Genomic DNA, 265388 nt, shown 5'->3' with positions numbered 1-265388 from the left:
GGTAGCCTCCTTTTGACGGAAGAGGCTCTGATTCAGCAGCAGAGAAGAGCAGGTACTGGCTTGATTAAATTCATTCTGGACTCTATATCCGACCACATGAAGACCTCGTGACACTTCGGTTTGGCTTTAGGGACCCTCTACTCACTACCACGTAAGTGTTGTGTTGTTTGGAGTTGTAGAAGAGGTATAAAAATAGCGTTTTGTAGCAGCGAAACGATATGCCCCTCTCACTTCCAGGCTAACGACTTTTGGCTGAAAACGGTCAAATCGAAATTCTCAAAACACATCCGAATAACATGATTTTGATGTCAACTCAACGTACAGTGTTTCCCACACATAGACTAATTCGTGGCGGTGCGCCACAGATTAAACATCGGCCGCCACATATTGCGTTTCGTTATTATTATTTTTTTTTTAACGCTATTAAAAAAATACTCGTATTCGTTAAGCTGCATTTCCTTTCCCTGCTCTCCCTCCGTCTCTCTGTCCCTCGCGTCTCTCTCGCATAGCCTACTCACACACACAGCCCCTCCCCTCCGTGCTTCCCTGGAAGCGTGGAAGTTTACTAGCTTAGATTAGCTCTATAGCTCTGGCTCAACCGAAAGAAGACTGCTGGCGAAATTCACGAAAGGTTGGTATCACGTGCACCTTTATAAAATCACACATTAAAAAGTCCTATAAAAATATTTTATATTTTTAATATAATGTTGTCCCGTCCCGACCCGACCCATAGCAAGCGATTACGCCTTCTTTATAAAGTTAACTAGTCGCAAGTTTGTCGTAAAAAAAAAAAAAAAATGTAGTTGGGTTGTCGAGGTCTAAACACTAGCAGCTGTGAATCAAATAAAGTAGTTTTTTAAACTCTTACACTGAATGTTTACTGCTTCAATCCAGATGAGTATTGAAAAATATTTTCCGCGATTGAAAAAGAGACGTGTTGAGGATGAGGAGCAGCCTGAACCGGAGGTATCAGTCTGAAACAGAGCTGAACAGTCCGACCAGTGTGTAATTAGCTATGTTATTCATTTGTTTACAATGAAGATGTGAAAATCTGCAGATAAGCCGCACCTGTGTCACCCACCGTGACACAGGTGTCACACATCCTTACGTCCCCCATAATTTTCCTTGATGGAGAAATTATCCAGGTTCTTAACTCCCAATGTGACATATATGTCACATTACAGATCTCTGACAGTGGGGGGGTGGTATTTTGGAAAAAAATTCTGAAATGGGTTCTATGTGGTCTATTTAGTCTGTGTTATAACCCCCTTAATTTTCATTTAAGTAGAAATGGGTCTGGGTTCTTATGGGTTAATACAATAAAGTTCTGTGTGACCAATTATTAACGAAGGAATTATTTTGAAGAATTTTTTACCCCCCCCCCCCCCCCCCCCGTGGCCCACCACCACACATTGCCTTCACATCTGTGGGAAACACTGACGTATGTACTCCCAACATCCCGTAAATTGATCTAAAGTGCATTTTACTCCGGATTATCCCTTTAATCTGATCTTAAATGAAGGAATAAACTTATTATACTAAAACTTCTCCATTTTTCTTTTGAATATTGTCCAGGCGGATGATTTTGTTTGTCTTTTTCCTCCAAGTTTAGTTTCTGGTTATGTGCAACGTAGCCTTTATCATCACCTGCCGATGACAGCTGAGATTATTTACACCATGTTCTGTGAAGCATAATTTCAAAGTTTGCATCAATGCCAGCTCTCCTCTGCATTTAAACCAGCTTCTGTTACTGTTGGGTCTAAAAGTTAACCCAGCTGGAATACAGTTCACTCAAGACAACCCCAGTGATCAACAAAACACACAGTGCACAAGATTGTATTTTTACTTGCAAGGGGAGCCTGACGGAGTGACAGAACTTACTCCTTCACCCGCGCTCAAACGACTCCATCGGACTTTCCCCGTGCAGTTCTTTTTATTAAACAGCTTAGTTACAATCAGCATACGTAAAACAATCTTGTGAGCAAGATGCAACAAATGTTTCACTGGGACATCGAGTTCCTCACGTGTTGAGTTGTTGCACATTCTCCTACATGGGAAGACCAGAGCACCCTGTTTCTCACAGTTCCCTTGAATTACTTTGTATCACACTAAGCAAAGTTCACACACTACATGTCTGTCTATAAAATGTTGTTTACCCAAAATGAAAATCTATATACAGTTTTCCAACAGTTACTTACCAGGGAAATTCAGCTGAGGATACTTTCAGTTCTATGATCTGTTGTGTCAAAGTACTCTGAGCTTTTGGGTAAAAGGATACAGGTTGTCTGACGTTGATACACCCAAATCATTTAATAACTAACTCGTCTCACCAATGAATTGTTAGAGATAAATTTGGGGTGCACTCTGAGCTAACAATCTTGCATAAAACTTAGATAATTTACAATGTTTATTCAGTTCTACGGGAGGATACATTGAGGTTTGTCGCTTTAAAAAGCACTGAAAAAAATAAAGTTGCCCTATCACCCGACAACAGTGAGATGAAGGCAGCGACATTATCGGAATAATACACCTTTTTTAAGTTGGTTATGAAGCCTGATTTCTCTGAGGAAAACACTGACGATCACGACGTTATGACACAGTTTTACACCACGTGGCACATATGATGGCAAATGCTAATCGAAAAACAATAAGCAGATATATAGCGGTGGACACACATCTTCCAAACGTTAGCAGAGCGACAACTGTGCACATTTGGAGGCAGGGCAGATGCACAACAGGAACTGGTTGGAGTTCTGTTTGGGGCCAATAACAAATCATTGTTTAATTATAATTCAGTTTCTTTTAAAAAAAAAATATATATTTTTGTTGCTGTATTCACTAGTTTATCTCACAGAGGCAGCGCACATCAGTGAACATTAAAGCTAAAGTTAGCTAAGAGGCTACGTTTTATATGACAAACCGGGGGACTAAATGCTGTGGAGGGTGATTTGTGACTGAGTACAGCTGAGGATAAGTGAGTTTATTGGAGGCACTCAGTTTAGCCCAAACAGAAAAGAAACAATAAGAGAGAGAACTGAACTATTCATCATATCTTTTATTTTCAGTCTGTGCCTGGTTAAGTTTATGCAACAAATCTACTTGAAAGGGTAGGAAAAGGTTACGGTCTGGCCATGTCGAGGTGGAGATTTGCATTGATATCAACACAAAAAAACATCATCAAGGAGCTCCATTTCAAACTGTTGATGTGCTCTCAGCAAAATGCAGATTTCCAGAGAAGCAGAAAGTTTCTAATTCATGATCAAACTCTTTATTTACCTTTTGGTGATTCATGAGCCTTTAAGAAGAAAATAAGCTCCACTAAATGAATACGTGCTTAATTTGGGTGAAAACAGGATGAAAAGAAGATTGCTGGGTAGATAAGTTGTGTGGTTTTGTTCCTCAAGCTAAATGTTGTGACTGCACCACATTCAAATGTCTGTAAGAATCTTTGTTGTTTCCTTCTGGTCCGTTTTGCCACTTTCAAAATCAGTGTTTCTGTGATAAAGTAAAGCATAATATGAATAGCATATTCATTTCATATCTGGCTTCATGTGGAGAATAGATGCCAACAGCTCAGAGATAGTGTCCAGGAAGCCCTCAACGCTACACAAAAGCATTTTTCAGACTTTGAGCAAAAATGGCTCCATGTAAACATTTTGACAGCAAATTTCCTTCATAATTTCTTGCCCTCAGTCTTCATTGCTGCTTAATGTAAACACCTGCATCTCAAAATGTGTGTTTCACTGACATATCTGGAATATCTGAAGTTTCAACACCCTCCATATTCTGAGCTGGGAACGCGATAAAAGCGATAGATCTAATTCAAACAAAAGCTTTACTATAGTTACTGAATCCTTTGTTTAAAGCACATTCAGATATTTACTTTATTTCTCAGACATCCAGAGTTTGATAAAGTATAAAAACTGACCCAGTCTATGAAAAATCTCCCCAGGCAATGAGTCGATTTAGTGTTTAACTAAAGCGGAAAAAAATCTTTTAAATGAGCTTTAAATAGAATAATAATAATTAACCACAGATTCATGCAATAAATAGAAAGTTTATTTGCTGTGGTTGCAACAAAGACACTTCAGGGCAACAGGATAATTCCCTCAAACATCAACAAAACTGTGTTTACTTGGTAATCCATGGAAATGCTCGTCCATCAATAAACAAAGCCCAAATGCAAATATTAATGAAGTGAAGGACTTCCATTTTGTTGGTCTTAGCGAAATGCAAACAAACACAAGTGATTTTAATCTCGCTGAAACCCAAAATTAGCCTCAAAATCAAGTCTCATAAATCAACCACCACTGTGGACACCGTTGTGGTCTCTTCTCTCACCGTGTTGGTGCATACAGCAAACCTTAAACCACTGCTGCAGACTGATATCAAAGTGAGGTTACATACTGCAAATTAAGCTTAATAGAAGCTTAACAAGTCGTTGGCAAGTCAAGACATATGTTACCAAAAAAGTAAAGTGAGTCAAATGAGTGTTATTTATGTACAATTTAAGAATTAAAACAAAATTATTGGTAACTGTGTAAACGTTCAAGAGATCTGAACTATCGGAGGATTTTTATTAAAGTCCCAAAGCTTATTCAACTGTGAGCAAAAAGTTGTTTTCATCAGAAAATTGTAGGTGAGGTTCCTTTTAAAGCTTTAAAGATACTCTGATGATTCAAACCTTCATCCACACGACCAACAGCTGCTAAAACACTCCACCACAAACATCATATTTCTGCAAATAAACATCTAAACAAGCCTGATAACCTTTTGTCTGCAATGAGCAAAGATGTGTTTTGAGGAAAAGGTGGATTCATCTGTGGCTTTTAAGCTGGAAATTTCCCAAACATGAACTAAAGACTCTAAGTATTGATCACGAGGGGGCTTATTCTTTATTTGATATCTGGAAACTATAGATAATGGAGATAAAATTGTGATTTTAACTGATTTAACTTTTTCATTTCAAACCAGAGTTATTCACAGTGAAAGAGATTCTGACCACGGTTGCCCCAACTTTTGTATATAAAAAACTTTGTAAGTCCAGCAGTGTGATGCACATCCTGTTCTCCAACTTTAATAGCTGCCCTAACTTTTATGCGATGTTGGATAATCCTTCACTCCTGCTTCACTCCTGGACCGTCCACTGACACCATGAGCTGAATATCTGTTCATTAACTAATCGTTCCTGTCAGACTGGATGCGGATCTCTGGGTCTGTCTCTTGCTGACCTGTAATCTAAAAGATGCTTTTTTATTTTCTATTTTTTAATATATTTAATATTTTTCTATATTTTCTATGAGAAGTCCAGATGTTTTTACTCCCACAGCAGTTTTATAAGCTTTGTTTTGCTGCTTCGTGTGTATACGTCTGCTCATTCAAGGCTTTATTTTCACTGTGGACACACAGAACTTGTTTCATATCGTAGATTCCTCAAAGCAGTTTTTGTTTGCAATGTTGACAGTTTTACACAACTGCAAAGTGATGAATTTCTTGCCTTCTTAATTCATTTGACACAATCAGTTGTGTGTACTATGCCACGGACAGCAGAGGAAGTTCATGCTGCAGACACTGAGTTCATGCATCTCATTTTCAAGTGTTCTGTGTGATTTTCTATGTTGCCGAGGTTTATTTTCACGTCTTTATGATCTGAACTTATTGTTATTCTTTTTATTTTTAAGCCTCTTTGAGTTTGAGCCGTGCAAATTAAATGTGCTACACGAAAAAACTTGATGTGACACATCTCAGCATCATCTGTGTGCATCAAAAAAGCTACGACTGAGGGAGACCAAGAGAAACGATGAGTATTCGACCAGTTAAAATCTAAACCGTGGCCTGATTTTTACCTGAAACGTAGAAGGTGAATGGATGTTCCCTGTGAACGTGGAGGCAGAGCACTCATGGTGGGAGTTTGTGTGTTGTGCAGACTTGGTGAGCCACTGTTTATCTACAAGGTAAAATACAGTTTATGTTACCAAGGTACCAAATTTTCCTTGTAGCAACTACAGTGTTTACACCTGAGCTGCAGCGACATAAACATTGGTGAAGTAGAAACTACCATAAACAACAAAAAATCTTCCTGTTGCAAAGCAGGAAAAACAGGCTCTGAAAGTCTGCCGCGCCGTCTGCCAAAAGGAAGTGTGCACTGAAAACTGTTTTCTGAAGAGATATTGATTGGTCAAACATTCGATTCCTGTTTCAAGCTTGCCGTGAGACTGCAGTGTCCTGTCTCAGCTCCAGTGGCCTGATGAGTAACCACCCAAAGTTCTGCTCCAGCTCCAAGCCTCAATGAAGCATTTCAGTGGATTCAAAAGTGCCCCCAAATGCATGATAATTAATCAACATTCCCTTTTCAGCGTGTTCAGTGGGAGGCTTATGGTTGACCTATTGCATTACTGACCAAACAACCCTCGCAGCAAATTGGAATCCTTTCAGCGGTGAATTGGACAGCTTCACCGCTCCATACAAGTAATGTATTTGTTTGTTTGAACACGGAAAAGGACTTTGTCCCTTGTGGTTATTCTGTGCTGTTACTGTCTACTTCTTATTTTGTGTCCTGGCTTCTTGGTCAGAACCTGTGAAGGAAGCTGAACATGTGGGGCGCTCTGAGGTCAACAGATCAGTTTTTGCTGGAAGTGCCCAGGTCAGAATACAAACCCCGGGGTGACCGAGCCTTTTCCGTCGCTGCCCCTAGGCTCTGGAATAAGCTCCCCATCGAGCTCATCTTATTTCTGACCTGGGCCTCTTCAAATCTAGGCTAAAAACCTACTTATTTAGGATGGCTTTTAGTACCCAGTAGTATGATGACACTTTTATCTTATTTTATCTTATTTGATTTTGTTGTATTTTATTGCTTTCACTGTTCTTTTATTGTTTTTATTTGTTTTTACTTATTCTTCTCTTTATTTATTACCTGCTGTAAAGCACTTTGGTACATCGTAATGATTGTTTGTAAAGGGCTGTATTAATAAAAAATACATTTACATTTACATGTGCACAGCGCCAATACATCTAAACAAACTAATTCTGGGTCTTCATGCACTGCAGCCAGTGCCAGCCACCTCATCTGGTAGAATACGTTCTACATGATGCTCCTTTAACCAATACAACATTTTTTAAACATTTAACCTAGACTACATCTATGAGGATATATATTTTCATAAGATATGTTTTCATACAATATCAACACACAATTCCAAGCATATCTTATTGTGTGGAACTTTGAGCATGAAACACCTCTTGGTACAACTCCCTTTTTTTCCCCAGGATGTATGTATGAATTGTCATTGTAGCAACAGGCGCAGTCCAAGCAGAAGCCTTGAACATGCTCTGTGTTTAACCCCACGTCCCTCGTGCTGATATCTCCCGCCTAACATGTTAGTATTTTCAACTGATAACACAGATAGACGCGGCGATGACGTAGGGGTGGGTCGGCTTTGCGGGCTGCCCCCTTTGCCTTGTACGGCGCAGGAATAACCTTATCTGGGTCACCTGCACTGAACCCCACCGCTCCCTCCTCCTGTTCTGCTGGCCGGGCTGATAACACTGATGTTGAATAAGGCTGTCAGGCTGGAAGTTTGCTGCGACAGACAGCGCCAGACACTTTTTTTTATCATTACATTTTTTCTCACACATGCAATGCGGCGAACCCTTGAATCAGAGAGAAGTTTTCACTTGAATAGTTAACAACAGTGGGCTATTCAACATCTCATCCCTTCCTTTCCCCATGTCCTTTCCTTCTGCCTCTTCCTCTAATTACTGTTATCCTCTGATTTACTCCTTTCATTGCTCCTTACCACACTCAAGTTAATCCAGACATGGACCGGATTTCTGCTCATGCACCCCTGCTCTCTCAGAGGTATGCTGGTTAGCATTACCCAAGTGGAGTAAGGTTTCCTGTCGGGCTGCAGGAGGTCATGTCTCTCACATTACCACCTGTTAGCGAGAGAAGTCACCGGGGAGGAGGCACAACAGCACAGACTGCTGTCTTATTACTGGGGGCTATAGCAAAAATTTCAAAATGAGCTGTGATGTTATATTCTGTGTATAAGGTTACTATTATTAAGTAATTGCATTTAACAGATTTAACAGGTGCATTATGTATTTACTTTAGATTATATATTGAACTTGAAATGTTTGTTTTACTGCTTTTAAATTGCACCCAATATCAGGATATCGCTGTTATCTACATTTAAGTAAACATTCCTCCTTGTAATGTTCTTATTTGGTAAAACACTGACTTAGAAGTCGACTACTAACATGAAAGTGATTTGTTTATTACAATCTTAATGGGTTTTTTTTCTACTGCAGCAACATATTTGAAACAGTTACACAACTAATGTGTGAATCAAACTTCAAAAACCAAATTTAAGTGGATAAATCATTCCAAGCCAGGAGAGAAATCTGCAATATCATCGGAGAGTCTGTTAAAAAAGACGTTGCTCGCCGTGGTGGGTGTATATAAAACTTAAGCATGAGTAAAAGTGACTGATTATAGTTAAAAACATTCCTGTAAACATAAACCTGTTTATTCTTGATGAAGCGCCTCACAGTCATTAAGCCAACCAAAGACAGTCCAGCACTTATCACACGAGTCAGAGAAATCTGTCACCACACCAGCACTTTGTTGCAACATAACAGCAACAACGGATTTTTAGAACAAATTCTTTTCTTCTTGAAATCTGTCTGGCACCAGTTGTCTGGCGCCGTATAAAGGAAATTCCTTTAGATAGAGCAGCAACGTACAGAAAGATCCAGGCTTTGATAGTTGCACATAGCTTAAATAGCCTCAATAAGGAAATGAGTGCAGGAACATGGGGTGATGAGGTGATAAAGTGCAGCAGCAGTGGCCCCCATCACCCTTCACAGAGGCAGGAGATGGCAGAGATTCTGGAGATCTTGTGACAGGTGATCCACGGGTGACGCTGGCTAATCTGTGCGTTTAAAACCTCTACACTCATATTCGTGATAATTAGGAGAAAAGAACAGTTACTTTCAAGCTCTAACAGAAAGTTCAAATTAGTTTGAGTAGGTTTTGGTGGGAAAAATGTACAAATCACATTAACCACCAGAGTTTCTCACTTCCATCTCATGCATTGCAGGTTTTAGATCACGAAAGCACTTGTTGAGGGAAATTTTGTGGTTTTGGTGTTGAATTAATCAATGCTTCCTGTTATGAGCTTAGTTGGCATTTACTTTTCATCATTTCAACAAGAGCACCAACTTTACTGTGGTTTTCTTTACTTCCGTCAGTATTTATTCACCTTAGTTTCCTTTGTTCACTGGAATATAATCATCAGTGGCTCCTGTTCAGTCCCTGTGAATGTCTTTGTCTCCAGCTTTTCATGCATTTTGTTCTCCATTGAGTTTCATGTCTTGTGACTTGTGTTGCAACACCTTAAAACAAGGCTGGGAGCAGGGAAGATGTTAGAAAACATAAAATCCAACATGACATAAAATGAAATATGGAGGAGGATCCAGGGTAAGACAGCGGCTGCTTATCATATTGTGCTGATCAGTTCTGACTCAGAGATTAATCCCAAAACAACATCTACTAGAAAGTGAAAATGAGTGACTATGAAAGCTACATGGTGACCATAATGTTCCTTTATTGAAAATGTTGTAAATCTTTGTAGAAGTAATGCCTTGGAGGAAGATATCCGATAAGTATTACACAACATCTGGTAGATTGAGCTGATCGGCAGCAGGATACGTTTGCCAGCCGCAGTGTAGGCAGTGTTGTTCGGCTCAGAAAATAGTGCTAAAGTAAACCACGGTCTGCAATAGTGACACGTCGTAAAAATGTTCACAATGACGCCTTTACTGAACCACAATGATATTTTTGAGCTTTGAGTTGTTTTAGAAACTTTAGAAACTCGTTTTGTAGCTGCTCTCAGTCGCCGTTAGCTTTGCTTCCCCATGAGAATTCCTCCCTGCATCTCCAAAAAGGTGGTGCTCTGACTGCTGCCTGATGCAGGGAAGGTACAAACTACTCAAAACAAAGTATCCCCACAAACATCACACACCTCCTCGTCCTCGAGGGCCTCTGTCCTGCAGGTTTTGGATGTTTCCCTGCTTCAACACACCTGATTCAGATCAATGCATCATTTGCAGGCTTGTGCAGAACTTAACAATCTTTTGAAGAGATCCATTTCATCTGAATCAGGTGTGCTGAAGCAGGGAAACATCTAAAACTTGCAGGACAGCGGCCCTCGAGGACAGACTTTGGACATCCCTGTCCTACACCACCATGTTGGGGGTAAAAACAGAGCTCGAAGAGGTTAGCATGAAACTCGGTGAAAAGAGTCTCCGATCGCTGTGACAAACTATAGAACTTTTACGATACCATTCATCGTAAGCGGCTGGATAGTGTGGTGGTAAGATTGTCAACTTTCATGTGGGTTTAAATCCTGACCCCAAAGCATAAAAGGTAATACCTCCAGTAGGGGTCCTTCGGCAAGAACCCCTTACACCTCATCCTGACTGAACGCGAGCTAAACTGACGCGATACGACGACGAAATTTCGTGAGGGTGTCCTCATAAGCAGCGTGACGATTTTGTCGGGAGTGATTCTATTGGTTCAGAAAGTACTCATTTAAAACACAGAGTTCTCTGGCTGCCTTCGGTTCAGAGCTTTGTGGTACGGGTGTTTGGGGTCATAAACCATTGGGTGCTGTTCCACGGTAAAGATCAGCTTCTCCTCGTCCATTATTCCCTGAGTGATGCTGACCTGTTGCTAACTAGCTTGTCAACAGGAAGCAGCGTGTTCATTTCAACCAATAAGAATTGTTTATGGGCGGGACGCCACCGCGAAATGTCGTCCAAATAGAGACAGCGCGGGCGATTTTATAAGGGGTCGGCGTCATCGCTGGATGGAGCGACATCGCTCGCGGCATGTCAGGACAGGCTGATTGAAAAGTACGCATTCTAATCACTTTTTATCAATCGCTCGCTCGCGTTCAGTCCGGATGAGGTGTAACACTACCTGCCTACCTGGGATATGAGTGTAAGTCGCTTTGGATTAAAGCGTCTGCAAAATGCATAAACCATTGTTGGGGCTTCCAGAGAAGAAGAAGAGGAGAAGAAGAGGAGGATTGAGATCATTAACAAACGGTTTAATGTGATGGTTACCTAAAAAGATTTTCTTCTTTAGAAGTAGCTTTAAAGATTATTTTCAGCAAGTAAAGTAATCACAGCTTTTGTCTGATAATAAGTAAATAAAGTAATAAGTGTGTATAGACAGTGATTGCAGTTGAACTAAATGAATGGACACCCTATGACAGAATATTTGTTAAGCTAAGCAAACAAGCTAAAAAGAAACATTCATGTCATCTAATGGTGGCCTAAAAGGTGTTTTTGTCATACTTGTTTTAAAATATACTTGTTTTACTTTATTCATGAGTGTAACAGGCCAACAGGAAAACTGCTGGAGTTGCACATCCTCTTTATTGTCTCGGTAGAGATGGAGACTGATCTATTGGGGTCATGGCGTGCTTCACATCAGGGCCCTTCACAAAGGAACTTTGGCGCCTCATTCGTTGAAAAGATAATTCAAAAGAATTAGGACTCTTTCTTTTTAACTAGAGTCCAGTATCCAGTTCACCCCAAATCCAATATCTATTAATCATTTAGAATTGTGTGAACACTTCCCTGCATATAAGAAGTCATTTGAAATGATCAATACATTACATTTACATTACATTACGGTCATTTTGCAGACGCTTTTAACCAAAGCGACTTACAATAAGTGTGTTCAACATCAGTAGGCAAAAGAACTTCAGGTCACAAGAAATCATAAGTGCATTTCCTTCCAATACCAAACAGCTAAGAGCATAACTAGTGCTAGAGTAAGTGCGATAAGTCAGATACCTCAGCCTCTCACCAACTGCACACCAGTCACAGCGGGGTGGGGATTCAGAACAGTTGTGGATGAGGCAACCAGGTATTAAGAAATACACAGCAGCTGATTATTATCTTTAGATTATGCAGCTAGATTTCACTTTAACCTAACTTCTCTATTTTATCTCAAATCTCTCAGATTAGCTTCTTCAGTGTCCCTGCAACACATCAGTTTGTCAACAGCAGTGTTGCAGTGACTCTGAGTTTCATCGCATCTCACGCAGGGCACCGATGTCACAAGATAAAACCTTTTGAGAAAGTGTGGTGTCTGTTCTCAGACGTGGGTATAGTGGGTGTCACACCAAAGACAAGATCCTTTTCTAGCTAACTGACATTTGTACTACTTCCCACAGACGGTGAGGAAGGGCGAAGGTGAAGCCGACATGAGAATGTCATCATCGAAGGTTTTTTAATGACCGTCTAACTCATCCATAGACAGAGATGTTTGGGTAATTTTGGAATAGAGTTTGTTAAATTAAAGTATCAGTGTTTTAAAGGATGATAAACACATATCTTTAGCTGTCATTAAAGTGAAGTTTATGGAAAAGAGGAGGAACAATTGCATCAGAGTTATGCTTGAGACCTGTTAATTGCAAAATTGGGCTGTAGGAGTCGATAATTGATCAGTTATACCACGTGTTGTGTACATATCCCTGAAACTCGCTGCTTCAGTGTTGTAGCATTTTGGTGTTAATGTTTTACCAGCTTTAGCCTTCCTGACACTACTAACAGAAAGTTAATAAGTAGAACAAAACGTTTTACTGCCCGAGCGCTGTCAGAAGCTGAGTTCAATCATTTCTGATCTGCAGCCGTCTATTTCAAAGCTGTTCCCCCCGTCTGTAAAGAAACATATCTGATGCCGTGGAGGGTGGGGTTGAGTTTTTTTGTCCACTCCAGACGCCTGCCACCATATGTTGGCTTTCTGATAATGTACAGTTGCTGCGATAACATACTGTATGTTCATTTTGAGGTCACCACGAGAGAAAAACACCCAAATCTTGTGTAATCTACAAAATATATAGACTCCACCTAGAGTTTTGCTGAATATGTACACTGCATGCTGATGAAACTTTTCAGACCTTTTCAAGTTTGACCCATTTTGGTTAGTTTTAGTTAGTCCTTCTCTTCAAGTTTTCTTAGGAATGATCCCACAAGCTTGACACATCTTTAGTGAAAAGTTAGTCCCATTAACAAGCGTTCAGTCTTAACAAGGCTGGGTAAGGAGCCTCCATGCAGAGACATTTTCAGCTCTCCCCCCAGATGCTGTACTCAGGCTACGGCACTCAGTTTTCCTGAGGTCATGCCTGTTTTCTTGCCGGTATGTAGGCAGTCATCATCTTTCTGTAAACATTTGTCCTTAGTTGGAATCCTGATAACTTCGAAAAGGTTTTTAATCGGGATTGCATCAGCGTTTATCTCATCCATCTCATGCTTTTGTAACCCAGTGTTAAAAACACAGACAAGGATTAATAAATATTGATTCCATATCTTATTTTACAATGGTTTAAAACAAGCTCATAAATATATCTCAAACGTGTTAAAAATCTTTAAAAAAAAACGCGCAATATACCTTTAGTATTTGTTTTGATGATGGACTGAACAACCAATAGCTAGCATGGTCTGATCTCACATCAGCCAATAAGGTTGATTGTCCCGCCTCTCTCACTGCGCAGTGCAGAGATTTTGCTCAGATTGTATCAGACGCAGACACGGGTGGAGAGCGATCCATGCTACTGGTTGCTTCGGTTGATATTCTTGAAAACTAGCTGGAGAACTTGGGATTCTACATAGAGTGCCCCTTTATTAGCACTTCTGCACTTCTCTACTGTTCCGATAAAGCTAGAGCTAATATGTGCTTCCAGTCCACATTCTGATATCAAATCATTATGTTGTGGATGCATTTCATTATCATTTTAATAAACTAAGATGATACTTTTTGTATTACCACACATAAACTAATTTTATTAGTTTTATTAATGTATTGGTGATATGTAACTGTGGTAACTTGAATATTGTTGTATAACATGGAAAAAAACTTGAGGGATGACTGAATCACTTTAAATGGTAGTTTTAAGCTGCTTTATTCTGGCCTTGTTCTAGGTCAGGTTTTTTTGTTGGTGCATTATACAACCTATAGTGCTGCAGAGAAGACTGGATCACCCTTTCCAGAACTGGATGGCGAGCCCCAGCCCAAAGGATCGAATGAACTGGTAGATTGTGACCCGACAATAACGGTTACAATAACGGGATATCACAGAAACATTTGACAGACACATTGCAGAGGACTAAAAGATTACAAAGACTGAAAGACTTAATTTTGTTTTATTTTTATTTTTCTTCTTTCCTTCAAAAGCGCGCAGTTGTATTGTTGTTATGTGAATACATACTTGGGTCCCTGTGTTCAACCAGTAAACTATACTGGTTTTTTACTATGACTGTGTGTACTTTCTCTGTTGTTGCTCACACCTAGGCTCCCACGAATCCAGAGTCTTCTGACCAGGCCCAATATCCCTTATAAGGCGTAGTATTGGTGGTTTAAGTAACTTTACCATAAGTGTTAACTAATAAGGGTATTCGAAGTAACCTACCTGTGGTTGCAAGGTTACACTTTCCTGTTAAATCAGTAGCAGAAAAATATCCCCACAGGATGTTCTTAATTAACTAATTAACTGTGGCCAAAAGAAAAGGGATTCAAAAAGTAGAATTTTTGGATTCAATCAGACCAAAGGATTTTGCTTCTCATGGCCCAGAAGTCATTCAGCTGCCTTTTGATAAACTCCTCACTGGCTGTCATTCAAGCCAGCCCCACATTTAGATGAGTAAGTCATCCATATGACTTATATGACAGAAGTGTTTCTCACCGTTGTCTGACCCCTGTGGCTTTGGGCTTTACTGTAGAATGTGACTAACGACAGCTGTGGGGGTTTGAAAATATTCGGTGTATTTGCAGCTTTGAATTTGAAACAGCAGAGCAGTTTGCTCATAACCAGGGGTTAAGTCAGGCTGTGGCTGGGCAGGGCTCAGGACTCGCTCAGTCATGTGTCGGTGGCAGCTGTAGCTTTGGAGGAGGAGCAGTTGTCCGCCTGTCGGAAAGTTGGTGGATTGATTCCCAACATCCACAAACCACATGCTGAGGTGTCCTTGGCCACCGATGCAACCGTCAGTGTGTGATAGAGATAGAGAGAATGTCGCTTTTAGTGTAGATCCACTTTGAGTGGTCAACTTGGCTAGAAAGGCACAATATAAGCACAGTCCAGTTACATTCAACCATTCATGTAAACACTGAGATAGACAGCGTTACAGCTTCTGTAAATATACTCAGTGCCCATCAGAAAAAGCACCAACCTAAGCAGAGAAAGATTTTAGCTGGGTATTGAGGTATTGAAGTGAATTCTCAACACTCAAAAGCATATTTTCCAACCCAACTGGACATTTTCCTGGGGATATATTTGTCCAGTGGTTAACAATGAAGCCTCACAGCAAACACAGTATTGGTAGGAACCTTGGCTGTGTGATATTTTGGCTCTATAAACCTGTCCAGGGTGTGAAGGTGGATTTACAGTTGACGCGTCGCTCACGGCGGTGGCGGCCCGTGACGTCAAAATGACGTTTCAGGCCTGGCGCTTGCCTTGAAAAGACGGTGCAGCGCGTTGTCGTGCACCAGTCGATTTTTGTAACTTGGCTGCGCCGAGAACGACGAACCGGATGGACCAATTTCAGACCAGGCTCAGTCAGGAGGTGTGTTTGTACAGGCAGCTGTACGAAACTGCAGTGAAACAGCACAGGGAGCACGTAAACTCCCAAAACTGGTGGACAGAGATTGGCAGAACTTTGGGGAAAGAGGGAGAGTTCTGTCAGAGTCATTACTACTGGCAGGGTGAGGATCCAGCAGAGCTGAATTGCAATGTAATGGAAAAGTATCTAAATGTATTTAGGCTTTTAATCTTGTTTCATAAGACATGTACAACAGGAGAGGCAGCGATGACCCCATAATAGCAGCAACATTTTTACAAAATCAGTTCATACCCTCTGCACAATATGAGCAAAAACTCACATTCTACGATGCTTTGATTTGATTTGTGTTGATTGTAAAACAAAAGATTTGCAAGAGCCACTGCAGCATGATGGTGCAGTGTAGCAAAAGCTGACTGCAACTAAAGCGTCCTCTACCACAGCCAGTCGCCTGCAGGCCCACAGGCTGTGCAAGGCAACACGGAATGACAGCCTCATTGTAAATCTGACAGAGAGCATGACACAACGAAGTCCTCAAAGGTCATGGCTGCAAGATTCTGAGATGCTGATGCTGGCGTGTTTGTGTGTGTTTGAGCAAATAAAAGACAAAGCTGGACAAAGATTCCTCCCAACGTACCCAAGGACAACTTCCTGTGTAATCTGTGCACATGTCATTTTGACTCTGTCCCCAAAACAGTGGTGCAGTGGCTCAGAGAACGAGGCAAAGTTGTCAAATGCAGAGTATATTAGAGTATGATGGTGATTTTTTTAGGTTCCTGAACACTATCTGTGATGTGAAGCATTTTAGATGAATGAAATCTCATTTTGTCCGAATGTCCTGTTCCAGTAGCACACAAACGTGCACATTTAAGAGTGAAGTTCATTAGAGGGGGAGAGCATTCAAGCTGTAACCCACTCAGAAGCAAGGGGGACAGGAAATAAATATTAAATGTGGCATTAGGAACTTCAGCTGGAAACATCTTGTCAGTGGCTCGGTTTTGGATCAAATCACCCAGTGTGTTGGCAAAGGAATTATCTGGAAGACTGGCCATGTCTAAAAGTTAAAAAAAAAAAAGGGGGGGAGGCATGACGCATCACTGCAGCAAAAAGTAGGGAAGACTGCGGCTGTAAAAAAATGCTGAATCGCAGGACATTCAGTTGTCAGGGGCTTCTGTTTTTGATTCCCATTTAGAGGAAAAGGTGACGGAAAAAACAGAAAAATTGTACCTCGACTCTGATCAGAGCAAGTGAACAGTGAAGTCATGTGACCCAGGTATGATATCTCAGTTATTCCCAGACAGCAAGCTCTTCTTAAGGAAGTTCTGTACTTTCTCACGCTGAGGACGTTCACCACAGTCATTTTTTCATTTTTGAGGTTTGTTCAACTCGGAAAATGATTTCTACTGAATTACAACCACCAACAAAATCGTCTATACTGCCACCCTCTGGTGACATGATGCTTTGTTCTCTTCAAATCAGTCGCGGGAAATTTGTTGACACTTCTGCTTCACTGGTGAACGTAAACCAGCAATGAGACAAATTCAAAAGCAGTGTCATCAGTAGGGATGGGAATTGATAAGATTTTTACGATTCCAATTCCATTTTCGATTCTGCTTAACGATTCGGTTCTTTATCGGTTCCCTTATCGATTCTCATTTGGAGAAAAAGGACGTGAACTGGGGGTAGTACCACCAGCCTCTGGCTCTGAGCCTGTCAGACTCTGTCTCTCATGATTTCATCTAAATGTAATGCCTGAGAAGGCATTCATTTAACCTTAACCGTTACTAATAGCAGGTTTTACAAGGAGGCAAATGGCGCTAACATGATAGGCAGTTTGTTAGTTAGTTAGTTACAGACATCCCAAGTTCCAAAAACTCATTTCAGGGAGATGCTTATCGCCTATTTAATTTTGGGGGTCTCTAATTTTGCCTATTTATCAACATATTAAATTGGGGATTTTTTAAAAGGCTTAGACAGGCTGGATATGGATAGTCAGATACTGTAGCTGGCTAGTTAGATATAGGCCTACACAATTTAGTAACTAAATGTGTATTGATACTTTAAATAAGTCTTTGATACGTTTTGCTTTATTTTATAACAGCATTTAACCTACAGAAATAAAATGCAGATGATGGCGCGTTCAACTTAGCCTACCTCCACATGTCTTTTACAGTCATTAAGTCTGCCGTGGGCAATACTGAAGTCACTATTGCATACAGTGCACCTCGCCACAGCGTCATCATTCTTCACCTTCACTAGACATGGATATACTTTAGTATATTCTGCTGTAAAATGAGTCTTATATTTTCGTTTTTTACTCGAGGATTCACCCTCTGCCATTTGGCAGGATGCACAGTTTTGAGTGGTAACTTAGGTGACTGTCAGAGAGTAAATCGAAGCCCTCCCACACCAAATGTTATTGGCTTATTTTGCTGACTAAACCAATCAGCGTGCCCTCTGACAAGCAGTCGCCTTGAACGCTCGTTCTAAAATCCGGGATATTTTATCCGACTCGCGGACATCCGTGATTAACTATCAATATCAGGGAGACTCCCGGAACTTCCGGGAGACTTGGGATGTCTGGTTAGTTACCTGCAGTGTTAGCCGAGGACATGCTACCGTTGCTGCTGCTGCTGGGTTCAGATTCACCAACGTTAGTCTGGAGCGGATCGAAAACGCGACACTCATTCATAGTTATTGCATGTTGGTAGTATTTCCTCCCTTTGGTGAAATATTCACTTTGCAAGTTGCCCTGTTGTCGTCTTTTTTAGGGATGTGTAATCAAACTTTCGAGCGTTTGTACCGCTTGGGCGCCATGTTTACTATTGACTGCTGGCTGCACTGGACTCGCCACGCCACGTTGCGCGGTGACATCATTCGCGCCCACTGGAATCGATTAGGGAATCGTTTGCAAAATCGCCAAACGATTCCAAGGAATTGAAACACTGGGAACAAGAACCGGTTTTCGATTCCCATCCCTAGTCATCAGTGGTGTAATACACAAGGGTTTTTTTTATGTCCAACAAATCGATTTGCCATACCTGCAGCCGGCGGACCGAGTGCAGACAGGATGCTGGGCTGTGGCACCTGATCTGCTGTGAGGTTTTCACAGCTCGGCCTTTTCAGCTTGGTTGACAGATTTACAGTGTTTATCAGTGAATTAATGGAAAGTAATGAGTTTGATTAAGTGACTGAAATAATTATAGTTACTTGCAAATGCTGCATATAGGCTTCAAATTAAGTGCACGGGTCTCCTGAGAAATATAAGTACAGGGTGGAGCTTTTATGTTTTTATGTCCTCTTATGTATCCTGTTGAGTTTGATGCTTTTTTACGTCATTAAGTCAGGATAATGTGTGCCATTAAAACTCATTTGGAAGCAATAAGGGGGGGTAAGAAAAGGGCATCATCAAGAGTTATGTAACAGCAGAGCTGTGAGCTTCCTCTGTGCTGCTCTGGTGATCTGTTCTGATCTCTTGGTTGATAACGTTGATTGCAGTAAATCAACATGCTGCAACATACACAGACGCAATAGCAAGCTGGCTGCGATGGGTGTTGTTTACTATTACTGGTCAGCTTGAGAAATGCTGTTCCTATGTCTGTTGTAAAGCCAGATAATCTTATTATTATTTATTTATTTAAAGCACAGTTTTGAGTTCTGTGTGAACTCAATTAACAGACAAGTTGAGACTTTTTCTAAAGTGCAATTAAGTTTTAAATTTGTAACAAACATACAAATATATACGTTAATGGCAGCGACATACTCAAAGGAATCTGGGTGAGATGCAAGTTAAGTTTATAGAATATGAACAGTACTCTAGAAGATTCAATGATGAACACATTAATTGAGGACAGTGGAGATGTGCATGACCTGTGAGCCCTCAGGCAGCGCTACATGAGAAACAGTCCAGACATCATAATCAGTATAACCACATGAACTCAGCAGTACTTTGGAAAATCCTTTTCACCCAACACAGTGCACCACTGATGCCAGAAATGTAACCTGAAACTGTATTACATGAGGAGGAAGACATATATCACCTCTGGCAGAAGCACAGCCAAGTTCTCCGGACATGAGCTCATCTCAGATGGACAGAAAGACAGTGGACACGTGTTCTGTGGTCAGATGAGTCCACGTTTCAGCTGGTTTAAAAAAAAATTTAAAAACTGACATCTGGTTCTACAAGACCAAGAGCATCCAGGCTGCAACCATTGATTGGGAATTTTGGAGAGACATTTGCTACCATCGAGGTGGCGTCTTTTCTACATGTTTGTTTGTATGTGTGTGTGCTTGACTGGCCTGACTGCCCGTAGTCCACATCTGTGTCCAACTGAAAATGTATGAAGCCTCATGACGAGGAGAATCAGACAACAAACAACCAGACTGCTGAGCAGCTGAAATCTTGTTTTCAGCTAGAATGGACACAGTTTTCTCTGAAAAGCTGCAGTAGTTAGGATCCTTCATTCCCTAAAACACTAAAAAGTGTCATTAAGATGAAGGATGGTGTAATACAATGATGAACATGCCTTCATCAAACCTTTTTTTGGAGTGCAGGATCTTCTTCTGCCATTTAAATAAAGCTTCAAATGGAATTAACAAAAGTTTTTCTTACATTTTAGAAGATTTACCAATTTTTGTGGACATGAGGTTTGGTATTATGCTCATTACTATTAATGAAAGCGGATTATTTTCTGCGGTATAGAAAATGGATGGATGGATTATTTTCTGCGTGACATTTCTATGACCTGCACCTCCGAACAGCCACTTATCTGCACAGTTCAAAAGCAAGATATGGACTGTGTCTCAGTGTTGGCAAAGCAAACATAAAATACCTCTGTCATTTGAAGTAAAAACAGACAATGATAGGCCAGATGATTGCCATCACACTTCCTCCCCAGTGAAGCTCAGGGCCAGCATGGGAGGGGGGGGGGGGGGGGGGGGGGGTACCATCATCAGGCCTCCTTATGCAACCAGACACTATCTGTGTTGGGCCGAAATGTCAACAGCAATGATGGGGGAACAGGTTTGTCTAACAGAGAAACTATATCTGAGATCTGAGTGTGTATCAGAGTTCGTGAACTCAGAGGAAAAGTTTGTATGAAAGAGTTTCTTTATTGAGTTTATTCCCTGGTTATCAATTTCCATTTCTTGCTGTTATAAAATAAGATTAAAAACTACAGAAGTCCTTTAAAAGCTGAACATTTTTGGCTTGATTATGTCCTGGTTTGGCCTCAAAAGATTTAAAAAGTTGTACAATATCGATGGTGTAATATTGAATCCACTCAAATCTGAAATGACCAGAGATGTGGGCAAACATTGTTTCTTGTCAATAATAGCACACGAACATAATGATCATTCGATAAATAAGGGACGATATGTTCTTAAGGATTGTTTTGGAAGCTAATATTTTTGGTCACAACAAAAACTCTGAATACAGGTCTATAGGGTTCATAGGGATTACATTCTTCAGCTCAAACCACCTAAATTATCCCTGAGATGATTATGAATGAACAAAGACCTGCCTTTATGAATAATTAAGGCAGCTTTAATTGCGTTAATTCAGAGCTGATTTTCACCTGAGGCTTACCTATGATTGTGATCCATTACGGCCGTCCCTCACTGCTGAGCATTTCTTTTGGAAACAATGAAAATAGTTGTAATAAGAGGCTGAGCGGGTCTTAGTCACAGCGCTCGGCCACAGAGCCGTGTCAAGGTCATTCCAATTATCCGTCCTTAGAAAGCAGATCTCATTATCTTAATATAGTGCACAACAGCTTTAATCCAAAGCATCACTGCAAACACAGTCGCTCGCTAACTGTCTGCAACCTCAACGACTGTTACATAACTGCTGCAGATTCGTTTGACAAGATTTCCGTTTTCACCTCTAACTGTCCACTTAACTCTGCTTGATCCCCTTACAGAGCATTTCCTGAACATTTCACGTAACAAATGGATTTACACACCTAAGTCTGTTAACGGGTCTTAAGCCGTTGCTGCACTGGCTGCAGGCAGAGCAGCTTGTGCAACATTAAGCATGAACTATATCAATGAAACTGGATATGTCAGGTGGGAGAGCAGCACCTAACTGGCGCATATGCACATCTGTGAGCTCCTCTGCAAAAATAAACATTTAATCATCTTCTTTTGTGAGCCCTTTACACAGAAAGTCCTCATTAACCGTCTGTGTTTTCTTTATTTTAAACGTCAGGCGTACAGGAAATGAATTCATCGGTGGCATTTATTTTGCTGGTGTCGCATAACAGCTGTTGATTGCTTAGTAACTTCATCCCTGCATAGTCCAATGTAGTGTAGATGTTAAAGCTGCAGTCTGCAGGATTTGTTGTTGTCATACGTAAAGTCCTCATTTTTGGCATTTTAAGAGTTTACATGATCTATCAGAACGCTTGAATTTGAAAACGGTGACCTCCGTAGTCGCAAAATGCAAGAAATGCTTATTTTTTAACCGAAAAATAAAAAGTTATTCAACTTCCTGTCCCGCCCCATCAAAACACATGAGAACTCGTGCACGTGTACGTGCACGCCAGATGCGCCTACACGACTCCTCATTCATCAACTCACCTGTCATTTGCGATCATGGAAGACACAGTAAGTAGACTAGCCCGTAATGAAGTTCAATAGTCCAGATAAATAAGCGTGGGGACGAGCCTACCTTGTATCGCGCGTGCACAATCGGTGATTGACAGGCAGCAGAGCCCAGCTCGTAACCTGATTGGTTACCTTTTACCGGTCCGGTCTGCAATTTTGTAAACAAACCTGCTGGCTTTGGAGGGACCTAGCGGGACATATAGGGGACCTAGAGAACAAATTTTTTTTTGTATTGGGGTATTTAATGTACTACTTTCAGAATCCCCGGACAGTTCCAGGCATTATGCTTGAAAAAGAGTTGCAGACTGCAGCTTTAAGGGTCCGATGTGTAGCATGTAGTGACATCTGGTGGTGAAACGGTAGATTGCAACAAACTAAATATCCTTGCGAGCTATTAGAAAAACTATAGTGGAGGAGAAATATAAATGCCAATGCTTATAAGGTGGTAAAAACTAATAAACAAAGAGCTGAGAGTATTAGATCTAGTCAATAGATGGTTCAAAATGTTACCCAGTGGAACTTTACCGATTACACTTATTATAAAAGGGACTCGGCCTTGTTTTGGGTCTCAACAATGACAACACAAACCTTTGCTTGCTGGTGACTCACACAAACCTTTTTCTGTGCATGCGCTGCAGACGTAGTCTGTAAAAATAGTCATCCTTAGAAGTTTAATGATTAATCGATGTAAATTGGAACCAGATTTTAACACCGAATACACAATTACATCAGTATATAGACCCCTGAATCAAATAGCATGTGCCATAAATTGGTCAATGGGCCAATGCTGTGATTGAAATCCAGTTGACTAAGGTTTTGTTGCATATCTTACACAGTCAAAGCAAAGCTTCTGCCAAGTGAGTGGGGTCTGTGCACCATTTAAACAACATATCAGCCCCATTGGATGCCCCACTCAGATCAAGCGGTGAAAGTGACGTATACCCCCATTAGTATTGCGAGTTGGGTAAACACAAGAAAACATGTCTGGCCACCAATGCTGATAATGAGATGTAACGTCTAGAAATTATTCGAATTATCTTAAAAGGAAAGAACATGGACCAAAGTTTGTAGAGTATACAGAAGTTGCACAATAGATCACAATAGGTCAGATGAAAAATAAATTGTAGTTCGACCTTATTATTTAACCAGACCACTGTCCTTGTCCCAGTTTACATGCACGGGATCAAGTTATTGACCGATGTATGACGCCATGAACCAAAAGTTGTACGGCATTTTTTTCTGTCTCAGTCTCACGGTCTTAACTTGTTTACTGAAACCTTAATTTGCTGTTTTCGACTCCAAATAAGATTAATATGTTTGGTCTTAGCAGCAGCAACAATCACACACTGTAGGTATCACTGTTTTACTTGATGGCTATTGCCTGGCAACACGTTATACATGTTATACAGAGATCGTGAAGATACGTCATGTCGTGTATGTTTGCTGAGAAGTTAGCGCCATCTTAAGGAATGCCCTCCCATTACCTCAGTATAAGACCGTTGTCGACTGGTTATTTATTGTTTTGTTTGGCTAAAAATGTACAGAAGAGATGGGGGGGAAAGTAGAAAGAAGATTGAACTTACCCTGGTGGTTGAATCTCACCACTGAATGCAAGATATGCTAATTAATAAACCAATCTTGTGCCGAAATCTAATACTTCTCTAAACTCAACCACCTTTTTTGGGGGGGCACTATAATGACGTTAAGGATTTGTTTTAACATTGAAACAGGTGTTTTTTACTTGCAGACATGTTTAACATTCGTTTATGAGGATCAAAAATGGGCTGAGATGTGATTTTAGAGGCTGATCCTCCAGTTTGAGCAAAGAAATCTTACGCTGAAGGTGGAATTAATCTTCTGTACATGCAAGATAACTTCAAAATAAGCGAGAACACAAGATGGCACCCAAAGAAACCAATGAGCTTCACTCATAATGTCTATATAAAATATGTCTCCACTGTCACGTCATGCCACTAATGCTAACAACTAATACTAATACTAATACAAAGCTGATACTAACCTATATGCACCCAAGTGACTCATTTCCAGAGGCACCGAAGTACCAAGCCCTGTGAAGATAAGATAGAGTTAATGTTACTGATCTATGAGACAAAATGAGGTCATTACAGCAATAAAAGTTTAGTATTTGATGGTTAACAGGAAGGTGGACTTTGAGAACACAAACATGCACAAAGTTGGAAATAAAGAGCAGCATGGGGAATATTGTGGGTGTGGATTTCATTGAATTGGGAACATTCTAAGCTAAAATGTTTGTCGACCTCTTATATTCTCATATCTAATCTCTGGGTACAAATCAGCAACAGTCAAAAGATTGTTATGTGCTGATCACAGAGCTGATTATGTAAAAGAGTCCATTTTAATACAAGAACTGAATCCAATCTCTTATTTTAAAGGAGAAACATTATTTAAAGGTTTCCAGGAATCTTATGACCTCTGGTCAGTTTGTTCCAGCTTTCTGCTCACTTTTCCATGCAGTCCCTCCAGAGATTCGTGAGCTGTACATTTTAGTTCTCAGTACTCTACATGTCCAAACTATGATAAATAGCCTGTTGCTCTGCAGCATTGACAGCAGCAGTGTATCAGTTCAAAAACTATTAACATTGCACGTTTTTTGGTGAATTACAAGGAATTGTTGTAGGAGGGAAGAGTAAATGAGAACGTGTGCGCGTAGATGACTCGGGCTCCAATGATCACTGGGTAATAAAGTATTTATTTCTTTAAATTCTCTCTATCCAGCACTCATATAATCCTGTAAATGTACAACAGTATTTGGAATCATAGAATAACATTGTGCAGCTGTTTCCCCCTCCCTTTATTCCACAAAGAAATCACAAAAAACGGGCTCTTGTTTGGCTCTTAGGTTTGAGAACTTGGTCTTCCCGGTTACCCAGAGGGGAGATTAGTAGCTGGAAGTCAGAAATGGCAGCTGCTGGAGGTTCAGCATACGTACTACGTGTGCCAAGTTTCCCCGCAAATAACAATGTAGCACAGCACAGCCTCAGAAACGAGGCTAGCTCGAGGCTAGTGTTGTGTGCGTCCCTGCTGAAGCGACTGAAAGCACAGAACTCAGTTTTCCCTCCATTTACAATGCATGACGACAAGATATGAAAATGGCACATTGTGGTCTAAAGCTTCGTCTACTCAGGCTGTCACCTGGCTTTATGATTTCAGCTCCTTTTCTTTGAAACTGTCACGTGTTTATCAAAAAGGCAAAGAAAATCATGACATGCATGAAGGGGTTTAAAATCAAGGGAGAACAGAAACTTTGAACATCTTGCATGAAGTTAAACAAATTTAACTTATATTTAACCAGAGATAAATTAATACTCCATGACTAAAAGCTTTTAAGTTCAGGAGTCATTTCAGTTTTAATTTGTAACTTAGAGTAAACACTTTTCCTTCCTTATTCCAATCTCCATTTCATTTGATTTCCATTTGTTTAGTTCAAATCAGAAAAGGGGATTTGCTGCCTGCTAAATTTGCCATGTCCATTATTCTATAGAATTTATTGGTTGGCACAGTAAATTTACAATGTTTTCTTATGAGAAATATGTACAAATGATAAGAAATCGGGGAAAAAGTCATTGAACATCTGCTTAGACCTGAAATTTCTTCCAGAGTACTAACTGGTGGACTCGAACAGAATATCAATGCTCCATGGCTGAGCCTTTTTATTCCTCGCTTTCACTGTGAAAATACAAAGAAGTGCCAAGAATCCCAGCTTGAATGTAGTTTGTCACGCCTTCATTCAAATGCATATGAGCCCGGCGAGTTCCTTTCTGGCCTTGGCAAGCTTCCCTTTAGAGAGTCCGCTTTCCTTTCATTCGGGCCCTGCAGCTCATTCTGTGCTCAGTGAATAGCAAAGAGCTTCTCACACTCATTTTGCAGATGGGCACTTCTTCCTTTGATAATAACAAAACACAGCAGGTGCTTTGAATGACAACCCTGAAGTATATGATGAATTTGAATGTATTCATAGTTGTTATTCTTCATCTTCTGCACATTAAGTCTGCAGGATAGCTGAGAGAAAAAGGCATACGACTTACATACAGTTTTACAAAAAGTTTGGGGAGAAGGAACACTGAAGCAAGATATGATTTTATATTTTATTTTCCAGTCATATTTTCCTTCTCGTTCAGTTCAGGCTCCTCCTCAGAGTGTTCCGGATGCTCAGCTTGAGGTGTGTTAAGGATCATTACTTGTGATTAAAGCTAGCTCCTCCACAGAATGTGTGATGTTTGCCTCCAGAATTTGGTGACTTACTGTATCTGTTCATATTTGTTCAGGTGTTGCTGCAAAGCAGAGCAGAGCACCGAGTCTCCAGGGCCTACTTTGCCTCTGGAGCCATTCCACATATCTCAAAAGTTTTCTTGGTTTTCCAGACTTCAGTCCGGCCTCCACTGTTCCTGTGAAAGATGGTCCTCCCATCGTGCAAAGAAGAAGTTTGAGTCCAAGAAATGATGTTTTTTTAACCCGTGGCAAGCGGTTTTGTTTTCTAAACCCAGCCATGTGATGTTATTGCCCACACACATCTAGGAAGTGAGAGAAGTGTTTCAGTGCTGTTGTCTAACTGACTGAATGGACAGTGTCCCATGATGGACACTGTGCTTGATTGCACCCCCTTCCTTCATCCTTATCAACACTGTGTTTCTTGTTTAAGGAAATACTCCAGAAGCGTCTTCTCCGATGTGGAAATGTTCATATGAGTATTCATTCATATCTGCAGTTTGTAGGGATGGAATTTAGTTCTAAGGGTATGAACAAACGACCCATTTTGGTGGTTCTGATTAAAAGACCCGTTGTCCTTTGTACTGACATTTCTTAGTTACATTAAAAACTGAGGAAACAACAACCCAAAAACACTTTATTGTCTTCTTGTAAGCCTTTCTTTGACACACTTGTTGCGTTTTAGGGCTCTCGTACACCAAGCTAGCTCGCCTTTACGTGATGCTGCTGATGTGTGGACACACGGCTTGTTTTTGATATCACTTTAGTGTAGGAAACCCTTATAGGTACAAAGAAGTCGTGCTCATCAACCCATCACTGTTCCTCTTTCCATACATAACACACAGAGGCTTAGAAATCATATGAAAAAAGACCAAATGTTTTATCCTGCTTTGCAGGAATTGGTTGGTCCAAAGCAGCTTAAAGGAGCCCATGGATGCTGATTAGTAGAACAAGCATCATCTGACCTTTCCTGAAGACGAGAGAGAACAACAGCTCCCACAAGCTGTTCTCATGTTCCCAAATCTCTGTGGGTGCTCAAACTTTTGCAAAGCCCTCTTTTGATTTATTATTTTTACTTAATTTAATTTTAAAACAACAATAATAATACAGCAGTCCAGCTTTAATGTTGAATAGAATTTTATCTTCTACTCACATGTCTGTTAACAGTGTGATATTTATTTATGTTGCTTTATGCTTTACATGCTGCAGAACTTATCATATACTCTTCTACCATCCAGTTTGGTGCAGGACAACTCCCACTTTTGGGCTCACAGCACGACTCACGACAGTGTTATAGCTCTGTGAGCTGTTTTTAATCTGTTTTGTCAGTGATGAAAACTAGTCTAAATACAAATTGGGATTATGTGAGCTCTTACGTAATGTAATCCCTAAAAGGAAAACAGACTAAATTAAATCTGCGTCCTTGCGGAGTTTGTTGGAATTTCAGTTTGACCCTCAAGAGGGAATTTCATAACGGGTTGAAATCCCTGAAAAGGTTTCAGGTAACATGTGCATACCACTGTCATCATTTACAAACTCTACCAGCTGTCAGTGAACAGGCACTGACCAGATTTATATGTAATCAAGCATTTTCTTCCCATGTTTTTCTGTGGAACAAACATTTAGACATTTACACCACATGGTAAATATGTCCTGAATAAAAAAAAGCAATTAAGCTCCACAGAGTAACAATTTGTAATCATTTGTGTCTACAAGCTACTTGGATTACATAAAACAGTGTCCCAAATCCAGTTGGTCCCAATGAATCATCTGGGCTCGTGTATTTTTGGACCCCATCTGTCTGAGAAGCCCATTGGTCACAGGAAGAGAGCAGAGGAGGTCAAAGGGCTTTGCTGTTGTAAGAGAGAGCCGCACCGTTATTTCTCGCTTCTTCAGATGATTTTTTTCTTACCACTCATCCATCACAGTCTCTGCCTTAAGCCAAAACGTGCTCTCTGTCTTGTGTGTTTAGGGGCCTTCATGGCTCAGTATCTGAGTGTGACTGCAGAACAACTTTTCCCACCAAACGGCACAGGATGTACTTTGCATTGCTACACTGAACACGTGTAATAACATAATAAGTTTAGGCTCTAATTACTTTAATTACCTTTTGAAATGTTGCACGTGAGCAAACAAACATAAATGCCCATACGTCACAAAAACATACATTTAATAATAAAGTCCCAGTGTCACATTTTCTTATGTCGAACTGTTTTATAATTGTCGAGGTACAGTAGCAGCCTCCCTGTGAAAAGCATCAGTGACAGAAAAGCGCTAAAACTGATAATTAAAGTAATAGATGGTTGAATAATTTTTGCACTTAAGAAAATACTACTAAACATTAAAGTAAGAAATTAGAGATGAAACCGTGTTTGTGTATTGATGTCTGTTCAGCCTGCTGTAGTGGGAGTGGCTGCCCTCTTTGACAAAGTTGAATTAGCCCAATAATATATTAGCAAACAATAGCTAAATGTGAACTCAATGTATTGATGCTTTTTTTTTTCCATTGATACAATTTTTGTTGTTCGTGTTTAATAGCACGACACAATTCTGTAAATTAGTCCCAAAACAACTTTAGCGTCACTTTTAGGAGGCGATAAAGATTAGCTAATACTTTTCATGGCATAGTAACATTTTATATGTTCTTCTTGTTCTATGCTAGATAAAAATATTAGTTTATGAGATTTTGAAATCATTGCTTTTTATTTTATTTTTTATTTTTTTATATGTCACACAGGGTCCGAATCTTTTTGTACACGGTTAGGATTAGGCATTAAAGGGGAAGTTCTGTTTTTTTAAACCTGGACCTTATTTCTGGCATAAAATACGTTCATGTACTCACTCGCTGGAGATCCGCGTATATCCATATAACGGGAGAGAACAGGGCAGAGACAATACAGCCTCTAAATAAGGCATTATCTGTCTTTATTTCACCAATACTGTAAGACTAATGAATGAATGAACGCGCACTATTGCACTGTTAGCTCAGAGCTGCCGTGTTGTTGTTATTGGGGGCTGATGAGATTATCCCAAGTGACCCGGGTGTAGAAAGTGTCCTAAATAGCGTTCTAAATAGCGTCCAAAGGACGCCGACTTTCACCAAAATGTTATCGATGAGTAGATGAACGTGTTTTATGCCAGAAATAAGGTCCAGGTTTAAAAAAAAAAAAAACTTCCCCTTTAACAACTAGATGGGTGAGGTCAGGAAAGTTATGGCTTGCATTAACACACCTACATTGTAATACTATAATGCATTAAAACATCCTTTTCCTGGGTTACCGTCTGAAAATTCACACCCCCTTGAGAAAGGTATTGCATAAATGAACCTAACATCTGACTGAAATGGAAGTCATGCTGGGAAGGTTAAAAAGAATCGCGTTCATGAGCACAAATACAAGAATAGAAAGTTATTTGTTTTGTGAATATTTAACATTTTCCCAGAAGACTTGGCTGAGCAACCAGGTGTTCCATCTGTGCAGAGAACATAGACTGAAGCACCAAATAAATGTTAATAGCTCTGGGCTCAAACAAAGATTGTCTATTTCAGGTTTTTCGGATCCACCCATGGTTACTGAATTAAATTCTAGAAGAGTGATTGGCTTGAGATAACATTTCTCACATCTTGGAACAAACTAAAGTCAATGAAAATGCACATCAGCAGCTAAAGAAACAGTTCAAGTATATTTTGGGAAGTGACAGGGGAAGGGTCAGTTTGCTCTTGTGCATACATGACTTTTATCTGACCATGTGCATCTTACATTGTGAAGCAACACAACAGGTCGGTCCAAATTCGTTGTTCTAAAGCTAATCAGCTGTTGCAGAGTGCACTGAGGGTGTCTGCTGTGGCTGGAAACAACACTGATGAAAGCTGTGAAAGTTAACAAACACATACACCTAAAACCAAAATTGCTCAGGACGGGAGATTTGACTGAAGAGAAGTTTCGGTGCAAAATATTGGCTTCCTTAGCTAGGAAATTATTTTTGAATTGTCTCTTTTTGAATGAATTGGACTGAATGTGATTGGATTATGATTACAGTGAATAGGACTGTATTATTGAAGTGCCTTGAGCTGACATTTGTTGTGATTTGGCACTATATCAATAAAACTGAACTGAATCGAATTGAAAGAAGCTGAGCCGGACAACACTGCAAAGTTCAGTGATGGTGAATTCTTGTAGTCTTGTATTATCACTCATTTGAGTCAACACAACCCCACATCAGTTTGTGAAACTGACACCAAATATCATCTGCAGATTTGACTCAACTTCCTCCTCCCCCTGAGTTTGTCTCCCAACCAACTTTTTCAGCTAATGTGAAACTTCCCATGTACAATAAGAAGACTATCATCATCACCTTATACCTTAAGATTAGAAAATGACCACCATTTTGCCCCATTTTGAGAAAGGAGACCTTTAAAGTGAGGTCAAACACATTTACTATATGTGCAGGCAAGGTTAAACTTTGGCATACCATCAATAGCCTCAACTCTTCCAGTCCATGCAAAACCATCCAAACCGGGATATAACAATTTGTATATTAAAATATCAAGCCCAACATTTAAATGCTGTTTTATCAGCAATGAATAGAGTCACAGTGTGATGTGTTTTATCAGAGAGTTCTTTATCACCGAGTGGTTCACTGACACCTAAAAAAACACGAGCACATCTTACAACATGATTTATTACAGCATCTGTTGCCTCCCATTCTGTGGATGAATTGCTGGATATAAATGTCAAATCATTCATGCAGGTCTTGTGGGAACTTAAACAAACTGTCATGAAATGAGTATTTATCATATTTAACTGGCAGCAAAGTTTACATTTAGAGGCTGAAGGGGTTTTATTGTGGCTTATACACTTTGACAAACAATGTGTGGATCCCAGTTCGACTCCCTTCAGAACCAATGCTTTTTAAATTTCCTTTACTTTGAAGCATCCTCTTTGCTGTGATAAGGTATACAAATTAAATAAGTAGCTGAGGCAAGGCAGGAAAACTACTTGGTGGTAAAGAAAATATAAAAAATTTTAATCTAATTAATCACATGATTTCCCTGATTAATCACGATTAATCGCATTTGTACGCAAAATCCAAAAATAGTGCATAGCTTTTAGCTTTATTTTTTGGGGCTTTTTATGCCTTTATTGTATAGGACAGTGGAGAGAAACAGGAAGCAGAGAGAGGGAGAATAACACGCAGCAAAGGGCCATCCGACGCGGGATTTGAACCGGGGCCAGCTGCATCGAGGACTATAGCCTCTGTACATGGGGCGTCTGCTGTACCCACTACGCCACAGACTGCCCCAAGCATTTAGTTTAATTTTAAATGTGCTGCCATATAAGAATAATAAACATCCTCTCCACAGCATCCTGACAGACAGACAGACGGACAGAGGAGCAGCTGCAGTGAGAGGCTCATCTCTCTGCGCTGCAGGACTGAGAGGTTCAGAAGGTCCTTTGTTCCCACAGCCATAAGGCTTTATAACAGTGACTGCTGAGTTCTTCTCAAATTGATTGATTGATTTTTATTTATTTGTTTATTTTGCCATTTAGTCATTTATTATTATTTAGTTAGTAGTAGAACTATTATTGTTGTTTTATTGTTGTTAATTCAATCATTGTAAATATTTAAAAAAATGTTGAGCTACTTGACGAATTTGAATTTCCCCCATTGGGGGATAAATAAAGTATTTTTCTATTTCTATTCTATTCTATATGAATGAAAGTGCCATAACATTTGTTGTGCAAACACACTTTTAACATCAGCATCTTTCTGTAGTTTTTATGTAGAAGCCTCGCTCCACTGTCTGTTTCCTTGAATGACTTGCTGCTATCAGTTGTGTGTTTTGCCTTTAAGTGATATTTTAGACTGGAACTACTACGCTGAGAAGACAATTCAACTTGGCAGTGTTTACAAATGACTTTGGTTCTGTCGACTCCGCCGTCTGGAAGAACTTTAAAATGAAAATGGCCGAGTAAAAGTTCCGTACCCTTCTCCATGTTTGGTGGATCCGCCGATTACTTTCTTTTCCGGTTCCACAGCAGACAGCAACAGACTTTAACAAAATAAAAGCCTGTGAGCAACAGACTTTTACAGTAATAAAATAAATAATAAAACCTGCACTAATGAAAAAATAAAATATTTGTCGGCGTTAAATAATTAATGAGTTAACGCGATAATAACTAGTTAACTCACCCAGACCTAATTAAAACAGACTTTTTATTAATGAATGGATGCCTAAAAGTTCTGTAGACATCTAAGTTTAATCAAAGATTCTGATTAAGCGTTTGGATTTATCCCAAATTTCACCCGCATGTGTAACATAACTGGAAGGCAAACCCGAGACCTTCACCTTATCATCTCACCTTGTCATGATTGACATTTTTTTACATTTCCGTATTTAACCGCCCTCTTTACGCTGTGCCTGGAGCGTCTTCTTGACAGCACGCAGTGCGTGTAGATCCACATTTACAAAGTTTTGTCTGAAACATCTGGAAATATTATATATCAACCAATATTGTTTCTGTCAGTTTTTGATATTTTGATGTTAAAACCACATTTTCGTTGACTGAAAGTTGATAAAAAATAGTGCGGCAGTGGCTCAGTGGTAAGGGTGGGTCGTCCAATAACCTGAAGGTTGGCAGTTCAGTTCCCACTCTCACTGCTCAAAAGATTGGTGAACTGACAGCTGGTGGGGTGGCAGTTCACCTCCTTACCACGGCCGAGGAGCAAGGCACCATACCCACCCAACATCTGCTCCCCAGGTGCTGTGATTGGCTGCCCACCGCTCCAGTGCATGTGTGTGTTGAACAGGTGCGAACCTGGATGGGTTAAATGCAGAGGAGTAATTTTGTGTGTCTCTACATGACAATAAAGTTTCAACTTAACTTAAAAAGATCTTAGACGTCCACATGGCAAATCAACCAATTTTCAGACTAAATTGAGCCCTGAAAACACAGCTGGTGTTTCCTGTAAAATGAACATAATTTATACACTTGATTTGTGGGTTGTGGGAAATAAAGACACCAGAAAGATGCGATTTTCCACAGAACGCACACGCTTGACCGTGCTGCTTATTTACCAGCCAGAACAGATACAGCTCACTCAATTATGGCTGTTACCACTAACTATTAAACATGAAATACACAGCTTTCACATATGTTGGTGAATTATGTACATTACAGTCACTACAGTGTCTTACTTATTTACAGCTGTGTGGTGGATACCATAAATTAAGTAATAAGGTCTGCAGTGCTTGAGCTGAAGGGGGTCCAAATTCAGCTGGAGATATTTATGGCTACATGAGGTAGCGTTTAAGATGCAACGTTTAAATCACATCTTGTGCTTATTGTGATATCATTTACCTGGATAATACGTATGCCCTAACCCTAACCCAAAGTCAGGAAAAGTTCATCTACTGAGTTGTGTTCACTGACATGATTTTTAGTGGCTTTTTTATGCTACCAGACACAAAAATGACTCTGGAGGCGTTAAAGTCCATAAATGGACCATAATTAAAAAACTACATGTAAGGTGAAGAAAACACCATGTTTCACATTAAATCAGAAAGTTGGATAATGTTTCACATCAAAATATTTCTTTTCCTGTATTACTGTTTGCCGTTGGACACGTAAACCACATGTCCCACTGTTATGCATTTAATTGGAAGTCGTGCTGGATTTTTCATGCCAAATACAACTGAATTTGATTTCATCCTCATGAAGAAGCGTATTTTTTTTTCATTACACTTCAAGGTTTTGCTGTGAGCCCCATTTTGCTCCTCATACCTCATCGTTGAATTACATTCAGTTACATTAAATTAAAAAAAACAGACATAGACATACATAGACTGTATTAGTCTGAAACCTTCCTTCAGTTATGTATTCATTGTTCCACCCTGGATATGTCACTGGCAGTGCATCACAGGTACCAGATGGTAGAGCCAAATAACTTGATTGTGCTACTAGTGTCTCAGCTGTTGACTTTGATTTATTACTGTTGGCATTTGGGATGAATAAATATGTCATGAGTTGAGAGGTGCAAAGATAGCAGAGGCTCGGTTACTGTTCATACCTGTGAAAGGTCAAGAGACAAAAGTGTCTCTCACTGTGGGAATATCAGAAACCAGCACAAGATCCCAACTAAAGTCAGCCGGGGTACAAACAGTGCTGAGATGTCAGGCTTTTTTTGTGTGTGTTTTGGTACACAGCTCAAAGACAAAAGCCTTTGGTATTTCTCATGCTCCCAATGCTCACTGACCCACTTGCACTTGAGTCGAACAGCTTGAAAATAAAGGGTAACACTGAGAGACAGCAATTTTCATGCTGTCACTGAGTTGTGAGGTGAAAACATTAAAGATCTGTCAGCAATGTGCAAAACTTGCACCCTTTCAGACACGATACGCGATACTGTGTATTGTGCTGCTATAAATATCATAAAGCAGGCATTAAATTGAGACACTCTTATCCTTATGAGAGCACTCTTACACAGCTCTGACCAACCAAACAGCCTCCTCGAGATAGCGCTATAAATAGCACTGCACGCCTGTTTCCTGCAGGACATAGCAGAGTCAGTACGACTGTCTGCTCACCTTCAAAGGGAAGCATAACCTAAATTCACCACAGTGCCATCCTCCATTTTTGCCTTTATCTTGAATAATCTCTTTGATGGATGCAGCAGAACACAGTAATGACGTTGAGTCTGTGTTGAAACACCCATGACCCAGATTCTGCCCTTTGTCACCCAATTTTCTGCAACAAGGTGGCACAGAGCTTACATCCTGCCATCACGATGAAATGGGAACGGAAACGAGCATTTAAAGGATCTGAAAGCTGCTTTCTCATTCAACGTCTTACCATGAATGTTAGGCTCTTGCATGAGCAAGTTCAAATAGCTTTTGCTGTCATTTTTAACCCTTTCTTTTAGTTTCTTGGACTTACTGGTTGAAATATGCTTTAACTAAGGATATGGAAATATTTCAATCAAAATGTGAACATTTTCAGTTAAATCTGGTCAAACTGCACAGTGCTGAGAAAGAAGGTCGACTTATTCGAAAGCTTCGGAAAGGGGAAAACCCGACCATTTTCAGGTTTTTCCATACTTAAAGGGTAATTTGCCATGTATGCAATAATGAATGATATGTGGAAAGTCTTTTTTCTTTACAATGCAATCAACCCTCAAAATTTTGCCATTTTCAGTCATTGATTGCACCTTATCAGTGCAAAGAACAGTTCTTCTTTGGTAATCCACGTGTACCCAACAGAGCAGGCTCAGTGCTATATCACTGTGTGCTTACACACAGTTAGCCTGTGTGGTGGGTCAGATTCAAGGGCGAGTTCAGCGATGCCGGCTCTACCTTAAACATGTATGTGCTTCTGTTACTACTGCCTCCCTTGCAGACTCAGATGGGTAACAGCACCGGAATAATGATTCCCCATGTCACATCTGTTCTCTCACACGATACAGATGCACAACAAAGGTAGATCCGTCCCGACTTGAAAGTGATGTGCGAAAAAAGGCCTTTTTACTCTGCATTTTCATTCAGTGTGAACACATTTACTGAGTCGATGCTGTGCTCAGGGCTGCAAGAGTGAGCACAGCCCACTTTCTCTTCATCAACACACTTTTTACTGGTCGGAACATCTCACATGGAGGAACACAGCCTGCTTGATACAGTGCTCTGCCATCCTTTCTCCTTGTTGTAGCTTACAGAGTCGTCCCCTGAGAGCAGTTACCAAACATAGCTCTTGCTCTACATTGTACCCCTTAATGCCCAGATGTACATTTTAAAAGACCCTCATCTTCTCTCTTTTAAGCCTCCTCAGGATGCAGATCCGGATTAGGGCTGTAGCGATACACTAATCTCACGATACAATACGATACACGATATTCAGCCAACGATTCGATACACTTAGATCATTTTCTGAAAAAAAAAAGGACAGTGTGGTTTGACATGAATCGTTGCTGATTGGACTGGTGGTCCGTCCGTTGAACCGGAAGGACAACACAGACAGAAACATTTTTATTAACTAATATATCACTGTTTTGTATAATGTGACCCCCTGGCATTGTATTGTATTATATTAATGTTCTGTGTTGTCACTAATTGTAACCTCTGATTTTTCAATAAAGTTTGCCTTAAAAAAAAAATCCCCCCCAAAAAATTGATACTGCGGCTGAAAAATCAATACTTTATCGGGAAACAAAATATCGATATATATCGCAGTATCGATAAAATGGCTCAGCCCTAATCCTGATGCAGCTTGTCATTTACATTGTGTCAACAATAATGGATGTAGCTCCCTAACTATTCATAATGATAACAGATTTTGTGCTGAAATCAGTGCAAATTAGAGTATTTAGGCATATCTTCAATATCAAAAAGCAAGTAGGAAGTGACAAACATCATCTATTTTATCAAAATAGAGTGTGAAGCAGCGCTCTCCATCTCGCTTTGCCATTTTATGGACTTATTACTGAATCCAGACTCTCTCATGCAGTCCCTTTAATGTATGTGTTAGAACAGCATTAGTGTGAGACTCAAAGAGTTAAATCCAAACCCAACCAGTACATAAAGACGGCATTTTCTTTGTTTTGTCACAAACATGCGGTACCATTTAACGGCAGAGGAAATGTTTTTCTTTCCTCAAAGGACTGCAACCTTTAAGTGACCTTACTGCTTGATTTCCCAAGAGCAAATGAAGACTGGTGAGAAAAGTGCTAAAGCCTAATTATCAAGTGAGGGCTGGTGTGGCAGAGCTAAAAGCTGCAGTGGGCTTCAGTCAGCAGCGGTGCGGTGAGATGAAGGACTCTGTCATCTGGTGTACAACAAGGCCACTGTTAAAAAAAAAAGACTGTAATTATGGAGGTATAGATTTGTATCTCAGGGAAATGCTGCGGCAGTTGAGAAAGCCATTACAGCCTGGAGATTGGATCAGTAAGGAGGGACGATTTTAGCAAATGAATAGTGGGCGTTTATGGGTTATGTAATCTCAAAGAGGTAAGGAGGGCGGGGGGACCGAATACAGAGGCTTGGTGGGGGGTGTAGACAAAAAGGAACCAGACTAAACATAATGGGAGTGATAGACAAGGCAGTAAAGGTTTGTCTGTACAGTGTTGGTGGTGTTGGTAGATGAGGAAGATGTTTATCATCCCCCACAGCTTCAGATGATTTGGGTTTTTGCAGATGAGCGCCCACGTTAAAGCCAGACTGCTGGCCGCCAGCATGTGTGTGTCCGAGGAGGCAAAGTGACCTTGGCTGGATTTGTTATGATGTAAACATTTGGGCTGTGGCTTACCCAGCTTTGCCTCTCATCTGTTTTGTACACCAAGTCAACGAGTTGCCGTTTTTTTTTTTTTTAGTTATGCCCAAAATGTTTATGTTTGTACTGTTCACAGTGAAAATCAGAATATCTATCTCCCTTCTCGGGAGACTTTTTTTTAATCAAAAAATGCCTCTCTCAAGCTCTTCAAACAATCACTGCATCTAGCTGTTAAAACAGTCGAAGTCCTCTTGGGTGTTTTAGCCTTTGAATCAGTTCATTTTTGTGGACATATTCCAGATTGTTTGATTTTGAATTTAGGGGAATTTGTAGGAATCTTTTGGGAGAAGAACCTAATGTGCAATCAAATAATCTGCATCATCTGTCACCTGAGCAACCTAAGCCGATTAAAAGCCAGGCACCTGCAGGCAGCGCAGTGTTCATGCTGCGGAAACATAGACAATAAAAACAGTGCAAAAGACATGACTCTGCTCGTGCATTTCCTGCAGCGCCCTCTGTTTTTTTTCTTCAGCTTTTTAAACATTTTGGGGTTTTTTTTAATTTACACGAGAGCTACACTGTGAGGAAAGAGTCAACAGGAGAGCCACTTTTACCCCTGAACATAAACCATGAGTCACATCTTTTTTCCTCAGTATTCCACAACATCTGTACTAACAGCAATTCTAACTAAACAGCCGATATACCTTCATACTGACATGAGCCAGCAGACATGTCTTTCCTTTACTTTATTGTTGCTGTTTTTTGTTTCTCTCCATCTGATTTCTTTGGACACAACATGCGAACAAAGCATGTGATGCTGCTACTAAGTCTTCAGTTTTTTGCCATGTCTTCACCTTTTTCCTCAGTTCCCTCTGGTCTGGTCATCAGTTCCACTCCCTTCACCTGTGTTCTTATCATCAGTATTATCATTATCATTATCATCCACAGTATTTGGTCATTCACTCATGGTCAGATCCTTCCCGTCACGGAAATGCGGTGTAGACGTAGAGATGAGAGGACCCGAATGCAGATATTAAATGAAAACTTTGATGATTTATTCAAAAATGTAAACAAAAGGCTTGAATTCAAACACCTAAACTGACTAAACCAAACCCCTAAGAACAGAAAAAAACCTGGCATGGACAGTGACGGTAACAATGACAAACCTGATTTAACAACATAGGTGACGGTGAGGATCTGATGACAGACATGAACAAACCGAAACATGACACATATATGCGATATATACACGAAAAACAGATAAAAAACTGGTGTCATTGGCTGCCCTGATATCTAAAGATTGGCAAAGGCCAAAGAAAAACCATAAGTGGATTAAAAAGATAGACACGTATAAGTAACAACCTTTTACACCACACACACAATCCACAGACTTACGGATTGAGACAGTTGTACTGCATACATTTAAATGCCCCCCCACCCCTCCAGCTGTTTATAGAAAAGTGTAGAGGCTGTTACCTCTCAGATGCTATCATGTCATGACAGCTCGCTCAGGTTTGCTGCCCTTGTGTGCCCTCCACTGGTGTCGCAAATACCATAAAACGTGTATAAAACCCCTAAATGGATATTGAAATTTCTGGAGCGCCCTCTTCTGGAAACTTTTCATTTGAAGGGGCAGCAATGGTGAATTTCGTTGATGAATGAATTTGTTTTAAGTTCCCTCCTATTTAGATCATGTTGCATGTGTTCATGTTGGCCTGTGCACTCTATGCATATATGCCTGTGTAATCCTGTGAAGACACCAGTAACAACATAGACCGTTAAAGAAAGATGACGTCGTCATCTGACGTCAGGCCGGAAGCCCAGTATATGTGCAATACCCCCGACTGCCACTAGGTGCTACCTCCAAAACATCTCCAATATATTCACACTGAAAATGTTTTAATTCTCAAGACGTACAATCAACATCTAATATCTAATCTAATTATCTAATAATCAGTGTACATTAATAAGCGCTATTGTAAATGCTAAAGACTTGTTTTTCATCTGTAGTCTGTGGACCGCTGCTTAAAGCCTGATTTATACTCGGAAACCAGGTCGTCTGCGTGTGTGTCGCAGTTAACGCAGACATGCCCCCGCATGCACCTCCTCAAAATTGTAACTCACCGCAGACAGTGCCGCAGACATCGCCGCAGGGAGGAGAGAAAGGAGGCCTCTGATTGGTCAACTCTACATCCGCTCTACACTATGCGTATTTCCGGTTTGCTAACCGGCTGACGCTAACCGTGACGATTCTTTCCCTCTCTGCCAGCTCCAGTAGTAGCAATATTTCTTCTATTTCTAGATCGATCAGCTGCATCTCAATCAAAGTGCGCATTCGTCCAGTCGCCATTGTTGTTGAATGACCTGCGTAACCGTAACACCCACAATCCTAGCTTGTTCGTGATTGTCCCTCTTGCGTTGTGGCGTGGGATTAACATAGCGCAGACAGCGCTTCAAGGCATAAATCAAAAATAACTGCGTCGTGTCTGCGACAAGCTCACTGCGACACACTGCTGCGAAGTAGTCACATTAGCTAGTTTCACTCTGACTAATTGGTGTCCTGGTGGGCATTCCGAAGCTAATAGACAAGGCAAGGCAATTCAAAGTGCTTTACAGCTACATAAAATCACAAGAAGGCAATAAAATCATTCCAAAAAAACTTTAAAAAATAAATTAATTAATTTAAAAGTGAAGAGTGCAGATAAAACACTTCCAGGTGTCATATCTTGACATATCTTCAAATCTAGGCTAAAAACCTACTTATTTAGGATTGCTTTTAATACCCAGTAGTATGATGACACTTTTAACGTATTCGATTTTGTTGTATTTTATTGCTTTCACTGTTCTTTTATTGTTTTTATTTGTTTTTACTTATTCTTCTCTTTATTTATTACCTGCTGTAAAGCACTTTGGTACATCGTAAGGATGGTCTGCAAAGGGCTGCATAAATAAAGTACATTTACATTTACATTTACATATGCACAGCTAAATAGAACTGGTTTTCAGCCTGGATTTAAACATTGTCAGAGTTGAGGCCTGTCTCACATCTTCTGGAAGACTGTTCCAGATGTTAGGAGCATCAAACTGAAACGCAGCCTCACCTTGTTTAGTCCTGACTCTGGGCACCAGCAGGAGACCCCTCCCTGAGGTTCTCAGAGCCCGAGTTGGTTCATGTGGCTCTAACATGTCAGAGATGTACTTTGGCGCTAGACCATGAAGAGACTTGTACACAAGCAGAGCTGTTTTAAAGTCTATTCTCTGAGCGACAGGAAGCCAGTGCAGAGACCTGAGCGCTGGACTAATATGGTCGTATTTCCTGGTTCTAGTCAGGACTCGAGCAGCAGCGTTCTGGATGTACTGCAGCTGTCTTACAGCCCGTTTAATACTGTTGGTGTTAAAAGATATCCGTGTTTTACCCCGTCAGGTTGAAGGTATCACTCTCCAGCTACATCATCTTGTCCATATGTGACAAATGCGGCACATCATTGTAACTGTATCATTGTAATTTCAGTGATTTTCTCACTTTCTGTCAACATCTAAATTAAGTTAATGTGGATAACAGATGGTTACAGATATCTATTTGTTGGTTACTTCCAATTCACAAGTAAAAGTACATTTTTCTACATGTTTCTTGAAAGTTTTTTATGAATTTTTAGGTTGAGTTAGAGCACCATTGTTGGTTCGTTCATACAAAGCTACATTCTCCTGTAGCTGACTCTTGTTTATTTATGTATTTTTGTATTGTGCATAAAAATAAAAACTGCATCCTCCTGTCCTCCTTTGCCAGAGAACAAGTTAGGAGTCCCATTATAGTTAATGGATTGTTCTCCATTCAGTGCATCCTCCTGCCCCTCTATTGTCTCCGGTTTATGGGAAGCTGCTAATGCGGCGCCAGTAATTGCTTAGGTAAACTGTTATGTCTAATGACAAAACCATCTGGACAACAACAGCAAACACATGGGAGAAAATGGCATGAAAAAATAAACAAGCAGGTGTGTTTCTAATGTGTCTGCAATTGAAAATCTAAAGTAAAAGCAGTTTGACGGCAAACGCAGAAGTGATCAGAAGACACTTTTAATCACCTCTCGCTGCAGTTGTTTTCCATTTGTTGCTTAAATAAACATGAGAAGGTTGAAAATATGGGCGGATGGCCACCTAGAGGCGATTGGGACTCCTGGGTGAAGATGAGCGGTTCCAGCTCATATAGTCATGACTGTGGGTTCATATTCCTCACCACAATGCAAATACACTGTCTGCACACAGATAGCTGATTTACATTGGTTTCCTCGACTCTTACCCCAACCATAACCACTGCTTGCCTAACCTTGACCTAAACCCAAGCCACATCTTCACCCTGGAATTTAATTTTCTGTTAGGAGGACTCCTTTTTTTTATTTATCGCTGTGTTTCAAAAAATCTTCTCCCATGAGTACACACTCTCATCCACTCCTTTGCTGACTGATCCTGCAAAGAAAAGGGAAGGAAATGTTTGCTTACGCACAATCAGCTGATGACTGGGAGTGTTTCCTGTTCGAATGACCTTATATCTGCAGTGGAAGCCCGCTCTTATTGCTGCAACAGCGTCTGCAGCTCATGAATGAACCATTTATGGAGTTTTAGTGATCAGTTGGAGAGGCAAGACGGATAATTAGGGTTCATGTAAATCATTTGCTAGAACACTGAGATCTCAGCCAAGGACATGATTTACCCAAATACCAACCTGTTAATCTGTCTATAGCCACAACACACCAGCAAAGTGAAACGGGCTCCTTCAGCTGGTTTAAAGCAGCAGATGGTCAGATGCTGCCACCTGCTGGACAAAGACGCACATTACATGGGATCGGCTGTGTTTTCCTGCTGTTGTCCTTTTTCCTGCAATACTGATTTGTTTTCCATTTTATGCTGAAGTTTTAATGTTATTTGTTGAAATGATTCTTCACTGTAGTTTGAAAATGATAAATCACAATTATCCACAGGCTTGCACGGTGTAGTGGTGGTTAGCGGCGTCGCCTCACAGCAAGAGGAAAGGTTGGAATCCCGGCTAGGGCCTTTATGTGTGGAGTTTACATGTTCTCCCCGTGTATGCGTGGGTTCTCTCCGGGTACTCCGGCTTCCTCTTTATTATTTACATTGTGACAGAATTACTGTGCACCTGCCAACGCTGCCATCCTGGCAGGACATGGCAGGACATGGCTATGTGTTCGCTTTAGCTTGGGATTCAATGCACTCCTCCCAGAGTCTGAAAAGCCTTGGACTGTATAAGTGGCTGTCGAACTTCCTGATTTTCAGACCGCTGTCAGACTCAAGTCGTGACTGTATTTCTTAAGAAACCAATTCAATTTGCCCTGTCAGCCAAATTCCTCATGAATTTTCACAGGTGTCAAAAGTGTGATCACCAGCTCAATCACTGTGTAGCAAAGAAAATTAGATTGCTCAGGAAAGGAAGGCTCTGGTGTGTGTGTGTGTGTGTGTGTGTGTGTGTGTGTGTGTGTGTGTGTGTGTGTGATTTAAAAACTGAAGATTTCACATGATAAGCCTTCCCATCACTGAAGGACAGTCACACCCCAGGGCAAACAGGGCCCACAACATTTTTATCTTTGAAAAATGTCAAAGATAATGCAGTTGAACAGACGTAGAATTAGAGTCATTTTGTACAAACAAGGTTATTCCCGAAGATCTATCAGCTGAAAACTTGGCATATCTCAAGATATTGTGCAGTGTGTCCTTAAAACATTTGAGGAAACTGGACAAGTGGAGGACAAAAGAAGAAGTTTCAGGCCTACAGCCGATGAACAGGATCTGAAAGTGATGTCCTTAAGAAAGAGGAAAAAATCCTGACACAGGAGCTGAGAGATGCATCTGGACCTTCAGCTGATCCATCTGCTGTTGGCCCAAGCCTATCAGAAATGGGCTCCATGGAAGGGTGGCTGTCAAGAAGCCGTTCTTAAGGAAGGTAAACAGGGAGAAAAGGCTGAGCTGTGCCAAAGGACACAAGAAGTGGGCTGAAAATCAGTGGCAGCAGGTCTGATGGAGGGATGAATCCTCCCCAGAGCCCGGAGCTCAACATTACTGAAGCAGTGTGGGATCATGTTGGCAGAGAACGGAACAAAAGGCAGCCCACATCCAAAGAAGAAAACAGCAAGCGTCTGACCACTACATCAATACATTTTATTATAAAAACTATAACTAGGGAGGACACAGAAGTTGTTGGACATGTTTCCTCTCCCAAAAAGACCAGGAGAAACTCATCCATGCATTCATCTCCAGTAGACTCGATTACTGTAATGCTCTTTTAACTGGACTTCCCAAAAAGAGCATTAAACATCTGCAGCTCATCCAGAACGCTGCTGCTGGAGTTTTAACCCGGACTAAGAGATCTGAACACATCACACCAGTTTTAAAATCTTTACTCTGGCTTCCAGTCAGTCACAGAATAGATTTTAAAAGCCTGCTGATGGTTTACAAATCCCAGAACGGTTTAGGCCCAAAATACATCTGTGATATGTTCAGAGAATATAAAGCCAGCAGAGCTCTTAGATCCAAGGACTCAGGCCAGCTGGTCCAGTCCAGAGTCCAGACTAAACATGGAGAAGCAGCATTTAGCTGTTACGCTGCAAACAAGTGGAACAAACTGCCAGTGGAGATTAAACTTTCACCAAATGGAGACATTTTTAAATCCAGGTTAAAAACATTTCTTTTCTCATGTGTCTCTGCATGAAATCTGCACGATATAAAAAAAAACATAAGTACCACCCTTTCCTCAAACTTAATTAGTTAATTGGATGTGACAGGTGAACTCTAGTTGACCCCTGGTCATGTGCTGTGGGGGAGGGGGAGGAGGGGTTAGGGGGAGTGGTGTTAGGGGAGGAGTTATGGTGGGGAGTGGTTAAGGGATGGATTAAGTCTAAATATTTATTGAGTGTATAAATGAAAGATTGTTTAATCTTTCATTTATTGTTTAATCTTTTTGTTTTAAGAAGCAGCGGTATCATTACCAGAGTACATAACTTTCAGAAAAGATAGGGGGCAGGGGAAGGGAGGGGGAGTTCTCATGTATGTAAAGAACAAGTTCCAATGTAATGAGATTAAATTTCCCAGTGGCATTTTCCTTGAATGTATTGGTGTGGACATTCACCTCTCTCAAGAGATGTCTCTTACAGCTATTTGTGTTTATCGCAAACCCACAGCTGGCCCAGAATTTTATGACCAATTGAAAGCTCTCCTTGCGGCATGTAATCATAAACGTGAAATACTCCTCTTTGGCGATTTCAACGTCAACTGGGAGAACAAACAAGACAGAAAAAAACTTAAACTTATAACTGACTATTTTAATCTCACACAGCTAATAAAGAAACCCACAAGAATCACATGCCGTACGCAGTCCACAATTGATCTTCTGTTCACCAATAAACCGGAAAGAATCACAAACACTCATAATTTATTAACAGGTCTCTCAGACCACAACGCTATTTTCTTCTCCAGGAAGCTTAAACGAGCAGACAAACTTCCTTCTCAGAACAAACACAGGCCTACTAACACTATGACCATTCCCAATAACCAACATGAAAACGTGGATAATGCGTTAAAAAATGTGGACTGGAGTGTCTTCTTGACCTGTAAAAACACGAGTACTAGCTGTGATTTATTCCCATCAAAAGTAAATGAGGTTGTGCTTTCTTTCTCCAGGAGGGGGCGCCCTGGAAGGAGGAATCCCAACTCTCTTCCTTGGCTTAACCCTGAATGTTTAAAACTAATAAAACAAAGGGATCAGCTACTCAAAAAATCAGTCGAGTCTGGGCTTAACACAGACAGACTGAACTTTACATGCGCGAGAAATAAAGTAACATCAGAATTACGTAAAGCCAAGGCAAATTTTTTTATTCAGATAATTGACAATGCCAGAGGAGACGGTAAAAAAATATGGCAAAGTATTAATAAACTGACAGGGAAATGTCCTAAACAAGAAAACAATGGTTTACAATTAACAATTGATAATCAGCTAGTAAGTGATCCTGCTGTCCTATGTCAAGAACTTAACTCGTTCTTTATTAAATCCATAGAGGACCTTGTCAAGCAATTCACACTCACTGGGGGCTCTGAGCTGTTGAGTGATCACACTGACAATGAAAATAATTTTTACATCCAACAAATTACAGAACAAGATATTATCAAGATCATAACTGCCTTGAACAACTCCAAAGCTAAAGATGTTTATGGTCTTGATACTAGCTTTCTAAAATTACACAAAGAGGTGCTTGCACCCCCACTCACGCACCTCATCAACTTATCTATAGAAAATTCCACTGTCCCTAAGGCATGGAAATTGGCCTCTGTTATCCCTGTATTTAAAGCAGGCGATAAAACTGATATGAACAATTATAGACCAATCAGCATTTTACCTGTCATTTCAAAAATTATTGAAAAATGGGTCTGTAAACAAATCATTGATGACCTCAGTAATAGTCGAACACCTCTGCACCCAATGCAGTTTGGGTTTTGTCCTCACCATTCTACTGAGACTGCACTGGCCATGTTCATGGAAAAGAACAAATGCCACCTAGATAAAAATGGTTGTGTTGGGGCCGTCTTCTTGGACTTAAAAAGAGCATTTGATACTGTTAACCATAAAGTATTATTATCAAAACTTATTTTTTTAAATTTTTCTGCTAAATCTATAACATGGTTCCAGTCATACTTGTCAAATAGAGAACAATGTACGTCTGTGGATGGTTCTAGGTCCACCTTCATAAGTTGTCCAGTAGGGGTCCCCCAGGGGTCCATTCTGGGCCCCCTTTTATTTTCTCTTTACATTAATGATTTACCTGAATATTGTCCACTTTGATGTCCAGCTTTATGCTGATGACACAGTCATTTTCACCAAAGCCAAAGACCCTGCAGAAGCAGCACGTGTACTTTCTACATCTCTTACACATATACAAACATGGCTAAACAGATCATGTCTCATATTGAATGCAAAAAAAACTGTCTGCATGTAGCTGTCCAAGCAACCTTCCCGTCTTATGGCTCTGCCTGGTGTCACTTTAGGTACGGAAAAACTAGAAGTGGTCACGGATTTTAAATATCTAGGAGTCATTCTAGACTCCAATCTTTCTTTTAAAAAACATATAAAAATGATAACTAATAAAATTAAATTTCACCTTCATAATTTTAAGCACATTAGAGGTGCTATGTCAGATAGTGCTGCCCTGACATATTTACATGCAATGATTTTTTCTCACCTAAGTTATTGCATCACAAGCTGGACTATGGTGGGGTCTACCACACTCAAGCCAGTGGAGATTGTATTTAAAAAAGCACTCAAAATCTTAGATAAAAAACCTCTTTCATACCACCATTGTAACATTTTAGATAAGTACAATCTACTGAGCTTTGACAATTTCTGTAAATTTTCTTACAGCTGCTTATTTTATAAAACTTTGCATGGCCTGGCGCCACCCTGTTTACAGGATTTTTTTAAATATCGTCAGACACGGGTTACCCGAGCAGTGGCTAACAAAGATGTGGAGGTTCCTTTTAGGAAAACCGCTTTTAGCCATAATGCACTATCTCTTAAAGGCAGTGCATTATGGAACTCAATACCATTGCACATAAGGGAATGTCCCTCTTTAGCCACCTTCAAGAGCCAGATTAAAACGTGGCTTCGAGCTCAACAAACATGTACACACCACTAGTTTGAACCCGCACACACGCATACACGCACATCACTAATACATAGCCCTATTTTGGGGTCTCTTTGTTTCTATTAACATGCTTATTGCTTTTGTATTTGTACCATTTCTTTTGTTACTAACAGTGTTCTTGTTTGTAATGCTTGTCTTTGATTTTAATTTCTTTGCTCCACCTAGCCTGTCTATTTGGACACCAGATGGAAATTAGCATTTGTGCTAAAATCTGGCACATTTACATGTATGTACACTATGTATATGTTCATTAATGTGCAATGTCCTGAAAAAAAAAAAAAAAAAAAAATTACAGAATAGTCTCGTTTAGTTTGGTTGACGCACAGATCCAATTCAATTTCACTTTCCAGGTTCCATTGATTCTCTTACCCATCCCTTAACTCTGTGGATGATAAACGGCCCCACAGCGCTGCTTGATTCGCAGCTGCTGCAGAATGCCTTTTGCAATTTTCTACACAAACACTTAACCATTATTTGAGTTAATCTCTGATGGAATGACAAACAGATGAATCAATTCTCTTACCAAAAAAAAAATTTTACGACTATTTATCCCATATGTATGACCAATACCCTTGTGGTGGCGTGACATCTGGCTCCAGTAACACCATTGGTGCCAAAACAGCAAGCTGGCACTTTGATGCTAATTTTGCTGCTTCATCAGCCGCGTTATTACCTTTACTGACCATTTCGTTACCTTTACGATTATTTGACACTTTATCACTGCCAGCTTTGCGAGGAGCATCATGGCTGCAATCAGCTCCTTCATTTGGACCTCCTGTCGCACTGGACTTCCGTCTGTCCTCCTGAACCCTCTCTGCTTCAAAACTGCTTCAAACAAATAGCAAATATCATGAGCATATGCAGAATCTGTGTACACATTCGTAACCTTACCTTTCGCCAGTAGACATGCTTCCGTTAATGCCTTCAGTTCAGCCAACTGTGCCGAACATGGCCGTTCACACTTCTCAGCTTTCACCGTCACAAAGTTTTCACCTTCCTGTTTCACAACTGCAAAACCTGCATGATTACCCAAATGATCTCCAAACATGATCCATACACAACATAAGTGACGTCAGCCTGCACAAGTGAAGTTGCTTCTAAGTCCGGTCTCAGTTTAATGTATCTCACAGCTTCTGACACACGCCCATGTGGTTCTCCTTCAAACTCACGTGGAATGACATCCGCAGGATCCCGATGTAGTACACTTCTGTATTCACATCTGGACGTGTCAAAAGATGCACAACCTGCAAACATCCTGTCCGAGTCACAACATACCTACTCTGATTTATTAGTTCTGAAATATCATGGTGTCTATTGGAGACATATAAGAACAATGGCTTCTCATAGTCTAATGTTGCCCATTTTGGATGACTTTTGCTAATTTTGTTTCAAACTTTCAAAGGCTAACTTAGCCTCGGTTGTCCTCTCCAGTTGTGCTTTCAACCTTTGATCTTTGGATTTTTCATGTTTCCTTCCAGAGGAAGCAAATTTCATTGCAAAATCTTCCCAAGAAAAAGATCATACTTGTTTTATTTTTAATTTTATTTATTTACATTTATTTATTTTGGACATGGCGCTTTACTTACTCCCCCCACATGGGATGGAGAGATATCAGTAGTTCCCTATGGGATCCATAGATACTCTAATTTAGGCTAACAATGCTAAAATTTAAATTCAAAACTTTGTTTTGTTAAAAATTTTAGAAATATTGTAATAGTGACATTTAATTTTAAATTTAGGAACTTAGTTTTGTTTTGTAATAATGACACACATATTTAAATTTAAGTTTTAGAAATTTTGTAATAGTGACACATTTAACTTAAAAAAACTTTGTTTTGTTTTGTAATAATGACACACCTGAGGGCGGTTTTTAAACCCTTGAGTACGTCTGATGTAAGTGTATTTCTTACCTCTATATGTCAATGCAAACAAATACTGGGATTCCTCTGCCAGAGGAACGCCTTGGACCTGCCGGGCCACTTGCTCCGCCCCGCAGGGACTGGCCACGGTCCTGCCGAACACTCGGGTTTCCCGGTGCTCTCGGACAGCTGTAAACAAAGTGTCCCCTCTCGCCACAGGCCCAACATGCTCCCAGGTGCACCTCTTCTTGACCTTTGACAGGGTCGACGATGGACTTGCCCCTGTAATGGCTGTTCAGCGGCCCCCGCTGTCATGGCCTCATTTCGTACTTCTTGCTTCACTTGCAGTTCTTCTAACTGCAACCGTGCAAGTTCCCTTTGCATATCCTCCTCCTGCTCCTTCCGTTTCAGTTCTTTTCTGTATTTGTTTACTGCATGCACCACGTGGTCCTGGAATTGCCCATGTGACATTGAATTCAACCCCACCACATCCTCCAGCCTCCCCTGAACTGGGGCCGGCAGAGCCTCTTTGATAGAAACTCTGAACAATGTCACCCAAGCTGGGCTCTTTTCAATTTCTCCCTCAGACCCGTGACTCCATTTCTTCAATTGTTGTGCAATGTACACAGCTGGACTCTCTGTTCCTGACAGTGGCTCCCCCTTTAATGCTTCGAGGTCCACTCCCACAGGAAACTCAGCTCACAACGCTCTCCAGAGTGCAGCTCGATATGCATTAAAATCAGTTCCATCAGCTCGGTGGCTTAAAGGCCTACAGAAAGGTGATTTTTTGCACAAAACTGAAATAGCAGATCGATTCCTTATATACCAAGGAATTTTTTTATGATTTTAAAATAATTTTAGGCCCCTGGATAGTCCTGATTAGGCCCAATAAACTATCACCGCATTTGACTCGAATTTGGCAAACTGGAACGACAGGTGCGTGACGTCGCGAGTGCCAGCTGCTGGAACAACCACCAGTAGTTCTAGTAGCGAAGCCAGCAGTTTGCCAGACCTGGACAGCTTCTTTACGGCAAATTTCAATGTGTGCCGTGGGACGTCGCTTGGAAATATAAAATGTTGGGTTCAGTGCAATTTTTATTGCGAGTAGATGTACGAAGTGCATGTGTTGCCCTCAGCAGCAGCAGCTCACACCACCAGGGGCAGAGGAAGCAGAGAGACCTGCGGTCGGACAGGAATCCACCTGGCGGAGAGCGGACACACTCTCCGCCAGGTGGAGAGTGGAAATCTCGGCAGAGCGATCATCAAGAGTCCCGACGTGGCTAATTTCAGGGCAACCATCCCGCGGTGTGTCCGCTCTCCGCCAGGTGGATTCCCCCTGAGCGTCCGCACCGCAGGGAGCTGAACACGGCGGGATGGCTCCGGCTGATTTCACCAGAGAGGAGGCAGGCGAACAGGGAGACACAGACACAAGACCGCGGGTCTCTCTGCTTCCTCTGTCCCCGGTGGTGTGAGCTGCTGGTGCTGAGGGCAACACACGCACCCACAGCACTTCGTACATCTACTCGCAATAAAAACTGCACTGAACCCAACGTTTTATTGCCTTCACCACTCAACAAGCATACTAATAGCGGCAGCCAGGAAAACCCATGGCACCTGTGACGTCACACGGAAGCCCCGCCCCCAGTCTGGAATTCCAGGAAGGATTTCCAAGCGGCAAATTCAAAATCGCAAATTTCATGCGTTTATGAAATGTTTTGGTGTAGAGTCCAATGATCATTATTGTTCCTCTGTGTATGTATTATCATTATGTATTGGGTGTAGTGTCAGCTTTCTGTAGGCCTTTAACATCCAGTCATTCTCACTGTGTCTCAAAATGCCCTCCATGGTAGAAGTTCCAAAACACAGTGCCCACACTGCCTTAATGTGTCCCACAGTCAACAGTTTATGCACAGTCTCTTGTTCAAAAGCTCTTATCCATTTGCTTGCACCTGTGTGAATGTCCGGCAATCGAGCAACCAGCCCCCCTAGGTCGAGCATCTGCCACGGCACATACTGTCCCTGCGTCATTTCTATCAAACTCGGTGCTGACGCTGTTGGACTCTTATGTTCTTCAGAAGATGCCTTTTGAACTGGAGGTGCCAGTTCTGGTGATTTTTGATATTGTGGGAGCTGTCCCCTTGCCTGATCTCAATTACAGACCGCGTCTGGCTCAGGAGCTCCATGACTGCTTGATGTAGCTATTTGTGGTTCTGGACGTTCATGAGATATTTTGTGATCTTTTATTTCAGAATCTCCTTGTATGTTTACTGCTCCTGGCAGTGTTGGATATAGCTCTGCATTTTCAAAGAAATGTAAAACTTTTAATTCAAGCTCTCTCTTTTCCTGTCTCTTTTTGCTTTTGTCCTTTGGTTTATAAACTTTAATCCTTTGTTCCATAATCTTACAGGCAGTTACATTGAAAGTGCCCCCTTTTGGCCAGGGTGAGAAATTATTTTTTGTTCGTTTTTCCCATTTTTGAGATATCTTTTTAATATATTTGGAATGTTCAGGATGTTTGGCGCTGATGGTTATTGTTGGTGTTACATCCATTGTTTCACCTAGTTAGTTCCCTTCTTTTGACCTATTCTTTTTTATTTACTTATTTATTTTCCCTAATTTTTCTTATTTATTATTATTATTCCCCTTTTTTTTTTTTTTTTTTTTAAACAACTCTTGAAAGTCAACTTAAATTAAACTAACTCTAATCAATGCTAATTTAATGCTCGGCTGAATTTAGCTTAGATGCTGCTAATTATTGGATTGGATATTGTCAATGCTAATGTTAAGGTTAGCCTATGTTAGCTTTGAAAGCTTATGCTCTGGGCTGGTTTTTAAAATTAAACCAATGTTAATTAAATGTTAGGCTAATTTAGCTTGTTGCTATTTTGATTTCTAGTTTGGAGTTAGGTTACTATTATTGCTAATGTTAATGTTTGCTAACCAATGCCAATTGATGTTAGCTTCCTAGCCGTTGCTAATAAATGCTAACCTATTGCTAATTGGACCGAAAAACAAAAAGTTTTCAGTGCAATCTGTTGGTTTTCTTAGCTAGGAAATTGTTTTTGAATTGGCTCTATATGAACGAATTGGATTATTTTATGAATTATGATTATTATTAATTAATTGAATTCCAATTGGCTTGAATTGGACTTACTATATAAGTGCCTTGAGATGACATTTGTTGTTTTTGGCGCTATATAAATAAAAAAAAATGAATTGAATTAATTAAGATTTAAACCAATACTTGCCTTATTGCTCTTGCTAATCAATGCTAATTGTATTTCTGATCAATGCTAATTATGGCTAACGGAATGCTAACAAATGCTAACAATGCAAACCAATGCTAACTATTGCTAATCAATGCTACTTATTGCTAATCAATACTAGCTTCCTTGTTGACCAATGCTAATCGAATGCTAATTATGCTACTCAATGCTAATTATGCTAGTTATTGCTAATCAATACTAATTATTGCTAATCAATACTAGCTGTATTACTAATGCTACCCAATGTTAATTTATTGCTAATCGAAAGCTCAGTCAATGCTTACTCTGTTTGAAGTGACTCAGGCTAAAGGCGTTGCCCCCCCCCTTTTGCTCACATCCGGATGCTTCCGATCCAAACCATACACAATGTCTCTCCACCAATCCAGATGATACAATGCACGTCACAGCTACGTCAATTCTGACCAATGAAATCTGAACACACCTCTTAATCTACCTCCAATGAAACACGTCTGGGACACGTAACTTCTAACCAATCAAATATGAACACACCACTTAGCCTGCCTCCCAGGCTCTTATTAACTCCTCCCAATCTGTAATCTTATGAACAAGACATAACAACTGAAACACACCCTAACTCAAAATGGCGTTTGTCACACTTTTGTAACAAATTAAGAAAGAGAAAGAAATACAATCTGTCCAGCCGTGGACAGGGAGAGATACAAACCAAACAATACAGAAATAACAATTGCACTATCCTTCACCTCAAAATGCCGTTTGTTAAGAAAGAGAAAGAAATACAATTTAACACGCTGTGGACGGGGAGAAATACAGACCAAACGATACAGAAACAATGCATAAGCGAAAAACCTTCTTTATCAGGAATGTCACATTCACGTCGAATGGCGTGACCAACACTGGCTTAGGGACAGAGACTCTCCCCTAGGTTTGCGCAACCCTCATTTACTCGACTGATAACAACTCTGCAATTATCACATTACCTAAAGAAACTAATAATTATTACAGTTCAACCATAAAGTGCCCTGGAAAACAAACAGGAAAGAAAATGTGATCACACACGAACATTGTGGAACAGCATCAGAATGTCAAGGACGAGCGGCGCGCCTCCGCACAAGCAGCGTGAACGCGCAGCACCTCCCTGTCCTCCCTGACACCCAAACACCTTGCAATGCACAATATGAAAGAAATCAGCACACAGCGTTTAAAAATCACAGCTCATCACTGTAACAACCCCTTATTTCAACAAACTATCAATGCGGCAACTATAACAATGAAGCAAATTATAACAATGAAGCAAATCTGAGTGTCTGCACTCACTTAATCTTTTATTTAGCCTAAGATTATAAGTAAGACGTTGTGTTAACTCTATGTGTTAACTCCAAATGACTAAAATACTCAAAAGTCAAGGGATGAGATGAGTTAGAACCTTGATTTATCACACAAAATAACTTTTTTCTTTTCTTCTTTTTTTAGATTCACATAAACCAGCAGGATTTCACACACACTGACAGACAAAGACAAAGACCGGTCACACTCACACCAAGTCAGTCAATCAAAGTTTTGTGTCAGTCACCGTTCAAATCCTTACAGTTTTAAATGAACAATTTCTTTCATTTAGACTTTTAATTTTTCAGGAGATGTTGGTGTTGGCAATATATGAAATACAAAATGTGTTTTCTCTACAAGCCTTGTGATATGGTCTCTAAGGACCAAAACAACAGATGCTGACGTGTACTTTATCAGCTCCTCTATGACCTCTTATCATAATCTCCTGTGGCCAATTCATGAACGAATTTGAATTTTATACTCAAAATGTCTTTATACTGAGGTCTCGGATAACTCCAAAGAGTTCTAAGCAGATATAAAATGATATAAACATATATTTAAAATGTGCCCCTTCTAGAACTGGATTTTTTCATTTCAGAGTTTTCTTGAAAGTCTTATTGATCCAACCGTCAAACTTTTATGTTCGCAAGTCAATCAATTATCAGTATTCGTCTACTCCTTGACTAGTGAAAATGATTTCCACATATATTTAATGACTATAATGTGCCCCGTTCTTCCGCCAGTATTCCTCCCCCCAATGCATTGAAGGATGGCTGGTGGTCGCAAGAAGCACCATTAGCGATTGCTTTACAACCTACTCGCTTCTTTAAAGCTTATTCATTAATCCAGTTTGAATTCATCCGATTCATTACCTGGCGGAGCGCAGCAACTAGCCCTTCCTTAATCACCACAAAAAAAAATAAAAAATACAACAACACAATAGCCAGACCAACTGCTCACAGCTGTCTGCTCTCACATTAGCTGCTGTTTACCCAATTTTTATCTCAATTCAAACATTTGGCACCTCTTGGCCCAAAATTTCCAAAACAATTTCAACAGCCCCCCTGCGCAGAGGTAAACAATGAAATGCTTACCGACGCAGATCTGTCCTCTCTCTACTGTGCTCTTTTGATTGGGGGAAGCCGGAAAAAGCCGTCAGCTGTGCTCCACCAACAGAAATCCGCTGCGTAATGGTAGGAAAAAAAATCCAACCAGCCGGCTTTTACAGCTGATGTCGGTTGTCGGGGGACAGAGGACACGCTCCGCCGGGATCCAGATGCAAGATCTCACGAATTCGGGGTCACCATTATGTTTTGGAGAAAAGGAGTCGAATACGCGTCGGTCAGCCGTCCATTGGGGAGTTTATTGAACAAACCGTCACAGCAAATATGCATACAGAATGTTCACAAAATGTCCACCGAGTTCATTTTGCGACACCCTTTTATACTGTCTTGGGTCATAACAAGCGTACGTGGCCCTCTCTGGAGGTGCCTAGCTTTCGCCGTAATCATAAACAAGCTCATTCTAACTATCAACAATATTCATATGAACAAGGCACACGATGTAATTAGGATGTCATGACATTCTTCTCCCACAGTATCTGAAGGTATTTCTACGTTAGATTGAGTTAAGTCATCTAAAAAGTCTAGAAATGCATCCAGAATTACATTATCCTCAGCAGTGACGTTAACAATGGTGTGCTGAGAGAAATTTTCACCGACTAACTCCAGCTGGACAATATCATTACATCTGGCCTGTGATCGTGCTGTTTCAGCCAGTTCAACGAGCACGCTCATGACTGCTACGGAGAAGGTTGTGATATCAGGCACAGTACCGAGACTTGGTCGCGGTATTGTGAGGGAGCGCCTTGTTTCAAAAGTGTTGAAACGTTCCCGTACAATTGACGGAGGTGTATCTCTCTGAATTTGATCAGCGTTGTCTACAATCTCCTGATTCAAACCCCCTCCATTGCTGCTGCTGCTGCTGCTGCTGTTGCTGCTGCGAACTCTGTTCTGATGCACCTGACGAGGTTGGAGAAGCGTGATCTCTCGAGATACTATCTGGAGACTCGTTTGATAGTGATGATGAGGTCACAGGAGCAGGACTTTGCGGGGGTATGTCTTCTGACTCTGACTCTGACTCTGACTCTGACTGAATGGTGAGAGACAACAGTCTATTTAAATGAAGGACTGCTTGTTCTAATTCGCGTAAGAAAGCGGCTTGATTATTTTCAACAATTCCATCTTCTTCCTCACTGTCAAACCTAGCACGATTTATATTACGGAGTGCAATGATAAGCTCTCTAAAGTAATCTGATGGATGAACCGCTATGGGGATGTTTTGCAGGTCGATTACAGCGTTTAATATTTCATCTGGGATAACTCGAACTGTTCGATTATCCATGTTTACACAGAATTAAGAATGGTCTGGGGTAACAGTGAGAAACAGGAAAATAAAAAATAAAAATAAAAACAGTTTGTTAACGTTTAAAAATAACCTTCATGTCACGGTTAATTTTCTGTAGCAGTATCAGACTTGTTCCGAGGAATGTGTGCATTCTTGCTTTCTCCAGATATATTGCAGCGTGTTGTTTTCTTCTCTCCCTTGAACCTTGGATTTTAGGCCTTATACGGTCCAAGCACAGCCTCATTTCTGTGACAGAATGACAGATAAACATTATTTTTTTTTAAATGTAACAGGTTTCGTATATATATATAGCAATCATTTATATATATATATATATATATATATATATATATATATATATATAAATGTTTAAATGTATGTCATTTGGAATATGTATAGACATTACCGGTTAATACTCATAAATGATCAGAGCACACAGTTCATATATGAGTGGCTCTCGTCTGACAGCCTGCTTTTTTTAACTACCAACCTCATTCATCTCTCCTCCTCTGCACTCTGTCTGTCTCTCTCTCTCTCTCTCTCTCTCTCTCTCTCTCTCTCTCTCTCTCTCTCTCTTTTACGTATTGGCATCGTAGTATGATGATCATACTGATGCAGTACACACGCACACACACACACACACACACACACACACACACACACACACATTGTTCAACTTACCCGGCACACCGGGTTGGATTTCCTGAGCTTCCTCCTCTGTGTCCTCCACAGGAACCGGGTTTTTCACCGGGGTGCAGAGGTCGATAATCTCTGTGTCCTCCACCGGAACCGGATTTTTCGTCGGGGTGCACAGCTCGAAAATCTGAGCCAAATGAGCGTTGGTACGGGGGGTTGTGACAGCTTGCTGTCTCGACTGAGGTGAGAAGTCAAAAGTTGACGATCCAGCCCGCAACTCACTTCGTGGGGAAAAATTAATGCATGGCGGTGTATGTAGCTCTAGTTGTTCCGAATTCGTTTCATCATGCTGGATGTAGGGTACCGTAGGAGCCTCTGGAGACTTGATATTAAAGGCGGGGTAGGGGATCTTTTTCTGGAACATTTTTTTACATATTGCTTGAAATACTCTTCACACCCCCATTGCAACCAATTAATTAAAAGTTTTGACACAAATATGAAAAGTTTTAGTGGCCTCTAGAACGTACAATCTAGGAAAAACAGTATCCAATCATTGTGAACGGACCGTTCACAATGATTGGATACTGATGCCGTCTATCAAACTGTTATCTGCTCCTCCCTCCCCCTCCTCCCCCCCCTGTGCGCGTACCCTGCTCCGTGAACGAATTACGTGTCCAGAAGCTTGGCAGGAAGCTAAACTAGAGCCAGCTTGGCTAGCACCTAGCATTATTAAACGTATAGTTAGCATAAACTAAATACTAAATACTAAATACGGAAACGATCGATGCTTGCTGTCAGAACAGCGCTCGTGCACCTTAGTGCTCGTGCGCGTTCATGTACTCTAGAGGCGTGCCTTCGGGGGGAAAGTGAAGAAAAGGGTTGGGACTTTTTACCGGTGTATTTTCAAAATGCAGCTTCGCTGGACTCAAAATCCAGGATCTCCTACCCTACCTTTAAGAACGGTAGTTAAAGGCAGGGTAGGGGATATTTTTCTGGAACATTTTTTTACATATTGCTTGAAATACTCTTCACACCCCCATTGCAACCAATTAATTAAAAGTTTTGACACAAATATGAAAAGTTTTAGTGGCCTCTAGAACGTACAATCTAGGAAAAACAGTATCCAATCATTGTGAACGGACCGTTCACAATGATTGGATTCTGATGCCGTCTATCAAACTGCAATCTGCTCCTCCCTCCCCCTCCTTCTCCCTGTGCGTGTACCCTGCTCCGTGAACGTCCAGAAGCTTGGCAGGAAGCTAAACTAGAGCCAGCTTGGCTAGCACCTAGCATTATTAAACGTATAGTTAGCATAAACTAAATACTAAATACTAAATACGGCAACGATCGATGCTTGCTGTCAGAACAGCGCTCGTGCACCTTCGTGCTCGTGCGCGTTCATGTACTCTAGAGGCGTGCCTTCGGGGGAAAAGTGAAGAAAAGGGTTGGGACTTTTTACCTGTGTATTTTCAAAATGCAGCTTCGCTGGACTCAAAATCCAGGATCTCCTACTCTACCTTTAAGCGTCTCCGGACCTTCAAGGAAGATCGACTGTCATCGTCCGGCTCAATATAATTCAGATTTCCAGTGAACACGGCTCCATTTCGCACGGTTAACCGCTGTTCGGTGGCTGTTATCAAGTCTGTAAGAAACCATGACAGTTGATGGTTCAATTAATTATTTCACAAGTTAAAGGTTATTAAAAATTTAAACAAGCTTACCGTAATCCGATTGCGTTAAAACGAAATCTTCTAACTCGTCAGCTGTCGGTTCTGAAAGGTGAGTTAGAAATATGACTGAGTAAATATATACATACATATATACATACATATATGTTCACTATAAAGATTGGGTACTTACTGCTGATCAAATCGAATATGTCATCATAATCGCTGGTCGAAGGTCTGTGGATTTGAGCTCTTGTCACATTTCCTAGAAAAAACAACGTATTTTCTCACCCTACTCTATTTTCAACGTGTATGATTTAAATGAAGGTTCAGCGTACCAGAGTCCATGGGTCAAGCCTTCTCTCGGGGGATCCTCGTACTAAGTGTTCAAAGCACCCTTTTTTTTATAAAGCCTTACACTCCTCTCTAGTTAGTTATGATCTATAAATCTACTTCATTATAACCTGAAACATTGAAGGCAAGGCAATTTTATTTATAGAGCACAATTCATACACAGGGCAATTCAAAGTGCTTTACAGCTACATAAAATCACAAGAAGGCAATAAAACCATTAAAAAGGAATAAAAAAAATAAAAGAAAGAAATTAAAAAAGAAAGAAATTTAAAACCCATTAAAATAATCATTAAGTAATTAAAAAGTGAAGAGTGCAGATAAAATACTTTCAGGTGTCATATGCACAGCTAAATAGAACTGTTTTCAGCCTGGATTTAAACATTGTCAGAGTTGAGGCCTGTCTCACATCTTCTGGAAGACTGTTCCAGATTTTAGGAGCATAAAACTGAAACGCAGCCTCACCTTGTTTAGTCCTGACTCTGGGCACCAGCAGGAGACCCCTCCCTGAGGTTCTCAGAGCCCGAGTTGGTTCATATGGCTCTAACATGTCAGAGATGTACTTTGGCGCTTGACCGTGAAGAGACTTGTACACAAGCAGAGCTGTTTTAAAGTCTATTCTCTGAGCGACAGGAAGCCAGTGCAGAGACCTGAGCACTGGACTAATATGGTCGTATTTCCTGGTTCTAGTCAGGACTCGAGCAGCAGCGTTCTGGATGTACTGCAGCTGTCTTATAGCCCGTTTAGAGAGCCCAGTGAGCAGGCCGTTACAGTAGTCTAACCTGCTGGAGACAAACGCATGGATCAGTCTCTCTAAGTCTGGTTTAGACACTATTCCTTTGATTCTGGCAATGTTTTTTAGATGGTAAAAAGCTGCTGATGTTACTGATTTAATGTGGCTGTTAAAGTTCAGGTCTGAGTCCAATATTACCCCGAGATTTCTAACTTGATAGTTAGGTTTTAGAGAGAGAGTCTCAAGGTGGCTGATAACACTTTCTCTTTGTTTCTGTGCGCCACAGACAATGATTTCAGTTTTGTCTGAGTTCAGCTGGAGGAAATTGTTTTGCATCCACACACTGATCTGTTCGATGCAGCGACACAGTGTGTCTACAGGCCCGTGTTCTCCTGCCGTCAGTGACACGTAGATCTGAGTGTAATCTGCATAGTTGTGGTAGGACACATTACAGCTGCGTATTAGCTGGCCTAGTGGAAGCATGTACAGATTGAACAATACGGGTCCCAGGATTGACCCCTGGGGAACCCCACAGGTCATAGCCATTTGTTCCGAGACACAATTATCAATTTCAACAAAATATTTCCTGTCCTCGAGATAGGACTTGAACCAGTTTAAAGCACGACCAGAGATTCCCACCCAGTCTTCTAGCCTCTGTAATAAGATTGCATGGTCAACTGTGTCAAAGGCAGCACTCAGGTCCAGCAGAACTAAGACTGTGACTTTACCTGCATCTGTGTTCAGGCGGATGTCATTTGTCACCTTGATCAGAGCTGTCTCAGAGCTGTGGTGGGGTCTAAAGCCTGATTGGAAATTATCAAAGGCATTGTTAGACAGGAGAAAGTCACTAAGCTGTTGGTATACAACTTTTTCTAGGACTTTGCCTAAGAATGGCAGGTTTGATATGGGCCGGTAGTTGTTCAGTACTGTGGCATCAGGATTGCTCTTCTTTAGAAGAGGCTTAATGACAGCAGTTTTTAAGGCCTTTGGAAATGTTCCAGTCTGGAGTGAGATGTTGACTAGATGAGCAAGTTGTGGTAACAAACTGCTCAGCACAGACTTTAGGAATCTAGTGGGCAACTCATCAAGGCAGCACGTTGATGAACTCAGACTGCAGATGGTCTCTTCGACTGTTTTGTCAGTAACAGGTGTGAAATGTGTCAGCTCTAGGTGTCTAGCTGGCTGCAGAGTAGTTATTTGTGTTGTGGAAATTATTGCATTTTTAATGCCTTGAACTTTGTCATTAAAGAATATTGCAAACTCATTACACTTAGATGTAGAAATGAGTTCTAAAGGCAGTGAAACTGGAGGGTTTGTTAATCTGTTTACTGTAGCAAACAGGACACGAGAGTTGTTACTGCAGTTTTTGATGATTTCAGAAAAATAACTCTCCCTTGTTCTACGCAAAGTCTGGTTGAACACACATAGCTTTTCTTTGTAAGTCTCATAATGAACCTGGAGCTTTGACTTTTCCGTTCGGCTCTCCGGCACTCCCTTTTCTGTGCCCTGACCGACTCTTCTTTCCTCCATGGCGCCCTTTGCCTACTTTTAACCATTCTAACCTTGACAGGAGCAATGGTATCCAAAACATTTAAGAGACTTGATGTGTAAGAGTTCAACAGATCATCAACATCAGAACACAGGGTGTTCTCAAACCTAATCATTTCCATAAACTGTGTCCCTGTTCTGTCATTTATGAGTCTTCCCCGAACAACTGCAGACCCAGCTGCTGATTTGGGTAAAGTAGATAGGTCGAAGAAAACACAGAAATGATCAGATAAAGCAACATCAGCGACATTCACGTTTGAAATAACAACACCCCTTGAAATGAGCACATCTAGAGTGTGCCCTCTGTTGTGGGTGGGCTCAGTCACATGCTGAGTTAGACCAAACATTTCAAGGACAGCAGTGAGCTCTTTAGCTTCCTTGTTATGCGCTACGTCCACATGCACATTCAAGTCCCCTGTTATGACTAAACAGTCAAAAGCAGTGCACACAATTGAAAGTAGTTCAGTAAAATCATCAATAAAACAATTCTGTGGTGGATAATAAATGGTGATATAAAGTATGGAAGATTGTTTTATCTCCATTTTGAATGACACATACTCAAATGATGAAAAAAACCCAAATGACAACTTGTGGGTGGGTATATTGTCCGTGAACATGGCACAAACACCCCCACCCCTCCGGTTTTCTCGTGTTTCAGACACAAAATTGAAGTGAGGTGGACTAGACTCAATCAGGACTGCATTTGCTGTGTTTTTGTCGAGCCACGTCTCAGTTAATTGACAGTTCTTATTATTACTCAATATTGACTACAGCCCCTGGCGGTTCCGTTTTAATAGAGATGATGCAGGCTACACCTTAGCACAGAGTCTTCATTGAGGCCTCTTGTGGAGTAAACAAATGGGGCATTCTCCAGAGCTGAGAGCCTGTTCAGAGCCTCACTATATGAATCGTATGCTTTGTCTACCCTCAATGCCATCAGAAGAGGATTTTAATTTTTTAAAACTTTTATTCACTCTGGGCTAGTTAATAGGTATGCAGACTCCTATGTGATTACCTTTATTAATAATAAATTGCATTCGATACAGCAGATCATATTGAATATAGCTAATTAGATGTTTAGTAAGTTACAAGGATGAGAGTTCCTGAAAATGTTCTTTCCACTGTTCAACTGAAGAGAAATAAATATTTTAGAAGCAAAGTAGCAAAGTACGAGTTGCAATGGATACAGCAGATCATATTGAATGTAGCTAGTTAGATGTTTAGTAAGTTACAAGGATAAGACAGATAGTTCCTGAAAATGTTCTTTCCACTGTTCAACTGAAGAGAAATAAATCTTTTAGAAGCAAAGTAGCAAAGTACGAGTTGCAATGGATACAGCAGATCATATTGAATGTAGCTAGTTAGATGTTTAGTAAGTTACAAGGATAAGACAGATAGTTCCTGAAAATGTTCTTTCCACTGTTCAACTGAAGAGAAATAAATCTTTTAGAAGCAAAGTAACAAAGTATGAGGCTCAACGCAGAGATGGACACGCGCATGCCATTAACATAGATTGTTTCTTTCTCTCCAGCCTTACTCCCACCCCTCCTAAAATTAGCTACACATCATTCATGCTTGATGGTCATGTGGTAAAACAATGGAGCATTCTCTTGAAACCCTGTTCACAGCCTCCCTATATGAATCGACCCCAAACTCAGAAGAGGTTTCCCAAGACTTTTTTACCAGATCAGTAACACAGCGTCACATTACTGGTAGAAAATCTCTGAAGTTGTCAAATGTTAGCAACTTATTTCCTAAACAAACCTTTTTCTATTCTGAAATTAACCATTCATTCATTTATACACTCATCATTTATTTATTTCCCCCAACCGCCGTAGCTGCAGCCCCCCTCCTAATCAACTAACTTGATTAGTTAGTTGATTAGAGGAGAGTGGTGCATAACCCACTCCCTCATCATATTGACTACTCACAGTATATCCTTATTACCCTCGGGTCAATTTTTTTCTTTCTATTCTGAAAATAACCAACTTTTATTATATTTGCCCTACAGGGGTGAGATGGTTTTTAAAAGAAGAAATAAATTTGGACAACAATAACAGACCTGGCATATGTCTTGATTTGTGAAAAGAGACTATGACATTAATGAGGATTTTAATCTATTTATGACAAGGGGTATTCTATTTTTGGGCAAAATAGACCTATCAGTTATATCAATTAATTATCATGATAATATTAATTAAAAGCTGCAGTTTTGTACGAGTCTACCAGTCATCAACAAGACAAATGGCAGCTGTCCATCAGAAAGTTTCAAGCTATAGTCCAACATTTCTACTAATTTTTGTCAGCAGAGGTTGATAATTTGTTGTCTGTGTGTTAACTGAGTTGTCATGGTCATAATCAAAATTTGCTTTGTCATGGTTGCTTGCATTGTGCATATCAGCCCCTTTACTGCACTAATGAGATTGAGATTGAGATTAATATCGTTATTACACAATCCAAAAACAAAGCATATTTCCACCAGACCATGCCTAGTTTATGACTAACGGAGTCTCCACCCACAAGGCACATCCTCCAATCACAATCGAGTACGCCAACCGCAAAGGGTGGACCCAAACTTGTACAGTAACCAATCATCTTTGTCCAAAGCCAACCAGCTCGAATCCGATTGGCTGGAAATCGGGTTAATGCAAGACAAGTTCCGCTTTGCCACTTTTCAATCCTCATCCTCGAAGCTGAGGAGTGTGTCAGGTTTTTCGGGTTTTTGGCGTTTCAAAACAGTCTAACCTGTTGTGTTAAGGTGATATGCAGTATCTAAGGTAAGCAAACTTTTATATTTGTGATAATTCAACTTTTATTGGAGCATATTTGGTATATTTAGCCATTTTGATTTGTTTTATTGAAAAACACGGACTACTTTTTTTGCTCGTTTAACACCTTAGTAACCAGTAAACTATTCGATAAATGATCGTTGACCATTGTTTCTCTTATCGCAGATGGGTCGAAATATAAACTATCGTGTGTGTTGTTAGTCTGTTTTGTCGTGTCACGCCCGTTTTGTTGATTGAGACATCATCTGAGGTTTCTCAATGTTTTTAGAAATCTCTTCCGGGCTGCCTGGACCTCTGACGAAACGCTCGATGGCAAAACTGCGCTCATCACGGGGGCCAACACTGGTATTGGCAAAGAAACAGCCATCGACCTGGCAAAGAGAGGTAGATGTAACTGAAATCCAAGTGTTGGTTTACTTCTTGTTCTTTGTTGGTTTACTTTTAGGACAAATAAGAGGTGTAAAACTGTAAATTGAGCCGTCAAATCTTTGGAGGTACACTTTGTTTGACATGTTCCTGCCAATTCAATCTGGGTTCATCATTTCCCAAAAATCACCTGTTGCAAACAATATCTGTGTTTTTAACCAGTTTGGAAGACTTTAAAAGCCAAAATGTGTGAAAAGTACACGTATGCACAATGTGTTATTCACAAAAGACCAACAACATGTAAACTTTATTGTAAATTAAAGCCTTTTTTACAGGGATTTTCTGATATTTAGTGCTTTCTTTTGTTTTGTTTTGTTTTGTTCCATCAGTACAAAGAAGTTGGTGAAACAAATTTAAAGCGCCACTTTATTTACAGCTAATTTCATCCATCCTGGTCTCTCTGTAACTTCTTCTAGTGTTATCTATTCCTTTTTCTGTTAAACTCGCCAGTTCCTGCTGTAGCTGGCACTACTTCTATCTGTAATTGTAAGGCAGGACTTACATCTTACATTAAATCCTCGCTCTTGGATCAGATGGGGCCTGTGCCTTTTTTTTTTAACTTTCCATCAGCGAGGATACAAACCCACAACTTAGTTCAGCTGCAGATGATGTCAACGCGACCAAACTGAATGAGAAGCTGGACTGTTAAAAGCCTGCGACGTGTACACGCAAAGTCTTATTTCTGGTGTGAACTCTTTTATGAAGCCTATCTTGTGCGCTTGGCCTTCAGTTCTGGAACGAAACATTTTGAAGGTTTGCCTCGAAAGAAAGCATCCATTGTTAGAAATCCCCTCTGACATTTTATGAAATATAAATTCCTAAAAGTCTTTCACAACAGTAAGCGCTCGGTTTACATCAGATACTCGGCAGCAGTGCGTGTCCTGACTTTTAATACAACAGACGAGTACACTGGATATTCACCTTAGACCACCACCTCCAAGCCACATGTGCCAGACTTTTCCTGCGTGAAAGCATCCTCACTGAACACAGTTTGGTGTAAACACCGTGACCTTTGCTCCCTATCAACAAAAGACGCAAATCAGGTCTGGTTAGCTCAGACCTGTTTGGAACAACCCCTGTTAAAGTAGAGAAAATGAACCTTTACTTAAGAGAGAAAACATATGAAAGGAAGGAGTTTTGCATTATCTGTTAGATCAGGGGTCTTCAACGTTTTTCAGGCCAGGGACCCCCAAACTGATGGAGAGTTGGAGCAGGGACCCCCCTACTATTTATATGCCATACAATTGTGTTTTATATTTAACGGGGCCTAGTGCCGTGTGTAAACATAGCTACTCTGTTATTGTACATTCAATACTAAGCTATTCAAATAATACACTGGTTAATATATTCATGTTTTCATTTCAAACATGTGCAAGGTACAGGGTGGCCGTGCCACTGCCATTTATAAACAAACATCTTGCATACAACACTGAGCTTTTCAAATAATCCACAGATTTGAACTTAAAACATGCATGTAGATGGGACAATGAATTCTCAGATGGCACACGTTTGCACACAATTTGTGAGAAAAAACTGTTTGAAAAAAAAAAAAAAAGTTTTTTTTTTTTAATCTTCTAATCAACCAAAGATTTCGCGACCCCCCCCTGCAGTACCTCCGCGGACCCCCTGTTGAAGACCTCTGTGTTAGATTATATAGGCAATGTAATCTCCTCCGTACCAAAGAAGAACTGTGGCTCCATAAATCCAAGTTATTTTGACTTTTGTTAAGCTCCTTCAGGCACTTTACTGCAGTAAAATCTCCAGATTAAGATCAACATTGCTAAAATGCTGAAGAACAACATAACAGATCGTACTATAGCTTGTAATTTCCGTGGTATTTTGTCAGGTTTTGTAATCATAAAGTAATGTCCACTTTCTGTCAGGAGAGGGCGCTATTTATTTATTCATGGACCTGCACGCTGATTTTATATCTGCTGAATGTCTCGACATGCATGCGTTTAATCTGCTGAAGGACACTGATTATGCTTGTTTAAGTTGCTTCTGTTTGTTTTTACTCTTTAGGGGCAAAGGTTATCATAGCATGCCGGGACATGGAGAAAGCACAGGCGGCCGTCAAAGAAATCATGGAAAGCTCCGGCAGCAACAACGTCCTTTGCATGAAGCTCGACTTGTCCGACAGCAAATCAATCAGAGAGTTTGCTGAAGCCATCAACAGAGGTTTGATCATTTGTTCCTCAGCACACTGAACGGGGGAAGCTGCCTCAAAGCTCGAGTGTTTTACCTCCTTTTTTTGTGCTTTTTTTTTTTTTTTTTTTTTTTTTCTACAGATGAGCCCAAACTCAACATCCTCATTAACAACGCCGGTGTGATGGTTTGTCCCTTCGGGAAAACGGCCGACGGCTTTGAGATGCAGATCGGAGTCAATCACATGGGTAAACAGAACCAATCGCACGCTCTCTCCGAGCCTCGCCGGCGTGGCCTCTCGTTTTTCCAGTTCCTGCTCTCGCTTGACACCTGAATTGTCACTCCTGCAACAAGTAGTAATCAGTGCTTCCCTTTGGTTTCTGGTTGTTTGGCTTCTCTATGACGTTGGGCTGTGAGCATGGGTGGAATGTGTTTGCTCAAAGCTTTGCTGCTTGTGCTAACCTTTTGTCGGCCCCGACTCTGACTGGGAGATGTGTCTAAATGTCCTCCGGGGGCGCAACAATGAGCCTTTCTTTGTGTTTGAGTTGGTGCCACTGGTTCTAATTCTGATTAAGTTAGTTCACTGCAAATCTGTAAAGTCAAAGCATATTCTAAATTTTTTTTTATTTTATTATTTTTTTTTTTTTTAAAAAGAGGTTTTTTTTGGGATGAACCTGCTTATTACTGGGGATGCACAATGATACCATCATCTCATCACCCAAAAAACAGTACTGACATGCAGATATGGTCAAGTTTGGCCTGGTTGGGGCTAATTTCAGGACTGTTGCTGAGATGGAATAATTCAAGCTTTACAGTTTATTATATAAAGATAAATCTGACACGTTTTGTAAACTTGGGCCATCACAATAAGAGGATAAACGATGGTGTCTTTCCTTCTCCAGAAGAAGCTTGATAATCATATGACTGTGTGAAGGTCAGCAGTCAGTAGGGATGCGAATCGAAAACCGGTTCTTGTTGAGAACCGGTTCCCAGTGTTTCAATTCCTTGGAATCGTTTGGCTATTTTGCAAACGATTCCCTTATTGATTCCAGTGGGTACGAATGACGTCACCACGCAACGTTGCGTGGCGAGTCCAGTGCAGCCAGCAGCAAACATGGCGACCAAGCGGTACAAACGCTCGAAAGTTTGGTTACACATCCCTAAAAAAGACGACAACAGGGCAACTTGCAAAGTGAATATTTCACCAAAGGGAGGAAATACTACCAACACGCAATAACTATGAATGAATGTTGCGTTTTCGATCTGCTCCGGACTAACGTTGGTGAATCTGAACCCAGCAACGTTAGTAACGTTAGCATGTCCTCGGCTAACACTGCAGGTAACTAACTAACAAACACTGCCTATCATGTTAGCGCCATTTGCCTCATTGTAAAACCTGCTATTAGTAACGGTTAAGGTTAAATGAATGCCTTCTCAGGCATTACATTTAGATGAAATCATGAGAGACAGAGTCTGACTGGCTCAGAGCCAGAGGCTGGTGGTACTACCCCCAGTTCACGTCTACCTCCAGCTTCTCCTTTCACCAGAGCAGGGAAGAGTTAAATTACCCAGGCCATGATAGACCAATGTGGACCTCACCGTCGTTGGGTGTGTAAGGTCATGACTCGTTTTACTTCCAAAGTTGATGCTAATCGACCGGTTTGTTGTCCTTTTTCTCCAAATGAGGATCGATAAGGGAACCGACAAAGAACCGAATTGTTAAGCAGAATCGAAAATGGAATTGGAATCGTAAAAATCTTATCAATTCCCATCCCAAGCAGTCAGTTAAAACTAGTTTAAAAAAAAAAAAAAAAAACTAGTGACTGAAATAAGCTTTAAACTCACTTAAAGGCTTTTTGATGCTCGATTATTTTGTTAGTAACATTCTTTGACTGTTCAGCATTGATTGTTGTTCATCATCAGAAGTTGATGTGCTGATATCTGATGATACAAATAGTCCTCAAGTTTGATGGAGTATAGTTTATCGTGCTGTCATCATGACCTTTTTTCCATGCATGTTGAAGTTTTTTTAGACCACACCCTGTCCATGGGGCATAAAGGGGCAATAAATGAGTGGATGAGGGTGAAAATGGTGTGAGTCATATACAGGGGGAACATCTATGGGGGATTCTGAACTGACCTGCTCACAACATCCAATGAGGGAATGTCTGCTGGCAGAATGGCGTTCAGTCGCTACATTAGAGTTCCACAGACTTATATAATCAATGTCAAAGAGCATCGAAGCTGTTCTGGCTGCATATGCCGGCTGAACAAGACGCTTCATGTTGGGTTTGCCACCAAATTTCCAATGTCAGATATCCCTGTTCCTAAACAAGAGTTGAATTTGAAAGTCTTTTCTTCTTCTTCTTCTTCTTCAGGTCATTTCCTGTTGACACATTTGTTAATCGACCTGATAAAAAGATCTGCTCCGGCCAGGATTATCAATGTCTCCTCCGTGGCTCACGCCTGGGGCTCCATCAATCTGGAGGACATCAACAGCGAGAAGTCCTACAACAAGAGCAAAGCCTACGCCCAGAGCAAGCTTGCAAATGTGCTCTTCACCAACTCACTGGCCAAGAAACTAGAAGGTATGTTTTACACCCTCACCTGTGCAGTTGCAGCAACTTTTAGGCCCGCCATTTTGTTCAGTTTGAGCTGGAAATTGCAAACGTGATGCAACATTGAGCGCCCTCACTTGTCTTGTCACTGCACGGCATCGCTCTTCACTGATGTGTGTGTTTGTGCAGGCACGGGTGTGACCGCTTACTCTCTCCATCCTGGAGTTGTTCAGACGGACTTGTGGCGTCATCTGAGCCTCCCTGAGCAGTTCATCATGAAGATAGTCAGTCCCTTTACCAAAGATTCTCTGCAGGGGGCTCAGACTACAATTTACTGTGCTGTGGAGCCCTCGCTGGACAAAGAGAGTGGCGGATACTACAGGTACTCGTATGACGTGCAGACTTCAGGCAGCCATGAGTAAAGCCTCTTGGATGGGTTTTTTTTTCTGTATATCCTTCACATTAAATCAATGCACAGAAGCCTACAGTTACAGATTTTTAAAGGTGCTTATCTCACATCTTTTGTTCCAGTGACTGCGCTCCTGCCAGCTGCTCAGCGGCTGGAAAAGACGACGACCTGGCGCAGAAGTTGTGGGAGCTGAGCTGCCGCATGCTCTCCATAACATGGGAATAAGGCGGTCTAATTTGAGATGAAAGCCTTAACTGTCCGTTGGGTTACTTTACTAACCGACACGGCACAAACACTACCTGCCAGGAAATGATTGTCTCAACGTACGCGCGCGCTGTGGTTTACATGTTCTTCCAAGGCTTCTTCTGTTTGTATGTATGCAAAGTGTGTTTTTCATACTCAGTATTTCCAGTAAACGTTATATTAAAGAGAATATTACATGTAAAGAAGTTTTAAAGAACTTTCTCTCCATTTCTATTAAAAACTTTTAACATTTATTAAAGTTTAATTTTTGAGACGTCTGACTGCATGGATCTTTCTGTACTTGAATTTTTCTAACAATAAACTCTTATACTATTTGATTGTGTGTGTGTGTTCAGACGCTTCGTATTTGACTTCAGGGAACGGAACCAGAAGTTCTGTTTGGGTGGATGTTTAAACATTGGAGGGAACCAGCAAAAATAAATCGGCCTGTGATGCATCCTGGGTTACTCAGGTGTGCTCTCCCAGATGATGGCGCGGTGGAGACCTCCAGAAGACCTTTACACCCAGATTGTGCAAAGCCCCTCAGTTGTTTAACTGATTTCACAAAAAGCCTCCGATATCTTTGGAATTATGAGGATTTCTGCACTGATTACTCATTAAAGTTGGTTAATATTCACAGTTAATGACAAAATACAGTTTGATTTGGGCCCCAACACCCAAAAAAAACATGAATAGTTTTTCTATTAAAATGTTAAACGGACGCATTGAATCACTGGAAAGTTCTCTGGTATCTGTTAAGGATTGATCTAATTTCTTCTTCCTGGTGCTGTGTGAGTACAGCCGGTCATACGTGTCCGTGTGTGTCTTCCTGCCCAAACTTTTTCCTTTGTGGACGATGAAGATAACTCTGAGAAATGATTATCTTACGCAAACAGCAGGTTTTAAGCATGTTATCGTTCTCTTCAGAGGTAGAACGTCTACCGTTTCCTGTAAAAACATCTGGGGATGACTGATTGTTTCCACGTAGGTTTTTCCACTGCTTTGCTCAGAGTTTGTTCATTATCTGCTTTGACCTGAGCACATATCTAATAATTTCTTACCATTTAAATATTAAAAGTGATCAGGTTCAATGAACCAGTTTACCCAGTTTCCCTGTTATATAACTTATCACGCAGAAGGCGCCATAAATGTGTGCAGTGAAGTCCTTCATCTCCATGGCCACGTATACAATCAAACATTAATGTTTAATCATGAAAAGCAGCTGGCTATAAGAATCGGCCGCAAGTCTGGCAGTGATACCATCACTGAGGAAAACAGCCAATGGGATGGATGTAAGGATGCACTGGTGCGTTTCTAAATTCAACTAATTGTTCAGTTTCGAGGTGAGTTCAGACACAAGTGGAGGTAGAATAATGTTCCCACTTTTTTTTCTGTTGGGTGAGATGATATCTGGAGGTGATGCTGCGCCAAAGATTTATTATTTTCTTTCTCTGCGCTCTTGTCAGGATGGAAGAAGCAGACGAAAGCATCGCTGTGGTGGGGATCGGCTGCAATTTTCCAGGAGGTCCATAAAATTGAGAGTTTTTGTGTGGTTTAGACGTTCAGTCTCTTCTTCTTCTCTTCTTCTCTTCTGCCTTGAGTTAAGGATATATAAGTAAAAGAGAATATATCAGTACAACTAAACACTTTTAGAACTGCAGAAATGACGGAATAAAATGTGTTTACCTGAAACTTACCTCTTCTCAACCGTCAGAGGTAGTAACATTTATATATTTGCTATTCTTCTGTTTTCGGTGATGAAAGGAGACAAAAATCTACTCAATTGCTGTGTTTATGTTGATAATTTAGTGCTGAATTCTACTGCTATGATACTTTGTCAAAGGAGACCTGACCAGGATATAATGCAACATGAAACATACCATAAATAAGTTTTAATCAGCGTACATTAGATTAGCATCAATTCACAACATTACATAAAATAAGACGGAACTTTTGAGAAAAACCTCCAAGTCTCTTTCATCATATTCTTTATGAGACCCTCAATTAATCAGTTGCTATAATAGCTTCTAAGTAGGTTCTTTCTGCAGATTATTCCCTGTCCAAGGTGTTGTTAAAGCCTGGGAAACATTACAGCTCATTACTTGAAAGAGTGGAGCTGATAGCTGGTGGAGTTGAGAAAAAGACGTTCGAGTGATTCGATAAATTGACAAAAATCCAGATTTAGAATAAAAACTCTCAAATCTAGAAACAAATTTGTGTATCGTGACTTTATATTTCTTCTTCTCTTCCATTAATTACCCCCACACGCACTCAGATTTATGTAGAATCCCTATTTGTTAAAGACATCTGCAACAGTTTTCACCTGAGGTTGAAATTCTCAGGTCAACACATTTTATTCTGTTATTTCTGCAAATCTGAAATGCTAAAAAGTGTCTTTCTGTTTAGTTTTACAGTGTTCAGTAACTATGTGTGGCAGCTGCAACATAACACCCCCCCCTTGTTACTTCAGTATTGTGATTTCATTCAGCTCCAGATACTTGAAGGATGTTTAAAATTCAAAACTTTGATTTCAGTTAAGGATCTGAATACCTCTCAAACTACGGATATTTTCCCAATAGGAGAAGGACTTGACAATTTCTGGAAGGTTCTGCTGGACGGCAGAAACTGCTCTGCACCAATTCCCAGAGAGAGATTTGATGTAGCGAGCTGGTACGACCCTGATGACACCAAAGCGGGTAAATCCCGCACAGACAAGGCCGCTCTCATTAATGGGTATGGGCTTTAAACCTTATACAATGTGGATAGCAGCTGGTCTTATTCCCACGGGATCAAATGTTCTTGTTGTTACATATCTGTGTGTGTTTGATGAAGAATAAGACAGAGATGTAAATATTCATTTGTACACTTCAGTTTTAGTTGGATTGTTAAGATATTGGTACTTTTTTGGGGGATGTCTCAGTGACATAGAATATACACTGGAAAAAATCAAAGTCTTACCAAGTATATTTGTCTCATTTCTAGTCAAAATATCTCATTACACTTAATATAAGACACAACTGCCTAACAAGCACTATTTCAGCCAGATATAGGGACTTGTTTGAAGACAATACATCTGGAATATCTTGTTAAATGAAAAAGTCTTGAAAACAAATTGTTTTGAGTCGGATTTCATATGAAACAAGCTTCTTTTGGACATTTGAAGAGGTTTTTAAGCTAATTTAGAGATCACTTTTATCTCAAAAGTCCCAAATATCACATCTTATTTCAAGAAATCTTGACAAGCCGATTTTCACTAGTTCCATTGGCAGATTTTTTTGCTTATTTCAAGCAAAAATGTCTTGTATTTGTTGTTTTTCTTAGATATTTTTGGGAGGGGCATTTTTTCCAGTGTATTTACAGAAATGTTGATGTATGTTCTTCACACTGTCAGTTCAGTGATTGGGATGAATTCAGGTGTGATGAAACTTTGTAGGAGGTCTTAATCCTTAATCCTTAGAATAAAAATCAGCTGGCAAACATTTAGAAGCTTTAATTCAATTCAATTCAATTCAAAAATACTTTATTTATCCCAGAGGGAAATTAAATGTTGATGTAGCTCAATTAAATTCAATTAAGTGTAGCAGAGACAGGTGTGGTTAGTCCCAAAGCTGAGTAGAGGCGCCGGAGTTTCTGCAGCCATGACTCTATGAAAAAGATGATTGCCTTCCTGATATTCCTGCTGTGTCATTATCAGGGCTCCAAGCTCATCCATTTTACCCACCAGTGATCTCCCATTATGATCAAGGGAAGAAATGGTTTAAACTTCCTCCTCCTTTTTCCACATTTCCATCATTTTTTTTTTTTTTTACCCAATCCCATGTAAATCTAAATGTCTCCCTACATGAGATATTTTCAGACCTAGAATGCTTCAAACATAATGCCAGGCTTGTGTTTTCGTAAGTGAATTTGACCTTAATCGAGCTTCTTTTTTTGTACATCCTAATCAGAGGTTGCGCTAGACTTTCTCGTTGTCTGTCATCTTGACAGATGGGGTCATAAAAATCCCGTCATGATCTATTTTTGAGTTGTATGGCTTTGTTTTTGCTGGCATTTTTAGTGATTATAGGACTGCAAAGGTGAGCTTGTCTGCTGAATCTGCTAGTGTGTCTTGTCCTGCCTCCACCTCTGGCACCCTCCATATTTTCATTACCCCCTACCCGAACCAGGGTTTGCATCCCCACCCCGTTGTGACTGGTGTGCAGTTGGTGAGAGGCTGAGGTAGATTATGGTTGTTGTGGTGTGAGGAGCAGTGATGGCTGGCATTAGGGGGGTGACTCTGTGACGTCAGTGGTCATTGTCTAGCCTCCTGGAGGTGTTGTGGGCCCAACTAGACAAAACACTGATGAAAGGAGGTTCCCACCTGACCCCAATACATGTTGGTCAGCACTGCTCACTGATCTATATTATAGGGAGTATAGGGAATTATTCACTGAGTCTGGTCCATTATTTATTTGACTCACAGGCAGACTACATGGCAACTGACACTGGAATGAACATGACTATGAGGTGGATACGCGACTCAGTGAAGGTTAGGGGCACGGACCTATTCTCTAGGGCTAGAACTGACCAGAATAGTTCTCAGAGGAAAGAGAGCGTAGGTGGACAAAATAAAAGTGGTAGGCTAGAGGGAAGTAAGCTCCAGGTTTGTCCTTGTGGCTGGCAGAAAGTAACATCAGTTAGAGGCCTTAAAAGTCGGATGAAGTCCAGCGGCAGGTAGAAAACCACAGTCCGAAGGATATCAATAGCACAGCTACGGAGGTGGAGGAGGAGGTTCTAAGAAGGGATGCAGCTGATACTGAGGTGAACAGGCCGGTTAGAGAGAGAAATATGGAGCAGAAAGCTAGAGTTAAGTGGCCTAGGGCTAATAGTTACAAAGAATGGGAGGCAGTCAATAAAGATTTGTCAATAATATTGGGTAGGTTAGGAGGAAATGCAAGCGATAGGCTAGAGAAGATGGGAGATATAATTTATTCCTATGGCGTAGAGAGATTTGGGGTGCAAGATAGAAAGAGGGTTGAAAGAGTACATTTAGGTAAGTCTAGACGGCAAAAAGAGATGGAGAAATTGGTTAAGGAAAGAAGAAATTTAAGAAAGCAGTGGAAAAGAGCTACAGAAGAAGAGAGAGAGGGAATTAATGTTTTGCAGGAAGAATTGAGAAGCAGGCTGGCAATACTCAGAAGGGCTGAAAATCTTAGGAAAAAGAGAAAGAAGAAAGAATATGTAAGGACGGCATTTTACAGGGACCCGTTCAAGTTTGTTGAAGGATTGTTTAACCAGGAAAAGGGAGGGCAGCTTAAGGCAACAAAGTCAGAGGTGGAAGAGTATCTAAGAAATACATATTCAGATCTTGAGCAGCGTAGAGTAGTGGGCCTTCCACCTGACATGCCACCATTAGGAGAGATGGCTCATGAGATGGATGTTAGACCACCTAGGTGGAAGGAGGTCTACAAACATACTCAGAGTTATACTGATATCTGAAAACATTTTTCTTTACAAATCATCTTTATTTGTAACTATTAAAGTGACATCTTAACTCCCTCCCCCAGTACAGTGCTTGCAACATCAGGTGTGATTTATATAGTGCATGAAATCACGAGTGATTGCACAAATCACACTTCCAGCTTCAGTGTTGGAAGTTTCAATGCAGCTACTCGTTTACTTTGAGTGAGCAGCTGTGTCCACAGTTTGGATTGGTACTGTGCTTTACAGTAAGAGTCCATGTAAATTGACTGAAAAATATCATCAAGTTAACTGTAACGCATCTCATGACTGAAATCTGATTTAGTGATTTTGAATGCTTGCAGGGTAAATGAATTTGACCACAAGTTTTTTGGCATCAGCGACAGTGAAGTGGAGCAAATGGATCCACAACAAAAACAGCTCCTTCAGTGTGTCTATAGGGCTTTAGAAAATGCCGGAATGCCCATGGAGAAAGCCAGCGGCACCAGGACAGGAGTGTTTTTTGGTAAGACAGAAAAAAAGTTGTTTTTTATCAGCTATTTCTGTGTAATAATAAAGATAAAGTTAAGACACTAGTCTTTACCACATATTACACCTGTTTAAAGCCCTTCATATTTTTTGTTGCTTTGATAAAAGGGATTATGAACAGAGATTATGAAACAAATGCTGCACATGTGCACCCAAGTGTGATCAACCACTGGACCGGCACAGGGATGGCTATGAGTATTGCAGCAAACAGAGTCTCCTACATCTTCAACTTCACTGGACCTTCATTGTCCATTGATTGCGCCTGTTCATCCTCCCTCGTGGCTCTTCATCTTGCCTGTCAATCCATTAAACAAGGTCTGGACAGCATTTCCAACCCACCTCAGTGGTACTAGTAGAGCACACACAAAGGCAACAAGTGGTGGCTTTAAAATGTTACCGGGTGAAATTCTAACTGTGTTTCATCTCATCAGGCGATTGTGACATGGCTGTTAGTGGAGGGGTCAACTGCATCTTTGAGCCAAGAGTGTTTGTAGCGCTCACTAAGGCCAAGATGATCTCACCTGAAGGGACCAGCAAGCCGTTTTCCAGCAGAGCAGATGGATATGGCCGAGGGGAGGGCTGTGGCGTCGTTCTCCTGAAACCACTGAAAAAGGTTAGACTGTGCAGATATGTTCCGATCACAATCATTAGTTATCACGTCACACGTGTTCTGGGAATTTACCGTCTGGGCCCTTGTTTCCCATCTTCTTAGTTATCTATTTTTACAATGGGTGATTCAATCTTAAAACTGTCCAAATTCCATATAATCCTTTCTGGTAAATGTTCATGTGAAAGTGAAAATACTTTTGGACTCCACCCGGATCAGCCACTTTGCTAAATGTGTTATCCTCCTCAGCAGCAGCTTGACAGTTTACTGAATCACCAGCACAGCGGTCGGCAACCTTTAACACTCAAAGAGCCAGTTTCCATGGGAAAGAAAACACTGCAAATACTTTTTGACATCTAAAATGAAGATATTATTTTTTTATATCTTCGTCGTTCTCCTGAAACCACTGATCTATTTTTAACTAAAGGTCAGCAACCTTTAACACTCAAAGAGCCATTTGGACCCGATTTCCACGGAAAAGGAAACACTGCAAATACGTTTTGACATCTAAAATGAAGATATTGTTTTCTTACCTTTACGCTTTATATAAACAACTAAAGTGTGTTGCTTAAGAAATCCATGAAGTGCTCCAGAGAAAATTTAATTTTATTTATGTAATGAACACATTTGGAACTCTTAAAAAATTTTTTTTTTTAAAAACACGCCGAGTTGAAGGTCTCTTTCTCAAGCCAGTCTCGTCAGAGGTAAATGCAAATTAATCTGCCCAGGCATTATTAAATGTTCTGTTTTCTTCAGATATTTTTATTTTTCTGTATTTCTCCGTACTTGGCTTACCTGGGGTTGAAAGTCTCGATAAATGCGCAGCATTTTGGCCGACATATACCGGCTTTCGGCGAGTGTGACGCAAATTTTGAGCGTTGAAAAATATAAATATATAAATATTTCAAGATTACAATAATCTTCCAATTTAGAACTACAATTAAAAAAAACAACTAACTAACACACATAAAATAAACTTCAATCGAATACTTTTTCATTTATTTTCCAAGGCCACGCGGAGCCACAGGATATAGCCTGATTTATAGTCGTCGGCGAAAGGCAACGGAGAGACCCTCCCGGAGACGCTCTCCGTCACTTACAAGCGTCGGCCAAAATTCTTATCTATAGGCCTCAGTATGCTTCTCTGTCGCTATCCGTCAATCCGATTCCGTAGTCCGTCCTTTCGAAGTTCTCTGTCGGGATGTTGGATACGCAAGGCAATTCACCTCCCGATCAGTAGGCGTCGCTAAGGACCCAATCTCGCGACGTCTATGGTGAAAGTCGTTGATTGATTGTTCATCTTCCGGCTCCGTTCCACTCCTCACTGTGAACGATGGTGACCTAGAGAAAAAGACTGTTGTTGGAGTTGCAGCTTGTTGAAATTGAAATGCAAATGCCGGAAAAGGGTGGAATGCTCTCTCCGGGTCGGGAATGAGATCCTTCCCCAAGTGGAGGAGTTCAAGTATCTCGGGGTCTTGTTCACGAGTGAGGGACGAATGGAGCAGGAGATTGACAGACGGATCGGTGCGGCGTCTGCAGTGATGCGGGCTCTGCACCGGCCCGTCGTGGTGAAGAAGGAGCTGAGCTAGAAGGCGAAGCTCTCGATTTACCGGTCAATCTATGTTCCTACCCTCACCTATGGTCACGAGCTGTGGGTAGTGACCGAAAGAACGAGATCGCGAATACAAGCGGCCGAAATGAGTTTCCTCCGCAGGGTGTCTGGGCTCTCCCTTAGAGATAGGGTGAGAAGCTCGGTCATCCGGGAGGGGCTCGGAGTAGAACCGCTGCTCCTCCGCATCGAGAGGAGTCAGATCAGGTGGCTCGGGCATCTGGTTAGGATGCCTCCTGGACGCCTCCCCGGTGAGGTGTTCCGGGCCCGTCCCACTGGGAGGAGGCCCCGGGGAAGACCCAAGACACGTTAGAGAGACTATGTTTCTCGGCTGGCCTGGGAACGCCTCGGGGTCCCCCCAGAAGAGCTGGAGGAAGTGGCCGGGGACAGGGACGTCTGGGTCTCTTTGCTTAAGCTGCTGCCCCCGCGACCCGATCCCCGGACCAGCGGAAGATAATGGATGGATGGATGGATGGATGGATGGATGGATGGATGGATGGATGGATGGTATTCCAAACAAAATGCTGGCTTGTTCATGGACTGAAGCTTACTCAGGACACTTGGCAGTTACATTCATTGTTGTTTTCATGTTGTTAATTCACAGGCTCTTGAAGACCATGACCACATATGGGGTATCATCAGCAAAACCGCAGTCAACCAAGATGGACACTCAGTCACTCCGATGACCAAACCCTCCACGACACAACAAGAGGAGCTGCTGCGCAGAGTCTACTCAGACTCGGACATCGCGAATGTCCAGTACATAGAAGCTCATGGGACTGGAACCCCAGTTGGAGACCCAACAGAGGCAAGAAGCATTTCCAATGTCATTGCTAAAGCCAGACCTTCAGGTTCAGGGACACTCCGCATTGGTTCTGTAAAGAGCAACATCGGACACACGGAGTCTACAGCTGGAGTGGCTGGGCTTATTAAGGTTCTGCTAATGATGAAGCATGAGACCATTGTTCCATCAGTTTTCTACTCTGATGAAACCTCCAATGTTGATGCCAAAGCCCTGAACATTCAAATTCCTAAGGAAACAGAAAAGTGGGAATCCTCTTGTGCGAGACTTGCAGGTGTGAACAACTTTGGCTTTGGGGGAACAAACGCACATGCCATTGTCAAACAACACATACAGTCACATGTTGAGCAAAAGCGCAATGAGAGGCAAGAAAAATATCTTGTCATGTCTGCAAATTCATTGAATTCTCTTACAATGATGATGGAGGACACCATTAAACAGCTTGAGGCAAATAACAAAGTTGATCTTGATTCTCTGTTGTACACATCAGCTTGCAGAAGAAGCCACCAAAAGCATAAATACAGAAAGGCCATTGTAGTGTCATCTGTGGATGAGCTCACAGAGAAGCTAAGAGCCACTGCTGGCAAAAACGTTAGCCCAGGCCTCTCAGATCCAAGACTGGTGTTTGTCTTCTGTGGAAACGGCGTCACTTACCACGGCATGTGCAAGCAGCTGCTGAAGAGCGAGCCTGTATTCAGAGAGAAGATCAAAGAGGTTGCAAAACTTTTTCAAAGTCTGGGCACCCTGAACATCCTGGACACACTTGAGAGAGAGTTTGAGAGTAGTGATTCTAACAAACCGGGCGTTGTTCAACCGCTCCTCTTTGCTATCCAGGTTGGGATCACCACCCTCCTGAGGAGCTGGGGCGTCGAGCCCGACGCTGTGCTTGGACATTCTGTTGGTGAAGTTGCAGCCGCTCACTGCTCCGGCCTCCTGTCTCTTAAGGATGCTGTGAAAGTCATATATTACCGAAGCACCCTGCAGACCAAAGTCACTGGTGGGAAGATGCTTGTGATCAGCAACATAGCTGTATCAGAGGTGACTTCTCTACTTCCTCTGTACTCTGGGAGAGTTTGTCTTGCTGCTTTCAACAGCCCACATTCCTGCACCCTTTCAGGTGATGCAGATGCAGTTGAGAGCCTCCACGAGAAGCTAAGTAACTCAGCTGACAGTCAGAATCTGTTTCTCCGTGTGCTGGATGTCCCTGCTGCTTACCACAGCCACATGATGGACCCAATCCTGCCAGAAATCAAGGAGACAATTGGCGTCTTATTGGAGAATGACCTCAACACAGAGTTGTTCTCGACGGTTACAGGCAAGGAAGTCCAGCAGGGAGATTTCTGCTCGGGTGAATACTGGGCGAGAAACATTCGTGAGCCAGTTGCATTTGAGCAAGCAGTGAGGTCTGCAACTAAAGGAGAGAAGAGTACAGTCTTTGTGGAGATAGGGCCGAGAAGGGCACTACAGAGAAACATCATGGAAACTCTTGGAAACAACACGGCAGTTCTTGCCTCCGTGGAGCCACAGAAAGAGCACAAATCCGTCATTTCTGTTGTTTCTAAACTGTTTGAACTGGGCGTTCAGGTTGATTGGAACGCCTTCTTCAAAGGTTTTGAGGCAATGCCACTGCCCTTTCCAAGATACCAGTTTGATTGCACCGACAGGGATGTTATCATTGGAGCAGCTCAGAATAACAAAAAAAGCAGTCATCCTGTTCTCTGTCAGACAGGAAATGAAAACAACATTTTCAGCTGTGATCTCATGTCTGGCTCCACCTTCTACTTGAAAGAACACAAGCACAATAACATACCCATCATCCCTGGCTCCTTCTACGCTGAGTTGGGTTTAGCTGCGTTCTTGGCCAGCGCTGAACCAAAAGTACCCCTTAACTCATTGCAGCTCAGTGTCAGTTTTAAGAGTCCGTTTGCTTTAACCCAGAACTCACCCAAGATGAAGGTGCAACTAGAACGAAAAGAAAAAGAAACTGGTTTTACTGTGCTCACCTCATCTGCGGTGTATGCATCAGGCACAGTGGTTTCAAAGAAAGAGAGGCTGATTGAGGAGCAGTGCATTTCACTGGGCTCCATCTACAAACGATGCACGTCTGTGGTGAGCTTTCAGGAGTTTTATGGGTATCTCTCTCAAGGAGGCTTCCAGTATGGAGAAGTCTTCCAGAATAAGGCGGACGTCTACTACGGGGAAGACCTGAAGGAGGCATTTTCAGCTGTCTCGGTTCCAGAAGAGCTGCAGTCTTATTTGCATGACTACTACATACATCCTGTTGTGTTGGATTATTTCATGCAACTTCTCCCTGTAACTGTAGAGCACATCTTTGCTGGAAGGCCAGGATTTCCTGCAAAAATAGGAAGTCTGACAGTGTTTCAGCCTTTGCAAAATGAGATGATTGTTTATCTGAGAGCAACTGATGTGGGTGTCGACCAGTTTGAGGTTTGTGGCTGCTTTGCAGATAAAGATGGCAGAGTGTTGGTTGAGGTTAAGCATGTGATAGTCAAGTATCTTGGCAGTCACTCGCGTGTGGTTGAGGATTACTTCTACCATAATGCTTTCAGCACCATCCATGAAGGGTTCTGTCCTTCTCCACCTTTGAAGGCTTTGGTCTTCTCTGATTATTTAGGGATCTCAAAAGGTCTGAAAGAACATCTTGACCCAAAATCTCAATATGTTTCCTTCACACATGCAAAAGATATCTTAAGCAATGGGGTTGCTTTTGTCATGGCAAATCTCAACATCACAGATATTGAGAAAAACTTTGATGAGGTGTTATTTTTGTGGGGCAAAGAAGACCTCACATCACTGTCGGCTGATGCTGTCTTGCAGAATCTGGCAAGCTGTTGTGAGATTTTCCGCCAAATAGTCCTCGAGCTGAAGAGGATTCACTTCCCCAAAGCGATCAGAGCAGTAACCTACCGTTCATCTGACCTGACTGTAGATCACATATGTCCAGGTTTCGCCCTTGCTGGTATGACAAGGTCATTTGCTGCAGAGATACCCGATCTTTCTTTTCAGCTGATTGACATAAGCACCATCTCTGCTGAGGACATCGCAGCTCTGTCTGAAGTCCTGAAATCGTATCCTTGCAGCAAGCACCCAGAGTTGGTGATTAAAGATGGGCTGATCTTGAAGCCTTCCATTGTCCATACCCCATTGGAAACCACTGACAACACAAAGGATGGTTACACCTCTGCAATGTCTGAACCTTGCAACTTTGAGACAGCTGATGCACAAACGATGACTCAACTGAGTGCCATTCACTTTGACGAGGAGCCCGATCCAATCAGTGACACGTCTGTTGAAATCCGTCCCAGTAAGATGTGTGTTCACTCATCTGATTACTTCCCTGTCAGTGCCTCACATCTAAAATTTGGCCAGACATTGTACTGGAACAAGCACTCATCTCAGAAGCACAACCTGCTCGCTCTTGATTTCAGTGGTACCGTTACCGCAGTTGGAAAAGATGTCAGGAAACTGAAAGTGGGAGACCACGTTGCTTCTTGTTATCCTGTTGTGGCTGGTGGTAAGGTTAGAGTTCCAGAGAATGTGTGCTACAGCACCAAAAGGTTGTCATTCCTACAAAAAACACCCTGCGTATCCTTCTTAGTGTTAGCGTGGGAGATCTTGCATCAAGCCTTGCCTAGAGCCAAACAGAGTTTAGGTATTGTGTGCTCTGAGCCTGACTCGGCTCTGGTAAAGGTCTTGGCACATGCCTCCTACAAAGCAGGTTGGAATGTGATTGTTGGTACACAGTGCGATGGCTCCTTTGTAGATGTGAGTCAAGTGGATGCGTTTGTCATCCTGACACCAATCGACGAATCGCTAATTGCTAAAATTTGCGACTTTCCAGGCTTCCAACATGTTGTAGTCATCTGTGGATATCAGATGCAAGATTTGCCTGCTCAGGAACTGCTCCAAAGTGCAAAGGAAAGTGTTTACGTACAGACAATTCAGATGCAAGTCATTTTACAAAAAGGATACCTTAGAGCACACAGGCCACACATTTATCGGTGGCTGAAGTCCCTGAAGCTGAGCAGGAGCTTTTCTATTGAAAGCTTCATATTTCAGAGTGTGAATTCTGAAATCAAGAGTGTTCATTCACAGAAATCACATTCATACTTCAGTTCAAATAAACTGCCTGTGGTGGCTCTGGAAAAAGATGCGAGTGGTTCCTTGTCTGACATTCCCCTACTCCCAACAAAGAAGCGGCTCTTCAGAAAGAGATCAGTGTACATAGTGGCAGGTGGTCTCTCGGGTCTGGGCTTTGAAACGGTCAAGTTTATCTCACAAAGAGGCGGCAAGTTCATTGTCATCCTCTCCAGAAGCAAGCCCACACCGGATGTGTTGCAGGAAATACACAAAGTGGAGAATCAGTGTGGCAGCAGCGTCACCAGTATGGAGTGTGACATATCTGTGCCTGAGCACGTGCACAAGGTTATCAGTGTCATCGGGAAGAAGTTCGTTGGTTGCCCAATCAGAGGAGTGTTTCACAGTGCAGTTGTATTGCATGACGGGCTGATTGAGACCCTTAACCAGTCTCTTTATGAGAAAGTTTTCAAACCCAAAGTAAATGGTGTATTGAATTTGCACCACGCAATGCAGCACTGCCAGTTGGACTACTTTGTGTGTTACTCTTCCATCTCAGCTTTCCTGGGAAATGCATCGCAAACAAACTATGCAGCAGCCAACTCATTCCTCGACATGTTCTGTCACTACAGGCGCAAGCTCGGGCTGCCCGGACAGTCTATCAACTGGGGAGCTCTGAACCTCGGACTGCTCCTAAACAAAGAGCATTTCCAGCGCTTTCTGGAGGCAAAGGGGATGATGGTGCTCGATGTGGCTGAGATACATCAAAGCTTAGAGCATTGCCTCGTGCTCAACCGACCCCAGCAAGCTGTTTGCAGGTTTCACTTCAGAAACATCAGGTACAACGTCCTCTCCCAGAACGCGGCATTGACCACGCGCCTCTCTAAGTTAGTTGAAGAGGCCTTCCAGAAATCCAGAGAGGCGGATTATCAGACTACACAAACCGACTCCGTCTCACCGAGAGAATACGTTGCGTCTCTGCTCAGCGAGACCATCGGTGTAGAACAGAGCGAGCTGAGAGACAAGTCGCCGCTTTCATCCTTAGGCATCGACTCCATGCAGGCTATGACTCTGCAGAATCTGATCTTTCAGCAGAGAGGTGTGAATGTGCCTTTAGTGAGACTGTTGGATCCCGACGCCACGTTGTCAACAGTGGTGGCTTTACTGAGTGAAGGAGCGGAGGGCGGAAAGGACAGTGAGTTCCTTCAAGTTGAAGACGTGGGTCATGTTTCAAGCAGATTGTAAACCCTGAAACAGAAGTCAACACAGTTTAATTTAACTGCTGTCCTAGAGAGGCTTGTTTATATTCTACCAGGAACTCTTTTTTTTTATGCTTTCATGTACATTTTCCAGTTTTGGGGAATTTATTGTGACAATTTTGCAATCCTGAACCATATGTTGAGAACAGTCAGCTTTACACTCATAACTATTCCTAAATTGGCTGAATATTTGATCATTTATCTAAAAGAAGTGCATCCTTTTGTATCATTCATTCATTTGTAATAAAAATCACTGAGTTCTGTCTATAAACCTTTTTGCATGAAGTTATTAATCCTGACTGATTAACAGTTTTATGTTGATGATGGACAAATGCAATTGAGCATTCTGGACTGTCCCATAAGTTATCTGTTGGCAGCAAATATGATGAATGATTCCTTTGTTGTTTGAGCCAGAGATTTATTACACGTGCAGAAGGAAACTGTGTCACAATCATACAAAAATCAAAGATTACAACGTTTATAACATTATTTGTGCTTGCAGGTACCTGGACAACATAATGAATATCAATCTTCAATTCAAGCAAATCTGTTGACATGATTTTAGTGAAGTTCGTTTATACACTGCTACATAATATAGAAATAAGAGAAATAACACAATTAAGACTATAAATGAGATAATAAAAAGACAGTAAAGGTAATAAAAACAAATCTGCTTTTCACAGGAATCAACACAATCCAATGTGAATAACAAGGGAAGGTTGTTTGATAGTTGAGCTGTGACTCCTGAAATCGGGTGTCTGTTCACTAACAACCTCTGGGTAGATTACCTCTGGATCTGAGTTGAATCTATGACCAATGAATAATAGCACTTTTGTGAGGAAACCAACAAACCTGTTACCAGATGTGTAATGAGTTTAGTTTTACAGGAGAACTGTGGTGGCAAACCTCCACAGAGCATGATTTCCAGTGGTGGAAAACCTCTCATTATTGCCAGAGTGCTGCTTGCTGTTTGTTCATAGTAATCAGTGCTGGCCAAACTGTGGCAGCAAATCAGCCCTGAATTTTCCATCATTCTGCTCAGTAGCTTTGCTTTTGTAAAGAAATCTGACATGAAATCATCCACTGTTCAAGACAACATTCACTAAAGTGGTAAGAGTGCTGTTGGGGTCCAGCATTACAACCAAAGGTACATTTACTCCCGTCTCCTGGAAAATCATGTTCTGCAGAGTCATGGCTAACATCGAGTCAATCCCCAGCGCACACAGAGGAGAGTCATCTTCCACTTCACCTGCACTCACATTGAGTATGTCACCAACAATCCTCCGCATGCTCTCATGTGTGGAAGACAGATGCTGCACTCTGGGTTCGATGTACGTTTCATCTTTGAGTTCTGTTTCCACTAAAGCTGACAGGCGTTCCCTGAGAGATGCGTTTTGTGAGAGGACGTGCATGCAAAGGTTTTTGAAGTTGAACTTGCATATTACTTGTTGTGGTCTGTTCATTAAAAGGCACTTTTTAAGTGCCACGTGAACTTCACGCACGCCCATTATCATCATCCCTTTGGCCTCCAAGAACTTTTGGAAGTGGTCTTTGTTCAGCAGCAAACCGAGGTTCAAAGGGCCCCAGTTGATGGACTGTCCGGCAAGTCCGAGGTTTCTCCGGTAATGACAGAATGTATCAAGAAAAGAATTGGCTGCTGCGTAATTACACTGCGAAGCGTTACCTAGGAATGATGAGATGGAAGAATAGCACACAAAGAAATCCAGTTTGCTGTGAATTGTTGCATGATGGAGATTTAGGGCACCGCTGACTTTGGGCTGTAGCACCTTTCGGAAGAGAGATTCATTCAGGGATTCGAACAGCGTGTCATGCAGCACAGCAGCGCTATGAAACACTCCTTTGATTGGACAAGATGGGAATCTTTGCCCAATTTTGGAGATGGCATCAACCACCTGCATTAACACGGAAACATCACACTGGACATTTAAGACAGCTACGCCATATCTTCTCTGGAGCTGGTCCATTTCAAACTGGATTTCATCGGATAGAATTCTTCTTGACAGTGTTGCAATGCAACCTCCTCCATTGTGGGCAATAAACTTGACAGTCTCAAATCCCAAACCAGATAGACCTCCAGTTACGATGTAAACAGAGCTCTGTTTGAAGAGTTTTCCAGACCTCACAAGCAAAGGGATGTCAGATACTCTACAATCAATTCCTCCAGGCTCCAAAACAACTTGCTGCACTGTTGTTGTAGAGAAATAGGACTCAGACTCTTTCATCTGAAGCAGTTCCCCTCTCAGAGGTAGAGACACTGCATCAAAGCCGAATGAATGAAGCCAGTTGACCATATTTCTGTTTTGTGCTTGCAGATTAGCTCTGAAGAGAACATCAGCCACATTCAGCTTATGCACACAAATGTGGTCACCTTGCAATGCAAACGTGCTTGTATAAGCCAAGGGTGACATATAGCTGCTGCACACAAAAACTACATGTTTCTCAAGTCCACCACTGTCACTCATCTCCTGCCAGGAGCAATCAAATGGTGGCAGAAAAACAAAAGCATCAAAATGTGGCAGTTCCCTTGAAAATCGATGCAGAGAGGAAACATTCCAGCCTGACCTGCACGCTGTGAGAGCCAAGACTTTCATCAGAGCAGAGGCCGAGTTTGAGGAGATAATCGCCAACCTTCGCCGCTGTTTTTTTACATCAGACAGCATCCTCTGCAGGATCTCCCATGCCACTATGAAGTAAGACACACACGGAGTCTCTTTGAGGAACGGAAATGTCTTCGTGTCGTAACACACTGCTTCAGGAATCCGTATCGTTGCAGTGGCAGCAACCGGACAACACGAAGCAACATGGTCTCCCACACTTAGGTTTTTAACATCTTTCCCAACAGCTGTGACGATGCCGCTAAAATCTAAAGCCAGAAGCTTGTGACTCTGTGAGGCATGCTTGTTCCAATACATCGTCCTGCCATAGTTCAAATGGGAAGTGCTGACAGGGAAGTAATCCGATGAATGCACGCAAACATTTGTGAGTTGAATTTCAACTGACTTCTCATGGACAGGACGTTCAGAAGCATTAGCAGGGATGGCAAACAAGTTAGCCATTGTGTATGGATCAGTAGTCTGTAGGACACAGTCCCTCAAATGGACAGATTGTGTCTCACTGTCATGTAAATCCTCGTTCTTAACTGGGGTTCTTGCTATTCTTGTTGCCGATACCCTCCCTCTACTGATCCTCACCTCTTGTTCTTTGCAAGTTTCAACTACATGAGCCAACATTTTAATGTCCTCTGTGGTCACAGAAGACAGGTCAATCAGCTGAAAAGAAAGATCTGCAATCTCTGCTGCGCAAGCCCTCGTCAGACCAGAAAGCACAGAACCAGGACTCAGGCGGTCCACAGTCATCTCTGTCGACCTGTAAGTTATGACCTTCACAGAGCAGGAGAGTCTGCTCTCTTTCATGGCTAAAACAATCCAGCGAAACATCTCACAGCAGGTCACCAAGCAGTCCAAAATCCTCTCGGATGACAAGTGACTGAGGTCCTCTGCCCCCCAAATGAAGAGAGCATTCTTCAGATTGTCCCTGCTGCGCAGTGAGTGGAGCACTAAGTGTCGAACTTGGTCGGCCGTTAACTTCTCCCTGCTCTCCACAAAGACCGACTCTGGGCTTATGTAGGGTCTTAGCCCTTTAGCAATGCCGAGTTTATCCTCAAAAACAATTGCTTTTAACTGGCCGTTTTGCGAGGCTCTGTCATCTGCAACTGCAACTGTTTCATTGTGAAGGAACAGCGACTGGGGAACGTTTGAGCAGCAGTCCAAAAATGAAATCCTCACCCCTTTGAGTTCCACCAATACGTTCCCCTCCATCGTAGCAAAGCAACCACAAACATCAAGGAAGTCTGGGGTTATTTGAGTGGCCTGCAGGTACATGACCATTTCCTCTTGCAGGGGTCCTGATAAAACTATACTTCCGATGTGTGAGGGAAATCCCTGCTTGGCTGCTAGCTGTCCCATCGCTACCACAGCGCTCATTTGCATGAAACAATCCAGTAGCACAGGGTGAACAAAATACTCATGCAGGTATTCCAGAAGTTCACCAGGAACTTGGAAAGTTGTCACAGCCTCCTTAAATTCATTCCCAAAACGCACGTCATTGAGACGTCTGAAAAGTGGACCATACTCAAATCCTGCTTGAGACAGAAGCGAATAAATCTCCTGTCTTGTCATAACCGATTTGCACCTTTGAAAGATCGCATCAAGACAAACGGTTGCTTCCTCCAACAGCGGTTGCCCACCTGCACACCTGCATGTGCCAGAGGCGTGAGTTGCAACAGAGGACTGTATCTTAAATGAGGCCTCCTTCTCTTGATGGTCCAGGGTCACTTTTAGCTGTTGGTAGTTTGAGTTGAGGGTAAGCAAACTTTCAAATGAAACACTGAGACAGAGCTGAGAAACAGGTTTCTTTGGCTGCAGGCTTGCCATCACTGAGGCATAAGCCAGTTCAACGTAGAACGCACCGGGCACGATGACGACATTGTTGTTTTTATGCTCCCAAAGATAAGGTGCGGTCTCCAATGAGAGGTTACACAGGAACTCCTTGTTATCCTGCTTTACTTGGGATACAAGAGCATGGCGAGAACAACGAGTTGATCTGTCGCCCTCTCTCAAAGCTTCAAAACTCACATCTTTCTTTGTGTTGTCAAACTGATAAACTGGAAGGGCTGTGGGTAAAGTCTCACAGCCACTGTAGACCTGATTCCAGTCTACGTTAACGCCAAGTTCAAATAGTTTGGCCAAAGTCAATGAAATAGTTTCACAATCTTTCTCCGGGTGGACGGACGAAAGAACAACGGTGTCATCTCCAAGGGTCTCATTTATGTACCTTTCAAGAGCCCTTCGAGGTCCAATCTCCACAAAGAGCACATTTCTTTTGGACTGCTTGTCTGTGACGGCAGCACGAAGTGCTCGCTGAAATAAAACAGGCTCTCGGATGTTCTTTGCCCAGTATGTGCCCGAGCTGAAATCCCCATCTGAACACCTCTCTCCAGTCACCGTTGAAATAAGCTTGCACTCCATGTCGTTGCTATCTAAAAGGCCTATGTTTCTCTCAATGTCATCCAGAACTGGATCCATCATATGGCTGTGGTAAGCTGCTGGAACATCTAAGACATGGAGGAAGAGATTCTTATCTGGAAACGTGAACTTTAGCCTTTTGCGGAGGGTGTCTAAAGCATCTGCATCTCCTGACAGAGTGCACGACTGAGGGCTGTTAAAAGCAGCTACAGTAATCCTCCCGGAGAAGACCAAAACAACCTCTAAAACTTCCTTTACAGCCACATTGCTGACCACAAGCATTTTCCCTTTGGAGAGTTTGTTCTGAAGAGTGCTGCGGTGGAACAACACTTTCACAGCATCCTCGAGAGACAAAAGGCCTGAGCAGTGAGCGGCAGCAACCTCACCGACAGAGTGACCGAGCACCGTGTCGGGTTTGACCCCCCAGTGCTTCAGCAGACCGGCGATGCCGACTTGGATCGCAAAAAGAAGAGGCTGGACCACACCTGGCTGGCTAAAATTACCGTCATCGTACTCACCAGCAAGCCACCGACTGATACTGATGTCTTTGTACCTCTGAAAGACGTTCTCCACCTCTATGACCTTCTCTCTGAAAACAGGAAGTTCTCTCATGAGCTGCCTGCACATTCCCCTGTAGGAAACCCCATTTCCACAAAACACAAAGACAACTTGGATTTCCGACCTTACCGACTGGACTTTTGTTTTCAGTGCAGATGTGAGCTGGTGTTTCAAGCCTGAGAGGGAAGACGCTGGGAAGGCCTTCCTAAATTTGTGTTTGCAGTGACTCCTCCCACATGCTGAGGTGTACGAGAGTGCCTGCACGTCTACTGTCTGATCGCCGCCGAGTCTTTGGTGGGAGTCAGTGATGGTCATGATCATCGATTTCTCAGAAGCTGCAGATAATACAAATATTTTCGGCCAGGCTTTCGAGGTGTCTACAGTGTAATTGTACTCTCTTAAAATCGCATGTGCGTTTGTGCCCCCGAACCCAAAGCTATTGATCCCCGCTACCCTTCCCAGTGACCCGTTTGACTCCCATCTCTCAGCTTTGGTTGGAATTTTTAGATTCAGGGCTTTTACATCTACACTTGCATTCTCTTCAGAGTAGAAGAGCGAGGGAACAATGATCTTGTGTGTCATCATCAGCAGAACCTTAATGAGTCCTGCCACTCCAGCCGCAGACTCCGTGTGTCCGATGTTGCCCTTCAGAGACCCGATCCGCAGTGTCTCTGAACCAGGGGGTCTGACTTTAGCGATGATGTTTGAGATGCTTCTCGCCTCTGTTGGGTCTCCAGCTGGGGTTCCAGTCCCATGAGCCTCAACGTACTGGACACTTGCGATGTCAAAGTCTGAGTAGACCCTGCGCAGCAGCTCCTCTTGTTGTGTCGTGGAGGGTTTGGTAATCGGAGTGACTGAGTGTCCATCCTGGTTGACTGCAGTTTTGCTGATGAGTCCCCATATTTTGTTACAGTCTTTGATGGCCTTCGTAGAGAAAAAAAAAACACTATTAGCAGGCTTGTTAGCATCTCTACTGGGTACAATTTCAGGTCAAACCAGCTTGCACACCCCTTCCAGTTCATGCCATGAATTCTCTTCACCACATATTTCTGCAAAGTTCATGGGATCTTGCAAAAGCCTACTTAAAGGGATAGTTCGCCTCTTTTGACATGAAGCTGTATGACATCCCATATTAGCAATATTATTTATGAACATTTTCTTACCCCCTGCTGCGTCCCGTGAGCCGAGTTCCGGCTTTGTTTTGGTGTTGACGAAGGTAGTCCGGCTAGTTGGCTGGGGCCACAAAAATAAAGAGTTTTGCTTCTCAAAACAAAATGCGTTCAAGGAGTAATACATTTGCATTACAAAATTGTTCTCCAGTAAAGAGTCAGACCTCACAATCGCTTGGCGCTATTTTCTCTCCCTTCGTATCACCTGTTACGATGTTTACTGCTCAGAAGCAGGGGACTACTTGGTCTGCACTTCGGTCTGCACGGTCTACATAGCAGGCAGTGATACGAAGGGAGAGAAAATAGGGCCAAGCGATTGTGAGGTCTGACTTTTCCTGGAGAACGATTTTGTGATGCAAATGTATTACTCTTTTGAACGCATATTGTTTTGAGAAGTAAAACGCTTTATTTTTTAAACCCCAGCCAACTAGCCGGACTACTTTCATCAACGCCAAAACTCGGCTGGAACTCGGCTCACAGGACGCAGCAGGGGGTAAGAAAATGTTCATGCACGATATTGCTAGTATGGGATGTCATACAGCTTCATGTCAAAAGAGGAGAACTGTCCCTTTAATAATTATTTAAATAGCTAATTTTTCAAACTTTTCACTGGCTGTAATGCACGTACCATCTACCAGCCATGTTATTAGGTTAACCTGTGAAAAATACAGCAATTCAAAATCCAATTCTGGTTTCTAGTTGGAGGTTCGAAGTTATGTTTATTGTTTATTTATTTATATATTTATTTAATATTTGGCCTCCCTTATGTGTATGAATCAGGCTGGACCTCAGCAATAAACGACGCACAATGACCACTCTTTTAAAGAGTTAAAGAGCATTTTCTATTAAGTTCAGAACTCTGTAAAAGGGTCGAAGCTCCTCATTTCTGAGCGATAACACTGGTGCATCTCTTGAGGGATTCATGGGTCAATGTTAAGTGGCTTAACAAACAAACAAAGAAAGAAAACACAACATATTCCTCTGAAAATGGTCAGGAACAAGGACTGGACTTAAACAGAGTGAGAAAGATGAGTGAAGCTCTGACATTGTGAGTGCAGCGAGTTGCTGAACTGATCCATGATGCAGTGTTCTTAGTGTTAAGGGACGTCCTACTCCTGGTTTAAGAGACAGATTAAACTGTTTTGGAGTGTATTTACTCGGGGTTCACGAATATATCGGCTAATACGCAGCTTGTTGACTGAGAGGAAGGATTAAATAAACCGATGGCAGCAGCTGATGTTGCACTGGCTTTGCCCTGAAACTGACAGGATCAGCCTGCAGGTTATTGGCCAAATTATCATCTTTAACATCAGTATCAGTATCGGTCCTTAACTTCAGAACTGGTGCATCCTTAATGTATATCCTTTACCACATTTACTTGATATAGTATCCTATAGCCACTTTATATTAGACATGCCGTATCATCTTCCTTAAAAACTCGTTTTTTCTCCTTGGCCTTTGGTCCTTCCTGGTGAATCCTGTATTTTCTATGTGTGCTTTTGCATACTGTTGTATTTATTTTACTGTTCTTATTTCATGATCTTTTATTTGTGTGGTACTTGTATTAATATTTGTGTAAAGCACTCCGGTTGTTTAAATGTGCTATATAAATAAATGTGACCTTGACCTAATAATGAGCTGTATCAAAGATACTGTAACAGTGTTGTTTGATGTTTAAACCCCATTTATTCCTTATTGATACACAAAGTAGTGGTGTTTACAGTTTACTGTAATTGTTTGCATCGTCCAAAAACTGTTTATTGTCTTCTAACTTATTCATTGATGAAGCTTTGTTTCATAGGTAGCAAATCTTGTTATTCTTTGTAAATACACAGTAACGCATTGATATATACTTGAACTTACTATAGTTCTTATTCCATCATCATCTAACTTACAGAAATATACTGTAAAATATCCCAGAGTTTCCTGTTGTTAGAGTGAAATACTGTTTAGTTTTTGAAGGTATAGCTGAGAAAGTTGGATGTGTTGGCTCTTTTTGAGTTGAAATTCACTCATAAATCGTACAAAAAGCAAACCAAAGAAGAGTATAACAACCAGCCTACATTTCTGAGAGGTTTCAGGAGTACCACGCCGCAGCCCTCCCCTCTGCCGTAGCCGTCTGCTCTGATGGAGAAAGGCTTGCTGGTTCCTTCAGGTGAGATCATCTTGGCCTTGCTGAGAGCAACAAACACCCTTGGCTCTATAATACAGTTAACCCCTCCACATATCGCCGTCTCACAGTCTCCTGGTTGAAAGTTGAATTAGCATTAGTATTTTTTGAAAAACACATGTGTAATGATGAACTTTCCTCCAGGTAAACTGACCTTGCTTTATGGCCTGGCAGGCAACATGCAGAGCCACCAAAGACGAGGAACAGGCGCTGTCAATGGCAAACGAAGGGCCGGTGAGGTTGAAGGTGAAGGAAATTCTATTGGCCGCCACACTCATGGCCGTCCCGGTGGCGTTGTAGTGGGTTATTGTTCCAGGACTGTTGTTTCTGAGCATTTCATAGTCCCTGTTCATGAGACCTACGGCATTCATAATCACAGCAGAATGAGCAACGATTAGTTTAATCCGGGTATTGTTCTCGGCTCTGTAACTACAGCACGTGAGAGGAGCACCTATGTAAACGCCAGTTCTGCTTCCGCTGATGCTTTCCATGGCTACTCCTGCATCTTCTAACGCCCTGTATGTGCACTGCAGGAGGAGCTTCTGCTGCGGATCCATCGCGTCAGCCTCCACCTCAGTCATACCAAAGAACTTGTGATCAAAGTCATTAAGCCTGGAGTACAAAAAGTAGATCCATCATAACTCAAGCATGACAAAAACAACACGAAATTTGCCCAAATGGATAAAACAAGCCCAACATTACCGCTCTATAAGAGCTGCTTTGGCTGTCTGTGTCTTTCCAGGTTTGTTGGCATCACCATCGTACCACAAAGTGGTGTCAAACCTCTCAGCTGGAATGTCCACTGCACAGTTCTTTCCCTCCAGCAGAACTCTCCAGAAGTTGTCCAACCCTTCACCTACAATAAAGGAGAACACGATTTATTTAAAAATTAAAATTTATGTGAATCTACTGCAGAAACACACAGCTTTGTCAAAGTCATACCTCCAGGGAAACGGCATCCCATCCCGATTACAGCTATGTCGTCGCCTGTGTCCTCCATTGTTTCCTTTGAGGTGGGGAAGAAGTTTCTCCTTGTGCTCAAAGTAAGGTTTTAAGCCTGGACATGATGGAGCTTTACACTCAGCTATCTTCAGGGAGAACTGGTGTTCTGCAGCTTCACAGCCCCCTTATATAACATTGGGTCAGGTCAAAGAAAAGAGACAAGAGGAGACTGTCTCGGCTTTATTTCTTGGAACCAAATCCACTAATTGCAGGTTAAGATCATCCAGCTGCAGGAGTAAATGAGCCTTTGTTCCCGTTCTCTTTTTTCACTGACAAAAGCACTGTGTCTACGTTTTGACTTCCTCTGATGTGAATAGCCGCTTCTTCACACATCAGATGTGACTCGGGAGATAAAGCCGGCTCAACTCATCAGGCAGTTGGATCCCTGAATGAACCGATCCACACGTCCAGGACTCCACCGGCGAGATCTTCAACCTCCAAACGACCACCGATGTGTCAAATAAAGCCTTTATATTGTAAATTGTTTCATAGAGGGCTAAATAAATGCAGCCCATTTAAGATTTTCATCTTCAGAGGCCAACAGATTTGTTTGGTTATTAGCGATTTCCTCTAATAGCAGATCAATTAATGATTAATGGGTATGTTCAATGTCATATCTAACTGCTTTCAGTGATGATTTACAATAACAAACCAAGAGTAAAGCTTCCACCTGTTGAGATAAGTACTTCATAACAAAATCAATGCACAATAAAGAAAATCTGGCTGGGGCTACATATGAGAAAGGCCCAGTGGTCTCTAATTAGCACTGCTTCAAGTTTCTTTACAAATTTGAATGTTTTAAAGCTTTGTTTGCCTATTTATATGGAGTCATGTGGCTCATGGGTGATGAATGAAAATGTCTGCTGTGAACACAAACCACCCAGCCTCGCAGCCAGGGGGAAAACACATGTTAGCTAACAGCTAGCCTGTATTTGTTAAGTGTTTTATGTTCATTTCTAGTAATCTAGAGATACATTTAAGGCAAGTTTAGCCTCACAAGCAAATAAACTTTACAGTACTGCCAATCAAAAATGTTAGTTCTACACCTGAACGCAACTTTTTGTTAAACCGGTTCTGCTCTTTTTCCACAGGCAGAGCATTACTGAGCATGTGCAGACTGTCAGAGAAGCTCGTTTCTATTAGGAGGAACGGAGTCGAATTAAACATCTCCCCTAATCTAATTTAATATATTAAACTATCTTACTACTTTGACTGCTTTCATGAATAATACAACAAGCTATTGGCGACAGAACACATCAAAGAGCGTAAGTACCCTTAACTTTGTGTCACCATCTGGCTTTAGGAACCATCGTTGTGTCGGTTTAAGTGTTCAATGACTCAGGGAAAACCAAACAACAGACATGCTTTTGTCAGGTGGTAAGTGCTGCATTTACAACATGTTTCAACAAGCATTTGTGGCAAAAACAAAGCAAATTTAAGTCTTATTTGAGTCACGTACTGTTCGACACATTCGCAAGAGTGTTTCATAAGAGTAATCTTTATTTGAGCATCAAGAAGGCCTTCATCTAAGGTAACAGAGAAGCACCAAGCTTCTGTGCACAGTATGTACACACACACTCACACACACTTCCACACAGCTCCTCTGACTCATCAGTTACAGCTGATCTTAGAGAAGGACAAGAGGACCTAATGCTACTTTAAGCAGAATGGAGGACATATCTTTGGGCACTTTAATAAATAAGAACAAACAAAATAGCATATGCAAGAGAGAAAAAAAAATAATCCCAAAAATGAGTTCAACAATTACCAGCGGAATCACCTGTACCACGCCACAGCCAAGGGGTACATTCTGTGTCGAGGTACTCAAAGGTCCTGCGGTGTTCGCCGGACTGTGCATCGATACGCGACGAGCAAAGTCGAATTTAAACAAGTGCAAAAATGTCTCCGATGTTTCGAAAAAAACCGCAGAAGTCGTCTTCCGCGTGAGTAACGCCAATAGGACCTCAATGACACGTCAAATATCTCGTGAAGAACAAGTCTTCGCTTCGTTTAATCAGATTTAATCGTGAGGTGCTGGGAAATGACAGAAAACGTTTGCAGGGGGTGGAGCATCATTTCATTGTTCACATCGACGACAGAAGGAATACAAACAAATAAAACAGAAGGCCTCCAAAAGGCCTGTGCTCGATTGCACAGCTTTATATATATTTACATAATTCAAGGGTCTATGATGTTTGCTGAGGTATAGCTAGTGGTCCAACGGTTTACCCTCAAGCACCAACTGGATCTCTTTGGCATCCAGAGTTTCGTATCGTAGCAGGGCATCCGCTAGCTTCTTGTGCTCCTTACTGTAGGTCTTCAGGAGGCTTTTAGCACGACCGTAAGAGTCCTGCAGGGAACAGAGGAGGGAATCAGGTGTTGACAAAGAAGAAGGTGTTCAAAATATCCTCATTTGTCTGTGAGGGAAGGGAATCTCACCTCCAGTAAAGCTCTGGTTTCCTGTTCGATGGCGGCTTGTGTCTCCGGACTCTGCTTGGTCACATCTCCATAGGTCATGACACCGAGCTGCAGAAAAGTCAGTGGTCACTACAAACTGTGATGGGCGGCTGGAGACGTCAGTCAGGACTGCAGCTTTCTGGCTGTTTATTCTCTACTCAGGTTTGCCACCTGGGTTTTACTCATGCACACTTCAAAGTTGTTGAAGACTTCAAAGAAAACAACTTTCCCAAATAGCTTCACAAGGGAGTAGTGAAGAAACAAGGCTAACACTCCCTGCTATTAGGGGTGGGAACCTTTGGGCACCTCACGCTTAGATTACGATTCAGGGGCTGCGATTCGATAATAAAATGATTATTGATGGGTCTGTAATTCATGTACATTGATGCACTTTTTCCACAACATTTCTTTTTGTCTCACTGAATAAGCATTCAGAAATTGCAATTTTGAAAAACATTTGTAATAAGAAACAAGAGTTGGGTTCATTTCCATTATATTTTATTAAACTAATGGGAATGCGTCCAAACAGGAAAGTTAATTCGGGTGGAATCGAGTTAACACCTAAATTAAGATAAATTCCACCAGATGCGTGTGTGCTGCGTCCAGCTGAAACGTTACAATTCTAACCAATGACTGTGCTTCCACCGGCTCCGTCACAGGTACAGAAAATAAAAGACAACGTGTTCACGGAGGATCATATTTCCCTGCACTACACCTTGCAAACGTCCTAATAAAGCGGCTCGTGTCCAGTTCGCTTCCGCCGCCGGCGTTGTAGAAGCCGAAGTGTTTCCACACGTCTGCTTTTCAATTAGAAGGAGCTGCTCGGATCTCACGGCGGGGTGGATAGCTGCGGTCGGCCATGTTTGTTTTCCTCCGTGCGGCGTGTCCGCTCCTGGTGCGCCCCCCATAGTGTCCCGGAGATGATGATTTTAGAACCGTCTGAATTACTTTATATAAATAATCGAAATTTGGACGTCTGTGAATCGATTCAAAATCGTCCGAATAGCGTTGCACCTAAGAGTTTCTGTTCGTGTTTCATGCGTCAATGCAAACGTATTCATTTACTTTTGCTTTAATTCATAAAGTGGAATAAACGTGTCGAGCCCTTTCCAGAGGCCACGGACATGTATCCTCGCTTATAAGCTCCTATGTCAAGATATCCTTCAAAACATCTGGTGATTAAGGGAGACTCAAATTAAACAGACAGTCAATGCTGCCCCCCGCTGACGACTTGATGCAGCCCGCCTGACTCACTTGAAGCTTTTAAAGACGCTGCTAAATGTGCATTTTCCATTGCTGTGAAATTTAAAAAGTTAGCTTAAATCTGTTTGACAGTAAACGGGAAAACGGGCTTCTTTCAGCTATAGAAGTTAGAAACTTAAGTGGCTCATAAAATACGAACTGGTGTCATAGGATTCTGTTAAATCCTCAGCAGTTATGATTTAGTTGTACATTTGTCACAAACTTTTCAGACATTTAGCATATTTGAAGACGTTTTCTTCAGGAAATATGTCCCGTAAACGTCTACCAGACATTAACATCTGCAATGACAGCGGGAACAGTTCTTAAATTCTTACCTTGTCACTCATGCCGAACCTGGTAACCATCATTTTGGCTATTTTGGTTGCCCCATCAAAGTCGCTGGATGCTCCTTAAAAGCACAAGAGGAGGAGAAGGTTGAAACTAAAGACGTCTAATGCTCAGTTAAAGCATGGTGTAGATGTTTCATGCATGTGGTTGGTACCTGTGGTAATGTTTTCGTCTCCGAAGATGAGCTCCTCTGCGACCCGGCCGCCCATGCTGACGTCCATCTGAGCCAGCAGCTGGGCCCGTGTCTCGCTCCAGCGGTCGTTCTCTGGGAGCATGGACACCTTGGCCACAAATGCACAGTTCAGTTTTAGGGTTTGGCTACAAAAACGATGACAACACGACTTAAAGGCGGGGTAGGGGATCTTTTTCTGGAAATTTTTTTTACATATTGCTTGAAATACTCTTCACACCCCCATTGCAACCAATTAATTAAAAGTTTTGACACAAATATGAAAAGTTTTAGTGGCCTCTAGAACGTACAATCTAGGAAAAACAGTATCCAATCATTGTGAACGGACCGTTCACAATGATTGGATACTGATGCCGTCTATCAAACTGCAATCTGCTCCTCCCTACCCCTCCTCCCCCCCGTGCGCGTACCCTGCTCCGTGAACGAATTACACGTCCAGAAGCTTGGCAGGAAGCTAAACTAGAGCCAGCTTGGCTAACACCTAGCATTATTAAACGTATAGTTAGCATAAACTAAATACTAAATACTAAATACGGCAACGATCGATGCTTGCTGTCAGAACAGCGCTCGTGCACCTTCGTGCTCGTTCATGTACTCTAGAGGCGTGCCTTCGGGGGGAAAGTGAAGAAAAGGGTTGGGACTTTTTAACCTGTGTATTTTCAAAATGCAGCTTCGCTGGACTCAAAATCCAGGATCTCCTACCCTACCTTTAAGTTGTGAAAAGAAAACAACAGACTCACATGGCCAAGAGTTGGTCCTCGGGGCATGATGGTGGCCTTATTGATGGGCATCGCATCTTTGGTGTAATAGGCAACAATGGCATGGCCGGACTCATGGTACGCCGTAATGGTTTTATTCTTCTCGTCTATTTCGATGCTCCGCCTCTCAGGACCTGGCAGGAAAGGGACAAACAAAAAACAGACTCGTCTCTTCATGCTTTCCTCCCGTCACCCGATCAGTCGGAGCCGATCACAGCCCTACGTGCACTCACCCATGAGGATCTTGTCCTTAGCAAACTCAAGATCCTTCATTGTGACCATCTGTTTCCCGTCCACTGCTGCCTTCAGGGCGGCCTGGTTGACCAGGTTCTCCAGCTCTGCCCCCGAGAAGCCCACGGTACCTCTGGCGATGATCCCCGCATTGATGCCTGTGAAGGAAGAAAGAGTCTTTACAAAGCTGATCAGAGATGAGAGGGATAAAAAACAAAGGCTCCATCTGCCGAGCAACCAGACGTGCTGCATGAGTACCCGACGAGCTTATCATACTCAGCAGGGTTCTTGCTACAGACTTTTCCAGAACCAAACTTTTTGGGCCATTAATTGGTGAAACACAAGCACAAATAGCATCAACAGCGACCATGTCTGCTGTTATGTTGCCAATCATTCGCCACAGGACCGCAGCTGGAGGTGCTTCATGAGCAACAAGGACCAGCACCAACATCTCTGCCCCCAAACAGAACTGGACTAACTGGTGCTCCTTATTCTCGTTACCCTCAGCTTAACAAATATTCAGCAATCCATCGTTTTTTTTTGGGTCTATTTAATAGATAAAAACTGAAAAATCAGTTACATGAAGCTTTATTTTCGGTGTCCAGTCCAATAAACCAACAGGTGAGAAAATGGTCACAATATTCATCAAAATTTAAAAAAAAACAAAAACAAGTTCTATAGGTTTCAGACTAGGAACAAATAAAACAACAATGAATGATCTACAGGGAGACCTACTGGAGTCCATTTTGATCTTGGAGAGGTACAAATTGAGGATTTCCGTGCGTCCTTTCACGTCAGGACGCGGGACGGTCACCTGCATGTCAAACCTCCCGGGCCTCACCAGTGCACTAAAAAAAACAAAAAAAAACAGAAATGAAGATTCAAGTTCATTGAATTCATTAAAAAGAATTTAAACCTACGGGGCTCATTAAAAAGTCTTTTACTGTTGGACTATGGCACACATTCACCGGCTCATCGTTTCTATGAGCTTATGCAATGTCACGTCATTTACTTTCAAGCCGAGTCGTGTCAATCATTCCCCCAGATCTTGTATTTCTGAAGTTGGGAGATATAATGGTATTAGGGTCTGGAACCCGAACGACTCTTTCACAGTCTGAGCTGAATGAATCCTGACACCGTCTGAACCTGATTAACTGATGAAAACCCGGCTCGTTTGCTTAGTTAAATCCAGGCAGTGACTTATTTTCCCCCTTTGTGCAGGCAGTGTATGATTTCCTTTATTTACGTCTATTAAACTATTTCCATAAAAGGCTGCACAACTGCGTAAAGATGAAAGTAAATGCTTAAATTCTAATGCATTGTAAATATGAGCAGAGAATGAAAGGCCACTGGGGAGCACGAAGCCAGTGTATCTCTAGTGCCGAGTCCCACGCCCGGATAAAGATAAAGATCGACTCGCTGTGGCGACCCCTGATAAAGGGAGAGGCCGAAAGAAGAAGAAGAAGATGAGCAGAGAATAGCCGCATTCGCACTGTAGGAACCTTTGGCAGTTCCTATAACCTTTTCAGGAACGGGGCCGTTTTTTCCTACATTCGGACATACAGGAACTCGGGACCATCGCCCTCAGTTCCTGGAACCATTTTAGCTCCTTCTCCGAGGCTGGGTCTGTTCTGGGTTCTATAGGAACACATCTGACGGAGGTGTTTAGTGGTCGGCAGCTCCGCCCCTTGTCATGCTGTCCCAGCTGAAATGTTTACTCATACGACACGAACACAACCAGCGCGTGTTTAATAAGTTAAACTGACACATTGTCTGCGGCGCTCTGCTCTCCTTTCTTCATGACACCAAGAAGTATGGCCTGAGCTCGATCCTTCGTCTCCTGACTCTCTCTGTGAGCTCTTCCAGCCTTGATGTTAGACGCCCGATGTGATCGTCCATGATTAATATCACCATCATGCAGACCATGATCACGGTGGCCTCCCCGCTCTCCATGTTAGCTTCTTGGTGGTGTTTTTTTCTTCTCTCCTTACTTTTCTCGGGTTTTGTTTTGTTTTGTTTTGTTGTTGAATGTGGCGCTGAAGTAACACGTCGCTGACGCAGACGGTTGCGTCGCATCAGTCTCTATCATGGTCCCGACTCATGTGGGAATGCAGACTGAAACAGTTCCCCTGGGGAAGGACAGTTATCAGAACGAAATTCGAGGAGGAACGTTCTTAGAACGGCTCTGTCCGATCGCGGCTAATGACCGAATGTCAAATCAAGCTCTGACAGAACGAGGAAAACAGAAATGAGTAGGAAATCAAAGAGCTGGAAGTTTTGTGTGAGTGAGCGTTTCTACAGACTTACAGACATGCTTCATCACACCAACTCGATCATTCAGCAACAGTTTTCAGAGCATATGTAAGACGGTTATTTGTCTGAAATGGAAACGTACTTATCCAAAGCTTCGGCGAAGTTTGTGGCACCGATCACGATGACACCTTCGTTTGGTTTAAACCTGTAAAAACAGCCAAATGTTTTCCCTTTTAACAAAGACTTCCCTGCAGCAAAGAAGAATTCCCGCTTGCGAGTGTAAATAAAAACTGACCCGTCCATTTCAGCCAGCAGCTGGTTAATGGTTTGTCTGGAGTAAGGATGCATAGGAGACTCGATCCTCTTTCCGCCAACGCTGTCCAGCTCGTCGATGAAGATCACGCAGGGAGCGTTCGCTTTTGCCTCTTCTGCAAATCACAAAAAGGAGAAACTGCAGCTGGATTCATCCTAAAAACAGAAACTCACATTTTGGATTTATCAGATTCAGCAGACTTACTGAAGAGGTTCCTGATTCTGCTGGCACCGACGCCCACAAACATCTCATCAAACTCAGATCCTGAGGCGTAGTAGAAAGGCACATCTGCCTCTCCAGCCACAGCTCGCGCTAACAGAGTCTTTCCTGTTCCTGGGGGCCCAATAAGGAGGATCCCTGACAGGACAGAAGAGGTAAAACACTTAAGTCTACTTAGCGAGGCCATGACTACAGGCAGCAAATCGGAGGAAATGAAAAACGTAATGATACCTTTAGGCAGCTTTCCACCCAAAACAGTGAACTTCTGTGGGTTCTTGAGAAACTCAACAACCTCCTGCAGCTCATTCTTCGCCTCCTCCACTCCTTTAACATGCTCAAATGTCACATTCTTCATCTGGATGGGATCCACTGCCGAGTCCAGGCCAGAAGTGGTGCGGAACCTCACTGTGAAACCAAAAAAAAAAAAAAAAACTTCATAGTTCAGTATTTCTTTACAAGGTCTCACAGTCACCGATGAACATAACTGTTGGGTGCTTTATGCTTACTGCGTATTAACACATTAATGCTGCTATTCCACATTCATTTAGCTCCAGCTTGGTCAAGAAAACATAAACAGCTGGTATAGATTTGTAGGTATTAGTACAAAGTCAAATACACCAAAATAATCAAACTCTACATGCACACTACAAAGAATAATAGGTGATGTTATCCATCTGTAAGCTACTAAAAGCACAAGATTTACCTATTTTAGTTCAGTTTATGAGCTATGATTGGAGAGGCCGACAGGCTTTGGTGTAACTGCAGTGTGCATGAAGGGTTGTGATTTCATTTATAGGCAAAGGTAAGAATAAAAACTGAAACAAACCAGCATCAGAAAAGGAGCCTTTACCGGAGAGAAACGGGGATCTCGACAGGCCATAAATACCAATAAGCAGGAGGACCAGCAGGATGAGCCTGGTTCTCCTCAGCGAGTCTGTAAAAACAGGGCACAGACAAAATGACCACGAGATCCATCTCTTTGCATCAGAACAGTGCGAAGACCCAGGGGAGAAATGTGCTGCAATCGTTGCAGTGAATCTATCGAGGGGCTTCTTTTCTCTGGGGTCTCCACAGGGTGTCTATTTAAGATGTTCTCCATCTTAAAGCATTCACTGAGATTATCACAAGTGTGTGAGAAGTGTATCCAACACGGCTGTTACATAAGAAACAGAACTGTTGAAAGAGCACATCCACAACCCTGCACACACCGCCGTATTCCTAATTATCAGAATGGCGTTGTTTATCACCTGAGAGTCTAACCAATGACATCATCACACGTTGTGAGTAAATGACCAGGGAGGAATATGGCAGGTTTATAGGGAACGATTGTGTGGTGAGTGAAACAAAGCTTGTTACAAGTTGTCCAATCAGACAAGTTCAAGGTAACTGTTGCAATAAGATCAAAAGTGTGGCTGACTGTTGTAGAAAGCGGTGCATATAAAGCTTTGAAAGACTCCCAAGTAAAAAAAAACAAAAACAAAGTAGGGAACTTTGACTCTGGGTGATAATTTGAGCATCTGACTGAGCCACATGCCTTGTGTTCGCTGAGTAAACGCTTGGGACCTCATGAATCCATCTGTGAACCCCGTCTTGAAAGCCTCCTGCTGATTTTCTGGAAGGTTCCTCTGTTGTACCACTTGTTCCAGTGACTGTGCCTCTGGTCCTTTTTCCCTGAAGAGCAATCCCTGTGGGGGACACAATTAAAAAAAAACAAAAAAACAACACAGATGAAGTAAATCTGCTTTTTTTTTGGTTGCAAATTATGTTTCAAATATGCTGCCCGTCCCAAAATACAAAAGGTCACCACCTGGATTTAACCAAACAAACAGGTAAGAGCCTCCCATTGGATAATTCCTGCATGAACGCATTCTTAAAAACTGTCGTCAGAAATGATGGTGATCGGGAATCACTTCAAGGTTTCGTGAAATCAAATCGGGGAAAAAAAAACAGCAGAACTCACGGCTGTGTTTAATAGTGGAAGTAAGAGTATTTCCACACGCACAGTGCGAAGGGAACTCAGGGGATTGGGACTAAACAGCTGTGTCTCCTTAAGAAAACCAGTCATCAGTGAGGCTAATCTGAAAAGTCCATGATCTGGGGTTGCTGCAGGTGGTCAGGCCGAGGTTCAGCAGTGTCATGTGCCCGAAGAATGAGGTCAGCTGAATGAGCAGGTTATTCCATCAGTAGATTATCACGGGCATATAGCAAGATGACAACGCTCAGATAGTGAAAGAGTGATTCAGGGAGCATGAGACGTCATTTTCACACCTGCATTGGCCACCAGAGTCCAGACCTGAACCCCACTGAGAATCTTTGGGATTGGGCAGCAGTCCGACTCTCCCATCATCGCTACAAGATCTTAGCGACCAATATTAAAGAAACTCTGGACGGAAATAAATGTTGTGACATTGCAGAAGCTTATCGAAACTATGCCACAGCGAATGCTCGTTGTAATCAGAGCTAAATGCGGTCAAACGAAATATTAGAGTGACTTTTTTTTTTTTTTTTTTTTAGACGGGCAGCGCACGTCCGCTGTCATTCAAATCATAAAACCTATTCTGACTTTTCTATATAAAGGCACAGCGTGTAAGAAACATGAAGGGCAGGTTTGAATAGCAAGCAGTGCAACACCTAAATCCATCTTTCTACTACATGGACATGTTTATACAACCTCGATGAAACAGTAACAAACGCACCTTCATGAAAGCTGGTGTGTAGGAATCAGATTCCACTGGACCATCATAACCAGCCTCCGCTCGTCTGGCTTTTGTTCTCAGCGTTTTGAACCCCCGGCTCTGGACCAACACTTCAAGGATAAACAGATGAAAAAAAAATTAAAAAAGGCCATGAAGCGTGATGACATGTTTCAAGCCACTGGCAGAAAACGTCTAAGGTCAGATTTCAACGTAAATTTCTTACCAGGCAAAAAGTGTAGCTCTGAGCAAAGATCTCTCAGCGGGCCGTGGTACTGTCTGTGGGAGAAAGGGGAGCCGAAAGCCCCCAATCGTCTTGTTGAAAAGCCTTTAAGACAAATTGTACACGGTTTGTTTCATAAAATCAGAGCCAAAAACAACAACAGCAACAACAAACAAGGCTGAGATGAGCTGCTCACCGTGCTTGTTGTGAAAGAAGCTGTCTGCAGAAACATAACTGGTCCTCCATGTTGAAGGACCAGTAGGAGGTTCCTCTGGTCGCGGTGGAGGTAGTAACCTGTTCACCAGCTCATCCAGCTGACTCGCATTAACATCTGAAAGGCCCAGGTCCCTCAGACTCACACTCGGCTGCAAAGAAACAACAGCAACGCCGGGTTATTTCCACCTCTGTAATGATTCGTGTGAATCCAGTCCGGGTGGTTCAAAGTAGCTTCATTATGAAACAGACAACTTTGTGTGCTTCGGAGTACATTTCAAGGTTGTTATATTGAAAGCACAATGTACAACTGATTATTATCATCAAGTTAAACAAATAGTGTCAAAAACACATCTTAACCGCTCAACTGATGGAATAAACAATATATTTACAACAGCAGTAATAAAATCCCATTAAGTTCCCTCATGACTGACTAAGCTTCCCAAAAAGAGCGTTCAGCCTCACTTTTATTAGCATTAATAATTAACTAATTCCATGATGGTCCAATGTAAACAGCACTCAGCATGAATTTTATCCAGACCATATATTACTGCTTCAGCACCAAAATCAGGAGTGTGTATGGACTAGAGTCCAATTAACTCAAATCGCATCATCTAATGACTGTTTTTGCTGCTTGATACACAAAGAAAACTAAAACAACTCCCCATGACCAGTCTGTGAGAGACGCCTGTCCGATATAACAGAATTTACTGAGTCATATTTACTGTACGCAGAGTTTGTGGAGAGGAAAACGTACAGAAAAAGATTACAGCTGCAAAAAGAAACACAAATATGGAAATTCTAGCTACAGAAAGAATGACAATAACCATAAAACGAGTGTTTTGTAAACAACGCTTTAAAAATACAAGCAGAAATTGAAGCAACACGTGTGTTCAGTCATTAAAATTGGCACTAGACAGCACCGTATGAAAGGTGCAAGGGCAGTTCTGTAAAGCAAGCTAAAGCAAAATGAAAGGAATGATTGAAGTCTCTTAATATTTACACATTTATTGGTGAATTCCCTCTTTAAAAAATCCCCTTGCTTTTGTGAGGGAAAGTTCAAGAGCCTTCTAAATCAGCTTTTTAAAATGTATGCTGAAGTCCCCAACCAAATCCAACACAGATCTGTTTAAATCGCATCTTTAACAACTGGTTTCCACACCTCAGTGTATGATGCAGAAAATCTAAATAACACAACGTCAGCTTTTATCTTGTGCAGCCTCTTTTTTTTTCCACCTAATCCAAGTGTGCGTGGTGCATGATCTGTGGTGTCCATCTCACCTCTTTAAGGTATGAACTGTGCTCTGGAGTGAAGTCTTTGTGAAGCGTTTGGACTGAAGCTGTGGCCGAGTTCTTCAGAGAGTGCAGGGCAGTGATGACCTGGCTGAGAGGCACAATCATCTGGGAGAAACAACAGAGGAGGGGTCGAGGAACAGGCGTTCACCACATGGTTACATGAATAACCTTGACATTGATATATATATAAATATATATACACACATACATAACACCCAGGTCACTTGAGGTTTATAAAACTAGTTCAGCTTTGCTAGGTTTTAGTTGTGTCTTCCAAACAGGACAATGGGTCAGGATTATGTCAGTGTTATTCAAGCTGAGTCGGTACTCCTGTCCGACAGAAGGGAGTTATATAACCACGACTACGTGATAGCTGGGCTAAACATTATAAATTTAGTCTTTAACTAAACTCTTCTCCGACATATCAGATGGTGAAGTCATAAACAAATCCGCAAGGTTTCAAGCGTTTCCAGAGCCCCGGAATGTGAGAACGTGACGTAAGCATGGGCCGATTTAAACGGATGGTTGTATAAATGTTTGCATTAGCCTAGCTAACATGTCACTGACCAAACCATAAGTCATGACTAAATCAACCACAAACAGAACATTTTAATGCAGTAACTCCTACAGCAGTCAATATCATGCAACACAAGCTTTTTAACCGAAAGACTCATACGTTAGCAAAACGAACAAACATCAGCTAGCAAGCCTTCAACCTGCTGTTCATTCGGCTTACCTGCTGGGGCTGAAATGTCGTCGACAGCGAAAACATTTTTGCCGAGAGATAATTAAAAATCTGTATCCGGAGGGTTACAATGTGAGGATAGACCCTCTATATAGCATAAATGGACGAGTCCTCCTCGGGGCAGTGTCCTTTTGTTTTTCTCGTTACACAACTTTCGTCAGTTACACAACTTTTTAGCTAAGAACGGCAAATGGATTCTCCGCCGGCGACTGAGGTCAAATGGACTACAATGTGACGTCGGATCGAACTGCTACCGGGTCCAGCTTGCATCACGTAGTCACGTGAGCAACGAACGTTCCAGTTATTTAGTTTAATTTAAAACACTTGGGAAAAACATGACAGCACTTCGTGAAATACTGTCATTATTATGTACCTTACAGAAAAAAATAACGTGGATGCTCTGTATATTTTATCGATTAACCTTTTCATGCCTATTCATGACTGCCTGACTTAAATTAAAATAACATACCCAATAAAATTGTATGTAAGGCACATATTATCTAGAAATATCCAATAAAATTCTAAATTTACATATATTAAATAATTAAGAAATAAATATAGCATTATATGTTGGGCGTTTTTAGCTTTATGTACAGGCAATTTCTTCAGGCAACGAAAATTACGTTTGAGGACCTTGCAACCGAGCAGTGAATTCAAAATTTCAAAACAAACCCGGGTTGTTGTTTTATCATGCAAGTGTTTACTATGAGCTAGTTGGCAGTTTCCGAATGACCCTCATTTCTTTTCTAAAGCAGTAAAAAACCATGGACGCTGATGAGAAGCGAAATGCGGGGATAAATGTCAAAGCGTTGGACGTCCCTAAACCGCCTTCTATCGACGATTTCATCGTTTTGAAACCCATCAGCCGTGGTGCTTTCGGGAAGGTCTACCTTGCTCGAAAGAAGTGCAATGCACGCCTATATGCTATTAAGGTGAGGCTATTTTGTCCTCGAAAAGTCAAACTGAACTCCTATTTATGGAAACTCGCTATTTTTATTTGTTATTTTCTTTTTGTAGGTGATGAAGAAGGCCAGCATGGTTGATAAGAACATGACGACTCAGATGAAGGCAGAGCGAGACGCACTTGCTCTGAGCAAAAGTCCCTTCGTGGTTCATCTGTTTTACTCCCTACAGACAGCCACCAAGATCTATCTGGTAACACCTGAATTCACTCTTTTTGTGAGGCCAATGTAAAGTACACACAATTTTATGTCCTCTTAATGATTTTACTACTTTTTGCACAAGAGAAAAGTCATAACACCTTTTATTACTTACATTATTTTATAAAGATGATAATAATGATAATAAGTTGTATTGTTTAAAACATGTTTGTGATGGCTTTTGCAACCTGATAGCTTTTGTGGATACAGACCATTAGATTTAGCCTGGCGACGCCATCCTACATACTTCCGCCCAAAGATTTTGGCTCCGCACATAGTCTGGCCAAATCCCCCTACCTCGGTTCGCTCAGTGTTTTGCCAATCAGCAAACAGTTGCGAGTGGTGACGCAGAACTCACGCGCTCAGTCCATTGTAGTCCATATAATTGTAGTTCTTTTTTTTTTTTTTTTTTTTTTTTAAAGAACTTTATTTAAACAATATTAGTATACAACAAACCAACATATTGAAGTATACAATACAATACAACAACGATACAAACAAACAACCAGGGGTGATAATTAAATAAGAACATGCAAAGACGTACATATTGAAATTGTCTTTAGAGCCTTTTCATTTGTAGAGTCTGTTATTGATTTGATATATATTTCCATATCTTTAATGAAAACAGCAAAACATGGTGTTTTATTAGCAAATTTACATTTATGAATATAAAATTTAGCAAAGAGGATTAGCAGGTTTATTATAAAGAAACATTTAGCATCCTTTTTTTTAAATCTATAGAAACAAAATAAAACATTTTCCCAGCATAAGGAAACTTTTTTTAAAATATGGTCATTAATAAACCTGCTAAACTCTGACCAGAACCTACGTGTGAAAGGGCAGAGCCAAAAGAGATGTATTAAAGTTTCAGGAAGATCCTCACAGAAGCTGCAATTAGTATTCATATAATTGTAGTTCAACCGCAGCGGAAATAAACATGGCGACGGAAGAACGCTAGAAGCTATCCATAAAGTTGTCTCAACTCTGGAGAGCATTACACAATTAAAACGAGAGCAAGAGAAATGCCTCTTCAATATTGTTAGTGGCAAGGATGTCGTAGCTCTCCTTCCAACTGGCTTTGGGAAAAGTTTGATTTATCAAATGGTACCGGTATAATGAAAGCGGATGTGGGAAGCGTGATTCGCGAGCTAGAGCCTCGCGAGAGTAAGCATGAACCTCGGCGCATAACCAACGTCATTTCTAAACATTATGATTGGTTAAGGGAACTCCGTTACTCCAATGAATTTAAGTTGCTGGGTAAGGTCCCGCCCTCCATGGAAACGGATTCCTCTTGGGTTTTCCCAGACTGTTTGACAGAGTCAACAGTCGGCTTTCGCCCAGGCTACATTAGATTAGCATTTTTCAACAATATATACTTTTGTGGTAATATATGTTTTTATGCATATATCTTCTCTTTCTGGATATTGCTATTAATGCAGACGATGTTTGACGATAGTCTAGTTACTGTAACTAAATGGAACTTAATCCCAACAAATGTCAACTCAGGGCATTTCAAAGACCGTCCAATTCACAAGGCAATGATGCAAAGAAAAAAAACGTCCTTTTAATAAGAAGAAATCTTTAGGCATATAGCGGCATAACTATGGGATGTTTCAGGGTCACCTGAAGGCTCTGCCTCCCAAACTGGCAGCTGGTTCCACAGAGAGGGGCCTGATAACTGAAGGCTCTGCCTCCCATTCTACTTTTAGAAACTCTGGGAACCACAAGTAAACCTTCAGTCTGAGAGCAAAGTGCTCTGTTGGGAAAGCGATGAAATCTCTAAAGCAACACAAGGTTCGCAACAAGTTTGTGAATCTTAAAACTATGACCTTCTCACTCATTTTGAAGTGCACTTACCTTTGTTATGCAGATTCCTGGGCTTGAAACTGCCCTGGAGCACACAGAAAGCTGCATCCCCGCCCCAAACTGTTTTGTTTTACAGTTGCCTGGCATTTTTTTGGGGGGTTTCAGTGGCTTCAATGTGACAACAAATTCACGTGTATGGCTGTGAATGTGCAGGGCTCTCTCTGGTGTTACATCCCATAACTGTAGGGGGAGCTAAAGAGCGTTAAGCCTTTTTCATACAGAAGTTTTCAGCACTTGAATAGAGGCTGTTAAGCACTGTGAAATTATTAGCCAGAGCCATTAAACAGTGCAGTGGGACTTTCTTCCAACTTTAGGTGAAATGACGAAGGATTGTTAAGGCTCAAATAATTGCTGTGACATGATTTAGTTTTATTTGTGACAGGGCAACGTCTGCAGAGCTTCTGGAGATTTGGATCTGGCATTCATGCAGCTCCATATCATCACACTCCCACCTCCGTGCTTCACTGTCAGGACTGTTTATTCTCCGTAGTGCTCCTCGAATGATTCTCATGTGAAACATTCACATAGAGCGTAGCACTCTGTATTATGATGGCTGCCTGCGTTCGTTTGGTGCATCGTTTGTGCGCATCCTGCAGTATGTAGGGGATCAGTAGAGGGTGTGTAAGCTAATTTTGATGTTTTGTATCCTTAATTTCTTGCACAATGCTTGGTTTAGGTGCCTCGCATACCAAGCCGCTGTGGCTGTTTCTGTCGTGATCTTAAGAGTTCCGTCTGAGTGATCAGGTGTGCCCCCTCATGGATCGTCCGGTAACAAGCGTGCTACTGGGGCGAGCATGTGCGCAGTCACTCTGTAGGTTGGCGCTGTGCAGTGTCCTTCGCAGTTTTTAGGATGACACAGAAATTCTCATTTCTATTAATAACTCTTGTACAAAGTCTGATGGACTTGCCTGTTTGTTTTCTGAGCCTGATTGTGTAAGTAGCGTCCTGTCCTGTTCATGGTGTTGATTTTGGAGAACGGCCACTGCAGCTGGGATTGTTGCTGCCGTGGCTCAATCTGTATCTCCTGATTGCCACTGCAGCTGTGTTTTGATCTGTTATATTTAGGGCTGGGCGAGTTAACTCGTTATTAACGCAGGTTTTATTTATTTATTTATTTAATTTTTAAATACATATATATATTTTTTAAATCTGTTTTTGGGGGGCTTTTGTGCCTTTAATGGATAGGAAAGTTCAGAGAGACAGGAAGCAGGGGGCAGAGAGAGGGGGAACGACACGCAGCACAGGGCTGTCCGATGTGGGACTCGAACCGGGGCCAGCTGCAGCGAGGACTATAGCCTCTTGTACGTGTGGCACCTGCTCAACCCACTACACCACGGACCACCCTTTATTTTATTATCGTACAAGTCTGTTGCTCACAGGCTTTTATTCTGTAAAAGTCTGTTGCTGTCTGTTGTGGAACCAGAAAAGAAAGTAATCGGCGGATCCACCAAACATGGAGAAGGGTACGGAACTTTTACTCGGCCATTTTCATTTTAAAGTTCTTCCAGACGGCGGAGTCGACAGAACCAAAGTCATCTGTAAACACTGCCAAGTTGAATTGTCTTCTCAGCGTAGTAGTTCCAGTCTAAAATATCACTTAAAGGCAAAACACACAACTGATACCAGCAAGTCATTCAAGGAAACAGACAGTGGAGCGAGGCTTCTACATAAAAACTACAGAAAGATGCTGATGTTAAAAGTGTGTTTGCACAACAAATGTTATGGCACTTTCATTCATATGGCAGCACATTTAAAATAAAACTAAATGCTAAAAGCTATACACTACTTTTGGATTCATTTTTGGATTTTGCGTACAAATGCGATTAATCGTGATTAATCAGGGAAATCATGTGATTAATTAGATAAAAAATTTTAATCGTTGCCCAGCCCTAGTTATATTTTTGTTTAGTCGGTCACCAATAATCCTGTGTCATTTTCCATCTTTGTGATGACTCGTATTCAGATTTTTCTGTCACTTCTGCAGCTTTTTATTGCATGTCATGTGTGTCCCATATTGATAAAAACCTTAATTTTCTTGTGCCTTACAGGTAATGGAATACCTCATTGGTGGAGATGTCAAATCTCTCCTTCATATTTATGGTTATTTTGACCAGGACATGGCTGTGAAATACATCTCACATGTGGCACTGGCTTTGGACTACCTCCACTGTCATGGTATAATCCACAGGTATGTTTCTGCTCTATTTGAGTGCCATTAACCGTGTTTGTGTACACTGAGTGATTGGTCTTCATTTAGTGAATTTCCTGTAACTGCAACTTTTCAGGGACCTGAAGCCAGACAACATGCTTATATCCAACGAAGGTCACATCAAACTAACAGACTTTGGTCTCTCAAAAGTCAAGCTTGACCATGGTACCAAGTCCTATCAATTCAAGACAAATTGTGACCATCTCCAGTGGAGATATTCCTGATGTTTTCTTCATGCTGTCTTTGTGCTTTTTATGTCAATAAGAGCTGAATCTCATGGACATCCTGACCACTCCATCCTTGGCTAAACCGAAAAAGGATTACTTCCGCACGCCAGGTCAAGTCCTCTCCTTAATCAGCTCCCTTGGGTTTGTAAGTGAATTTATCTCCTTTCAAAATGGACACATGTCCAACTTTACTAGATGCCCGGTGCAATGTTTGTGTTTTGCGTAATGGCCATCTCATCATTTCACGAAATTCAGAATACACCTGCAGGAGAAGGAAAGCGTCACTGCAGCGCCTCTGTTGTGTCCAGCCCCACGTCCTGCAGCAAAATAAAGCCCAAGAATAACTCCCTTGGTTCTCCTTTGATGAAGAAAACGGATCGGATGTATTCTCCGGCCGAGTGCCTTTTTAAAATGGGTCTGCTATTAACCGTGCAAAATGATCGTTTACACCAGAATTGTTTAATCATTCACATATCCTCCTGCTGACAATAAACATTTTGTTTGTACTTTCTCTGCAGGACCAAAGACGGGTGTGTTTAGTCCTCATAGCCTGACGAAAAATCTGGCTCCCACGTTGCTTAAGAGCAGGAAGAGGTTTGAAACGATGAGTGCGGGCAGCACCACCGACACCGAGGGGGGCGTCAGTCCACTGTGGGAGTGTGAGGAGGTCAGTGATTGGGAATCCCCGACTTTATCACCTTCCTGTACTTGTTGTCTGCTTTTTGTGACTTTGGTCTTCCTGTTTACTTTCTCCTTCAGAAGGAAAATGAATGCATCACTCACCATAGAGGTAGAAGGCAGTCTGAGTCAAAAGGCCGTGAACAGGCCGATGGACCCACAGAACTAGACACCTGTGCTGAGACCTCTTTTAGTCTTTCAAAAAAGTCAAGTCGATGCCATCAGGAGAACATTTGTGCGTCGGTGAGAAATGACTGCCAGCCTGCGGTTCCCGTATCTGTTAAGAGGACTTTTTCAGATATAGGAAGAAGTCCAGAGCCGCTGGAGATGAGAGCCAAAAAGGCAAATGCAGACTACCAGAGATTCTACGAGATTCCAGAAGAGAGTGTGAGGTCTCACACTGGTCTGACGGGGACGTTTTCCAACGTCCATGTGGGACACCGGGTTCCGAAGCGCTCCAGTCCCGTTGTTGTAGCCAAAAGTCTGTTTAGTGACCCGAGTGAGCCGGCGGAGGACGTGTTTGAAGATGGCGCTAAAGACTTGTCACATTCAAATATCACATCACCGCTTCCTGGGACCCGGGACATCTGCAGGAGCTTGAGCCTCGACTTTGATGGGTCCATGCATGAAAAGTCAATAATTATTGACAGCCATGCAGCTGTCCATCTGGGAAAGCTGCTGGAAAACAGGAACTCGGCATCATCTGAGGAGCATGACCAGAGTAAAGACTTCTCCGTCGCTGAATCACTGCCACAGGCTCCTTCTGTCGTCGCTACTGAAACCCCAAAACTGGGCCACAGCGGACGGAGGGCTGACTCCGAGCGTTCCCTCCTCAGCCGACTCCCCGATCTTCCCTGCGATGTCGCACAGTCCCCCTCGTTCCTCAAGCCAGGAAACGTCGTAGCCTTCCGTAGCTACTGTAGCTCCATCAACCGCTCCAACGTGTCGGGGGTTTCCAGACTCAGCGTTGGATCTTTGGAGGCGATGGACCTGTCCACATCAGCTTTTTATCACTCTGCGTCTGGCACTGCGACACCGGTGCAGAAAAGACGAAGCTCCAACAGTTCTCTTTATCAGGTAGGCATGCAGGGATGTCAAAAAGAAACCCAACGTGAGGGTAGATGGAACACGGTAAAAACTTAAGGTTTGTTGCTTTTATTGCTGTAGGCCATATTTGACTATTTAAGTACAAACCCATAGACACCGATTTAAGGTGTCTACATGAATTTAATAACTCAGTCTTATTGTAATTTAGCCAATAATCCGATCCTTTCAGTGTCATGTAGCCCCACTGACTGAAAGAGATTTGACAATACTGTGTGACTGATCCAATGAGACACATCTGTCAGAAGTACTAATGAGCAACTCACTGCAGCTATCACCACTTTTAATCACCAGGCAGCCATGTTGGATTTTCAGGAGAAAGCTGGTGAGGTTCCCCCGAATCTCCCTGTCAGAAGAACAATCTGAGATTCTGGCTGTAAATAGAATTATTATTATCACTTTGTGTCCGCACCAAAGGGAGCGAGTCCCTCACATCCTAAAACGCGGTTGTGGGTGGGGAGGTCCTGGAGACCAGCAGTGTGCTGTAGCTATGCTAAATATGCTAAAACCATGTACACTGTGTTTTTAAACATGTCTTTTAGAACTAAATCGATGTAAGTCCCTGCTAATAACCACCATTATACAATTCTGAGTCTATAAATAAGCATAAAATTGGCTCGTCAATATTGGAATTTACTGATGATTTTAGCAACCAATGATGCTAAAAATACGCACGCTTTCACAAGCTTTAAGGTGGATATCTGTCATAAGAAGGAACTTCAGTTTAAAACTGAAGAATCCTAGTCACTCTTAGGATGACCATGACCAGAACGACTGAGAATCTACATCGACATGTGGTCTGTTGTCATTTTTTTCAAAGACTTTGTCCATCAGTTTTATGTTAGCCTAGCATATGAACTGTTTTCATCTTAGCAAAACAAGAAAAAAAAACAAAACAGATCAAATAGGATTCATTCACTGTTGTTTGCCTTCGGTTTTTCAAACTTCTTTCCATTTCCTTTTCACCTCAGACTCCTAAGCCCATGTCGACCGCCCACACCCCTTTCAGGACGCCAAAGAGCGTGAGAAGGGGTGCGCTGCCTGTGGAGCGGGCTCCCATTTTAGGAACCCCGGACTATTTGGCTCCAGAGCTGCTTCTGGGACACCCGCACGGTAAGAGGAGGAATCTCGGGGGGGGGGGGGGATTAACAGGCCACGAAATGCTGTTAATCCATATTAAAGGAGGAAAATAAAAACTTAACTTAAAGAATAAGCCAATTAAATCAATAATCATAACAGATCTAATATTAAAACACATCAAAATACATCTTTTATTTGTTTTATTGAAATAAAAGTCACCTTTAATATTTATTCATTGAGCTATGTCATGATTTATTACTTATTTCTTAGGGTTATCTATCAATTTACGTTGCATATTTCTTCGTTTCATCAGCATATTTATTTATCTTATAGGCTTATTTTCTTAATTTAATTACCAACCTATTTAATATAGATTGGAGTTCCAGACAGCATGCTTGTTGACGTTGTAGCCCTTGTGACAGGGATTCTCTTTTAGTTTCAGGACGTGGTCTGTTCGGTAAGTTATGATATTCCTACCTTTGCAAGCAAGCTTGCATGTTCACCCAGGCTGCTATAATTCGCTAGAGGAAAAATGAGCTGATTTCTCCTACATTTTCCCATCCTCTCTGCCCCTGCCCTTTGGATCGGTGAACAAACTGTGGGCTTGATTTGAGAGAATGGTTGGTGGTTAAGTGTCTCATTTAGAAAGGTTTGAAATGAGCGGGTCTCCTCCTAACATGGGGCTAACATCATTGTTAACAGCAGGGGAACGTGGAGGCTGATGTGCTTCTAACTGGACAAACGGGTCTCTCTGCTCACAAATGATCCAAATTCATTTTAACTCACTAATAAATACAGATGATTGTAGTTTCAAATCTTTCCAGCTACTGAGAAACAAAATTCATTCATTTTCTGGCATAAACGTCAACATTTTTGTGATAGATGCTGAATTCTTTTCAAATTTATGATGAAATCTGAAGGCTCGCTGTTACAATCGAGACGGAAAATGCTAAAATGTGCTCCGTCGAAGCGAGTCGCTGCTGTAGGTCTTCTGGAAGAATGTGAAAATGGATCCCCGCATCCTCAGTCTAACGTAGGACCTGCTTCTGCCACTGCAGCGCTGTTGGTTCACACTAACAGGAGTCGGAGGGAAAGCCGTTGTGTTTGTGACCGCAAGCAGAATGAAGGGTGACTTCTTTTTTTTTTTTATTCCGTCTGCTCTCAACCAGACTGCATGGTGGACTGGTGGGCGCTCGGCGTGTGTCTGTTCGAGTTCCTCACAGGTGTGCCGCCTTTCAACGACGAGACGCCTCAGCTGGTCTTCCAGAACATTCTCAACAGAGGTGGGTTTGGTCCTTCTGTTACAAACAATCAACAATACAAAGCCCGTATGTCACGATGTCCGACATTATTGCTGTCGTGATCTTTAGACATCCCCTGGCCTGAAGGAGAGGAGGAACTCTGTCCAAACGCAAGGAATGCCATTGAGATCCTACTTACCATGGACATGACGAGGCGTGCTGGTCTTAAAGGTGAGAAGAAACCTTTTAAATTTGAGGTTTTTCTCTATTCTAACATCACTCTGGTCTTCAGACCCATGGAATTTACCTGGTTAAGGTCCATTGTTGTTTTTGATTTGCATTTAGAAGTGAATTTAAATCAAAATGACGACTCACTGGCTGTTTACGGTTTGACAAACAATAAACTCTTATGACTGATCGACATCTTCCCAAATATAATATCCCAGATATTTCAAGAGATTAAAGTAATTCTTGATGAATTTCCACATTTTACTCTCGTGAATGTCCACCACAGTTGTTGTTTTTTATTTCCAGATAGGACAACTACTTCCTCTGTTGAATTACCGCCACAAAAAAACGAGTGTGTACTGCCACCCTGTGGTGATACTGTGCAGACCAGTCTATGGATTCAGATTTTTTCAAAAGATCCCAACAGTTTTTGATTTGTTTAAACCTGACAAAAAGGACTTTCTGATGTATAATCCATTTTCTATACCCGCCTAATCCAACTCAGGGTCACGAGGGGGTGGAGCCTGTCCCAGCTGGCTGTCATTTGGCGAGAGGCTGACGCACATCCGACAACATTAAAATCCAAATTGAAACTCCTCTATATCTCTCTCTGTCTGCAGAGTGTTGTGCAAATTAGTGTTGGTTAAAATTTCTTGTAGGAACAGAATCAATGGAGGTCAAGTCCTATCTGATTGGTCATTTACAACGGCCATATCAGGCTCCGCCCACCATTACTCGTGAGCGCTGCTAAAAATCGGAAAAATGGCCAATTGGACGATGACATTTCTAAGCTTTTCTTCTTCTTTTTTTATTTGTGAAGTTTCCTTTGTTAATCGTGCATTTTGAACTTCCATCAGAGCTGAAGTGCCACCCCCTGTTCGACGGGCTGGACTGGGACAACCTGCAGAACCAGCCGATGCCTTTCATACCTCAGCCAGAGGATGAAACCGACACCTCGTACTTCGAGGCGAGAAACAATGCTCAGCACATAGCCGTGTCTGGCTTCAGTCTGTAGCTCTGGGTGGAAATAATTTGGCAGTTTGTGACTAAACCAAACTACCAAATAGATTAAATAATGTTTTATATGTAAATCTTGATAATATTAAGTCTATTAAGTAAGAGTTTTAAGACGGGAGGGGTTCAGGACTGTTTTTGTCTGGTTTTATGTCTTTTTTTTGTCTGATTTTGATCTGATTTCCTTAGAGTTTCCTACACTACTAGTTCACCCTTAAGACTTGTGATATTTTACATCCTAGACTCTTAAGAACAAGTCAAATACAAATAAAATGTATTCTTAACATGTTGGTTTCTGTCCATTTTCTCACTATAAACTAAATTGTTTACCCATTAGGATGTTTTTTAAGTGACTTAAAAGCATCAACATATATTCACATAAATCCAAAGAGTCGATAAAAGAAACACGAGTTAAGAGTTGTTAATTTGCAACTGTGTTGAAAGAAAGCTGCGTCTGAGTCAAAATGTCTTGCCGCCATTGATGGAACATTAATTTTTTTTTAACTAAGCCAGCAGATTTTAAAGTGTCTGAACTGTCCAAGCAGGAAGACGACATCCTCTCAAGTGAACCAGTCGATCTGCCAAAATGTGGTTTAAGAACAATAAAAGTTGTCGTGTTGGATCATCTTCCCTCAAAACATGGAGCGGAGTGAGAATCTGATTATGTTTTAGGTCATATTATGAAAATACAAAGGCTTTAAGCACCATTTTACCTCAACATTTAGTGACCGAAAGAACGAGATCGCGGATACAGGCAGCTGAAATGGGCTCTCCCTTAGAGATAGGGTGAGAAGCTCGGTCATCCGGGAGGGGCTCGGAGTAGAACCGCTGCTCCTCCGCTTAGAGAGGAGTCAGATGAGGTGGCTCGGGCCTCTGGTTAGGATGCCTCCTGGACGCCTCCCCGGTGAGGTGTTCCGGGCCCGTCCCACTGGGAGGAGGCCCCGGGGAAGACCCAGGACACGTTGGAGAGACTCGGCCCCGGAAGAGCTGGAGGAAATGGCCGGGGACAGGGACGTCTGGGCTTCTTTGCTCAAGCTACTGCCCCCGTGACCCGATCCCCGGAGAAGCGGCAGATAATAGATGGATGGATGGATTTATTATGCAGGACAAAAACTGTGACCCTAGTGGTCTTTAGTACTTAAAAGCACCAACATAGCATGTGTAGAATCACTTTTTATGTTTATGCATTTGGCAGACCCTTTTATCCAAAGCAACTCATGTAGGTGGGTAGCGTCAGGGGGTTTCAAACCCCGGTTACCCACACGAAAGGCAGCAATCTTACCACTACACAAACCAGTTGTGTCATTCTCAGACTGTAAACACCGTCATGCATCAAAGATCTCACTCAAACGTCAGTTCATTTCAAATAAAGTAGCCAAACTTAAATAATTTGTTAAAACCTTTAATGTTAGGCTGCGATTATCACATGCAAACACCACCTGTGCCTGTGACAGGCAGCGGGGGGGGGGAAGCCTTAACACGTCTCTTTGAAAACGGTAATCCGTTGCTTTTTTTTTTGTATTTATTTATTTATTTTTTAATAAAACATAATGGCTCTGGAAAGATAAGTGCTGACACAGAGGCCGATCTTTGTAAATATAGTTATCTACATTAATACACAGGGATGCAATTAAAATATTGCATTTTGACATGGAACGGTACAGCCGCTGGACACGATCTGCATCGAGCCGACCGCTTTGCAAACAGGTGACGATTTAATGTCGCTCAAAGTCTTCACACATAATTGAAACAAGTGGCTAAGTGACGTATTAAAAATGATACAACATGGAAAACGACAACGTAAACATCACAAACGAGCGTTATGCGTTAATCATCAGATATCTGGGTGGAAGATTCTCACCCATCAAGGCTCACTAGGTAGTACGATTAATGTTCATTTGGTCCAGACTGGCAACACTTATGCTCTAAGGTGTGAAATCACAATGCCGTCTATCAGTGTGCATGTACCTTATGATGTTGAGGCACTTTTTTCAATTTGGGAACACAAAGACGTGAACACTGGGACCACTGTGACGTGAAGCAGGGGAAGATGGCAACAGTTAGCCGTCACATTAAACAAAAACCTTAATCACACAGCTGAAATTTGGACAGAAATGCTTCCATTCTAATTCTCTAAAAAGCAATAAATATTAACTTAAGTCTCAGAATTAGACAGGATGTCTCTCACATCATCAGTGCTACATTCTACAGTTAGAACATTAAATTAAAGCAGCATCATCTGGGCAGCTAATGAAACCGAAGAGTTTGTGCAACAAAGCCTACGAGTCACAGATATATCTGAGAAGCTACTGTAGTCGGTCTGCAGCCGCGCTACCCTACCTACCAATAAGCCGTGTGGGGATTCAACCTCGCACAGAAACCGATTCCAGTACAGTCGTTTCAGCTCGAAAAGGTCGTTAAATCACAGGCCCATACATTCATGATTCCACATCCGCACTGCAACTCACTGGAGAGGCTCAGAGTAACTCGCTCGTTACTCTGGGTGCCTTCTTCATAGTGCAAAAGCAAATTACTGGGCTGTGAGTCGAAGCAGGAGAAGGAGGGAAGTTGCAGCCGTTAGCAGCCCCAACGGAGACTTTTAAGGGACTCGTTATCGTCTGTGCCCGTGGGTGTCTGGCTGGGAGCTGGATTAGTTGATGCGTCTGTTAAACGTAGGTAAAAAAAAACAAAAAAACGTGTATTTATCATGACACGAAGACAGAAGTTTGTATAACGTATTGTGCAAATGCCTGCATACCTTCTCCTTCTCTGCATGTAAAGACGGATGAACCACTGGACGACGAATGGCCACAGGACAGCAAAGGCCAAACTGGCCGGAGATATGTCAAAAGGCCACCAGGATGGTTTCTAAGGGGGAAAAAATGTGTTGAAATCTGTTTAAATGATTGTGTTAAGCTTCCAGTAATGATCGGAAAAACAGGTTCTTCTCAATCATTTACCCGACTCCTTTGATGTGCTGGATGCGACACATGAGCGGGCGAAAAAGCCACCGATCTAGCCTGGAAAAAAAACCAAAGACGAAAGATTTGTTAAACATAAACGCTGCGAGCTTCTGAGGCCAAAGTACAAGCCCTTTATCTTCCCCCCTTAAAAAAAACCTCATGAACACAACAGCTCCTTTTAACATGGAACCAGAGTGGGACGGTCACTCACAAGCATGGAAAAATCGCCATCAAATACAGTCAGAGTTCACTTCATAGTGACGAGTTGAGACAAAAATAGCTTCTTTAGTGTTCTTCATTACATCTGTGGATGTATTACCGGTAAGAATGCTTCAACTTCTTTTAAGAATTTAATATAAAAAGCACACAAAAGATGAGCACAGCCATCATAAAGCCAATGAGCCAAGTGCTCTGAAGAGCTTTATTACTGATGGTTACTAGGAGCTGCCGCCATAAAAGCATTTAAAATCTGTCGACAGATTTAAATGAACCCCTTCTGATCAGTGTGCTGTTGGTCCGTGGGAAGATACTTTAATAATTTATTAAATATTAGCCCTAAAAGAGAGCCGCTCTCTCGTCCAAACATGCTCACTTATCACTCTAAAATAGCCAAGCAAGCAATGGATGAATGCTGATAAATGCTCATGGCTTCAAAAAGGCAGTTTACTAATGTGTGATGTCATCGTGGCTAAGTTCCCTTCTTATAGGCTTATTATAAAATAATAAATTATTAATTTATTTTATTTTGCTTAATGTTTCACATGCAACAGGTGAGCCAGTGCACAATTATTTTTTATGTATTCTAATTTTCTGTGCATAATTTATTTTGTTAAACTACATAAATGCCATTATCTGCACAGTATCCTAACTGGTACAATAAAACATCAATTCTGCAATATAACATGCATTTTTATTCAGTAAATAAGCAATATTTTGCTTTTTATGTTAAAGACACTATTGATACCGTGAGAAATTTACATTCTCAGGAAAAAAGCCGCTTATCAGTTAATCGTTCGATAAGGTAATCAACTAATGATTAATGACTTAATCGATAATTTGCATCCCTATTTGATACCAACCCTTCAGTGCATCGTTGCTTTATTCCTGATGGTAATGAATCCAACTATGTAAAGAAGAGCAAATACTGCTACATGACGGGGTCTTCTTTATTCAACTAAACAAGCTAAACTAAACCAAAGGCAGCTCAGCATTGTCACGGAAAACACGTTTCACTTTCGATTTAAACCTGAGATTTGGTCCAGGTTGGTTAAACATTTATTCATCCGAGTTACCCGTCTGATTTTGTCATTTTATTTATGGCTGAGAGGCTAAAAAGCAGTAAAATAATCTAATTCAAGAGGCTGAAAAGCCATTTCTGATGAATCTAATTAAGCTTTAGTCTGGGCAACAGGTAGTTTCGTCTCCCATAGGAGCGTACGGGAGACAAACAAGCCGTCATCTCACAAATATGCCACCAGGAGCATCTAACTCTTCCTCCTGAGGTTCTCAAACAGGACAGGAACAGGGCAGGCAAGTCTGACCTGGCTGGTGGTTAGAGCCTCCAAGGTGTGCAGCCTCTCCAGAACACTCTGCATGTCCTCCTGCAGCCGGGCCAGTGCAACAACAATCTGCTCATTCAGGCTCTCACTGGGTGTTGTTGCGCCTCCCCAGTGGCCCCCGTCCCCAGCTCCCCCGCCGTGCGACGGCTGCAGAGACCCAGAGCTCGGGCCTGGAGACCTGGAACCTAAAAACAGATCACTTCTACCACCTCTTTTTCACATACACATGCCTTCCTCTTTAGAAGCAACGATTGTACGGACTGGAAACACAACCGGAGAACAGAAAAAAACTCAAAGTTCAAGCTCACCCCGCCCTCTTCGGACTGAGGATCTGCCTGGAATATCCGCACTCTGCCTGGACCTCTGAGACACCGCTCCACCTGGCGCCCCATCTTCCCCCCCACACCTGATGGCCTGTGGGGGCTCCTGAGCATCCTCCTGCAGGTCCTCTACAGGCAGCAGGTTGTGGCTTTCTTCTTCATCCAGATCATCCAGAGAGCGGTTGTGCTCCGAGTTCTGCAGAAGATGCACCGGAAAAAATGAATCATCGTTGGATTAACTTACAAAAACATCGTCCGTATTTGTGTGCTGCAGCTTCCGCTTGCCTCTTCTTGGCCAAACTGGTCCACAGAATCACAGTAGACTTCACTGTCCGAGTCACTGGCCACGTGATTGGTTCTTGAATCTGCAACACGAAGGGAGCTTCAGTTAATTTGGAGCTTTATCATTCATTTACTCAATTAAAACGGTCCCAGGAGCAGCTGGTGAGTAAAGTGTTAAAAGGGTCTGTGCGTGTCGAGTTGCAGCAGCTCTGCCAACGAAGCTTAGCAGATTATCTGGTCACATGATGCACCAGCACACAAGCACAGGCAGCGAATGTGGGGGCGTCCTCTGTGATGTGTGGACGCGCTGCGAGTCCAAACAAAACAGAGCTGGAATGGAACATATTGTTTTTCCCACCTGCGTGGTGCCCATTGAGCGCAGGCTCGCCGACTGAGCCTTCCTGCGTGTCGTCGCTGTTCAGAGCGGCTCTGGAATGACTCCCATTTGCCAGATGGGTGACCCCGTTAGCCAATTTACCATTTGAGACGGGTGCTTTGTGTCTCTTTGTTAAACTCTTCTTCTTTGGTTGTGGCGCTGCGGATTTCTTGTCTGAGAAAAAGAGAGAAAGGTCTGGTAAAATCTTGAGGAAGATCCAAAAGTTCTCCTGGGAATATTTTCCAGCTTTTAAAAAAAGGGAACTGGGTTACCTTTTCTGACCTCCATAATCTCCTCCTCTTCTTCTTCTTCTTCCTCTTCTTCCTCTTCTTCTTCTTCCTCCTCATCATCTTCATCCTCATCGTCCAGATCCTCCTCCTCCTCCTCCTCCTGCAGCTTTTCTTCCTTTTGTTTGAGCCTGGCAGGCCGAGTCTCCAAAGTGCCGTTCATTTCCATGTTCCTTATGATGCTCTTTTTGACATTATTTGACACCATTGAATTCATCACGGTGCCCATACCTGTGCACAGAAACAGATTTTACACCAAGCTCGTGAATTCGAACAGAAATCAGTACCGTAAAGTATGAAACAGTTAGATGATTATCCACGTTTACACGAGACTACAGAATTCAGGAGCTGCTTGGAGCCAAACAAACATGAACCCGACACAGACAAAGGTTGAATGTATCTGCATCAAATGAAAAGGATCCAAATCTGGTAGCCGAAGAACCTGGAATATGCTAAGCTACATCTGCTAACACTAATAAAACACATGTAACACGTCCTCTAATAAGCACCAGAAGCGTATGAGCTACGGGATCAGCACACTGCATGTTTACACAGTCATGTACTTGCCTTCCAGTTGCCTAGCAAACTGAGTCAAACGGGCTGAGCACACAACAAGAGGCAAAACGCAAAAAGGTTAAGCTTCACATAATGTTTCCAACGGTGGAAAGTGAAAGGTGTGAGAGTTCCACCAGGGGAGGAAAACCTACCCGTGGTCAGGTCCGATATCTGCGTGATCTTTTTCTTCTCATCAACCAGCTCGTAGAACGGGCCGAGGACCCGCAGGAGCTCCTCCACCTCGTCATTCATGGGCATGCCCTCCAGGATCTGCGGAGAAAACCCAGGATCCAGAGTTTAACATCACATGAATGTCATATTGTCTATAGAAAGGACATTTAAAGTGGCAAACACACCAGTTTCATTTCATCAACGTAGGCCGCCATTGCTTCTTCTTTTGGCATCTCTCCAAGTGAATCCCACGCATCCCTAATAGAATTAAAGTGGGTCATTTTATATCCAGTAAAAAGAACAGAGACATGTAGAATCTTCTTGTTACTTTGTGTGCCAGATTTCAGCTTTTGGTCAACACGGACAGTTTATTTGAGGTCAGTGTGTTCCCTGCTAACCAGTGTGGGTCAAAGGCTGACAGAAAGCCTCACCAGTAATCAGAAACTATCACTTGCCCCCCGGGTTGCACTTCGGCGAGTCCAAAGATCACCTAAAGCGCAACTTGAGACATCACTTGAATTTCGTTTTGCACACCGAGGTCAAGGTGGTTAAGATGCAACTTTTCTGATAGCGTGCACAAGTTCCAACACTGTTTCAGCTCGTGCAGCACAAAGTGTGCTACCCTTGACCCCGAAGTAAACTTAGTATCCGGTGGCACAAGCATGAGAATCTTTCACAATAATCAAATAAACTTTGCAGTGATGTAAATTGAGTGGTGTGAAGGAAATCTACTGACCATTTAGCTTTGCCAACTGCATCCCAAAAGCCCGGACGGGGTATATCACAGGCTCCCACAGTGGCCTGTTTATAATAGCTGTAGAACTTGAGCATCATGTCATTGGAGGGCTGAAAGGGGCCTGGGGACAGAATACTTTGATCACACAAAAGTAAATGCAAACCACAGACTTAATTCCTTACAGATTCATGAAGGCAAAGTGAGCTGTGGAAGGTGTTTGTTTTCACAGTGCCGCCGCAGGTGGACGCCAGTCTGCTGCTAAGAAAGTGGATTAGTTAAATCGCACAAGCTGCTGAACTGCACCTGATCAGGCCTGTCGGTTTATGCCGGTAAAACTGGCCTGAGTGACAGAGGGTCTACTCACCATCGGGGGGTAAACTCTTGATCACTTTGACGGCGGCTTCAAACCTCAGCCGGGTCAGACGGCTCGTCTCTTCCACGCTGACGCTCTCCACCTCCATGGTGGTCAGTCGATAACCGTTAACACAAACACCTGCCGACAGTACGAACACAAAATCATTGCAAAACAACACGCACAAACATCATTTGGTTCTGTATTCAAGCCTCTGTTTTTTTCCTGCCCGTAAGTAGGTGGAGGTTGAGTCAGTTGTGTATCTAGGACAACACCATGTCGCGAGCGACACAGCTCCAGTTACACCGCTGCTTATGCTAAATCTAACAATTAGCTCCAAATTTTCGACGGAAAAACTCTGAAGCGACAGTACTCACCGTTAAATTAATCGGCCTATCTGTTCGTCAGAAGGCGACCTGTCCTTAGCCCTCGGGCAGACGCCATGAACGGTATAAAAAGCTGGACAGAAGTGTACTCTGTGAATTGTAGTTCTCCGCCGAATTCCTACAAGTTCCACAGTCAGCCATGTCTGCCAAAACTCTTCAATAGAAATGTAGTTTCTAGTCTGGCAAGTGGGCTTTAAGATGACACGAAATGTTTATCACGTTAATGATTAATGAAAAATTCCACACGTTACGTTGTTAAAATTGTATTCACAAAACATGCACTCATTACAGCCACGGCTCACTGCATGTAAAACTGCATTTCCCAGAATGCTCTAGTGAGGATCCAAGATTTTTTTTTTTACAGTTGGAAGCGAGATAGTTCGAAGAGAAGGAAAAGTAAGAGAGTTCACTAATGTTTGTTTTTTCAAGTGCCACGACTTGCTGTACAATATCTACGGTGGATTATTTAATTTGCCAGTTATGTAGTCGACACTTGTCTTGAATTATATATAAATATTTGTACATGACAAAGAATAGGTCAGGTTAATGTTTTTGGATTGTTTTTTAGAGCAAACATGGCATTTGTGACAAAATATTTATAATTTTATACTGTACATATTTTGTACTTTTTTTTTAAGTTATCGCAATGTGCACAACAAGTGTATGTTCTGAATGTCAAAATAAATGTGTTATTCTATTCTACAGCAAAAGAGTAACGCTGTATGATATGAAAGTAAGACAACTTTCATGCTAACAAACGTGTCTGAGGTACACGACACACATTATTTACGCAGGGCGTGTTTTCCACCTAGGAGTGGCTCCTCTTCCTGGTACAGACGATCTTCGGGCTGAGGTTACGCCAAATCGAGGGCAGGAATCCCACAATAGCGAGCAAAGGAGTGTTTTCTTTTTTTCTAGACGGAGCTGGGGGCTGGTGGCTGTTTCAATCAAAGGGAAGGCAGAAGGGAAGGGAGCTCTGCGGAGAGATGTAAGATGGCAGAGCTACAAATGTTGTTAGAGGAAGAGATTCCGGCCGGTAAAAGAGCGCTTGTTGAGAGTTACCAAAACCTGACCAGAGTCGCCGACTACTGCGAGAACAATTATGTCCAGGTAAGTGAGTTTAGCCCCCGCGTTATTATCTGTGCCCTGTCCGCCTTTTTGTCGCGAAAAAGCTGCGGGATTGAATGGTTGTTGGGACAGGAAATGTGGATAAAGAAACTCGAGTCGGGCATGAAACGGGCTCCTAACGCTCCGAGCTATGATAACAAATTAACGAAGGGGCTTTTTATTTCGACAGCTCGTGCTTGCTCCCACCATTGATTACATTTATTCCGTTTACACAGAGGGTGTGTCTACTTTTTATCATAGCACTGGGTCGGCTCAAAAACTGCTCCCACTCTTAACTATTGATTGGGAGGCCTGAGTTTTACAGCAGGGCACAGAACACATGTTACAGCCACCGCAAATAATACGATTATCCAGCAGAAAGGAAGTTATTGTAGTTTTGTTGCTTTGATAGTTGGCTGCCTCTTAAGTGGGTAACTATTTAAGTGGTGAACACAGTTACGTTTCCGCCCCTTTCGTCCCCTAAAGTCATTAAACTCGCCATTTAATACCACAAAACCTGTTTAAATCCCCATTGGGAGTCCATTACAGTGGTGGTAAAATGTCCCCATCAGAGATCTGTGGCCTCTCAGTGCAAAAGATGGTGTCAGAGCATGGCTTTTTACTGCTGCTGCTGCGTTATTTCACATGCTATAAAGACCTTAAATGCAGAATGCATGCATGGAAATCTGTAGAGGGTGTCTTGTTTTTGATAAATAATGCATTTGAGTTGGGTTTGTGGGCTTTCAGCTGAGCTGTGAGACAGAAAAAGGGATGTAAAGCCATTGTTGGTTGGTCAATAAAGGCTGGAGTATTGATTATTTTTCTCCTCCTCCCTCAACTTATGCCACTTTTAAGTTCTTATTAATCCCAGAGCGTCTAACACACTGTGAATTAATGTAGTTTTAGGCTCTGTTTTTGAGTGAATGATGGTGCAACATCACCTTAAAGTCAGACAAGCATTAGTTAACAGCATCTGTGGTGAGCCACGACTAAAATAGAGAGCAAACTGACACACGGCGGTGGTGCACAAGCGTTTCTTTTTTTCAACAGGAACCCACCATATCAGCTAAAGAGGGTGTGCCCATCCAGCTGTACTCCCCAAGGACTCCCTGTAATTTTGTTTCCTTCCTGGTCCTCGGGTGATTTCTCTCTGTCTCTGCTCTGGAGTCCAGTGGCTCCAGGGCATCAGTTTGGACGCTGCCGTCCCACGTTGAAGGTTTCCTGGACACTTTTTTTAGAAAAGAAAAAAGAAAAGAAAAAAGAAGCTAGATCTGCTGATCACGCAGTGAAACAACACACTGCGGGGAAGTAGATGTGGGAGTTTCCTTGCTTTGAATCCAACACAGCCAGCTGTAACATGAGACTGAGGCAATGCAGTCCCATTTCCCACAATGTCAAAATACCCGGAAAAACCGGGTATCTCAACTCGTGGTTGTGAATTTTGTTAGCTTTTACGTTAATGTTTAACAGTGTGGCAGTTTTGGAGGCCTGAGGTGATCACTTGTGCTGATTTTTAGTCTTTATAGTCAAGAATTTTCCTGAAAAAATGACAATTTGAACATTTTTGGAGGTCAATTTGGATCCAGACCGTCATTTTTATACCAATTGTATATATTCAGGCTGATTTATTTCTTTTTTTTGCCAAAATTAATGAATAATTAATTAGGTATTAATACCAAATATCTACCTTTAACATGTTACAACTTTAGCTTGTTTGGAAGGAGACTTAACAACCCACCACAACAAAACCAGAGTTTATTATCAACTATTACGTCTAAATTTAAAAAAGGGCCAACATAATTAAGTTTTATTCAATAAATATGTCCAGCAGTAAATGTCTGTAAATGTCACCACTTTGAATATCCTGCCACACAATCCCTCCCCAGAAGAAGCCCCCAAAAATAGCAACACAAGATGTAAAATATGCCAAAAGAAGTCGCAAAAGCGTCCTCTCTGGGGACCGTGAAGCGGATGACGTTGTGCTATATTTGATGTAAATTTAGCTCCTACTTTGTCTGCGAGGAGTTTTTTGTGTGAACGTGGTGCTCTGCTGAAGCACGAGGTCGGCGTCAAAGTGCTGACGCAAAAAAAGCAGCAGGATTTTAAGCCTTTGGGCGCACGCTTGGAGCTCTGTGTGTGACTGAACGGTTGGGTTTTCATAAGCGCTCCCTGTCTGCTGGGTGATGCACTCACTCCTGTGACGGCAGCACACACAGAGCTGCGCGCCGCGCTCGCATCAACGTGCCTCAGCTTGAACCGGCCCGTCCTCTCTGCACTCAGTCCTCCACGTTTCCATCCCTCCCGTCTGCCTCCGTGTTTGTGTCACAGAGGCTTTGCCCCTGCGAGCTTGAAGCAGACGGCGGGACCAAAGACGGATCCCTGTCCCACTTTCGCAACTTCACGGCGACTTGTGTTTTAAACTGTGCGGCTTATGACACACTGACGGGTCAGAGTTATGTTTCCTGTCTGCCCTGATGACTCTGGAGATTGACTAACTGGAAATGCCTTCTCTCTGGATCAGGAAGTGGCTTAATCATAGAGACAGAAACACTTGCCCACAGAATATTCTGATCATTGTTCGACTTTATTTTTAAACGGCTTCCTGTTTATCTTTTACCCGTGTTCAGCGGGAAGTTATTTACTTATTTAAAAACATTTAATTAGGCCAGTGTGTTTAACCTCTGTGACAAGGACGCACATATTGTATGCAAAGTGGGCCACCTGGACACAGTGAGAGGTTTCACAGGTTCTTAATACTTTAAAAATGAATAATTCAAAGCTTTGAGCCACCCCTCATTTCATCATATTTTACCTCTAAGCCCGTTTTAAGTGGTCTTTAGCAAAAGTTCTCCAGGCCTTCTGAAGGCGTGTGTCAGTAGTTTTCAGCGCTTGTTCCTGAGGAATTTGTTCGTTAAGCCACTTCCCACTGACCGATGAATGATTTGAGCATGAATAAGGGTTAACCAGAGTTGTCTCACACATAACAGACAACCTTTTAATTCTGTCTTTAGGCGCTTTGTTACTAACTGATTGTCTCAGTGACGTATGATTAGCTCCCATCTCTTTATTTGCGTCTGCTAAAAGTGCCAAAGATGACACAGTTTGACAACACGGTGACTCTTAAACAGCTATTAGCTGAAAACTTGGTGTATCTCAGCGTTCTGTGCAAGTGGAGGACAAAAAGAAGAAGTCAAGACCTGAGAGATGCATCTGGAGCTTCAGCTGATCCATCTGCTGTTGGCCCAAGCCTCATCAGAAATGGGCTCCATGGAAGGGTGGCTGTCAAGAAGCCGTTCTTAAGGAAGGGAAACAGGGAGAAAAGGCTGAGCTGTGCCAAAGGACACAAGAAGTGGGCTGAAAATCAGTGGCAGCAGGTCTGATGGAGGGATGAATCCTCCCCAGAGCCCGGAGCTCAACATTACTGAAGCAGTGTGGGATCATGTTGGCAGAGAACGCAACAAAAGGCAGCCCACATCCAAAGAAGAGCTTTGGGATGTCCTTCAAGAAGCCTGGAGAACTATTATTACTACTATAACTATAACTACTATTCCAGGGAATAAATAAAGAAGTGAGTTGGTTGTATAGAAGCGTTAAAAGAGAAAATTACACATCCGTGTGCTTCTTTTCCTACTTTTAAAACACTACGAAGCCTCTTTTATCTCAACACAAAACAGCTAAAAGTCTAAAAATAACAGCTCATACTTTAAAAGTTCTACAGTGAAAATGATCCAGTGAGTCTCTGGACGACACTCGACCTCGTCTTGTAGGTGATGTAGGCCCTATCCCAGATATTTACAGTGAAATTGATGAATAGGTGTCTTATTTTTTCCATGTTGAACTAAATAGCTCAAGATTGGACTTGAAAACCACGTGAAACGTTTAATTAGAATCATTAACAATAAAAATATGGTGCTTGTAGTGTGAGGAAACTCACAAGTTTTCCTGATTATGACTTAACTAATCCCATATCCATCAATCACATGCAGCTATTTTACATTTTCATGCTGTGGTTTTTTGTGTCGCATTCAGATTGATGTCAGCCTGTTTTATTGTGAAGTTTTTATCTCTCTGGTTGCATGTAACGATTGACCAAACACCAAAAACTGCTGTTCACATGCAAGCTTTCTCCACTTCGAAGCTCTTTTTCTCATCAGTTTCTTTTACAATTTACCAATTAAAACAAATACATTTTGAGAAAATCGGGCAACTTTTGCCTATTTTTCTTGATAAATAATTGATTTATTAGCAGAATCCTAACAAGTTTAGGGCTGGAAAACACGTGACTTTTGGCCCTACTTTCAGGTGTTTAGAGTCGGCGTCTGTCTTTGGTTTCAGGCAGATTAACACAAGTTGGGAAGCTTTTGAAGCACTCGCAGCAACATCACAAGCTGCTGCCGCTGAACCACTTTCAGGCACCAGTAAAGCTCGTGGAAATCGAACGAAAGGAGCCCTTTCTCTGATGGTCGATAAACGACGAGGAAGAATAAAACGAGGAAATAGAAGTGTGATGCGGCCCAGGACATGTGTCTCTGCCTGCTGAGCCAGCATGGCACCCTCTTGTTTTTAAAGTGTTTGGCCTGTAATTAAAGCCCATCTGAGAGAGGAGAGTCCCGTCCATCAGTGAGGAGGCAGAGATGTCCTTCAGGCTCGGATAACCTTGCCGTACCTGTTCTGTGCTGTTTTCCCTCTGGAAGAGCAGCAGCCTTGTCTGAAGGTGATAAATAACAAGTTTTTGTTTTTTTTAACATAGCTGCGTCTCTCTGGGTCGCTCTGAGTCCTCATTTCCTGTCCTTCCTCCGTCTTTCTCCCTTTCTCTGCGGATTGGCCTGGTTTTTCTCTCGGCTCGGAGAGGCCCAGCGGCTCTCGGCCCACCAGCCAGACTCATTCATCCTTTCCAACACCTGTCACTTCTCCCTTCAGCGAAACGGGATTGGTTTGGCCCAGACTGAGCCGTTACATTTATTTAGAAAATTTGGGTTAATACAGAAACCACCGCTCCTGCTTTGAGCTGGATTTATAAAGAGTTTAAAATGCGTATTGTCAGACAGGTAATCCTTTCCTAAATGCTTTTGTTTATCATTTAAATACATACCTCTGCCCTCAGTCCGGTGGCTTTCTGTCTAGTTGAACCAATTACCAAGTCATTCAATAAAGGTTAATGAGTTTCCTCCATGTGCAAACTTCCCCTTTGTGTCTCCTTCCTGTCATACTGTAGGAATTTTTAATAGCATGCTGGCAGTTATTCAAGGTCAGGTAGACCTTATGGCCTTTCACTCAGCCTCCATCTGCCCTGGTGGAGGAAGACGTGGAGGAGAACTTACAAATTCATGTCATACTGCAGTGATTTTTCTTTTAATCTTATTTTTTTTCTTTCCTCAAGGAGGAATTAAAGTTGTTCCAGGTTTTAATTATTCGTCCGGGTGTCTCTTTGGCTATCTTGTCTCCTCAGGTGTAGTAAAGTGTGGATGTTGAGTTTCCTGCTTCAGGAGGAGCAGGTTGACCCTCTTAAACAGTCAGAACTCACAGAATTGAGTCATTTTTGAAGGGAAAATATGCATTCAGCGTGATGTGAAGCTACGTGATTGTCAGATAATTTACTGCAGAATGGATTGAGATTGTAGGTGTTTGAAAAAGTGGGTTAAGTGAGTTGAGCCAGAAAATAATGTGCAGATTTATCAGCTATGAAAACAATAACTGATATAAGCTTTGAAACAGAGTAGAGTTAGGAAAGGGCAGCATTTGGAAAATGTCAGGAAAAATGATCCGTCACTGGGGGATTTTCTCATATAACCCCAATTTTTATGTGTAAAGAGAATTTATTGATTTGCAAAAGCTTATAAATCAATATTTTATCCACAGTAGAACCTCGAGGACACATGGGATGAAAAATGAAATGGTCAGAAGGCTGTAAAAGCAAGTGGTACCAAAAGGAAACAGCTGGAGGAAGACGTGATTGGAAACAGCTAATATCGCTGGGTTTAAAAAGAGCACCTTAGAAAGGCGGAGTCTCTCAGAAGTAAAGGACAGAGGTTCAGCAATCTGCAAAAAGCTGTGATGAAATAATGTGGCTCGAGCTAAGATTATGAAGACTTGTTTTTCATGATCTACAGTACATAAAATCATCAAAAGATTCAGAGAATATGGAGATACGCGGATGAATTCAGTGTCTCTGAATAAGATGAGATCTGAAAATGTCTTTATGTAACGCAGCGTCCCAACTCTTCATTTGTCTTCATAAAGCTTTTTACGTTAAACTTTTAGATTTTTCTGACCCAAACAGCAGAAAACGCTCTTCTTCAGGTAATTATGGCTGAGTTGGGACCTTGAAAAGAAGTAGAAGAAGAAAGCGGCATGTCTCCTCCATCCAGAGCCCCGTCACCAGATAATAAATCACTTCCTGTCTCAGACTGTGTTGGAGTTTTCCCATCCAGTTGGTTTTGTGATATATCACTGTGTGCCATGGCAGGAGGAACTAAATGATCAGGAAATGGCTCCTCTAACGCTCGATCGGATCCTAAAGCTCACATTAATCGACTCCACCTTACGGCCGATCGGCTGCTGGACGTCAGGGGTCCGCATCGATGCAACGACCCGCAGAGCAGCGGCTCTGAGCTTCTTCCTGTCTCGGTTATCTCACCCTGTCCTCTCTGCAGTACTCAGCGGTCGATGCATCGCAGGGAGCAAAGTGTCATGTGAGCTCTACGACCTTTCAGCTGGATTCACCCTCTTTCTGCTCTTCACGGTGCAGCTTTGGTCGTGGCTTTGAGAATTCTTGAGAAATTTGTCTCTGTTGGGATGACACTTAATCTCTGTTGGGGAACTCCTTAATAGTACTTTAAGCGTTTGAGGGGGAATGACATGTTGCAGAATTCCAAACATTCCTGAGCTTTTTGTTTGCGTTTCTCCTCTTGAAGAGCGGGAGCTCGTGGTTGAGTTTGTAGGATGAGCAACAAACCCAGGTTTGGACTCGGCAGTGGAAACGCTGAAAAGTTTGAGCATTTAGCATGGCTGTCTTCTTAAGAGATCTGAACACATCACAGCAGTTTTAAAATCTTTACTCTGGCTTCCAGTCAGTCACAGAATAGATTTTAAAAGCCTGCTGATGGTTTACAAATCCCAGAACGGTTTAGGCCCAAAATACATCTGTGATATGTTCAGAGAATATAAACCCAGCAGAGCTCTTAGATCCAAGGACTCAGGTCAGCTGGTCCAGTCCAGAGTCCAGACTAAACATGGAGAAGCAGCATTTAGCTGTTATGCTGCAAACAAGTGGAACAAACTGCCAGTGGAGATTAAACTTTCACCAAATGGAGACATTTTTAAATCCAGGTTAAAAACATTTCTGTTCTCATGTGTCTATGCATGAAATATCTTTTAACTTATCTAGACTGTTGCTTGTTTTTAAATTCATTTAAATGATTTTATTTGTTTCTCTTTATATTCTTTTATGTATTCTTAATGCTTCTTCCACTCCCTGCTGCAATGCTTTTATTTTATGTAAAAGCACTTTGAATTGTTTTGTACACAAATAAATTTGATTTGATTTTAAACCTCAATCAGTGTTCGTGGGCTTTAATGAGGCAGCTTTGTCCCAGTGCTCTGCACGCTCTGGTAGTCATGTGCTTCATGCTTTTGGGTGGAGGGTCAGCTCCGGCTCCTCTGACTCCTGACCCATTTCCGTCCTCGGGGAGGAAGTCTCGACCTTCTATAGCGTCTCGGTGCAGCCGGTTGGGCTCCGGCGGTAAAGCGATACGTCTTGTTTTTTAAAAGGCGTGATTGCGCTTCTGTGGCCGTTATCCTGCCAGACTGGATGGGTGACGCTGTGTGTTGGAAGTGTTCAGCCTTTCCAGGGCTTAGAAAAACTGCCACTCCCTTATTGTTGCAGAAATTCTCCGGCCGACTGCATGCGTGCAGCGCTTCAGAGATTTTCAAAAAACTTTTTCTGGCCCACATTTTTTTGCCGTACTCGTGTGGCTGTTTGATAAACTGACTTGCCCCAGCTTCCAGCTTCATGTTTATTGTGACTGTGCAGCCCGTGCATTCCTCTGCACTCCCTTTTAAAACCCAGCTGAGGTGCTGACAGCCTGTCTGCTGCCTCCTGGATATTCCATAGTCTCTTTCATTCAGTCGTTACTCAGCTCAGAAATATGAGATAAAGTGGCCCCGGAGCGTTTAAGCTCACCTCATTTTCTGCATCCCCTGCTGTGGTGGAGTATACTCAGCTCTCTGCCGCTGTTTTTTTGGCACTGATCAAGCACACACTTTGTTCCTATCCAAGCACTTCTACTCCTCATTTGTCTGAATATATACTCCTACTCCTGCTTTTGTCTTTTAAACCTCTTTTGCTCGGTAATTGAACAGCAAATCTGGGTGGTGTAAGGATTTGTGGATGACAGATTTCTGATGAGTGAACTAGCGAATGGGCGACGAGGGGCTGTAACTGGAGCAGGAGGCTCTAAGACGCGAGCCAGCGGCGATGCAATCAAACGCCACATCTGTCTCCCCGCCGTAACGCCCACTGTTGACCTCGCGTCAGCTTAGAGGAGTTTATTCAGAAAAAAAACGGTTGAAAACAAAGCTGAAATTTATGACATCTATTTATCTCTTCCAGTGTGAAGATGAAATGACTCTCAAGTGTGCTGTGCAGCTCTGGATGTTGTGTGAACAACCAGGGACTAAAGATCATTTCCAGCCCTTTCCACTTAGTGTGTCGGCTTCTCGACACAATCGGTCCAAATCATTGTCGTGGTTGCCCCTGTGTTAGTGTTTGCGAGACTGCAGGCTGTTTTTAAAAAGTCCTCCTTGTGTCATTTTTATTAGGCCTGGTTTTTCAGAAACTGATACCAAAATGCTTGTGCAAGGCAAAGTGTTTTTTCACTTCTGCTTTTACCCAAAACTCAGTTGTGAGACAAAATAATGACTTGAAGCCAGATGGTGCAGCTGGTAAAGAACGTGGACGTCCTTAGACTGCCTTAAATGTCAATGTTTAATGTTTGAAAACAACTATCTCATTCAGACTTATTATCCTTCTTTTTGTGTCCAGCAATATATCTGGAAAACTGTGCATTTGCAAAATCACAGCCGTTATTCGTAACCTCTTTTCTTGGATATTGAATTCAGCCAGCAGTAGCAAGACATAGTTTTCTCATATAGAGCTAAATAAATAAAGCTGTTTTCTGACTTGCAGTTGTAATATGTAGGCCAGCAGTTCTGCACAGGTGAGCATGAGTTGTTCAGGAATCACTTTGGATCTCCCTACACGGCTAAAACGACATCCTCGGGCAGTTTACTAAATGGCCATCATGGATACAATGATGTCGGTTTGTTTGTTTTTGTTTTTTCGTGTGTTTTCATCCAGCTGTTACAAAATCTGCATGTGCACAAATGATTTCAACAGATGGCCGTTTGCACCGAGCCCTTTGGAGGAATCTCCTCCTTCCTGAAGCTGCTGTTGCTCAACACAGCTAACACTATCGGCTTCTTCACCCAGCTGGGGCTAAATACCAAAAAAGCTCTCTGAATCAGCAGGTTTTAGACTTACAGATTGCTTCTATATTGGGAATCGATACAGACTCTAGTTGACATGATTATATACTTTGATTATGTCTGTTTTCTTGTGATCACATGTTTCTTTTTCATCTGTTTTGCCTCCAAACCACAACCACTAATAATCAGCCGGTCAGCCACTGCTAGCACCACCCATCTCCTGCTGCAGCAGGCTGCTATCAAAGGCCATTTTGCCCCTCTAGGCAGTGCTCTTTGGACTCCTTTTTATGAGTTGGCAGCACAGGACAGGACCTACAGTGATCAAACATAATGGCTCAGTTGAAACCTGCCAGTCTGTTTCAAAGGGCAGTGTCTCTCGAGAGCTAGTTATTGCTGCAGTTTGTCTGGTTATCTGGCTACAGTGTAATGTCATTTAAGAATAATATGGTGGGAGCATGTTTGTACTGACTATGGTGCAACAAGTGTATGTGTATGTAATGGGAGTCCTAAGTTAAAACAATAAATCCTACACTTTTTTGTTTCCTCTGTGTCATTATGGATGCCCATTAGCTTATGAGTACAGTCAACCCAATTGAGCTCTAAAGCTTGTTAGCTAGCTCACTAGCCAGCAGGCTAACCAGTTAAAAATGATTACTTAATGCTTTATCCTCAAAAAAATTAAGAATATACAGGAAAGTATCAAATATTTAAAGGTGGAATATTCCTACATTTATTTAGAAGAAGCACCTAAACGGGTTTACGAGTGTGCTAGAGAGTTAGCCTAGCAGCTAGTTAGCAAACTACCTAGTGAGCTAACTTGTTTGATGTTGATATAATTTTCATTGGTGCAGTGGTTTATTGAAACGTTTGTTAATATAAATGTAAAAACAGCGTTTGTACAGTTATATATTTGCCCGGTTTTCAGCTAATAGTGCTTTGGGAATCATCTTATTAGTGCAAAACTACGACTTTATGTAGGTCAAACTGTGTTATCTTTGCGTTTTCTTGTTAATGCAGCTAAAGAATTGGAAAGAAATGATGTGTTGATTTTTAACTTTGGGAAATTTGGCTCTTTGCTGAGTTGTCTGTAATGTGTAGATGCAACAATTGTTCATCCCTTGAGTTTGGTGCTTCTTTAATTCTTCAATGTTTAGCGGTTTGACAAGCAAAAAACATTCCTATGTTTGGGTCGGGTTAAAAGAACTGGACCTAAAATAAGTGAAAAAGCAGCTGACGTCCAAAGAAACTATTGGAGAACTATTGCTTGAGACCACTTTAAAAGAACACAAGAAAGTCTGGCTGGTTGAAAGAAAAATTTAAAGAAACAAGGGGGTGGGCTCAGTCTTTTCTCATTAAGAGAAGACTAATACATTGATTGTTACAATTTTCAGTGTAATTGTAGTTGTCCAAATTCTTGGGTTCAGAAATGTTAGACATTGACACTCTGTTCTTGGAGCATTCAACATGGCGGCGGCAGGATGCGTTGCATCTTCTGAATTCTTGCAAAGGGAGCGTGGTATCTGTGGAATGAGAGTCAGGGGGACAACTGGATGTCTTGTCTGATCTGTTGGCCTCAATCAACTACAAAACCTGACCTGAATACAGGCCGGAAGATGGATACAAATGTCATGTGATATTAAGAGTAACTGGGTTAATCTTAATTTTATTTCTCTCCTTGTATTTTTTTGTACATAGGCCCAGGACAAGAGAAAAGCACTGGAGGAGACCAAAGCCTACACCACCCAGTCCCTGGCCAGCGTGGCCTACCAGATCAATGCCTTAGCCAACAATGTTCTGCAGCTGCTGGACATCCAGGCCTCGCAGCTGCGGCGCATGGAGTCCTCCATCAACCACATCTCTCAGGTCAGAAATACACCCACCGCAGACCGTACAGCTGTGAAGAATGGTGCCCCACATTTCCCACTTCTCCTCTCACTTTCACACGGACGTTGCTGTTTTAAATCGCACTGTGTGGCTCTCTGAAGTATCCATGGTTCCTTTTATTGGTCTATCTGTCTCATCCAAGTTGCGACTGGCTGTGTTTGGCTGAAAGGATGAATGGTGGTCTGTTTCTTTCTTCTTACCAAAGTTTCCCTTTTGAGGCTTAAAAACACACCGTAAAACAAGAATACTAAGTGATATTGCCTTTCTTTTACATCGGTTATATATCAGGATTTGAGCATTTACAGAGAAGAAGAAGGACTTTGACTATATCAGGCTGTCTCTCTGTAGCATGAGGCTTTTGCCATGTGCAGGTAAATCCAGCCACTCATCCAATGAAGTCATTAAGAGCTCAGACACATCAAACAGGACTCCAGCCATGTGGTATGTCATAGATTAGAAGTGTGGGCTGTGCAAACTCATGAGTGAATCCAAACATGTCAAATAAGTGCTAAGAAAAAGTATTTGCTGTAATAGGACATGAATCGGGGAGGAGTTGCACTGCTTTTGTCTTTCTTTCTTTCAGGATACACTAAAAGTCCGATTTTCGGTTTAATGGAGGAAAAGAGGACTCGAAAGGCTTCAGGGTTTGAGAGTAAGGGAAAGAGAGGTCCATTGAATCTGATGGAAGACGGATGCAAGCGAAAGAGGCACGAGAAGGGGATGAAAAAGGCATATTTACTCTCCTTCAGGTTTGAGGCAATATCCTGTCAAATGGCGTTCAGCCAGTTGCGAGGTCATCCCGATGCTATTGGCTGCTTCGGTCTCCTTGACAACTCCTCGAGCTACAGTGGAAAAAGTATATAAAAGACAGACATGGTACTTTAGAAGAGCAACGAAGGCCAAATAATAAACTCTCTGCTTGGTTTACATTGTTGGACTGTTGGACTGGAATTTCCATACTTCCTTTGCTATATTTAAGCCCATGTTTGTGTAGCTCATTGGCTCCAGTATAAACTAAGAGTCACCTTAGGTCAGCTGTAGTTTCCCCTTATTTGGGGCATCTTCTTTTGGTTTGAAGACGTCTTAAAACGGGGTCAAAAAGCTCATTTGCACAATCTGCCTCTGAGAAATGAACAGCTCTATTTAATAGAAAAGCTCATGTTGTTTTCATTCACAAGATCTTCATTTCTGCCTCGTTTGTGTTTTCCAGATGAGCCCCAGCAGAAGTCTTAATGTGTTTGCTGTAATGAAGCATGTCTTCGCCTAAATAATAGAGGCTGGGCTGTATGCTTTGGATGCGGGGGTGTTATTGCTCTCTGTCTTGCTTAAAGGTGGATCATCGTGGGTGTTGTTTTCACTGCTCATGGGTACGAGATTAGCGGAGGCCTTCAAGGCCGGTGTTGTTTTCTGTTGACTGGGTCATGGAGAGTGAAGCCTGTAGCTAGGAGGTGAGGAAGGAAATGACCTCAGGTGCCACTGAAATATCACGAAACTTCCCCATAGTGCGAGGAAATACTTAGTAATTCTTAGACTTTGCGTCAGCATCATGTTTCTGTCCTTTCTCTGTAATCCCTCCCTTCTTCTGTGTTAAGCCTGTGCACATCCCTGAAGCCGGAGATGCCTCCGCATGTGCGGTGATACACTTATAACTCTGGTCAGGGTGTGTCTGCTTGGCGGTGGCATCTCTACGACAGGCCTGCATCTTCTGTTTTGTTTTCTTTATGATGGGAGGCACGGCTGCCATCGGTTAGTGGTTTCTGTCATGCTGGGTCCAGCCTATACAATATCAGAGTGAATATAGCCTGACCCAAAAAGTCAGAGAGCATTCTATGTAGCTTATCGTGGAGGACAGCCGATGCCACATCTGGCACGCCTCAAATTCCACCGACTATATTGGCGTTTGTGTGATTCCACCGATGTTTTTCTTTCTCTTTTTACAGCCGTTATATCTCATGCCATTCTTTGTTTAGATTCTTTTTCCAGCATTCGATCTCCGGCACCTTCCGCCTCATTGTTCCCAACTAAAGGAAAACATGAGATTAATGTAAGATTTGGCAAGTTCTGAGTGATCAAATATGTGGTCTAATCAAAGTTTTTCTTTGGATATTTGCTGCTTTTTCAGTCCAAACATTGTCCCTGACCATTTAGGTGGAAATGTTTTGTTTATTAAGCCACTTAACACTGAGCTACGAATCACTCAAGCATTAAAAAAGGCACCCAACTCAAGGGATGAGTTTGTAATTGTTTCTACACATAACTGGAAACTAAGAACCAACATTAAATTGCATCTTTAGGCTCATCATCACAGTTTAACAGTCACAGTCTGTTATTTTTGCACCAACAAGGTGATTCCTGAAGGCCTAAATAACTAAGGAAATAATCTGAAAGTGCCTCATCGGCAATGGTCTCCATGGAAGGGTGGCTGTCATGAAGCCGTTCTTAAGGGAAACGGGGAGAAAAGGCTGAGCTGTGCCAAATGACACAAGAAGTGGACTGAAAATCAGTGGCAGCAGGTCTGATGGAGGGATGAATCCTCCCCAGAGCCCGGAGCTCAACATTACTGAAGCAGTGTGGGATCATGTTGGCAGAGAACGGAACAAAAGGCAGCCGACATCCAAAGAAGAGCTTTGGGATGTCCTTCAAGAAGCCTGGAGAACTATTCCTGAAGACTCCTTAAAGAAAGGACAGAAAGCTCGTCTGAGAGGGTTCAGACTGTGCTGGAGAATAAAGGAGCTCAGAGCAGATATTCACTTTCAAAACATTTATTTACATTTATGTTTGCACATAAGATTAACTTCTGCAACTGTTTTCTGTTTTCCTGGCAAGCAACAAAGAAATGAGAAGTGTCTCAAGAGTTGCACAGTGCCGCGCTTCAGTTTGTCATGATGCAATGATCATCTATTGGCCATGTTAATTGTCTCCCATTAACCACTTTGACAGAGTTCTGCTTGTAAGACATTCGAAATTTATCCGGCACGTTTGCGTGTAGCTGCAGAAGCATAAATGTCTACAGGCATGCTGTTATCTCCCCCTCCGTCATTATCATTCAGTCCTCCTGCAGCATTGAGGGCGAAGCGCTGAAGGGTGAATAGAGTAGCTCGCGGGGCTTCCACCTTGTGCTGCGTGTGAAGTGGCTGCTAAGAGGCTGTGAACAGGGAGTGCTTTGTCCGTCCAGCAAAAGAAAATGCCCCACATTCAGAACTCTCTGTGATACCCCAAATAAAGAGGGAGAAGGGTGTGTGGTTTTACAGAAACGAACCCCTGAGCATTGGAGACGCACATGACTTAATGGGAACTTGAAAGTGATTTAAGCCCGTCATCCGCCTGAGATGGATGTCTCAACCCTTGCTTCTCAAACTCATGCTGAAACTGAAAGATGTTCAGAGAATAAACTACAGGAATAGATGAAGTTTCCAGAGGTCACGCGTGGAATAATCTGTGCTGTCCTCTCACAGCTTGAGAATACAATGAAAGATTTAACCTTTAGTCAGAGCTGCAGTGACTGTTCAGTTCATCAAACTGTTTATTTCACAGAAAATTACAAATAAATGTAGACTGATGGCAGCCTTGTCCACATAAATTAAATTAGATCGCCACTTAAAGTTCTGTAATAAGCTTTTAATCTCAAAATGAACTATTCCACATTCATTTCTCCCCCTTTTTTTTACTGAATTATCCTCTTTATTTGGAGCATATAGTTGTGGAGTAACGAAACTCGACGTATGCACGATGTGTCTGCATCATTTTGTTGCTTACAAGCAGAATACTCCTTCTTTAAATCTTTAAATCGCACACAAACCTCTGATTTTATCGAGTTTAACAGACGGCACATAAGACCAGAGAATCATTTTTACAGCGTTGCCCTCAGAGGTAGCATTCCCAATATTTCTCAGCTTTGCATTTATCATGCATGAAATCATTTCTTTTTATGGCGTAGAAATCATTGAAAGGGCTGATGGTTTTCAGAGCAACAACAGATCTCTGCTGTGCAACTCTTGGATACCTCACCTGATGGCCTCAGTGATGGTGGGTTTCCCACGCTGATCTTTGATTCAGAGATACTAAACCATATAATGCCAAGTCTTTACCAGCTGCTTGACCCGACACGAGCAGCAGAACGAGGGCCACACAGCCGACATCGATGTGTTGCCGTGAGAGTCTGTTTAGCACAATGGTGCACTCAACAAAAAGGAAGGTGGAGCCATGTAGAAAGAACTCGTATCTGTCTTAAGACTGAAGGACTCTCTCTTTACATTCAACAGTTATTTTCATGCATGACACTGATTGATGACCTCTTCATATTCACGGGAAAGAGGCGCTGAATCTGTGCCAAAGTATCCCAGATACCGCTGATTTGAAGCATCGAAGTTCTGCCACAAACGGTGCAGCTGATCAGAATTTATGTTACGTAAATTCGTTCCAAGTCGCTGCTTCATCTCCTTTTTGCTGTCCTGTAAGCTCCTTTCCGCTCGCTCTTTGCTATCACGAACACATTAAGATACATACAGCACTTCACACTTCACGCTCGCCTTCTACTTCGCATTTCCAGCTGTGCGAGCTCATTTTAACTCTGAAGACTGCGTCACTAAAACAGCTGGAGCCGTGGCCCCTCACACCAGCCCAAACCGACCTGAGCGTGATCTACCCAAACGCAACTGAACACCAGTAATGAATTTAATTGTCAGAGCGTTTGGTTGTTTCTTACAGAGCTGAAACAAGCAAACGTTGGGTGGCCTGTGAACGTTGACATCTGCCGCATTGAACACACACAATTTCACACTGATTTTAGAAGCTGTTGCCATGTTAAGGATGAAAACCTGGTCCCTTTGAGAGCAGGCGGTGATACGCTGACACCCACACGCACTCTAGACGAAGACCTCTGTGTGTTGTCTCTGCATGTGGTCAGCCACCTTTGGAAGCCACACTCTTAAGGAAACTCCTCAAATTTTAGTAACGCTGTGAGTCATGACAGCAGCTCGCTGAGGGAAGAAAGACTGACTCATTCTCGCCGTTGAAATGTGGGAATCTGGTCAGCAACACTGTAACGGGAGACCAAACGGCATCAGTAGACACTCTATTCAAGGAGAAGTATTTACAGTAATTATCCGTTCAAACTCTGTTATACTGAGTGTGCTGGCGGTAAAGAACTGTGGACATTGTGCTGACTTTGTCAACAACGCATTTTACACTTTGTTGTTTTTACCAGTGCAAACGCATTGCTAATGGCATCAATCACTGGCGCTGGGGTTTGGTTTTGGCCCGTGTTTGTTTGAACTCGGTGACCACAGTGATGAAGCAGCACAACAGGCTGGATGCAGGAAACAGCTGACACACACCCACCGAACACACTCCAGCTCATTCCCACAGCCACGAGGCTCGCTGAGTTACACAGAATTCTTATCGGATCACGTGAGTCGGCCCACTGTTTGTGTGAAAAGCAGGATTCAGTTTGCATCGGTGAGCTCAGCCTTGACTCTATCAGTTATTTGTCATTCCAGTCCACATTCCTGGGACGTACAGTTCCACGTAGCTACCCTGCTGCTGTGTGCGTCTGCGCGGTAAGAGCACACTCGTGTGAGATGGTTGGTGTGCTGCAGTGGTGGCTTTTTGACCTCCTGTCGAGGAAGAATGGCACTATCCCAAACAGGATGTGTGTGTGCGTGCTCCTTGTGTTTCCTGCTGATTCCTTTCCTTGTTGTGTATTTTGGTCTCTGTCATGCCTCTCCCATTGGTCTCTCCCATTTCCTGTGAAATGTAGAGTCCTCCCTTTTTTTTTCATGGTTACATATTGAACATATCTTTTTGATGATACTTCCTCTTTATCAGATCTTTGTGACTTCCTATGATTTTCTTGTATCAAAGTTGTTTACACATTTTTTTTTTTTTTTTTTTGTATTGGAAAGTTTGGGTTTGGCAGTTCTAAGAAGGTAATACTGCAATTATGGAACATTTAGCCACAAAATATGAAGCAAAAGTGCTTGTAAACACATCTGAAAGCCCACCGAGATGATTTGTAATTTCTTGTTTTATATGGAAAACAATTTAAAATGGCAGCATCAAATCTTAACTTAATAATCAAGACCGATAACAGCTAACTATTAATGGATTTGACATTTTGAAATGATATTTTCTGCTTCCTACAAACGTCTTTGGTCAAATTGAACCTCTTTTCATGTTTTACTGCAGTACAAAGACTCAAAATTACATTTCTTTACCTGAAATGTGACGACGATGGCAAACGTTTAAAAGGAAAACCATTTAGAAGTGTAATACTTCTGCTTGGATGCAGTGAGTGTTTGACGTGCATCTATTGATTAAAAACATTTGAAATCAATAAATTCTGGTCAAATTAAAGAAATATGTATTTTATTATTGGACAGAAGTGGAAACCGTTTAGCAGGGGCTTGACAATATTATGAGAACTGCTTGCTTTCCATCCAGATCCATCCAGTTTCTTCCAGTTTCGTCCAGTTTTGTCCAGTTTCGTCCAGTTTTGTCCAGTTTCATCCAGTTTCGTCCAGTTTCATCCAGTTCTGTCCAGTTTCATCCAGCTCCGTCCAGTTTTGTCCAGTTTCATCCAGTTTCGTCCAGTTCACGCCTCTTAAAGGGTAGGAAAGAAAAGAGGTATTACCTCAATCTGTCAGAGTCATTAAAAGAGTTTAAAAGCATTTAAGACATTAAAAGGATGACCTACAATCAAACCAAAGTATGTCAGATACAGGGATTCTGTGGACTGTGTGAGTAAATGTTCCCTGTAGGCCATCATTCTGCATGGAAGTTTAACACAATTCACTTTGAGTTACTTAAAGGGGGATTTTGTCAAACAACACTACATGATTTTATTAGAGCAGAGCGTCATTCTGGAAATGCTTTAACTAACCACAAATTTTCAATTTCTGTATATATTTAGCAGCTTTTCTAGTAATTCAGCTGTATGAATATACGCTTACACGTTCCTGTTTTCACAAAAAGATGCTTAAAGATGGATGTTTGGAGCGTGTACAGAGCACTTATGCCCATTTGAGTCTAGTTGCGCGGACACATGCAGAAGGGGTTTGATACCCAGCTGCATTAGTTTGTTAGTTCAGGTTTGAGGAACTAGATTTCATACAGTTTTGATCAAACTAACGCGTCTTCGTGCATTTTAAAAGTCCATTTTTGGCCTGACAAACAAAGCTTTGAGGTAGTCGCTTCAAAATGAGCATAAACCCCTTTTTCAACTGCTATTACCATCATTCAACACCACAACTGGAACAGAAGGAAAGTTGGATGTAAATGTTTCTTAGATTATTAATCAATAGTTATGTAAACATTCAAACATTTTCAACACCAACCCAACTTAAAGATGTGACTGTAGCCAATTTATAATGTTGCTGTTGCTGCAACCTTAAAAATAGATTGACTGAATGATGGGTTTTAGCTGCTGCAGTTTTAGGTCTCATACAGAACTATTAAAAGAGGCTCTTTATGAAAACAGATGTACGATAACCTCAGCTGCTTTTTTAACCCAGTAAAGAAAGACAGCACCCACCAAAAATAGGCCATTGCTATTATTCTCAAACCGTTTGACTCCTCCCAGATATGCAGCGTTTACAGTGTTCATGGTCTGTTTTAGTCTGGAGGAAGCATATCTCTCGGTTTTAGTCTCGAAATGTGATGAGACGGTTCCTTTTAAATAGTCCAAAACCCAAGCTAAAACAAACTGATCTCTTCAGTTTATGAAGCAAATGATTTCAGCTCTTAAGGTGTCGGAGCCTGTGCCGGTTTATCATCGAGCCTCTATCGGAGTCTGTTCAGAGCTGGTATTATAGAAGGCTGTTTGCTGCTTTTTCCACCTGCAGCATTGAATGTGACACACACGCTCCTGTCCAGCTTGGCTAAAGGTTAAAGGGGGTTGAGTGATGATGTGAAATGACTGGAGACTGAGGTTGTTCTGTGAATCATCAGCGCCGCTGCTCAGCGCCGACTTCCTTTTCCATCCAGCTGCCTGACTTACTAGAGATTGTGCTTGAAGTATTTTAAAATGTCAGTTCCGAGATGATTTGTCATTTCTTGTTTTATATGGAAAACAATTTAAAATGGCATAAAACACAAACAGCATCAAATCTTAACTTAATAATCAAGCACGATAACAGCTAACTATTAATGGATTTGACATTTTGAAATTATATTTGCTGCTTCCTGCAAACTTATTTGGTCAAATTGAACCTCTTTTCATGTTTTACTGCAGTACAAAGACTCAAAATTACATTTCTTTACCTGAAATGTGACGACGATGGCAAACATTTAAAAGGAAAACCATTTAGAAGTGTAATACTTCTGCTTGGATGCAGTGAGTGTTTGATGTGCATCTATTGATTACAATTTGAAATCAATAAATTCTGGTCAAATCAAAGGAATATGTATTTTATTATTGGACAGAAGTGAAAAAGTTTAGCAGGGGCTTGACAATATTATGAGAACTGCTTGCTTTCCATCCAGATTTGTCCGGTTCCGTCCAGTTTCGTCGAGTTCCGTCCAGTTCCCGCACTTATTCAGTTCAAAATTCAAAATTTATTTATATAGCACATTAAAACAACCTCAGCTGACCAAAGTGCTTCACAACAGCAACTGCATCACAAGAGAGTCATCAATAAAAGCAATAAGAATGACTTCATCACAGATAATACAATTTGAGATAAAATTAGCAATAAAATAACAATAACAGTAACAATAACAATAAAAGTAGCAAGCCAAGGTAAACTCCATTTCAGCTAGTGGAAGGCCAGGGAAAAGAGCTGTGTTTTCAGTCTGGATTTGAACTGGCCTAAAGACTGAGAGGACCTGACAGACAACGGGAGGCTGTTCCACAGAGAAGGCTCCATCACCTCTGGTCTTTAGCTTTGGGAACAGCCAACAGGAGCTGGTCAGCTGACCTCAATGCTCTGAGTGGAGTGTAATGCTGCGTGTACACCAAGGGCGACCTACGCTACCTGGTAGCGGAGGTCGCTGGAGAAGCTTCGCTTGAGAATTTGCTTTGGTAGCTTTGTTCGCTCGTGACGTCACATTTAGAATGTTCAATTCTTAAAGGCCCCCGCGGCTGTGCAGCACCCCGCGGAAAAAAACATGAGGAAAGAGAGGGCAGGGACACGAATAAACGTGTTATTTACAATTTGTTATACAAGATATACATAACGTTACAAATTATGTAAAACTACATTAGGTACACCTGAGAAGAGCAGGAATAGCAGAGGCAGCTGTGAAAAATAAACTAAATTCGAAATAAAATCAGAAATAAAACTTAATTGCAGTGAGAAAGGTATGCGTGGGGTTACTACACTATTGTATTGAAGCACTCGACACGGCAATTGCAACAGTCTCAGGATTAAACGACTATTGTTTGGATAGGAACCAAAGTTTACACGTCTGTTTCCGCGAACCCCGCGGATTGTCGGACCCCTACAATCTGTGGATTGTCATTGGTTTTCGCCGAACCGCGTCATAGCTCATTACCATAAAGTTAGCTTGAGTTTAATCGCTGGAATCCGCTCTGGTAGCGCAGTTAGCTCACCCTCCATAGAGAAATAATGATTTCCGGGGCTCAGGTAGCGTAGGTCGCTCTTGGTGTACACGCAGCATAAGGCTGCAGCAGCTCACTTAAATAAGACGGGCCCAATGAGTTTAAACACTTAAAAACAATCAATGAAACCTTAAATTTCACCAGAAAGCCGACAAGGAGCCAATGAAGGGTGCACAAGACTGGGGTGATGGATTCACCGTGCAAACCGCAGCAGCAAAGTTTGCACGGTGGTGCTTATTGTCACCATTGTTGTCTGGGTCTGAGTCTGGAGGCTCTAAGCTCTGCATATAAACTTCAGGGTGCAGGCAGAATGCTGTTCTGGCTGCAGCCCAAAGTGAGATTGGCCAAGCCGAGGTGTTTCCATATGTGCTACGTTAGCAAACAAAGTGTCGACCTTGGCATGTTGTCCTGAATTTTTAATATATGTATATCTTCCTCTGCTGTGCAAGTGGGAGAGATTGTCTTGCCAAGGTCTCACACATGTCCAGTCTTCACAACCTCCACTCCTGGCTTCATCATTTCTCACATGGGTTGTTGGATATACTTGAGGAATCCATTTTTTAAGGGGGATGCTTAACAAGAAGCTGCCAAAGTGAGAAGTCCCCGCGGGGTAGTTGACCTTCCTTTTTGGCCCTCGGAGCAGATGGATGCTCCGTGTTGCACTAACAGCTCTGAGAAACAACTGTTTGACTCGACAGATGACGTGCTTCAGATGTGCTCGCTGAAATCACACTGAGAAACAGAGCAGACAAAGAGGCGTTTGCTCTGCTCCGACAGCCGTTTTGGCTCTGTGCAGAGTTGGGAGTGTTGGATTGCACGGCTCTTACAGATGAGTTTTGGATGCTGTGAGAACCAGAGGACATAAAAAAGTTCCAGCAGGCATGTGAGCCCAAGTTTACTGGTTCAAATCCAGGGCAGTGTGCTGCAGGGGGCGGCGGCTTCTGAGGGTTCGTCCCCCAATCACAAGATCAAGCTGAGGGGTCATGAGATGGCGAGTCGACAAGAAAGACAGAAATGAACATTTTTCGCCATGTTTCATAGTAAAAAAAAAAAAAAAAAAGCAAACCAGTTTCACTTTCAAACTGCTAGAATACGCTGAAATGCAGGTATAATATGATAACTCTGTTCTCTCTGTGTGACTTAATGACTCCAGTGGAACCAAAAGCCGGCTAATAATACTAATGCGAGGATTCCTGTTGCAACACAGCCTTAAAATGCCTCGATGATACAACCGCATTCAAGCTCTTGTTTCCCATGTTTTCACATTCCACAAGAGAAACATGCTCAAGACTCTAGAGAGATTATTTCAGGAAATGTGGGAAACCGCTTTACCAGAAGCCAGGCAGGTTGAGAGGGAACGTGGGCAGAGTGGAGGAAGCTCGCCTCCGTGAAAATAACTGTCCGATTGCTTTGGGAGTATCACAAACTGGTCAAATGGATGTTTGAACGTGGGTAATGTTTGTGAAGCTTTTGGGACGTCCTCACCTGTTTGCAGCTCCGGTTCCTGCCTTAAATCCTCAATTCACAGCAGGCCTGAAAACTGAGGCTCAAAATATGTTCAACAGATGTGTGTTTCATCGCTACTATCTCCTCCTAATCCCACAGAACAAGAAGGACGTCCAGTTCTGCTGCAATAAAGACGAGCTCGTCGTGTCCTTTATTCTGCCTCTTCTTTATTTTCATGTGGGCTTCTGATTTATCCCTCATGGCAGTAAGATGGTTCGTGTCCTTATGTTAATGCCAGCAAACCGCAGGAGCTCCCCTCAGCTTCAGTGTCGTGTGTGAGTTCAGAGGAAGATGCTTTGCTGAAACATTTTCTTTGTAAATCTTATAATCATCTTGCACTCTTAACTCTGTCGTTAACCTCTGGCGAGCCACACGTACACACAGACGCATCGGTATGTAGGGTGTTTGTCAGATGGAGTATTAGGCTTTTCCCCATGTTGTGTGTAAGCACTCAGCTCAGCCCTACGACCCCTAAAGTAAGCCGTGCTGACGTTTCTTTTGTTGTTTTTGTGCATAGCTGGTATTTTACTGAGGATATCGTCCCAGTCAGTTTTCTTCCCTCGCAGCATGTGCTGAACTGAAACCGGCTGTCTCGCTTCCATATCAAAGTCTGCAGAAGGGATTTTTTTTTCTTTCTCTTTATGCCTGCTGATTACCTCACTCGCCAAAACTGTGTTAGTTTGTCTGGTGGGAAGTTGTCAAGTAACGTTTGCACGGGGCTTAAAGATTCCATCCCATGTCCTTTGATTGGCCTGGACTGAGAGATTTAAGCCTCTCCGCTGAAGTTGTGTGCATACAATCTGTCAACGTTTGACCTGTTTCCCAAGTCCTTCTCCACCCTCGTCCACGCGGGTCCGTATAAGACAATATTTTTCCTGGAAAGTAGATTTTAAAATGTGGGGGATCATCTTCTGTGCATAAGATATTCTTTAGTAGTTGGGAGAATGTCAGCGTGGAAAGAGAGTTTGAAAGTTTTCAAATCCTTTTATAGTAAGTATCTCAGAGCCAGTCTGGAGTTTTGAGAGGTCTGAAAATGATTTACTGCCTTTTTATGAGGAAATCGTCTCTCTTTTGATGTCTTCTACCTTGTCTTTATTGCCTTAATATTCAAACTAAAACAGCTAAGAAGCATTGTTTTAAGCAAACAAACATAATATTGAAGTATCTATTATTTAAATTGTGGTACACCATTCTGTACTTTGGCATATCTCAACCATCTAAGTTTTAGGGAAAAACGTCACAATGGAAAGAAAAAGGACAAGTGGGATAATATACTTTGAAATACTGAGATTTAAGTCATGAATTTAGACATTGTGTAAGATTAAAGGAGTTACCTGTGGACAGAAACTCACAGATTAACAAGAATGTGATGAAAACAGTGACACTCAAAAAACCCAAAACAATTGTCAGAAAAAAGTGAGAAAAATAGTGGAATCGTTCAGAATATCAAAGTTTTTAATATCGTCATTAATCCACGACAATCTTTTTCCATTTTTTTTCTCTAAATATTAACCCCTGTCCCAGTTCCTGTTTATTTATTTGACCTTAAATCACCGTAATAAAATTAATATTGGTACTGCACTGCATTTAGTCCATGTACACGAATGCCGGAGAGTTTCAGGGGAGAGTGTACACAGTTTGGTTCAGGTCTATTTCCAAAGTTTGTCTGGAGCGCACACATGATGCTAGCATGAAGTTAGCATGAAGTAAGCACCATATTGGGAATAGCAGATGAGTCTTCTTATTGTGTTGGTCCAGAGCGAATGTTGCAGATATTTGCATTCTCACACGCCACCGCTCCAAACATCTCTATAACATTTCAGGACTCCAGCGTAGACAGAATTACATGATAATTCAGCTAATATGATATATGATGCACGCCTCAATGCAATGAAGTCGTTTCAAAGTAGAATTTAAGCCAAAACAGATGGCTATTATCATTGTTTTTATTAATCTGGATGCATTTTCAAGATGTTAGAGAGGGATAAGTCAGAACTACGATGTGTTTTTATATATTTATATATATATATATATATATATATATATATATATATATATATCATCATGTTTTCCATCTCTGTGTTGAAGTAAAAATCCTCCTGTAGCCAAATAAAGGACGAAACTAATTCCGATAATGCAGAGAAGAATAGCTTCAAACCTCTGAGCGACAAGCTCTCATAGATATCAGGATTATGTTTAGTCAGAGAGGGAAATTACACCAAAAGACCAGAGTTAAAGTACTATTCTACTGTATGTAGTGTCACATTGATGCTTTAAGTTCTCCTAAAAAGTCTAAACACAATCTAAACACATCTTGAGGCACACAAAGTTGTAGTCTTGGACTGTCAAACCTGAAACTTTGTCCACTAATATGTTGCAGCTATCTCTGGGTTGTCTGTAATTCATTACCAGACCTGCCACTTTTTTACGTCGTGAGACGCGTTGTCACGCCGTTAGATTCCTGGTTGTTGATGCTCTTACATTAAAATAGTCGACCCCCGCGTCACATTTGAAGCGGCAACATTTCCATGTGCGGCCTTAACCAAAATGGCAAACAGTCTGGCTTAAAAATAATGAAATAAATCACAAATATTTAGAAGCTTGTTGCTACTGACAACGAGACGACAATTTCTCATTGTGGCAGCCGCTTTGCTGACTCATTCCTATCCAAAAAAATAGGAAAAACACAGTTTTGACTTGACTTTTTTTGGTTCCTCTGTGGCTAAAGTGAGTGGATGGTGACAGTAATTCTAGTTCCCAGCGATCAAAGGTGGATGATTCTCCTGCTCAGTGTGGGAAGAACTGCAGAAGAATGAGCGGGATAGATTTTTTTATTTTTTTTTAAAGAGAGAAGGACTGGGGCTGCTTCAGTCTCTGAGAGCCAGTGTGTGATGGATAAGCCAAACACCAGAGCCCAAACTGCTCCGTGTTCTGGGAAAACAGCCGCAGGCCTCAAACATATGTGTGACGCTGGTTGAGAGCACATGTGAATTACTCAGCTTTCAGATTTCAGGCTCTTTCCATCAGGCAAACACCGTTTGTGGTGCCAGCCGAGAAGCGAAGAGTTATTCATGTGATGATGTTTGTGTATTCATTCTATGTTTATTATCAGTCATAACTAATCACTCATATGTCCATTGCCAGTTGTGTCAGTCAACTGTTCGGAGTGCGACCTTTGGTACTGAATTTTCCCGAGAATAAGAACATGAGTTACAAAAGTAGTAGCCAGCGGGTTTTTCGCTCCTATGCACTGCGAACAGTGGACAGTTTTAATGGTAATGTTAAAGGTTTTAAATGATTGTTGGATTCAGTATCATTTAAGGTGATTTGGTACATATATATTCCTTTTTTTTTTTTTTTTTTTTTTTTTTTTTTTTTTTTTGCAGTATTTTCATTTATTCAATATGTTCCATTTTATTTAGAATTATTAGAATATATTTTTTAGAATTATTAGAATAATTTAGTGTTAATTATTTGTGATGATTTTTTTTAGATTTAGATTATTTCTTTATTAAATCACTGATAAGTGATTTCAGGGGGGATTATGTGGGAGAGCAGAGCCTTGACACATTGTCCAATTACACATTGTGCCTTGTTGTGCCCGAATCATGCATATTGTTTGAGGTTAGGATGAGCTCTGTCTAGATAATGGCGAAAATGAGGCGCCGGCCTCGGACAGCAGGTGCGTGAGAGAGATTGGGTTTGGGCCACGTACGCATTGAATGATACAGAAGTGTATAAAAGATTGTCACAAACTGAGGTCAAAGGGAATTTCCGTGCATGCTGAGAATGTACATGTCTCTGTGACGGTCTGATCAATAAATTCCAAATAAGAGGCTGACCCGACGAGTCCGGCTCCTTTTTCTCCACAACAAAGCCCGCTCGGTTCAGGGAAGAGACGAGCTGTGAAGCAGCCGTCGCTCAGATTTAGGTTCCCCACCGGGTCGGTTGAAAGGAGCCGAGCCAGAATGCGCTTTTCTGCTCAGACCTTTTGCGTTTAACTTTCTTTGAGTGGACGAGCAACACTCTCCACAGGGTGGAAGTTGGCTGAAGGAAACGGTTTCAGATGCACCCGTCGGTTGTATAACACGAGCCCACACTATTACAGCTATTTTCTCCGCTCACAGGAAGGAGACGAACCCGCGCCATGTCGCCCTCTCACTTCCCTCTCTTTGCCAGCTGCGGGGAGGTTTGTCCCCGTGGTGTTCTGCGATAAGCGGCACAGCAACAACTCTCCTGTTTCGGAATAGTTCTCTATCTGCGGTTTCATGGGAGCATCTTTAGTTTTGACTGGAAACACCTGCTCCCAGATGTGAGAACACAATGTGGCGTGCATGTTGTGGGCACCACTGTTTAAAATCACCTCCTCCACCTCCGAGAAAATTCCTTTCCCTGCTAATGGAAGCCAAATACACCGATTTGATTTTGGCTTAGTTGTTTCCAGATTTGGAAATGATCTCCAAGCTGTCTGAGGAGTTGAATGAAATGTTTGTGCTTTAGCTTTCTTCCACTCGTGGGAAAGGGTACACAGCTCTGGCAGCTGAGCTCAGGTTGGAGAAGACGGCTGGAGTTGATGCCTTGTCTTCTCCCCTAACTCAAAGAGACACAAAGGGGCAGTGGAACAGAACGGATGTTTCCCCGTCGTACGGGAAGTCTCTGTGGGAGCAATTATGAATGAGCAACTTTGCCTGTTATGAAATATTGATTCTTCCTTTTACTGGAGTGTTAAACAGTCCACATTATTATACCAGAACCAGCCTCTGCTTTGTGTTGGCTCTTAACTTTTCAACTTTTAAATGTGCATTCCTGTGCAAAACTGTTGAGACACCCACTCTTCTCTTTTATGTCCTGCAAACAGAAAAAAAACAGGAAACAGATGCAGCAGCTTTTAAAAACATGTTCTAATATAAATAGGGCTGGGCGAGTTAACTCGTTTCTATCGCGTTAATTTGTTAATTACTTAACGCAGATTAATATTTTATCGCGCATTAACGCAGGTTTGGAAAGTTCAGAGAGACAGGAAGACAGAACCAAAGTCATCTGTAAACACTGCCAAGTTGAATTGTCTTCTCAGCGTAGTAGTTCCAGTCTAAAATATCACTTAAAGGCAAAACACACAACTGATAGCAGCAAGTCATTCAAGGAAACAGACAGTGGAGCGAGGCTTCTACATAAAAACTACAGAAAGATGCTGATGTTAAAAGTGTGTTTGCACAACAAATGTTATGGCACTTTCATTCATATGGCAGCACATTTACAATAAAACCAAATGCTAAAAGCTATACCCTACTTTTGGACTCATTTTTGGATTTGGCGTACAAATGCGATTAATCGTGATTAATCAGGGAAATCATGTGATTAATTAGATTAAAAAGTTTAATCGTTTCCCAGCCCTAAATATAAATGTAGATGCAGAAAACAAGGCAAAGTCCAGAGTTCTGCTTCCGTGATGTTGAGCTCCGGGCTCTGGGGAGGATTCATCCCTCCATCAGACCTGTTGCCGCTGATTTTCAGTCCACTTCTTGTGTCATTTGGCACAGCTCAGCCACCCTTCCATGGGCTCACCACCAGGTCCAGCTTCATCAGATATTTTAAGGACACCCCGCACACGATGCCGGGACACGTTTCCAGATGCAACTGAACTGACTTTGTGACAGGCTGTTCATACCAGATACTATTTGAATAGGTTCTTTCATAAGTTGTCTGCTATGTTTAGACAAAACACTGGTTGATCGCTTGAGTTAGGTGCCTTTTTTTTTTTTTTACTTGAATGATTCATAAGTCAGTGTTTAGTGTACACACACAGAAACACATTCCTCAAAAACCGGTCATCTACAAGGGCTGGGTTTAAAATGAGTGAAAAACCTCAGAAATCCTTCAGAACTACTGCTTCAGACCACTTTAAAAGCTTACAAGATAGTTTGGCTCTTTGGAAGCAAAATATCAAGAAATGAGGGGTGGATCAAGACTTTCCCAATGGCACCGAGTATCTCTTTAATTAGACTTTTTTGTCCCAGAAATGGACCACATATCTAAACCAGATACAAAGTGGTACTTGAAGGGAAAGTCGGCCATACAGTGCAACTGTGCAGAATGAAGAGCCAGAGCTCCGACCAAATCCAGATCACCGTGGCATGAAAGGAATCCTCTGTTGGTGCTGGTCGCCACAGACTCCTTCCCCCCCCCCGTGTGAGACCAGCGTTTTCCTGGTCTGCCCCGAGCGGACATTGTAGGCTTTCATCTCCTCGAGGAAGGGCAGCTGCTCTTCGGGTCCCCTCTGACCGTTAGGTGGTGTTCCCTTTCTGTCCGTCTAATGATTTGTAGGGATTTAGTTAATGAGTAACTACCCCTCATAGCATGATACCAACACATTAACTCGAGTCAGACAAGACATTCTGGCATGTTGAGCAACATCAGCTGTCATCAGCATCGTCCCGGCACAGAAATAAACATCATCCAAACGTGGACCACAGATATCACTTCCGTGCAGAGATTCCACAGTGAAAACGATTAAAGAAACTCGATCCAGGAGCTGCGAGGCAACCGTGCAAAACAAAGAAAAGCTAAGTCATATGTAAACATTTGTCCACAGATGTGAACATTTTCCCTGCATCTCAAATGTTTCAGAAACACAGACTGGACTGTGTAGAATAACCCGCATGTTGGTGCTCAGTCGTCAAAAACATCAGAAAATACACATTTCATATACCGTAAATTCCGGACAATAAGCCACTACTTTGAGGCTTTGAGCACCCCGGCTTATAATACGGTGCGGCTAATATATGCTTTTTTCTTTTCTTTGTTTTTTTCATGTCGCCAAAAACATTTTGCCTGTAACATTAGACCAATGCAGTTGAGGAATAGTTCGCAGTTGTCCACTGAAATTGTACGATAAATCAAACACACTTACACGACTAAATTATTGTAAATCGGTCATTTGTACTCACCCTCAACATGGAAAACAAACGAAGAAATGCGTATGATGCAGCTTTTAAATTGAAGGCGATCAATGACTTTTCCTAGTAGGCTACTGTCTTTTTTTTTTTTTTTTTTACCAGCCGTGTTACAGGCACTGTTCAGAAAGAAAGCATTTGCAGTATGTATTTGTTTCTGTTACCATATGCATTTAATTAAAAGTCTCATCTCATCTTTCTGTGTAAATATCTCATATTACTATGTGGCCACCCACGGTTTATAATCCAGTGCAATGGATTTTCTTTTTAAAATGAGAGGGTGCGGCTTATATTCAGGTGCGCTCTATAGTCCGGAGTTTACGGTAACTTAAAAAGTAAAGAAGTCACGCATTCTTCTAAAAAGAAATCCACAAGACTGTGATTGACCTACACAATGGATCCACCCGCTGTATTTTAAGCTGTAATCTCCACCTTGCATGTTGATATTTCTCTCCGTTTCTGCTCTTCTAAGTAACTGAGGAAACTTTTCACATCTACATCCTGGGCCTCCAAACCGATTCCCTGATTTCTGTGGCCAGAAATATTCAGATGCTCTCCCTGTGGTCATTATTCTGCGGAGGCCCTGGTTTTATTTTATTATCGTGCATCGGCTGTTGTAAACAGATTAAGACGTCAGTGATGAAAGGCACAGCCTCTTGATTTAATAAAACCTTTTTAATCCGCTGTTTGAGGAGTTCACTGAATCCCGGGGGGCCCTTTTTTTTTTTTTTTTTTGCGCTGCACACGTGCAATTTTTCTCTCTCCTTTTCCCCCTCCCTCCATGGTATTGATCGCATCTCCTTCTCCTGTCGTCACTGTTTACAGACGGTGGACATCCATAAAGAGAAGGTGGCCAGGCGGGAAATCGGAATCCTGACCACGAACAAGAACACATCGAGGACCCATAAGATCATCGCGCCGGCTAATATAGAGCGCCCGGTCAGGTACATCAGGAAGCCTATTGACTACAACGTCCTGGACGATGTCGGCCACGGTGTTAAGGTGAGCCGATTCTTATCTTTCCTCCTTTACATTTGCTCTCGGATAGATTTCTCTACTCTCAGTGCTTCAGTTCCTCAACTTTCTTCTTCTACGTCTGATTCTCCTTCCCTCCCCCCTCCTTGTTTTCACGCCAGAGGTCTTCTTGTCTCCCTCCCTCTCTTCTCTCCCACTTTGACGCGCCTGTCTCTTTATGCTTTTCTCTTTCATCTTCAGAAAGCACCCATTCTGACCCTACAGGAATATGTCTGAGTGTGGGTTGGTGGGGACCGGTTTCGAGTGGAGATAACTGAAAAGCGATTGCATCATATAGCTTCCGGTAAACGGCTGTGTTCTTGTAGTGTTCTGGGGAAAAAAAAGCATTCTGAGACGAATTTTCAAATGCATTTAGGGCCTTTGTAATCTTGTTCTCAAGCTACTCGGGCGCCAGCTCAATCTGAAAGGTGGGATAGAAGCTTTTTGATGGGCCATTAGGGCTCGATTTCAGGGTCACGAGGTTGTGTAGACAAAGACATCATTTCCTGATGGCTGCATGCGATTTTCGCCGTGTCCATCCTCCCTCTTGAGCGTCGTCTGCTCCATCAATCAGCCAATCAATTGCAGCTGTCAGACAGATTGGATTAGAGGCCCCCCCATTACTGTCCCATGCTATTACAGCCATTGGTAAGACGGGATAAAGGCCATCGTGCCACTCTCGATACACTCGAAGGGGAATTACTCTGAATCCTTCCATCAAGTCGTGATGCCATGTGACATATTTTGGGAAAATGAGTTATTGTGAGTATCATATTGCCAAAAATGTTGCTATTTCTTGTTAAAGCAGGAATCAAGACTTTCTGGAGATGTTGTGAGTTCATGTGGACCACCATGCGGTGATATAAGTGCAGTAATGCATCGGTGTTGGATGGAAAACACACTTAAATGCTTCCTCAGATCTCAGATTTAAGCATCTCATGGTGGGTAGAGTAGCCAAAAATTGTACTCAAGTAAAAGTACTGTTACTTCAGAATAATATGACTCAAGTAAAAAGTAGTCATCCAAATAATTACTTGAGTAGGAGTATAAAAGTGCTTGGTGAAAAAACTACTCAAGTACTGAGTAACTGTTGAGTAACGTCTGATTTATTTGTTAACACAAGCATTCAATCAGACAGACAAAAATACTAAATAATCATCTTTAGGCAAATTAGAGTTGATCCAATTGATAAAATAAATTAAAATGAATTAATTACAAAATAGCTTAAATTAAAATAATCCAGGTAAATTCAAGAACTTCAGAAAGAGACTTAGGAAATGTTTAAAACATATGTAACCCATATGTAACCTAAAAAACAAACACTCACCTATCCACGGGGAAAAAAAAGCTAATTTAGGAAACTTACGGCTCCATGTTTCCTCAAGTTAGATGTTGAGTTTCTGCTGAAATGTGCGTTTGTTTTGGTTGACAGAAGACACATAATGTAGCTGCTGTTTCTCACTCTTTGTAAGGTAAACATGCTTTCAGTATGAGGCCTCGTCTGCGTCTTCATTTCCCACCGTTGATTCTGACATTTTTCATCTGTTTCTTTGTTTGTTTGCTACGACTGCTAATGCTAAAGCTAACCCGTCCCGCCGCTGAGATTGAGTATGGTCACGTGACGAGACTGCACGGCTGCGTCTGATTGGTGAAACACAGTCAGGTGGTAGAGCCTTTGGCGGAAGTCTCTCGCTCTGTCAGAATAAAACATTAAAATGAGGCGTACGCGGGGGGATAAAAATAATGAGGCGTAGAATACCAAAGAGGTAAGAAGAGAAGTAAGAAGAAAAGTAACCAGCTCATTGTAGCCTAATGTAGCGGAGTAAGAGGACAGTTTCTTCCGCACAAATCTAAAAACATACTCGAGTAAATGTAACTCGTTACTACCCACCTCTGGATTTAGGTGCCTGATTATGATGATTGAATTAATGTACATGAATAAAGGTGAGTTTATTTCTAATAACTCCAGAAATGTTCTGACAGTTTCCCTGAAATCCCAGGGCTAAAAAATGCTCAATATTAGGACGGGGAGCTTTGCACAAAAGATTAAAATTCACTGCTGCTTTGAGACAGTTTGACGAGTCTATTTTAGGAGCGTCACACATTACGCCGGGCCTAATCTCTGTGGATTCTCCTCATTTAAATGTCTTCATAAGCGCTACAATTAGTCAGTGGATGTGGGGAACACATGCAACAGCGCTGCATCCCTCACCTCCTCTCATCTGTGCATGTCACAGCCTGAAGAACCAATCAATATCTAATGTCAATACTCCATATTAGCTCATATAGTATCTGTGATGGCTCCGGTCAGAAGTCTGGCTTGTGTAGGAGCCATGTTTTACCTACTGACCACAATCAATGCTGTAATGGGAGTTTATATCATGTCTATTGGCCTCAGTTTACTGTGAAACTGCATCTGCCTGAGGGTCTGCGTTGGCCTAAATGTTAGAATGGTTTTACACAAAGTTTGCGTTGCTGAACGCCCACAAAATGAAGAGGAAAGTCGTGCTCGCATACGTTATTCAGAGAAAGCTTCTTTATGACCAGATGGAAGAGGAACTGCATGAAAAAGAGGCGGATGACGGGCTCATCTGAGCGCAGCAGCATGGGCTCACTGATGGGGACGTACCTGCTTCTCAAGGCAAAGATTAGATTTATCCATCCAGTCAGATGATGCTTAATCTGGTCCGCGGGGTTTTTAGGAATCCAGATTACGTCGTGTGTTTGAAGTTGGATCGATCTATCTAGTCTCTGTTCAGAGTTTACTCAAAGATTAATGTTGGTCCCATCTACCAATTTGAAGCCTGCTGATACAAAGGGAAAGGCTCCTTACAGCTGCTCGTAGACCCGTAACCAAACGAGCTCGAGTTGCGTTTTCCTTCAGAGTGTTGCAGAGCTCTGGTGCATTTTAAAAGCCTCCTTACAGACTCTTGCTGTACCAGTTCTGGCTCTTCTTGCATGAACCCCACCCTCGACTTTTGTTTCATCGCAGGCAGTGTGACCGCAACATATTTCCTGTTGTCTTTATCAACTTAATTATTTAATTTACATATATTTTTTCTTTCTTTTATTCTAGCTTGAAGCCTGCAACACATTGATTCCAAAACAAGTGATGCAATATTTTAGGTTTTTACTTGGTCTCATTCCTCCTGCAAACACATCTTAAGCTGTGCAACAGTACTGGATGATTGCTGCTGCTGCTGCTTCTTTCAGACTTCTCCACAGAGTCTCTGTTGTGGCAGGTCAGGTCCGCAGGTAGGCCGGTCCCCCACCTGCACCCTCACCTTCCTCAGCCATGCCTTTGTTATCTGCAGCTTTACATCATCCTGTTGAAAAATGCTTGGAAGTCCCTGGAAAAGATGCCGTCTCGAGGACAGCACATGTTGCTCTAAAGTCTAAGTATAAAATTAAGCTTTGCTGCGGGCCAAGGGTTGTATTCTAGTTACTTTAGATTAGGTGAATACGGGCACTTTAATAAGAATTTCAACCGTAATCACACCCACAAGCGGTGGATAACACTTTATTGGTTCCCTGTGTTGTTATATTGCCTCAGTTAATACTCACAGCTGATCTACTTAAAAAAAAATACATCAAATGAATAATTTACAGGACTTTTTGTCCTGGAAGCTTCCTGTTTTTAGACTGCGTTCAATTGTGAGTCACAGCAGTTTGGACCAATCGTGTTTGAGCAGGCTGTGGCTGCGTTTGTTTGAACCGGAGAAGATATCCCAGAAATATCGGCTGCTGCCCACAAAGGTAAAGTCTTTGGACCACAGCTGATGCGCGTTCACAGATTAAACTGCAGGAAAAGCCACCTGGTGTGTCGTTAGCTGAAGGCTTTCCGTTTGGAGCGGCAGCGGCAGGTCGTGTTTGGGTTAACGGTGCCTTCATTTACCTCGAAATGGTGCTAAGGGAGTCGTAAAAAACGGAAGTGCATCAGCGAGGGCCCCGCTGACCCCGGCTGCAGTGCAGCTTTTTATCCAGGCTCCACATGCTAAGCCTTCGTGGACTTGATAATGACCTTAATCTGAACCTGTCTGTCCATAATTCATCAGTGAAACGTTTCCACACTGACTGTCTGCTTTGTTCAGTGGGACAGAGATGCAGCATTTGCCAGGAAGATAAGGCGAGCAGGCTTTGGCATTTCCAGCATGACCTAGATTGTAAAGTGAATCTTGTCAGGCGCTGATAAGGGAGTGAAATCACAACGAGGGTCGAAGATCTCTTCAAACAGATGCTTTTCTGCTGGATGACTTTGACTTTTTGGTCTCATCGTGTTTTTTCCTCCTGTGGACTTGTGACGTCATGGCGCTTTCTGCCAAGGCCTCTGGGCAAGTTGCATTATAGATGAACCACTTGACTCTGAAGCTGTCAAACTGCCGATAAAACCCCCCCCCGCTACGTTGGCTCTGTGCTGTCTCCAACATCAGCCCACACATGTACCAGGGGAGATCGTTTCACATTGTATCCACTTTAAATGGAACAGAGAGCTTTTCTAAAAGGCACCGACTCTGTTTTGGGGACATTTTTAAGGACACACGGGAGAATTCTTGGGTTTCTAACCTCGTAGTAACATGACGTGCCACGCTCTGCCATCAGATCCCCTCAGTCTGACTCCCGGCTTTGGGTGTGGCTCAGAGTAAAGGGATCAACAGTCAGCGGTGGTTGCTCCACTTGTTACTCCTGACCCTCCCAGGTCTTGCTAAATATTTACTCTGTAGATTATTTTAGTGGCTTGTACTTTGACTTCTCCTGATCTGTTTCAAAACGGTTATTGTTCTGACATTCTCTTCTCTTTGTTTTTTCTCCTTCGCCCACACTAAGTGGCTAAAAGCTAAGGTAAGTCTGGTTTGACTCCTTTTCGCATCATGCACATGTGATTAATTTAGTCACTTCCTATGTTAACCTACCTGAAGCCCCTCCTGCAGAGGACAGCCTCCGACACCCAGGCTTTGTAGCAACCCTCCCTGTCTAATTACCAGCAGTGTACATGTTGTCATTCACTCTTCATGTTGCAATTCCCCCTAAATGTTCTGTAGTCCAGTCGAATTTTACAGGCTTCCTAACAACTCGCATGCATCAACAACAAAGGTTATCAGTGTTGTACGTATAGCCTGTAATTTGCAGGAGAAATCCAGATTTATGTGGAAGTTAAAATTTGTTAATATTTGCTCAAGTGTTGAGTGAGAATCCTCTTTGGGAACACAAAGGTTTCTCACCTGCAACAGCTTTGCTGGGATCAGGCAACACTTAAATCATAGGCAGCCTGTAAACATTTGATTTCAATCACATCAATACTTATTAACCACTGTGGCTGAAGGGATTCGTTTGTAAAATCAGCCTCTTTTATGTTGTTTTTTTTCCCCTCTAATCTCAGCAACATGGAAACAATCAGGCAATCAGAGCAGGAACACTATCGAGGACCAATCCCCCGACTCAGAAGCCACCAAGCCCGCCGATGTCGGGGCGAGGCACGCTTGGGTACGGTTTTCATTTCATTTTTGTCTTCTCCTCAGTAGGATTTACACTAAAGTTGCACCATTCTCATGATTCTTTGCCTTTTTTTAACAAAATGTTCCCATTTTCCTGCAGACGCAACACGTCCTATAAGACCCTGGAGCCGGTGAAGCCGCCCACGGTGCCCAACGACTACATGACCAGCCCCGCCCGACTGGGCAACCAGCACAGCCCGGGACGCACGGCGTCGCTCAACCAGAGGCAACGCACGCACAGGTGCGGTAACGTTCACATCAACCGAACGGAGACCATTTCACTTCATATTCTGCTTGAAAAATGCAAATAAATAAATCAACTGATTGGCTGAATGAATTGATAAGATAAAGCAGCAGATTTTTAGCTAAAATGCTCAAATTTTTTGTCTTTCAACACTGCTGCTGCCTGCCGAGAATGATTCAGAAAATCTGTCATTTCCAGACAATAAAGTTCATAGATTAAAGTCTCCAAAATCCACAGTTGTGACTCTCAGCTTCTAATGGAAAACGAGTAAGAGACTTTGGTTTTAAAAGGTAGAAAAAGGGGGAGAAGTTTTACAGCTGTAACTCAGAAAGGAGACCATGTGAGGGTCTCAGTCGTGTTGGAAAAGCATCTCTATAAAAACATCGGTCCCCTCCATGTTGAATAGTTTCTAATCCCTTCATTTGATTCAGCAGTTTAGAGCACTTTCACACCTCTTCCTCTTCCTCTGCTGCTCTAAATCCCACATTTGTCTGACAAGGCCTGGAAGGGCTCTCACCACAGCCTGAATCACTCTCATATTAATATCTGTAAAAGCCTCTGATATAAAGGGCTGTTTCACAAAAAAAAAAAAAAAACAGGCTAAAACAGTCGGCTGCGGTGTGGAAACCCTTAAACACTCCTCTCAGGGAGTTTTCCTGCAGAAAGCAGGAGGCACTTTCATCAAATTTGAGTTATGATGCGAGCAAAGTCGTCTCATTAGCTAAAGAGCCTGTTATGCTGACTGTGATGCTCATAAATATCACAAAACTTATATTTTTCCTCCTCTGGCCCAACTTCGCCTCCTGGCTTCACTTGTTTAGAGGAAGAGCTTCGGGTTCTTGGGCAGAAAACCGTCCGTTTTCTCTGAACCAGCTGATGAATCCAACCCTTCATGCTTTAGCTAATATCGCTGTGCCATCACTATTTGATTATCCTGGCTCCAAGGCAACTGAGCTTATTCAGCTCATCAGTCTCTGTCAGCCTCCGCCGAAATCTGAATTCAATATAGGATCCTGCTGAGTGTCTCTTCTATTATCTAATATGGGAAAGATTAGACTGTCACAAGCAGGTATTGTTTAAAGAGAACATGCTTATTGAAGCTGCTGCTTCCATCCTGGAGGTAAGTTTTGTTTCAACGCCGGCAGGATTTCTGCTTCACCTATACAAGAAAATCACACGTAAGATGGTGTAAGGTTTAGTGGATGCATACCATTGGCTCAACCATCGAGCCTGCAGCTGCTCCTGAGTTTTCACATTCTTCCTCTTAAAAGTAAAAGGTCCAGTTTGCATGGAAACATTCTTCTGAAGCCTCCAATGTTAGCTTATCGTCGACGCCTCACTCGAGGTGTCTGAAAATGATGGGATGACATGTGTGTGTGCAACTTTAAATGTCCGTGAAGTGGCTGCAGAGAGTCATCTGTGCATAAACCGCTCTGTTTGATTCTGACGGTTTAAATGTGGCAAAACTGAAAGTAAACTTCAAGACTTTGTGATTTAAAAATTAGAAGTGAAAAGAGGAAATATCAGACAAACGGCACCAGTTATGTGGACTCGGTGAAGCCATTTTTGGAGAGTGCCTGGAAATAGCCTGACAAAAAGCTGTGAAACATTCTTTTTTCTTTTTTTGTGATGTTATTTTAAAATTTGTAACCGCGACTTGATGAGGCTGTTTTCCAGCAAAAGCTCCCAACTGTTTAATCTACTTGTTTAGCTTTTAAATGAAACCAAAGTCGACATTTACAGCCTATCGTTTGAGAACAGCTCTCCATTTTCTTTGGTTGTGTCAAACCAGTTGAAAAGAAGGACGTTCCACGTCTCACTCACCAGGTAACGGCTAAATTAATAGTGGGTTTGATCCCCTAAACGTAGCTTCACCACACAATTTTTCCTCCTGTCCTCGTGCTCATTTCTAAAACATCATGATCCTCTGAAAGTTAAGCGCTGGGGTGTAAAATAGCTTTGGAAATGTCTCCGAAATGGAAAAACTGACTGTGTGACTCGTATGTTCTGCTCTGAGGTATAAAGCTTTTTGTCATGTGTGATTCTAAGCATTTATAGAGTTTTATTAAGCTTTACTAATGCATTAAAATGTCTCATCATTTATGTAAAACATGGGGATTAAAATAGGTGTCCTCACACTTTTAAGGTCTTTGAAAAACTGGCAATGGAGGAGCAGACCTTCCCTCGTTTAAATTACATTTATCTTAGTGATAACACATCAGCACTTTGCTGCAGTGGACACCTTGTTCGCTGTTCGTAAAGATAAACATAGGTTAGAAATACTTTTAAAGTGTCAGATGGCTAATTTATAAGGAAGGACTCCCCCGTACTGCCTCCACCACAAGGCAAAGCTTACAAAGATGATGCATCCTTTAAATAACCTTCGCTCATGCTGTGCTTTTTTACTCTGTTGGTCCCTAACCCCCCCCCAATAACTGAGGAAGAGACTTGAGCTGAAATCTCTTACAGCAACACTCGTGTGCCTCAAGATATTTAAGTATTTGCAAATAAGGACTTTCCTGATCTTTGTCGCATCGGATAATGATTCAGGCTGATTTAAGCCGGGTTTTACAGAATGCACTGTTTATACTTTTTGTTCATTTTCATTTTTTCTTTTCTTTCCCCGTAAGTGTAGCCGTGTGTCACAGATTGTTGTTTTCCCAAACTGCTCCTGCGTTAGAGGCTGATTTTAACGAGGCAGGCGAGGATGAGGAGCGGCAGACAGAACAGAGGGTTTTTACTTCACAGCGTTTTGAAACAGAGGGGAGGATGGAGGAAGCAAAAGCTGGTGGAGAGATAAATGGGTTAGCAACCGAAAGGGTAAGTTATAGAGGGATTAGAAGGGATGAATTCAAAACATACTGATGGGGGGGGGGGGGCTCAAGTGCAGCGTTCACTTCAAAAGAGGGATGACATGATATTGTTTGGCCTTTATCCCCCCACAGACACTTTACTCCCACCACCACCATCATCCTTCAGGGGGGGTAACCCCTGTTTTTTGTGCCCAGAGAGCCCGAGGGCTTGACTGACATGGATCAGAGATGAAGGGGGGAAAGGGGAGGCGGGGGGTAGATGGAAAGAGGGGATAAAGGGAGGTGAGGGGGGGGGGGATCCCTCCGGAGGCGATGAAGACATGAGAGAAAGAGGTCGAGGCACGGCCAGGGGTGAGAGGAGGGGCGGATTACCTGAAGTGGAGGGATGAAAGAGACAGAAAAAAGGAGAGGTGGAGCGTGAGATTGGTGCAGAAATTAGGATCAAGGGCAGCCTGAAAGAGAGCGCGACTTAGCAGGAGGGGGGGGGGGTGAGTCTGACCGTTGATCTGCGCACCCTGGGGTCAAATGCAGGGTGAAACAGAGCTCATGTGGCAGAGCTGACATACATACGGTCTTCACATGTCCTGAATCCTGTGCTGGATGGTATTGTTACTCCCCTTAATGAGTCTGATACGATTCTTTTTAACAAGAGAGGCTGTGGCCTGACGTTTTCGTGACGTTTTTTAGTGGAAGCTGTGACATATTGTGATAAATTAACTCCTGTAGAATGAAGTTAATATTCAGATCAGAAAAGCAGATTAAAGTAATAGTTGATTGAGTTTTTGAGACTCCAAGAGACTCACGTTACTATGGAATCAGTGAAGCTGAAATAAGAATAAGTTTTTTTTACACATTTTACATTTAATTTTGTGTGTAAAATGTTTTAAATGAAAGGCTCATTTGCTCAGTTTTTGGAGAAAGAGTGACTTGTGGAACGGAGTTATCTCCTTCCTCCCAACGTTTCCTGCACTGAAATAGATTATCAAAGGAGTTATTGAAGCTCTTTTCCTTATTTAGTGAATTGCAAATTAATTTTCTATCATGGCTGCCACCCAGATTTTCCTGGGTGATTTCACCCAGTTGGGAAAAAAAGTCTGTTTGAGCCGACTCTTTGTAAGTTCTTCCAGCTGACAGAGAATAGCAGACTGCCCGCAGAGCTCAGATTCAGTGTGTTGAAGCACGGATCTGAAAAAAAGAGTGCAAGAATGCTGCATTAAAGGTTCCCAAGAGCCTCCGTAATTCTTAAATGGAAGACGGTCTGAGCACCTCTTAGTGATCGAGTAGCCGAGTAATCTGCAGATAAAGGTCTGATGGTAACTCTGGCTGAGCTCTAGAGATCACGTATGTTGATGGGAGACACTTCCAGATCTCCGCTGCCCTCCACGGATGTTTGAGTCACCAGACAGAAGTCATTTCACCGTGAATGTTGACCCTGAAGTTTGCTTAAAAGGAGCCAAGATTGAACTAGCTTCAACGTGGCAAAATCCAGAGTTCCAACGGTGAAGCACGGGGGGGGGGACTGGAACAAAGTACAGAGATGTGTTAAATGAACGGATTACTTGTTACATTAGCAGCACCTGCATATGTGTCTAGTTTTGTGTATTACTCCTCAAATCAAAGGGTGAGTTGAGCTTTTAGTTTTACACAGTGATGAGTGAAACCAAAGCAAACCTTTATAATAAACGCTAATTATGAGAATTTACTAATTGGAAGCAATCGCAGCATCGGATTCAAGATGTTTAAGAATATAGAATTTAATTGTGTTATTCTCCAGAACTTTAGGGTTGCAGACGGCGGATCTAATTGGGACGCGAGCAGAGACGCAGTCCCTGTATCCGTGCAGTCTGAGCAGGTCGCCCTGAATAAAACAACGTCCTCTTTTTGATCTGTGCCCTCAGTGGAAGCAGCGGGGGCAGCAGCAGCAGGGAGAACAGCGGCAGCAGCGGGATCGGCATCCCCATCGCAGTGCCTACACCCGCCATCCCCAATTCTGGACCAGGTGAGCGTCACAGAGGCAGCAGATTTTTGTTTTCCCCACAGGGTCACCACTGTGATGCTCCACCATGGGGCGTTTTGTGTGAATAATGCATCCTCGGGAGACCTCCAGGAGACGATTACAAGAACACGTGCACAATATGGCATTTAGACTGAAGAAAATCCCAAACTCTTAACAAAAACAAGCCTGAGATAGCGCTCCTTGAACACTGGCAGGGCAGGATGAGAATGCAGAGCTGCTCTGTTTGGACAGCGTGCGCAGCTGTGTGAGCCTCAGCCACTTTACTTTGTGCATAAATTAAACCAAAGACAGATTCACTACTGCATACCACAGTTATAAACTCATCTCTGTATCCAGTTAGAAGAAGGAATGTGTTTGAGAGCAGTGAAAATGAGACGGCAGGCTTAAATTCTTTAAACATTTGTATAATAAGAATGCTTCTACCTATAAAAGGCCTTATTTTACAAAGTGTTGCTATTTGCAGATAGTTAGGCTGCGCCAAACAGAGCCCATGTTTACCAGACAGGGATTATTGAGGCCCATTGTGCTGTAAGCACAGCTGATTCTCTATCCCACTGTGTAAATAGGCCAAGCTGCGTGAGGCCTGCTGCTTTACATTTGAACAGTAAAGCCCACATAACACCCGACACGGGCGACACGCAGGGTTTCATCACAGCGCCACTTAGACGGAGCTTTTGCCTTTTTTAAATTTGATTTTTTTTTTTTTTGTGATACAAGCTGAGGAAGAAGCGTTGCAGCTTTCTGCCGCAGCTGTTTTTACCTCGGCAGCGGGAGAGCGGGCCAAGCAGAGCGGCGCCCTCCCTGGCTCTCGCTGCAGGGTTGCCATGGAAACACTCGATCCGCACCACTCGAGAGAAGCGTGTCCGAGTGATGCGCGGTCTTGGAAAAAGTCTTGAAGGGTTCTCCATTGTTGTGATGTTGTGTAACAGCGCCGCGGTGCAGTCGCTGCTTCAACTAATGTCCACACTCCTTTTAGTCCCGCCCACGTCCGCTCCTCCGGGACCCCCTCCGCCTCCCCCACCCCCTCCTCCACCGCCCGCACCTGCTTCTCCCATGGCCGGGCTCGCCCCACCACCACCTCCACCTCCGCCTCCGCCTCCTCCACCCACAGGTGAGATTCCCCGACCTCCGCGGGGCTGCCGGCGGATCATCGCCACGCTGCTGCGGGTTCCATCGTGGAAGAGACTCGCAAAATCGGGGGTGCTGTGGGTGTGGATGTCTGTCTGCACACACTGCAAGCAACAATGTTCCTCTGGATGCAGCTGCACTGATTTACATTTAGTCAGTTTACAGGGAATTAAATCACAATATTGAGGAAATGAGAAGAGATAAAGATCTAATTGGCTGACGACTTTTCCCCGCCAATCCTAGGCAAGGCGAGTTTATCTGTACAGCACAATTCAACAAAAAGGTGATTCAAAGTGCCTTACAGAGACATTAAAACAGTAGAAATAAAAAGCACGATTTAAATTTTAAACAAAAAAGAAAGAAAGAAAAACAATAGATAAAATCAGTAGTTAAAATGTGATTAAGTTCTGAAACTCAAGCTTCAGATTTGGAGCTTTATTCAAATGCAGCTGAAAATAGGTGTGTCTTCAACCTGGACTTAAACACACTGAGTGTTTCAGCTGATCTGAGGCTTTCTGGGAGTTTGTTCCAGACATGTGGAGCATAGAAGCTGAATGCAGCTTCTCCATGTCTGGTTCTGACTCTGGGAACTGATAGAAGACCGGATCCAGCTGACCTGAGGGGGCTGGAAGGTTCATACTGGGTCAGGAGGTCACTGATGCATTCTGGTCCTGGACCATTCAGAGCTTTATAGAGCAGCATCAGAACTCTAACGAGGATTCTTGGCTGCTCGTGTCTCTGGTTGCTTGCAGTGTGTAGCTTTTACCTTAATTCTCTGTGTTGGTGGTGGTGGTGGTGACGACAGTGTGTCACTCTTTATTTCTTCGCTGGATAACATTGAAGTCTCACGTCACCGAGGGCCCACCAGAAGTTAATTACTGCCTGTAGAGTTTTAAAGATTTCAATCCACATTTGACCTCAAGCTGCAACATTTACAGCCTAAAATGTCCAGAAAGTCGCTCCAAGAGAGGATCTTACTGGCAGTAATTTTGCACCAAAAACATGTGACTTTGAGGCTTCTCGGGCACAGGTACAGTATGTCGGCTTCACTTGGTCTCCTTTCTGAGAAACTGAATCTGGTTAAAGCTGCATCTGGCAACATTTTCCCCCAAAGCTCAAACACATATTTGCACAAATGGTTTTGCTTTGATTGCGTCTAAAATTTGCACGACACTTTCTCTAAACGGGCTCCAGGGCACAGATTTAGGTTTTTATGAAATAGTTCAGGTCTTTCAGAGCAAGATTATGCAAAAAAAACAAACTTTTATGAAAGTTGGTGAGGTGCAACATGAGCAAACAAAGAAGCGTTAACCATTAACTGAATAGAGCTGATACGGTTTACAATGCGCTAAGGTGGAAGTAGTGAAATATAGCCAACAAATCAAATGCTAAGCTAACTGGTCTGCAAACACCCAGCCAAGATCTGGCCTTTGAGTGACATGGGAAAGTGTTTCATCTGCATTCAGTCAGCGTCAAATGAACCTCCTGGTCCCGGGGATTAATAGACTCCGCTCTGGTAGTCATGGGAACACCCTGCCTGGGTCTGCAGGAGTGGGATCAACTAGCTTTTTCTTTCCAAAACCATATTTCAGAGGACCATAGCTCACTCTGCGTTATGCTATGCGGGGTTGACATTTTCAGTCCCAATGTCTGACGGGTTCATCCGTCTCACAGAGGAAGGAGGAAGATCAAGAATGAGAGCAACTTTATTGGGAAATTTGGGTGGAATAATGTGCACTTAATCTCTTCTGTTTCTCAAAAAGATCGTGCACAGAGTGCCTGGGTCCGTTTGAGTCTAATTAAGCAGATGCATGCGGATTTATTTGTTATCTGGGTGTGTTGGTCCGGGTTTTCAGTCAAGCTATCATGTTTTACATGCATTTTTAAAATTCCAGTGTTGGTCAATAATCTGTCTGAGTGGATCATCTGAGTCTGACCAGTTGGGTTACATCGTTGGCTGTGTTTCAGCAGCAGCTCATCTCCGGCGAGCAGCCTTTTTTTTTTGGCTCTGAATAGGCAAATTTAGCAGAATTTTTCCCTGCTTTGCACCATGTGTAGAACCCCTCAGATGGATCAGAGTTGGATTGGAGGTTCAGTTAAGGTAAACGTTATGATCACCAGTAGTAGGGGGGGTCCAGCTCTCCTTTCTGACAGTCCCGGCTAATATGACATAGCATGATTACAGCTTAATGGAGTCGCAGAGCAGTTAAACAGCCACTTCAGTTCTGCAAATATCCATTATTGCCCGATGCAGCTTTAATCTTCACGGGGTATTGATTCAGAATCACTGAGTGACATTGGGTTTGATTTACTGTGAGAGCTCTGCAGGGCTGAAAAGTGTCCAGCTGTTTGCTCAGTACCAGCCTGTAAGTGTGTGTGTTTGTGCAGCTGCTCGTCTGAAACGTGCACGCTCTCTCGGCTCTAATTGTCCCTGCTGATGACGGCACGGAGAAGTTTCTCTCACTTTTTACTTCCTCCAAATCCACTCGTTTCCTGAGTCTTCTTATCTAGAAAATGTAGAGAGGAAATGCTCGAGCAGAACAGAGGGAAAAACATCTTTATTTCTCAGATATTGGAGTGTATTTGATGCTTTTTTTTGTGCTTTATGTAAAAAATATTTTTTTCCACCAATGCTGCTTCAGTCTGCTGAAGGATCACTTAGATGCTTCCCTGCTTTGCTTATTCCTCACTCAATCTTTTCCCCCTTCTGTGCAAGATTTAATCAGATGCCTTCTTGGGACTGCTCATGAAATATGTGTCTGTAGCAGCATTACCAATCAACGTTCATTCTTTCAGCTGGCCTGCTTCCTCTGTTTGGTTATTGTCTTTTCATAAGGCGTGGGGCTCTGATTAGTATTTAAAAGCTCCGTGTCTTTGATGATTCATGTCCTGTCTCCCTTTTTTCCATCTCCTCTGTCTAACCCTCCCTCCCTCTTTGGGTCCCGCCTGTCCTCCATCTCCTTCCTCCCTGTCTTTGGGTGTTTCTAGTGGTGGCCCCTGGGCCTGGTCTGGGCCCCGCTCCAATGTCCCAGTTTGGAACCATCTCGCGGCAGATTTCGCGGCACAACCCCTCCAACTCCTCTATCTCTATGGTTTCGGCCACGGGCACCTACCGCCGGGCGCCGTCGGTCACTTCGCAGTTCTCCTTGCAGCAGCAGCAGCAGCAGCAGCAGCAGCAGCAGCAGCAGCAACAACAGCAGCAACAGCCTCATATTAATGGAGGCACTCCCGGCTACGGCCAGATCTCAAGTAAGGCCCTTCTGTCTCCAGCTCCAACCTGCTTTACAGATGCTGAACTCTCACAGAAGCACACAATACCTCCAAATCACGCACAAAACAAGTCACAAAAAGCTAAAGCTGACCCACTGTAGCCTTTGAGCAACATTTCATACATGCAAGTGCGCCTCTGCTTTCTAAAGGTCAGGCTTTGCTCTTGTCAGAATTATTGACTTTTCCCTTAAAGTGCAGGTTAAGGCTTCTTATCCAACCCTGTGATGTCTTTAGTATTGATGCGGAAGGCGTCCTGAGACAGATGTCGGGTCGAAGTCTGCCTTTGATGCAGAGTCACTGTTTTAGACATCGATATTATATTTATTATTTTATATTATATTTTCTGAATTTCTAAGTTTTATCTGTTTTAAATTAGAGTTAATAAGTTAATTAAATTAGACCGATTATTAATGAGCATTACTGCAACTCTGATGGCGTCTCTTCTCAAAGAGAGAGCCGATGCTTGCAGCCTGAGACGGCTGCAGGAGAACGAGTTCGGTGACCTTTCCACATGCTTCGTGGATCTTTTTTCCCCCCAAGAATGTGGTCACGCTCCATGAATAACATTTACACCTGGCTGATATCAGCGCATGCCAGCCCACCTCCAGATGTGATCGATCGCAATGTACTCGGCAAGCATAAAAGTCTTGCACGTGTTTTCTTTTCCAGATTCAATAAGCGGTTACATCTGTGTTGATATCAGGCCCTGTCCCTTTAATTTGGCCAGATCATTTGGAAACACCACTCTTCATAGTGTCTGATGGGACTGTCAGCAGCTTTGCTTTTTGATTGGGGTCCATTTTCAGAGTCGCTCAAAGCAAACAGCGCCCCCCGTGTGGTAACATGTAATATCAACCCTTTTTATTTTTATTTTTAAAGAGTGGAAATGGTCCAATTGACCGAAATCAAGCGTAATCCTCTGTTTATCCCCCGATCCTCTAACGCCATGTGAAATCTCAGCACAGTCAAAGACGTCACTGAACTTTCATCCGATGCTTGTGTGGACATGTGCTTTGATAACTGGGAGTTTTTAAATGCTTTTGAAGCATCTGTTCAGCAGTCGGTTATTTCTAGTGTTGCTTTCCGCTCTTGTTTCCTCATCTTAGACGTGTTCGAGCTCTCTGTTCTCGCAGCGTGTCTGTCACTGTTGTGTTTTCTGGTTTTTGGGTTGCAGTCTGAACTGTCCTCTGTGCGTTCTCTGTGACTGATTGGCTCTACCTCTCTTTCTCTCCTCTCTTTTTCTCCTCCATCCTCTCTTTTCTCTGCCGGCTTTCAGTGTCTGTTGCTCCTCCTCCTCCTCCTCCCATGCCCCAGCTGACTCCACAGATACCTCTGACTGGCTTTGTGGCCAGGATGCAGGAGAGCAGTAAGTGAAGAGGACACATTCATCAACTTCCTCCTTATCTGTGCCATCTGTGCCCACTTCCACATCACCCAGCATGCATTGGACTTCCTTTATAGGCTTTTTGTTGAGAACAATTGATGCAAATCTCTTATATTAATTTAGTTCAGCATCGTCATTTATGCTAAATGTATCTGCAGATTTATTTCTGCAGCTGCAGCACTACATTGAATGAGGTTCTGGTTTAATCTCTTGAGTATGACTGCACTTGTAGTTCTGCAGTTAAGCTGAGGTGCAGAACTGGAGAACATGAGGCTCTCTGCTGCCATCTGCTGGTACAAATCCTGCAAGATGGTCGTTTGTTACGAGTTATATGAAAGCATCCCCGAGTTGAGACCAAAATCATTCATACCCTTCCCTGTTTCTTTATTTGACCAACAGGTTTCCTCTGGTTGGAAATGACAAATAAAAGGGACAAACTAAAGTGATCGATCTCCACAGAAAAGATGGTTAGGTTAGACTTAAAGGTGGGGTAGGGGATCTTTTTCTGGAACATTTTTTTACATATTGCTTGAAATACTCTTCACACCCCCATTGCAACCAATTAATTAAAAGTTTTGACACAAATATGAAAAGTTTTAGTGGCCTCTAGAACGTACAATCTAGGAAAAACAGTATCCAATCATTGTGAACGGACCGTTCACAATGATTGGATTCTGATGCCGTCTATCAAACTGCAATCTGCTCCTCCCTCCCCCTCCCCCTCCTTCTCCCTGTGCGCGTACCCTGCTCCGTGAACGAAGCTTGGCAGGAAGCTAAACTAGAGCCAGCTTGGCTAGCACCTAGCATTATTAAACTTATAGTTAGCATATACTAAATACTAAATACGGCAACGATCGATGCTTGCTGTCAGAACAGCGCTCGTGCACCTTCGTGCTCGTGCGCGTTCATGTACTCTAGAGGCGTGCCTTCGGGGGGAAAGTGAAGAAAAGGGTTGGGACTTTTTACCTGTGTATTTTCAAAATGCAGCTTCGCTGGACTCAAAATCCAGGATCTCCTACCCTACCTTTAAGAAAAGACAATCACACAAAGCTGTGAAGTTGATCAGCTGTAGTAAAACTAAAGCTTTTCAAAGAATATTCTGGGCTACATAATTAATATATTGATTGACTGATACATTAATTGAGAAAAGATAAGGAAAGATGAAGCTGCAAAGCTTTGAACGTCGGGGTGAGAGGAATTGTGTGATGACAGTGTTTCCTGTGCTCAAAAAGCTGAAGCCTTTAAACTCATCTTATTATTAAGATTTTGACCATCAGCTATTAGCCAGGCTGCTTCTCAGACACTTGAAGGTATTTTCATGTCATTAGGAACCACAGAGCATTTTGAAGCATCTCAACCAGAAACCAGAGCTGAAACCAGATCAAACCAGAGTGCTGCCAAGGAAGTCTGAAAAGCTCAAAGAGCTGGAGGTTGTTGCAGGAGTGGAGTGGAGCAGAGTCCCAGAACAGACATGGAAATAAAGCAAAGCTAGTTAGCAACTAAAAGAATCATTCGATTGGTGTGCTGTATATTTAAGGCTTTACTTATATTATTTCGAGCCAGAGAAACCTATCGGTCAAATGAGACTTTAATGTACTTTAGTCTTTATACCTTTTTAGAAGTATTTTCCCAAACAAAGCTGAAACGTGTACAATGGCATGAATATTCAAAGTTTAAATGTTTGCAAGTCACACAAATTCCCTTTTTTCTGTACGTGCATGCCTGAAAAGACGTAAACACGCAGTATATGATGTGATGCGGCGTGCTCACTGAATGCAAACCCCTCTTTCTGCATGTCTCAGCCTGATGTAAAACGCTGCATGATGCCGCCGCCGCCGCCTCTGTCACCAGGCTCACGTGAATCCAGCCCGAACTTCTCCAGTAACTTCTTTCGTGTGTTCAAAAGTTGCAGACACTCCCACTCCGCCTCCCCCTCCTCCTCCGGCTGACGTGGCCATGTTCGACGACTCCCCGCCGCCTCCGCCCCCTCCTCCGGTGGACTACGAGGAGGAGGAGGAGGACGCCGCGGTCGTGCACTACAGCGACCCCTACGCCGACGCCGACCCACAGTGGGCCCCCAAGAACTACGTCGAGAAAGGTTCGTTCAAAAGTGCTAAAGCCGTGAGCTATAACCAGTCCTGCGTCTGGTTCTGATCAAACAAACATGCCCCCCCCCCTCCTTCCTGTTCATAGTGGTGGCCATCTACGACTACGCCAAGGACAAGGACGACGAGCTGTCCTTCATGGAGGGCGCCATCATCTACGTTATCAAAAAGAACGACGACGGCTGGTATGAGGGCATGGCCAACGGCGTCACCGGTCTGTTCCCCGGCAACTACGTGGAGTCCATCATGCACTACGCCGACTGAAGGGAGTAACAGTACAGTCTATTTATTCAGTCATATCCTAACCCGCTGAGAGGCTGACCGAAGCAACCCTGACACACATAGATATAACTGTCTGACCCTGTTTTTTTTTGTTTTTTAATACGGCAGAATGTTCTTTTTTTGTCTTTACTGGTTGCAAATAAAAGAAAAAGTAATAAATATTTAGTTTATTTTGGTGTGATAGGGCAGGATGGGGGGCAGCTGAAGGATGTGCGGCGACATCTTGCCTGAACAAAAGATTTTCAGACTGATACTCGAACTCTTCTGTGATGAACAGCGTTAACTTTAAAGGAACAAATGAAAAGGCCACGTGAAGCACCTTCAGCCGAAGCGTTTGTGTGTAACATGAGCTGCAGCCGTTTGGGGATCTGTGATGTAAATTCAGTGAATATTGATCATGATAGCCTTCATCGTGGCGCCCTCGACTCCATACGGGAAAAACAAACGCAGCTGATGCTTTTAAATACTGTAAATGGTGTCTCAAAGAAACAAATACTGCTCAAAGTCGGCGTAAAAAAGCATGCAAATATAATGTAATCTTAAGTTTGTTGCCATTATGCTTCCATTATGTTGTATTTCCTTTTTTTTTTTTTAATCACACTGTTGAAATCACTGAACTTTTTACTCTGAAGTCAATTTCAAGCCATCATAGTCTCAACTTTTTAAATTTAAAGTAGCCAAGATGAAATCTGTTTGAGGCAGGAGGACACGCTCCTTTCTTTGTTTTGCATCGAGCGTTTAAAGAGCGGGCTCGTTCGGGACGGCTGTGCAGAGTTGGTCCCTGGAGTAAAATGCAATGACGGTTGGATCTCTGTCCAACTCCATCCAGACTCGCTCTGATTGGTTCAGATGTCAGCGACGGGACTGAAACCTTTTATTCCTCAGCCACATTAAACAGAAAGTTTACGATAGAGTCCAGACCTGTTCCTCAGTTTTTAAAAAGGCGTCTCGAACATTTTGACATGACACTTAAAGGTGTAAACACACTTATGTTGCATCGGGTCTGGATTAGTAAGTAGAAACTTCTCATTCATTTACATTTTGTAGGTTTATTAACAAGTTAAACCACATGGTTTCTGACTTATTAAACACCTTTTGCTCATTTTAAATGTCAGGATTCTTCAAACCCTCCAATTTCAATGAATAATTCATGTTTACGATCTATTTAGGGTCGGCTGAGCGTGAAAAGCCGCTCTCCTGATGCCAATTTGAAATTTGAATTCACGACCAACCCAGAAGCGTTTCTGTGACTTCCGCTGTGCAGTTCGTCTCGAACGAGCCCGCCGCTGCTCTTACTTCAAGCTAATCCCCACACACCCCATAGGATCCGGCTAAATGAATGGAATATGGCAGCGATAGTTAGACTGGAGTTGTCCTGCCCGACACTGCCATGTGATAATGCAGCGCAACAAACAACTAATACCTCCTCAGTCTTAAAGCAACAATGACCTGCTCTGGGCTGCACAGGTGTACATATTAATACAGTAACTCAAGTAAAATCAGCCATCACTCAGGAATCATCTTCATTCTACTGTTATTTTTCCCTGTGTTGGCTCTTGGACATTTGACTCGCATTGCCTGCAGTGGTCCCATTTTCATTCAGTTTCAAAAAACATTTTCCTGGGTAGAACTATTGAAATCCACCCCCCTCTGCCCATCATTTGTACATATAATATGTTGATTGAAAAATTAATGTACAGTCTTTTATAATAAACAATTCTATCTACAACGCGCGTATGTCGTCACTTGGGTGGGAAATGAGAAAGAAGCGAAGGTTTGGCTTGAATTAAAAAAAAGGGGGAAAAAATGAAGCAGTTGGTTTATTGAGCACACAGTCATTGCAGATGTTAAGGCCTTGGTTGTTACAGGACACTTTGCATTACAGAAGTAACCTCATAACATTTCACTAAGTCAGAAAAAGACACAAGACTGTTTGGCCTTTGAGGTGTGGACGGATTTCATCCAGACAAACGCAACGGCGACAAGTTTGCACTTCCACCGCATTTGGAATTACACATTTTTCTGCAACGGCTCCCCAGCTCAGGACTGGCCCGTAACAAACTGCTTTCAACCGCAGCCGGCCAGTTCCATGCAGCGGAGCTTGTTGCAGTTACAGTACTGAATAAAGTCAAGGTTTGGGGTGTCCTTTCAGTGCCATTTCTTCATTTCAGATTATAATTTATTTCCAAATCCTGTGGGATTCCATCTCGGAAGTGGAAATCACAGAATAAATCATTTGTATTTACATGTCAATGCGTGATAAATATCGCCCTCGAGAACGTTTTAGGGAGTGGTTGAGAGAGCCATGAAACGTGGGTTCAGAGAGACCCCTGCATGTTCTTACTAAACCAGCACCGAGGATCCTTCCGAACCAGAGTCCCAGAGCTTCTCTCGCAGTTTTGTGCTCCACCCTAACCTGCTCTGACACGTGAGCCGGGGTGAGTTGCCTTTCAGCCGATAGCTGCCTGAAGAGATGGCCTGTGGCAGTGGTGGCTCACTTGTCTCTGCTGAGCACCATCTCAGTGAGCCTGATCAGGGCGTCCCTCTCCGGGGAAGGCCTGAGCATGCTGATCTGCCTGATGGCTTCTTGACAGTAACGCCGGGCCAGAAAGGTGGTCTGCTGCACGCCGTCACTCTGAAACAAACGGGAGAGCCGGTCAGGAGAGTTGCATTTATGCTCTGCGCCGACAGAGTGATCAGTGATGCGTTCGTTTGTGACGTCAGACACTGCAGATGACCTACAGCAGGGGTCTCAAACTGATCCGTGAAAAGGCCGGTGTGGCTGCAGGTTTTTGTTCCAACCCTGCAGCAGCACAGCTGATTTGTTTCATCCAGTCAACTGAACTGGTTAAGACCTTGGCTGTGTTCGAAACCGCATACTACATACTGCATACTCATCGAAAAGACAGTATGCAGAGCGTTTTCCCACAATGCATTTCGCTCCTGCCCGAGCCGAAATCAGCCGGCCTGAAGCTGATTTCGCTTAAGCTCTAAACTCTGTAAACTTTAGCAACATTTGAAACATTTTCAGGCGAGAAAGTAGTCGTTTAGATCCCCAACGTGTTGAAAATCTGACAAAATACCGGCTGTTCACAATTTTGTTCCCACGAATTCGGCGCTACTAAAGCTAGCCGCAGTGAGCGACGCACTTCCGGTTATTTTCACAAAATAAAATACCCGTTGCCTTTTATCATACGGAAAGCCATTACGATACAATTGGTGCTTTTGTTTTGAAAACAGGAAGTTAACCTACTCTCATAGCTAGCTTGAAACTGCCGTTTTGACAGGAAATGACGATCAGCGACGTCACGTTACGTTGCATCTTGGGTAGTTTGAGTATGAGTAGTAACCTCATGATGCACGCCCAACATTTCGGTGAATCTAGTATGCATTCGGGAACTTCTCGCTTACTCAAACTCGCTTACTAACTCAAAAAGTTAGTATGAGTAGTAGGAGAAGTATGCGGTTTCGAACACAGCCCTTCAGTACAGACAGTTCAGTTGATTGAATGAAACAAGTCAGCTGTGCTGCTGCAGGGTTGGAACAAAAACCTGCAGCCACACCGGCCCGTTCACGGAGCAGTTTGAGACCCCTGACCTACAGGCATACAGGCCAAGACTAAAACTCTGTCTTTACGGACCTCAGCACTGATGTTCAATGCTTTTCAGTCATCATGATTGAGTTTGTTGACCAAATATGAGTCAAAATACTGCAAAAGGGGCTGCTGCAATGTAGCATGTTTACATGACAAATCATTACCATTAAAAAAGGTCTCGTCAAAGGAGGTGTCCCCATATTTTTTTTTCTTGGCATCACAGAGCATTTCACTCTGAAGCTTTACATGCTGCAGAGTTCAGAACCGACTCTTCTCTCCATCGTCATACCTGAAGGACGTACTGCCAGGCTCGGTCTACATCTCCTTTGGAGCTGAAGCGTCTCATGATCATCGCGTGAAGCTCAGGAAACTGAGAACACAGGCAGGTTAACGCTGACGGTTGGGCAGTGGTGCGGTTTGTGTACGTGCATGTTGGATAATGATGGGAGGTCTCACCTGTTGACAAGCGAACAGAACCGGTCCGGTGGCCAAACCCAGTTTCAGATCAGCGGCCGCTGGCTTGCCCAGCTGTTTGGCTCCGGATGTGAAGTCCAAAACGTCGTCCACTAGCTGCACGACAAAAACAAACGATTATTCACCCCCTTCCTTTCATTATTTCTTAACGGAGCTGCAGATTCGTGGAGCAGAAATCACCTGAAACGCGATGCCAACGTTTTTCCCGTACTGGTAGGCTATTTCGTGAACTTCGGGATCAGAGTTTACCAGAATGGACACCTTCAATTAAAAGGAGCAGGCAGTCAACAAAGGGACATAAAGTGTAGAAAATGAGGCTGTTCTCCATTTATGTCTTATTAATGTGGAGACAGAACGTACATACTGCTTTACAACTGTTTGCAATAAGACTCGCTGTCTTCTTGAAGGTTTTCTCGAGGTAGTGTTTGAATCTCTCGTTCTCGTTCTCTTTGGATCCCAGCTGCATGAACTCTCCTGGAAGAACGGCCCCACAGGTTAACAAACTCCTCCAAAAGATAATGTTTTGCAGAGGTTTAGCAGCAGTTTGAGCGTTGGAACGTACCTCGGACCAGGTCCTCTATCACTTGGGAGAGCACCTTCACCACTGTGATGTTCCCGATGCGAGCCAAGGCCATCGAGGCGGCTGAGAGGATGAAATCTCCGGCTAAGATGGCCTGAAAGAGACCAAACAAAACGGGGCGGCAATGAAGTGGTGCAACACAAAATATGCAAACAGGAGATAAGGAAGCAGTACCTTTCTTTCTCCCCAAATTTCATTGATGGAACTCTTTCCTCTTCTCTCATCTGATCCATCTATAACGTCGTCGTGCACCAGGCTGGCAGTATGAATCATCTCAGTGATCATAGCTATTGCCCTCTGCCCCGGGAGCAGATCTCTACACACAAGACAGCAGATCCCAGGAATGTCAGACGAAATAAAACTTTATGCTTCTCGTAATAATTCAGAAAGTTTCATGACAAGGTGAGGCGCATCTCGTGAGCACCGAGTCCCGGGTTCACTAATGTGTCGGCTCATCTCCGAGAGGAAAAAGTGGAAAAAATAAACCTATAAATCGGACTTCTGCTCACCCAGCCCCGTTGCTGTGGATGTTGAGGGCGCGGGCCATCAGGACGATGATGATCGGTCGGATAGCCTTGCCCCTGCCATCAAAGTAGTAGTCGCATAGATACTTCAGCTCTTTTTTAGAAACAAACAGCTCCTGTAAAGCACGGCAAAAAAAATTAAAAATCATGTCCTAAAAAAGCAACACTCGTATCACTTTCAACAGAAACATAACAACAAAGCTTCTTGCAGACTTTAGTTTCCCCGTTATCTCATTTTTAGACGCACACAGAAAAAAACCTCACCTTTTTAATGTCATCGTATAAACTCGTTAAGTCTTTCTGGGCTAACATGAAAGGGTCTTTGGGCCTTGCATCACTGTGTGTTGCTCGGCAACAGCAAGGCTGTAGTGTGGGATACAGGAACCGAGACTTGTGCCTGCAATGAAAGGTTACACAAACTTTAACCGAGACTGGGAGATTTTTGCAACTCAAAGACTGCACCGTCGTCTATCGAACAGCTTCACCTGATTAGAGATGAACTTAAGCTTGAAGGTTTTGGGTGGATCTGCGTGGAAGATGGTGATTTCACCTGAAAGTCGAAAGACAAAACAAACGCAAATCAGAAACAGATTTTACGGTAATTTATATATTTAGAAAGCAAATTGATTCAGTGATTCATTGAGACCTTTAGCAACCTGGGTTTAGTCAAGACTTGTGCCATCTACAGGTATTTCCATGTTTTACACTGGAAGAATATTTATTCCTGTTTTTTCTTTTAAACTTTTTTTTACAACATAAGGACCCTTTCTTGCAGATCTAATTTACAGTAGGAATCCATTTAAAGTAACTGGATTAATATTATATTGATACAGCATGAAAACACAATAAAAACATGTAAAATCCTGTTATTTATGTGGTTTCTGCTTAAATATCTCGGACTCTGCTCTAGGAGCTGTGACCTCTCAGAGTTTCTTTTATAATCAGTGTTTTTAAGCCTCTTAGAAACTGAATGATTTTGCGGTGGAGCTCCATTTGCGTCTCAATGTCAAATGAATGAATGAAGGGTATAGAAGGAAAATCTAAATGAATGAAAAGTTGACTCTACTTGGATTAGATTCAAACAGACGTATGGTCGAGTCAAAGGCAGATTAGTGAAGTTCCCTGTTGTGTCTCAACCTTTATGACTGGAGGACATGCTGTGATGTGACCAAAAATAAGACCCAACGCCGGCAACAAGTCCCCGTTCCTTTGAGAGGCTTACAAAACCCAGGAAACTCTTGCTACAGGCTCTCAGTCACACAGCCAAGAAATGTCGCAAACCCCGCAGAGAAACAGGGGTCAGCTGCGGATCTGGACCACCGTGCAGGAGGACCGGCTGACGGCTCGGCAATGTGCGTGACCTTCCTCCGGGTTTGACAGCGCTCCTCGCCCGGTGCTAACTCACCTCGGTTCCCGTTCCGGAGCTCAGGGACGCCCGGCTGAGAGACACAGACCTTCCGTTGAAATACCACAAGGTTTCACTCAAACCCGTGTTCGTACAGCTTGTACTCCACCTCCTGCAATGCCTCCACCAGGACCCCGCCATGTTCCCATTCACCATGCATTACACGGGTTATATATTTCCGGAAGCGGAAAAGAGTCACCGGGCGTTGGTGGATGACGTTTCGTAGTAAAATAAGCCGCAGGAAAAAGGAAGTAGAATTAAATTTCATATTCATTGTACTAAATTTACACACCAGCATCCAAACATTACTGTATTTAAAATACTCTTTTCATCCTATTTAGGATATTTGGAAAATTGTATGAATTCCAAAGCCAGCAAAACAAGAAGATTATGTGAAGAATATAATCTAATTTAAATCATATACCTCGAGCTCTTTTATTTTACTTATATTTTTATTTTATTTTATTTCCCTTTCACTTATTTTGTTTATGGATCTCTAACTTAAAATGGTGAAATATATTTTATTTTTGTAACTACTTTTTATCCTATTGTGATGTAATATTTTCCTGTGTATATGTGGTGTTCAATATGCAATAAAAAGCAATTTTTTTCTAATTGTTTATTTTATATTGTTTATTTGTTGGTTTTGTTTTGTTATTACTTATTATCTCTAGCTTTATTTTACACCCTCTTGACTTGACTGATCAGATAAAATTGCCATAGTATCACTTACACACTCATGTACAGTAGGTGGCGGTATACAACAACCAAAAGATGTAATCTGCCAATAAACGAAAGAAGAAGAAGAAGAAGAAGGAAATAGAAGGAAGGAGAAGGAAGGAGAAGGAAGGAGGGACGAATTATTTAAAACGTGAGCATCTGTTGAAAATGTAAAGGTATAATAAACTATTTTTATTCAAACTAAAAGCTATAAAGTATGTTTCTCTTTGTATCTCCAGGACATACACCATAGCTAATAGCTGGGATGCTAACAGTTAAGCTAGCTACCAGCGATATCAGTTCAACGAAGCAAACTTACATTATTTAGTTTATTTAAGATGATAAGGTACACCACAGGTGAACCGGTGTGACATTTATAACCAGTAAACATAATTCCCCCCAGTGATTACCTACATTAATACACATTTCCCACATATTTCTGATTACATAATGCAAAGTGCTCATCTAAGTTTGGGCTGATTTCCATCATTAACAACATAAATACGATTACTTGAAGAATACTGCGTATATCTGAATACTCACTCATTTGCATATCCATTTAATGGTCCTAGTGTCCGAAAGGAAAATGGAAATGGAAGCAAAATCTTAACAAAGTTTTTTTCTTGCAGTTTGACTCGGTACAGTTTACAGCAAAATATCAGTTCAAGTTTCAGCCAAAACCTCTCCTAAAGGCAAGGCAAGGCATCTTTATTTATACAGCGCATTTCATACCACAGGCAACTCAATGTGCTTTACATAAAGACAAGGCATTTAAAATAAAAACAAGCAATTTAAAGAGAAAAAAAAATAGAATAAAAAATGCTAAATGCAGAAATATGATATTACAAGGAAGGGTGGTTGTATAATTGCATTGAGATTTGTTTGATCTGGTGGCTTTTATTGGTTTAAGTGCAATTTCTGAGATTCTGATGTTCAATTTGGGGCCATATTTGAGTAATAAGAAAAGCAAATGTTACAGCCTGTAGTTATGCCATCAACTGTATCAAATGTGTTTCATTTAAAAAAACAAAACCCAAATAAACAATACTAACACTCTTACTTTTAGAGGTTTTAACATTAAAGCTCTCTTTGCTTGTTCATGAATAATGATGCTTTTACTAATACGCATACAACCCTTTTGAATGACAGGTCCTGAATAGATTGTGATGGGAACATCTGGCGAACACTTTTCTTTGTTACATCTTTACAAAACTGCATCGTTGGCATCTGCTCTGTGTGGAAATGTGGAGTACCTACAGAGCACTCGTCTTTGCTCTGGTAACGGCATCAAACGTCACGCCTGTGCACGTCCTGGAGTTCTGCCAAAGCACGGATCCAGACTGCCAAAGTCATGACGGCAAAACCTCAAACTCCTTCAAGCATCGGTGGAACGTTTCAGACCTCACGCGCGACCTGGAACTGTTCAGAGTAACCTGCAACAAGCTAATAGGTACAACTGATTATCCTCTTTGCGGGCCAGCTTTATGATGTCTTCATGCTCTCCTTTCTTTTCCCACAGAATCATTCCCAATCGATGAGGTCGATGGCAACTTTGTTCGCACTGTGAGCAACTGCGTGTTTTCCAAATCCATCCCCACCCCTCTGAAAGGCCCGTTACGACTTGCAGCAGTTTCTAAGGTGATCGTGTCTAAAATCGTCGCCATCGCAGCTTTCCCCCATAAAGATATCACGGATAGGACGTTAAAATCTTGAACTTGCCTCAACAGGATGTCATGGAAGAGATCTTAGATTTAAATGTGGCTGCGACACGGTCAGAAGATTTCCTGCTTTATGCGAGCGGGGCCAGGCTGCTCTCTGGGTCTGTGCCGCTTGCTCACAGATATGGAGGTCATCAGGTAATTTCAGTTTCTTGAGGGTTTTGTTTGAATCCTGCTGGCTTGCATTTGCTATATGCTGCACACATAGAAAACGAGTAAGTACGGTGTTTGCTCTGAGCTGACTTTCTGACTACATTAGAGCATTTTTCCATCTTCCTCTGCTGTAGTTTGGTTACTGGGCAGGTCAGCTGGGTGATGGTCGAGCACATTTACTCGGTCAGTATTTAAACAGGTGAGAGCCCTTTTTTTAGAGTTAACTTGAGGTGCGTTGTGTATTAAAGCCTTATTTTTTATCCTCTTATAAATCGTACCATTTAACAGGAAAGGCGAAAAATGGGAACTGCAGCTCAAAGGCTCTGGGAAAACTCAATATTCAAGGTATATTTGAACTGAAACGGGTCTGTAAATACCAGCTTTATTGGGAAATGTCCAACAGATGGACTTTGCTTCTCGCTGCAGGTCTGGAGATGGTCGAGCTGTAGTCCGCTCCTCCGTCAGGGAGTTCCTGTGCAGCGAGGCCATGTATTTCCTTGGCGTTCCCACCAGCAGGGCTGTCAGGTAAAGACACTCGTGCATGAAGGCAAGAAAAAGGCTTGTCTTGTTAATTAATGAGCAGTGTCACTGTTCAAACACACAGCTCGCGCCAGAAACACTTAATTATGTAAAATCATGTGTTTGTGACTTGAAATTTGTTGAAAAAATCTGTAAAATCATTATTTCTATCGATCACCTCAGTTCCCAAAAAGTGTCAGGCTGTTTAAAATGTAAATAAAACAGAATACAGTCATATTCAAATCAATATGAAAGCCATAAACCAATATTTTATTCGTAATCAAACATGAAAAACATATAAAATGTTGAATAAAGTGAAACATTTTACCGTTCTATGACAAATATGAGTTCATCTTGAGTTTGAAGGCAGCATCGTGTCTCAATAAAGGTGCAAAAAAAGCAAGTTGTTCTGAAGAGAAACAGCTGGAAGAACACGTTGCAGCTAATTATGTGGCATCAGGTCAGTGAAATGACTGGCGATATAAAGAGCACCTTAGAGAGGCAGAGTCTCTCAGAAGGACACGGCTGCCAATCAGGACTGGACTTTGGGAAAACACGGACACTGCGCCCTCTGGTGTAAAGAGAAGGGGGACCATCCATCTTGTTATCAGCACTCAGTTCAAAAGCCTGCGTCTCTGACGGTATGCGGGGGTGTATTAGTGCCTATGGAACCGACAGCCTGCACATCTGGAAAGGCTTACAAAGGTTTTAGAGCAACATCTGCCCCCATCCAGACGACGTCTTCTTCAGGGAAGGCCTTTCATATTTCATCCTGCGTGTATTCCTGGTGCACCATGAAACACAACCTTCCTCTCCCAGAGGTCCAGCAGCTGGTCTCCTCAGCTTCCAGATGTTTACAGATGTTGTTAAAAGAAGAAGATATGCTACACAGTGGGAAACATGGAACTGTTGCTGCCATCAGATTAAAGATGAGCCGATATTTTCTTATATTTTCACTTGTTTCAGCTTCTTTTCATACTTTGGGGGCACGTGTCTGACTCCTGCAAAGGGGAAGATGGGTTTTTGTAGAAGTTCTATTTTATGAGCCAGGTGTGTGATGATGCTCAGATCCTTTGTTATAGATCCTTGTATGTTCTGTTATTCATCTGGAAAACATTTGCTTTGCTTCAGTCTGATTGTGAGCGAGGAGCCTGTGTTGAGGGATCAGTTCTACAGCGGAAATGTGAAAACAGAGAGAGGTACCGTGATTTCAGTCACGATAATGTGGTTTCCATCATCCACTGTCCCAACCACGCTGCCGCTTCAGTGTTTTCGCTTCTCCCCGCAGGAGCTGTGGTGCTCCGGGTGGCCAGGTCCTGGTTTCGGATCGGATCTTTAGAAATTTTGGCTGAAAGTGGAGAAATGGATCTTCTGAAGTGGGTCTGATGTGGAGATCAGGTTTCCCCCCGTATGCACCGCACACAACAACACGTGACACCATTTTATTCTTGTTTTGATTCCAGAAAGCTGCTGAATTTCATCATGGAAGAGCATTTTTCTTTCATTAGTTCAGACGACCCAGACAAATATTTGGTGAGTCGTGCGTCTATCGAGTTGATAACTTATGGAAATGTTGAAAATGTTAAACCCTTAAAGGGATAGTTCGCCTCTTTTGACATGAAGCTGTGTGACATCCCATATTAGCAATATCATTTATGAACATTTTCTTACCCCCTGCTGCGTCCTGTGAGCCGAGTTCCAGCCTCGTTTTGGCGTTGAGAAAAGTAGTCCGGCTAGTTGGCTGGGGCCACAAATATAAAGCGTTTTGCTTCTCAAAACAATATGCGTTCAAAAGAGTAATACATTTGCATCACAAAATCGTTGTCCAGGAAAAAGTCAGACCTCACAATCACTTGGCGCTATTTTCTCTCCCTTGATATCACTGCGTGCTGTGTAGACCGTGCAGACCGAAGTGCAGACCGAGCAGTAAACACCGTAACAGGTGCGGCTGTCGGCAGGCGGCAGCACGCAGTGATACGAAGGGAGAGAAAATAGCGCCAAGCGATTGTGAGGTCTGACTTTTTCCTGGAGAACGATTTTGTGATGCAAATGTATTACTCTTTTGAACGCATATTGTTTTGGGAAGCAAAACGCTTTATTTTTGCGGCCCCAGCCAACTAGCCGGACTACCTTCGTCAACGCCAAAACGAGGCTGGAACTCGGCTCACAGGACGCAGCAGGGGGTAAGAAGATGTTCATAAATGATATTGCTAATATGGGATGTCATACAGCTTCATGTCAAAAGAGGCGAACTATCCCTTTAACGTGGAACTCTTTGCACCTGTAGGTGTTTTATTCCACGGTTGTAAACGAAACGGCGCACCTGGTTGCCCGGTGGATGTCAGTTGGCTTCGCACATGGTGAGAAACCTTTTGTGGAGTTAATCACACTCAGGTCATCAACGCTCTGCTGACATGTGCCGCTGCTTCATCACGACAGGTGTGTGCAACACCGACAACTTCAGCCTCCTTTCCATCACCATCGACTACGGGCCGTTTGGCTTCATGGAGTCCTATGACCCCAGTGCGTCCAGTGTTACTTTTCTCTGAAATATGTGACCATCCTGGCTCTCGTCAGCTATGAAACAAAGACTTTGTTTTCCGCAGATTTTGTTCCCAACACGTCTGATGATGAGGGCAGATACAGAATAGGAGCTCAGGCTGAGGTCAGCCTATTCAACCTGGAGAAGCTGTTGGTGGCTCTGAGCCCTGTGCTCACACAGAAACAGCAGAAACAGTAAGGACTCTGGGAAATCTCTGTTATATGTTGCTGATTTTAAGAGTACTTTAAGATACACACACACATATATATTTATATATATATACACACACCACTGCCAAATAGGGTTGATTGAACTGTGGTGTCATCATGCCAAAATCTAAGGAGCAGTACAGTAAATATTTCTGCTAAATGATCGGAAATGAACCGCTAACATGTTGGGTGTCTCTGACTGCTTTCCTTTCCTTTCTCAACTGTGAATAAATATAATTAGAGCCCAGAAAATATTAAACAACAAACAGTTTAATGTACATGGCTTCTACAAGCCTCAGTATTTCACGAAAGGTCAATTTTACATCTTTTTTTCAAGAGAGGAATCCTGAAATCGGGTGTGAAGAATGAAGATTTGAGGTTGATCCTAACTGTGAATTCTGCATCCTGGTTCAAAATAATCTCTGAAAGGAACCCTTTTACACACGTTAACCATCCTCAGCACACAGGCAAACACACAAAGCGATGGTTCAAACAGAGGTCGTGGAGGTTGAAATAACAGCTTGTAAATTTCAGACACTGGTGGATTTTATTTATGCCAAAAGGAGGACGGTACTTGTCTTCTGATAAATGTCCTTTTTCCTTGTTTTCCTCAGGGCTCGAATGATTTTAAAAGGGTATGTTGACATTTACCAGACGAGGTGAGCTCCGAGTTTGCGCTGCATTCATGTTCATGCTCCATTTAACTCGTCTCGGTGACAGTTTGTCGCATCACGTCGGTGCTTTTCTTTCAGGATTCACCGGTTATTCAAAGCCAAACTGGGGCTTCTCGGCGAAGAGGAGGAAGATAATTACCTTATCGCATTCCTGCTTAAGGCAAGTCATTTACAGTTTGGGGGTTTCCTTCGTGCGTTCGATCTAAAATTGTATTCTTTTACTTCTACTTTTGTGTTTGGCTCTGGCAGATGATGGAGGACACACGGGCAGACTTCACCATGACGTTCAGGCAGCTCAGCGAAATTTCAGCCAATCAGCTTCGCAACAGGAAGTTCACAGAGGTAACGGTGTGGCTTTTTTTGTGGTATCTCTATAATTTGACTTACTTCTTGTCCAGAAGCTGCATTGAACGTAGATTTGTTCATACAGTGGTTTTTTTCTTCATGCTTTTTAGATGTGGGCTCTTGCTGACTTGTCATCGCATGAGCTTTCTTCTGATTGGATCAACATGTACCTGCTGCGGATCCGTAGGTGAGCAAAGTGGGATGATTAAAAATGCCTGTTGTGGCCATTTATGTTTGTAAATCATAAGTTCTATCAATTTAGTTTTCTTTGGGCAGTTACAATATACTTTAGTTAGTTTGGAATCAAAATCTGTAATTCATTTTTATATTTGTAATTGTTTAGATTATTTTGGGAACTTTTAGACCCTCCCATTAATTAGAGAGATTAAGAACACACCGGGGGCGTGTTGGAGGAGTTTTTTTGTTTGTCAAATGTCCGGAGTGAAGACGGGAGGTTTTGGTAAAATTATTTTTTTGACCACTTTTTGAAATTGTAAAATCAGATTAAGTTAACTTTCGTTTTTCATCTAAGTTGTGAGAGATTTTTAGTTATTGTTTTGTTCATATTTTTTGTTGGAAATAAACTACATATATTTTTTAAACAATCAAGTCTGAAATGCCTGCAAGAATCAAACCACCTGTGGCCACCCACAGCCTTTCTTAGAAAATATAGTTTGGAAATTTAAAAGGCCGCGACAATGCCTAAAATATCGTTTGTACAACAGAGGTTTTTATTAGTGTGAATAATAGAGTCGTTTCTTCCTTTTTCTGTTCAGGCAACAGAGTGAAAGTGATTTGGATCGTCAAAACAGGATGAAAAGTAAGGCTCTCTGTGTCTGAAGTTCATCGAACCGTAAAGAGATGAATTAAATCTGATTGTAACACAAATCTCGCAGGTATAAATCCTCGATATGTGCTGAGGAACTGGATGGCAGAGTCTGCTGTAAGGAAAGCTGAGATGAATGATTTCTCAGAGGTAAACACACGAACCTGTTCTCCTAAATCAGCCAAAAGCACAAAAAAAGCGGTTTTGGCTCGTCTGACCTTGCTGTAATTCCTCTGTCATTCCACTAGGTGGAGCTGCTGCTCCGCATCCTGTCCTCTCCCTTTGTTACACAAGACGCCGCAGAGGAGGCGGGCTATGCAGCAAGACCTCCGTGGTGGGCTGACAGCCTAAAGGTCAGCTGTTCTTCATGAGTGGAACAGAAAAACACTCAAAACGGACAGAGAGCGCAACATACCTGTCGTATATTTGGGGAAATTCTGTCATCTTTGGACTGGATAGTGTAGTACATGTGGGTTCAAATCCCTGGTCCTGCAGGAAAGACCCCCTTACCCTACCTGCCTACCAGTGTCTGCCAAATGCAACATGTCTGAGGTGATATCTGTGAAGGCTGAAGATTCCCTACTGTGTGTGGATCTGTGCAGATCTGCTCACAGCAGCCACAGAAGCGTCTGATGTCGGACCGCCGGTTTCTGTCCTCGGGGTGTGAGATGCTTTCATTCACAGCAGTTAACCAACTTTGTGTCTGTGAGAAGCTCCGTGTTGAACTTCTTTGCACAACTTCTGGTTCAATATGGGAATTAAAACTGATTTTTAATCTTTAATGAAGCTCTAATGTCATAAAACACATTTTTAAACACTTGACAGTTGCATCATATCGCCACACAGTCTGAGGATTTGATCATATTCCTTTTAAACCCATCTTTCAATTTAACTCAGGGCGTATGTTGCCTGATGGTAATAACACATTCTTTTCAACAGCAAAAGGCAACAGATTGCACTGGACCATGTGTTTATTTAGGAGGTTTTATTTAGGTAACAGTCACTTGAAAACTACCTGGGAAGAACCATCCAGGAAACCCGTGGAATGTGTTTTTTACAGTATTTACAGCCCCTCCGTGCAAACATATGTACAGTCATGTAAAAATATCTTAAGTATGACGGCGTTCTTTACGTGTTTCCAAACGCAGCTCAGATCTGGTCTTTATAGAATTAAATTTAAAGTTTATTCATGAGATAACAAACAGGAAAAAGAGAGGAGACGGATGAATGTCTGCAGACAGGAAGTCTGAACTGATCTCCACCGTCTTCAGGAATGAGCTGATGGTGGTTTGTTCTCGGCTTAATTATCGCTACGCTTCTTCCGCATGGCTAGCATCAGTTCTGACATGAGGTCACCACCTCCTCCTCCCTCCAGTGAAGTTGTAGTCCTCTTTGGTGGCACAGGAGGCATCTTCCTCACGGATCTACCCGGCTGCACAGCTGCCTGCGGGGTGGCAGCAGGAGGAGGCGGAGGAGGCGGAGGAGGCGGAGGGGGTCCACCGCCTCCTGCGAACACTGGCTCGGGTGGAGGTGGTGGTAAAAATTCTGGATCCAGCGGTGGAGGAGGCAGGGATTGCTCCATGCCCCCAAAACTGGCTGGTGGAGGTGGTGGTGGTAGAGAGCTGAAAGGTGGAGGAGGCGGCAGGGAGCTGAAGCCAGCAGCAGGAGGAGGGGGTGGAAGGAAGTCTGGCGGGGCCTCTGAGGAGTCATTGGTGGGTGGAGGTGGCGGTGGAGGCAGGAAGTTGTCCATCGCAGGTGGAGGGAGGTTGATGGGGACGCGTCGCTGAGCGCCGGAATGTTTCGGGGAGCTCTTGGCAGCCTGTGGAGGTGGTGGAGGAGGATAGGCGGGGTCAGGAGGAGGTGGAGGGAGGCCCTTGTCCAGTGGTGGAGGTGGAGGTGGAGGTGGAACACTGCCAAAGTCCTAACAAGACAAAATAAAATACAGTGATGCAAGATGCTCAGGAAGTTATTTTGAGAAGTGTTGGTGGCATTGTGGGAAATGTAGGACCCACACTGTAGCTGTGATTCATGATGTCATGGCCTCATGTTATCAAACAAGCAGCCAGTTTACCAAAAACTCTCCACACTGGACTGGGCCTGTAGATCAGGTACTTTATGTCCAGTGAGGCTGATTCTGATGGATCAGAAGATACTGATGTTGCTGCAAATATATATAAATATATATTGTATATATTTATATATATTGTATATAATATATATAATATGTATATATATGTAATATGTATATATATTGTATATAAATATACAATCATTGTAAATATTAATAAAAAAAAAAATCTTTTTTTTTTGAGCTACTTGACTTTGAATTTGAATAATTTGAATAAAGTATTTTTCTATTCTATTCTATTCTATTCAAAGGATATCTACAATCTGAAGACTTTACTTCAACCATCAGCACAGAAGATCTTTCAGTTTCACAGCGGGCTCATTTAAGTGTCTAATTGCTGTTACTTTTGGGTGTAAAAGCTGATTATTCACGTTTGTGTGAAACTTTGTTCTGATTATTGAATCGAGATCATTTGTTGAATTGTTCATACTTTCACGTTTAGCTCCCTGAACGACCAGTTAGGACCAAAACCATCATTTTTTTTACCCTTTCTATGACTTTGTGGTCACATATCAGTTCCCTTTTGGTCCCTTAGATTTAATATCTGAAGCTGTATTTGGCTTCTGAATCAAAGGAAACTGGGATGTGTTTCTTTATAACAGTTTGATCTTTTAAGCTGCCCCGTTGTTGGAGATGTATTTACCTGAAGAACAGATCCGGGTTGTTGCTTTGTGGCGTGACCGTTGGCCTGGCTCGGTGCTTTAGCTGAGAGAGGAACAGAAACACGCAACTGAACAAGAAGAAGGTTTGTGCTCATATCACCACATCTGGGTTGTTTCAAACCACCGAAACACTCAGCAATGAGGAGCTGGTGTGTCGTGCTACCTTTGATGGTGGGTGAGGGTGTGGACTGACTGGAGCTTGATGGAGTGCTGCGGTTCGTCCACACGGAGCTGACGGCGGCCTTCTTCTCTGCCGTTTGATAGTTTTCATACAGCGAGGCCCCGTACTGGAAGCAGAGCTTGACTTTAAATCATTTGCTTTGGAGAACGTTAAATGATGTTATTAAAAGCAGAGCTGCTCAGATTTACCTTTGCGATGCGTATCCCGGTCACCCAAAGGTTCATGGACCGAGCATCGTCACAGCAGAGATACTTGATGTACTGAGACTCCTTCTGGATCTGAGGATGCTGCGGAGACAAATGGTTTGTTTACTCTCATTTTGTTGTATTAAACCGGCAGATATTTGAGATTTCTCGCAAAATCCTCAACAATCCGTCAGTTAAACATCTCACTTGTGAAGATTTGCTGCTTTTCCGTCATCTCATGGATCAGCAAATTGAGTATCTTTGGATTTTTGTTGGATAAAAGTAGGGCTGGGCAACGATTAACATTTTTAATCTAATTAATCACATGATTTCCCTGATTAATTGCATTTGTATGCCAAATCCAAAAATCAATTCAAAAGTAGTGTATAGCTTTTAGCATTTAGTTTTATTTTAAATGTGCTGCCATATGAATGAAAGTGCCATAACATTTGTTGTGCAAACACACTTTTAACATCAGCATCTTTATGTAGTTTTTATGTAGAAGCCTCGCTCCACTGTCTGTTTCCTTGAATGACTTGCTGCTATCAGTTGTGTGTTTTGCCTTTAAGTGATATTTTAGACTGGAACTACTACGCTGAGAAGACAATTCAACTTGGCAGTAAATGCAGGAGTTTTTTGGAAAATTTATTTTGAAATACGTGCTTTTATGTTTAAACAAGTAAAACAGGAAGTAGCGCCGGTTACCTCCGTGAGCTACACACAGAGACCGAGGAGCACCTGTAACGGTGATGTTACCTGCTAGTTTATTTTTATTTTTGCTGTAACTGTGTGAATGTGATGCATTCAACAGACTTTTACAATAATAAAACCTGCGTTAATGCGCGATAAAATATTTACCGGGGTTAAATAAGTTAACGCGATAATAACGAGTTAACGCGCCCAGCCCTAGATAAAAGTAGTGAAAGATGGATCATCCCAGGTTTTAAACGTTTAAGTCCAGCCAAAAGGTGTTTCCAAACGTCATATCGTTAAGTGTGTTCAGAGGAAGCTGAATGTCATCATTAAATGTCTGTTTGGGGCATCAGGGGGAAGCACAAGAGGGCAGAGTGGCTCCAGAAGATGCCTGTTAAAGGGCAACGTTTGAACTGATGTTGAATTAATTTCCTGTCTGATAAACCTGTCAGCAGTTGTGAACACGAAAAGAGAAATAAGAGACCTTCGAATGGAGCCTCTAATCCTCAACGACTTGACGCTAAATCCAAGATTGATGCCCACTTTTCTTTTTGCTTCCATGACGGAAGATCAACCCTCGTGCCAACTTTCTGACCACAAAAGTGCTTTGACGCATTCGTCTGTTAGTCAGCTGTTTCCCCCTGAAGAGGAAGCCGAATTTCCATTTAATGACCTGATATCAGCTCTACATAATGGGGATGGTATTAGAGATCACCTCCGGCGGCCTCTCTGAATATTTAACAGCTGTGATGAGGCTAAATCGTCCTTGAGTTGTTGAGGTTTTTGGCAGCTCACGAACGCCGCCCCACCAATCTGTCAAAACACACCCTAATTTTAACACTCGGGCAAACTTATTATCATCTTCACATCGTTTACAGTAACTGAGGAGGCCGAAGGTTTTCCCGCCTCCTTCCTTTAGAGTCCAACCATAAGTATTTTGTCTTTCAGCTGAAGGTAATTCAGTTTCTTTGCTTCTTTCAGCTCTTTCTGCTCTGCTCCCCGGCACCTAGTCTGATGGCCTCTGCTGATTAAGACGGGCGAAAGGAAAGAGAGAAAGCAGACTTTCACATCCCTTTAACACTGACCGCTCACCCATCTAATTCTTGCTTTTGCCGTGTCAGCGTTTCTCAATCTTCCACGGGTACTGTAAGCGCTTCCCAGCAGTTGCTATTCTCAGTTTAATCGGGCACGATTAAACACGTGGTGAATTAGCAGTCCTGCTCGTCCGATTTCTCACCATTTAACGCTAAATTGGGTGACACTGTCTCCTTTCACTTCTTCAAAATAAACTATTTATTGCGCATTGTCCAGAGAAGCGAGCAGCTGCATAACCCACACATGATATTTTCTAATGCAGTGTACAATTTCAGTGTCTTCCTCTGCGTCGCAGGAGAAGTTGAAGTTCCTTTATCGAAGGGAGATAAGCCGACTTACTTTCAGAACGAAGCAGAAGTCGGTCGGGGCCTTGTATTTGTTCTTAAAGTCTTTGCCGTAGTAGACGTTCATGTTGTCGAACTGGATAAAGCAGACGAGGTCGCGGGACGACTGAAAGGGAACAAAAGGAGGATTTCATTAGAATCTTTTTTTTCAGGTTGGTTATCTGAATATCGACTGCAGGTATCCAGCAGCGGGAGGTCAAAGCTTTGCAACAAGTGAGCGGCTGATAAAGTAGAGCCATTAGAGAAAAACATTTCATTCGGGTTTGAGTGGAAACATCTGCATAACTGCTTCTATGCAGCCCTCTCCTAACAGTCTGGGTGCATCCTGAAATAGAGCATTAACTTGGGAGGATGTTTAGCCTTCTCCCATCCTGACCTTGGTTTTCCCTTTGGGGACGTAATAAATCCCGGAGGCTCTGAGCTGGAAGAGCCGCTGTTTCCAGGACTTCTTGCCATCTTCTTTGACGTGCAGCACCCCGTCGAGATCAGGCACGATGATGGAAGTCCCACAGAAGTTTTCCTGAAGAGGGGGATGGGAAAAAAATACCACCTCAAAGATGACGCTTCACCTTAAAGATGTGCAAATGAGTTTTTCTTTTTTTTTACCTTTATTAGTAACTCTTTGTCCTTGTCTTTCATTTCTCTGAGCACTTTCTGATCCTTCTTCCAGAGATAAAAGTTCTGCAGGAATGAAACAAAGTGCATCACAGAAGGGCTCATCTGACATCTTTCTGGGGTTGGGCTCCACAGATGACTGTGCTGGGCTTTTTGGTGAGCTGCAGATCTCACGACATCCTCATTAGCGTCACCACTTATTAGCAAATCTTTACATGCAAACATGGTAAATGGCACATCCTGACTTTCTGAAGTGATAACCTAACCCTCATTTTATTCAGAAATACAGAATATGATTATAAAACCATAGCTATGAGCTTCCAGAGCGGAAAATACAGTCAGAACACCCCCGTCAAGTCTCTGAAATGCTAATACTTTGCCTCTCTTTGGCGACTGGAATACTTTGACCCCTGAGCCTTTTGTCTCCATCACAGGAAGAAGCCCAGAGGGAAAACCTATTTGGAAGCTCTTGTCAAAAAATGTAAATGAATAGAGACGTACTGTAAAAAAAAAACAAAATGGATCGGTCTTTTGTTGGAGTAAATGATGGAGCACTTTAAAAATGAGCATGTCCCTCCTGCCTTTCAAACCCAGGCTATTTGTCTCTGCCAACAGACCGAATCCATTAAATACTCTGAGATTGTAAAGGGTCCCATTATAACAACAAACATGCCAAGAGCTCGCTGTCTGTCTTTGGCCTGAAGCTGTTTTGTCTGATATATTGCAGCGAGGACATTAATGTGAGGGGTCAGCCTGCACGGAGCAAAGATATCTCCATAACTCAACGATGAATGAGAGCCATTTGGCTCTGAGCTTAAACAATGTGGAGATAGATTTGGGCCAAGATGTTGGACTTTAGAGCTATCACAGCTCTGATCACTCAGGATATGAGCTGCTATATGCAGAGAGGTGAAGCTGGCCTATGTTGACGCTGCGACGGGACCAACCTGTGGGTTTTTGAAAACCTCAAATTTCTCTCCCCTCTCTTGAAAGAGGACTTTGTTCTCGCTGTCCCTCGTCCACGCTAAGAGCGGCTCCACGAGGTTCTCGTGGTCTTCAAACGTCCGTTCTGCCAAAAGAAAATCTTCCATTAGACAGCTTCTACGTGATTGGGGAGCAGCTTTTTCTTTTTTAGTCCTTTTTATTTCAATGACACCAATTCTTTAAAGGGATGTTCCACTGAGCTTCAGAATCTTTCTATTTTCACTTCATCCATTCATCCAGTTTCTGTACCCGCTTAATCCAACCTGAACCTGAAACCCTCTTGCTGTTTGGCCCTTTTTCCCTTTATCATTAGTGATAAATAACATTGCTATAAGCTTGTCCTCATTGTCCAGTTTTGGAAGGTAAAATACTCTGCAAAGTTAAAATAAGTGCAATGAAACAGAGAGAGAAAGAGCTGAATCCTATCAGTAGAAACAGTTATTTGTGATATATTCAACGTATTTTGCCATCAAATTAGACTGTACAGTCCAATTTAGGTCAAAATGTTCAAATAATGAAGATGCAGATCTTATTATTAACAGAGTGCATGAATGCTGTGAAGGAGTTTGTTAATATGTAACTTTTTTATGAGAATTCTTTGAAATATTAAACAGTTCCAGCTCCAACTTTTGCTTGCTTGATATCCCAGCGATGTAATGCAAACACAGGGACTCCAACCAGCCTCTTTCACACCTTTTATACTTTGCTTTCAGTCAGGAACGACTGAACTATCTTAAACATGTCTGGGGTTTAGATGTTAATTAATACTTGGTCAGGGTTTGACACATATCCCCGGCGGTTACATGTTTATCACTGTTACTGACGGTAATGTCGCGTAGATGTTCCACCACACACAAAAACATCCCGTAATTGCACTATTTTACACCTTGAATTGGGACTCTACAGCGACTTGGACATGTAGATAAACAGACCTACTAAACCTTTGCGACTGGGCTGGAAGCAGCAACATTTTAAAAGGCTGAACAGCAGGACGATATGAAGAAAAATAGAAAATAAGAAGACAAACCCACCAAGGGAGGCTAAAGAGGAACTGAGAAAGGAGTACGGTTACTTACTGGTACAGAGATAAATTGTACTTTTATGTGAAAACCCCACATGTGGCCCTCCTATTGCAATAAAATGTCACTTATTGCACATTTTTAGTAGAAGCTGCAGAATAAGCAGAATTTAAAACATAAACCTCTAAAAGTCTGGCGTTAAATTTGATTTAAACTGACAGTCAAAACTCGTGAAAAAGTTGTAAATAAACAACATCTCACGGCCTTCATCGAGGTCAGTTTTAAACTGATAATTGAACAAAAGTCTCTCGTTTCAGCCCCGCGTGATTTAATTTCCTTTTAAAATGTCCGCACAATAAATACGACACGGGGTTAAAAAGAAAGAAAAGGCATCTCTCAACTAGATCCACCCTACGAACGGTTAAAAGAAGTCTAAAGAAGTCATATTGGCCGGTTCAGGAAGGACTTAAAGGCTACTTTTCTACCATTTTCCAGTGGGTAAATGGCACAGGGGTAGATCAGGCTAATTAAGTCCATTAAAGGCGCTGCAGCACTGGTCACATGACAACCAACACCACAGAGCAGGTGCTGAGGTGTGCTTTAGCTGTTTAACTGAAAATCTGTGGAGGGTTGTGGGTGTTTTTCTTTGAGCCTGAAAACGCTGTGAAGGGATCACAGTTGAACATTTTACAGGTTTGATTCCTTTTCCCAGTTGAGACTCTCTTACCTGCTGTAGATATTAAAGGTGAGATGGCCGAGACGGACAGGTGGAAATCTGTTGCTGCAAGCCCCACCCAGAATCTCAAAAGGACCAACGCCTTTGGTCAAATTTCTATTCGGGAACTATGTGTAGCTCCTGCTTCTAAGCTAAAACTCTATAAGACCATAGTTTGGGGAAAAGTTAAGGTGATTTAATGGACTATAAGGTAGCCATTAAAGGTTCTCTTACATGTTCAAGTCAGGAACAACAAACTTCTAAAGTTTTCACAAGTATTTTGACATTAAAATGTCTCCAGTTTGCCCTCTAATGCTGATCTAAATCAGAATATACACAAGCCTTTGTGCCATAAAACAAGTGCTTTACCACATGTGTAAAATCTCTAAATCAGCTGAGCTCAGAGTCGGTTTCACAGCTGCACAATTCTCCCTTTTAAATGGACTGAAATGAAGATAAAATGCAAACTTCCCCATTTGCTGGAAGGACTTTAAATGGCACCAAACCTTGAAAACACATAAAGAGCACTTTTCTCTTCCTCCCCTCTGCCCACCCTCCTACTTAGCGTTCAGACCCGACCTCCCCCCCCCATCACACAGAGGGCATTTGACTGCAGTTAAGCCACGGTCTCCAATTACAGGTTAGCAGCAGAGGCAGAGGTAGGCGTTACATAAATTGCTGCCAGTGTTCCAGACTACAGTTTGGCTATTACAAGCATTAACCAGATGTTGTGACTTTGCTGCTGGAGTAGAAGTCCCTTTGAACTGCATTAACCACATGGGACGTTTCAGTAGTGCACGTGGGGAGCACATGGGGGAGCACATTGTTTGAAGACGTGTTGCTGTTGAGCTCTGTGGGTGTTTATTGAGCGTGACTCGCCTCAGGTTTTTGTTGGTAAAGATTAAAGGTCGGCTAAGCTGTTAGCAGTCCGAAAACGTGTAACCCCCTCGGGGAGGGGGGGTTTACAGACATTTAGAAATGAATTTACTCAATTAGTTTCCACTTTGATGACATGTTTGTCATGTTGTTCAGTCAAAGATGACACAGGAACTCATCCACTCCCATGCTCGTGAGTCAAATGGTCCACACAGAGGATTTTTTGCATAGCTGGAAATAGCAACTTGTGTGTCAAACAGCTCGTTTAAACATGAACTAATAGAAGCCTTAAGGGTTACTCACAGGAGGAACACATTTTGCATCGGTTCAGATGGATCGTCCCTTCTCCCAGTCTTCTCTAAGTCGCCTTCAGCTGGTGCAGAACGCTGCTGCCCGTCTTTAACCAACACCAACAGACGTGTGCACATCACTCCTGTTCTTAACTCCCTCCATTGGCTTCTTGTCCTTTATAGAACTGATTTTAAACTTTTAATGTTTGTTTTTAAAGCTCTTAACGGCCTCGCCCCATCAGATTTATCTGAGCTTTTAACAGTCCGCAATCCTGGTAGAGCTCTGAGGTCAACAGATCAGTTTTTGCTGGAAGTGCCCAGGTCAAAATACAAACCCTGGGGTGAGCGAGACTTTTCCTAAAGCTGCCCCCAGGCTCTGGAATAAGCTCCCCGTCCAGCTGCGTCTTATTTCTGACCTGGGCCTCTTCAGTAGGCTAAAAACCTGCTTATTTAGGATGGCTTTTAATACCCAGTAGTATGATGACACTTTTATCTTATTTTATCTTAATCAATTTTGTTGTATTTTATTGCTTTCACTGTTCTTTTATTGTTTTTATTTGTTTTTACTTATTCTTCTCTTTATTTATTACCTGCTGTAAAGCACTTTGGTACATCGTAAGGATTGTCTGTAAAGGGCTGTATTAATAAAGTACATTTACATTCTGTCAGAAGCAAAAAGAAACAAGAATAACATCTATTCTGGAGTGGCATCGTCCCTGTCCCTGGTGTGTTCACGCTTGTGGTTCAGCCCGACCGAAGCAGAGAATAGCCGTGGTTTGCATGTTCCACTTCCCTTTGCTGTCCGCACTGGCGTTGCTTTTGTTGTTTTTTATGAGTTGGGGGTGTGACGAAGAACTTTGGAACTGTGTTCGGGTGTCCTGTGCTCTACTCAGAGGGGAAATTAGTGCTGCAGGGAAACGGTGGATCCGACACCTGCACCTTAAAATAGAGATAGTCAGGGAGCCACAGTCTCAAAAGCTCAATAAAAGGGGTTGAACCTGACATGGTCTGCCATACTTTTTATTTGTGTTTTTTTATGTTCACTTTGACCCTAAGAAGCAATAATCAGAGGGTCTGCTCTGCTGGAAACATCGCGAAAAAAAAATTTGTGGCCATTTTAGTGTATGTACCCTTCATTTTTTGATAGAAAATGTTCCACAAATCCTCAGTGGGTTGGGTAAGCTGTCAATAAATTCCTTCCAGAAGCACAGAACACATGTGGAGACAACATCAAATGAAATTATAACTCTTAAAATACATTTCTACATGATTTTGGCTCAATTTAATGCGAAGAAATCGGGCGTTTTTTCACTTTTTTCCAATGTTTTCATCTTTACTTCATTGGCAATCAATTATTCCCCCCAAATTATGACATCAGTCAATATGCCATTCTGTTCACCAAACAGTATACTCATTCCACAGAAAAAATTGGAAAAATCCAACCAAAATCATTGGATCTGTGATGATTTCACTGCTAGGCCTAGTTGGCGATCAACAGGCTCAGAACCTCAATAGAATTTTAGCCTATTCTCAAAATTCGGAAAGACAAACTGGATATTTTAGCATCGTGGCACACTTACACACACGCACCTGATCTTAGTCATTTGAATGAGTTTGAAACAACCAACCGACGTTTACCAACAGTTACCAACAGTTACCAACAGACTTCGAAGCTGCTCATCATTATCTGTGGTAAGTAACACTGATTCTATCAAAAAATGAAGGGTACATACTCTAAAATGGCCACAATTGGCCACAGAGCAGACCCTCTGATTATTGCTTCTTAGGGTTAAAGTGAACATAAAAGACACAAATAAAAAGTATGGCAGACCATGTCAGGTTCAACCCATTTTTGAGACTTTGGCTCCCCGACTAAGAGTCAAGTTCTGTGTGTTTGTGCGTTCCCGTTTTAATTTATCTGCACCAGGGTTCATTTGGACGTGGACAGAGACCCCACTTTTCATCTAATCAATAGTACTAAAGAACACGAACACACGCTGAGAGTGAAACAAGGTGAGCTGAGCTCGTAACCCCTGTGTGGTTTCACCTGCACTTGCTGTTTAATTTTAGGCGCTGCTTTGGGTTAAAATTCATCCTTCCACAAAGCTAGCCAAGAAAAAGGACATAAGGGACAATTAGGGACTGGAGATGAGTCTTCAGTGGGGTACATGGCCAGATAAGATCCACAGAAAACACAGGTTGTTGTTTTTGCCTGCAAATGGATTCATTATGTTTGTGCGTCACGGCTTCATACATTAATTGCTTTTCCACCAACATCGGATCAAAATAAAGCAAAGATGGAGTAAAATTAATTGCATTTGTGAGATAAATATAGCTCAGACAGCTCAGACAGAAGATTGAGCTCATCAGGCTTCACGTGACAGAGAGGATGACTGACAGCGTCCGATACAGCAAATCAGACCCGCCTGCCTGCACTCGTGTACGAGAGTGAGCAAGAGAGGGCAAGAAGGAGGAAAGGAAAGATGGAGGATGGAGAGACTTTGATGGATGGGAGTAAAATCAGTGTTTCATTGAGCTGGCTTCGCTGTGGCTGCCAATAAAAACACAGTTCATCATCTGGACTGGGGTGAAATATCCCACCCGGCACAGTGTGCGTTTAGTTGACAATTAATATAAAAACACACTGAAGCTTCATGTCGTCGAAGCTGTAATCTACAACCAGTGAATTTTGTTGATAAATTTGCTGCTATGATGTAGCTTGTAGCTACAATCTCTCCAAACTACATTACCCAGAAGTCCCTTCTCAGTGTAGTAGAATACTTATCCTGTCTCCAGGTGTTTTAAACAACAATTATCTTTGAATCACTGTGGTGTTATATTAACTTGATGATTAGATTAATTATATTCTTCTTTGAATTCCTTTCCTGTCAGTCAGGCATTTTGCAACACTCAAAACCATGTTGCCATGGTGGAGTCATGGGACATTGCATCATAAGTTGTAGCAACCTGGATGACATATCTTTATATAGCTGTGATGCCAGATAACAGATGAGCAAAGTACGTGTCCACAAGAGCAATTTCAGATATCAGTATGAACACACATTTTCATCATCTGAATTTTTATCATTTCATTTAGTTACTTCCTTCCACAAGGAAGGACTAATATCTGCAGCCACTAATATCTGCTACATGATACATAACTCACCAAGTTGCAGCTCGGGGTTTGTCTCGCAGAGACTCCAGTCCACATTGGAGTCACAGTGAGTCTTCTCAAACAAGTTGTCCAGGACTTCCCTGACGCTTTGCCTCTCATCGACCATCAGGGTCTTGGCGCTGCCGTCATTCATTAGCACCTTCACCACCAACTGTCATAAAAATATCACCTTATTTTTAAATGATTTCTCTATTAAAAACAAAAAAATAATCCATCTAATGAGGGCTGTGGGTTTTAAACTAATCTGATGTTTTTGTTGGGATTTATATGACATTAATCACTCTTTTTTTTACTTAAAATTTAAGGCTGCCACTTAGCTAGCAGCCCCTTAGCTTAGCTTAGCTTAGCTTAGCTTAGCTTAGCTTAGCTTAGCTTGGCTTAGTTTAGCTTAGCTTAACTACACATTAAAACATTTAAGTTCCTGAGATACAGACATGAATGATTTGATAGGCAGAATTTATTTGATTTTATTTATTTCGCCTTTGAAGACAACCGAGCTGTTTCCCCCCAAGCTGGAATATTTCAGAAAATTTGAAAAATATCATATATTTGAACTTGAGGTGTTCTGAGTGAGACATCGAATCCAGCCTTTAAGCACATGCTGGTTGTTAATGCTAATGTTTGCCAGTTTAATTACAGGGTCTGTACACTAAATCATTGTTTCTGCTTGTTAGCTTCACTTGAAAAGCCAGAGCATCAACATTTCTGTCTCTCCATTCTGGCTTTAGAGTAATTTTCAATCTATTGTCTGTTTGCACTCTTTTGCTCCTCAAATGTAGAGACAAATCCAGTTTTGGAAAGCTGAGGATTTTCACAGAAACGTCTGCCAGTTGCCTGACTATTGGCCTTCAGAGATGTTATCACAGTAAGATTTGCAGTCAGATCCCTTGTAACTCAGTTTTTACCCTCCTTGAAAAATAGTTTTGGCGTGTGTTATAATGAATATCACTGGTTTTAAATAGTTTTGCCCGTCTTGAACAACAATGCAACAATTTGAGGGCCTCCGACTGCAGAAGAAACAGCTGAAACCACAAACACAAAAGAAGGGTTCATTTCTGTATCTCACAAGCCACACAGATGTTCCTGCGAAAGTGGCCTTGTTCTGTATTGCCTCAGCCTCCATGTAAACATTATTTACTAGTTCCTTTTGCTTTTAACTTTCAGGAATTTGTAATTGGGAATGGATAAACAAAAGTCCCCATGATCATATTAGCGTAGACACTCAGTAACACCACCCAAAACAAAAGTATGGCATGCCGTCAGCATGAAAACAGCTTGTTTTTATGTAAAATTGCAGATCTTGATGCATTGCTTCGCATGCAAGACCACAAGCATGTGCTTTTTTGTGCTGCTTTGAAGTGTAGAGCTACATGTCACCCGAAGAGGAAACCTTGCTGTCCTGCAGGATGTTAGCTAGATGAAAGTAGCCACCCATTAATGTGATTGATGACTCCTCCAAAAGAAAAGAAAGGAAGACAGAGCCTCGCTGTGTTTGAACATAAAGTCTTTTACATTGACATCCAGGTCATAGTTGTAATTCTTCCTGTCTTTAGTGCTGCCAAGTCAGACCAGAGGACAATGAATTGAGTTTTTTTCTTCTCTTACCTTTTTCACTTTGGCTTCCTTGAGCTTCTCAAGAGCAAGTTTAATTTTATCTGCCTTTATCTGTGCCTCTATTTCCTCCTAAACAGGACAAACAGTAGCAGACATAGAGACAGTTGAAATAAACAGTGTTTATATGCATCACTTGTCATTTCTTATTATCTAAGGTGAGGTGTCAAAGCTGCAAATCTTCAGAAAATCGGTATAAACCTAAGTGTTGATAAAATGCACAATCATTTCATCCTTTTTTTAAAGGACTTTTTGTGAGATATTTCATGTATGTAATGCACTCACTTTCTGATCTGCACAGCAGATGCTGCAATCATCTACAGTCACAACCATTATTGGTTTATAAAATGCGATTTGACTATAAAGAAGATTGTCAAACTATGTTCATATACGGTACAATATTGTTACAACATTAGATTTATATAACACAGATTTCAAATAATAACGTATGTAATCTCTGTGAAGCTAATCACTCAGACTGCTCTGAGCGCACAATTTCCGAGGCTTTTTTTAAACTCCTGTGACCAGCTGACATCAGCTTAGCCTTTATATTCTTAAGTGACTCATGCAGTGCAGGCCGTGGTGTTTTTCATAGCATAACCACATTTATTGCTCAGGCCATATAACGAAAGCTAAAGTGAGCTGAAACTGCTGCTGAAACTATTCAGACTGAGCTGGAAATTCAACACCGTCAATAAAGCAGAGGACTCGCTATATATTTTTTGTGTAAATATAACCAGCTCTGCTCACGACGGGCAGCGTGACACAGGGGTGCTGCCCCAGTGGAGGCTTCCAGACGCTGCCCAAATAAAAAGGAACTGCGCTTTTAGGAGGGGATTATACGAACTGCGGATCATGTAAAGCAACGCGTGTGAGGTCCCAGAATAAAAACAAAGAGCTGAAGTTGCACTCAGTAATATTTCCCCCTCATAAGATGACTGCAAATTACTTTAATCACGTCGTAACTGGATCATTAACGGCAGATTCGAGGCCAGTTTCCCTGATACTTTGCAAGTGTTTGATACTCAGACAGATTCCAAATTTGCTTTATAAAATTTTAACCTCAATGGTGTCCAAGTGAGAATGTCATACAGGATATTACGTCAAACTTCTCAGGTTTCAATAAGCAGGAATGGGTCACTATTTTCTTTGGATTCATCCATAAGAAGTCAGGCTCAATTATCCGGGAAAGTCCTGCCTACAGCTTTAATTAACTCGTACACATTTACCTAACACTGACGCATTCTCCGCCTCGGCGCAGCTGGTGTTTTTACCTCAAAAAGGATGAGGTCACGAGCTCTGCTAAAGCAATAAGCTCCTGTCTGGCTACTCCACCTCCAGCACTGCCACATCTTACCTCCTCTTTCCCTATTGATCCTGTTACACTTTTCTCATGGCCGCATGCGTCTGATCTATTCCAGACAGACTCTTGACTGTTTCTCCTCACAGGTCTGTGTAACTGTAACAGATGCCTCCATCCTGGAACAGCTTTTCTATGACCTCACTGTCCAACTGCTATAAGAGCGACACCACTCTTCTCTTCTGAGTTCTCTTCTGAAATGTAGACGCTGGGAAGGAAGGGGTGATGTTTTCTTTAAAAGTGCCTTGTCACGCATAGCTCAGAAAGCATTTACATGTGGCAGAGCAAGACATGTGACCATTAAAAGTGATATCGCCGAGGTCCTGCTGAGTAACCCCTCCCTTCGGCCTTCAACCTGCACATTATGTTGTAGTAACCTCGATTAAAACTCTCACTTCTTAAATTGTGGAACAGTTCCCAGTAATGCGAGGGTGAAAAGGTCACTGCTATTCGTGGAAAGAATGAACAGACTCACCCTTGTGGGCTTTGCTGACTGAGCGGGTGGAGGTGGCAAAGGGGAGGCAGCGGAGGAGTCGGGGCTGCTTGCATCACTGCTGCTTCTTCTTGGTAATGAACCGGAGGAGGCGGACGAGGTGCTCAGGCTCTTGGGTGGAGGTGACGGCGCCCTCAGACCTTGTCTCTCTGCGGCGAGTTTCTCTTCCGTCGCACTGAGGTCAGCCACCAGATCAGCCATGAGTGCATCCAAGTCATTGTCCTCCAGCTCGTTCAGCGACTCTGGTGTGAAAACGTCATTAAGTTAAGGAATGTTTAAAGATTAAGGCGGCTGATACTTCACATGCTACATTATTTTAGCTTTTAAAGACGGTATTCAGCTTATCGGGTGCCACTTACCAGAGATGGGGACTCGAGTCACTGTGACTTGGACTCAAGTCGACTCGTGTTGCTGTTTTGATGACTTGTGACTTGACTTGACAAAAAATATAAGACTTGAGACTCGACTTGGACTTGGAAGTGAAAGACTCGGCACTTGACTTGACTTGAGACACAATGACTTGAATGACTTGAGTGTTAAGCATCTAGCATAACTTCAAACTTTGTTCGTCATTTGAAGATCCATTCTGACCAGTAAGTGCTTGTCAAATTAGCCAATATTATCCTGTTAGCCTAGTCGGTAGTTAGCTAACGTTAGCTTGATATGATACGGGGTGGACAGGTTGGACACACTGGCCAATGATGTTTACTGACAGTTACTTATATCTTGTCTTTTCACTTTATTAAGATCAGATTCTGCAGGTAAAATTGCAATAATAAGGTGACTTGACTTGACTTGCCCAAGAAAAGAATGACTTGAGACTTGAAAGCCAAGACTTGAGACTTACTTGAGACTTGCACATGTGTGACTTGGTCCCATCTCTGCCACTTACTAATGAGACACAGTTTATTTGAGTGAGTTAGATTGGCTGCAAGTGGCCTCACTTTCACACGGGCTCCTCTTTCAGCTCCAAATCGCTGGAAAAAGATGCCCCGGCTATCACTCAAGTGGCGTCTTAGATTCTCATATAACACGTGGAAGCGATTGTTTTCCATCCAAGTTCTCAGTCAAATACTTGGAAGGCTATTAGCATTTAGCATTGGGCTGACGGACGCTGTGTCACAGAGCTGCAAACGTAGACGTAGAGCCCTGGTCTTTTAGAAAATGAGGCAATTTATTTTGTGCTCGTAAAGTCCTTTGAGACCCACATTTGTTAAAGGGAGCCGCACAGGCTATCAATGTATTTTGACAAGATTTAATGGCACAGTGAACACATAAAAGAGGAAGGGGAACACAGAGAAGATTGTTAATACCACCAGTGGGTGTGACCTTGCTCTCAAATAATTACCACTTGATTCACAGCCTCTTTGAGCCGCAGGCAAACATCGAGCAGGGTTTATAATCCTAGTCTGAAATCTTGAGCAGCCACAGCTGAGCAACTGAATGATGATTTTTAACGCCTGTACCTAAATCCTGCTCGTTTTCTAATTGGTTAAACACACGATTACATCACACTCTTGCACAACAAGGGTGTAGCACGAGTGAGCCATTGTGCAAAACCTCAACGCCTAGCTCGGTTTCGTGTTTCTACTGAAATGTATGATAAGCGAAATGTTAAGTCACCATTGAGGTCGGTGAAGCCGATGGAGAAGTTGACTTCTTTGTTGGTGCTGGGGCGAGGTGCACGAGGCTCCATTTCCTGTTCAAGACTCTGCAAGGAAGAAACGAAGAAGGCGGTGTGTTTACAGGAGCGTGAGGACATGTTCTGCATCCAGCCACAGGACCCCCAGCGGCTCAGTGGCCTCAGCTAATCCGCCGCGGCCTCTGAGGCCTCAAACATGCAGTAATGGAAGGAGTAGAACAGTACACTTACATCTGTTTCCAGCTATTAAACATTCCTTGGGGCAACTTGAAGCCCCCATTTTGGAGAATTAAAGTAATCTAAAATGACAGTTTGGCTGGAAAAACATTATCAAAACGATCAGCTGGGTTTTTTTTAACCAGAAAAAAAACATCAAATCTCTGGAAGGCTCAAAAACTCCACTGATGATGGGTTTTTAGTGTCATCTACTTCTAAGTAAACAATTCGAGGTATCAGAAAGGAATGTGGTTAGGCTGGAGAACCTGTGTCTTCCCCTTTATTAAAAGAATATATTGTATTTTAATGGGACCGATAAATAGGTTCCTCTGCTACCTCACACTGTTAACTGTATGGGCATTTTGACTTTATGTGCATTTGAATGTTTTTAATTAATAAAATCATCTCTATACATATGTGTAATGGTTCTTACATCGGTGTTTTTCAGTATAATGACCTAACAGATGATGTTAGGTTCCTGTAGATAACTCGGGCAACGTTCACTGACTGTGACGTGTAACTTTTATGATGCTAACATGCCTTTAACAGCTAGCATTGCGCAACAAGTCATCGAATTGTGGCTCAGTAATTGAAGTAAAACTTAAAGGCGTGTGTTTATGTTCTGCCATTGTCAAACTCACTCTTTTCTTAGTACTTTTACTTGTTTTGCTTCATTTCAGCTGTGCTACAGTGAAAGTTTGATGCTGTGTGCAACTGAGTAACTGAGTAAATACCTAAAAATAAGGTAAAAAAAAACGTTTTTCAAAGAGAAAAACAAGAATCGAGAAAAAGAAAAGTCCTGACAACATGTCTCATAATTGTCATGGCAACATGGTCTAAACCCACCTGAGTGAGGAGGTCCATCTCCCCCAGCAGGTCACTGAACATGGCATCGATGTCATCCATCTGGTTCACGTAAACAACAGGAACAAAGATAATGATTAGTCAAAATAAACACCTTTATATGCACACCAGCACGACCGAAACTGCCGTAATCCTGGATACACGCAAAAACATATATAATTGATCTGATGATAGATGCAACTAAAATGAAATTGATGCAAAAGTAGTTTGATAGAATGTGAAATAACTCATTTTAAAATGTGGAAACATAAAAGAAAACGTAATAAATAATGACATCAACACAAGCTTAAATGAATCCAGTTGAAAATGAAAGCAAACAAATAGTTTATTTGACGTTCTATATGACTACTTTTGCATAATTTCAGTTACTTTTATTATCATTTAATTTAGTCATTTATGTATTGTTTTTATCTCAGATCATAGCAGATTCCGTCCTCCGTACACTGCTACTATACTTGAGCATTTGGTTGGAGGCGAGGTGAATGTTTGGACTCTTTTGGCTTAGTTTTTTTGCTTGTCTGTGTTTGTTTCTGTTCTGTTTTCTTCTTTCTTTCTTCCTCTTCCTTCCAGCCTCTGGTTTAAATTAGGATGTATTGTTTTATTCTTCTTTCATCTCCTTTCTCGCTCTCTGTTCCAGGTTCTTTGTTGGTATTTTATTTATACTTTTTCTGTTGTGTTTTAGATCCTTGTTCTGGTTCATTGCTCCTAATCATCCTCCGTTCCCCTGTTTTGGTTTTCAGCTCCACTTCCACACCTGTCACTCATTCAATCAACCTCAGCTGCAGCCACTCCTTCATCAGTTCCCCCCTCAGTATATGAACTTATTTGTTCAGCTGCAGTCTTTTGTCAGGTCCTTGTCGTTACCTCTCCCCCCCCCGTAGCGGTGTGCTTTGTGGGTCAGTATTTGCCATCAGAGTGCTGATTTGCATTTGGTTCCTCATCTCTCCACCATCAGCAAATCTGAACAGGGAATTGACTTATTGATGAAAGTGTGTTCAACTGGGTGATGTGCCCACTTTAAACTTGTCAGTACAGAGCTTTTTTTTTACAGTTTTTATATGCCGTAACATCACAGACTAAAACAATATAGCTGGCTGCAGTTTCATACCTCATCAAGAGGTAAATTAGACATCTTTACAGCTCATTAGCCCCTCTGCTAGTTTGTGTCGTTTACCTTCAAATTATGTGTACTTTTGGTTAGTTATGCACAGAAAGTCTGATGCGTTTTATTACTCTAGTCATTGTGTTTCTTCACACTATGAGGCAAAATGGAGTCATCGAGTAGTGAGGATGATTTTCACTTTAAGGAGAGTTTCATTAGCTGATAACAGAGCTGTGGAATTATCCCTATGGTTTCCAGATGTATTTCAAGATGTCAATGGTCCAGTTTGACATCCTGCTAGCAAGACTGAACCAATTTCTGTCATGCATCCTTTCCCTTGCGATCAGTGGTCTAACTACCATTTCCAATTTGAAGCTGTTCCACAATGTTCTGCCAAAACCAGTCTTTAAATTCTGCATCTTGTTTTCTTTACATGTTGATCTTATAATCATGAAGTGCTTTGTGCTCGGAAATAGAGACAATCAGTTTGTGAGAGGCTAATTTAGATGATGGCATTTGCCTCTGAGCGGTCAAAGATCTCAACTCAACTTTATTTATAAAGCCCTATAAAACAGCCGTGGCTGAAGCAAAGTGCTATACATGAATAATAACACGAAGTATAAGGCATAAAAAATAAGAACAATGTAAAAACGATAATAAACAATAACAATATTAAAACAATAAAAACAATACAACAATAACAATTCTTAGCTAGGAAATTGTTTTTGAATTGGCTCTATATGAACGAATTGGATTATTTTATGAATTATGATTATTATTAATTAATTGAATTCCAATTGGCTTGAATTGGACTTACTATCTAAGTGCCTTGAGATGACATTTGTTGTATTTGGCGCTATATAAATAAAAATGAATTGAATTGAATTAACAGAAACAGAGTCTCATACTGGGTTAAAAGCCATGGAATAAAAATGGGTTTTAAGACGGGTTTTAAAAATGGGCAGTGACAGGGCTTGTCTTATGTGAAATGTGAAATGACATCTCTCAAAAAGCTTTTGACTAATACGAAAATACGGGATTACGGATACGGAAAACTTCGGAGTTAGTGTGTTGGGGCCTTTAATCCGAAGATTAGAAACTCAGTTTAGCATGATTTCAGTTGGATAAACGTGTTTACGTGCATTTTAAAAGTCTGGTTTTAGTCAGAATAGCAGAATAATTAACAGAAAAGTTACACATGGGAATGGAGAAACAGAAAAACTAATTAAAAGCAAGAAAAAGTTTTATGTCGCACCTTGAAGTCGAGTGCTAAAGCTGGTATGGAGATATGAGTGCACCAAAAGAAGGGTAACAAGTGAGGATTAGTCATGTAAAATGAGGAAATACTCTAAAAACAAGAAATGATATTTCATACTCAACTTAAATTTTGAATAAATATGATAGTTGCTGGAAACTAAAAGAATGAACGAGTTTATGCACCAGTGTACGGTCTCATCTGAGCAAAACTCCTGATTGACTGGATAGCTGACTTGGTGATGTTTCCAAAATATTTAAAGATATTCAGGTCGGGCCTCACGAGTGGGCTGAGAAATGAACTCTATCTTCCTTAATAATTGTGTGTCTTAAGTCTGAGGACCATCACTTGGTTTTTGACCTCATTCAGCAATAAAGATGTGGACCTTGTGTAAGCTGCGAGTGAGTTACTGAGGTGAGGTCACATAAAAATCCAAAAGATATTCAAGTCGTTTCAGTTGGAAGACTTGTTGGGATAACTGGAGCTCATAAGTATACTGAGAACAGTTTTACATAACAAGAGAAAAATACAGTTTTTAAACACTCATTTTGACACTCGAGTCAGATTTAAATGATTCCCGACCTCCTAATGTTTCCAAATCAGTCGGCTGACGTGTCACTGCCAACTATATCAAAACCAGCCGAGAAACCAAACTGTTTTTAGCAGCCAGAATCTGAATGTATCCCAATGAATGAAAGAAATGCAAACAAAGCCTTTGAAATTGTTTGATTCTTTCAGTGAGGCTCAAAGCTCTTTAAAAATTAGAGGAATGCCATCAAGACAATGACCTTCATTGATCGGTGCTGCATTGACTTTTTACTGATCAAATACGGCTTTCATTACAGATTACAGTGAAAAGATGACGCGTGAAATCCATTTACAAGGAGAAAACAAACACACACACGATTTTCACAGCCAGAAGTGAGATACAACACTTCTACTTTACTTTGAAACATGTGCAGAAATGCAATGCTCGAGGCTGCGTATCTTGCAAAACTTCCATCAAAGACAGGGAAGTATGTTCGCACAACTTCAGGCAGTCATTGTTTGTCATAACTTGTTTTGTGTTGTTGCACGTGTATTTTCTGTCAGAATCAGAATCAGCCACAAACACAACTTACACACAAATCTCACTCCAGTTTTGGAGTTTAAGACATCCAATGCTTCCTGTTATGTATTGATATCATGCACTCAGACCATGATCGCAACCGAGAATGTTTCTGTCACTATTATATGTGAGCCCTGAAGGAACTGAAACTCCAGCTTGTTCACCGTGCAGATCTTAAATTAGACTCACGTATCCGACCATTAAAGATCCAAGGGATTTACCTCTGACGTGGAACTATAGAGTAAAATATCATCACAATCAAGGTTGTTTATTTGAGTTTAAAGTGGCAAAGTAGCCTGAGGAAACATTAACTATTTTTCCAGAAAACAACTCCTTAAGACTGTAATTACGCACATGCCATCTGTCTGTGTGACACGTATTATTTACAGCCTCACTGCTCAAAGCAAATGTTATGATGGTCTAGAAAGTGCAGTCAAAACAGTGTGCCTGTTTTCTTTTGGCAGCGAGGAATCATGGCAGAAATGCAATATAGTGCTATGTAGTCTCGTGCAGCCCCTACTTTTCTTCTTCTGGTGGCATTATGATGTTTCCCACTGTTGCTGGTTAATGTAGTTGACTGAGGACAACGACTCTAGAACCACTCAACAATCCTGATCTTTGGTTCCAAAGACAGCAGATCCTTGCTCCCACCTTCTGATTCAGTGGTTATTTATCATCACTTGCTGCTACAAACTAATTTTACCCATTTCCTTTGACCTATTTTTGCTCTCAGGTTGTCATTCAGTTCTGTTTTAGGCCAAAACATAACATCTAGACAACTATTGAAGGAATTAACATTAAAAACAGCTCAAGCATAACTTATACAAAGGTAGCGAACGGCTACCTTCGGTCATCTTCATGGTCTTTGATATTTTGGTACACGATGCCCTCGTTAGCGTCAGCTGTGTTGACTCAGGTGTTAGCATGCTAACACCTTTAAATACACCAATATGAATGTGGTTGGAGCTCATCAAATTAAGACTTAAACGAACATATTTATCATTTGCATTTAAGAAAATTCTGTTTCCAATAACTCCAAGAACTAACAGTTACTTAGTGGGTTTTTAGAGCTTCCACGCTAACCAAAGGAGGGTGCTCACTAGCAAAGGCTTCCGCAAACCTGCCAATCAGACGAAAGTGATCTTTTATAGGGATGGAGGCCTTAAATGCACAGAAGCTAAAACACCTTGTTTCATTCCAGAAAGAGCCTGTATATGAGAGAATTACTATAAACGGATGATCTGTGGCGTTGCAGAATAAGAATACAGTGTTTGATGATGTTTCGGGTGATTCATAACACTAGCCAACATGGTTCTGTCCTACAATTTTTAAATAATATGTAAGATCATCGTGTGTGTCAGAAGTAGCTGGGGTTAGGCTCAGGTTTGTTGTTTTTGCATTGTTCTTGTGTTTTATGCCTTGTATCTTGTGTTGTACAGCACTTTGTTTAAGCCACGGCTGTGTTAAAAGGCTTTATAAATAAAGTTGAGTTGAGTTGAGTTGAGGTTTGGTGTGGTTTACGCTGTGTAATAGTCAGTAAAGTATGTCTACAGTGTTTCTCAAACGGACCTAAGACTGCTTTCTGAAAGCCTCCTTTTAGTGTACAGTGCAGCCACCAACATCCAAACCTTGGGTTTTAGCTTTACCCAGCTCTTAATCTCATTGGTTAGACTCATCCGGTGTGACTCTCCACTCACATGATTGAATAACTAACTCTGTTGTCCTCGTGTTTCCTCTAAAATAGTATCTTTGGGAAAAAGTGCAGCTCACTGCTTTCAGTCAACACAGTTTGGAATCTGTTTGCAGGAATTTAATCAAACATCCTCCGTAAACATCATGACAAATGTGATTGATTATGTTCCAGGAACTATTTCACGCAGGAGAAACCCAATTTCAACATCTAACAGTTGGAGCTAATTTATCTGATCAAAACCTCCGAGGTTCTTATTATGTTTTGGGTTTTTTTTCTATCCTGATGGAATTCATTTGAGTGTGAAGACGTAATTTCCAGGTGACGTGCATGTGTAACTGAATGTCTGAACCCACTCCCCCTCCACTTTACTGGTGCACCTTCTTGGAGGAAGTGGTAAAGGCTTGACTTCCTGCCACTTGTGGTGCTGAAACTGTTAGAAATGGTGTCAGCAGCAACCTGCAAATTTGATAGTACTGTTTCCTAGGTTACCATAGGTGTGCTTAAAGGGGGGTGTGATATTGTCTTAATTATCAACGCTACTTTTATGTTACCGTCTTCTCTTGACGTCACATTATATTCATGTAATGACAACCGTATTCAGACTGATCTCACTGGAAGAAGAACAGCATCATTTTCCACATAAGCTCTGTGAAGCCACCCAAGGAAAAGATGAGTGTATCAGTCAGACTGCTCAGAGCTGCTGCTTTTAGACCCCAAATGTGTTGAGCAGACTCTAATTCAGTGAGAAGAAGGAAGAAGGGGTGAGAGGCATGTGGTCAGAGTTTAAAACATCTGATGGTGGCAAAACCTGACCCAATCTTAAAGAAATTTCATCCCCGGTTAAGCGCCAAAAGTGGGTCATAATCAAACAGCAAAGAAAAGAAAACAAACTTCATGCTATTTGTGACATGCAGCTGAAGAAAAACCACAGAAAAAGGTGTCAACTGCAGCAAAGTTAGAATGAAGTATTTACACACCTAATAGGATTTGTATTGCCAGCAATTTCCAACCATTAAAGCTCCCCTTTAATAAAAAAAAACAAACTGGATAAAGATATCAGAGCATGCATGACAAACACTGTCTGAGAGAGCTTTTATCAAAGCAGGCAGTTCTGTGAAGTGACCTGTTTTCACCTGTATTAGAACTAGGGCTGGGCAATGATTCAAATTTTTTATCGAATTAATCACCAATAATCGCATTTGTACGCAAAATCCAAAAATGAATTCAAAAGTAGTGTATACACTACACAGTACACACAGGAGATCATGAACTCCTCTGTATACCAAAGTATTCCAGAGGCCATTTGTCCAGCAGCTGAAGCTTGGCTGAAACTGGGTCGTACAACAGAGAAGAATACAAAAGAATCAAGGTGTTGCAAGGGTCCAGTCAAAGTCCAGACCTCAGCCTGATTCAAATGCTGTGGTGGGACCTGAAGAGAGCTGTGCATGAAGGCAGTCCTCATAAACCGAAGTAACCATGTAAATAAGAGTGGGCCAGGATTCCTCCAACAATCTGAGAGGCTGATAACAACATTCACACAAAGATTTCTTCAAGTTATTGCTGCTAAAGGTGGTTGAATCATTGGGTGTACTTGGTTATTCACACACTGCTTCTGCTTTTTAAACTGATCACATGAAAGAAACAGAGTTGAAAAGAATCGAAAGAGGATATGCTTTCTTTTTCACATGAGTTATAACCTCTGATTTGCACAACTCTTCTTCTATTATGCAATTTATTTTATTTATAAAAGCAGAAGATATTCTCATCACATTCAAGCAACTTTTGCGAACATTTCCCCTCCGAACAATCTCAAAAATTCTGCGTGTTTAAGCCTCTTTATACAGTAAAGTCCTCACATGCAACTCGAGATTCAGGTGAGACAATGTGGCTGTGTCGAGCCACAGCGTGTTTACAGAAATGCAAAGAAACTCCTGCTCACGCTCGGATCAGGCTTTGGAACTCGGGGCTTAAGCTGATGTGTTTACAGAACTGGAAGTGCTCTGTTGCAATGTAAGCAAATTATGGAGAAACAAAGCGCTGAAGGGCATAAAAACCACAAATCATAACTGACACGAAACAGAACACCAGCTCTGGACTACATTTGCTGAGGCATTTCAAAATCTAACTTCTATTTATAAAACACGGACCCACAGCTCTTGAATAACGGTGATACGTACTTTTGTTTGTTTCTTTGTTGGAACCCACCTGCACATGAGTCAGTGACAGCGTGTCTGATGACTAAATTGTTGCTTGACGAGCAGAAATCACCCAAAACTAAAAGGATTTTTACTCCATTTTTGCCAAAAGGATTATCTGCATCTAATTCAGTTAATATTTCTGTGAAATCTCAGAATCCAAATGTAAAATGTTCCTTTCATCAGGGACAAAACGACAAACTAGAGCCCAGCCCTATCAGTTTCATGAACATATTGTGTCATACAGCAGTGTTAAATTACAGCAGGATCCACCAGTAGAAAGAAGACACATGAACATAATATCATACACACATTAGCTGCTTTATCTTTGAAAGCCCCCCAATCAACTCTCATTTCATGGGAATAAACGTATCTCAAGACGTAACTGTTTTGTGTTATTTATCTCCCTGAATTTGACAACTTTTGACAGTCCAAAGCAGACAGGATGTCTAGGATTTTTTTTTTTTTAGATTATCTTAGAGTATCAGGCTGCTGTGGCTGAATGTGATAAGAATAAAAAAAGGCAAACACAATGCTCACTTACTGTGTAAAGTGGTTTTAAAACACCTAGTTCTGGTCTTATATTCAGAGAAAAGCAGCTCTACGCGTTCACCGTTAGCTGAAGGCACAACAGCCACCTTAAAATGAGATGAAACTCACCTTTTCAAATGTCTTAATCCTTGCTTTCACCAGTTAGTTTTAAAATAAAAGCGTCATGGAGATTAGTTCCACCTCAAAATGTTGTTCTCTAACAAAGCTCGCCACTGACAAATAACAGTCATATGCAGGCAGATCTGGGTGTGTTAATGTGGATTGCATCTGGCTCTCTGACTGCTGGCTTCTTCCTGCTTAATGCGGAAGTTCAGGTCCAGACCTGTCACTGCATTCCTGTCGAGCTGAACACTTTCTCAACAGTCTTGCCCGGGCAACACTGGGTCATTCTCCCCAACAAGTGTTCCTTATCTGCAACAGTCACTGCGAGCTGTCGTGGAGCTGGACAGAGTGCGGGAAAACCTGCGTTTGAGAGGCTTCCAGTTAGGATGGTGACCGACGACCACTTCAGCAGATAATGAAGTTTTTAGGGGAAAAACAAAGCGAGCGGCTGAGTCAGCCCGAGGAATGTGACGGGCCTCGGTTAATAATTCACCTCGCTGAATCCGATTTATGGACAGGAGTGGCGAAGCAGCGAGAGACTCGAGCTGAGCTCCACTGCTTTAAATCATACTGAAAAATCTAGTAATATCTTTCAAATTTCTTGGTTTATAAATGTCTAAAGCTGTAACTCACCACCTCTTAGCAAGCATGCCTCTCATTTACGGGCAAGTTTGATTCATTTTTGATCAAAATCAGGAGGGAACATCTTAAGACACGGTGCAACAAAGTCAGTTATCTTCACGGGGAGCCAAGGAGAGTCAAACTGTCAGGCTATGAATAGCCTCTGGCTCTTATCAGACCATGCAGACACAGATAGCTGAATTTATTTGCATTTCTCCTTGAGTCAACCTGGGGGGCCAAAGAAAACAAGATTTAATTATTTTTTTATCTTTTTATTAAATTGAAGCATTGCGAAACTAATGCTAAATTATTCTCAAAAGAACAAATTCCCTCCGATGCGACCCCCATTTTCCAGGGAAATATCAACCACTATTTGCATTATTTGACTATTTTCAGCTCGTCTGTGTCCCATTTTCCTTCAAGACCAGCATTGGCTCTGGTGGGGAAAGACAGACCACCCTCTCTGTGGCAAAATCCTGTCATCGTAGGGTAAAGCTGAGCACCGTGGGGGGAAACTAAATAATCTCGAATGCCTCTGAGAGCCTTTCATGACTCGTGATGTATTAAACAAACAGTCTGGGTGCAGGCATGTGTCCCAACCACCCTCATTTCCTCCCTCTCTAAGGGGTTGACAAACAGATGGACACCAAAGAGCAGCCTCCTAAACACAAAGTAGGCTGGTGGCTCGGAGAACATTTCTCAAATAAATACGCTGATTAACGGTTGTGGAGCCCGGCAGCGGAGAGTGAGGTGATTTTTCGTGCTTTGTTGTGTCTTTGCAGTCTCAACTCTGACACCGAGGGTGGTCCCACAGTGTTGGTTCTGATGGAGGTTATTCTGCAGCTCTGAGTCGAGAGACTGATTAAGAATGCTGTTTTTTGGGGTTTTTTAGGAGTTTATTCAAAACCGTGTGCGTGTCAAGTCTTTAGAAAGTGCAAAAGAAAGCAAGCCCTACATAATAAAGAGAAGACTGTTGGTTTGAGAGCGCTGCAGAACCCCAGATGTTGAGATATGAGGTGTACGGCATTCTTTTAAGCCATTAGTCTCCTTCATATAACATCTGAGCACTCCAGCACACCTCTAAATGCAATTCAGGGACCTGGGCACTAAAAGAAAATGGGGTGATAATGATAAAACCAGTGGGCAGCTTTGCAAAGCAATAGAGCATTTGTTGAATATGACAGGCTGTCACGCCTACAGGAGTGTTGTGGTGCCCTCTGTTTGTGCTCGGCTGTACTGTACATTGCTCATTGGGTTTGTGTTTTTAGTCAAAAAGTCAAAATCTTTATTGTCCAAATATAAAATACTCGGAGAACAAGTCAGTACTACCATGATCTCTATGTGAAGCTTGAGTATGTTTCCTACATATACCTCACAAAGTCATTTCTCTCATATTGGTGGACGGACAATGTATTTCAGTTATTTCTTCAGCAATTTAGTGAACTTAACAACTTCAATGTTGAGTGCAAATAAATTGGCCCACTTGTGAAATAAGCATGAAAGGAAAATCCTTATATTTGGGCCGATGGATGTATTTTGTAAATGAGGTGGAACTCATCAGCTGCCCTGTGAGAAAGTCCACATTAAAGCAAGAATTGATGTTTTCCTAAACCAAATCAACTAGTTGGTTCATTCGTTAGACCTAATCAAACAGAAACGGAACAAAAGTGGGATTCAAAGTGAAATAATGAAAATAAAGTGCTGGGTCGCACGTCTTTGCTACAGTTACAGCTCGACTGGACCACCAACCTCGCCCTAAAATACATCCACACAAGCAACATTAGTAATCAAGTTACTAACATGCAGTTAAAGCTGCAGTCTGCAACTCTTTTTCAAGCATAATGCCTGGAACTGTCCGGGGATTCTGAAAGTAGTACATTAAATACCCCAATACAAAAAAAAATGAGTTCTCTAGGTCCCCTATATGTCCCGCTAGGTTCCCTTCAAAGCCAGCAGGTTTGTTTACAAAATTGCAGACCGGACCGGTAAAAGGTAACCAATCAGGTTACGAGCTGGGCTCTGCTGCCTGTCAATCACCGAGGTAGGCTCGTCCCCACGCTTATTTATCTGGACTATTGAACTTCATTACGGGCTAGTCTACTTACTGTGTCTTCCATGATCGCAAATGACAGGTGAGTTGATGAATGAGGAGTCGTGTACGCGCATCTGGCGTGCACGTAGACGTGCACGAGTTCTCATGTGTTTTGATGGGGCGGGACAGGAAGTTGAATAACTTTTTATTTTTCGGTTAAAAAATAAGCATTTCTTGCATTTTGCGACTACGGAGGTCACCGTTTTCAACTTCAAGCGTTCTGATGGATCATGTAAACTCTTAAAATGCCAAAAATTAGGACTTTACGTATGACAACAAAAAATCCTGCAGACTGCAGCTTTAATGTACATGCTAAAACAGCTGAATTCACTGCACAGATGTTGTTGAAGTTACTTTAATGGTGATTATGTTAGATGAGTTATTAAATCAGGATATTATTAGAGCGGAGCGACAGTCTGGAAATGCTTTAAGGTACCGTGAGCTGACACGTAGTCTGGATGGGCTGATAGATGGTGCATTAGGCCATCTGACAAAAGAAATGTCAGAATATGTGAATGAGAGCAGCTTTCCTGCTGTATTAATTAAACTTAAACTTAAACTTAAACTAACACACTCTGGATGAATGAGTTAGCACAGTGCTAGTTGCTTCATGGGGCAATACTACAATATGTTAATTTTGCACATACTGTATACTATTTAAGTATCTCGTTTAAACTTTGTATTATACCTCTAATTGTACCAGAAGCAGATTTGAGGTTAACTCGAACAGCAAGTCAGCCCAGTGATGAACACAACTGTAAATCCGACATCAGGTTTGTGTTTCCAACACGTTTTGTGTGTTTAGCCGAGCGGGTGGGACTCAGCTATAATGTTAATCCAGTTCTTAATGTCTAAAAGAGAAACAAACAACAACTAAAAGTGAAAGGCAGCGGCGACTGAAACCTAAAATGACATTTCAAAGAAATGTTTTTATAAAACATCCATCACTTCCCCCCACAGACCTCCAAATGTGGATTTGTGTGGCCTCTTAAATGTGATGCAAAAGCTGTTACTTGTAAAGTCACAGTCCACTTAATTCTAACTTGGAGTCAAACCTGTGATAAATGAGTCAAATATCTGAGATCATATGTCAAAACTGTGAAATATTGCAGTCTAAGCTGGGACTTGTTATGATTTTATTGTTATCACTCTAACTTGAGCTTGTACTTTGTTTTTCTTTGGCTTCCTGTTCTATCTGACCTTGACACAATCAGTCAGTTTAACAGCCCCCCCACATCGGCCTCAGATAACCTCACACTGGCTGCGTGCTTGGTTGTGCAGAAGCACTAACATGGAAGTTTAAGAGGGCCCAGAAACCCGCTGTGTGGGTTTCACATTCCTGACTTCAGCCATAGGTCGCTTTAACAAAAGTTTGACCTCTGCACGGCTTTGTCTATAAAATTTTTTTTTAAAAAACCTGGTGTTGACAAGGCCGGTGTAAGTGGAAGGACGTTTTCGTTGAGAACCAGCAGCTGTCTCAACATTCAGGATGTGCTTAACACAAAGTACCGCTGCTTTCTGCAACTTGGACGTTTACGGGGTCAAAGAAAAGTCAAAAGTGAGCAAAATGAAAAGTGACAGTCATCAGTAAAGCGATTTTTAGCGTCTTAAATGGACTGGAGAACATAAATTTACCATGAAAAGAAGCAAAAATTCAGTTTGTCTTTATTTTACCATAAAGATAGGAGGCTATATTTGAATGCAAGCAATTGAAAGTGTTATTTTATCACAATTTTCACATAGTCAGGGGGAAATTCAAGAGAGCAGGGAAGGTGAAGGGTTAATTTGTGGCTGGGGAAACCTGATGCTAATTAAGTCTTAGGAATGCCACATTCTGACATTGTAGTGCAGGAGCCCTCAGAGTGGGTCAGACATGGAGAGAGCGAGCAGTGATGCCTGTTTCTAATGTTTTTTACTCCTTACTGACAGTTGGGAGAGCCAGTCCCACCAAACCCAGGAGCTGAAGGTAATGTCTCCACGACAGAAATGACCAAGTTTGTTATCAGCTGCGACAGATTAAGATTTAAAGCTTTAATTTCTTAAAGTTTTCCAAACATTTTCTTCTTTTGTAGGCACACGTATTAGATGCAACATGGTTTTACTGACATGTGTGCTGTCGCTGCTGCTCTCCTGTGTATCACTGCGCAACGCCGTGCAAGCTGAAGCAGATATGTGCCGGGGGGCGCACTGCTACGGCGGGGACACCGGCGATCCAAGACCGTGCACCGGAGCGCACTGTCCGGGGAGCAGATCCTCCAGACTTCCGCGGCACTTTAACCCAACAACGCAGGGGAGAGCGACGCAAGCAGCTTCCAGCCAGCATCACGCGTACCCGAGCTCTCCAAGAGCGCCCTATCCGGAAAGCTACCCGGCCGTGCAGCTGCAGCGCGGGCGGCACAGCGACGGTGGCACACGGGTGAGAGCGCCTGAAGTTTTCCCCGCAGGATGCGCCGATGCGGATTGTGCCGCGGCTGTGAAACAGTTCCAGCTCACCAATGACACCCGAGACTGCAGAGGGATCGAGTGCAGGCTGCCCTTGAGGATACGGCCGAAAGCGCGGGGAAGGTCTTGTGTTGGAGAGGGATGTCCCGCCGCAGAGGAGAGCGTTTCCTCTGCCGCCGGCCAGCCTCCTCCCGTTTATCTGTCCGACAGAGCCGCGCAGTTTCTGGCAGATTTTCCGGAGTTTGGACACCCTTCTTCGGAACTTGGCGGAGCGCCTTTGGGCGTCCAGCTCACCTGTGACATCAAACCAGGTCTGCTATATTAATCTAATCAACCAGTTAAACGAATAACTGTTTGTTTTAATCATGTCAACTTCTTCCAAAAAGCCCCTCCTTTGTGTCTGCCTCTGGCAGTGACATTCCTCTAAAAGTTTAATTCATGAAAGCAACTAATCTTTAAATGAATCGAATATACAGCTACTACTTTTTATGGCCTTTGCATGAAGGGAGATGACTTCTTAGTTGACCTTCAGTTTAAAAAGAGCCACCTGCAGAGCAACTAGTGCAGCTGGACTGGAAAAAATGTCTCAGGGTCAATTGCCCAGAAAATGTCGACTGCTTTGATGTTAATCCACATAGGAAACTCAGTAAATGTGTTATGTTAAGCTGGGTTCAGCAAATGAGCTCACTGTGTTTACCTGTTTAAAAAAAAGTATCTAGTTTTAGAACAGAAGCGAGTTTGTTGCCCCCATCTTTAATTCTGCATTCATTCCATCTCAGGGGAGAATGAAGTTCCTTCGGAGGATGCCCTCATCCTGCACCTCCAGCTGGCCAAGGGGCAGGAGAAGCTGGTGGAGGCCCTGCGAGCCCAGCAGCTGATAATCCGTGACCTGCAGCAGAAGCTTGTCGACCAACAGGAGGCACTGCTGTCGCAGCAGCTGGAGATCCTGGACCAGCAGCGGCGCATGTATGAGCAGATGGATGCTGTGAAGGCCCAGTACGGCCACCTCTCAGACACCGTCAAGCAGGTGTCCTTCCAGGGCCTGCAGGGCGAGCTGCAGAGATACTTCGAGAGCCACCTGGCAGGACTGCAGAGCCAGGCTCGCAGCCACCTGCAGAAATCCTACGCCGTCCACAAAATGGACCTCGACTCGAAGGTGATGGACGCTGTCGGGGAGGCTCATTTTCCTCAGCCTCTGCTGGGATGCCCTTCACCATGTGGATCAGAGGAGTACTGTGATTTTCAGAAGGACCCACCTCGGTGTGAGAAGTGTACCATGTGCCCGCCGGGCTTCTTCTTGATCTCACAGTGCTCCCCGACAGCAGACAGAATGTGCCAGGTATGAAACACTGATTTACATTTTCTGTCCCCTTGTATATTCACAGTACTGTGCGGAAGTCTCGAGTCACCCCTCGTTTATTCATATTTAGCTTCCAAAAAGCCAGACTTTCTTGTACTCTTTTAAAGTGGTCTTGATCAACAGTTCCCCGGGCTTTCTGAAGATCTTTGGATTTAAATTGTACCCGTACACATTTAGTTTCTACCAGCCTGTTGGAAAGACACATCAGTTGTTCAATCTACGAAAATTGCTAAACATACCACAGCTTGGCACACAAAAAGTATTTTTGTATCAACAAGGTGGTTAGCAAAGAGCTATTAGCTGAAAACGCATATATCTAAGCATGGTGTGCAGTGGGTCCTTAAAAGATTTGACCTGACACAGGAGCTGAGAGATGCATCTGGACCTTCAGCTGATCCATCTGCTGTTGGCCCAAGCCTCATCAGAAATGGGCTCCATGGAAGAGACCATTTCTGAAGTGGATTGAACAAGAAGTGGACTGAAAATCAGTGGCAGCAGGTCTGATGGAGGGATGAATCCTCCCCAGAGCCCAGACCTCAACATTACTGAAGCAGTGTGGGATCATGTTGGCAGAGAACGGAACAAAAGGCAGCCGGCATCCAAAGAAGAGCTTTGGGATGTCCTTCAAGAAGCCTGAGAACTATTCCTGAAGATTACACACAGCTGAAGCTTTACATGCCAACAAGCCAACAAACGGACTTCTAAGGGAAAATATTTATACTCTTTGACTGATCTTGGCTGATTTGGTTGATCTCAGGCTTGATCAGAGATAGATTTAAACAAAAGGAATAAGTGCATGACAGAAAGTTTCAGAGCTCTGATATTACCACTCAAAATGGCTGATAATGATTTTTTTTTTTTATTGCAGGACAGAGACGAATGCCTTGAACTACCAAACATTTGTGGAGAGCGGGTGAAGTGCCTTAATACTCCCGGTGGGTTTTCCATTAGGGGTTATTTTCCCTTAGAAAACAGTTGTAATATAATGAACAGTATGTCTGCACAGCTGTCTGAACCCGTTTTGTTTCATCTTGTAGGAGGATTCAGGTGTCTGGGAGCTTCTGAGAGAGAGGCAGTGATGGGCCTCTGTGGTCACAACTACTTTTACAACCAGGAGCTGCAGGAGTGCCAGGCCTGCTCAGACTGTGATGGAGAGCCTGTCACTGTTCCCTGCACAGCAATCAGCGACGCCGTCTGCAGGCAGCTCTCAGAGAGCCGACTCTCACAGTCCTGGGCGGCGAATGTGGCGCTCCCCCCTGCCAGGACATCTGGCGCCCACATCTTTCCCGGGCTGCAGCTAAGCATACGAGGCAAGGAGAGCAGTTATCTGCTGTCCAACGAAGCGGGGAAGGTGACCTTTCTGCAGCACGGCTTGGTGTGGTTGGATCACAACTTTGCGATAAAGCACAGCTGCAGGAACTTCCTCCAGGTGGGGATGAGGCTCAACAGCAGCCAGGAAGAGGAGGGTCAAGAGCTCAGTGGCGTTCGCATCGAACAGCCGGATGGGAAGTACTTCCAGGGGGTCAGCGTCAGCTGCGGGGTGGAGGTGGAGCCCAACCACACCTTCACGCTGCTGCTGAAGAGTCCAAACCAACACTGCAATCAAAGCAAGGACCTCCATGTCTTTGATGTCACCACGCCTTCGCTGAGCCTGCTCTGGTTGTCTCACGACACCGGTGCTGTGGCTATGACGGCTCAGATGTCCCTGCTGGCGCACTACCAGACCAGCTACCGGCCGACTCTCCGCATCACGTCGGTCTCCGACCCCTACATGATCAGCCTGACGCACGACAGCCGCGGGGTGCGCTTCACAGAGAGCGGAGCGGTGAAGTTCGTCCTTCAGCAGGCGCTTTACTCCATGGGCCACACCTGCATCCGAGAAGGCTTCTCCCTGATCGCTTACACCACTCGGAACAGTACCGGCCTGGAAGCGGTGCAGGCTTTTAAGACGGGCGTAAACTACAGGGACACCTCCATCACCCTTTCCGGTGCCGTGAGTGTGGACAGCAGAGACATCCTCAGCTTTGAGATCACATCGCCGTCTCAGTGCAACATTCGCTACTTCGGGGACAGCTCTGGGATCAGTATGCTGAGCCTCATCTGGATTCCCTCAGCTGTGTCGTCAGCCTTGATGGCAACAGTGTCGCGGACTGGTCTTCCCTTCGGAGCAGTGAGGAATAAACCTCTGTTTTTCCAGCAGGTCAGCCCGGACACGCCGCAGGTCCACCTGGCCCGCTCAGGGGAGCCGAGCAGCCGGAGGAACTTCCTATTCAAGGAGAAGGGCACGGCAAACATCGCCCTCAACCTCAAGCTGATCCACTCGTGTAATATCGTTAAACTCACTTTGCAGCGGGTGGGGGGTCAGGGCCAGCAGGCAGGTCCTCTGGCTCAGCAGGTGTCTGGATCTATGCCGGAAGGGAGCGAGTGGGCCAGCATTGGACTGAGAGCTTCATTTCAGGTCCAGAATGGTACGGCCGTTTATGTCACTCTGGACTGTATCCGAGGACGAGTTAACCAAATAACACATGAGGGCGGCACGAACATTTCAATTCTCTGGGTTGCTTTGTGATCCATGAGGATAAAACTTTTGCTATCAGTGCATTTTGTAAAAAAAAAAAAAAAAAAAAAAAAAAAGACAGTTTTGCACAATATTGAATTGCAGAGCAGATTCAGCTTTTACTTAATTAAGTGACTTATAAAAAGCATCGTCATCCACTCCACATATTCCATCACCTTATAGTTTTTAATGTATATTTCTTCACCTGTTTATACTTTAATTGTGGATATTTTGGGGGGAAAACTTAAGTACTGCCTTTGCTTGAAGTACTTCGGCTGGTTGAGCAGTGACCAATTCCAGATGTAATGTCTGAATGTGTTTGTAAGTGTGTACATACAGTGGTGCTTAAATATGTATGTACTTATACAAATGTGTATGTTTACGCCTATGTCTTCTAATATGTATATTCGTCCGTCCAAGCATATATTTAAAACATATACAGTGTGTAACAACATTTTTGTATGATATGATCAAGCTTTAAAGTGGTAGATTGACACTTTGGGAGCTCCTCTTACCCACTTTCTGCAGTAGAGTGACAGGAGTGTCAATGCTACTCTCAATAGTTGGCTAATTTAGCTTAGCACAGCAACATAAAAGGAGTTAAATAGGAAGTGTTGGTCAGTGGTAATGAAATCCATCTGTCAGTAGGTCTATTTCTAACATCATACAGGGCTCTCAAGTTTTCAAGTTTGCTTAGAGTGAGATTCGGGCGGGGCAGGGGCCGGGCCATGTGCGTGGGGGGGGTTTCTTTCGGGGGGGGTTTTTTGGGGGGGGGGTCTCTTGCAGTATCCCATCGCCATAAACTAGCTACTTAAAGAACAAAGAAATTGTTTTATTTATACCAAAATCACAAATCTTCACTTTTACACTAAATTCTGCTATATTTTAAAATAAACTGTTTTAGGTATGCAAAGTCTTAACAAACAAAAAAACTGACAAATTAAATTAAGAAAAACAAACATAACCCCAAATGGGCCCCTTGAGCAGTCCCTCTCTGTGTGTGTTTGTTTATGAGTGTTGTTGTAAGTGTTTGTGGCAGATTTTGATGCTTGATGACTGATATTGGGGGCTCCCATTTAAAGCACTGTGGCTCAATGTCAGCCATTTTCAGTCATGATGGATGACAGAGTTCCATTCAGAGCCAACGTGTTCCTGGTCTTGGTTTTATTGAGCCCCACCATGGAAAAAACCCTCTCTGCATCAGCATTTCAGTGCGGCAGAACTAATACCAGTTTGGCAATTGTAGATAGCTTTATTGGGAACCTGTTCATACCAGTCACCTTTGAAAAAAATTAACCACGGAAGCCTAATGACACTCATACATATTTTTCATTTTTCATTAAGTTGCTCATGTCAAAGGGTGTGTGCTGAATATTTAGGTCTACAACTCCAACGAACACTTTAATCGGCAGGTGTTGGTCTTTTACAAGGAGTAGGAAAACTATAGTAACTAATAAAAGATTCAAATAAATGAAGATATGACCTGCTGATGATCCTGACGGTTCTCTTCCACCTCCAGCTCGTCGGCAACTTCTGCACGCATTCAGAGCATAATAGGCTATGTCCGCTGTGCATTCATGGGATGCGTGCTTGCAGCTGAAAGCTATTTCACACCCGGCAACAAGAAATTCTGTTTTCTGATTGGCTGAGAAATTCTATTTTGTGATTTGCCAATGGGTTGCTAAATCAAGACAGCTGTACCAGAGCTATAGTTCTGAGCTGTACGAGCGCACCTGCCATTGACTTGTTTATAGTATCGGCCATTAGAATTTCTGTGCGACGAAGTTGATCATTTCTCAGCGTGAGAAATGGCATGTGTGGCGTGTGAGCGTGTGAACTTGTTGAAATGCGTGTGTCTCACGCTCATTGCGTGAGACTTGAGAGCCCTGCATCATATAACATGTAACCAGAGCTACAGAACCCCTCAGTTCTCCATCGGTACACAGAACATGTATTGGCACAGTTCCATGCACAGTTGTGCAATAGTGCGATGTAATTGTGATGATATTTAGAGATGAGGGAGAAGCACTTGGATATCACCAAATGCTAACTGCGCTAACAAGGAAGTAAAAACACTACAGAAAAAAAAAAAGCAACAGTCGTGGTGTGCAGAAATATGATTATTATTTCAACTATGTTTAAACTGGAGTAGAATCAAGTGAAAACAAGAATTGTTATCCGTCTTCTTCGGGGTTCATCGTATTGCATTACCACTGGCTCTGGAGATGGACTTTTAACATTTCTTCAAGCTTGAAAGGGGACGGCATTGAGTTTATGCAATCTGCAACCTCACCACTAGATGTCACTACATCCTACACATTGGTGCATTAGGAGAATAAACATATACTTATTACTCTCCAATTTAGAGAAGATGGAGATATAATTATGGCAAACTGAAAGAAAATAAAACGTGAAAGAACTGTATCATATCCTCAACCAACATACTACAGCAGATATGAGTGTGAATGTTAGTTTGGCGATTTTTAGGAGTCAGCACCTGGTGGCCCTTAGCGGTACTGCATGTCGAGGCACTTTACGTCATCCACTAAGACAATTGATGCTCACATCTGAGAAATAACCCCCAAAGTACATTTCCCTTTTTGCACAGATTAAAAACAACTGTTGAGCTGTTGAAATGCTATTTGTCTGACTTTATAACTGCTGGATAAAGAAAAGCCAGTTCTTTCCTTCTGTTCCAGTAGCTGTGCTAAGCTAAATTAAGCTAGCTTCATAAAAAGAATAAAAGCTAAAACTCTTCTTTAATGTTCCCGGGAGTGTGACGAGAGACCTTTTCACTAGTACAATGTAACCTTTTAGATTAGTGGGAATTTAGATATTTGATATTTTTGATTATATTTATTTAATAAAACACGACTTTTGTTTTTCACTAAAGAAAACATGTAAGAAATAAATGTGTGGTTTATGTTAAAGTGCTCAGTTTACAGAGTTTAAAATAGCCTCAATCATGTGTTTAATTACACTTATATAGTTTAACATAACTTCATGTACTTTGTTATTCTTTTGCCTAAATGCTGTTTCCCTGTGATGGACTGCCCATGCATATCGTTCCTAATTGCCTCTGCGTGTGTTCTGTCCTCCGAACAATTAGGCATAATTAAGTGTTTCAGAGAGCTGGCAGCAACGGAAATTCTTCAGCTTTATTCTCACTTCATTGCACTTAGTGATTTTGGGGTGCTGTTGTCTTGTGGAACATCAGTATGTGTATGCCTGTTCAACACCAAATAAAATATATTTTGCCAGAAAAGGAGTTGCTCTTACTTGTGAAGTCAAGTAAAATTTGGGGGAAGAAAATCCCGGTTGGCTTTAATCCAAAAACATCAATTTGAGAACAGAAACCTGGACCCAAAGTTTTCAGAGTTAAGCCACGACAGACGTGAAAAGACATTTTAACGGTGTTATTGGATATTTAATCTTGTGTAGCAATGTGCGCCTATAGGAAACCCACTGAGCCACATCATATGTGACCTCTGTTCCATAATCCTGACTACCATGACTTACTCATCATGAACAGCATTATCTAACATTAAGAGTTTATCATTCAAACTGGTTCTCAAACACACTGAACTGATTAAACCTTACTCAACAGCATGGGTGCCAAAAACTGCAAACACAACACCTAGAAAATAATACACTACATTTCCCCCCCAATTGGTCTTACTCAAGTTCAAATTATTTTCCATCTATTATCTGTAGGTTCTCTGGCTTTAACATAACAAAAAAGCCTGTGAGTCAATGAGAAGGAGAGAGCAAAGGGAAAAAAAAAAGAAACAATCAAACGTTTCTGTCGTTTGCTTGAATTGAAAACAGGTGTTTCAGTGGAGCGTTGCTCCAGATGTCTGACGCTGTAGATCAAATGAGACTTTGCAACATGAAGAGTTTGGGAGACATCAGAGAGAAAGACGGGGACAGGCAGAACAAGAAGAAGGAAAGAAGGCCGTGTATGCTCCGGTGTTGAAAAGTTTGCCCTTTAAGGCTCCTCTCGCCGGTGCTTTTTAATTAACTGGATGGTTTATCTTTCCTTGTCATCCTCTGTGCTCCTTTAGTTGGTCATTCACTTTTGTTTTCACTGTGTTGGGACAAATTCCACCTCTCACCACACTCACTTCCAGCAGTCAGCAGAACAGAAAAGTTGTGATGAACCCACTTCGATGTGTCTGCCTGTAACAGATGGCAGACAAAGTTAGGGACTCGCTGAGCAAGCTGCTAAGCTGAGCGATGTTTTTCTTCTGCCATGAAAAGGGCGACTGTGGAGTCAAGTCTGGGGAAGATGCACAGAGGTGATCCATCACCTTTTTCACATGCATTTTATCTGGTTTATATTACCCGAGATAATAAAGTTATTATGCACACCTTCACATATGGTGGCGGTTGCTTTGAGCCACATCCTCCCTCATTACACAAATACATAGAACCTGAAGATGATTCAGTCTAGTAAGTATAACACAACAGACAAACAGAACAATCGCCTTTTAAGTATCTTCATGCTCATCCTGCAGATGCAGAAGACAATCCGGTTTGTGTCAACCTCCTTTTAAATCCCTACGTTTCTTCTCCTTTTCTAAATGTTTGGATTCAAATGCCAAAAACTTTGCTACAAAAGCAAAAAGATCAAACTTGACTGAGCAGTGAGCTGCATGGCGGTTTAAAGCTGGAGGAAATGAGAACAGTTAGTTACTATGAATTATTCAATCTTCCAAAAAGAAAAAAATCAATTCTTACATGATTTCACTTAAACAAGTGGAACAGCAGCGTGCATGTTGATGTGCTGCAGAGCTGGGGCTGCGTGTCGGTGTGTCTGTGGCCCAGCAGAGACGCTTCCTTCATCGCTGCATCTGCATCTGTTGTGAGTTTATTTGCTTTCTGTGGGCTTTTTGTGTTTGGAGTTCACTCCAACAGCCGATGGCATGCCAGCCACTCCAACACAGCGGGGATGATTCCAAAAGCAGCTGTTGTTTCGGCAACTAAACAATCCAACGCGGTCTTTATGGATCATTTTCATGTACAGAAAGTGGTTCGCTTCATACCCCGAAAAGCGTGTCTGTATAATTTCTGCAGGTTTGCTGAAGAAAATACAACATGGTGTCATTTTTTGATAAACGCATTAGTCCTGGTGATTTGTGGTGGAGGTGAACGCCCTCCTAACCCAAACCTGGCCCCAGCATGCTCCAGTGTTGACTTTAAAAGGACGAAGCCGGAGACGGGCTCGCTTTAATCAGAAGCGGATGTTACTGTAAGAGCCGAGGTCTCTTGTCTACAGGGAAATGTTTAGCCCATGTGGTGAGGTTCAATACAGCAAAGCTCCACCGTTTGTTACACTGCTGCTGCGAAGATTTACTGGCTGTGAAGGGCAGTTCTGAGGATGTTTTTCCTTTATTGTCTTTGTTAAATGTAGATTGCTGGCTTCCTCTGTTAGCCATATAGCCACATGGGGATGCAGCCTCCCACTGGCTCTATATTGGCTCCCCATCTGCTGTGTAGCCAGTGGACCACTAAGGTTAAGGCATGTGCAGCACTCCACACTGAACTCTTTATTTAGTTTCATTTATGTAGTGCCCATTCTCAACAAAAAGTCATTTCTGTGCACTTTACATTCAGATTAAGCGTGAGCAACAGTCACTGGGAGAGATGGTCTCTTTCAACATGAAGAAACTTATAATGGAAGTATAAATAGAAGAGTCGGGGGAGGTGGCCATCTTCTGTGCAGTATGTTTAAGTGTAAGGTTATGTAAACCCAAGATTTAAGTTGAGAAACAGCTTAAAGTCACAGTGTAGTGTTTGTTTTACCAATAGATGCAACACACAGGAACTTTACTTTGTCATCTGCATACAAAGCAAACATGTTATGTGGCTCACCTGGGAAACCATATATGAAATATATGAAAAAACATGTACGTATTCATTTACTGATAGAATATTTGTAAGCTGTTTGTTCGTGTCTACATATGATATATATATATATATATATATATCCATTAACCGTCCATGTGCAAATGAATGTATGTAAAGTGCTTCAGGTGTGAGAAATAAAGACTCATTTCTCAAACATTAGCACTTAGCAATTCAAAGTGCTTTACAGCTACATAAAATCACAAGGTTCATATGGCTCTAATGTCAGAGATGTACTTTGAGACTTGTACACGAGCAGAGCTGTTTTAAAGTCTATTCTCTGAGCGACAGGAAGCCAGAGACTGGACTAAAATGGTCGTATTTCCTGGTTCTGGTCAGGATCGAGCAGCAGCGTTCTGGATGAACTGCAGCTGTCTTACAGCCCATTTAAAGAGCCCGTTTAGTCTTTCTAAGTCTGGTTTAGACACTATTCCTTTGATTCTGGCCATGTTTTTTAGATGGTAAAAAGCATCTCAGAACATATTGGTGTGATAAGACTTTAGCTGTTGACTAAGTCTTGTTAGAAGTCAGTGGATCAGAGTGTTTGAAGTTTATTAAAAGGGTAAAAGTGCTGAACAACGTACAAAAGCAGAAAATGATTAATTTACTAAAGATATGAAATTTCACTGGACAACTGACATTTTCACACCTGTTCTGTGAATTTAGGATTCATCCTTTAGTAGTGACACTTTTATTAAACTATTACAAAGATATTTGTCGTCCAACTAAACAAACTGATGTCTATATGTCCCTTTATCACCTCATTAAAGTCTGCCTTAAGCGCCTCCGCGTTTGTTTAAAAAGAAAAATCCAATTCGAGCCAACATTTCCTACTCGCTCCCGCACACAATGACAGATCATCCACTTCCACAACTTGAGCTGCTTGTTTCTCGGTCATTATTTCATCGGTGAAATCTCCATCATCCCCCTTTTATCTCGTCCCCTCCTTCGTCCATCTGCGCCGGTGTTTCTCCCCTCATTAGAGAGGTCACTGATGCATGAGGGAAAGAGCTGGCGCGTCACTTGCCACAAACACAGAGCGAGGTTTGTATCGAACAGCCTGTGAAAAGTTTCTCAATCGACAAACAGGAAAAAGTTGATCCCAAAGCTCCTTTAGGTGAAGCAGCTTTTAGCTGTTATGCTGCACACAACTGGAACAAACTACCAGCAGAACTGAAATCAGCCCCAACTGTAAGCACTTTTAAATCCAGGTTAAAAACATTTCTCTTTTGGTGTGCTTATGGTTGAGGTTATATTTTTCTTTTCCCCCTCTTCTTTGATTGCTTTTAACTGTGTTTTAACTTTTATTCTATTTTTTTTTCTCTTCAAATTGCTTGACAGACTTGACTTGACTTGACTCCGGTCTTGCTAACAGACCGGAGTCAGCGCGTGCGGCTGGGGAAGAGTGTCTCTGCAACTCGGACATTAAGCACAGGATCTCCACAGGGCTGTGTACTGTCACCTCTACTGTTCTCCCTGTACACTAACTGTTGCACCTCCAGCCATGACTCTGTTAAACTTATTAAGTTTGCGGACGACACCACCCTCATCGGACTCATCTCGGGCGGCGATGAGACTGCCTACAGGAGGGAGGTGGACCGGCTGGTGACCTGGTGCAGCAGCAACCACCTGGAGCTCAACGCCCAGAAGACAGTGGAGATGGTCGTTGACTTCAGGAAATCCACAGCCCCCCTGCCCCCCCTCGCCCTCACTGACACCCCCATCACCACTGCGGATTGTCACCGGTTCCTCGGCACCACCATCACCCGGGACCTCAAGTGGGAGCCGACCATCAGCTCCCTCACCAGGAAGGCCCAGCAGAGGATGTACTTCCTGCGACAGCTGAGGAAGGCCGAGCTGCCGGCCCAGCTGATGGTGCAGTTCTACACGGCCATCATCGAGTCCATCCTCTGCTCCTCCATCACGGTGTGGTATCCCGGGGCCTCTGCCAGGGACAGACACAGACTGCAGCGAGTTGTGCGCTCCGCAGAGAAGGTGATCGGCTGCAGCCTCCCATCGATCCATGACCTGCACGTCTCCAGGACTATGGGGCGAGCAGGTCGGATCACAGCTGACCCTTCTCACCCTGCACATGGACTATTTGAACCACTCCCCTCAGGCAGGAGGCTTCGGTCCATTCGGACTAGGACCTCCCGTCACAAAAACAGTTTTTTCCCCCTTGCAGTCAGACTTATAAACACTTCATAATCACTTCATAACCTGCCACAGACACTTTACTTCACTTTACCATCATTAAAATTGCACTAACGAAACTGCACTGTTGTTGCTCTGTATATTGGTTACTGTGTATTGTTGTACACACCTTGTACATTTTGTATTCATATATTTTTATTCTTTATTTTTTATCATTATATCCCTGTTACATGTTTGCACCTTACGCCGCAGCAAATTCCTAGTTAGTGAACACTGTTCACTAACAATGGCAATAAAAACGAATTCTGATTCTGATTCTGATTCTGATTGTTTTTATGCTGCTTTATGCTGTTCTTTTAAATGCCTTTATGTAAAGCACATTGAGTTGCCTGTGGTATGAAATGCGCTATATAAATAAAGATGCCTTGCCTTGCCTTTAAGTCGAAAGATTTTGTATTTCAATGAACTGAGATACACATACAATGAGCTCAGTTAAACCTAGAAAGCTTAACTTTTAATGGGATATTTTGGCTGGAAAAGACCTATACTGGAACTGAAAATAATCAGACTGGACCTTTTCCATCTCCTTCTGACGGGGACTGTGCATAGTTTGTTCCAGCGTCTGGTAGATTCCCTGTTCACCAGGAATGCAGCATTTAATTGTCTTGTTCTTTAGCTGACCTTATTCATTTTTGTGTCAAGGGGAATCTAAAACTCACCAGCCGGCCTGGGTGTGGAAATAAATACCTGTGTGTGTGTCTACATTATGTATATGTAAAAGGGAGTGAGGCCTGTCTTGCTGTCTCCACGAAGAGGCCATTTAAAGTGCTGATGATGAATAATAGGCGGGCTGAATGTGAGTGCAGGAGTCCCTCTGGTGTATATTTAAACGGTAGAGAGATACTCTCTCATTCACATCAACTCCCCTGTGGTCTCTGAGGTTAATTGCTTTCTCCGGCAGGCACTTACAGATTAACTATCTCACTGAATGCATCCATACAAATGACTCTTCGTATACCACTGAAGGTGCAGCAGAGCTGTGTGTGTGTTTGGAGGTTTGCTACTGGACATGGTGCATGCTCAGGTAGCAGGACGCATAGGGAGGTGACAGAAGCTAATGAGCACGACTGACTTTGGCCAACGAAGAGGGCTCGATAGCCAGAAAAAAAGAAAGTAGCCCCACTGTGTTTGGAATAAATCTGCTGCGGTATAGTCTTCAGGAAATGTCCAGTATTTATGATGAACTCGGCTTAAATCATCTAAGTGGAAGTGAAAAGACTTAAATGTGGCGGCTCGTGCTTTGGAGACAAAATTTTGCATGTTGATCAGAAATTATAGGGCTTCCCATAGGACTGAATGGATGTTCAGCTATTTTTTTCACAAGAGCCACATTGGCAGAGCAAAATCAAGGGAAGAGCCACTTTTACGACAACATACTAAGTCCCCTTTTGCAAATATGCATATCTACATATAAACATCCCACAAAAAAAGAAACAACACAGCCAATACATTTTCAATTAAGACCATATTTATCTTAATACTGGGATGAGCGGAAGCTGGCGTGCATGTCCTTGACTTTCTTCATGTTGTATTTGTAGTTTGTTGTTGTAATCATAGTGAGACATTCAGGATGAGCATGGTTTTTGTGCTGGTTTTTGCCCTTTTTTAATGAAAAACCGATCCATTGTGTGGTGGTTTAAGCGGGCTGCGTTGCCAGGTTTAACAGTGTTAAGTGTGTTTAACACCATTAAGCCTTAATTAATACTTAATAAAGATACTTAATACTACAAAAATGCAAACTTGATAAAAATAATGCTGTGCAGTATTCACTGTGTGTTATTTGAAAAAATGTATTGTTATTGTTACCATATTGTTATAAGCTACTATGCGAGTGCGAGCCACCAATTAAAGCTTGAGGAGCCGCGCAATGAGCATCTCTGCTTCTATCTAGCACATTCACCTCTTAGCTTTTCTGGTGGATTCCAGAGAGCCTGCACTGTGTGTCAGGAAGTTGGATCAATAAAGTAGCGAACAGGAAAACAAACCACTTCCTTGTCACGGCAAACTAGTTTTGAACACATCTGAGTTAAAGATGCACATGTTGCATAACACTGGATGGGAAAACTACCAAGATTAGGACTTTCTATTGCCGCAGTGAAGTTTGTATCCATCCACAAAGAAATTCTGTTGAAAAGTGGAGGCCATAGATTAGATTAGAGGGAATTTCAGCTCGTCTATGGCCCCTCCTCTGCAGTGTATTGAACACAGTGATGTCTGATCACCTTTCAAAGTCAATATGGCGATGTCAACATGACCTTGTGAGCCACGTGAGGAGATTTCAGACTTTTCCCTGCTTCAGCAGCCAAACACTGAGACAATAGTTTGGACTTGCTGCAGAGAATTCTCGACAGGAATTCTACTTGGGTTCCTCGTAAGTGACAGTATGTTTATACAGTGAATTTATCTGATGCGCTGTCCCTGTAGAAATATTGATTACAGTGGGTCTCAAGCACCTTTTCCTCTATCTCTGATTTTTAAGGCTGCAGTGAGGGTACATCTCAGCGAGCTCTCCTCTCAGCAAGAAGCAGAGTTTAGCTGGTGGGTTGTTTCTTGCAATATGACCAGAGGTGGAAAGAGTACTGAAAATTTGTACTCAAGTACAAGTACTGTTACATTGCTTTAATTGTACTCAATTACAAGTAAAAGTACTGGTAAAAGTACAAAGCACTCGAGTACTCAAGTACTCAAAAAACAAGTACTCAAGTACGAGTACTCAAGTACTCGAGTACTACTATTCACACAGGCTCACCAGAACTGGACAATAGAAGATTGGAAAAACATTGCCTGGTCTGACAAGTCTCGATTATGCTTCCATGCTTCTCCGTCGCTATCCGTCAATCCGTCTCCGTGGTCACGGAGAGGCTCTCCGTCCTCTCGAAGTTCTCCGTCGAGATGTCGGATACGCAGTTCACCTCCCGATCAGCAGGCGTCGCTACGCTAGACGATCTAATCTTGCGACGTCTATCGTGAAAGTCGTTGATTGATTGTTTACCTTCCGGCTCCGTTCCACTCCTCACTGTGAACGATGGCGACCGAGAGAGAAAGACTGGAGTTGGAGCTTATTGATTTTGAAATGCAAATAATTTTGACCAAATGTTGACTGGCATACAGTAAACTCTTTCAAAAATGGCGGTGTTGTTGTTCTGAGAGTAGGGGGCTAAACCGGAAAAGTGATTCCGGAAATGATGTTGTTAGTCGACCAATCACAACCCTTGCGCTCTCCGCCAGTCTCCGTCTTCTCGACGGATAGATAGGAATGTTGGCCGACGCACGCAAGCGACGGAGAGAGCTCTCCGTAGCTCTCCGTAGCGATCATAAATCAGCCTTAAAATTCAGTAAATCAGTGATGGAACGGAAAATTTCCACTTTCCGCGAAAGCGTCAATTTCCGCTAAAGCGTAAACGGACCGGAAATGCAATTTCCGCTAGTGCCAGCCACTAGTACCGGGTTATTTTGCTTTCATTTTGAGACTATTTTTAACATTTTAACGCAAAATTAGCTTTTTCGGCAAAATGTGCGTACGTTCTATACATTCTATAAATATGTCAAAGACAGTGAAAATGCCTTGTTGATGTGAGAGGTCAGAGGAGAACGGGCAGACTGGTTCCAGATGATAGGAAGGAGAGGTGGAAAGAGTACATTGGCTAACCAATAGCAGCTTATCTTAGCCAAATTAATAACCTTAACACATGAAAAATAAAAAAAAAGCAATATCATACAAGTATAGTTGTAAAACCTCTTCCCGCAGTGTGTTTTTTTAGATTAGACGTTGAAGTCTTGTAAACTGATATCAGCGTGGAGCTAAAACAAAGTTTGCACTGCATCTGGACGCTGTCTCCTCAGTCTCTCTGCTCCACTGTGCAGGTGTGTTACCTCCAGAAACCTGAGCTGCTGCAGCAGAGTTGGCCTTTCCTTACATTACGTCTTAGATTAATTGGCCCGGGTGTACGGAAGCCCAGAGCGGACGTGGTACGTATAAACTTTTTTCTGATGGTTTTCTTGAGATAACAAGATAATTATGTCGTAACGAGTTCATTTACTGATGGTTTTCGAGGCCACTTTTTCTCCCCAGTCCGCCCCTGTTTACATCTGTTTATATGTATTTCTGGCAAAGGTTTTTACCCATTTTTACCCCCCTTTCATCGAAAACTGAAAAAAGTAGCCTATGAATCAAACATGGAACGTGGAGCGTTTGTGTAACGATTCTGTTTGTGAAAATGCACAAAGCAAATCCCGCTGGTATGACAAGCATTTATTTTTCTCCAGATAACGAGTTATTTATCTCGTTATCTCGAGAAAACGATAACGGCACCTCTCGTGCATCATTCGGTAACCATGGAGACGGCCTGGTCCCCTCAGCTTGTCACAGATGAAGTCGACTATATCACTTAAAGGTGGGGTAGGAGATCCTGGATTTTGAGTCCAGCGAAGCTGCATTTTGAAAATACACAGGTAAAAAGTCCCAACCCTTTTCTTCACTTTTCCCCCGAAGGCACGCCTCTAGAGTACATGAACGCGCACGAGCACGAAGGTGCACGAGCGCTGTTCTGACAGCAAGCATCGATCGTTGCCGTATTCAGTATTTAGTATTTAGTTTATGCTAACTGTACGTTTAATAATGCTAGGTGCTAGCCAAGCTGGCTCTAGTTTAGCTTCCTGCCAAGCTTCTGGACACGTAATTCGTTCACGGAGCAGGGTACGCGCACAGGGGGAAGGAGGGGGAGGGAGGAGCAGATTGCAGTTTGATAGACGCATCAGAATCCAATCATCGTTAACGGTCCGTTCACAATGATTGGATACTGTTTTTCCTGGATTGTTCGTTCTAGAGGCCACTAAAACCTTTCATTTTTGTGTCAAAACTTTTAATTAATTGGTTGCAATGGGGGTGTGAAGAGTATTTCAAGCAATACGTAAAAAAAATGCTCCAGAAAAAGATCCCCTATTGAGCCTATTGAGCTGCAGTCGAGCCAGCCATCTCCTTAAATGACGCGGGCTGATATGAAAGTTATCTCTACAAGACAAAGAAATTGCGAACACATAAAACACAAACAGGGGCGGACTGGGGAGAAAAAGTGGCCTCAAAAACCATCGGTAAATTAACTTGTTATCTCAAGAAAACGATCATTGTTTTCTCAAGATAACGACATAATTATCTCATCATCTCCAGAAAACCATAAAAAAAAAGTTTATACGTACTACGTCTGCTCTGGGCTTCCGTACGGGCGCGATCTGACGGCCAGCAAAGATTTGCATTGGGAAAAAAAATAATTGTGGGCGAACTCAGAAGCGACTTTTTACAAGTACCCAAGTACTACTTAATTACAGTAACGTGAGTATTTGTAATTCGTTACTTCCACCCCTGAATATGACATCATCAACATAACAAACTATCTGCTGGTTGGGAGGTGGATCACGAAGGGAACTCAAACACAGTAAAATCTGCACGATGGTTGGCTTCTCTTTCATGTGCTATCTGAGGAGTTTCTGAGTGAAACTAAACACTAACAGATGACATTACAGCTTCTGGGTTGACACCGGGGCAGAGGCAAAGTTCAGGCTAGACTGTGAGGTGATTACCACCAACATTCACCGACATCTGGCTCGGCTTAGTGGCCAGACACATGCATACACACACAGACAGTTAATTTCAGGAAAGAGTTCAGTTGTTTAAAGATGCCAGAGAATCCCTTTGCTCCTCTCTTTTTTTTTGTGTCAAAAAATGCTGTGGTGAGCTCTGCCACCGAGGTTCTTCCATCTGTCGCCTTGCTCTTAAATCACCGCACAGTTAAAGAAGTTCACAGTTCAACTTTATGACATGTTTGCTACATTTCACCCATTTGCAAAGCCGCACATTTGAAACAAACAGTTCTTTTCTTCTTTAACGCAGCTAGCCTGCAGGATTAGTGTCGGGGCTTTACGAGGCCTGAGAAGTCCCCCATATGGTCGAGGTTGCTGCGAACACTGAGCAGATCATCCAGAAACTGCACATGTGGAAACATCTCTGATGGCAGAGGAGAAGAAACCCTGCTGGGTGAGAGATGCCAGACGTGTTCTTTTAATCATTATTCTGAGCACTAATTTCTAATCTGTAGAAGCAGTGAGGAAAATATTGTGGCTCTGTGGATGACTGAATTATCTGACGGGGGGGATGACAGCAGTGGAGATTCTACAGAGGCAGCGGGCAGGTCAAAGTTGATGATTAAGATTAATTTGGAAGGCGCATGACGCAAGAGTCTGGAAAACGATGTGAAGCATACTCATAGGTAACCCATTGATGTTGATTAATGGAGCATGGGGTGATGAGTCATTTCGTGTCTGCGTGGTGGTGCAGAAGCGCGCTGGATCGTAGAAATTAAACGACCTGCCTTGATCAGCGTCAGAGATTTTACCACCTTTATCTCAATCAAACAATCACAGAGGGCACAAAAAAGTAAAGTATGGTTCAAACTTTCATTAAAAGAAAGCTATACTCCTGGGTGGGGTACTTCAGAGTCTTGAGGACTGTAAAATAAACAAAAAACATCCTTCCTGGTCAATAACTGAGAACCTGGGATAGATGGAAGACTGCTGCCAGACTACCGAGTTGTTATTCAGTCAATAAAAAAGGCTGTTAGAGTAATCAAGGCATTAAGAAATGTACTACAGAGGACGAACCGCTTCCCATTCAAGCACAGTCGTACCAGAAAAGGTGTATTAATGCAAGTACACTGTAACGAATTTCTGTATATTTACGATGGAGTTACAACAGTATCCGACTGTATTTTACAATAATTGTAAAATACCGTTGAATATTCATCCCTCACATGTAAATTAACAGTTAAATCAGTCATTTAACAATACCAATAGATAACTGTAATTTAACAGCATAAAACAGTATTTGTAATGTAATGTTGTTTTGTTGGACTTCACTCAAGTGATGTGACGGGAATAACAATGCGTTAAATTCAATCAAATCATTCTTTATTTATCCCTTAAGTGAAATTACATGGCCTCCTATAACCCCTCCTCCTTTACTCTTACCCCTCTGTCTGCCTGTATGGTCTGAAAGCCGGGCAGAGAGGTGTTAGAGTCCGGGTAACCATGGTTACCGTTCTGCAACCACGTCTGAGTAAAACAAATGAAATCACCTTCCTGATATTTATGCTGCGTCCTTGCTCGGGCCAGAAGCTTGTTCACTTTGTCTGCCAGTGAGGTGACGTTGCCCATGATGATCTATTTTCATCCATCTTGCTCTCAGTTTTGCTCCTGCCTCACATCTGAGATTTCTCCTTTTTAACAGCAGCTGGTTGGTAGATAAGTCACAATTCTGTTGTTATTCCTCTGTTTCATATAGGCTCAATAAACGCTGGGCTTCACTGTTGCTTCGCTTCTGTGTTTTGTTGAATTTTTTACTAAAAGCTAACGCTAAACGCTGTTCTTTGTATGAACAGCTTTTTATCTCAGGTTTTTCACCTCTAAAGAAGCTAAAAATGGCTCCACATATCTAGTTTTAAGGAACTACAGCTGCTCTCAGTTGTCCTGCTTTGTGGACACAAAAAGAAGAAGCCCCTCCTCTAATACTTAAGAGAACAATGAAAAAGTTTCTGTGGTCCAAAAGCACTTGTTAGCTTATTAGCTTAGGCTAAAACTGTTCATGTATAAATGAATATAGAAACGTTTATAGAAAGTCAGGCTTTTTTTAAAAACAAACTTTGGAAACATTTGGCACCCGAGCAAATACACTGCAGATGTGCAAACATCCATTTAGCTGCAGTAGAGTTAACACAAGAACCCACTACAACATGGAAGCCACAACCTCAACCATCAACAGTATAGCTCCAACGTGTCTGCAGAGAAGTTTGAACCTGCACAGGAACAGAGTAACTAATCTTATTCAGCTCATCTGCGTATTCTGGATTGATCAGATGACTGATGCAGCTTCACTGATCCCCCCCCGCCCCATCACACTCCGGCCACAGTGTGGAAACAGTTAAGTTGCTGAATGATTGCATGTCATATTTGTAATGATGAAACCATCCATATCCTCTAATTCGGAGCCAGCTGATGGTGTGCTCCCCACATGTTTACATCGCAGACTCTTGGAGCCTTTGTTTTACTGGGAGTGAAAAAGTAGAGTCATTCTGTCTGGTGGTGGGTTTAGTCCCGGACAGGAAGAGATGAAAATTATTCTCACGTCTTGTTTTCTTCTCTTTTTCTGCACATGACAGGGAGAGATGACGTAAATCATCTTGAGGCTCTCCTGCATAGTTTAGGATGTTGATTTGAACTTAAAACTTAACTTAAAAAGGATGTGATGAGGAGGAAAATGTAACAGTAAGAGCTCATTGAAACAAAAGAGAAGGAGAGGTATTTGCCAAAAATTCCAACCGCATTTGCCTTACATTGCCTATTTTGGAGGAGATGTGAAAACATACTCCCTGTTGGCCACTCGTGATGAAACTATGAGGAAACAGTGCCATCTAGAGAGAAGATGGTCACCTGCCAGTCATGCTGCTGCAAAACAGAGATGCTTATTTATCTATCTTTTAAATCACGGTCATTTTGATAGTTGTGACAGAGCAGTGCATGTTTTTATCTGCTTCTATTGTTTAACTTTACGGTTTGAATGCAGAAAGACAAATTTTGCTTGTTATATACTAAATGCTGTAGTTTAAGCATTCAGTTTATTTAGAAGTGAATGGAAAATACTGTCTTTATGCAGTGGTTATTTTTGTATTTAAAAGTCTGGATGATACAAACAAAGTTCGCTGATAATATTTCCACAGTTATTGTTCTTACCACTGTTACAATTGTTCTGGATTAATATTCATACATTTTCTCTGCTTACACCACTCGGCTGCATTCACCATTAGATAGATAACTGATAACTGACAGTTGTGTATACCAGAAAGCGGCACAAAACTAAAATAAGATGTGAAAGAAAATTGAAGCGATGTTGAATTACACAAGATGACCTAAACGAGACAGAGAAGCTCAACTAAAATGTAAAATGACCAAAATGTGCCAAAAGGAACCTGCAAATGATCGCAAAGAGATATAGAAATGTCACAAAGCAACAATCAGGAGATGTGTATTGACCATACAGATACAAAGTTTCCACACCAACATGGACGAGACATCCATTAAAAGATAATGAAATGTGCAAAAGATGACCTAAAAGGTACAAAAAATATTCAGAAAATATACAGAGGCTCTAAAAGACCAAAATAAGTCATAAATGGGGCACAAACGAGCAAAGATAGAGGAAATAAAAATGATCCCAGAGATGTAAAATCATCAAAAAGGGACTAAAAACAACCATAAATAGATGCAAAGTTATGTGAAATCATGCTAAACAACTGCAAGATTCACTGTTGTTGTTTAGTTTCTTCTTTAGAAGGCTTTTAGTCTTCTTCAGGACTTTCAGGGGGGCTTTTTTCACATCCTGCCATGTACTAAACTTACCTCGTCGTGCTGTGAAAGTGCCACTTTAACTTTTCCCACCCGCTTATGTGTTCGTATAACACTGCTGCTTTGTACAACATGAGAGAGAAATGCTGTCAGAACTTTGCAGTAAAAGGTTTCTCTGAAAATATAGAAGTGTAAAGAAAACAAGGATCCGGTCGGTTTTATTTTGGCAATATTTATTTCCTTTTCATCCCAAGAATAACATGTAATTCAGGACAAATGAAGGTCTGAGAAGCCAGTAAAGCAGTTACAGATTACATCATTTGAAACCGCACCATATTTACTGAATTTAACTTTGAGTACTACAGTAGGGGATTTAATTGTTCTTTTAAGTAAATATAGAATTTAAGCAAGAACTAGGGTCTTTTTTTCTTTCTTTGTGCATTTTTATCTCTCCTCTGTCCCGTAGAGTCAAGGGCCTCGGCGAAACAAAGCGCAAACGGCGATGCTGCGGCACCATGACACAAGATAACATCCCGTCTCAGACACACAAACAGAACGACAGAGGGTAGCCGAGACACGTTTAAAGGAAAGCGCGAGGATACATTGTCACTGCTACCAGAAGGCGAGGCGGAAGAGAAAGAGAGAAAAGGTCATACAGGTGCAGAGCAGAGCAGAGAAGAGCTTTCGTAAAGACATGCGGAGGGACTACATACACTCACACACACACATATATATGTATATATTTATAACACTCAGAGCAGCGACAGTCTTCAAGCAGAAAGACGGAAGATAGAGAAAGTCAGATCAAGCGCAAAGAGGATTACAATGCAAGGCGAGGTTAGCATGCTTGCAGCACAGAGAAAACTTTACAGGAAGCCCAAGACACAGAGATCACATGTAAAGGCTAGAGCGACAGTGCACTAATCTACAGGCTAAGCTATATAGGACACTAACGCTAATTACAGGAGTTACACGTACTGTAAATATAGATATATATAGATATATATTGGAGAATGTACATCGAACAAGCTGGATAGGCAAGGCATTGCATGCACGTGCAAAGGCAGCAAGTCTAGCAGCAGCAGAGAGAGGAACAAAGTGTCTGGCTTTCCAAGACTACCACACTGAGATTCCTTTGTGGCTGTACAGATCTGATGTTGTCTGTGTCACAGTGTGCACGCCGTTTTAGAATTTGGGAAATGAACATAAATCCTGTCCAGTCAATATTTAAGACTTTAAGCAACTGCCTATTGAGACGAGAAGCTTTACAATATCGACAAACTGGGAAAAAAATATACTAAATCCAATCCTTTCATTTCCGACAGACCCTTGATTCGCGACACATTCAGACCAAAGAGCTTAAGTTACAGGTTTGCTTTCAGCAGAATTCTTTAAAACATCAACTCATGGACGACCATTGGACATTGCACTGTTATGGGAATACTCTAAAGTGCACAACTTCCTCTTTGGAGGAAAACTAGACGATACTGGAAAATTTCTACGAAGGCAGCACAGTTACAAACACACTAAGGTTAACATCGGCACGTACCGTCAAAGTATCACTTGTGCACAAAAAAACACGGAGCTTCAGAGTCAAAAATGGCTTTGCATATTCATTTTAAAATCCAAACACCGGAGTCTCGCGTCTCCGAGTGAGACTGTTTCAAGGTGAAATCTGTCCGTTTCTTTAAAGCCAGTCCCTGAAACACGTTTTCTTTGAAATACCTAGAAGAGTCACAAAGTATCGGACATACATACGTACACACACACACAGGAAAAAAAGCCTCTTGGACTAACAAGATGAAAATACAGGTAATCTATATCAGAGATAGAGAAAATATGAATAACTTTACCTCACAAATAGTCTCTGGCTATGTGTCTTATATACATGTATGAATACACAGAGATATGTACTTAGGACATCTTGAAATACTATTTACAATTTATGATCAAAAGCGATTGTACACTGACCCGACCACGTGGAGAAAATTGTGCTTTTCTAACTTGTTCTAGTGAAAATGCTACAGAGCCTCTGCTTGTTTGACCAGAGTTCACATCCCAACATCTAACTCGCCCATAATAAGCACGTTTTAGACCTTTTTTTTCTTCTTTTTTTTTTGTCGTGAACCACTGTGTGCTTGGTCTGGAAACTTGATTATCTTAAACTAATGTGCATTTGAATTCGCCTTCTCTTTTTGCTGTTTTGCAGGATAAATAGATTGGACCCTTACTCGAATATTGCTTGAGAATAATACAGAGGAGATCTCAGTTGCTGTTCTACCCAAAAAATGATTTAGTGCAAGTGATGTCTGGTATACATTAGCTGCAAATCTGAAGTACCCATATCCAAACAAAACAACATTATTGCCCCACCATCAGTTTCTCAATATCCTTCTCCTGACTGTCAATATCTGTAAAAGATGTTTAAAGTTATAACGTTTAAAGTTATAATCCTTAAGGTTTCAGTTCGGCTGATTCAGGTCATTTTGACTCCCCCTCAAACCAAAAACAATCCACATTTTTCAATTGAGCTTTAACAGCTGGATGGAAACTCTGTTAGACTCTGAAAAAAAATCTGCGTTCATTCAAGCTTTGATGCTCACTAGGGGGAAAATTTTGCATATTGATAGAAGTTAAACGCAATTAAGTGCAACCTTGAAACATGTCCAGCAAAGTAATCAAGAAGTACAGAAGTCACATGAGCTAAATTATTCAAAAGTGGCAATTTCCTGTGTCCGCTGTGCTTTTCATCATCTTTCTTGACTGGTTTGACTGGTTTTCTTAAATTATCGATAAGAAAACCCGTAATCATCACATAAGGAGAAGTGGAAGGAGATGTGCATAAATTGGCATTTCACTTGTCAGATTTTCAACAAATTTGCTTGAAATTTACAATATATTTGGATCCAGCACCCACTGATGCTCCTCTTTACATGTAGATTCCCAACCTGAGAATGTATTACATCTGGGAATCCAGCGGTGGAAAGCTGTACAGAAGTTGGCGGGTGATTAGATGAAACATCTATCACGAGTAAACCTCAGTCAGTCATTTCAGTTAAATACTATCAGCAGATGGTTTAAATCTGGCTGGAGTTGGTCAAGAGAGGAGCAAAAACATCTTTCTTGGAGTCACTTCAAGAGAAAAAAGCCTTTAAGGTTGTTCGTTGCTCTTTTCTTTATTTAAAAAATGCGCTCCAGTTATGATTTAACCATCTATTCTGATCTATTTAATCAGTGTTGCCTCAAGAATGAACACAAATATCAGAGCATGGCCAGATGGATTATCTCTGGACTGTAATGGGGAATCTAGTTGGCTTGTGATGTAAATGCCATTATCTTAAAATACCAAAACTTCAGCTGATAAACAAAAACACCTCAGTTTTAGAGCACCAAGAACCCTCCAAAATGCATCTTTTAGTAATCTGTGTCCAATCTGGGCCAGCAACAAGTCAGTCAGCTCATCTGTAGATGATCTTTAATGTGCATGCGATGGATTCAAAGGAAAGGAAAGGCTTTCTGACTGAAACACCCCGTGATCAACTTGGATTGGAGTCATTAGGGAAAAACTGTGGAACGCGGTAATCAACAGTCTTAAATCATGGTCAGAGAAACGTTAGACTAGGTTTGATATCCTAGAAAACTTAAGGATTATAGCCAGATCATTACAACACGTAGAGAATGCTTAGCAAAGCTAAATATACAGCCAGGAATTTGGTATGTGCGTGCAGCTGGTGAGTCGGTGATAAACAAAATGGGTATACAGCCTTCTTTTTTTACCACCTTTAACACACTGGAAAGGACAAAGAGTAAAAAGTAATAAAGAAAAACTGTCTTTTTTGGTGGAAATCTTACCAATCTTTGCATGCTTCTTCAGTCATAACATAACCTGTTGTTGCTGGGAAACGTCTTAAAACACGTGCTGCTATATACAGCACCGGATAGGAGAAGTTTTGTCCAAAATCACTGCTCGTGGTACTATGTGCAGGTGTAAAGGCAGTCGATTAAGCTGAGGTAAAGTGAAGTGCTTTTTTAGTTTTAAACCAGAAGTTTAAAATGTTAAAGTTACAATAGAACACGACCACATTTGGCACTTAACAACATACGCAGCAAATGAGAAATGATCCAAAAATAAACTCTTCCCGATTGACTTATTGCACAAGCATTTCATATCACAAAAATACATAGAAAGTTACGTCACTTACACTACTCTGGGAGCTACTACACTATAGGAAAAGCAGACAGAAGCACTTTTACATGGCTTTGGACCGAGCCGGTCCGCGGCAAAGCTGCAATACTTAATATATGGATACATCTGTAGATCTTTTTTTCTTAAATATACTCTTAAATACGTGACTTTGCAGGAAAGAGAGAGAAAAAAGAAAATGTTTACCAGTACATTCACGACAAACATTTCATCCATCAAGGGGGAAAAGTACAGGAGGATCTGGCTGAGATGAGTCTTATAGATCGTGGCCGAGTCGCTCAATCTCCTCAATAAGAAAGTCGATGTCCTCGAAAGTAGCAGCAGGATTTGAGATGACCATGCGGAAGAAGTTGACCTTGTCCCCCTGCGGTTGGTAGCCGACCATGGTTGTGCCGTATTCCATCATCCTGGCTTTTATCACCGGAGCCACCTGACAACAAGCAGCACATACGGAGCAGCATGAATCAGTGGGGTCCCAGGAGGAGAAAAGCTGGTGTAAAAATGGTGCATGAAGGCCGAGAGTGGGAGAGATGGAAGGATTGGATCGGATAAGAAATGGACCCAGGGAAACAAACATGCACGCTCAGTTTAGGAGACAACGGCAGGTAAAACATTTGTAATTCAGAGACGTATTTACGAAATAAAATGTTTGTTTCACATCTGTAAAAGTCAGCAGGAAGTAGTTTTAGAGTAGTTGGCTTTACGCTAAGCATTCACTTCGGCTGACACATTTCTCATGAAGAATCTTCTAAGGAGGTCAAACAGTGTAGTCTCTCATCTACACACTGTCTTTTTTCCTTTGCCTTTGGATGCGTCGATCTCCCATCTTTCCAGCATACGTTGCAGTGGTGATACAATCCAGTGAGAAGACTGCTTCTTATCAAGACACTTAGCACAGGCCTCCAGTCGGACCGCGAGTTGATGGAACAACTTTGAGAAACTCTGTTTTTTTCCGGGAAGAATCGTAAGAGAGTTTTGCATTTGACTAAGCTCCTTCGTCCGTATATTTCAGGACAGGAAACTGTGATGAGATCACCTGTCAGTCCTGTTGAGAAAGTTAGCTTCAATGTGTCTGTACGTGTTCAACCCACTGGAGATTTTCTTTTTTATATATTTGATTTATCACCCCCCCCCTTCCCTATTAAAAGCAGAGTAAGTGCCCCCTCCCATTTCACATGGAAGCTGTGAGACTTTACTTACTTTTTCACAAATTCGACTCGAGGTTTCGTGAATCATGACACGGTGTAATAAGTCAGTTTTGTATCTGCTTTTAAGATCTGATAAGGATCAGTTGGCGCTTTTTTTTTTGCTATCTTTGCCGTTACTTTGCTTTTGTTGCTCAGTTTATCAGAGGCTCCACAAGTCCCACTTCTCCTCAGATTGCTTTGGTCCACGTGGTTCACTATCTCCCATAAATCTGACACCAGCCGGGCACGCGAGCCTCTCCGTGAGTCGTTATCTCCAGGAGCGACAGTCTTGAGGGACGATGTGGATTTTGTGCTGTCATGAGCTCAATTTCAACAAGTTTGCAACTCAAACTTCTTGCTCCGACCAACAGCAGCCTATAAGGGGAGGAAAGCTCTGGAATATGCTTTTAGAGCTGGTGCACACAGAAAGGAAGCTGGGAATAGGTCATCGCTTTGCTGCATTTTGACCCGACTTCATGGTTTGCATATGAGATCCAGTGAGTTAAAGTTGCAGTCTGGTGGAGCATTAACTTAAGGGCTCAAGTTAACTGTGACTCATAATCTCAAAGAGCAGCATAATGTAAGAAGAATCTTAATAAATCTGGGAGCCTTAAGTTTAAAATCAGACTGGACTCTTAATGCTCAACTTACTCCTTAAGGGACTAAAGTTGGTTTAAGAGTCAGATTTCCATCTGTTAGAGTCAGTATATGCACATGATCAGTCATTCCTCCTAAATCTCTTGCAGGTGTCCTGTCGCAGTTGGCAAAGCCTGTCGTAGAATAATCAACTCGCAAATCAGGTATTTGACGAATTTCCAGTCAGTCTTGTTCATTAGGAGGAGGCATTAAGGCGAGCGGGAAATAAAGAAAGCTCAGATTCCACCTGGAAGCGCTAATCGAGCAACATGACATCACCCCTCAGTCTGTGGAAAAGAGCGGGCTTGGCCAAACAATCCGTCCAGCCTGTGACGCACCATCTCAACTGGGCTTCAGAAAACAAAAGGAAACACCTGAATCTGCAGAATTAGGACGAAGATAGCAACGATTTATGGCTGGTGGTTTCAGAGAGAGCAGAGTGATCTCTGCAGGGCGGGCACACACGCCATCTGTTTGTCCTAATTGTCAATTAGTCGCCCCTGCTGCTGTGGGAGCTTCTGAATGGCCGCCACATTAGCTACAAGCCAACACTCTCACTTCTTTTTCACCCTTCCACCTATTCTAAAACTGTCACAGTTTGCACTGCAAAGTGTTCTTTTAATCCCGCGTTTAACTTGCCCATAATTAGCCAGATGTGTGATGGTCAAGCTGGATATGAGCGACGGGCTTGTAGGGCACAGGGGACGGTGTGTTTTCCAGATACCGCAGTCTTATCTCGGCTCACCCACCTTGTGCAAGTGTTTCTTTCTCTCCTCTTTGTCCTCCATGTAGCGGATCCCAGGGGGGAGGTACCAGAAGCAGACGTTGGTGTGCTGAGGCTGAGGGAACACACAGGTGACAAAAGAGGAGAGGCGTAAACTGCCGTGCGCACATGGAGAAGAAACAAACTCTAATTAAATCATTGCCGCCTCAGTAATATCTCTGGAGATGTTGGAGCAATATCTTTCATACGTGGCGGTTTTAAAGCCTCTAAACACGTTGTTTTATAGGACTATGAGTAGACGAATAAGTCAACAGAATAAGTCGTCGTATGTCCGTCTGCTTGAGAGCAAGATGGTTTGAGAACTACTGAAATTCGTGGTGGGGAGCTGGGTTGGTGCTGGGCAGCATCAGCGACAGGTTCCTCCACTCCGATGTGATCGATTAGTCAAAAAATAATGACTGATGACTTTGCTGAATTGGCAAATTAATTTTGTGAAGTTTCAACAACCTGTAACACTTAACTCTTAGTGCCGAAAATACACCTAATTTGTCCCGTTTGCATCAGTTTTCTAAAAGTAAAGCAACATATTTACATATTCAAAAAGCTGAAATGTTGTCATCTTTATGCACGTTTCGTGCACTTCAGCTCTGAGGCCTTTAGAAGCCGTTTCTCTCTTTGCTTTAAGATCCACTTCTGATTATATATATATAATCAATTCATGCATAAACTGAGCATCGAGCAATAGATGCAGTTCCACCGCCTTTTTTGCCCCCCTGATAGAAAATAAAAAATTTAAATTTGGTGGGGAAGCCTCGGTGAGAGTAACTGGTGTGTCAGTTAAAACGAGACAGTCGATATTATTGTCTAAAATCAGATCATTTATAATAAAAGTTTTATTTAAAAGAGATCGAACATTTAAAATAGTTGAATAGTAGAGTTGAAGATAAGTTCTGTTGTGGGGTTATTTTTCAAAGAGGTACTTGGTGTATGGGGCGGAGACATCTGGAACTAGTGTATGGATGTGACTGGAGGTGTTTGTAATATCTGCTGGTGATGTGAACTGGCATAAGGTGTACTGTAGATGAGGGTTTGGCTGATTTGTGGCTGTTGTACCGTCAATCTGAAAATGGTTTATTGGATTGAAGACATTATGAAATGTCCTTTAATGTGACAAATCAGGACAAAGAATTTCAGAGGATTTCTTGGAGTTTCTGGTCCTGGGATGTCTGCCCTTTAGGCTCTGTGGGTTGTTTAGAATTTAGGAGGAGCTCAGTTGAAAGTGTCTGGTGACTAAAGCAAAGCCATTTTTGATTGAAAGCTGTAATTCGCGTGACAAAGCAAAAATCCATTAGACGTTCCCAGCTTCAGACAGGTAGCCTCCTCCTTATGTCTGAAAGCCCCTCACAGCTCTGTGTTTTGGCTTCTCTTTGCCTGCCTGCCAGTGGAAAGCCATTCATTACCAACAGCTGACTAACCATGCACGCCGGCCTCATTTATACAGCTGGGCTGGTTCGGCTGTAGTACACTCAGCCTCAGATTGATGTAATGGCCCAACAGGAGGCACGGACAAGTGAACACCTGGGTCATTGCCCAGAAGACTTGGCTTTTTCCCTTCACTCTCTGATGCTCTTAGTCTCTTATTTAGGCCCAGCAGGAAGACAGTAGGCCTTGAAACATTACAGCGCTTTCATTCTAAATGACTTTGGACGTTCAAGCGTTCCTCCTATAGAGGAGTTTTAGCTGAATAACCCCATCATACCCACATATGTTTGTGTTGCAGTTTAGCTTTACGCGAGCTTATATCAGACACTGTGCTATTCATATGCATATGAGCAATTAGAGGCTGTTAGGCTATTCATTAAGTATAATAGCAGCACATTATACCGGCGGCTGGAGGCAACAATGGCACCCATCCAACACAAAGCCAGTGCTTTCTGTGTGTCAATCGAACCATTCAAAATGACACCGAGGTGAGAGGCTAATGTGGGCTAATGTTCTCTACTTTTCTCTGGTTGTGTGGCTGCAGGCAAATTGTTCCCATGAAGAGAGAAGGATGGATGCGAACATACTTTCCCGTCAAAGACCATCTCGTATCCCTCTCTGTCTTTGATCTTGTTGTAGAGGTACTCCGACAGCTCCAAACATTTGTCGATCTGAGCTTCAAAGCCAATGGTGCCCTGTCAGAGAAAAGCAAGATCCCGATGCTTCGGATTAAAACTCAAACCAAAGAAAGAGGCTGGCCCTAATCATTGGTTTTAGCTGGATTATTTTCTCCCAACACTTGGAATCCTGTAATACGACAACATGCTATCTGCTGAACCAAAGAGACAGTAAAGTGCAAATTCATCAACTGAAATACCACAAAAGAAGGATTTAGTTGATTTTAATGGCAACAAAGTGAGTCAAGTCCTATTAGTTAGTTATGAATATAAAGTAAAAGATCATTTTAGAGTCACCATATTGCATTAAAACCCAGATGGATACACCGTAAAGTCTTCAAACAATCAGCCCTCCCTACCTTCGCTCTCCACATGAGCCACAGCTTGAAGATGTCCACATGGCGTCCACACTGCAGCGCTTTGTCCCCGGTGTCGTAGGACAGGTCGTAGTGTTTGTCCTGCTGGAACAGGTAGCAGGCGTGCATCTGGTTGCAGTTCTGCATCAGACCCTGTGGAGTCAGATCCAGAGAGACCTCAAGTAACCAACAATCAAAGACCTGAGTCTATTCCTTAAGTTAGAAAAGATAAAATATTGCCTCAGAGGATCGACCCAAAAATTCCATGAAACTTGGGCCCCACTTTTATCTTATTTTGAGAAGCTTGAAGCCCTCCCACATGATTGAAAAGTAAACGGTAATGAAGACTCAGAGGCCTCAGAAGACCGGTGTAGTGACAATTAAAGAAAGCAAATGGCCTACTGGTACTGTCCTGAATATCCACTTTTTCTTTATTTTCTTTTTTTTATTATTTTTTATTTTTATTTTGTACCATTATTGTCTTTTTTATTATTTTAATCTTGTATATTTTCATGTCTGTAACTTTTTTCTAGTGTAACACTTGGGGTGTATTTTTCACTAACTATATTTATTTTTATTATTCAGCTTTTTTTTTTTTTTATAGACAGCATGGTGGGGTGGGGGGAAGAAAATAAGAAAAATATGTATGTTGAATAACTTTGATCAATGCTCATTCTCTCAAATAAAAAAAGTAAAAAAAAAAAAAAAGTAACCAACAATCAGTGGCACGGAGGATGTGGTAAAACAAACTCAGCCCTACCTCCTCTCTGACGAGCAGGGCGGAGCACTGCAGAGGGACGGACATCATTTTGTGCGGGTTCCATGTCACAGAGTTGGCCCTGTCGCCAAAGAAAGTTCTCATTAGCTTCAGAGGTTTGGCTGTTTTGTGTTATATAACAAAAAAAAAATAAAGAGTATCTTGCCTCTCAACTCCGTCCAGCTTCCACCTGTGTCTTCTGGACATGAGCAGGCTTCCTCCCCAAGCTCCCTGATAGGACACACACAAACATGCAAAGCTGTTGATCCTCTCGTGGCTTATTTAGGTCTGCACAGAGGCAGAAAAGAGACCTTTTTAAAGGGGGCATCCCACCAATTTATCATTCTGTGAAGGAAAACGGCCTTAAATTTGGTTCATTCTTTCTCCAAATGTGCTTGTGGCTCAATCCAAGGGAATGCCTGTGATGCCTGCAATACATGCAAACTATCTCCAGCCAATCATATTTGTGGGTTTGGGTCTTGCCTCAAACTTTTTGGAGGCAAAGCCTCAGGTCACATGATAGCTTCTTGATAGCTTCTTCATAATCTCAAGCTTTAAAAACTCAACTTCTGAGTTATTTTAAGATCTGAGCCTTGCAGAAGCAGGTAATCCTCTACGCATATTCTCCCTCATCAGTTTGCTCATGTTTATATAAGTTTTCTTCTTTCAGTAGTACACGGAGGTGCTATTAGGATCATAATTGTTTAAAATAATTTAGATGAATTACCTGACAATATGTCTATAAATCCGCTGATAGTCTTGTTATGACACAACAATAACGGACATTTTCAAGGTAGTTCTGTGATTAAAACAACTCATTTATTGCACAGAGAACTGCTGAAACATTTCGTTATGTGCCTAAACCGAGAAAAACTGCAAAATATACTCATCTTATAACAAGTTTAAAAGCATCTCGTGATTGTTTTACTATAAAAGGAAGATTTAGTGCTTTCAGAGGACGGTCGTTTGGTTTGATTCAAGTCAAATATCACTTGCCTTTTCTTTATAAATGACTTTTTCTTTGTTTTAATTAGTATTAACCAAAAGAGAAACTGACTACAAGAAAAATGTCTTTCTGTAGCTTCATTTATCTGCAGTAATAAGAGTTGAACAGATTGATTTACCGAATGCACTGGCAGCCAGATTAGATATGCTCATGTCTGGAAGGTTTGTCCATTTAAAAAAAATGTTTTGATAAATATATAAACTTTATTTAAGATTTCTTTTTTTTTTTTTTTTCCTTATTGAAAGGAACCGATAGTAGAGCAAACACAATAGATTCCCAAACTTTTGGGGGGAGTTTGGGTCTGAAAATATTGCATTTCACTCTATTTTCTGACATTTTCATACACAAAACTATTGTTTTACACCAAAAAAACCCACTATCTGATGGCATCGATGTGTGGAAATGTGCCATGTTTGTTTTTAAGCTCAGCTAGCTGAAGAATGATAGACAAGACAATTTGTGTGTCTTAATAGAGGTGTCCCCCTGTCAGGACAACATCACCTTCATTAATAGCTTTCCTTCAGAGTGAGGGCCTGAGATGGCGAAGTCAAGGGGAGGAGATGATTTACAGCCTCTGCTCCACTTTTTCTAATCTCCAGTGTTAGATAGGAAATGGTTAGCTCTCTATCTGGGTCAACCGCAAAGCAGTTAGAGGCGAGACAGACATAATAGATTTGTCAAACTCAGCAGTGAGCTGTGTGGTTGAGCTAAAACTCCTTCCTCTGGACAGACATTCTGCATCACACATGTGAGATAAGAACGCTCTAAAGCAGGAAACAGGTTTAGCATTTGGATTCGGATGCGTTTCACTCACATCCACGTGCATCCAGATGTTGTACTTTTTGCAGATGTCGGAGATGGCGATGAGAGGGTCAAAGGCTCCGTACACAGTCGTCCCGGCTGTGGCGCTCACAAAGAACGGAACAAAACCCTGCAGACGACACACGGCATGTAAAGCACCTTGTTGCTGCAATATGTGTCCAAATTCCTTTTCTCATCTGAGCTGTTTGGGTCCAATTGATCCCATAAAACCAATGCCGTATGAAGTAATGTCTGTCTATTTATAGTGGAGCTATAAATGTGTGACGCGTTACCTTCTGTTTCGCCTCCAGTATTCTCCTCTCAAGGTCAGCTGGGATCATTTTACCACTGCAAAGGGAAAAAATAGAAGCTTTAGCTGCCTTTTGTCTTGTTTGTGCATTCATTAGTGGACAAAAAGATAAAAACACCAACCTAACATAGAAATATGAGTAGAAGCCCTGCATTTAACGAAAGGTTTATCAGTATTATCAGTGTTATATACTTGATGTTGCAGCTGCTTGATGTAGAGTCAGTTTAAGTTTGGGCATCACTGGTTTTAGCTGGATCATTTTCTGCCAACACTTGGAACCCTATAATATTACAACGTAATCATAAAAACATACTAGTTCCTGAACCAAAGAGACTAGAAAGAGTATAGAAAACGATCCGCTCTCCAAAAACAGAAGAAATTCAAGCTCTTGGGCATCAAATTTCGAAAACAATGGTTTGTTCCCAACATTAAACAAGTGACTCAAATTTAAACTTAAGTTAAAGGGATAGTTCGACTCTGTTGACATGAAGCTGTATGACATCCCATACTAGCCATACTAACATCATCGCAGCCAAAAGATTCTGTTGTAGTTGTGGAGTCCTTTTCTACAGTTAAACAAAGGCTCGATTGGCCTTTTTGACATCCCAACGAGTAGCTGATCCCATTCACTGCCATTTCTTAATCATTTCACAGCTTCTTCTGCTTTGTCATGCTCATTTATTTAAATGTTCAGCATCTGTTTGGAGGAGATGTTTGATTGTTGGGGACAAGTTTGGTGTCTAAAGCTTTGATTTAAAGGGATAGTTCGCCTCTTTTGACATGAAGCTGTATGACATCCCATATTAGCAACATCATTTATGAACATTTTCTTACCCCCTGCTGCGTCCTGTGAGCCGCGTTTTGCTTCTCAAAGCAATATGCGTTCAAAAGAGTAATACATTTGCATCACAAAATCGTTCATCCAGAAAAAGTCAGACCTCACAATCGCTTGGCACTATTTTCTCTCCCCTCGTATCACTGCCTGCTGCCGCCTGCCGCCTGCCGCGCCTGTTACGGTGTTTGCTGCTCGGTCTGCACCGTGAAAGAGGCGCGTGAAATGGAGGAGAAAATAGCGCCAAGCGATTGTGAGGTCTGACTTTTTCCTGGACAACAATTTTGTGATGCAAATGTATTACTTTTTTGAACGCATATTGTTTTGAGAAGCAAAACGCTTTATTTTTTAAACCCCAGCCAACTAGCCGGACTACCTTCGTCAACTCCAAAACGAGGCTGGAACTCGGCTCACAGGACGCAGTAGGGGGTAAGTCAATGTTCATAAATGATATCGCTAATATGGGATGTCATACAGCTTCATGTCAAAAGAGGCAAACTATTCCTTTAAATCAAAGCTTTAGACACCAAACTTGTCCCCAACAATCAACCGCCTCCTCCAAACAGATGCTGAACATTTGAATCAATGAGCGTGACAAAGCAGAAGAAGCTGTTTCCTACTTCACGATGAAATGATTAAGAAATGGCAGTGAATGGGATCAGCTGCTCATTGGGATGCCAAAAAGGCAGATCGAGCCTTTGTTTAACTGTAGAAAAGGACTCCACAACTACAACAGAATCTTTTGGCTGCGATGATTGAAGGCATGTTTAGAGAAATAAAGTATAGATTTATGTCTGCAAATGTTAATTATGATGGTGGATTGATGATGATTTGGGCTGGTGTTGCAGCCAGCGCCAAACAGGAATATTTCTCTGAATAAAAAAAGCAGCAAAATGTAAAAAGAGGTTGGCTTCTACTGCAGAACGCATCAGAGAGCTGTGTCAGCTTTATCTACGTGTCTATCGTAGCTAAGCTCATCTTTACCTCCTCAGCTATGAGAGCAAACGTTTGCATATCCTTGTAACTACTTCAGTGGTTCTCAACAAAGCGAACAGGCTCCTCTCAAAAGGTCACAACATCAGTCTGAGATAATTCAGCCCAGTCTCAAGAAAATGTGTTAATAAGAACGTTTGTCCATACGTCCAAAACTGTTGTAATGTTGTAATAACTGTCTGTTTTGTATAGGTTTAGACAATGTGATGCATTTATTAATATGTTTTTATCCTGACCAACTGCCACTGACAGCAATATAGAAAGGTTATATATATATTTATAAAGGCAATATTGTGTCACATGGGGCTTAAACTTGGTGTTTTGGAACATTTATGACGCATTTGTAACAGTTTCATGCAGAACGTACGCATGTCATGGTTTTTGAAACTTCAAATCATGCACCAACGCAGCATTTCTCCATCAGTCATGTAGACAAATAAAACCGCAAAGAACCCTGAATCTGTGGTGTTTGAGTAAAACGCGCTTTACCATTCATCCGCTTTGATGCAGATCACGCTTTCAGTCCCGATGCCAAGAGCCGCCGCCCCTTTTTTGATCGAAAAATGGCTCTGAGGGGTGAGAGAAAGAGGACAGAATGAGGGACCAGATGACAGGAGGTAAAACAAAATGTGTACGTATGCGTGAAAGATCAGCTGTTTGCGTCGTTTAATGGCTTTTTTCTCTCAGCGCCTTCCACGTGCCCTTTAAAGATGAAGGAGGGTGACATAATGTGATGGACACACCTGTCACCTCGTGTCCCTCTGACAGAATGTCAGCTTTCAAGCACATCAAGCACAGCTGCAGCTACTGGGAGGCCATTTTTCTTACTCTTGAACTTAAAAGGGAAAATATTTGAGGCCTTACATGCTCCGACGTGAAGGCCACCAGTCTGGGAACAGACGACATGCCTTTCTCTTTGACTTCAGGGAACATCTTGAAGCGGGCCAGCAGCATGGCGTACATGTTAGAAATAGCACCACCTAGAGGACAGACAGCGATTTACAGTCTCGAGGGAGTGATGCAGAGTTTCCAGATGAAACAAAGCAGAATGGAGTTTTAAAATGTCTCTGCATGCTTAACACGAAGACACAGCTATAAAACCCTTTATTCACGGGGCAATTAGAGCACACGGAGAGATGACATAGCATCACAAATGACAGCTCGCTGCCCAACAATGTCACACCCAATCACAGGCTTTGTCATTAAATCCTCCAGAGACTGCTCCCCATCATGTGTCAACCAGAAGTGCATGAGAGAGATTAAAGATTGGGGGGCTGACGGTGAGGGGGCTGAAGCTAGGAAAATAAAAAATCGTTTCATGCTAATTGGCCTTGAAACGAGATTCGTTTATGAAATCAAAATGCAAATTGACACGTTACAACACACACAGCCGGTTCCATTTTCAGGGAAAGAGAGGGGTGTCTCTGCCTCACACGTACCAGGTGAGAAAATGCCGTCCCCTCGCCCTTCCTGCCAGCCAATGATCTCCCTCATCTTCTTCAGAGTGACGTACTCCAGCAGCACAAAGACAGGCGCCACCTCATAGGTGAACCTGCGTTACACAACATACATCACATGGTGCATGGTTACACAAGTGACTCATCATCCCAAAAAAGAAAGGAACAGTTTTTCACTGCAGTTTGGGCGTTTCAGGGCACAGAAAAATTGTTTCATTCTTCAAACACAAAGAGGAGCAGGAATTATTGATGTTTGTGCCGAGTTTAAACGCTCCATCTTCGTTTTCAAGGGGGAGAAAAATTCTCCGAGGTTTGAGCGATTCAAATTTTCAATACATGGCTTTATTTCTCTGACAAAAATGTGCTTGTGTGGTTCAGAAGTCTCTCCCTGCTGCATGAAAAGCACATTTCCACATTTAATTTCTGTTAAAAAAAATGCTTCCGAGGCCACATCAGCGGGCGTGTTTCTGCAATCCCTCACAGCTGCCAAAGCTGAGGAGTTTATCAGCCTAAAAACACACATCTGAAATTAGCCTCAGATTAGTTTGAATTTAATTTCAGAGCTAATTTTCTCCCCTTGAATCCCCATGGGGATCAGAGGTGAGGGAGAGGGATGAAAGGAGGAGTTTGGATGGTGCAGTGTGGGAGTAAAGAGGGGAGGAGAGGGGGTGTCTGTCTTTCATTTCACCCTTTTCATTTGTAGTGATGGAGTCAGTGGTGGTGGCGGGGGGGGCGGGTGGAGCCGCTATCAGCCCTTGCAGACGCAGAGCAGAGTGCATACAGAGGCACCGGAAATGGAATTCATTGTCGGCGTCATTATCAGCGTTTAGAAATCATGCTGAAGCAGGCCACATACTCACATGTTGGTGTTGGCGGTGGACGTTAGCCAATCGGCTGCCAGTCCAACCATGTCTAATCCCGTGGAGAGCTGATTGAAGTACCTGGGGTGGGCTGAGCGGAGAGGAGGGGGAGAGGAAGCAAGTGAGGCAGCTGCAGTTTGAAGGTTTTTGTCAAGAAAACTAAAAGGAGCAGAAACTGTCATTTTCCAAATGCTTCAATTACAGGGTGGAAAATGCAGAGGCAGCAAACGCGTCAATGAGCTTTGGAAATAAGGAAAACATTTAGTGGTGCAGCGGGTGGTGCTGGGGGAATTTAACACACCCAGAAAAATGTGCACCAACATGGATGTGTTTAAAGAGGCAGGAGGAGCTTTGATCTGATTTATAAAAGACCCACAGAGAGACTTTGCATTTGAATGCAAACATATACATTGAATGCAAACATTGATTAACGTTGAAAAAAATACAATAAATCTTATCATAGCAAACAAATCTCCTGCCAACGGCATTACTGCATGTTATAAAGCCATTAATGAATGGGTTTATTTAAAAATATCCTTCAGAACAGCTCACTTCTGTATTTATTGAGGGCTATTGCTGTGAACCCCCCCTCCGCACACACTGTGGGTGTCACTCAGCACAGAATAATGGACTTGGCCCATGAAGCCTGATTATTAGCCTATTATCTGCTGCTTGGTGAACCAGATTTACTGCGTCACTGCATTTATCGGTCTGGTGGCCATGCAGGAGGAGGAAAAGGAGGACATCTTCCATGCTGATGCTCTTTCATCATTATGTTTTATTATTTTTAGACAGGGGGTGTTTTCTTCCTTTTTATTCCCTCCTTACTGTATCAATTTGGAAAATTAAATCTCAGTTTTCCCTTAAAATTTGTTTGGTTTGTTGATAGTGGTTTTTTTTTTTTTTTTATTGAACAATACTGAGTTTTCTCTATTTATTTATTTTTTTTGTAGTACTGTAGATTTTTCTTTGAAATTAACGCTTAAATCTGGTATTTTGAAAAATACCAGATAATACCATATAATTGAAAACCGCAGGCCGGAAATCAGGCCTGCATCAAAACCATGCACCTTTAAGAAGAAAAAAAGGGGGGTTTTCGCATTTTTAAAAGGTTTTAGGTTGCATCCCCCCCCAAAAAAAACAAACAAACAATGTACCTGTTTTGATGGCGTATTTGAGAGTGGCGCGACAGCTGATCAAGATATCATCCAGATTGGCCGGATCGTGCTGCAGCTCCCAGTTGTTGAGCTGAAGAAGCTCATTTGGATAGTGAAAATCAATAACTTTCGTTTCCCGGTCGAAAGACTCCACAATGTAGGCCAGTAAAATATCCACAACCTCCTGCAGGAAGGTCATTGTTTTAGTGTCTCCGTCCATGGCAGGTAGCAGGTCTGTGGAAGGGGGAAACAAATATGTGCAATTAAGAGAGGAGATATTTTCAGATTCTGGGCTCGAAATAAAACGTCGCAAAAAAACCCCGCTGTTTTTCGTGCAGCATTAAGATGCACGTTTACGTCCAATTATACGATGAATCATTTTGATATTAAAAGAAAGGCCTTTTTAGTTTTGTCGTTACAAACGGAAGTCCTGTGTTGGATTTTTGACTGACTTTTGCTGCGCTCAACACGTTCAGACGGCAGCTTTGGCTGAAGGTGACCTCTGAGAAGATAACACATCAAATCTGTTTCAACATCCAAACACAGCCTGTAGAGATATAGGCTATAAAACGACCTGCCGTCTAAACAGGCACACATTCTGCTCTTTTTTCATGTGTCGAGAACGAAAAATAAGTTTTCACATCCTGGAAATTTTCCACTGAAATATATCCTGAAAGGATTTCCCTTCATCGAAGGAGAACAGCACCTGTAGGCCTGCTATTGAAATGTAGTGTTTTTTGACGGATTACATGATTCAGTGAGGTTGAAGTTTTTCATGCAAAAAAAAAAAAAAAAAAAAGACGCCTTTGTAACCTGTTGAATAGAGGTCGGAGAAGGCCACTTCAGCTTTGGTGCAGTTGCAGGATTTGTTGCAGCCGCAGGTTCCGGCCGCGGTCTGCGGCGGCTGCTTGGCGGCCGACTCCGCAGCTTTCTCCGCTTCCCCGACATTTAGTAGCGCTTTGGAAAATCCACAAAACACCACCCATATATATTTTTTTAGTTCTCTGTCAACACGGACTGGAAATAGCCTGTAAAATTGGATGGAAATAACAGACCCCCCTCCCTGCTGTGAAACAACATACCACATAATTTCGATCCAATTCCTCCGGATAATTTCTGGGCCGCCGCTTGGCACCAAGCCCTGGCTGGAAAAGATGAGGGGGGAAAAAATCATGTGAGGATGCCCCGGGTTATCAGTCCAACTTCATGATAGAAATACAAGAAAAAAAAAACAATGCCATGCAACTTTGAATAAAACAACCATTTAGACAAAAAAAAGTCTCCAGATGAATAACAATGACAATAAAAAGATAAAAAATATAAACAAAGAAACAGAAGATGTGTCGAGTGTTGGTACAGCAGGCCTGTCTGGCTTTCAGTCGCTTATTTGAGACAATGCACAGGGGGGGAAAAAAGCCACTCACGCGTACTGGGGCTCTGACTGCCGGTATTGGGCCCCGCATTGTCACCGCCGAGAGACCAGAAACCTTGTGAAGCCATCGTTGCCGGTAGTTAGGAGCTGCACGAGACCGGGAGACCGGCAGAGCCCATCCACACGAGACGAGCGGGAGCTGTTCGGAGCCGATGTGGTGCTGAATGTGACCAGAGCGCTCAGATGAGCTGGAAATCCAGCCGTGCATCCAACGCACGCTTTTCTGCGCTGTACGGGAGAGCCTCTAAAAACAAAGCCGAAACACAAAGCCGAAACACAAGAGGCGTCCGCGGTGCTCCTTTTCTTTTTCTTTTTCGCAGGCGTCCACAGGTGCACGAGACATGAAGCCGCGCGTCCGCACGTGAAATCCGCAAACGCTGTGCGCACTTCGGGCAGCAGCGCGCAGCCACGCTCTCCACTCAGCGAGGAGGGGAGAGGAAAAACACCACGCAGCAAGGGACAGTTTGAGAAGTTCAATTCGCGGTTCAGATGGAGACCTGCTCAATTAAAGATGGAGCTAAAACAAAAGAAAGCAAAAAAAAAAAAAGAGGAGGAGGCGATGAATAAAGGTGGTGCAGCTACAGATGTCGGTAAATACGCAGCAGCACGCGAGCCATGCCTAATTGCATCCAACCTATATTTCACGTCACTGAAGAAATCCCATCGTGATTCACTTCAGGGTCATGACGAACCGCGTTGCGTCGTGCGTCGTGACTCCATCCACCCCCAACATTTTGTCCCCTGCGTGCTGAACTTACCCTCCATACAGACAGAGAAAGCAAACTAATTCTGCCCAGAAATCGCAGACCTGTTTCTTGGCGGTCGGCTGCTCTAATTGCCCGCAGGCGGGGTGGAGAAGGGGGCTCCCCCCCCCCTCTCTGCGTTGGGCTGCGTTGCTCCCCAAAAAAACGGTCACTCAGGACTTTTTTTTTTTTTTTTTTTTAACTTTTGTATGGTTATTGGAGTCACTTACTGGAAGCAGGAAAAGCATCAGTGCTTTGTTACCCGAAAAATCAAGTCGAGCTCTTCACCAGACCCCCCCTGAAGGGTTTACACATTCCAAATCTGCGTGGGCAACGTAAGCAAAAATAATTAATAATTAAATAAATGAATAAATTGAGCTGCATAATTTGGCGTAGTTGTGCACATTACAGGATATAATCCAACAGTAAAATCGGACAATTATCGTCTTTTCACACGTTAATGGCAGCCAACAGACCCTGCAGGCATCAAAACATGACTGAGCCACATCTGTTGTTATCTATTACTATAATCTCCCACAACCATCTAACACCAAAAAAAGACTCATTAAAACAAACTGACCCCCCTCTGGTAAAATAGTACAGTTAGCCTTCCATATAAACAACTTTTGTTTTCATTTTTCCCCCCTAAGAGTATTTCAATATATAATATATTTAATTATCATAACCATATAAATGTTCCCGAACTCCTTAATGTTTTATCCTCACATCCCAGTTGTTTTTTCTCATTGCCTGTGTGTTCTCAGGATACATAGGTTTCACCTTTAGTTTCTTAAGATTTAGCTTCCAAGGAGCTTTCTTTTAAAAGCTCTGCTGAACGTTTTTCAAAGGTTTTCTTGGTATTTTGGCTATTTTAGTATTTTCACAGGAACGTTTTTGTTACCATCAGCCTGCCACAAATACACACAATTTTTCACATTTCTTTAGTTGCATCTATGAAAAACACCAAAGATAACGCAGTTTAACTGACCTTTAATGGTATTTTTACGGCAACAAGGTGATTCCCAAAGAGCTATCAGCTGAAAACTTGGCATATCTCAAGATATTGTGCAGTGTGTCCTTAAAACATTTGAGGAAACTGGACAAGTGGAGGACAGAAGAAGAAGTGCCAGGCCTAAAGAACTATCTCCAGCAGATGAACAGGAGCTGAAAGTGATGTCCTTAAGAAAGAGGAAAAAATCCAGCAAAGACCTGACACAGGAGCTGAGAGATGCATCTGGACCTTCAGCTGATCCATCTGCTGTTGGCCCAAGCCTCATCAGAAATGGGCTCCATGGAAGGGTGGCTGTCAAGAAGCCGTTCTTCAGGAAGGGAAACAGGGAGAAAAGGCTGAGCTGTGCCAAAGGACACAAGAAGTGGGCTGAAAATCAGTGGCAGCAGGTCTGATGGAGGGATGAATCCTCCCCAGAGCCCGGACCTCAACA

General features: G+C 42.2%; 12 protein-coding genes across 21 annotated transcripts; 6 read left to right on the top strand and 6 right to left on the bottom strand.

Annotated features, from left to right (window-relative positions):
* The first annotated feature begins 63882 nt into the window (after nucleotides 1-63882).
* Nucleotides 63883-70118, top strand: rdh12l (retinol dehydrogenase 12, like). Its single transcript, XM_075452466.1, has 7 exons — nucleotides 63883-63991; nucleotides 64272-64387; nucleotides 66452-66607; nucleotides 66718-66822; nucleotides 68953-69162; nucleotides 69322-69514; nucleotides 69664-70118. Exons 1-7 carry the CDS (start codon nucleotides 63978-63980, stop codon nucleotides 69764-69766), a joined length of 897 nt encoding a protein of 298 aa, XP_075308581.1. The 5' UTR covers nucleotides 63883-63977; the 3' UTR covers nucleotides 69767-70118.
* A 1133-nt stretch (nucleotides 70119-71251) lies between these two features.
* Nucleotides 71252-84133, top strand: LOC142370490 (phthioceranic/hydroxyphthioceranic acid synthase-like). The gene is made up of 6 exons (XM_075453067.1): nucleotides 71252-71309; nucleotides 72364-72517; nucleotides 75589-75749; nucleotides 75881-76087; nucleotides 76204-76385; nucleotides 78593-84133. The coding sequence occupies exons 1-6, from the start codon at nucleotides 71252-71254 to the stop codon at nucleotides 84131-84133; spliced, it is 6303 nt and encodes a 2100-aa protein (XP_075309182.1).
* A 1090-nt stretch (nucleotides 84134-85223) lies between these two features.
* Nucleotides 85224-94089, bottom strand: pks1 (polyketide synthase 1). The gene is made up of 6 exons (XM_075452791.1): nucleotides 94032-94089; nucleotides 93792-93945; nucleotides 93541-93701; nucleotides 93244-93447; nucleotides 92983-93164; nucleotides 85224-90674 (listed from the first exon to the last, which is right to left on the bottom strand). The coding sequence occupies exons 1-6, from the start codon at nucleotides 94087-94089 to the stop codon at nucleotides 85224-85226; spliced, it is 6210 nt and encodes a 2069-aa protein (XP_075308906.1).
* Nucleotides 94090-95573: 1484 nt separating this feature from the next.
* Nucleotides 95574-107502, bottom strand: LOC142369683 (ATP-dependent zinc metalloprotease YME1L1-like). 2 transcript variants are annotated; one of them, XM_075452016.1, is made up of 18 exons: nucleotides 107264-107502; nucleotides 106513-106632; nucleotides 105215-105383; nucleotides 105022-105123; nucleotides 104799-104908; nucleotides 103637-103787; nucleotides 102929-103036; nucleotides 102334-102507; nucleotides 102088-102240; nucleotides 101866-101998; nucleotides 101713-101775; nucleotides 100053-100165; nucleotides 99320-99475; nucleotides 99069-99220; nucleotides 98293-98419; nucleotides 98126-98199; nucleotides 96531-96617; nucleotides 95574-96441 (listed from the first exon to the last, which is right to left on the bottom strand). In XM_075452016.1, the coding sequence occupies exons 1-18, from the start codon at nucleotides 107297-107299 to the stop codon at nucleotides 96301-96303; spliced, it is 2169 nt and encodes a 722-aa protein (XP_075308131.1). In that variant the 5' UTR covers nucleotides 107300-107502; the 3' UTR covers nucleotides 95574-96300. The 2 variants fall into 2 exon arrangements, with proteins under 2 accessions (XP_075308131.1, XP_075308132.1); XM_075452017.1 differs by having other exon boundaries at nucleotides 102953-103036.
* A 423-nt stretch (nucleotides 107503-107925) lies between these two features.
* mastl (microtubule associated serine/threonine kinase-like) lies at nucleotides 107926-118363 on the top strand. 2 transcript variants are annotated; one of them, XM_075452014.1, is made up of 13 exons: nucleotides 107926-108204; nucleotides 108290-108427; nucleotides 112347-112486; nucleotides 112584-112672; nucleotides 112773-112879; nucleotides 112990-113149; nucleotides 113253-113401; nucleotides 113494-114489; nucleotides 115488-115629; nucleotides 116033-116053; nucleotides 116766-116879; nucleotides 116967-117068; nucleotides 117923-118363. In XM_075452014.1, exons 1-13 carry the CDS (start codon nucleotides 108037-108039, stop codon nucleotides 118078-118080), a joined length of 2484 nt encoding a protein of 827 aa, XP_075308129.1. In that variant the 5' UTR covers nucleotides 107926-108036; the 3' UTR covers nucleotides 118081-118363. The 2 variants fall into 2 exon arrangements, with proteins under 2 accessions (XP_075308129.1, XP_075308130.1); XM_075452015.1 differs by lacking the exon at nucleotides 116033-116053.
* A 1102-nt stretch (nucleotides 118364-119465) lies between these two features.
* On the bottom strand, nucleotides 119466-126162 carry acbd5a (acyl-CoA binding domain containing 5a). The gene is made up of 13 exons (XM_075452402.1): nucleotides 126058-126162; nucleotides 125693-125821; nucleotides 125329-125449; nucleotides 124778-124850; nucleotides 124574-124691; nucleotides 123852-124097; nucleotides 123562-123753; nucleotides 123207-123286; nucleotides 122910-123117; nucleotides 122584-122786; nucleotides 121040-121099; nucleotides 120838-120947; nucleotides 119466-120742 (listed from the first exon to the last, which is right to left on the bottom strand). Exons 2-13 carry the CDS (start codon nucleotides 125787-125789, stop codon nucleotides 120730-120732), a joined length of 1521 nt encoding a protein of 506 aa, XP_075308517.1. The 5' UTR covers nucleotides 125790-125821; nucleotides 126058-126162; the 3' UTR covers nucleotides 119466-120729.
* A 770-nt stretch (nucleotides 126163-126932) lies between these two features.
* On the top strand, nucleotides 126933-178039 carry abi1a (abl-interactor 1a). 6 transcript variants are annotated; one of them, XM_075452424.1, is made up of 11 exons: nucleotides 126933-127176; nucleotides 138355-138522; nucleotides 157387-157563; nucleotides 162953-163056; nucleotides 163168-163308; nucleotides 168023-168123; nucleotides 169118-169252; nucleotides 172258-172518; nucleotides 173816-173905; nucleotides 175830-176021; nucleotides 176117-178039. In XM_075452424.1, exons 1-11 carry the CDS (start codon nucleotides 127060-127062, stop codon nucleotides 176290-176292), a joined length of 1662 nt encoding a protein of 553 aa, XP_075308539.1. In that variant the 5' UTR covers nucleotides 126933-127059; the 3' UTR covers nucleotides 176293-178039. The 6 variants fall into 6 exon arrangements, with proteins under 6 accessions (XP_075308539.1, XP_075308540.1, XP_075308541.1 ...); XM_075452425.1 differs by lacking the exon at nucleotides 173816-173905; XM_075452426.1 differs by lacking the exon at nucleotides 169118-169252 and having other exon boundaries at nucleotides 126934-127176.
* Nucleotides 178040-178112: 73 nt separating this feature from the next.
* pdss1 (prenyl (decaprenyl) diphosphate synthase, subunit 1) lies at nucleotides 178113-183068 on the bottom strand. Its single transcript, XM_075452430.1, has 11 exons — nucleotides 182889-183068; nucleotides 181969-182033; nucleotides 181748-181880; nucleotides 181469-181599; nucleotides 181134-181275; nucleotides 180942-181053; nucleotides 180744-180853; nucleotides 180560-180640; nucleotides 180362-180475; nucleotides 180195-180275; nucleotides 178113-178945 (listed from the first exon to the last, which is right to left on the bottom strand). Exons 1-11 carry the CDS (start codon nucleotides 183042-183044, stop codon nucleotides 178805-178807), a joined length of 1266 nt encoding a protein of 421 aa, XP_075308545.1. The 5' UTR covers nucleotides 183045-183068; the 3' UTR covers nucleotides 178113-178804.
* A 619-nt stretch (nucleotides 183069-183687) lies between these two features.
* On the top strand, nucleotides 183688-192411 carry LOC142370274 (protein nucleotidyltransferase YdiU-like). 3 transcript variants are annotated; one of them, XM_075452765.1, is made up of 20 exons: nucleotides 183688-183759; nucleotides 184758-185058; nucleotides 185128-185246; nucleotides 185336-185464; nucleotides 185614-185678; nucleotides 185768-185824; nucleotides 185906-186004; nucleotides 187130-187197; nucleotides 187287-187374; nucleotides 187462-187531; nucleotides 188286-188358; nucleotides 188438-188521; nucleotides 188605-188734; nucleotides 189364-189408; nucleotides 189502-189583; nucleotides 189673-189765; nucleotides 189879-189955; nucleotides 190545-190588; nucleotides 190665-190744; nucleotides 190843-192410. In XM_075452765.1, exons 2-20 carry the CDS (start codon nucleotides 184851-184853, stop codon nucleotides 190963-190965), a joined length of 1734 nt encoding a protein of 577 aa, XP_075308880.1. In that variant the 5' UTR covers nucleotides 183688-183759; nucleotides 184758-184850; the 3' UTR covers nucleotides 190966-192410. The 3 variants fall into 3 exon arrangements, with proteins under 3 accessions (XP_075308880.1, XP_075308879.1, XP_075308881.1); XM_075452764.1 differs by having other exon boundaries at nucleotides 183688-183784; XM_075452766.1 differs by lacking the exon at nucleotides 183688-183759 and having other exon boundaries at nucleotides 184778-185058; nucleotides 190843-192411.
* On the bottom strand, nucleotides 191565-217948 carry apbb1ip (amyloid beta (A4) precursor protein-binding, family B, member 1 interacting protein). The gene is made up of 14 exons (XM_075452763.1): nucleotides 217756-217948; nucleotides 209725-209784; nucleotides 208644-208731; nucleotides 207003-207262; nucleotides 205162-205239; nucleotides 203548-203707; nucleotides 197445-197566; nucleotides 196489-196563; nucleotides 196259-196402; nucleotides 195878-195988; nucleotides 193754-193852; nucleotides 193548-193671; nucleotides 193366-193427; nucleotides 191565-192515 (listed from the first exon to the last, which is right to left on the bottom strand). The coding sequence occupies exons 2-14, from the start codon at nucleotides 209782-209784 to the stop codon at nucleotides 191895-191897; spliced, it is 2004 nt and encodes a 667-aa protein (XP_075308878.1). The 5' UTR covers nucleotides 217756-217948; the 3' UTR covers nucleotides 191565-191894.
* A 4364-nt stretch (nucleotides 217949-222312) lies between these two features.
* nell3 (NELL (neural EGFL like) family member 3) lies at nucleotides 222313-227525 on the top strand. The gene is made up of 5 exons (XM_075452282.1): nucleotides 222313-222428; nucleotides 222535-223215; nucleotides 223684-224243; nucleotides 225133-225199; nucleotides 225302-227525. The coding sequence occupies exons 2-5, from the start codon at nucleotides 222555-222557 to the stop codon at nucleotides 226831-226833; spliced, it is 2820 nt and encodes a 939-aa protein (XP_075308397.1). The 5' UTR covers nucleotides 222313-222428; nucleotides 222535-222554; the 3' UTR covers nucleotides 226834-227525.
* A 17023-nt stretch (nucleotides 227526-244548) lies between these two features.
* gad2 (glutamate decarboxylase 2) lies at nucleotides 244549-263996 on the bottom strand. The gene is made up of 16 exons (XM_075452221.1): nucleotides 263196-263996; nucleotides 262854-262916; nucleotides 262585-262728; nucleotides 261772-262005; nucleotides 260615-260705; nucleotides 259737-259849; nucleotides 259162-259277; nucleotides 258787-258866; nucleotides 256456-256510; nucleotides 256176-256292; nucleotides 254522-254586; nucleotides 254359-254437; nucleotides 253602-253751; nucleotides 253153-253260; nucleotides 251109-251198; nucleotides 244549-248966 (listed from the first exon to the last, which is right to left on the bottom strand). Exons 1-16 carry the CDS (start codon nucleotides 263269-263271, stop codon nucleotides 248793-248795), a joined length of 1755 nt encoding a protein of 584 aa, XP_075308336.1. The 5' UTR covers nucleotides 263272-263996; the 3' UTR covers nucleotides 244549-248792.
* Between the last annotated feature and the right edge of the window lie 1392 nt (nucleotides 263997-265388).

Source organism: Odontesthes bonariensis, chromosome 20 (assembly GCF_027942865.1).
Source record: "Odontesthes bonariensis isolate fOdoBon6 chromosome 20, fOdoBon6.hap1, whole genome shotgun sequence".
NCBI lineage: Eukaryota > Metazoa > Chordata > Actinopteri > Atheriniformes > Atherinopsidae > Odontesthes > Odontesthes bonariensis.
The sequence above is the reverse complement of the archived record's forward strand: the minus strand, read 5'-3'. Positions and strand labels throughout refer to the sequence as shown.

Coding starts and splice junctions, on each gene's coding strand:
- rdh12l (XM_075452466.1), top strand. Junction 66,823..68,952: donor GATCGGAGTCAATCACATGG/GTAAACAGAACC, acceptor CTTCTTCTTCAG/GTCATTTCCTGTTGACACAT. Junction 69,163..69,321: donor ACTGGCCAAGAAACTAGAAG/GTATGTTTTACA, acceptor GTGTTTGTGCAG/GCACGGGTGTGACCGCTTAC.
- LOC142370490 (XM_075453067.1), top strand. CDS start 71,252: ATGGAAGAAGCAGACGAAAGCATCGCTGTGGTGGGGATCGGCTGCAAT. Junction 72,518..75,588: donor AAGGCCGCTCTCATTAATGG/GTATGGGCTTTA, acceptor GAATGCTTGCAG/GGTAAATGAATTTGACCACA. Junction 76,088..76,203: donor CTGTCAATCCATTAAACAAG/GTCTGGACAGCA, acceptor TCATCTCATCAG/GCGATTGTGACATGGCTGTT.
- pks1 (XM_075452791.1), bottom strand. CDS start 94,089: ATGGAGGACACAGGCGACGACATAGCTGTAATCGGGATGGGATGCCGT. Junction 93,946..94,031: donor GGGATGCCGTTTCCCTGGAG/GTATGACTTTGA, acceptor CCTTTATTGTAG/GTGAAGGGTTGGACAACTTC. Junction 93,448..93,540: donor CAGAACTGGCGTTTACATAG/GTGCTCCTCTCA, acceptor TGAATGCCGTAG/GTCTCATGAACAGGGACTAT.
- LOC142369683 (XM_075452016.1), bottom strand. CDS start 107,299: ATGTTTTCGCTGTCGACGACATTTCAGCCCCAGCAG. Junction 102,508..102,928: donor AGGCTCCTTTTCTGATGCTG/GTTTGTTTCAGT, acceptor TTGGTTTCACAG/TGAGGTTCCGCACCACTTCT. Junction 101,999..102,087: donor CAGAATCAGGAACCTCTTCA/GTAAGTCTGCTG, acceptor TGTGATTTGCAG/AAGAGGCAAAAGCGAACGCT.
- mastl (XM_075452014.1), top strand. CDS start 108,037: ATGGACGCTGATGAGAAGCGAAATGCGGGGATAAATGTCAAAGCGTTG. Junction 112,487..112,583: donor TGTCATGGTATAATCCACAG/GTATGTTTCTGC, acceptor GCAACTTTTCAG/GGACCTGAAGCCAGACAACA. Junction 112,673..112,772: donor AAAAGTCAAGCTTGACCATG/GTACCAAGTCCT, acceptor TATGTCAATAAG/AGCTGAATCTCATGGACATC.
- acbd5a (XM_075452402.1), bottom strand. CDS start 125,789: ATGGAGGTGGAGAGCGTCAGCGTGGAAGAGACGAGCCGTCTGACCCGG. Junction 124,098..124,573: donor GATATCGGACCTGACCACGG/GTAGGTTTTCCT, acceptor TTCTGTGCACAG/GTATGGGCACCGTGATGAAT. Junction 123,287..123,561: donor GCTCAATGGGCACCACGCAG/GTGGGAAAAACA, acceptor TTCGTGTTGCAG/ATTCAAGAACCAATCACGTG.
- abi1a (XM_075452424.1), top strand. CDS start 127,060: ATGGCAGAGCTACAAATGTTGTTAGAGGAAGAGATTCCGGCCGGTAAA. Junction 127,177..138,354: donor GCGAGAACAATTATGTCCAG/GTAAGTGAGTTT, acceptor TTTTGTACATAG/GCCCAGGACAAGAGAAAAGC. Junction 163,309..168,022: donor CAGAGGCAACGCACGCACAG/GTGCGGTAACGT, acceptor CTGTGCCCTCAG/TGGAAGCAGCGGGGGCAGCA.
- pdss1 (XM_075452430.1), bottom strand. CDS start 183,044: ATGGTGAATGGGAACATGGCGGGGTCCTGGTGGAGGCATTGCAGGAGG. Junction 180,641..180,743: donor TTGCAAACAGTTGTAAAGCA/GTATGTACGTTC, acceptor TTTTAATTGAAG/GTGTCCATTCTGGTAAACTC. Junction 180,476..180,559: donor ACGTTGGCATCGCGTTTCAG/GTGATTTCTGCT, acceptor TTTGTCGTGCAG/CTAGTGGACGACGTTTTGGA.
- LOC142370274 (XM_075452766.1), top strand. CDS start 184,851: ATGTGGAGTACCTACAGAGCACTCGTCTTTGCTCTGGTAACGGCATCA. Junction 190,589..190,664: donor TCGTCAAAACAGGATGAAAA/GTAAGGCTCTCT, acceptor CAAATCTCGCAG/GTATAAATCCTCGATATGTG. Junction 190,745..190,842: donor AGATGAATGATTTCTCAGAG/GTAAACACACGA, acceptor TCATTCCACTAG/GTGGAGCTGCTGCTCCGCAT.
- apbb1ip (XM_075452763.1), bottom strand. CDS start 209,784: ATGGATGACATCGATGCCATGTTCAGTGACCTGCTGGGGGAGATGGAC. Junction 196,564..197,444: donor AGGTTTTCAAAAACCCACAG/GTTGGTCCCGTC, acceptor TCATTCCTGCAG/AACTTTTATCTCTGGAAGAA. Junction 195,989..196,258: donor TCCCCAAAGGGAAAACCAAG/GTCAGGATGGGA, acceptor GTTCCCTTTCAG/TCGTCCCGCGACCTCGTCTG.
- nell3 (XM_075452282.1), top strand. CDS start 222,555: ATGGTTTTACTGACATGTGTGCTGTCGCTGCTGCTCTCCTGTGTATCA. Junction 223,216..223,683: donor CACCTGTGACATCAAACCAG/GTCTGCTATATT, acceptor ATTCCATCTCAG/GGGAGAATGAAGTTCCTTCG. Junction 225,200..225,301: donor GAAGTGCCTTAATACTCCCG/GTGGGTTTTCCA, acceptor TTCATCTTGTAG/GAGGATTCAGGTGTCTGGGA.
- gad2 (XM_075452221.1), bottom strand. CDS start 263,271: ATGGCTTCACAAGGTTTCTGGTCTCTCGGCGGTGACAATGCGGGGCCC. Junction 259,278..259,736: donor GGACGGCATTTTCTCACCTG/GTACGTGTGAGG, acceptor TCTGTCCTCTAG/GTGGTGCTATTTCTAACATG. Junction 253,261..253,601: donor GGCTCATGTGGAGAGCGAAG/GTAGGGAGGGCT, acceptor TTTCTCTGACAG/GGCACCATTGGCTTTGAAGC.